Raw genomic sequence first — 226,354 nt, 5'->3', positions numbered from 1 at the left:
TAGATTTATTCCCCCCTACTTACACGGCAGCACTCTCCTTTCCAGCCCTATCACTACTCTACCAATCACATCCACTGACAGCATGCTGCTGTCTCTGGTGGGGAGGCTTCTTCTAAAATCGAAAGGGGTGTTTTCTGGGTTACCCTCGGTCTAAAAATAGCACCAGCTGTAGATTTATAATGCAGGATTTCGAAAAAGCAGGGAAAGCAAATGGAGGAAGAGACAGAGAGATCCCATTAAGAGGAGAGAGGAGAGGAGAGCCTGCTGAAGCCAGGTGGCAGGAGAGGAGGCACGCACTGGGAAGTGAAGGAAGAGGCGTTATGAAACTGAAGACTTTTGGCGTGATGCAGGGGAATGCGGATGGAGCGCACGGCTAAGCGAGTTGACATAATGCCAGGCTGTTGGCGATGTGGCGGGGTTAGGTAAAGAGAAGCACGTCTAGACATTTAACTGCCCCCATAGACTTCCTGTATGAGATCTCAGTGACGCTATGTCCTTCCTGTGTTTCCGCTCCAGTATCCCCCCTCCATCGCTCCCTCACACCTTCTTCTCTCCTCTGTGTGTGTGTGTGTGTGTGTGTGTGTGTGTCAGCTCTCTCGCCCTCCTCCAACGGTTCTGTTATCAAACCTCCATTTCAGGGCCTTGACACTTACCCAGTGCTGCCACGCTGTTTCTCACACTCGCCACACGCAGATGCACAAATGCACATGCAAAATAAAACAAGATGCACACATACAGACGTATACAAAAGCAGTACACACATGGACACACACACACACACAGGCACACACACACACACACACAGGCAGACAGACAGATACACACACACACACACAAAATGATGCTGAGAGGAATGCACACACATCCCTCTCAGAGACATGAAACTGCTCTGATCTAGTGGTAAAGATGGGGAAACACCCACCATTTGTGCAATGAGGGATGTTAGGTTTTATAAAATGAAATATTGGGCGCCATATCAGTGGGCAATTAAAACTGAATATCGCACAGTGTAGGAGTGCATTACTCTTACTATTATAGCCGCTAGAAATAATAATAATAACACACAGGAGAGCTTTGTGATTCCAATTTGGACAATTCTCACACAGTATCGGTATCCTGATTGCTCAAGATATTGATTAAAATACACAGGTCACAAGAGAATTTAGCACTTATTGTGGATAAAACGATACTTGTTGAATGTAGGCTAGACGCTGTATTTTTTTTCCTCTCTTTTTTTGCGCTGGCCCATAAATGCTTTGTTATTAGACGTATAAACGCAGAATAAAGCCACCAAAATACAGACATATACACAGACACGGTTAATACTCACTTGCTTTTGGTTCGGGTTCGTTTCGTGTGCGTGCGAAAACACGCACATTAACCCAAAAAAGATCAATCAAAATGTAGTTTTCTTTGTCAGATTGTTGTTTCTTATGATTTCAGAGAGAGTATCCAGTTTCTCGCAGGCATTCAGGAGATCTTTTTTTCCCCCCCGATTATAATAAATCAAAATAGGATTGCGCGCGTCTGTTGTTGAAAATCTCGTTTTGACACCGTTATTGCCGCTTATTACTTATAGCTTATGATCATGCTGATGATGGCAAGGTATGAGTCTCTCGTATGAAATGAAGCAGAAGTCCCAATGAAAACTGGCTTTTGCTATTTCCCTCGATTTCAGTGCCCCTCTCCCACCTCTTTGTTATTGCCAAAAATAATTGCCAGCCTTTGTTACAGTGTCTCTACGCTTCCAGGCGCAGGGTGTAGCTACCATTCAATTCTTCCTCTGTCTCCCCCTCCCAAATGTTTCAATGGAGATACAGCTTGTAGACACCTCTCTTTCCCTTTCCCTCTCTCTGCCTCTCTCTGTTCCTTTGGAGGAGCGTCACCTTCTGCACTATTTTTTTCCTCAGACGATACATGTGGGCGGATTAGAGAATAAGACAGAGGGTGGGAGGACCCCAGTGAATACAGAGGCTAATTTCTCATATTGGTGCTGAACTTGATGAATAAACAAGCAGTAAAAAAAAAAAAAAAAAAAAAAAAACACAACACACGCCGTGGCTGTGAGAGTAATCCTCGCGCTGATTTATTTTTATGTGTTTAATATCTTGTTGTATTTCCCCCCCCTTCTTATCCTACACATGCTCACTCGCTGAACGGACGCACAAACACCATTTTGTCTACAGGTTCCCATCCTTGACTCTGGCTTGGCTGACATCAGCAGTCATGTGGTAGGAGAGGAGCAGGTGGGTTACAGGGCAGAGAGCCTCAAGTAATCCTATGTTCAGTAAAAATAATAATAATTATTATTATTATAATAAACTCTATTTTGATGAAGTTACCCTTGCTCTTAAGGTCCACTCTTTATTTCAAACATTGCACTGGAGGCATTGTTGTATTATCAGATTGCTAGACCAGAGTCTTGTCAATCTTATACAGTAGATAGCTACATTGTATATAGGCCTAAGCCACAGTACTGGAGCTTCTAGTAGGCATACTCCAGTTTCTTGCTTCCCCTTAAGGTGTCCTGAAAGACTAATTCGCTGGTGGAGGCTTGCTATGCCTAGGCCTCACTTAAAATTAGCCCGTATTAGTCTCACCTCGTCCCTAAGGCTCTTGGTTTGGTATGGGCGGGAGTCCCTTCCCTTCAGGTCACTAACCCAACCTTAGCTCCTGTAGGTCTAGAAGCTGAAAAGGGATATTCCCTGAGTTCCCCCAAGAGAGAAGGTTAGTAGTTTCTTCTTTTAACGAGATTTATGACCCAACTCTGTATCTAGCCTTTGTTTTAGCCAACCAAGTTTAAACAGGTCACCCTGGCGAGAGCTAAACAGTGTCAGCAGGCTTACCTTTCTTGGTCCCGGCTCAGAGGAAAGAAAAAGTCCTGGCTTTGTCTTTCCGAGTTTGTATTAAAGCAAATACACTGCAAAATTATCTTGCACTCTCCTGTTATTGGAAAAACTACTCCTTCCACTTTTGGGATAAGTCAAAAGAAGAAGTATATCTTCAGCAAGTAAGCTGGACATATATAGCAAGCTTCTGCGGGATGTTTTTCTTACTTCTTGATAAAATATGATGAGAGGGGTGCTCTCACTTCTTAAATGTTAAAATTATAGCCTGTTGCTGACATGACAATTTCACATTCTTTCAGTGAGCCTGTTGCTGACATGTGACCCCCTGGTCTCGGTGAGCTGCTTCTTGCTTCCTCGGCTCGCTTCTCCTTTTCTTCCAAACAATCTTTCTCATCCTCTTTTTGTCAACCCCCTGTCCTGCTTTTGCCAAGGCTTGTTGTTTTCTGGTGGCAGGGTCAACAACCCCTCGTACGAAGTACGAACAGTACGAAGACCAGCAATATAGATGAGTGCAACACTGCATCACCAAAATTATATGCAGGCAATAATAAAAGTGCAAAGGGCTTTAGTGCCCATGCAATATTCCTGTGACCACAGAATGATCATGTAAGATCAAAGTGCTGACAGAAAAAGGATTAGAGTGAAGGACTTTTATATAGAGAAACATCAATCGACAGGAAACCTTCATTCATTCATTTTCTTTACCTGCTCATTCCCCATTTTCAGGTTCATGGGGGTTCAACCTCCACACAGAAAGGGCCGGGAATCAAACCCAGCTGTGAGGCAGGAGTGCTAACCACTGAGCCACCGTGCCTCGCTTCAAAATACCCTGAAGTGCCTGAAAGTCATTTGTAAATAGGTGTCAATCAAATCGATCAAAATCCTAGGAATCTAATATTGTTATATCTCCCATTGTTGAGCTGTCCAGGATCAAGACACTGAACCCCTACCTGCTCACTCATTGTGGAGCAGAGCATCAGCTAAAAATGCTTAAAATGTAAAAGTTACATAGTAGGTCTTGTTGTTGTCTCTTTTATTTCTGATGTCAACATATATAAAATCATTCACCACTGTTGCAGGCGAGAGGAGAAAAGCATTTGCCTTTCCTCTGTAGGCCTAATATATTAAAATCCTAGAACTACAGTACAGTAACTTCTTTAAACAACTGTCTGCAATTCCTACAAGAGCATCAAAGCCCACCAATTTGCAGCAACACCATACGATGTCCCAGATTTTAGATTGCACAGCTTAGACAGACACAGCTGCTTGTCTTTGTTAATTTCTTGACTTGTTGCTCTGTTTCTACATTTTGGAGAACGTCGATCCAAATGTCCTGCTGATATGACGGGAAGCCTAAGTTCATATTTTACATGACATTTTCCCCCAGATAATTTTGGTTACACAATACATAGAGATCATATGAGTCTATAAATTAGAGCTATAAATTGAGTTGATTTTCAGGGGTAACAGATGCACACAGTTCGCAGTCAATTAATCGTGACTCCCCTTGTAATCTCCCACTTCTTCCACACTCATTATTATGGCAAATACATCTCCCAGCTCTACCACTTCCACCATCATTCATCAAGGCAACCATCTCTGCATCAAACTAAAAGTGAATTCATCCTTCAGCTTCACCAGACCGAAACAGACGACAGGAGAGGCTTCATGCCAGCGCTCCGTCAGAGAAAAGCAGCCCACAGTGTTTTTTTCTCATCAGCCTGCATGGCATAAATACTTCACGTTCACCATCTTCTTGCTAAAGTGAACCACAGTCATCAAAGACACATCCAGCTTCAGTCTCTTGGTGGCAGCATTGCACAGCACATGCATATGGAAGTGTTGAGGAGACATTGTGTGGCCAAGAAGAGAGCTGCAGCCGTGGACAGAGAAACAGAAGCAGGTTTGTGATGAAATCCTCAATCTCATCAGTGTATTGATTATTGTAATTATTATTAGAATATGGATGAAGGTAATATTTAGCTAAACATTACATGCATTAGACAAAACAAAAATTGAAAGGAACTGTCTACATTATAAACAGTATATATATAGAGAGAGGGACCTGTGGGGAAATAGAAAGGATTGCTGGCCTTGAGGCTGCAAAGACTGATTGGAAAGGCAAAAAAAATGGTGGTTCAATACCTTGTATTGACAAAGTCCATCATTTACAGAACCTGAACTGCACACTGCACACTGACCTCGTTTTTCAGGCATCTGTCCTGAAAATATCCAGTACAAAGATTGAAGTATAGTGTGATCTTCAAGCATGTAAAACATTTCATACTTAGTAGAAGTACATGAAATCAGTTTTGGTATGAGAACGAAACCAGAAACATGAATCAAACTGGAGATGCTGTTTGTGTCCACAGACCACAGAAATGCATAAATGCCAAAACAAATTCCAATCACTTTCCTAGACAGAAACAATGCGCAGCAGCCTGGCAGGGCGTAAACTACATTTTATCAAATCATGAATCAGGCATCATATTAGCACCAGCAATAATGCCTCCAATCCCATCGTGAGCTTTGTTAAATTAGTGGAAAGCCTTGGGATGCAGCCGCAGTTTCAACATAACCGTGTTGTTTCCACAGAACTGCAGTCATTAAGAGGCAAATTCTGGGAAGCCAGTCTTTAAAGAGACGCTTCACTCCTCTAGAGCTGCGTGCCATCTGACTTCATCATGATACAGCACTTGAGAAACTGTTTTCTACTAATCATGTCTGTCTCTACTGAGCAGTATCTAATAATCTTAAAGGAGGTTAACATTGTATAATTTTGAAAATGTAATTAATACTATGGCCTTTTTAACAAAATAGTAGCCTACAGTAGCCTAGTTTACAATACATTCCAAAAAATAATAAACTTATAAAAAATGACAGGGTTGCAACAATACAATGCAGCAAAAGTCAGTATTTATAAAAATTAAGGATTGAGATTAAATAAATTACAGATGGAGCAGTATGGACAAGCTGTCAAGTTCTTACATCCATATAGTGTCGAAATAGTTTTACAGTTCTAGCTTGAAAACATTAAAGTTTGGTTTACATTCAGACTATTTCATATGATATCTAAGTATAATAGGCAAATTGATTAAATATGATTAGTTGGCCTCTGCCTTAACTCAGTTTAAGTACAAAAGCACATCATGTTGTTCCAGAGTCAGGCTGATATCACGTGCAATCATTACACAGTTCTGCAAATCATTCCAAAAGACACTAACATACGGGCATTGCTAAACGAGATGACATAATGTTTCTGGCTCATTTAGGCAAAAAATACATTTGTCATCAATTTTTAAGTTGAATCTATGTGTAAGAAGCACTTTGACAGGGTGAATCATTTGAATTAACTTAAGAAACCTCTTTTAATTTATTGGTGATAGAGTATTCACTGGAAAGGCAACCACTTAGTGGCTGCTGCAGGAATAGATGTTCTTGTTATTTCACTTTGGGTTCCTTATCCGAGAAAATGGAAGACGTGACGTCTGAGCTATCCACCGAGCCATCATGCCATCCAACCAGTGGAGCAATACTTTCATGAATGGCATCTTCAATAACGCTCAATTTATTGGGGTGATTGGGGCTCATTCTCCATGACAGGTCAGGAGGATGTCGGAGTCGAGCCTCTGCTCCTCCACTTTGAGAGGAGTTGAAATGATTTGGGCACCTGCTAAGGATGGATGGATGGATGATGGATGGATGGATGGATGGATGGATGGATAGATGGATGGATGGATGGATAGATGTGTTTGCAACATTGTGTAGTTTACTAAATTCTACACAATTAAATATTTCCCCTTCCTCTGAGATCAAATGTTTCACCAATAAAAAGATGTTCATGAACAAAGTTCTATAGAACAATGACTCATTTTTGTGTTTTATATCTTTGTTGTTCCAAATGATGTATCTACTGTATGTCATGACAAGTTATGCTTACAGACAAAAGCCCAGAAGGAAAGCACCTGTTAATGAAGGTTTGCAGGTTTGAGTGGGATTGTGGCTACATCATATTTGCACTTGAGTAAGAAACTAAAGACACCAACCTGAAAAATTATATTGGGGGAATATATTCCAAATACTATCTTCATTTGTATCAATTTTATCTTTAAAATAATGTTGGAGGTTTTGAAATCCAAAGTGTTTCACCCTCCCTTGCCCCGAGGACCACATATTATATCTTATCAGATAATGGGGTTTGTTTTTCAGTACATGAAGTTGAATAGTTTAGAATTTACAGATTTAATCATAGATGTGAGTACATCAAGAGCAGGGAAGTAAACTAGCTTGGACAAACCCTCAGACTTAGATAACAATGCACATGCATTTAAAGAACAATCTCTTAATAGCCAGGAATTACATATTTTTTTCTATCTTGGTGAGAATTTTAAATCCACCTCTTTATTTTCTTTTTTTTTACAAACTTTCACTCCTAGGTAAATTGCCCAAACTTTTACAGGAATATTACATATTTTCTAGAGGTCACAACTTTTAAGGGGTGAGAGTTCTAATATTCAGGGTTAATCTAAAAACAACTGGAAATGACAAAAGTTATTGTAATTTATAAGACATGAATGACTGCTGCGGGCCTCGTCCAAGTTGAAATCTTTGTGACGTCCCATGAGCTAGTTTAGCCAAGCTTTTGCTGCTGTGGTATAGTGCTCTGATGACCCTTTGAAAATAGCTACCAAAGCCAAAAAATCTACTTGTTTCAAAAAGTAAAGGAGTGCTAAATTTATTAAGATGATTTGTAGAAGTCTATAAACAGGACTGAACTATCTACAGCAAGAAAATCCATTATAATCTATGAAATATAAAGCTCCTCAAATGTCAACTAGTCAAGTATGCCTGCTTCTAAACCCAGAATGAGCTGTATTTTTAAGTGAGTCTGGCTTCTCTGCAAAGATGGCTGCAATTGGCTTTCATTATTTATCAAGGACAGAAGCCTTCAGTTCTCTAAGGATAGAGGGTCCTTGTTTGACTTCAGAATAATGTTTATTACTCCTTGCATTGCAGAGGCAGGTTAAGATCCTGATTCAACTGCCTCACTGTAAACATGCAGGAGAAAATATCATTGTGGATGGAGGTTTTGTAAAATTAAGCAGTCCACCATTTCCAGCGGATTTGTTGACTTTTACTTTACAGATCCTTTTTTTAATTTCCCTAGTACAGAAATGAGCATCACACCTTCAGCGAAACTCCCTACTAAACTCCATAACATATTTTGAAATATCAGGAACATAGCAGTTTTCTTCAATAGCAGTTTTTTAATCTACATCAGTGTTTCATTTAAATGCCATATAGAAATTGTGCCATTATGTCATTTGATTTCCATCTCCCTTCAGTAGTTAAGATATTATTTTTTTCCAGAGGTCCAGTGTTCGTAGTCTCTCACAAAAGAGAACAAACCTCCATGTTTTTGAGGCAGAAGAGCAAGTTGTCTTTAACCAATCTCATCCACCAGGGGGAGCCATTACATAGATTAATATTAGTTTTTCCACTCATGGGAAATTCATTCATGGGAATTATTTTTACTATTCTGTAGCACTGCACACTGTACTGATGCGTCATAAATTATCCAGAGAACATCTTACTACTCACTTGTGTCAGCAGATGAGTCAATAAACTGCTCACAATCGTATGTGTATTCTGATTTAGTCTGAACAAACTGTTTACCTTAGTCATTATGACATTCTTAGGTAGTCAGCATTAATAAGAATCACTATATATATTGTATGCAGAACCAGAGCCTCTCAAAGATCTTCATCATGTCAGAGGTCAGTGCCACCAGCCTGTCATTGTTGAGGATTCTGGGACGTCCCTCCTTGAGAACTGGGACAATGCAGAAAAGAACAAAAGAAGCAGGTTTTCCAAACTCAATAACCAAATTTTTTTGAATTTTTTTTTATAAATGCAGAAGAAACTACATACACAAACATTTTGGCTGGAGCCTGAACACTGAAGAAGGCACCAGCCAAACGTTTGTGTATGATGTTTCTTCTGCATTTATAAAAAAAAAAATAAAAAAATAAAAAAGATAAAAACATTTGCATAATGAGAAAAAAAAGGTTTGGAAATACTACTTCTTTCTGAGTGCGAACCATCTTTTTTTCTACTGAAGACACTGGTTTATACACACCAAACAAAACAACGGTGAGCGCAGTGATTCCTTCTACATGCTTGTTCATTCTATCCTAGTCTGGCCCAGCTGCCTATGGCCAGTGATAACCTTCTCATCTCACTCTAGACCTCCTGCATAGTATTGCAACAGATTGTTGTCAGTCCTCTCCCTGTAGGTGTTCTTCCCATCCTCCATGGACAGATTTATCTTCCTCCCTGTGCCCAGCCCTGAAAGCACTACTGTTCCTATTGAGGAGGAATTCAATGTCCTTTGTAATCCAGGGTTTACTGTTTGGAAACTGACATGTTTGCAGACTGTTTGCTGATTAGAAACGTAGTGTCCACATAGAATTTGACATAACCAGTTTTGCACTGGACGCCCCACAGAGCAGGTTTCAGTGTGTGAGATCTCATCAGCCCTGTAGAGCCTCTACAGACTCCTGAGGCCACACTCTCTGAGTCTTCGTGGAAAACGGCTGTTGCTGGAAAATGGCCATGTACCTGGACACCAGATGAATATTTGCATACACAAAGTCCAGTGTTTTGTTCTCCTTTGTCTTGCAGTTGATATAAGTGATGTTAATCAGGGTGGAGGACAGAGATATATGGTTCAAGTCTCCGGAGATTTCCATGAAGGTGCTGGGATGTTTTAGGATTTATCTATGTATCACTGTCATCCCAGCTCCTATTCTGAAGACTGGAGCATAAAAATCCAAGGAATGAATTTTGGATATTGCATGGATGAACTGTTGGCCATCGGTTTCTTTATGAGGGAGATAAACAGGCACAACAGGCCAAGGCTGGGTAATGGATATGTCCATTTTTTTCAATTCGGTCTTTGTCAAACACCATATACCATCACTATCAAGGAGATTTATAAACAAAGTAAGAATTTCGCTCACATTTTATTCATAACAGTTTCCAAAAGTCAACTTTTAAGGCAAATCTTCCCCAAACCAACCAGGGATTGAACTGTTACAATACCAAGGCATGAGAGACCAAAGCTCCAGACAATGTAGAAAACATTGGAAACATATTGCAAAAATAACACAACAGCCACACAATCTGTGGTACTGGACAAATGATTCTCAAGACACAGCAGGTCCATGTGTACTTCTAAGAACATATAATTGAAGCAGTGTTTGCAACATGGATTGCAAAGGATTTGAACAGCGGCCTCTTTTCTGCTCGGAGTAACATACTGGGCATTGATTTCTGGGAATATTTAAGGAGGAAACTGCTTAAAGGATCAGTCTAAATAATGGCTCCTTGCTCTCTCAGATGCTTTAATCCGTGTATGAGTCAGAGCACAGCCTGCCATCCTCAGGCGGGACGCTCCTGGCCATGCACAAGTCTTGGCTAAAGACCAAAAATGATCAAGTCTTTACCATCTTGGCCCCTGGGCTGTGAGTGTCCTGCCTGAGGAGCTTAGGCTGGGCTAAATCACTCATCTTTTAAACCACCTCCTAAAAATACATTATAAAAGACAACCTTTTGAATGGTTTGCCAGTTTTATTCTACTGTAACTCTGTTTTTAATTCATGTCTGGCATTTTCATTGGTTATCTTATTGGTTTATTTGTTTTTACTCACTGTAAAGGACTTTGTCACCCCGTTTTGAAAGGTGCTACACAAAGCTTATTATGAGTATTATAATTATTACTATTATAAATGTTCAACACCACTGTTACTTCTGAAAGTCTGCGTGTTGTTGCTTTGTCTTCTGAAAACAAACACAAACTTCTAATCGTTTCAGTCCGTCAAGCCTCCTGTGACCTCTTGTCCAGAGATGATCCGTCTTCCTGCAGACTGGTTTTGAATTCATAATCCTGTGAGACGGTTGCCCTTGTTCTTGGGGGACTTGGGCTTTCTCTCACTCTTCTCACGCAAGTCTTTGTTGTTCTGACTGGCTTTGATCTCTGCTTCCCAATGTTTCTTCACCAGAGTGTACAGCCTCATGGTGGCCTGCGCGTCTTGGACCTGGTGAACAATCGAAGAGAGAGGGGGAGATCAGGTAAAGACGCTACGTGTTGTGTATTTCCATTAATATTATAAGAAATTTGTTGCGCTGATGCATTCTAATGCCAGCAAAAATGCAACTGTGACTATTACAGGGCCTGAAATGTTAGCAAAGGGAGGAAAATGATTAAATATACTGATATAAGCAGCACATAGAGGCTACATAGCACTACTGACCATTATTATAACTGATTTGGGAAAAAAAAATCTTTCATGAGGTATAGCTGTGTCAAAGTTTGTTAATGACAAGTGTGTGTGAAGAGGACGGATGTTGACTTACGGATGAATGTTCACCCTGTTGGACTTTCACATGGAGTATTTCTCTACAGAGGAGTTTCAGCGAGGGTCTTCCACTCTAACAAAAAAAAGGAAAACATTTTATTATATATACAATATTGGTTCCCAGCTTGGAGCCGGGGATGCCTAATGTGCAGTGCATGTATTTAGGGATCCTAGACATGAAAAGTTGGAATGTTTCACGAGTACCTTTACAGTCTTCTTAAAGGGTTTATACTTCTGGGTGTCACGGATTTTCTTTTTTGGATGATCCAGGAGTAAAATCTGAAAGAGAGTTAGAGTTATGGTTGGTTTATAAGTGCTGCAATGTATTTTGAAAATGACGATGGTGCCATCTCAGACATTACATTACACTCAGGCTACCTTGAAGTCATTGTGTACAGCGTGTCCAACCACTATTCTCCCTCGCAGGATCTCAGCAACCTCCCTCTGCACAGTGCGAACATTCTCCCCTGCAGCACAGAGAGGCATGAGAGAGACATGTAACTGAGACTGTAACCCAAAGGATTAATGACAACTAGTCTCCGTTTCTAATGCAGAATATTACAGGTTATTTACGACCAATTTCTTGGCTCACCGTTTTTGATGTCCTCCGGTCGGATGCCGCTGACGGCTGTCCTGTAGTCGGTCACTTTCTCTGTGGGCTTGACGTATTTGTCGTAGATGCACTTTCCAAACTGGTTCACGAGGGACACGCGCGCCACGATGCTGTCCTCTCCGTCGGGACCCACTCCCACCATCTCACAGTCCATGGCCACGGCTCTGGTGAGGCTGACAGTCACCAAGGAAAACAGGCAGAATAGAGAGGAGCTGCGGTCACTACTTTGTCATCGCATCGCCCTGCCTGAGGAGTTTAGGCTGGGAAAATACACTGTTATCTTTTAAAGCACATGGTTTTACCCTCATTTATTTCCACTGCCTGTATCAAAAACAATGTACAAACACAAGGTAAGCTCAGCCATTAAAAGCACAAGACAAGACAGCATGCCACATTTTCACCTACAGCATCATTTTGATTAAACTAGAGCTAGACTGGTGCTAATGCTGCATTCATGTCATATCGGATTTACCGTAAATACGAGATGCCAACTGATAAAAAACTTTCACATCAGCTTCCTAGTGGTAATTACAAGCAGGACATACAGGAATTTATTTGTCGGCTCCAATATCTCCACCACAAATTGCAGAAGTGTGTCAACACTGGCAGCAAACATAGCAGCTAATCCACCAATGTCTGCAGTCCAGGTATGCAAAAACATCGAAGTAACAGTTATATTTACAACAGTGTGTGTATGTGGTGTAGCTCACCCCTCAAAAGCTTTCTCCTTGACCAGGGCGCTCTCAGTGTCCTGGGTGTGTTTCTGAATGCCCTGCTTCTTCCTCATAATATCAGCTGCCTCGGCTCCCACTGTCGCCTCGATGTCATCAGGGTCCACATCATCAAACCACAGGTCGTCTCTACAGGGGCGGAGAACAACATGAAGTTTGTGTGTCAACTGCAGCAGCAAAAAAAGCCTCTTTAAACTCGATAGCAACGTGACAAGTCATGGAAAAATACTCACTCTGTGGGCTTGGTCTCTTCCACCACAGATTTCTTTTTCTTGGCTGCCTGCTCACAGTTTGACATCTTTCCACTGTCCTTTTTCCTTTTTTGGGCTTTAGGCTGTTGTGCCTCTGAGACAGCTGGACCTTTTACATTAACCTGAGACCCACTTCGAACAACACTAGAAACAGGTTTGTCCTTCCCTGCTTTCCCAGCATCCATCTGTCTGGGAGAGGCATTGTTCTTAAAAATATTTTTGGAAGATTTTTTCCCGTCCACTTTTTGTGAAGTGCCATTCTTGAGGTTCTGCACCACAGGCTGCTTCTTCTCTGGTGGATTGGCCTTTAGTATCTGTAAAAAATTATGATCATGTTGAGAACCATCTCACTTCAGCACAGTAGTGATGAATGTGACATAATCTAACACTCAGATATGACTAGGAAACTTGGTAAGCTTAACAGTTAATAGGTACAGTCAAAACTCTTACCTCTTGTAACGTTTTCCAGTTGGCAGAGAACTGTTGGGCATCTTTTGGAGGTAATATTTGCTCAGCTTTAGCTTTCCCTTGGTCCTTCGGTGGGAGCTTTTTCTGTTTAAATTTATCTTTTATCCAGTGTTTCTTTTTCTTTTTAGCTTTGTTGTTCTTCTCTGTCGGTGTGGACTGTTGTGTTTTAGCTGTGGCACAGGGAGAGTCTGCTTTCTTTACCTTCACCTTGGACATTATGGACATTTACCTAGAGATATTTTGGTTTTGAAGTTTTCTTAAGTCTGCTAATCCTCCTCAGCCACGCTGGACCATCAGCTTCCTAACAGACTTGCTAACAGCTAGGCAGCTGTCCTGCTAAAGTAACGCAACGGTCACTACTGCCTCACCGAGAAATATTACTCCTAAACAAGTTTACAATCTGCTCATACCAACGGAGAATAATGGTTCAGATATTTCTCTGAAATGCTGTTAAAGTCGCTTAATAGTACACTTGTGTGGTGCTGCCAAAGCCATGCTGAACTTGTGTACTTCCGAGATGTGTAACACCTACATGTGTCCGGCAAAAAACACCAAACTGCAAAGTAAGACCGTCTATTTCCAAAGCTACACGAAAGTGACGACGAAGGTAACGTTATCATCATTTTTTCTCTCACATCCACTGTCATTCATATAGTATATTTACAAATGACAGTTAAATTGTATGTTTTTGCCTTTTATTGCCTAGTGTGGAACTCATTTTCTGATAAACGTTGCAATACGGGCAGAATATTGTATCGGACGACGGTCTGGGCAAGATGATTGCTGTTTATTAAAAGGCGCCTCAGTTTAGGTTGCTTTATCTGACTCATTTAGTTTTTGGACTGCTTTCTTTACATTTTGTATCTACGTAGCATATACTTTGGTCTTGGTAAATATTCAAAAGCTGAGCTTGAGGTTATTGTTGGTTTGATAGGAAAATACTTGCTGGTAGCTTATCTTACGATCAGTTTAGGCTTGTTTGTATTAGCTAGACATTGCTAATCCACAGTTAGAGTATGTGGCCTGGTTAAATATGATATACTTGCTATGTGAAGCTTTATTTGAGCCTTGACTAGCTGTCTTATGTCTGTTTTTATTGTGGTTTCAGGTCATGGTGGAAAACTCTCCCTCTCCTCTACCTGAGAGAGCTATCTATGGTTTTGTTCTTTTCCTTGGCTCCCAATTCGGCTTCTGTAAGTCAAACATACTTCACTTTTCCAATGGGCCTGACAAAACAAGTATAGGCCCCCTGTATTAGGGTATGTGTTGTCTCTGGTTATGTATGAAGGGATCAAGGAAATTCAGACTTTTGACAAATACTGGTACAGGCTTCTTTAGTGTTAAACATAACATGACAGAGTAAGATTTTTTCAGGTGTCAGACACATATATACAGTCATTCTTCTTTTATACAACACAAAAAGTTGGTTCACCAGTGATTGGCTGTGTTGATGAGGTCACTGTTAATTTTTCTGTTGTTGCCTCTATCTGAAATGTTTTCATCTTTGGCAAAAACTTCCAATGTATGATCTGATAATGATATTATTGTGACATGTTCTGGCAAGCAGTTTATCTCAAATTTCTTTCTCAAAGACGACATGTTTTCAGTAAATGTACTGAAGTGTATCTGAACAAAAATGTATTGTTTATATATCTACCTTCATAAAATACTCTACGCCTGTACTTTTAGCAAAATTACAAACAAATGAGACAGATAGTCTGGAGGTCTTCTACTACATTTTTTTCCCTACGGTTCATCCTTCAGTTCGTCCCTCTGTGTCTTCAGAGATAGTTGATGTTTTACTAACTAAAATGACTGAAATCAACTGAAAAACAAGTGAAAATTACTGAAATCAACTGGAAAAACAAGCAACGTTTTTTCAAAAAAATACTGTGAATTCCTCAGACACATCTCACTTTAACTTTATTCTTAAAAGTACACAACACCATTGGATAACAGTGGCTGTAAGTTGGTTCAGTAACTTTTTCCAATGTATGTGTGAGGAATATGAGTGTCAGGGTATTTGCAAAGAAAACCAAATTCCTAATTTCACAGTGTTTAATAAGGTGAATGGATATTCAAACAAAAAAGCCTGTCTAGTATCTACCCTATCTGTAATATCACATGTGTTCAATTATGGCCTATCAACCAAACGGACCTTCCCATTCTTTCTCCACAGTTCTGTTTTGCCTGTGGGCATACATACCAGAGGAGTGGCTTCATTCAATAGGCCTCACTTACTGGCCTCAAAAGTAGGTAAAACAAGAAAACTTGCTAATCAGTCAATAATCAGTTCATTTGATAGTTAAACGGAAGTGTATGCCTCAAGAAGTATCACATTAGAAGTTTTATGATCCATTAACTGAAATCACATGACTGCAGTGAATTAGTCTCTATTCTCCTAGATTGGGTCTTTTTTTTTAATGGTGATGTGTCTCCTGTATAGATATTGGGCCCTCGCTGTACCAATCTATCTGCTGGTTGCATTAACCATCTTTGTGCTGCTGTTGTTTGGAGTGAACATGAACAACACGGCGCCGCTCGACTCAGTCGACAACATCACAGGTTAGGATCCATCTGCAAACCTGTTACCCACTTTCTAGTAGATGATGCAGTAGTGTGGCAGTGTAGTTTAACATCTATAACACCACTACCACTACTGCTACTAGTACTACTATTACTACTACTGCTAAGTTACAACTATTACTGCTTCTACTACTATTACTGTTGCTAGTACTATTATATATTACTTATATACTACAGTATAGTCTACTATTAATGCTGCTACTATAGCTGCTACTACTACTATAGCTAATTCTACTGCTGCTACTGCTACTACTACTTCTACTACTACAGCTATTACTACTGTAGCTACTACTACTTGGGCTACTACTAATAATAATAATAATAACTACTAATAAAACTTTATTTATATAGTGCTTATCTAAAAGCCACAAATGGGCATGAAAATACTAAAAGATTGTATAAAAAATATCTAGATTTAAATTTAAAAATATATTAAAATATATTTTATAGGCTAGAATATTGAGAAATAGGATACTGTTGGCCTCAGAAATCATGCCTCCTGACAATAGAGAATGATCTCTATTGAAGATTTTGAACAGCTACAGATGAAGATTTTCTCATGCATTCCTTTCAGCTAACTGAGGGCCTTCTAATCGTTCTCACCTTTGCACTCTTGAATGTTTCCCGTCCGTCACAGATGTGTACGCCAGAGGCCAGAGGACGGACGACTGCCAGAAGGGGGGAATACCCAGACTGAAGGATGTCTCCATTAGCGAAGTCAACAAAATGTTCTATCTGTCACCAAAGCTATAACAAATAGGGAAAATGCAGTAGGAAGTGATTAAAGTGGGATGCAGGGTATATGTGAAGCTGCTGGGGATTTGTTCGGTGCGTGTGTCACCGATCATATTGAGACATTAACCTATTTATTTTAGAGAAGGATTATGCTTAATTTATTTATTCTGGGAAGAGTTATGCACCGTACAGCCATAGTCTTCTACTGAGGAGCTCCACTGGAACAATTTGGGGGGTTGAGTGCCTTGAGCACCCAGCAGGTGCAGGAAGTCAGAGAGTTGGCTGCTGATCAAACACACTGCACAGAGAAAAGACAGCTGTACCTAATGAAGTATTATAATTTAATTAAGCCATTTAATTATCATTGCTCAGACCCTATATTTATAAAGCGGAGGTGTGAGCCATCTAAGATCATTCTCAAATAATAATATAAACATTATGTTGCTCTTATCTTAAAAAAAAGAAAAGGCATATGTAAATATAAGGGACTAGTAAAATGTATTAAAAAAAAGGAGATGAAAACTGGGAAACTCATTCAAATGGAAAAGTGGTTTAAAAAAAAACAAAACTATAAGAAAGAACACTATTAAAAGTGTCCAAAATCAAAAACATTCCCTAAAAGCAAGTCTATAAATGTGTGTTTTAAGAAGTGATTTAAAAGATGACACTGAATTAGCTCAGTTGACTGTTCTTTGTGCAGTGAAAATGCGACACACATCTCTTATGCAGAGTGATGTGTCATGAGTATTTGGACAACACAGTTTTGATATTAGGTTGAATGTGAAGTAATATTATGACATTAAGGTACACACTTTAAGTTTCACATTGGGGATATTTTCAGCCATATCAAAACAACAAATTGTCAAAACAGCCCATTTTGTACTTTGGGTGGCAAAAGTATTGCACACATGAAGATTATATTCAATAAAGCATATATCGTATGTAGTCATGTTAATATGCAATGATTAGACTTTTGATATATATTTTTCAGGTTGTATTTCCAGCTGTTTGCACCTTGTTTTAGCCCCACAATTAAGAACCAATACATAGCTGTGAAGTTGTGAGTATTCTTTTCAATGTTTCATAAAATAACTCATGCATCATGATAAATACATTTACTAAAACACTATAGCCGTAATCAACTAAGACCAAAACAACTAAAAGGGAGAGTTAATTCATTAATCTATGAAAGCTGAATTTTTTTTGTCCCTTCCTGGTTTGTTAATGTTGTTTTTCAGTACAGAAATGCAATAATGTGTGCAATAATGTGTGAAACAAATTGGAAATTACATTCTGGTGTATTCCTGTAAAGTTCAATTTGTAAAATTGCCTGGTATTTACTGACTTTCCCAGAGAAATCAAATCTCTGACCTTAATGTTAAATGGTATTCCAGAAACTGCATGACCAATGGGAACCTTGACTTAAGAGGAGAAAACGCCCATCAGACTTGCAAATGACATTAGTCAAAAGTTGTTTGTATAAATGTGTGGCAACTAAAAGTTAAAAGAGTGAAAATAGAAATGTGCATTAGTATTTAAGAGAATCTCCAGGGTCTTAATAAACACATACGTCTTAAGAGGTTTTGCATGGTTGTATTCAGAGTGGTGTTTTTTCCACTTAACATATGTATAACATAATATAATTTCAGAATAACATAATATTATTTCAACACAAATGTGTAAATAACGAAGTGTATTAAAAGAAGGGCGAAAGAGGAAGTAATGTAGGCCTTTGAGCTTTACGGCTTGCTTTAGGCCTATTCTTCATCAATTAAGTCTTCCCTAAATAAAGATGTCTTACTTTTAAAACTTGTCAACAGGAGTCGAGTTGTAATACATTTGCATTTGTGAAAATCGTGTTTCCCAAGTATTTTCCTTTTTAAAAAAAAAAAAAAAAGGGTTTGTGCAAATTCACAGTGACAGAATAAATGATTTGTGGTCTCTATATCCTTGTTACATTTATTCATTTTTTAAAATGTGTTTATTTGTCGTTTTGGTTTGATAAAGTGCATGTATGTTATATATTCCTGATTCATAGCTACTTTTGTCCAGTTGGTGGCGGTAGTTCTTTGCCAACCGCCGTAAAAATTAAAAGAAGAAGCAGGTTTTGTTTTGTTTTTTTAGGAGAAGAACGTACTTCCTTACAGCGTTGCCATCACTTCCTTGCATCCAAGAAGGTTCGCGGGCTCTTCTGAGAGAGTTACCTATATGTAGCCTGTTTAAATATAATTCAGTAGCACGCGATGGCTTTTGCGCCCCCAGTTTGGTTTGCTGTCCTGGATGAGCTCGTGGGGAACGGCGGGGCGGACGGGTCATCTCCGAGGAGCTGTTTCGACGATTTCGACGACGAAGCTTTGTTCAAGACGTTCCATCTCACGAGACCTTGTATCAGCTTCATCGCAGACAACATCGAACTCCGCATGAGGAAACACGCGAAAAAAACGTGTCTGTCTGTGGATGCGATGGTCATGATCGCACTGAACTATTACGCACAGGGCGCCTCCTCGGTTGCGGTCCAGGAAAGACTCGGGGTCAACTACTCAGATTGTCCCGAGGTCATCTGCACGATCTCGAAAGTTGTCGCAAGCATGGCCGATCAGTTCATCTCATTCCCAGGGACTCGGTGCGCCAGAGCCAATGTTGCCTGCAAAACAGAGAAGCTGTGCGGGATCCAGAGGGTGCTGGGCGTCGTCGCTGCCGCCCACTTCAAGATCAGAGCGTCTCCTTACGAGAAGGACACTTTCCGGTCTTTTCTCAACACCCTGGGCTACACATCAGTCATGACCCAGATCATATGTGACTCTGACGGTAACATATTGAGTGCTGAAATGTGTTGCGTGGGCAGCACACCTGAACAGGAGATGTGGGAGTCGTCTTTCAAAGGAAGGGAGATGGAGGGAGAAGTGCATGGACGGTACTGGGTTGTTGGTGAGTTAAGAGTTTAAAGAATAATTTAAACTACCTAGGAAGCATACTATTCAAAGTGGGAGTTTCTTACTAATGCAATAGACCATCTGCATAAATACTGGTGTCCCACTGATGGGTTGTCATAACTTAGCCTAACTCATACCCTTCACACACTGTGGTGCAACGTGTCTCTGCACTTGCCAGTTTGGACAGATACACAGTGGGAGGTGGAGGAAAGCTCTAAGCACTAAGGCTGCAACTAACGATTATTTTCATTATCGATTTATCATTTAGTCTATAAAATGTCAAAAATAATGGCAAATGCCCATCACAGGTTACCAGAGCCCAAAGTCTTAAAATGGCTTACTTAGTTTGACCAGCAGCCCAATAAAACCCCAAAATATTAATTTTATAATGATGTGAAATGGAGAACAGCAAGCAAATTTTGCCATTTGTGAAGCTGTAATCTGAAAATATTTGGTATTTGTACTTGAGAAGTGACTAAAACGATAATTAATTTCTGTCAATCGACTAATCAATTAATCAATTAACTGTTTCAGCACTACTAAGCACATTGCACTGTGGGGAAGATTAGGAAGAAGAAAAAGATGTCCTCTTCATGCACCTAATCCATTATGTCTGTTACTTTGAATACAATCTGTCAGCCTGGAAAGCTATTTTACGTTGTTTTTTACGACTCTATGCCACAATACAGTATCTTTGTTTAATGCTCTTGTTTCTGTCTTTGGTTTTCCATGCTGTATTAATTTCAGTCTCCCCTTTACCTCATGTAGGTGGGAGAGGCTACCACTTGAGCGAACACGTCTTGACTGCTGTGTCCCAACCGGCCAACGAGAAGGAGGTCTCCTTCAACGAGGCCCACGCCAAGATCCACACCGTCATGCGGACGACACTCGGCTCCATCAAGAGGCGTTTCAAGTGCTTGATGCAACTGGGTTTTGCACAAGAAACCTCACTGGAAAAAAAGGCAGACATTATCAAGGCGTGTTGTGTCCTGCACAACATCGCGAAGAAGTTCTCGGTCCCCGCCCCGCCTGTGGCCGGTAAAATCGAGCCGTTGCATCCAAGCAAGCGGCATCAGATGCCGGTAGTAGAGATCAAGCCTGACGCACTGAGAGCCAGAGAGGAACTCATCAATAGGTTCTCTGCTGCTTCCAGTAGCCAAAACCCAGTCATTGCGAGTAATACTGTGGAGGATGTGTGAGGAGAGTGGGGGGGGCTGTTTGTCTCGCTTCCTTTTGGTCTCTTTAGACGGGGAACAAGCAGAGAGATCACAGACAATGCAACAGATGAAGGGCAAAAGTTGGAACTGACATGTAATGATAACAACACAGTGGGTTTTTCATCTTGTTTACAGGCTTTGTGAAAACAAACTCATTTATTTTGTTTATTATTATTTAAAAAAAACAAACATTTTTTTTGTTGTACAAATGGAATTACATTTCTATCTAAATTTTTTTTTATTTTAAATAAATGTAATTTGAGAAACATTCTTTGGTCATTTGGAGTGTCATCGTCATCATTCTAATGTTAAGCATATTATGACAGGAGAGGGGAAAAAAACAAAAACAGTCAAAATGAAATCTAAAGTGCAGTGAAAGTCCTGAGCATATATATTCAATATATCTTAATCTTTTCACACTTAACATAAAATGTACAACGAAATTTATCATACAGAATCTAGAATTAGTATTTTCTCAGCTGCGTACAAATCTGAATGCAGAGTCGACAATCCGTTGTTTACCTCTTCAGGTATTTGTATTGTTTGAATGAAACTCTCTCAGTGCAGTTGCATTGGCATAGATCATGTCTGAATTCTCATATATGTTCTCTTCAGGCTTCTGATTCGGCTGCAGAGAGTTCATGATGCATTGGTGCAAGAAGACGTACTGGGACTGAAAAGGAATAGACCAGAGTTACTGACGAGCATAACTTATGAGTTGAGTGCGTTTACATGCACACAGTATTCTGGTTGACACTTCATATCCTCACTGTTATTCAGGATGACATATTTCCTGCATCAATCCTGATCAAAATGTCACCATGGAAACGGAGCATACGCAGACAGCAAATAGTAAACAGGATAGGTGTTTACATGCCTCGGTACTCTGGTCAAAATTGGCATATATTTAAGACATTTTTTTCACTGTCAAAAAAACCAAGCTCTTGCTACAAGGACTTAACTTTCAAATGACCATCACAAATTTTAAATGTTTTTAGAAGTTGTGCTTTTTATTGTTTTTTGTAAATATTGAACCAAATTGTATTATGAGTTAAAATGGGATCAGAAAGTAGCAGAGATTTTCAATCCCATATTTTTTATAGAGGGCAGGTAGGAGCTATGTGGACGTGCACACATTTAAAACATTTTAAGGGCTAGGACTAGACGGAAATAACGTGAACATGAAACATGTCCACTTGGCTCAGTTGTTACCAATACCAATGCAAACAAACCATTTACAGCTTCACAATTTATTACATGGAAATCTTGTGTAGCTTTCGCATACGGTCATATATTTCTTTAGAGAAATAAATCAATGCATAAAGCGGCGGTGGCTCAGCCTGAAGCCACTTTATGGTAAAATGTTTACCTCTGTCTGCACCATGAGTGGTCGACTCTGTCTAATCTTCTGCACAAAGCCAGCGATGCCCACTGCCCTTTCTGCTTCAAGCTGCTGCAGCAGCACGTCCAGGGCGATGATGGTGCCTGTCCTCCCCACACCAGCGCTGACAGACAGAAAGGCAACAAAGCAAAGGTAAGCAGTTAGTGCCCAGGTAACATAATCAGCTTTAGGGAGTCTTCGAGTTTTAAGAGTACATTTTCTCATTCTCATTTTCATGTAGGGGTGAGATGAGGCTCTAGGTTCACCCACAGTTGCAAAAGAAGGGTCTTCTAATGACAGTGAGCAACCTTTTTTTCTGACGACCTTGTAATACACCACTTATATAAAAAAAAGGAAAGTTATTAAGATCAGTATTTAATGTATTTTAAAGTTAGATACGATGCAATGAGCTACTCTTTTTAACCCAAGTTCTTGGTCTCTGTCTAATATGATTCCTTTACTTAATGTAGAGCATGGCATGGCATGGCAAATGTATGCACTCATGGGACTGTATGGTGTTTTGCATAAAAGCAGCCAGCAAATTTAGCAGGTTTCTCCCCCAGGAGCCCAGAGTGGGAACCAGTCTTGTACTGTACCTGCAGTGGACCACAGTGGGTGCCCCATCCCCTTCGTTCTCTATGTGTTGTCTAACCAATCCTCTGAACCGGATCAGGGCCTCCGTGCCTTCTGGGACTCCATGGTCAGGCCAGGCGGTGAAGTGGAAGTGCTTCACTGTGCGCTCCTCGGAGGTTTGCCTCTGTGAAGAAGAGGAATTCAAATGAGTCCCTGTCCTAGGCTAATATAATGGCAGTACATGATGATAATAATAGTCATCATCATCATCATATACAACACCTATAAAGACTACAAACATTAGCTGCTTTTAAGGCAAAGGTATTAAAACTCACAAACAAATCTCCTTAATGACATGTAAAGCAAAAGTCATCCAGTATTTTTCTATAAACAGCGATTTGTAATGCAGTGTTTGACACAGACTCAATCACCACTTTCATTCACTTTGATTTGCTTGGGAGGTTACAGTAATACCAAACGAATTTGATGACGTCAGCGTCTAGATTTATATTTTACTGATGTTTCGTACATTTTTCACCCCAAATTCCCTCAACGTCCAGTCGGGCTCCCTCTGCTCAGATTGGATGGTGACCAACAGTTCTCCGTAAAGGCAAGGAGTGTAGTCTAGAGGCCAGTATTGTTCACACTTGGCCTACAGGAAAAGGAGACATTTAAAAGAGAAGGTCATTGTTTTCTCTGTTAGGGCTGTATAAAGGTTTCACAATTTGGAAAAACAATACATTGTAACTTGTGGACATTAAGTTTTGGCATAATTTTGCTTTTGGTTCTGTAAGTTGTGTCTGATGCTGTAAGGAATAGGACGTGAGAGACTGGAAGCAACACAGATGGGAAGCGTAGAATGTTGTTGATGAGCCAAAAGTAAAATTATTCCGGTATTGTCTTTTTTCTTCTTTTTAGGCTACCTTGCACCACATTATCTATTCTACACATCAAAATCAAAATCAAACTCTGAGAGTGTAAAAAGCAACTCTATGTAAATCCACACGCATCAGAGTTAATTTAAGACTTGTGATAGTTTTGAACAGCCGCCCCAGAGCCATATCAGCTCTATAAGTGGACAAACAAATCTTCAATCAACACCTGTCAACTAAAAATAACTGTCCCTGAAAAATCAATACTTAATAACACTGGAAAATATACTGCGTGCACAACAGGACATTTACATTGATTGCTCGTAATCCATTTTTATCCCATCGGCCATATAAGTGTAAATGATTTACAATGGATCACTAAGGTTTTATGGTTGTAGCTACTTCCTTAAAAATGTGACAATACAACTTAAACATTCCTGTAGACTCACCCGTCTACCCTCAGTGCAGTTGGTTACCATGACTACGCCCTTTACACTTTGCTCCCAGATCATCCTCCAGAAGTCGTTGACAGTAGAGGGCAGAGGACCCTGGGCAGCAATGTACTGTCTGTTGCTGTTGTAGCCCTGATAATGAGTGTCAAAGTTATCAGTGTGCACACTCTTACACTTTATGTGGCCTAGATAGTTCAATATGAAATACAACCGCATTTGTAGTCATAAAATCTCAGAAGGTCATTAAGCATTGTATTGCGTAACATTGTTGGACTGTTGGAACTGCGGGAATGTGTGTGTACAGAGCTATTTACAACAATTTACTGGCAAATGCACTTCAGTCCAGAGTACAAATGGTTCAAGCTTATCACACCTGTCCTCTTTTACTAAGCTAATATTGTGGTGAAGACAATGGGAGTCAATGTCTGCTCTAAGCTGCTTACTGTATAAAGGTGTAGTTACAGAAAGAGCTTTATGAAATGTTTGTGGCAAATATCAAGAAGTACCTACTGGCATGTAATTGGCATTAATGTAGTCAGAGTTCTCACTGTGGTTTGCTGAAGTTAGCTTCACCCGAGACCAGTCATCTGGAACAAGAAAACCAAGTTTGGTTTGATCCACGGCAACAAATCATTGCTATAAAAGTAGGCTGAGTTCAAATAGCTGTGACTCAAAACCACAACTAAAATGAGGCACTAGATCTGCTTGATAAAAAATACTAGTCACTTCAAATAAGGAAGACTTTACAACTCTCTATAGCTGCTGGTAGAATGAAGGGACAAGCAGTCGGAGGACAGACTTACATGGCAGGACATTGGTGAAACGATTCTTAGCTCTGTTGTCTGGGATTTCAGCTGTCTTGCGTGTCTGCTCCGTGCCAACAGGCATGAAGCTCTGCATAAAATATGTCAGATGACACGGCATGTGATGAAGAAATAGGTCAATAGAAAACAAATGCCACAACTATACCACATAGTCTAGCAATCATATACAAAAGTCTGAGAAATACACTTTTGGCTACCTCATATTCCTCGCTGAAACCTCTGTTCTCATCCGCACTCATTTGGTAGAAGTGGTCTGAAAACCTCTCTACAGAAATAGGTCTGAAACAACACAATAAAGAATTAAAATCTGTCACTTTGTATACCTGAGTTGTACCAGCCTTTTTTTTTTTTTACTTTTTATGTTTATGAACACATTGTGAGTGTTGGAGAGTGGCGTTAACAATGTGTAGAATAGATTAAATGCATACATACTTAGATTTGCTTCTAGATGGTTTGGTGCCATCGTGCAACTTTTTGTTTTGGCTGTGGGAGGGAAGCAGAGAGGAATCATTGATTAACTGATAGACTCGATACATTTCAGGGAGATGATCTACATTTAGTATTGTTACTGAGGCAGCACCAACCTGAGAAAATCTGGGTTCCGACGCCAAATGAAGACAGCCAGACAAACTAGGACGCAAAAAAGCAGCACACCGAGTACAGCCCCTGCGATGACCCCTATAGGAAATAAAACCAGGCTTAAGTGCTCTGTAGCATTGCTGATACTCAACACAGCGTGGCAGGCCCTATTCACATTCACATCACAGTCACATTATCTTCATTGTCCCACCGGGAGAAATTTTGGTTGCAGAGGACAGGGTTAAAAGCAACCCTGAAATAAACATGACATAGTACTCAGGACACTCAACAAAGTTCATCAGTGGCCATACAGCTAATGGCAAACTTCAAAACAATGAGGATAAAGTGGGAATCTCTTTTTCAAAATATACGACAGGGAAGAAACTATTGGAATTCTATTTCTTTAGAGCAATAAATCTACTGTCACTCACCCCTTGGATCAGTGCGACAGTCAAAAACGAGGGAGTTACTCCTCAAGGTCCCAGAGAGTGTGGCTAGAGACACTTTGTACACCTTTGCAGGTTGAAATCCAGATATTTGGGTTTCCAGTTTCCCATTTCTGTTCACGTTGTAAGTATTCCCTGTCACCTTCACCTCCACACCAGTCCACACACCCTCCGGCACATCCCAGCGGATTAAAATAGAGTAGCCAGCAGCCCAGTAGTCACAGTGAGCGTTTACATCTGGAGGAACTGATTAAAACAAGCAGGGAAACAGTTTTTACAATGCACTATTATCTGTAAATAACAGTATATTTGTGTGTTTATGTGTTTAGTTTAGGGCAACACAGATTTGTGTACTTTCAGTACAACATGTATTGACACACATACAACATACACAACATATGCTGTTATTAATATGTGGTGTGTTGGAAAGCAACACAAATGTGTGATGTTCCAAACTAAACACACAGATGTGTTGAAAATTACATATCTTTTTATGTGTAACCAGAGTGTGACCTCTGGTTTTCTGATGTCTAAGACAATATTTCTGTCTCTGTCTAAATTCCGGATGAAAGTACTTTGTAAATCTACTCATCATATAACGTCAGGCAGTGGTTTAGTGAAAATGCCATAAGAACATCTTTAAAACCTAACACAAACATTGCGAAACACTGTCCTAGTATTTGATTACTTTTGTGGGAAATATGGACAGATGATTAGTTAATGTGGTACGTCAGATTTGGACTCACTGATTGTCAGATTGTGATTACACTGTAGAAGGCGCTCTGAAGGGGTGTCGTAGAAAAGAGACACCTCATACGTAGAGCCGGGATACAGGTCAGTAAACGACACACCAGCACCTACAGGACTGAGATGAAGTCCAGATCCATTAGTGGCTGTTGCATTAGAGAACAAACCCTCGATCTTCCCTTGGATTGATGAGTTGGTAACATGCCAGGGTGAGGCGGCACAGTCTATGGCTGAAAGGAATGGAAAAATAATTGCATATATTAGTCTTCATTTGTCGATATTAGCAAATGATTCTATCAAAAACGACTGAAATGAACAACTGGAACAAAGCTTACTGAACACATGAGACTTTCATATCAGGAAAAGGAAAAAAGAAATCCTTTGACAACAGTTTTTGAGATTTGTCCAATACAGCAGACCAGTTTACCTGTTATTATGAAGCCTGTGTAGGCAGTGCTTTTGACATCAAAGAACACCGTGAACAGGTTGAACGAATGATTTTTTCCAGCACTGAGAGATGAGACTGGGACTACTGTCACAACATCCGAGGGTGAAGAACTTGGACCAATGAGTACATCATCCCCATTAATTTCAAGCAAGTAGCTGTAGACATGTGTCTTGTTCCACTCCAGTGTTGCACTGGTCACAGAGCGTTCAATCACACGGACAGAAGCCACTTTCAAGGGAACTGATGAAAAGATGAAAAGAAGAAAAGGCTTCACTCACTACCAAATTCAAGGAAGTTTTCACAGATTTTCACTGTAACACATATTAGTGTATCAATGTGAATGTGTGTCTCCTCAGGAATTTGGAGTCTCTTTGATTATGACAAATATTTATGTGTAACTAACAACACGCCATGACTGAATTTGGCAACCACCTTTGGCATATGACTATGAGATTTCCTTGCAAGAAAGGTAAAATTAGAGCAATTTTGAAAACATGCATTTAAAAAATTTAATTCTAATCTAAAGATGAAGTATGATTAATTTGTTATTAAATGTTTTTGCAATTTAACCAATCCTTTACACACTAGATTTTTGTGTAATTTGGAATTTTACTCTTTCAAATATTTTTTTTTAATTTCCACTCGACTTTGATAGAAAAGAGTACTTTGCATAGATTTTAGATCAAAAATCTCAAATAAATGTTTTGAAATTTTTAACTTATTTTGTAGCACAGGAAAATATTTTTAAAAAATCAAGGGAGGTAATACTTTTCTAGCCACTGCAGTTCCATAACTACATAAGATGAAATCAACCCAAATATCTTACCAGTGACTGTAGTAAGGCTTAATCCACTGCTACTGACACTTTCAAATTCGACGACGACGACGAAATTATATACAGTCCCAGCAGTGAGAGAAGAGACCACATGGTCAACTGATGCCGCTCCATCAGATGCATTGATGTTCATGATGATGTTGTCATTATACTGTAGCGTGTATGTTGAGATGTTCGCCACCTTATCCCATTGCAGATTTATACTAGTCTCAGTTTGTCCTAACGCCTTCAGATTCTTAACATTTTCAGGAGCTGAGAGAGAAAAAGAGCATCATTAGAGCACACAGTTGTTGTTGTTGTTGTTGTGGAGAACAAGTTGACAGAAGAAACAACAGGATTTTTGTGCTATTCTTTACAAATCAAGAGTTTAATTCTCTTCCAACACCTAATTTTAACAGTCAATAATATCAAGTCAACAACATCCATCTGCTTACTGAGAAACTATAAATTGTATATCGATACAGACTTCTGTCCATGCTTTTGTTGAGAATCAGCTGCCTTCTAGTTCACCACAACTACATGAGATGAAAAACACCCAAATATCTTACTAGTGACTGTAGTGATTCTTGCTCCGCTGCTTTTGACACTTTCAAACACGGTGTAGAGAGTGAAATCATATTTAGTCTGAGCAGTAAGAGATGACACCGTATGTTGAACTGATGCTTTAGATGCAGTGATGATAGTGTCATTGTCATTATACTGCAGCCTGTATGTTGAGATGTTTGCCACCGTATCCCATTGCAGAGTTATACTAGTCACAGTTTGTTGTAGCACTGCCACTTTCTGTACATTTTCAGGAGCTGAGAGAGAAAAAGAGTTGACAGTCTTCATTAGAGGACACACAGTTATACTGGGGTACAAAAAAAAAAAAAAAGACAGGTTTTCCCTACAGAATTTTTAGTCATTTTAGTGCTATTCTTTACAGTTTGATTCCCTTCCAGCATCTACTTACTGAGAAACAAGCATATCAATACAGACTTCTGTCCATGCTCTTGTTGTTGGGAATCAGTTGCTTTCTAGTTCACCATAACTACATGAGATGAAAACAACCCAAATTTCTTACCAGTGACTGTAGTGATTCTTGCTCCACTGCTTGTGACATTTCCAAACACGGTGAGGAGAGTGAAATCATATTCAGTCTGAGCAGTAAGAGAAGAGACCACATGTTCGTGCTCCACTGATGCCTCCCCAGCAGGTACAGTGATGTCAATGTCATTGCCATTATACTGTAGCGTGTATGTTGGGATGTTTGCCACTGTATCCCATCGGAGAGTTATATTGGTCTCACTTTGTCTTAACACCATGAGATTCTTAACATTTTCAGGGGCTGAGAGAGAAAAAGAGTTGACAGTCTTCATTAGAGGACACACAGTTATAGTGGAGAACAAGTTGTGGCAGAAATTGTTAAAATAAAAAACAACAACACAGGATTTCCCTAAAGAATCTTTAGCAATTTGTGTGCTATTCTTCACAAAGCAAGAGTTTCATTCCCTTCCAGCATCTGCTCACTGAGAAACTATAAATTATCAATACAGACTTCTGTCCATGCTCTTCTTGTTGGGAATCAGTTGCTTTCTAGTTCACCATAACTACATGAGATGAAAACAACCCAAATTTCTTACCAGTGACTGCAGTGATTCTTGCTCCACTGCTTGTGACATTTCCAAACACGGTGAGGAGAGTGAACTTATATTCAGTCTGAGCAGTAAGAGAAGAGACCACATGTTTGTGCTCCACTGATGCCTCCCCAGCAGGTACAGTGATGTCAATGTCATTGCCATTATACTGTAGCGTGTATGTTGCAATGTTCGCCACTGTATCCCATCGGAGAGTTATATTGGTCTCACTTTGTCCTAACACCGTGAGATTCTTAACATTTTCAGGAGCTGAGAGAGAAAAAGAGTTGACAGTCTTCATTAGAGCAGTCGTCATGGAGAACAAGTTGTGGCAGAATTTGTTCAAAAACACGGTGAAGGGAGTGAAATTATATTTAGGCCCAGCAGTGAGTTGTATGATTTTATGTGTCACAGGTGTTATTTTATTATTTTTTATTTTTATTATCCTTACTTCCCTATTTTTATCTTTTTTTTTTTTATTTACTAGGCAAATTATTTCTTTTTGTGTTTTACGTGAAGCACATTGAATTTGCCTTGTGTATGAACTGTGCCATTTAAATTAAGTTTGTTTTGCTTTGCCTTGCCTCATAAACCCATGATATCATCATGGCTCTATTGACTAATAAAAGTTGCATTTTACTTAGCTGAGGAATAGGGCCAATTGTAACAGCTGCGACAGGTGCAGATAAATACAGCAATTTGTCAGTCATTTGCATATCACATGAAAAATACTTGGTTCAGTGTGTCTATTTAATAGCCACCTACCAGTGAAAGCTGTAAATTGGTGTCCAGTGCTGTTGACTCCCTCAAACACAGTGAAGAGGGTGAAATTATATTCAGTCGCAGCAGTAAGAGATGAGACCACATATTCAACTGATGGTCCTTCATCAGCTGCAGGGACGTCCTTCATGATGATGTTGTCATTGTCATTATACTGCAGCCTGTATGTTACGATGTTCGCCACTTTATCCCATTGCAGACTTATACTAGTCTCAGTTTGTGTTGACACGTTCACTTTCTGTACATTTTCAGGAGCTGAGAGAGAAAAAGAGTTGACAGTCTTCATTAGAGGACACACAGTTATACTGGGGAACAAAAAAAAAAAAAAAAAAAGACAGGTGTTCCCTAAAGAATTTTTAGTCATTTTAGTGCTATTCTTTACAGTTTGATTCCCTTCCAGCATCTACTTACTGAGAAACAAGCATATCAATACAGACTTCTGTCCATGCTCTTGTTGTTGGGAATCAGTTGCTTTCTAGTTCACCATAACTACATGAGATGAAAACAACCCAAATTTCTTACCAGTGACTGCAGTGATTCTTGCTCCACTGCTTGTGACATTTCCAAACACGGTGAAGAGAGTGAACTTATATTCAGTCTGAGCAGTAAGAGAAGAGACCACATGTTCGTGCTCCACTGATGCCTCCCCAGCAGGTACAGTGATGTCAATGTCATTGTCATTATACTGTAGCGTGTATGTTGCAATGTTCGCCACTGTATCCCATCGGAGAGTTATATTGGTCTCACTTTGTCCTAACGCCCTCAAATTCTTAACATTTTCAGGAGCTGAGAGAGAAAAAGAGTTGACAGTCTTCATTAGAGCAGTCGTCATGGAGAACAAGTTGTGGCAGAATTTGTTCAAAAACACGGTGAAGAGAGTGAAATTATCTTTAGGCCCAGCAGTGAGTTGTATGATTTTATGTGTCACAGGTGTTATTTTATTATTTTTTATTTTTATTATCCTTACTTTCCCTATTTTTATCTTTTTTTTTTATTATTTACTAGGCAAATTATGTATTTTTGTGTTTTACGTGGAGAACAAGTTGTGGCATGATTTGTTAAAAAAAAAAAAAAAAAGACAAGATTTCCCTACTGGATTTTCAGTAAGTTTTGTGCTATTCTTTACAAATCAAGAGTTTCATTCCCATCCAGCATCTCATATCAAGTCAACAACATCCATCAGCTCACTGAGAAACTATAAACTGTACAGTATATCGATACAGACTTCTGTCAATGCTGTTGTTGTTGGGAATCAGCTGCCTTTTAGTTCGCCATAACTACATGAGATGAAAACAACCCAAGTGTCTTATCAGTGACTGCAGTGATTGTTACTCCACTGCTTGTGACACTTTCAAACACGGTGAAGAGAGTGAAATCATATTTAGTCCCAGCATTGAGTTGTGAGATTTCATGTGTCACTGGTTCATTTCCCCCTGATGCGGTGATGTTTCTCTCTGTTCCACTGAACCCAAGTGTGTAGTCGATGATGTTGTGCACTTTATTCCACTGCAGAGTTATACTGGTCTCCTTTTGCCCAACTGATTTTAAATCTTCTGCATTTTGAGGAGCTATAATATAAAGAGCCATTAGCCCTCATAAAACCCTGATATCATCATGGCTTTATTGACTAAAGGAAGTTTAGTTTTACTTAGATGAGGAATAGGGCCAATTGTAACAGCTACAATTACAGGTACAGATAAATACAGCAATTTGTCAGTCATTTGCATATCACACTAAAAAGACCTGGTTCTTTACGTCTATTCAATAGCCACCTACCAGTGAAAGCTGTAAATTTGTATCCAGTGCTGTTGACTTCCTCCCTCACACTGTAGAGGGTGAAATTATACCCAGTCCCAGCAGTAAGAGATGAGACCACATATTCAACGGATGGTTCTTCATCAGCTGCAGGGATGTCCCTTATGATGATGTTGTCATTGTCATTATACTGTAGCATGTATGTTACGATGTTCGCCACCTTATCCCATTGCAGAATTATACTAGTCTCATTTTGTGTTGACACGTTCACTTCCTGTACATTTTCAGGAGCTGAGAGAGAAAAAGAGTTGAGAGTCTTCATTACAGCACACACAGCTGTTAGTAGTGGAGAACAAGTTGAGGCAGAATTTGTTAAAAAAAAAAAATGATGGGACTTACAAATCAAGAGTTTCATTCCCTTCCAACATCTAATTTTTAACAGTCAATGATATCAAGTGAACAACAGCCATCTGCTTACTGAGAAACTATAAACTGCATATCGATACAGGCTTCTGTCAGTACTGTACTGTACAGTAGAGCTTAAAGTGAGGATGAGTATGAGGCTAAAATATCACACTAAATTGTCATTGATGATGTAATTTCCACAAAGACTGTCACATATCACACATCATCACCACCACTCAAAAGGTCAGCGACTCATACTTACGCGGTTTTGTTGTTGCTAGAGTTGTTGGTGTTGCTGTTGTCGCTGTGGTTGCTGGTGCTGATGTGCTGGTGGGTTCAATGGGACACTAAAAAACAGAATTATAGCTTTGTTAGGGTACAGAAAAGAATGATGTAATCTCAAAAAATAACAAAGCTTTCATTAATTTAAAATTTTCTTATTCATCTGTCTACGGAACCTACAGAATTGAAGGAAATCTAATGCAATCTCTAAGTATCCCACCGCAATGTCATTTCTGCTTTTTTTCTTCTCCAAGTCATGTGACTTACCCGAAATTATACCTCCCCATCTTTATTATTATTATCATTATTTTGATAATGTCAGAATAGTTTTATATCCCATAATGCAAACAGCAGAGAATGAGTTAAGCATAGAGGTCCAAAATTACCACACTTATGAAAAGCAAATTGTTCAAAATTAATTTTTCTGTGTTTTTAAATAAGGGGAGTGGTAGTCTACTTTTTAGTCAACAGTTTTCCTGAGGGCTTAAAATCTTTATCACAATCTAGCTCAGAAAAAGTTAATGAGACAAATGTAGCTATGATGGTAATATGCAGCTTACAGGAAACCTCAAGACTCCTCATTACAATATGTAAATTATGGACCACAACTTGGTGTAGCTCTGTCTTTTGTTAGATCCTTTTTCTATTATTATTATTATTATTGTGTCAGAGGGAGGAAATGGGGAGGAAATGTACTGAAAATGTCTTTTTTGGCTGATAGATGGGTTGACAAAAAGACTAAATGTGTTCTTACACCATGACAATACATGGAGTATTCAGATGTACTTGCCTTTTTGCCAAATTTATAGAAAAAATTGTACATTACATTCATAAAATGCACACATTAGTACACATTCCACACTTGTTGACCTGAAATAGCACTTAAAATAACTTAAAATATCTCTCATGGGCTACATTTATTCTGCCATTGTAATATTGAATTTAACATTCCATATCTTGTAATAAATATAATACAAAACAGTATATACGGCTACATCATTCAATATTATCTAGAATATATTGATACAAATATAGCACATGTTGGAGACACATTTTCCTTTATCTTTCTCAGTAAGTTGTTTCCTCAGTCATGCTTCTGTTTCTCTAAGGAAGTTAGCAAGAATAGATTACTGGAAACCACATGCACAAAAAGTGTGCATTCATATTTCAGAGTGTGAAAAAGTCCATCAGCCCTGTGTTGTGCACTGAATAGAATTTGTGTGAATTTTGTGTATACAGCTTATAGGTTTCAACAATTAAATTCTACCATGCATGTTATCTTCATTATGACTTTAATTGTATCGGTTTCTTTTGTCACGGACAATGTTCCACTGACAAACAAAAGCTGTGAATTCTGATCGCAATCAAAGTGAGAAGACAAAAACTTACCCAAAGTGAAGTCAGGAAAAGCCACAGCAGCAAGTGGACTGAGTCGATTTTGAAAGATAAAGACTTCATCATTGTTCAGATCTATTACGCTACAGACATATTATGATCTTGTTGACTTCCCTTCGTTTGCTGTGCAAAGACCAACTCTTAGGTTTTTACTGTCAGCGTGTTGACAAAAAAAACAGCACCAAAGGTTGACAAAGAATTTCTTCGTGGCTGGGGTGAAGAAATCCAATATTTACTTAATTCCACCTATGTTGACTTTTAATTCTCAACCATGTCCTCCTCCTGGTCACCTCTGATCCCCTCTCATAGTCCTCAGTGACTTGATATACTGCTACTTCTCTTTTTGGCCTGGTAAGACCACAGGGACCTTTGCCCCGCCTGTTACTTCCTTATTAACGGTCATAATGTTGTCACTTGTGAAAGGTACGTCAATCAAGCAAATTTGTTTGGTTTATATGTTTATTAGTTGTAATTGCTGTATGTCTGCTGTGTGTATGTCAGTATAAGTGCATGAACTTCTGAATGCCTGTGTGTCTTTGTGATGTATAAAAAAGTGAAGAATTTTCTATCTGCAATGGACCCTGACAAAGCTTTTAAATATTACACAGGAAAAATGTAAATTAACAAATTTAGCCTAATCATTTGTCAAAATCACTGTCTAGTCTGTTCAGTGTTTCTGGTTTCAGAGAACAGTACTTTAACACTACAGACTTGGTTTCGGTTTCTTTGCATTATCTCAAGAGAAGTGTTATTCATAGCACCGTTGTGGTTTACAGCTATAACACTATAAGGAACTGGGAACAGAGAACCTCACAGCTTCAACACAACTTCAACATGCCGAAAGTCATTCAATTATTTACATGCACTGCCTCATATTATGAAGTGGAGTGCAATGGAAATGCTGGTGTGTCAGATAACTTTGACCATTAGGGAAACAGGAGGAGGAAGTTAAGCTTCATAAATATGAGTTGCTATGCAATATAATTTTAACCAGTGGGCTCCCACTTTTTTAACAGAATAGATGCATTGAGGTACTATCTTAGACACTCATCAAATACATTATTTATTAAAATTTCACTTGACATACACTCACACCTACTGTCACCTAAACACTGTACCTGTATGGCAACGGCCTGAGACTAAAAACATGTTGTGTCCTGTTGTGATTAGTATGCCCAGTATTTTTTATTTTTTTTGCCATTTCTGCTTCATCACAGTCACAGTAGAGAGAGACAGGAAAGAGAGAGGAGATGACATGTGGCAAAGGGCACAGGCCGGATTCGAAACAATGCTGCTGCGATTAGGACTTATCCTTAATGGTATGCGTTCTATGGTTGAGCTACCAAGACGCTACATGCCCAGTATTTTAATATCTCCATTCAGTCCTGGACTTCCTAAACCTAACAATCTAACAACCTAGTAATTTTCTTTATATACAGTATTTAAATAAGCATGTGTCTTGGTACATGTGCAAATCCACATGGGATACATAATTCCTGGCCTCTTCATGGAAGCTATATTATCCACTACAGCAATTTTTTAGAAATCTTATTTTAACCAGGTACAGTAAGTTGACATAGAATTAATTCTTATTTACAACAATGGACTGAAGGAGTAGCCTAGCTGCAGGGGGAGGGAGGGTTGCACACATACACCTGGAAGTTGCCCAGTACAATAAAACTTAAACTGTATAAATAAAAGGTTGTTGAGGGAGGATATGATATGTCCCATTCACTTACCCCACCCAGACTTTGCTTACCCCACAGATGGTCCACAGATTTAAATAGATGATCAACCAGTCACAAGCTGGATTCTCTAACCTCTAGGCTACTGCTGCCCCACTATAGTTACAGAAGCAGGAGTAATACAAGGAAAACAGTACAGATTTTAAACAGTAGAAAGACAACAACAAATAGCATAATCAAGGGCAAAATACTGCATAAACAAAAAACTCTATAAGCAAAACATTGTAAATAAAATGAAGACATAGCCTAATGATTGTACAAAGACAGAAAAGGTAATAAATTAACTCTCACCATCCTAATTATGGCATAGCTGAACACACAGTTAGAGGAGAGAATACCACTCAATTTAAGAATTTATGTTATTCCTGTGGTCTGGGATGGTGTAACCAATATTTGTGAGCATTGATAACTTCCTCCTGAAGCCAAGACTAACCCAAGACTAGCGTATACGTTGTGGCATCATCAGGTATCGAAGTCTGAAGTGTGAGAGGGTTTTCTTGAAATAAGGATTTATTTGACATTATACCTGATATCACAAGTGTAAGTCCTACTTCTCTGGACTGGGGCTTTGGGAAGAGTTATCATGTTCACAAATTGGACTGATTGGACTGTCTTTGACCTTACAAATTTCATACATTAATTCTTAATTAATTAATTCAGAAAAACTCTGAAAAGTGGATCCAGCTGTTTGAGTCAGTATATCATCAGCAGCATCTATGCCCATTTTTTTCAAATGTCAAGGTGATTTATGGGTCTGGCCCTGCTTCCCTCCCTATTGCACTATAGCATGAAAACAATTAATTTGTTCCTGCAGAAACAAAGGCCTGGATACAACAGGAAATTGTATTGTTCAACGGTCATTTTATGTAGATTGTGTTCTCCTGTCTATTGTAAGTAGATTGTTCCACTATTTTGGTTTGTTTATATTACTTTACCCCCTTCACTACCAATAACCCTAACCAGGGTCCTTATCCCACACCCACCATTATGGCTATTTCTTATATTTTTGCCACTGTCCTTTTCTTGCTGTGTCTTTCATTTGTCTTGATTATGAAGCACTTTGTAAACTTTGTTTTAGAAAAGCGCTGTACAAATAAAGTTATCATCATGATTTAGTTATTATAGGACAGACATGAGTCATACTAAACATCACTTGCTGGGTCACAGGTTCTTGGTAGGAGGATTTCCCAACTGCTATAAATAACAGTGACATGTAATAATTTGGTACACTGTGCAAATACAAGCAAGATGTAAGCATGGGTGTATTTTCATAATACACGAGGATATTTTGTTCTTGTATAAGCAAGGGTTTAACTCTCAGTTTCCCATTCAGAAATACTGTAATGCACTAGGGAAACGACTATGGTGAAGTATGGTGCAGTAGTATATGGTCACTTTTATACAGCCTTATTAAAACTCTGAATCATCATTTATTTTCCTTTTTGATTTGGTTTAGGTTGAGATGGGAAATTGCCTGAGAGATGCTACGCGTCCCCAACACAAGAGGTGGCGGTAGATCTCTGTGTATCACCTCAGCTACATAATCACGACTAGATAAACTAGATCAACTGGCTAGCTGCAAGGACAGTTTGTTCATGGAGTAAACAAAGATCGTGGTACAAGCGAGAAGAGAGTGTAGCCAGATACAGTATTTTCAAGGTGGACTAGTTACTTTCCCAGAGCGGGTGAGTGACAAAGACAAGGCCTGATAAATAAAAAAATAAATAAACTGTAGCTAGACTCCGGTTCAGACGGTGTAACATTGTGTCTGGTGTTGTTTACGTAGATAACCTAGCTAACTAGCTAGCTAACTAGTTACAGTCCGAGTGCACTTTAAAACTTAGTTAAGCAACATTAGCTAACACGCTATGTTAGCTTGCTTGAAACGAAGATAGTAGTTCTTGTGTTCGGTTATTTCATCGAACAACGACGACAGATAATTCAGCTTTGTTTGGGTAACGTCGCTTTTATCCTACACGGACTAACGTTATGTTGCATAACCTAACCAAGCTAGCTAGTTACATATCAGGCTAACGTTAAGGTAACCACTAACGTTATCCTCAATTTGCTAACGTAAGAGAAACAGCTGCGATCTGACTGACACAACCCACCTGAACCCACTTCACATCACGACACATGACTTCAGTCTGGTTGATGTTTTATAGAAGCCTTTAACATCGGATACATAAAGCTGGCCAGCGAGAAAAGTGCACAGCTTCTGTCAACTTTCCCCAGAAGGCGTTTAAAACGTTATCGTTATCTAGCTTGCTGACAATAGAAAGACTGTCCGGGTTCAGGTGAGAAACGGGTTTTCTGTTTCTTCAGGATTGTTAACGTTACCTGTTATCGTAAGACTTAACAGCAACTTTAACGTTTGCTCTAGGATGGCTTCGTGTAACATACATTTAATGTGGGATACATGAAATTTACCTCTTTGGGATTATCGCTTGACTGGCAGTCGTCTAGCCTAATACTACCATGTTTTGCTAGTGGTCAGCCTAATAACTTTTTTTGTTTTAAATTTGTGTCACTTAGAAATGCAGTCCCTGGTGAAACACAACCTCCACGCGGAGAGCGAGGCAGACATCAACAGACTTACCAACATGAAGCTGACTGCATCCTACACCTACCTTGCTCTGGTATGATTTCTCTAACTATAATACACAGCAGTTGAGTACTTAATGATATACATAATGTTATGCAATGTATTTGATTCCTGTCATTGCACTGATACCAAAATGTTTACAGTAATTATTTCATTTCATTGTTGTTGGGGATCGCCTCTACCCTTCTTATCACTTGTGTCTGCACTACATTTTCTTGGTATTTTGTCTTCCAGGGGATGTATTTTGACAGGGATGACATCGCCTTGCCAAACTTCTCCACTTTTTTCCTGGAGCGTTCGGTGAAGGAGAGGGACCAGGCAGAGAAGCTGCTGGAATATCAGAACATGAGAGGGGGCCAGATTTTGCTTCAGACCATTGCGGTGAGTCCACAATTTTTGTTTTCAAAAAGTAAACAGTGCTCTGACTGTCAAGCAGCCTGATTTAATTTCCTCGTGTTTTCTTCCCAAGATTATTTCTTCCCAGCCAAGTACTGTTTGATTATTATTCATTTATCAGTACATTTCTTTATCTCGTTTTTAACTTTTTATTCTAGAAACCAAGTAGAGAGGATTGGAGAGGTGGCCTTGATGCAATGTCCTTTTCTCTGGACTATCAGAAGTCCCTCAACACGTGTATCATTGATGTGCACCGCAGAGCTGGTATTAACAGTGACCCTCACGTAAGTTTGACATAATATTAGATCTGGTTGTACGTAGTTTACAAGATCACAAGTGTTTTATGTTAATTCTGCCTACTTTAAAGGCTCATGGTTGTCCCTGAGGAAGCGATTGTTACACAGGTTACACATTAAACATAAATGATTTTTGTGAGTTCAAACTATATTGAGCAACAATACAACAGTCAGAAAGATATGAGGGATGTGCTTATCTTTGTGTTCAGCCACTATACATGCCTCCTGAGCTTCTGCTTTATCATGTCAACCGTGTGTCCTATTTTTAACACTTACGTATCCACGTTTCAGTACTGTTTTACACCGTCTGTCTTACTTCCTTTTTAGCTGTGCGACTTCCTTGAGCGGGACTTCCTCACTGACAGCCATGACACCATCAAGAAGCTGGGCGACTACAACGGCAGTCTGACCCGTCTCACCTCCACTGAGACACACGGTTCTATGGGAGAATACCTTTTTGATAAGCACACTCTTTAAGGTCCATAGTGACACAAGCTCCACATTTTAAAAGAGTGAAGGAGTCATACAGGGCATCACTCCCTCTCACACTGTGTGCCCTTTTCCGTTACAATGACTATATACATCATTTTTACACCCCAAAGCTCATTCTTGTACCTACAGCACATTCATACAGAAGTGCAAAGCAGAATGACAGAAAATACCTCAATTACTGACCTCAGTACTCCGGTGCTAAAAAGTACCACGTTTCTTTAGCTGTTTGAAAGAAATCACATGTTACAGTTACATATGCTCCACAAGTGTCATGCATTCCAACGTGAAATTTCTACCCTCATAACTATTTTGTAAAAGTGCATAGTATTTTGGTTTGAACAAAATGTTTTGAAAAATTTAAGGTTTTGAAATTAATGGAAAAATACACATTGGTTCAATTAAAATTATACAGACACCTTCTCTTTTGTATCAACTTATTTTTTACAGTGGCTCCCAGCTCTGCTACAGTTCATGTCTAATTGTTCAGACAGATAACAGTTGTCACAGCTGTCATGCAGTCTAAACACACACCCTGTGCTGTTTATAATGTCATGTCTGCACCTATAGAACATCACAGATAACAGTGGGACTTTGAGACTGAGATGCTTACTCACTGTTGGGTGGGAGCTTAATGTTTAACATTAGGCTACCAGACAGCCTGTGGTTACAAAAATTGTCAGTGCTGCTTTTCAGTAAATTACAGGTTATAACAAAGTTGAGATTCAGCTGAATACCCATGTCAACAGAGTGCATCACAACCAGGCAAATGTCCTGTTTTGCCCTGTGTGTGTTTCAGCTGCCCTCTACGAATCATACGAATACTACAGTTGTAAAATAGAAAGATTGGATCAATAGTTGGCAAATCTCTTAGGTCAAGAAATATTCTCCTGACATAATCAAGAACATGCTATGTGTTTATAAAACATCATTACCTGTGGCATGGGCTCTATTAACTGGCACATTACTAAAGCCATGGATGTGAGTTTAAAGTAGTGGAAAGTCTGGAAATTAACATATGCATATCAAGTTTAACACTCAATATCATATTTTTGAGCTTGTAAGTATTTCCACACGTATTCATTCAATGTTTATTTGAATAGGGACAGATACATAGACATACAACATTTAAAACAAAATAGTCTCTCACATATAACATTAATAGCAGTGATTCTCAACCTTTTTCATATTAAGGACCCCTGATTTAGTCCACATTAGGACCACAGACCCCCATTTGATAAGATTTCTTCTCTCGGACCCAAATCTGAAAATATTTTTATTGTTAGATATGATTTTGTCCAGAATTCTATGTGTTGTAGGTAGAGAGATAACAGAGAAACTATGATAAAAACAGTCATTCTTCTACATTCTCTAATTGTGTTAATTTTATTGTAAATGAAATAATGGTGAAGTTTAACATTTCATCAATTTGCTAGGGACCTCCTGGAACCCCCTCAAGGACCCCTGGTGGTCCCCGGACCCCACGTTGAGAACCATTGATTTATAGCATAAGCTCATTTCCAATGTTTGTCCCTAGATGGGCTTTTGTTAACAGATATAAAATATTAAATGTAAATGTTTTCATATCCTACAAATAATGTGTTTTGGAGCAAAAAAAGTTTTTCAAGGAAGTCCAGCAGAGGACTTCTGTTTTTTTCCAGCGCACCTTATAAAGTTAACTATTAGAGAAGGCTGTCGATTGTTGGACTGGAGCCACCAAGATGTCCAGATGAGGCAGAGCAAACACGGCAGCATGCCTGGGGATTACCACTCACTGCGTTCTAAATGTGGGTATGTGTTTTGTACAGTAAAATGGAAAGCTAAGGGACGGGGAGCATGGAATATCCACTCTCATGAAAGTAGTCCGTAGATTGATGATTGACCGCCAGGACAGCTATGCCAAGGGGATTAGTGAGAAAGGACTGGATGCACTACAATCTCCACTCTAATGGATAAACTCGACCACGACCGCAATGATGTCTCATCAATGTAATGAATAGGCAGTCACTCTTCATTCTCAACAAGGAACGCCTTAAACTGTTCAATACGTGTGAGATTGTTTCAGTGGAAAAGTAATGAAAGAAAAGGAGGCTGTTGCTCTTTATGCATCTTCAATCAGACATAAAGCAACAGATGTGTTGTCAGCATACTAATATAGGGAGGAGGGGTAGGGGGGGATTAAACACAGCACTGCTTTAGTGATTTGCCAGCGCTTTAGCTTAGATGGAATGGGTTGGAGGAAGCCTGGCAGTCAGAGCCATTGGCATACAGAGGAACGAGGGGGACAATGGGTGTGTGAGGGGAAACAGCATTAAATATATTTTGATATAAAAGTAAAGGAATATACTACCAGGTAAGCTGCATATTGCATTATATATTAAACATTTTTATTGTGATAAAGTTATGTCGTATTTTGTTTTGATCTTCTTAACTAGTTATACAGTAAGTTAACTTCTTAACTGGCACATTTGATATGAACAATGTTTTACCAGCACCAGCCCTAACAAAAAGCTGAGACTGATGGAAATGATTTACAGATCAGAACTGAGTGATTTATTTATTGTGAATGGACTCCAAGTGATCATTCGATAATGTCTGCATTTCATTCAACATCTCACTCAGTTTGTGTTCAAAACGGGTGCAGCTAGAAAAACGTCTTTTAACTCTCATCAAATTCTTTGGCAAATATTTCTTTGCGACACGAAATGTGCCAAGGGTTCATGTGCACTATATTCTAAAAATGTAGTGTTTCGTTTTGTTTTTTGACAGTTAAATTTGGTAGGAAGAGGCTCATGGAAGTTGTGAACACCAAGACTGGGATTTCCCCTCAGTGTGGGCTGTATTCCACTAGACTTCCTTCTTGGATATACGTAGCCATCATTCCTGAAACCTTTCAGAGACAGTTGGGTGGGAGAGACTGGAACAGAGGCCGTGGGTGGGGAAAAGAGAGGGAGCAGACCATCCCCTATTTATTTAAGCTTTGAGGATCTGGGATTTTGGATTAATATTGTATCGCCAGTGTTTAATCCAGTTACGTGTAGAGGGAGTGAGAAGGGAGAAATAGGCGGAGAGAGAGAAATGGAAAAGGGAGAAATGGGTAAGGGGGGGTGAGAGCGTGGGTTGTGGGACGGGCGAGATGACAGAGAGAATGAGAGTAACAGAGGGATTAGGGTCAGCCATGTTGAGCATCTGGCTTAGAGATGTCCTGTGCTGTGTGAAGCCCTGGAACTGTGTGATGCATGAACATATGGATTACACAGCAAAGTTGTGTTCTCTCGCCACAACAGGGAAGGGCAATATAATACACACACAACACAATATGAATAACTGCATTGATTCTGCCGTTTTACAGCTGACATGAGGTTGGCTAGAGCGGAGGTCCGGGCCCGACGGGCTGCGGAGCCTTCTGAACCGGAGCCGGAGGCCGCACCAGAGCCGGCTCACCATGAACACGAACACGAACACGAACACGAGCACGAGCACCCCCACACAGAGCACCACCCCAGCCACGACTACAACCACATGAAGGACAAGTTCATGAACGAGATTGGTAGACTGTCACGTGAGTCCCTCCTGGCATTTGCAAGAAACTGGTTATTTATTTTTCTAAATTTTATTGTGCATTTTTGTTTTTACCTGTAAGCAAAGGGAAAATCCACCACAGAACACACGTTACTGCTGTCATATTGGACAGTTCAGCCTAGATTTGTTGACATGTCTCTCCCAAAGCGATAAACAAGAGAGCCAAGATACTCTTGATGTCATGAATTCCTGAAGCTGCTCCACTGAGGGTATAGGAGACTATTTTCGACACAGTCGGCAGTATACAAGATGATTTTACAAGGATATGGGAACATTTTCTAGTTCATAGCTGTCAACCATTTTCCAGTTTCATGGCTGAGAAAATCCAGGTGGGGGAAGTGAACGAGTATCGCTCTTCCCTCCCCCAACAACTACTGTTGCGGCGCCTTAAGTAAGGCATTTAACTGTGAACTGCTCCAGTGGAGCTGCTCAGGACTGTAGTTAGGACTGGGCCGCTCCCACCTGTGAGCGTGTAATTATATGACTGTGGAGCAGGGTGTTGCTGAAAACACGCATGCATGCTCAGCAAACCTCTCCTGGATGAATAAAGGTTAAAAAGAGGGAAATAACACTCATCAATGAAAAACCCTAACCCTAACAATCCATTGTTTTAAGCAACGCCAAATTTTACCTCTTAATGATGTCATGGATTATGCCCTTAGTGTTTTACAGCTTTGTAAAAGCTGTTTACGTTCACAGATATTGATTGAACAGTTTCAGATTATAGGAATAACCCGAGTTATCTGAGTGGATTTTTGTGATGTAATGATGTTGATGTAATCTCAAGCTATTGTGGAAGATTTAAATCCTCTTGAAAATCCTGAGGTACTACATGTTGTACTGCAACATGCTTGCACAAAGTCTTTGATAGAGAAGGAAGAGTTTAAAAATGTAGAGGATTATGCCATTTTTGCCATTTTACTCATTGAAAAAATCAAAGAGGTATATGATTTTTGTTTGTTTGTTTTTATGGGGGGGGGGGGGGAAGTCAGGTAACGACTCTGCCATAATAAGCATACTCCCATCATACATATGGCGAATACTGATATGTGAATTCACCTTTTTTTCTTTTGCAGTCCCCATGTGGGCAGTGGGAGCCATTGTTGTAGTGGTCCTGGTCTTGGTGGGATGCTGCATCTTCTGTCTTTTCAAAAAATGCTTTGCAAAAAAGAAAAAGCCCAAGAAAGTGAGGGAGACGAAGGGCGGTCGCCGGAGAAAGGCAAAGGAAGGGGAAGGAGAGGCTGGAGAGAAGGTATGGGGGGAACAGGGAAAAGATAATCCCAGTTATCCCATATTCCCAGTATCCCAGGTGCTTTAAATATAATCACAGAATCTTACCTGTGTGAATTAATCCCGTAGGATAAATATCCAGTGTGCTGATGCTTTATCTTGCAGGAGGGGGAGGTGAAGAAGGAAGGGGAGGAAGAGGAGAAAGAACAGGAAAAGTTGGGTAAGCTGGAGTTCTCCTTGGACTACAACTTCACAGATTCCCAGGTAGGTCCTGTGTGTCACCGGCTATGTGCAACAAACAAAACATTAGTCCATTATCAGTCTCATGATTTTCTGTATACTATCAGAGCAATCACTGGATAGAGCAGGGAGACTAAACAAATAATCATCTTACAGTGTTTTCATGAGTATTTACCCCTCTGCCTTCTGGTCGTCCTGACGCTTCTTCTTCTCTTGTCTCTGAAGCTCATAGTCGGCATCCTTCAGGCTCAGGATCTTGCTGCCATGGATATGGGGGGAACCTCCGACCCCTACGTCAAAGTCTTTCTGTTACCAGACAAAAAGAAGAAGTATGAGACCAAGGTCCAGCGCAAGAATTTGTGCCCCGTTTTCAACGAGACTTTCATCTTCAAGGTACATCATGTCTTGGCTTTGTGCCTTTGTTGACTTTATGTTGTGTGTCTTTTGTTTGTTGTTGTTGCTCTTGTCTTTATGTCTCTGCCCCAGCTTGTGTTGGTGTTCCAGGTTGTTGATGAGGTTTCACTTTTTGCCCCTCTGAGTTCATGGGGCAGAAGTTTGGCGTATGTCTCTACTTCCCTTCGTCTTTAGTCTCTCATTCCTTGAATGGCGTCTGTCAAGGTATCCCTCCCAAAAAAAACAAACAGTGCAGTATGTTGATGCATTTTTATTTGTCTCCTGTCACTACATGTTCTTTGTTATTTGTCTGGATTTGTAAAAAATTGTTACATGTAAACAAAATGATTGAGTTTGACATATTGTATCACTGATTATACATCCCAATGTTGATTATTAATTACTGAAAACTGTATGTCTCCTTTGTGACTTTGTGATAATTGCTTCTTTTTCAAGATCCCATATGCAGAGTTGGGTGGAAAGACCTTGGTGCTGCAAGTCTTTGATTTTGACCGTTTCTCCAAGCATGATATGATTGGGGAGATTAAGATTCCCATGAACAGTGTGGATTTGGGCCAGCCAATGCAACAATGGAGAGACGTGGAGAGTGGTGAGAAAGAAGAGGTATGACATACCATGTTTTCATTCATTTAATATTATAATTTATAGAAATCTGGAAGGTGGATTTTCACATGTAAAAATATGTTATAATATAGAAATGATTTAAGTATTCATAAGCTCTCTTCTAAACAATATATGCCACACCGCTCCCAGGAAAATTAATAAATCATAATCAGCAGATTTATAGAAAAAGTCTTCAATTGCCTTTGTTTGAACATCTTTTTCTTTCATTTCTGCCTTGATGGCATGCCATAATATTGTTCCCCAAATGTTTTCCTTTCAGCAAGAAAAACTGGGTGATATTTGCATTTCTTTACGCTACGTACCCACTGCTGGGAAACTGACGGTGAACATCATGGAGGCAAAGAACCTGAAAAAGATGGATGTTGGTGGCTTATCAGGTAATCAACCTCTAGCCATTAATGTCTGTTATTCTTACTCTATCAAATGTTTGCTACATTCCTCATCAAAATGGGTTGCTTCAGCAAACTTCAGTCCTTCTGTCTCATGAAGCAGCGAAATAACCCCAGAAAAACAAAACCTCATCAGCTTCTTTTCCTCTTCTGTAAGATCCATATGTGAAGATTGTTCTGCAGCAAAATGGGAAACGGCTTAAGAAGAAGAAGACAACAGTCAAGAAGAACACGCTCAATCCTTACTTTAATGAGAGTTTCAGCTTTGACGTCCCCTTTGAGCAGATACAGGTAGGCTGTGTCTTCACGTCAATGATCAATTTGAGATGTAACAGTGTGGATGTGCGGGCTGATTTGATAACTCTTCTTGCTTCTTTTTTCAGAAAGTGCAGGTCGTCATCACAGTGTTTGACTATGACAAGCTTGGGAGCAACGATCCCATTGGAAAGACCTTCATGGGTTATGGAGCCACAGGAGTCGGCCTGCGCCACTGGTCGGACATGTTGGCCAATCCCAGACGCCCAGTGGCCCAGTGGCACACTCTGCTGCCGGAAGAGGAAGTCGATGCGGCTGTTAAGGCGAAACCTCGTTAGAGTGATTCCTTTCTCAGTTCAGAAAATACATTTGTTGATATGTTTTTCAATGTTGATCCTGATGTTTTGTCAATTTGCATGTTCTGTTGCCATACCTTTTGTTCTTTGGAGATATTTGATAAGGTGTGTGTGTGTGTGTGTGTGTGTGTGTGTGTGTGTGTGTGTGTGTGTGTGTGTGATATGCTGATATGTTTTAGACATTTGGTTGTTTTCAAAACATCTGCCACCTCTTTGTCTAAATATATATTTGGAAAACCATATCCGTAAATGTGCATCTTTTGTGTATGCTCATACATAGGCCTAGTTATGAGGCTAAATAAAGGAAGGAATTCACAGTTATTCTTTGTCTTATGCTGATAAGTTGGTTTTAACTCTGAAGACGGGATAGTTTTAGTCTATAGCTACACTCATGTTTAGTAAACTAGGCCTTTTTTTGCTTGTTTTGTAGTGTTGTAAAAACAATACGGTATGGTGTTATGACAATGTCCTGAAAACGCTTGGCTATGTTCTGGGGCAAATAAACCCATATTGACTTGCCTTTTTTTTCTTGTAAATATCTCTTCATTATTATGAATGCTGCATCTTATGCAGCATCATATTACCACAGAATTGAATGGATAGAAAGGCCCCTCCCTCTTTGGTACACCTAACATGGCTTCCATAGAGTTTTGATAATGCTGTCATGTATGAACTTAATGGATGTACAAGCTTAACTGTTTCATGTGTGGACACGAACACAAGACTCAGGAAGTTAGTATGTTCATCATAACTGCCACTGAAATGTTCATACAAATGAATCTGTTGCCATGGTAACACATCACCTTTCTGAGCCTCATGCACCAAACCAACATAGATTTCCATTAGCAATCATGGCAGCCATTGTAATAAGAAGTGTACCAGCCAAATGACGATTCAAGAGTTAAATTTGAATGGGAACGACTGTTATATCAATTCATATTCCAATACCTTCACTGTAGTTTAGAACCATGAACATGGTCAGAGGCACCGATAGAGGGCGCCTCTCCCCCTTTATTGAGAAACTGCTGCCTAGCAACACATCCCAAACTTTCTGCTCAGACTGCCTCTGGTTTGTCAACAACCAGTTAACCTTACTCTGTTGTTACAGTTTACAATACAGTTTGTGCTGGACAGCCAGGTGAGTTTATCCATTGTATATCCTCTGGACGTAGATTATATGACATGTTTTATAACCATGGATAGGAGTAAGTGCCCTGGGTTAGCCTTAGCTACATTGATTTAACACTAACTGTTGACTAACGTTCATGCTAAGCTAACGTTAGTTATCTCACATCAGCACTGAGCCAACCAACCATTGACTATAACTTAGGCTATGTGCTAACGCTTCTATGTGCAATGAACAAACCAGCAAAAACATGACCTTAGCTGAAGTCTTCATGCAAACCACTGTTTCCTTTGGTCAAGAGACTAGTTAATTCAGCTAGCTGCACGGTTTCGTTTGTCTTTGATCTTCTCAGGATGAGTGCTGGACGGACATTTGAGGGCGCGGGCTGCATCACCTGGTGGGGCTTCAGCCCAGCGCGCGACCTACTGAGTGCAGGTGAGGCTCAGGCGCACGAGGATGTAGCTGATAAATTTCCACACACGTGTATCAGAGTAGGAATGATGGTTTTTAGTTTTTGTTTTTTAATGCTGATGGATTATGTACTATAATAACAGGTGGATGGGGAAACATATGTTGACCAAGGGTTTGAATGAATTTAGCCATTTACTCTTAATTACCTTTGGAAATATATGTTGCAGTTACTCTCTCTCTCTCTCTCTCTCTCTCTCTCTCTCTCTCTCTCTCTCCCCCTCTCTCTGTGAGACAGGCCCTGTGAGACAGGAAGGGGGTGTCAATGTTTTGCTGGTGGGCAGTGGAGATCTACGACACATCCTGAAGACCATCGCCAGTTTGCGGGACACAGACAGCCTTCATGTGAGCCCCGGTCTGTTTATCATGTGACCAGTGAGAATAGATTGCTGTAATGTGTAGTGTAAACTTCCTCTCTGCTCCCCTGTAGATATGGGTAATAGAAAACAGTATGGAGGTGGTGGCGAGACAGTTGCTGCTCCTCTATCTGGCTCTAACACCTCAGGAAAGTGTGGGACTTCATGGTGGGTCCACGTTGTAATGTATCTTATTTAATTACCTTATAATATATATAAAACTAGTTGTGTCCTAACCTGTAGCTTATCTCACCATGGTTTTATTCTCAGAGAAGACAGAGGTTTTCCTGGAGGTGTTTGGGAACAGTGAGATCCGCAGCCAGACGGAGGAGACACTGAGGCGCGCGGCATCCCAGCTCTCTCTGTCTGTTACTGACACACTGGAGACAGCCACACACTCCTGCCTGGACACAACTCAGCTCAAGGTGGGAAGACACTGTTTAATAAGTCTGTCCTTCAGTGTTTCTGTAAGATTTCAAACTATTTCATCTGAAATCAGACACTGAGGTCCGCTCAGTCAGAGAATCCTGCTGCTGTATAATTTGCATATTTCTACAGTACAAGGAGCGAGATGAGCTGGCCAGGATATTCAAGCTGTGGATCCAGCCTCCGTCCTCCTCGTCTTCATCTGCTCCTGTCTCGATAAGCAAGATCTGGGACGGCCGGGTCAGGCAGCACCTGGGAACACGCTACGACTCCAGGAAGGGCTGCTTCGACTGGGACCTTTCCATGAAGCTGCACCAGAAAGGGGTATCTGACCATTGTTTGCACCTTTTTTCTCTGTTGGCAGATTGTAACTGCTGCCCAAATCAATTTGAATTTGCTCCCAGAATTTATTCTTAAAAAGCGGCCAAGCAAACAGGCAACTCACAATGACACAGACTCTTTACGAAGTGATTTGGAGGCTTAGACGTTGTAATGTGGACACTCATTCTGTACTTGTTGTGTATCTTCAGTGCGGCGTCATCAACAAACAACAGTATGTTCGATGGAGGGAGCGGGGCGTGGCGTTTGAAATGAGGGAAGGTTCCTACCAAATAACTAATTCAACTTTGCTCTCCGCAAGAGTATTCAGTCATGTAAGTATTCTTTTTTTTGTAGTTTGACACAGTACATGATGCAGTGATTCTGTGATATCATGAAGGAACTCGACTTTCATTCTGTGTGTGTGTGTGTGTGTGTGTGTGTAGAGGGGTGACAAAGTGGCAGCTAGGGGCTACTGGGGAGACATTGTTTCCAGTCCTTACCTCTCCTTTGGCATTGAGACTGATGACAAGAGCCTGCTGCAGACACAGAATGGGCAACATATCAAGGTAAAATGTAATAACTACGTGGTTTGCATGTTTTCCATTGTTGTTTATGTCTGTGCCAGTTCAAACCATCAGTGTTCACTTGCAGTAAATTTTGTACATGTTGAAGAACGGGGTAATTCCTTCTTTTGTCCTCACTGCCTCCTCCATATCCTCAGACAGCCCAGGATATCTCCTTTGCCAATGTGCAGGCCTTGTTCCAGTCGTTGTCCTGTAGAAGGAGCAGCTCCACTCCTCCTCAGTCAGACAGAGAGACAACAGACGCAGAGGAGCCGACCTCACAGCCAGAGGGTTACCGCGAATCTGTCAGCATTAATGGTAAACGGCCACATATTAACATAAGCAGGCCTGTGGTTGTAGATGAGCAGCAGTGCAGTGCTGGTTAGAGCAGCAGTATTAGTTCACACAGTGACAAAAATGCACTCTAGCTCATACTGAAAGGGTTTAGACTCTGATGGATGAGCGAACTTGACGAAGACTTGTGACAAAGCACGTTGTTTGTTCCAGTGTGTTTTGATATCGCTGTTTAAATGCATTAAAGATATGTAAATGTGCACTGGGTCTGGAGGCTTCCAGCGCATGGCAGAATACTGTCATCGTTGTGAAGCCTGTGCTGATGTTTAGCACATGAAAAAATGATATATACTAGTGTATGTGATAAATGGAGTGAAACACATAACTTAATTGATTTTGTACTGAATCTACCCCAATCCTTTTCAGACCTGATGCATCTGAATGGGATCTCAGTCACCTTCTTGCCTTTGGACTCTCTTTCCAAAGTGCCAGAAAAACAGAAATACTCTCAGTTCTTCAACACCATCTACTGTTCTGCCAGGTGTGAGCCGTTTTTGCAAATCATTCAAATATCACGTGACATAATGCATAATGCATATATTTTGACATGGAAATAGAGTAACTGAACCTAAATATCTCAGAGTAGCCATTCACAGCCCAGTCATCTCTACTGCAGACTCATTTTGACTGCCAAGCATGTCTCACTGCCTGTATTTCTCTCTCCCTCTCGGTCAATATTGTAAAGCTCGGTGCACCAGTTGGGCCCTGCGCTGAGACAGATTGCAGCACCGAAAGCTGTTCTCATCGTGGAGTTGGCCAAGTGAGGGTTTTTATAGTAACAGGGCCTGTTACCATGGCGACAATTCAGTCACCAGACTAGAGCACGCAGTCATTCTGCCATGCACTACACATGACAAACACAAATCAGATTTTAGAGTATTAGCTGTTGTTTGTTAACCCATTCTTGTGTGTTTCAGTCTGCTGTGTTTACCACATATTCCATATTTCAGTTCAGTGATAGACACGATCATTTTTTAGTGAGAATAGTTTATATTTAAGTCTTTACATTTATCTTAATGTGTCCTCGTATATCTCAGGTACCTATTGGACCTGACCAGAGAGCAGGAAGCAGGCTTTGCACAGAAAGTGGTGAACGTCGCTGGAGAGGCTGGATTTGAGCCGAGGCACGAGGCGAAGAGCGATGATGACGTCCACGCCACGTTCACACTGCAGGAGGAGTGAAGCTGGCTGAATCCAGCCGAGCTCAGAACACATTTCACTCTGCTCTCACATCACCAGCACCTCCACCTCCACCTTCATATGATGAAACTCACTGAAAGTCAAGACCTCAGAGATTTTATGAGATCTTATGCAGTTTGAATAAGGAAGACTACTAGCCTATTTGTAGTAATTTGTCAAATGCCTCACATATAGTTATTCATTATTATTGTGCTTTGATTATTTTTCTAACTGTTGAGGAATTTTTGTTTGTGTTAGCTGCTTGAATTAGCTGCAAGACTGTTGATGAATTTTTCAATGTCTACATTTTCAGGAATGATAATAAAATTCTCTATATTTTTCATACTTGGAATTTAATTTCCCCTTTGAATTACACTGATAGAAAATGCCCATTTTAGTTGTATGTGCATTTTAATAATTATTTTGTGATTTGGAACTATTTCAGTAAATGCCACACAGCAAACAATTATTTTCCAGTTAGCTCAAGGGATGAAAAACTGCATCATTGCTGTAACATTTTCCTGAAACCAGTGAACTGTCTTCTTGCTTCTCTGTGCCTCCTGTGTGTGTGTGTGTGTGTGTTCACTTCCAGCGTCCTCCAACCTTTCCTTTACCGTGGCCTTTTTTGCTGGATGGAGAGGAGAAGAAAGAGTCAGAGAAGGTTATGAATAGTCATATTACACACAAATCAGAATCAGTAAATGCACGTGTGTCTGTCATTAAATGGGGATATAATGGCTTTATAACAGTTATATGTCCATACTGTTAGTTATCTTAGATTGTGCAAACAAAACCAATGGGGCACCTATTTAAGAGTTATGAGGGAGTTTTACATTTACTGCATGTGTGACAACAACACATTCAAAGTTTGACATCTTTGCATGCTCTATGCAAAGTGTTACGTATGTGAGGTTAAGAGTGGCATCTTAAAAGTGGCACTCTTGAGTATGTTGGGGGGGATGGAGAGGAAGGGGGTCACGGTACACTGAGACAAGCAAATCGACTCACAATTTCTGAGCATGTTGAATTCTGTTCAGGAGGACATTGATCTGAAGAAATAAAAAAAGACATTCAAATATGTGCTGGGAATCTGAAGTCACAAATGACGTGGAAGCCGACCTTTTCAGCTCACCTCGTACTTCTGCCTCCTCATCTTCTCAGTCAGGTCAAACTTCTCTGACTCCAGCTGGTAGATCCATCCCCACATTTCCTTGGCTCGCTCTCTGAAACAGCCATGAGAACATCAGCAATGGGAAACCACTGAACTGTGTGCTTTCACTGTTTTCAGTCCCTAATTTCTTACTTTTGGAGGATAATGGTGATGAAAAATCAATAGGGAATTTTCCACATCTGTTCCAAGCTTTGGCAAGCTTACCCAACTCAAAATGTCTACAACATGGGATGGAAAGTAGTAAGTGTTTATTTGAAACTATAATCCAACTGACAAATCATCCCTGCTGGCAACAAGGTGTATAAAGCTGCAGAAGTTATGCTAGATTATTTACAAGTTCCCACTATTTCCTTAGTTCAAAAACAGCCTCAAGGCTCTGAGGGTCCCGGTCTTAACTGACCTCAGGCCGTCTTCTCTCAGGTTGTCAGTGGCCAGCGGCATGCGTCTCTCCGCCAGAGTCTTCTTCTTTATCTCCCTCCCTGTCTGTTTCTTCCCTCTCCTCTGCTCTGCCTGCAGGAAACAATCAAACACATCCAACTTTCTATGAAAGATCAGACAGACACGTCAAGGCTCAGACCAGCATGCAGAGGATACATACGCTCCACATACAAAAACCAGCCCACAAATTCAATATTCCACTGAACAACCAGATATGATATGAGCGTTATGCTGACCTTAGCCAGGAAGCCTCCAAAGTGAGCCCCCATGTTGGAGAGCACTTTCTTCTTCTTGGCCTCATCCTCTGCCCTCTTCTTCGCCTCCTCATCCTCCTTCCTCTGTCTTTCCTCCTGAAGAACAAGACGGTATTTTCTTCTTTCTTGGAAACTCAAAACTTATAAAGTACACATTAATAGTTCAATTCATTTTGATTTGACCATGGTAATTTAGCAGATTATCAACAGGCATGGCTACAACGACATATGTAATACAGTACTAATTCAAAAGCCCCTGCATTCGTTATTTACCGCAATCCTTGTCTGTCTGTCTCGCTCTTTTTCAGCTCTCACGCGCTGCTGCTCAGCTCTTTCTGCCCGCCGGCTCTCCTACAACAGAACGACTACATGTTGCATCATCTGGCACATTCACACACACAGCTCATTAAATCACCGACCATTCTCCACATTGGTCAGTGCATCCTCACATCTCTTTCTTCCAGACAAACAGATGGGGGGGGGGAAAGAGGTTGGACAAAAATAGAGTATGGGAATGGAAGGGAGAGAAAGGCATTACGATCCTGTCTTTGAGCCCAATCAGCTCCTCTTCCTCTTTCTTCCTCTGGTCAAAGTGGACGTCGATCAGAGTCTGCAGCTCCAGCAGATCCTTCTCCATCCTCTTCCTGTGGATGTCCTGAGAGGGACCAGTGGATGCATGGATCGCATTAATGCTGTTATTAGAATAATCATGTATGCATTTCATTCAGAAGGGTTTTAGGGGAAACGTACATCAAAGTCTACCCGCTCTCCCTCAGGGATTTTGGGGGCAGCAAGCTGTGAGACCGGCGGCCTGTAAAGGAACATGAAAGCACTTCTGACACATTTAAAATACATATCAATGTATTTATTTCATGACAGACTGTTACTTCTCTGTGCTATACTATCCTTGGAGGCAGATCAGATTATTTTCAATGCTATACAATGCAGATATCAGTGGTAAACATTGAAAATATTCTCAAATGTATTCTCATGTGAATGCTCATACATACTTGTATTTGGGTCGTTCTTCTTCAGTATGTCAGCCAGAATGGAAATGAAAAAGTGAATTAATAACCAGAGAGAGTGTGGCCAGTTTACTTTCAAAACCCACTGTGTTAGACTAGAAAACACAAGATCAATTCAAGGAAAACTCTTGAGAGGCAAAGAAGCAATGTAGCAATAAATGACACAGCACACTAGTCAAAAAGAAAATTGGATCAAACCTGAGGTTAAACACACTGAAAACCCACAGTGCTGTACAGCCATTCTGCTTATTAACTATGATTTGTGTACTGCAATACAACAGGAAGAACATTTTGTGTGTGTTCAAAAAAGGATTAAGGTTTAGATTTCATTTAGACAGAAATTATAGCCACACTTGCTATTAAATACTATACTATCCACTTTTGTACAAACAATCCCTTTGTCAGGTCAGGAATTAAACCTTGAAGTTATGTTTCTCAGTTTCACTGCTCTTACAGTTAGTGGTCTTTGGCTTTGAAGGCCAGTATACTGATTCAATGTTCCTTGACCGTTTATGGGCAGAAATTTACATTCAGGAAACAGGAACACATTTCTGGGAAATATATTTTGCATGCTGCCTACACAGGACTCAGCAGCCTTACACGAACACGACGGGCTCGGTGAGTGTTGAAGCTAAAAGCAAACATCATAAGGCAAAACATAATTTACATTTTATAATCCCTCCTGTGGGGACATGTGATGTTTTGACTCTGATACAGCCTCATGTGAAGCCGTGTTGCCGGTGAAAGTTATATCTGATGGGAGTTAAGTGGATGAAATCAACACAGTTTAGCGTCGAAATCTCACCTCCCTCTCCCTGCTCCTCCTCTTCCTCTGAAGAAAGAAAGAATGAGTAACAGAGTGGCCAGATGAGAGGAGAGAGGAGAGATGAAACAACTACAAATTCATAAAACCCCAATGTCCTTACCCTCCTGATGCCTGATGAGAAAGAAATAAAAGAATATATCAATCACACCATAAACAGAAGGTAATGTATCATGCATGTACAGAAGTTTGTCAACATGAAACAGGGATTTAACTGATAAGATTGGACGACTCACTCATGCTCTTCTTCTACATCAGACATGGTGACACTGGAGAGAGAGAACCATACAAGACAAACATTACTGATTCATATTCACATTAGAACATTATATTATTCAGTTTTCATGATTTTGTTTTCAAATATAATATGGCTCAGGATAGTTTAGTTAAATCTATTGCATGAATTTGTAGACCAAGTCCTCACAGGCAGAATAGTCACAATACTGGACCTGATTCAGATAAGGTGAACCTGCTGATTGGAGACTTTCCAGTTCAAATTCAGATACAGATTGGGAGGATTTTAGCAATGTTTTAGTGAGGAGAGACACTGGAGTTAGTCTGAAACTGCCTATAAAATTTTTGAAAATGCACTAAATTTAACCACTCAAACAAAATCAAATTTTAACAATGTAACAAATGTATAACATTTTAACAATTTAACAATCAACATATTTGATCATATATGTATATAGAGGAAAAATTGAATTCCTATATTCCTATATGATACATGTCAAAGTTGTTATTTTAATACTATAACAAACTCATTACTACACTAACATGACAGTCCAGGTGGCTCAGATGTAAAAGTTGTAAAAGAGTTATCCTTTTGTGTCATGGTGTCAGAGTATCAGAGGGCACAAAGTACACGACTTGTGTGCGGTGGCCGCTGGGGGTGAACCACACCTTCAACACGGGTCACTGTTTTTGCTGCGAGAACAAGATTAAGGGAAAGGCCATTTGTAGCTAATGAGCTAGGAATAGAAAGGGGCCGGGGGACTCGGCTGGAACAGTGTCCTGTTACCCAGATAAGAGCAAGGTATCAGCTGGCCAATCCTCCGTGTTTAATTTGATTTGCAAGAGAGAACGTGGGATGGAGAGATTAAGCCGGTCTGCAGGCCACTATTAACACCAGCCAAGTCCACTATTATCATTTGATCTACTCACAGCCCCACTGAACTGCAGGGATGTAGTCAATAAACCAAGTCTCATGTAGCCCCATAAATACATGAGCCCCATAAATACACTTATTTCATCATTCTTGACCATAACTTTACTAGTTTCTATATTTGAGTGTGATTTACAGTTGATATACAGGAGATAGTATAGTATGATGCTACAGAGAGCAAAGGGACCTAGTCAAAACAATCTGAAGAGCTGCTTATAGGCATTTAGACTGACTCAACATACAGAATGAGGACCCACGCCTGACCATGGGGGTTTCTGGCCAGACACCCCAACAATGGAGACAATTTTCCAAACACTATCTTCAATGCCAGCAACTGGAGGCCTTCCCAGACCAACTGTCTTTGAGTGCATTAACATGGCAGATCAAGGACTGAAGCCGCCTGAGTCGCTTCGATCCCTCCATAGTTAGCTTTTAGCCCAGACCTCAGAGCATGAGCATGTGGATCTGAGTAAACATGGGCACCAGGACAAAAGGCAGATGAGGGATTGGGAGAGGAATTCATCACGTTGCTTCATTGTGGAACGGTTCTGGCCAAACTGACAGACAGAGACAACCTCAACAGGAGAGACAGAGAGACAGGGAGACAGGGAGACAGAGAGACAGGGAGACAGAGAGACAGAGAGACAGGGAGACAGAGAGACAGAGAGACAGAGAGACAGGGAGACAGGGAGACAGAGAGACAGGGAGACAAAGAGACAGAGAGACAGAGAGACAGAGAGACAGGGAGACAGGGAGACAGGGAGACAGAGAGACAGAGAGACAGAGAGACAGAGAGACAGGGAGACAGAGAGACAGAGAGACAGGGAGACAGAGAGACAGAGAGACAGAGAGACAGGGAGACAGAGAGACAGGGAGACAGGGAGACAGGGAGACAGAGAGACAGGGAGACAAGGAGACAGAGAGACAGAGAGACAGAGAGACAGGGAGACAGGGAGACAGAGAGACAGGGAGACAGGGAGACAGAGAGACAGAGAGACAGGGAGACAGAGAGACAGGGAGACAGAGACAGAGAGACAGGGAGACAGGGAGACAGAGAGACAGGGAGACAGAGAGACAGAGAGACAGGGAGACAGAGAGACAGGGAGACAGGGAGACAGAGACAGGGAGACAGGGAGACAGAGAGACAGAGACAGGGAGACAGGGAGACAGAGACAGGGAGACAGGGAGACAGGGAGACAGAGAGACAGAGAGACAGGGAGACAGGGAGACAGAGAGACAGGGAGACAGGGAGACAGGGAGACAGAGACAGAGAGACAGGGAGACAGGGAGACAGGGAGACAGAGAGACAGAGAGACAGGGAGACAGGGAGACAGAGAGACAGGGAGACAGGGAGACAGGGAGACAGAGACAGGGAGACAGAGAGACAGAGAGACAGAGAGACAGGGAGACAGGGAGACAGAGAGACAGGGAGACAGAGACAGAGAGACAGGGAGACAGAGACAGGGAGACAGGGAGACAGAGAGACAGGGAGACAGGGAGACAGAGACAGAGAGACAGGGAGACAGAGACAGAGAGACAGGGAGACAGAGACAGAGAGACAGGGAGACAGAGACAGGGAGACAGGGAGACAGGGAGACAGAGACAGGGAGACAGGGAGACAGAGAGACAGAGAGACAGGGAGACAGAGAGACAGGGAGACAGAGACAGAGAGACAGGGAGACAGAGACAGAGAGACAGGGAGACAGAGACAGAGAGACAGGGAGACAGAGACAGGGAGACAGGGAGACAGAGAGACAGGGAGACAGAGACAGAGAGACAGGGAGACAGGGAGACAGAGACAGGGAGACAGAGAGACAGAGACAGGGAGACAGGGAGACAGAGACAGAGAGACAGGGAGACAGGGAGACAGAGACAGGGAGACAGGGAGACAGAGAGACAGAGAGACAGGGAGACAGAGAGACAGGGAGACAGAGAGACAGGGAGACAGAGAGACAGAGAGACAGAGAGACAGAGAGACAGAGAGACAGGGAGACAGGGAGACAGGGAGACAGGGAGACAGAGAGACAGGGAGACAGGGAGACAGGGAGACAGAGAGACAGGGAGACAGAGAGACAGAGAGACAGAGAGACAGGGAGACAGGGAGACAGGCCAAGGGCACCGAAAATAACTCCTGGGTTCCTGATTTTAGAAATAAATTATATAATATATGACGCCTTTATGTGACTGAAAGAATTCAAGATTGATTGGGTATATTCAGTCAGAACAACTTGTGTTGGTTAAAGATAGAATCTGGAATTTATTTCATCATTTATATTCATCTTTAATTCACCAACATTTACATGTTCTTGAGGAGTTTAACCTTTAAGCTTTTTCAAACTTTCATAAGCCATCATAGCTCATGTAACATACAGGCCAGTTTAATTCCCAAGATTACAAACAACAATGTAAACAAAATGTGTACAGCCTTAAAATACATGCAAGACTCGTCGTCAATCCAATAAAGCACTATGTAATCAAAGCCAGTAGTGGCACTTTCACAGTACACAAAAAGTGTATCAACAGGGGGCGCTATACTGTAATTAAGGATTGTGCCTAATAATAATGATGGGGAACTGTGTTTAAGACATGAAAAGCCCAAATATCAACAGTGCTTTGATGGTTGATGGGATTAAAATCCTACCTGCAATACTAACTTTATATTACTTCTACAGCAAGAGGTATTGACTGAAAATATTCCAGAAAGACAGTAAACTCCTGCTTCTAGATGGTTCAAATCAAGACTCTGTTCAAGACCATGAGGAACATGTTGGTTTAGCAAAACACTGCAGAAGAAGAAAAGGGAAACTACATACCTGCACAAAAACGATACAGGAAAAGAAGAACGACAGTCACTGCCGAGGAAAACCAGTGGAGTCACAACTAGAGGGGAGACAGAGGTTTATATAAGGGATCCTCCGGGGGGACAAGGAGGTGACGAGGACTGAAATGTGTGTGTGAGTGTGTGTGAGTGTGTGTGTGTGTGTGGCATGGGTTAGTAAAGATGGACAGGATGGGGACTATGTGGATTATTGGCGGCTTTTGGGAGAACAAGCTGAAGTCTGACAGGCAGCATAATGAGCGAAGGGATTGTTGCTGACCTCACAGCTGAAACAAGACACAAAAAGACAGGTGGCAGGAGCGCAGATGGACAGAGAGGAGAGACAGAACGACGCAAAACACACAGAGGTGAACTGAAGAGAAAGGTGGTAAATGAATCAATGTGGGTGAAGGCGGCAGTTTGCTCTTTCTCCACTTTCTTTTAAGGGTGAGTTGTGAATAAAAGCTGATGTGTCCTTTCACAGAGGAAAACTTTCTAAACTCTCACTCTAGCAGCAGCTCTCCACCTTTGAAAAGTGATTCCTACACAAGCATGCATTGGGATAAAATAAAGATATATGAAACAAAAATATATATAAAGATATAAGATAAATAAGATATCCAACATTTGAAAACCGTGATGTCCATTTTGACAAAATTGTTGGCATGAAAGTCATATTTTTTTATGAACAATTATTGATTTTGATAGTCATCCTGAAACCTTTAACCTTTCTGAGGATGCAGTCAACTGTAAATACTTAAGTCAACTCTAAAATGTTGAATGATGAATATCAGGGAACATTTTTATCAAATGGATTTTTGGCATTTTGGAATGAAATCTTTCAAATCTGTGCTGACACTGTTGATTACCTTGCAGTCTCTGAAAAGTAATTAGGCACTTGAATTGATTTGACTTTGCACAAAAGCAAACTGAATGAGGCAAAGCTTAGGTTAATAACATTTTCACCCACTTTCAAATTTGTTTTTGTCCCTAATACAAAGATTAAGTTTACATTGCTCCCTTATACAAATAGTCAACAAAATACAAGCGGATAAAAGTATATAGTAGAAAGGCTAACTGTCATGTCGGTTGTCCCACTCTTTCCCCTCGTGGATTTCTGAGTCAGTGTATCTCACGAAATTGGTTTTAAAGGTGATGTTTTTGCATGTTTTAGCCCATTGACAACAGGCTACGGTCAGAACAAGAAGATACATTTTTGGTATGAACAGTATTGCACAGCAACAAATTCATTTGTTGTTTGGTTAAAAAGTTATAGCATTTTATCAGGAGTTCCAATATGTTCCTGGATAAAGAAAACATATATACCCATTCTTCATTTGTAGTTAAATCTTATGTAATCAAGATATTCAGCTGAGGGTTGTGGTGTGTATATGCATGTTTTCATGTAGAAGGAATTGCATAGCTCTACTGTCAGTTATCTGCATGTTAAATATGTATTTAATATTGTGTGATACAATGTTGAGCAATAAAAATAAAACATGTTTAATACTAATATGTGCTCAACAGTGGTTTTATTTGCCGTGGTGTCAGCCACGATCTGTACCAACAGCCCAACTCGATCTGTATGACTCCTTACAGATACTGTTGTGAGATGCAAATATGTCATAACCTTTATAGTGCTGTGGCGTCTTTCAGGGAAAAATGCTTCTGCAACTGAACAAAGCATTTGCATAAAGGGAAATACACAGTAGGGAGGCTTAAGGGAATGATAAAAAGACAATATCAACAAAGAGTGAAGGAAAGAAAGACTAGTAACCTGCAGGAGTGCACCGCTCTATTAGGAACCATCTGGGTGTCAGGTAAGAAGACTCATTTCTGTAATTACAAAACAGTGCTGTTGCACTGCTTGCTGGGTAGCCACCGACTGGGTGACTCACTCATGGGAGACGGTGATCTAGGTCTAGATTTATCATTTCAACAGAAAATTAAAATACTTTTTGAGAGTACCGCCCTAAACATGAACTAGTTACGGGCACCTATATCGGGAAATGTAGCAATACAATAAAGAACAATGTGATTCTTTGAATACTATATGTATAAATACTAAATGTATATTTGTATTACAGATGTAGCTATATTACAGATGCAGTAATGTGGATATCAAGAGCCAGGAAATTGGAGCCATTTAATTCTCTAATCATGGATGCTTTTTTTTTTTAGTTGATCAATTGTACTGTGCAGACAATGTTCATAGAAAAGTAGGATGCAAATGGAGTTTTTTCTTCTTTTTTCTTTTGCTATTTTCTCATTCTAATGTAACTCAAGATATAAAGTAATTCCTTTTTGGCCAAAATATTATAATAAGCAATTAAAATGCAAACGAAGCTTCCAAATACAGATTCCAAAGACATGAAAAAATCATAGGTCATTCCAAGAGGAAAACTGACAATGAAAATAAAATTAAATTGAGTTCAGGGTTCAACCTTTAACATGATAAGCCAACCAGAACTTCTTATGAGATGTTCACTTTTTTTTATATCTGTATATGAGATTTTCAGTGAACTTATGTCACTAACATTTATCCCTTCATGTCATAGGAGAAAATATGCTGCGTCTGTTATTGTTGCCGCTCGTCTTAGGTCAGTGTCTTTCTACAAAATACTCATCATGACACATTAATCCTATGAAATGAGAATACACAATATTGTCAAAATGGGTGTAACATGAAAAGTCACTCTGCAGGACCTGTGACAGTTTGTTCACATCTTCACCGTGAGTATCACTTGGTGAACGTAGCGAAGAGCTGGGGCGAGGCCCAGCAGCACTGCAGACAGCAGTACACTGACCTGGCCACAGTTGGCAACTATGAAGACATGAAGAGGATGATGAGCAAGGCATCAGCCAGCGGCGTGTCACAAGAAATCTGGATTGGTCTGAGAAAGACTGGGCCGACGCCGTGGCAGTGGTCTGTGGGAGAAAGTCAGAGCAGTGAAGGAGTCGCTGAGTGGACGAACTGGGCCGGTCCGCCTGGCTCCTCCCACCTGTGTGGAGGCATGAACACTGAGGGAAGGTGGCTCGGTGTAGACTGCCAGAGAAGACAATTCTTTGCCTGTCATGACGGTGAGTTCGTTGGCTTTAACTTGACATGTAGTGCTTTTCAGAGTTGGATATTTTAAAGGGGCGTTAAACCTGCAATAAGCGATATCAGGCCTTATAACCAATCCTGAAACAAATGTGTGCCATGTGGAGATTTCATTGAGACATAATGATATGTTGCTTGTGAGCGAGGGCGGAGCTTGGCTTGGCTCCACCCTCGCTGTTTAAAAGCAACCCTCACCCCCTCCCGTTCCTGAAAATGTTCTCTTAATGGTGGAATTGATGAAGCGAGTGAGTAAACTTGTTAAAGCAGGTATGTTTAGCTTAGCTGTTAGCCTCCATGTATGGTGTTCTGCAATGTTTGTCCTTGGTAGGCCTCTGCAGTGCAGTGGCTTTGCTGCGCTTTATTTACAAATGTGTTGCGGTTTCTGTCACGCTCTAGTAGTTAAAAAATGTTGCTTATTGCAGCTTTAAGTAATCTATGACTTTTATCGACCAAGGAATTGCAACAATATTGACAACTCTCCAGCACTTACACTGGCCTGTAATAACATGCATAATAAAGTCACATTATTACAATAAAAGGTGCAGGGATGCAAACTCATGGATAGTGAAAAAGGTGACAGATGCCAGGGCAGACACAAAACCACTCAGAAATCCTTCACTTAAGTGTCCTATTTTGGGATGAAAAAGGTGACTAGTTTGCGTCCCTGAAGGTGAGTAAACTGGCTTATTAGAGCAGAGATTCAACAGAAACGTCTAGTTAAGAGGAAATATATTACAATCCTAAATACTGTAAAAGCAATGTCGTTTGAGAAGGGGGTTTTGCGATGCCGGTTTCTCCCTCATGTACCGTCCTTCAGCGTTTAGAGGTTGGAAATGCTGAGTAGGACGGGAGGAGACTGGGAGTGTCTTGAAATTCCAATGAGCTGGGAGTTTTTGTTCCAAAACTGAAACACAGTGAGTAATCACTGTGAGTCATTGATATTGATCAATAACTCTATCAAGGTATATTGTCAAAATGGGTGTAATAACAATGACTTATGGTCATTTTGTGTTACGTAACAGTACAATCTTTCTTAATGCACCTTTAAATACATGTCACAGCAAGAAAACTTTTCCTATTTTGTGCAAGCATCCAGTCAATGCATACGTGTGCTAATGTTTACAGATAAGAAGCCCAGTGGGAAGTATGTTATAATTCCTGAAGAAAAGACTTGGAGGGAAGCCCAAGTGTACTGCCGAGCGAATCACAGCGACTTGGCAAGTGTGAGGAACCAGCCTGAAAATCAGGCGTTGCAGCACGAGGTTAACGATGCCGTGCCACAGCCGTCCTGGGTGTGGATGGGTCTGTTCAGAGATGAGTGGAAATGGTCGGACCAGAGTAAGAGTCCCTTCAGATACTGGGCGGGCTCTCAGCCAAACAGGGATGGAAACTGTACGCTGTATAGCCCCTCTGCCAAGATGTGGTATGACAGGGGATGCAAAGGCACATACCTGTTCTACTGCTATAAGGGTAAGTAAATGGTAACAAGGGTTGGTGAGGTTATCTTCAGGATCAGTTATAGATTTACTTATAACCTGTTGATAAATGTAATCAATAATGTAAACCACTGAAGCCCTACTGTAACTTGATTACTTTCCAATTACTTGTAGATTTGCTTTTAAAATCCATACCATATGCATTTTAACAGATTTATTACAATTTATTTACAGTTTACATGTGATTTTAGCTGTTACCTTCATTATTAACAGTATCAATCATTTTTTCAAGGTGTAAAATTATGTTAATGTCTATAAACACATAATCTACAGTATATGCCTCATATATTTCAAACTAATGCAACCAGTGATCACATATTTTTTCATATCTATTGTGATACCTGTGTTTTACTGTAACTATAGTGGATAACACAAATGATGATCAGTACAATCCTGTTACATGGAGCCCAACACTTCCCAACCTTGATGATAAAACAGATGAGACATAAATGTACCTGAGATAAAAAAAAAAAATTTAAAATAAAAAAAAAGACAGAAATTTTCACATCTCCCTTTCAGTTACTGGCTGTTCACAACAATATTTCTTAAAAAAAAATCTTGCTTTTAATCACAGCTGAAAATTGATTTGCCATCATGATTAATGAAGTGCAATAAAATTAACATTTGATAGTATTCTTTCCTCTTGCTAAAGAAATGCCTCAAGTCACGAGGCAGATCGTGAGAGTGGAACTGAAGTCACATTCATCCTTGAACCTCAATGATCCTGCTGTGAGAGAAGCCATTTTGAACCAAGTGAGTCTTAGTCTATAGAGTACATTACTAGCTGAATAGAATAAAAAGGTGTGGTTTCTGGATGTTCAGTATATTTGCTTACTTCCGCAGATCCAAGAAAAGCACGAGGGAGTCAAGCTTCGATGGGTAGTAAAGCAGGATGGGAACGTTTTCCACAAAAAAGAGGAGAAAAGGAAAACGGAGGAAGACTGTGAGGACGATATTTGAAGTGAAGCTGCCACTATGCAATGCATGAGTTATGACTCAATATTTATTAGCAGCCCATTTCCTTTCGAAGCAAAAATCAGTTAGTGGTCTCTACTGTCTGCGTCTCTGCCATTTGCTGCACGGAGAAAATATCAAGAGAATTACTGGGGGGGGGGGATTAGCTTTTCCATGTTTACTCAACATGCTGAACCTGTCAGAAATTTAGAAACTTAGAAATCCATTTTGAATTCTAAGATTTGGATACACAAGACTCTGCTGTATGCATGATATAGACTATGGATCTCAGTTTCTGTCATGCAAAAAACAGAGAGTAAACAAACACAACTGAGTCCCTTTTTTTTTTTTTTTTAATAAAGAGTGATTTCATTGTTTCCTTGTACTTTTGCTTTAAAAAAGGCTGACAATAGGAATATAGTGATACAAGCTCAGCTGCTCAGTAGCTGACCTGGAGTGAAGAAACAAAAAAAGAAAAAATTGTCAGTAAGCAATGGAGAATTACACAAGAATCTGTGTCACTGGTAACATACAAGCCTTTTAAATCAGAGGGCTTGACTGTAAAAATTCACTTTAAGTCCAGACTGGACACACAGCACTGCTCGGGCTCGGCTACCTGCACATATAGTTCAAAAATATCAGCTTGCATTGTTACGGTGCCTGTTTCATAATACACTGAGAAACTAATAAAAACATACAAAAGAAATACATCTTATCCAACATAGGTTTACAGATAGTAGTGAAATAACTTGAATTACTCATCATAGTACAAAGCTAAATTTTTTAACTTAAAATGTCTACTGACCACTGAAATGATTATACTGTATGTACAATTTAAGTGTGTTTGGAAAATACACCTTCCAATTCAGTTACTTCTGCATAAATTAAAAAAAATACCAAAAGGGTCAGTGAGTTGGCACTGGATTATAATAACACAGTCAAATGATAATCTATGAATTTGAATAAGCCACGTCATTTCACTACTTCTATAACAGCCTGGCATTCTCAACAAAACAGTACAATCATGTGCTACTCTGGAAAGCAGAGTAAAATATCAACATTAAAGACTGAGAAGGCTTCCGAGATTCAGTCGCTGTTGTCACAGTTACAGCAATGTTGCATTCAAATGGTAGAAACCGAAATCAGCTCAGGAGTCCCGTACGCCTCCTCTTCCTGCTAACCTTCCATGAATCACACACTTCCTCTTTACGTTTTCCAAACAAATTCAACATCACAAGTTGAAAACCGCACATTGGTGGCACAACACAAACTGTGGCATACTTATGGGGTCAAAACATACTGCACTTGAAATGACAAATTACTCCCTGCAATAAGGTAAAGTGTAATAAATTTCTACCTTAATTTTGAGTGGCGCAATTCATACTGGACCTCTTGAAAATAAACAACCGTGTCACAGTAATAGCATTTTCAGTCGGGGTTTGTCATTATTTATGTTCCAATGCTTTGGATCAAATAAAATATTAAAACTTTAAAGATTATACCAATAAATAGTATTGTATATAAATCTTCATCCCTCATTAAACACTTACTGTCTAATTTGATATTCTGTGGACCCTTGCCCTCTTCACACCCATCGATTTCACACAAGTTATATACACACAAACAGAAATGCATATCAGCAAAACACCATTCTAGTTATAACACCGGTTCCCCCATGAAGCTGTCTCTTGAATATTGCCCTATCGGCTGTAAAAAAGCCTCTAGCTTTCCTCAACAGCTCACTCTATAATATCACAATTAGATTTGCACACCTTCCCTTTAACATCCTTTCCCCCCTCGTGGGAAACTCTCTACTGGTCTTTCTTGGCCTCGGGTCGGCTCTCTGCTGTTTTGGTGGGCTCTCTTTGGTCGGGGCACAGCAGCTGCAGCAGGTCCAGCAGGGCTTTTCTGATCTGAGCACCAAACTTGTGGGCCCCCTGGAAGACAGGCGTGAGATAAAGAATAAGTAAAAAGAATAACTGTGACTAGGAGAGAAATCTTTCAATTGCAGATTATAAAAGTCGATCCAAAAAGGTTGAAACTCGTCACATTTACTTTCTGAACAATCCAAAAAATTTGGATCCAAATAACTTTTGAAAATCAGAAAAAAATGTGCCCCAAACAGAAGTCTGATGATAGAAAATAATAAAATATGTGACAAACCAGATATACTGCATGGTAAGTTAATACATGAGACTGAAATGCTCAATGAATCACTTTCATTGGCTTCATTTTAAAGTTATGCTGTAGAGCTTTCCTAAGAAAGGAAGCAAAAACTAAAAGATGAATAAATGTCTCACCTCATTTGTTGCAAAAACGTTTTTGTGTGTTAAATGTTTTACAACTTTTTCTGTAAGTGTCACACGCAAACCACACACACCCTTTAAAATAAAAATTCACTGGTGGTAAAGCAGCTTCTTGCCAGCACTTAGAGAAAATAATCTGTCCATTTTACTATGAGTATGAAATTGATACTGTCATTAAATTGTTAATTTGCACGTAATCTCGCATTCGAGACGGAGGTGTGGCTATGTAAGATTAATTTGCACGCTACTGTATATTAGTTTGATGTAGAGCCTGCTTGGTTTGCCCACAGGCTGTGCTCACATGCCTCCCATCAACATTGGACAACAGACAGTGAGACAGGGGGAAATCAAGAAAATTTGTCCTAATGCTTTTAATAGACCTTTGTGAGAATGAAGTGGCCCAAGCAGTTACTGTCTGAGCTCTCAGTGAACTTCCCCTGTGCACTAACAGGTTGTACTCACAGTGTCCGGACACGAGTGCTTGCAGGAGATGTGGAAGTTAATCATGTTCTCTCCCACGATGCTGTAGGAAACCCCATAACCATCGTCTGCCACCTGGGAGAGACAGTTACACTTAACACTCATGACTCACTAATCCCAGACACAGAGCCATTTTCTACAGAGCAACACCTGCATATTAAAATAAGGTACAATGAAAAAATGTGTACAACATATTACAAATATACTGTACTTTTTCACACTTGCATAAGACTGCAAAAACATGCTTGGTTGACATATTGTGTCTTAAAAGTCATATTGCATACAGCTACAAAGATAGTTTGTTCTATTTGAAACAGAGACATTGATGTCTACATATCCAGAAAGAAAAAACCTCTGGTCTAAAATCAAAATCTCCCTGTTTGGACATTAAATCCCTGCATAAGTACATGCTGTAGTGGGAAAATGGAACTCAAATTCCTGGTATCCAGTTCAACCAGATCTAAAATGGTTGGGGGTCGATTCGGGGCGTAGCAGAGGGCAGCACTGACCGGGCCGAAGCCTCCGCCACAGGAGATGTACTCTGGGTGGTTGACCAGGTCAAACAGCTCCACCTGCTGGACAGGAGTCTGGCTGGTCGACAGCCGCCATGGCTCTGACAGCACCTGACACACACACACACACAGACAAACACACACAAACACAGAAACGTCACCGCATCAGTTTATTGCCGCTCCTTTTGTATTGGCTACGTTAAGAGGTAAATACTCATAATGAAAAACACAGTCTGACATGAATACAATGAGAGAGAAAAAAAACACAACCAAAAAAATAAAAAACACTGACCTCTTTTAAGAAGGGAGACTCCACTCCGAGGTATTTGGACACCACATAGAGGCAGAACAGGTGCCTGTCGATACCGGCTCCAGTCATAGCCATGCGGTAAAGGTTCTGGTGCTTCTCTGACGCTGCGCGGAACAAACGCCTGCACACATCTGCTGCCTGGTGGAGAAAAAGGCATGAGGAATGACTGCATGGCATATCACACTATTAGAGATGTGAAACTCTGTGTATGCCACCTTTCTTCGCCATGGCCCACTTGAAAAAGAGATGCAAATTTCAACATGACTACCCTGGTTAAATAAAGGATAAATAAAAGAAAACTAGACAGAAAATTGCCAATTACACTTGCAATGTAGGGCTTTTCTTTTCATCAAAGAACATGTAATCAATCTCTAAGTTTTGAGTTACTAATACATACTCAAAGGTTTCCACAATAATTCTCTGTTCACTGATTTCTTTATAAACAAATGCTGAACAAAAAATAAAAAACTATAAATTCATGAAGAGACAGTTTCCATGTTCCCGACCTCTCCTCCGTCCAGCGCTCGGACAAAGGCACAACTCTCGTTGGAACAGGAGCGAACCGTCTCGGTCCTGCCCTCCCTGAACAGGCGGGTCATGGAGGCTTCGTACGTCAGGCAGAACATCCCCCTATCCTGGAAGGCAAGAAGCACTTTTTTTTTTACACTCGCCACAGTTCATGTTGCCAGTTCAAAGCTGTCCAGAAATGGTCAAACCTCTTTTTTTGTCCCTTGTGAAACTGTGATATACCTGTGTGTATCTGTGAGTGTGTGTGTGTACGTCTCTACTACTTCAGCGTCAGCCTCACCCTGTAGTAGGCCAACTGAAGAGCCAGCTGAATGAAGGCATCTGGACTGATTCGACACTTCTTGATCTTTCCCTTGCCAAAGACTCGGAAGGAGAAAACATGGAAGTCCACATCGTCAGCCAGGGCCTGGGCCACTGCCAGAGCCTGTGAGACCTGCTCCTGACACTGGGGACACACAGATCCTCAATCTTAACATCAGCAGGACTGAGATACCCATAACTACTGCAATATTGTTTCAATAGAGTAAGCCATCCACCTGTGTAGTACAAAAGTCAGATTAAAATGTATGTTTGTGGTCATTTTATCACTGTGTTTTTCATTACATCACTTCTATATTTGGTTACCATGAAAATAAATGTAAGTATTCGTGGTTAGACAGATGAAAATCATGACGCATCATTAAAAATACAGGACTTTATTATTATTATTATTACAATACATTCAATCCCCTTTTTTGCGGTCTGTCCGCAAAAAATATGAAAAAAGGTGCAGTTGCCAGCAACGCCCTCCCTCTTTGACTGAAGCTACCTATAAAATGGGAAAGAAATGATAATCCCTACAGTGAAGTACAGTAAATACTGCTCACTGCCATTTTGTTTTGTTGACGTCAAAATGTACCTATGAAGCTGAGCGAGTTTGCACAGATGATGAAAACCAAAAGTGAAAAGAGTAAGATGTTTACATGGTACAGTAACCTGATTAAACTTGGAGTAACCTCGGCATCTTAATTGGGTTTCTCATAATTGGAGGATGAGGTAGTTATGACTTATGATGTTTACATGCACCCACCTCTCTAGTAAGAACATAATTCCCCATGCATGTAAAGTAGCCACTGTCTTGCTCAAGGATACTTGGGGATTTCAACCCATGTACTTTGGTTGAAGGAATGGAGGAATGAAGGAAGGTGTGTGAATGGAGAACTAACCTCTGGGGAAATGTCCCAGCTCAGTTTCTGTGGTCTGGGTAGAGATGAATCCACCTCTCCTTTGCAGTGACCCTCTTCATTGTAACCAAGCTGGAAACTGTCTGTGGCCAAGGCATACTGCAAACAGACAGCAAGGGTAAGTAAAGGCGTCTTCTCAGTCACAGATGGCAACAGTAAGTGACCTACTCCCTGTTCCCGTCCCTTACCTCCCACAAGTGTGCTACGACTGGTGCGTCTGCCCATGAGTGCTCTGCATTGAGACCGTTCTTCCCGTTCTTGTATATCACAACTGAGAAGGACTTGTCGAACCACCTGTGTGACAAACCAAGCCAATGATTGATTGGTGAAAACTGCACCAGTGTAGGAACATTTCCATTTCATAATAGGGCACCTAGTTACTTAATTACATTCTAACAGGGACAGGTATCAGTTCAGAGTGAAACTACCTGTCATAACATTTCCCATGCAGCAGGGACTTGGCGTAGCGATCCAGACTGGCTGCCGGGTCCTCTCCCATCATGCCCTGCTCGTCGTCATCCAAGGTCACAAAGAAGGCGGCTTTCTCAATGCAGTCCAGCGAGCGCTTGTTCACCCCGCTGCTGAAGTACTCCTTCCTGGCCTTGGCCCATGGAACTCTGGGAAATTTATCGGAGGAAAGTTATCACATTAGCTGAGAGATACAGGACGACTTGAAATCTCGATTTAACCAACGGTGGCCCCTCTGTCTGACCTGTCTCCAGCGGTCAAGGCCCCAAGTTTCTCCTCTCCTGCGGAAGGAGCCGAAGAGTCATCCAGGATCCTCTGGATTTGGAATTCAATCTCTCTGGGAGACAGGAGTCTGCCTGCCTGGTACACCCACAGCCGAAAGTAGCGGCCCCTGTGGTACACCACCACGTAGTCGCTGTCCTGCCAATGTTGCACAGTGTCTTCGCACAAAAGACAGAGGGGGAAAAAGGCAGACAGAATGAACAATCTTCAGACTGTGTAAAGTTAAAGTTAAATTCATTGTGCACACTCAGGATTTGAGGCGTGCCTTTGCTTGCACACAGGTTTATTCACAACCTTGGCATTTTTGTCCTTCCCATCGTTATGGTGAAAAAAAATCGAAAATTCTCTTTTTCATGTCTTTCACCTGAAGCAATGCCTTTAAATTCATTTTTGTTTAGGATGATAGCGCACAAAGATTGAATTTGCCTCATGCCCTTTAGGCAGTAATTAGATAAAGCTCTGAAAAATATGAAATGGTTTAGGCAATTCAGCCTGTGCTTTTGACTGCTTTAATTCCCCGGACTGGCTAGGAAAATGTATGTGGGAAAGTGAATGAGCAACACTCTCACCTCCCTCACAACTACTGTCGAGGTGCCCTTGAGCAAGGCATTTAACCCTAACCGCTCCAGTGGAGCTGCTCAGTGGCCAACACTAGAAGACTGCGGTTGTACTGGGCAGCTCCCAGCTAAAAATGTGTGGAACTGTATGAGTGTGAAACAGGACGTTGCTGGAAGAGAGGAATCCTAGTCTGCCAAGGTAAAAAAAAACAAGCGTACAGTCAGAGGCCTACAACATCCCACAACATCCCTGACACACCCTGTTCAGCTGACGCAGCACCTGTCACCAGGATGGAAAGGGTGCATGTTATCTAGAGTGACACAGGAGGGATGTCAGCTGTGTGACCTGGCTCTGCAAATCATCTTCAAAAGACAGTAAAGCTGAATGACTGAGGCCCACGTATAACTTATTCTGTGTCACCCTCCGTGTGCCCTTTAGTGTCATCTATATTGGTGATCCCTTAAAAAAAATCAACCCACTTGTGTGTGAGATGGAGCTGTGTGTGAGTGTGTTTGAGTGTTGGTGGGAGAAATAAGGCGAGAGAAGAGACAGTCGTGCATAAAAGTGCATTCCAAGCATTCAGTGAAGGATTTAGTGGAATGAGATTGTTAGGATTGTTTTTTTAACATTGACTGAATTTTTATCATATTGGTTATTGCTTCAAGTTTTTGTGACTCAACAGTTTATTAGTATGGGGATTTCTTGTTCTACAGCAGAAACCCAATGGGAGCACAAGCCATATTGCAGGGTGTTGTGTATGTAACAAACTAGTCGACATGCCTTGATTTACATATTCATCACCTCACCTACTGTACAGCGCGTAAGTCAAGGTCTAAATCGTGCCTTTAGGGAATATTATGTCAGTAATAAGTTAGTAAACATTAAACTGCATTTGCAGATGTATTTTTTTATCTTGTTCAGTGGTTCTTGACTCAGAGTCCGGCTGGTTTTCATTCTAGCAATCTAATCAGGGATTGATTTACACCTGGAACACCAGGTGAATAAAATTAACTGCCAACCATCTGCTAGGATAGAAAACCAGCAGTATTCTGGTTCCCAAGGGCCAGGATTAAGAACCACTGATCTTGTTCATCATCCACAATATGAATAATTTTTTTATGCATTTTGTATTTTTTTGTGACACAATACTGAGTAGAATAGTGAATACTACATGAAATAACGGGCTAGCAAACAAATGGAAGAATGGAGAAGCCCACCTGAGTAAAGATCAATGCAGCATTAATGACAGTATGATATTGCAATTTGTGTTTTTTGTATTTCTTGTAACATTGTAATAGTTTCGAATGGGAAATGACTGATAGGGTCACTATCAAGACTCATAAACATGATGGACGTGAAATTTAGGTCCAATCCTAATTCTAAATCCTTACATATAGATGGAGCAGAAACATGTTTCCACTGACATCTTTTTGATTTGACATGTACAGATCTGCAATTAGGATTGGGCCAGTCGTGGGGAAATATAAATACTACCTGTCAGCGTTCCAGGGATTCGACAAGAGTCAAACATCCGCTCAAACTGATAGGAACAGCAAGGAACCGAAGACCTCAACAACCACTGAGCGACGTAGAGAAAGAGGGACCAGTAAAATAAAGGAATAAAAAGACAGGGAAGGGAAGGAGAGGAAACAAAAAGGATGACAGGTAATAAACAATAAAGTGTTGGGATTAAATTAAGCGGAAAAGGAGCAAGGGAAGAGTGGAACAGGTGGAAGGGAGAGATGAGGACAGAAAAAAATAGAAGTTAGTTAGAGACAGACCCTTTACAGCAGCCCAGACAGACCTGAGATGACACCAAGAGGCAGGAGCAGACAGATGAGAGATGACAGGATGGGTTGTATGGCGGACATATTATGAATCACAGACGCATCTCTTCAGCAGACACACACGCATACACACACACACACACACACACCGTCTTTCACACAATTTCCTATCCTACACTTGTACTCCAGAGGGTTTAGACAGTTTCAGTATGCCTGTCTTGCACTTTCATCATCTCTCTGAAGCAATGGTGTGTTATTGTCACTAGATATGATGCTCTGTGGACTCAGAAACTGCTGCTGGTTTTCTTGACAGGTTTTATGGTTGCTTGTCGATGTTTTAATGCTGGTGCTCAGTGCAGAACGGCGTGAAGCTACTATTAGAAAAGACAGGACCGTGTATCGTACATCAGCATTGTACTAAACGTTACTTGACGTTGACACGGTGTGCGTCTCTGTGTGTGTGTGTGTGTGTGTGTGTGTGTGTGTGTGTGTGTGTCTGTCTGTCTCATTACCGGTCTCCTCTCCAGGAGTGCGTGTGGTGTTGAATATCCTCTCACACTGAGCTGCACACAGAGGAATGACAGTGCCTGGTATACGACTCTGGGAGACGGAGAGGAGAGGAGGAAGGGTGGAGAGGACGTAGGGAGAAGAAGAGAGCGGAGAGTAGCGGGGAAACGCAGAGAGCCAAGGGGAGAAAGAAAGGAGTGAATAAAGAAGAACAAGGAAAGAAGAGTGAGAGAGGAAGAGAGGAAGGGAAAGTAACGGAGACGGAGCAAGCGATAGAAAGTTCGAGGAGTGAAGAGGACAGAGGGTGGGGGTGAGAGATGAGAACATGAGGGGGAATGTCTTCACACAAATGACTGAAAAACTAATGGAGACACACACAAAGTCACACACTCGGAGTGTTCCCAAACACACACACATTCAGTAACGCCACCTAAACTAAACACTCAAGACACTCAAAAAACTCATGGATGGATTGATGCTGCTCACACAATCACATTCAGTACACACACCCCACATAACATCCACATTCAAAACACATGTAGTGTACAGATTATTTACCATGAACACAATATTCTTAGGGTCCATGGTGAGACAGGTCTATGTCTAAAAAAAATCCCTGATAAAAGATTATCAAGAGGAGCAAGCTAGTCTTCCAAGGCCACAGCAAAGAGGCGAACATGAATAATGAATTTCTCCATCTATGGTTTAAAGGTATTGAGGCCATTGTCATTGTACATTTATGTGTAACAGCTGAGGTTGAGTGGCGGCTGAACTCACAGGCTTAACCTCCTCTCTGTTGAGTTTGCGGCGGTACAGTAAGAATGCATGGATCGTGTTGCCCGCCCTGGCCGCCTGGATGGGTGTGGGCGTCACATACAAGAAGTCCTGGGGAGAGGGAACAGAGACAGAGAGTCCGTCTATGAGAATGCATTAGTGATTATTAGCTAAAAGCTAAAGCTGGTGTGTCAGGAGGCTAGAGGTTAGAGAGGCAGGCTCGGGGGGGGGGAAGTGCATGAGTTACACTCTCCCCTCCCTCAGCAACTACTGCTGTGGTGCTCTTGAACAAAGCACTGGGGATTATTCATAAAACTCATGAGCTGAGACCATCACATTGTTTTCTTATTCATGGGCGTGAATTACCGGGTCAGTTGTACAATATACGTTTTTGAGGCACCACCACTGCCTTTCGATCATTTGCTTTTTTAAGCTACGGACAAAAGCTATGGCTTAAGGACAAAATTGTTCATCAAGGCTATAGAATAGGAGCCCCAGTTCCTAGTGACCATATAGGCCTATGCAAGATGCCATATTTACAGGACCACTGAAATGATTGAACATAGACTTATTGATTTTGATTGGCTGTCACCTGAAATATTGCTGAGAATAAGACAGTGGAAATGTAGCTCTGTCAAGGTAATCACAGCCCCAGAAAATGTATGAAAAAATTCAAATTACTGAGGTTATCACAGATTTTACATACCACAAGGCTGCTACCGTTGAGTTTTATGAATATGGTATAACAGCTGAGCTACTGTTCAGTAGACAACAGTAGAAGACCGTGGTTGTTTTTATGTGTGTATCTTAGGGATGGGATGATATGCCTATCTCACGATATGATTCGATATGCCATATGGGGTTCACGATTCAATACATCCACAATACGATGTAATAAATAAAAGCTCAGTGACAACAAAGTCTGACTGTGCAGAATTATGTTTATTTCTGAGCTACAAATCTAGCTAGCAATGGCACTGGCTTGCTAGAATGTCATCACAAAATAATATAATTTCGATGGAGAGCTTGTGAAATTGTGATGTGAAAGCTATATATATATATATATATATATATATATATATATATATATATATATACACACACACACACATGTATATATATATATATATATATGAAATGTAGCTAACATTGCGATTCATTTTTCTGCCCCACGATACATATTGTGACATTTTTGTATTGCAATATATTGAATTTCGATATATCGTCCAATCCCTAGTGTAGCTGTATGAATATAAAGTAGGGTGTCGGTGAAAAACAGAATAAGTTCTCAGTAAACTTTCCCTGGATTAATAGATTCAAAAAAAAAAAAAAAAAAAAAAAAAAAAGGGTACTTGAGGCACAGAAAACACTCATCCTAGCCTAACACACAAAATTACATCCAAGTGAAGGTCAGAAGCACATTCCTTTGGATATTTTGTCTCCTCGTCTCTCCTCTTGCCAAACAGTTGCCCACAGGCAATTCACAGCATGATTCACCAAACATGGCAAAGGAAATATAACAGGGAATTCAAATGTAGGGCCTCTAAATGCTAGAGATCTATCACAGCTGGGCCTGGTACAGGAGAGTCCAATATAAAATGTCACATCTGGCGTTTCAGTCCAAAATGGGGCCTGTGCCATGTTGACAAGCAACACTATCAGAGTGAGAGGATATAGAGAGGGATTTTCATACCATGCCATAGTAGTTACTGTTGACCATTATGGGGCTCCGTCCCCGTAGGTAGATGTATTCCTCCCACCAGTCACTAACCTGGAGAGATAAAACACACACACACACACACACACACACACACACATTAAATGCTTAGTGAGAAAGCTAACCATGCAACACACCAGCAGTCACACCACCTACATATCCAGCCAGGATGAATAATTCAAACCACAGCACCTCACAATGACATACATTGTTAATGGGATTTTAAATGTGCTTTGGACAGCTCAGACATATTTGATGTGTGAACATTAAGGTTTCTTTATAAGTAGCTGCTCGTGAACAGGGCATTGTGGTTAGCCACTTACGTAGTTGGCGGCCCAGAGAGCTTTGAGCTTGAGGTACCACTGCAGCCGGTGACCGAGGCTGCTCTCGAACTCTGAGGCCAGCTTGGTCATGCGTTCGAACTCCGTGGAGTCCATCAGCGGACGCACCGACTCCATGTACTGAACATGGGAGAGATACAGACACAGAGATACATGGGAGAGGGAAAATACAGCACACAGCACCATTTAATAGAAAAGAATTGACTGGAAAAATGAGAGAGAGAAACATAGGATGAAGGGAAGTAAATCAAAGTCCTGACTTAAGCTAATGCCCAAAGCTGGTGATTTGGTTAAGGTCTACATCCCTACAACCACATATACTTCTGCTGATCTAGGACCAAATCTCACCAAGACCTTCTCTGGCATCTCTAATCTATTTTGTCTCCTCTCATCTGTCAAATATATCTCTATTTAAAGGAAAAAAAAAACGTTATGAGGGTGGATAGATACGCTCTGGAAACTAGTTTACAGCTGAGTGAAAACTGAGAAAGTAGCAAAGGGAATTCTGTGAAGCTACAGAGGCAGAAAGTGCTGGATGCGAAGAAGTCATCCATCTGCTTAATGGTCAGTTATCAGTGCGCTGTCATTCCCTCTGCCTCGTCATGATGTCTCACCCTCTTGACTGTGTCCTTGATGGCGGGCAAAGGCAGGTTTGGCAGCGAGCCCTGGTAGCTGTACAGCAGGGGCTGTCTGCCGGAGAAGATCCGCACCAGCGCCTGGCATAGACAAACAAGCACACACACACACACACAAAATATAAAAATGAGCACATGTCCTGAACCTCACTCAGAAGAAGGACTTGAAAATCTTATTTTCTTATCCACAACAGCATATAAAAGTGGCACTTTTAAGTGACACCTCAGGCTTTACACTAAAAACCAGGGAATTGGGAGAAGGGGAAATGGATGGAGAGATACAAGAGCTAGTGGAATAGATGAAAAAGAAAGGGGGGAAAAATGACGTGTAACAACACTGACCACCCAGACTTTGGTGGTGTTGGACATCTTGCCGTGCTGCTCGAACATCCAGCGGTGGTAGGAGAGCAGCTGCTTGAGGCAGAGGCGCATGGTGAAGATGAGCGAGAGCCACAGCATGGTGCTGAAGAGCACCGCCGACACCACCGTCTGGCACTGGGCACTCAGAGAATGGCTGGGGAGGGTGGGAGAAGACGGAGGAGGGAGAAAAAAAGAATGGTGAGTGGGAGAAATGGTGGAATAAAAAAAAGGAGAAGTAGAAGGAAGATGAAAGAGGCAGGGAGTGGAGGATGGGGCAGTAGATTGAGAATGAGCAAGAGAGGGGGAAGAGAGAATGACAAAGAAAAAGAAACCACAGATGAGGACAGATGGGGAGGAAAGAGGAAGGAAGAAATGAGAGAATTTTACATGAATTACGAGAGCTAGCCGTTTCACAGCAGTAATATCAATCTGGCAAGTCTTAAATGAATTTGTTCCCTTTCAAATCAATGCTTTGGGCATTATCCATTTACTTTAAAGTGAATGCAAAAGAGAAAGCGACAAGAGGGGGAGAACAGTGAATAGATGGGATGAAAAGGAAAAAGATCAAAAGAAGTGTAGCAATACAGAGAGACGGACTATGAGAAAGGAGTAGTGAGAACAAGAAAGGCCTATTTTAACCACACATGGTTACTTCCTCTATGCTAATCCCTCTGTGTACAAAACATGTGATTAGAGAAAGGCCACTGTCTGGCGGATCCAAAAATTAATCAGCAACGTTTATACTTTTAACAGGCAACATGGTTTATAAACATCTAGGCATTTGTCTGGTGACTGGGGGCAATATCCCATCCCTCATTAGACAGGCTTAGATTTCACAGTGAATAATGAGATGTGTTACCTGACTGGCAAGTGCTCCTGTATCTTGGCTATGAGGCCCATGGACGGGTCGGAGCGTGTGTACATAGTAGCCAGGATTGCTATGACCACAAAAAGCCAGGAGGAAGGGCTGGCAGGGTAAACCCCCGTTATCACGCTGTTCTGTTAATGGGAGAGAAGACAGACTGATTTGAAATCCCATTCGTCCTGTTAACATGACATTTGAAGCTGGTGCCTTTCCACCTTGGTAACAAAGGTTGGCCTTGTTTAAACATTAAATATTATGCTCAATCTTATCTGCATTGCTTTTGACAGAGAGCGAGGGATGGGGGTGGTGATCAAACAAAGGCAAATGTTCAAGTTCAAGTTTATTATACTCATACACTCACAAACACACGGAGTAAAGAGTGTGGGTCATAATGTGTGTAGTCAGTATCAGGTCTCAATCTGAGCTCCCTGACAGGTATCTATATCCCAAATAGCTACATAAATATGACTATAAAAGGGACTGATTATCAACTCGTACCCCGTGTTCACATTGCAAGCAACACAATCAACAAGTCACTGGAAGTCCATTCATCTCCTATAGAGCTGAGTGACCAGGGAAACTCGGTCGATGTGTGGCTAGTCAACAAGCTTGTCGGCTGAGAAAAGTTAACCACAGCTGACCTTTTTTGCGGTCACTGGCCAATCAGATTTCCCACTTCCTTGTTTCCCTATCAACGTGACTTTGTTTCATGAACAACAGTTCTGCCTGGCAAGTGCTAAATGGACGAGAAGTTGAAGCTTCCCAGTTCTCTACAAATTTAATTTGAAAGACTACGTCTCAAAACGATACGAGAACAGTCGCATCCATCATTGGGCACGATGGTACGTTTTTTTCAGTCTATTTTCAATTAATGCTACCGTATTAGTGCTTGCTATGTCAACTAACGATTTGACACTCCAAAACTTTGTAGCTGCATGAGACCGCTGCATAGATGCAATCGAAGCCTATTGCACCGCCCACAATCAGTCAGACTAGAGTGACCCATCAACCAAGTTGCTCGCAGTGTGAACACAGGGTAAAGACTGAGATGTTGCTGCAGTACTGACAATGTTACAGTGGAGGCGGTCAACTCAAAGTCTGTTAGCTCCCTGCATCTGTAGCTTAGTGCTGATGTGACTGAAGCAGCACAGCTGAGCCTTGTCACAGCAGAGAGGGAAAATGGAGGCTATAAACAGAAACACTATGGCTGGAGCATAGACAGGCAGACCAAATGGAAGGCAGGAGGGATTCTTCTACATTTGGCTCAAACACAAACAGACAAGTGCTGACATGCAGGGAAGGAGGAAAAGCAGCAACAACAAGGAGCAAGAGGTAGCGTGCGAGCGTGGCAGTGAGTGTAGTGATTATTACAGACGGTTTGGGGATACAGGGACACAGAGAAGCAGACATGGGCTAAACGTGAACAGACAAGACAGAAGACGTGTGACAGCCGGAGCGGTGGTACTTTGAGTCTGATGAGTCGCTTCTTCCAGGAGCGCAGGCCAGAGAGGTAGATCTCAGTGAGGGCCTGGTGGGACAGCTGCAGATCAATGCCCTCCGGGGTGACCGTGAACTGGAAGGCCACCGCCTGGTGGGCTTCTGCCATGACTGAGAGGAGGGAGAGAGATGGAGGAAGAGAGGTGGGGAGAGGGAGGGGGAGAGAGAGAGAGACAGAGAGAGAGAGAGATTTACATTTATTTACAATTTTAGGTCAATATTGACTTAGCTAACAGTCAAGACGAGGAAGGGAATGGAAGACCAGACAAGCGACGAACCTCAAACACAAGAATACCAGTGAACAGATATGGTCGCACTACTGGGCTCAGCTGAAAATGTACCTGTACCAGCAACAATTACTGACTGAGCAATGTTATCATTTGAAGAAAGCTGCAAACATTGTTTTTACCTGCATGGTTCATGCAGGTGTACAAACAACACCTGTTTAAATGTTAGAGGTGGATTAGTGGCAATGCAAACAGATAGGATAAGCATAAATGTCTCGCGCTAACGTGGGGAGCCAGGAAACCACTGGCTTCACTCTTTCAAAATAAACCTTCAATGTAATAAGGATTTTACCTAAAATGACAAACAATGACCAGCATCATGTTTTGTAGCTCTAACGTGAAATCAAGCTATATCAGACAATATAGGTAATCCTTCAGTAGGGGTATTATTTGATGTTAACAGCACTCCAGCACTGTTATGTCAAAAGCTGTGGGGAAAGCCCTGCTTGCTCTTGGAGCCTGAAGTCTTGAAACAATAAATAACACTTTTGACAGGGCTTCAACTTTGCCATCCAGGCAGCCAGAGGGCAGTTTACAAAAGACGGCACATGGGTAAGAAGATCTCAACAGCTGTTTTTTTTATACCAAGAATGACCCACTTAATAATGAGAACATAATGCAAGCCATCAACAGGAAAAGAAAACAAGAGACCAATTTGCAACAGCCTACAGCAATACCCTAATGCTTTATGAATCGTGATCACAAATTAAGCAGCCGCATCACAGCAACTGACGGGAGACTGAGCCTCGAAGGTTGCAGCAAGTGCTGTGAAGTGACTTGCGGATGATTCATCAAATTGACTGGCCAAGTTCGTGTGTCTGTGCCTGGTGAAACACAGCCATCTGATGCTTGCATACTATTAGAAGAAGCTCAAGAGACATATTTTACAGACTCGTTAGCCTTTTAGATGCAAAGTCAGCTTGAAATTGATCGAGGTTGATGGGAATGTGCTGACTGGCCGCCGCTGTGGATTGGGTGTTTTTTTGTTTGAGCCAATTACTGCTTCTCCTCACAAAGGGAATTGATTTTCCTCCACAAATAGGCTATGGATAATGCCCCGAGGTTTAGTCACTCTCGCTGGACAGAACACACCCGCGGAGGCTACGTCTGCTCTATTGTATGGGTCTAAAAATGGCAAAAGCACACACACACACACACAAAATTCCCTCATCCTTCCCGAGTCCCATTGGGGTTCTGCTCTTTAGGAGAGATCTGGCACTGGGAGATGCAGTCGTGCCTGCGCCAAGGACTAACAGCAGTAAATTTCAGCCATGGTCACTTGAACCCTTTTCTTTGAGTGCCAACACAGACAACACACACCTTCTGCTCAGTTCAGCACCGACTGCATGCACACCGAAGGAGCCGCTTCGCAAAATGTTGGCCTGGGTAGATTTGGTTACCGATATCCATTTGAGCTGACTCAAACGCACGCATAAAAAGAGCTTCGAGAGCTTTATCTGCATTGATAGTGTGTTAATCCTCTGCATCTCTGCAACTTAAATTTCCAATTCAATCTAGAGCTTATGCTTTCATGGCAGTGTCACTGCCAGACAATGATAAAGCTAAACCAAGGTATTTTTGTGATTAGGTTACAGATTTAGTCAAATTTAATAAAGCAAGGACTGAGCTCTGGGTAGTAAGGTCTGTCCAAAGATCTATGAATCCTTAAAGATAAATAGGCTAACTAAAGAACTGAGATAGCCCTGTATTTTTATTTCATAGCTTAATGTAAAAGCCTAAATGATGACTTAGCCTTTGTTCCTCACTTAAAAAAAAATGCGTGGACTATATTACAAATAGCAAAAGATCTATGCATTTTGATCCATCCTGCCATCCTCCAGCACAGATGGATGGAAAACCGCCAGACAGAGAGCAGAGTGGAGCAGCGGGGAGGAGGGAGAGTTGGGAGCAGGAAGCAACGAGAGAGGGAGGCAGAGCCGGGGTGTGTAAACTGGGTAAAAGGTAAGCACTTCAGAGGGGTTGGGATAGCTACAGGGTATAGGAAATATACAGAGAGGGAACGCAGCTGACTAACAGAATGAGCTATTAGGACCAGACCTGATGCACGCCTAACAGGTCAGACTCCTAACAGACTGGAGATGTTTTGCTATGTAAGAGAGTGCAATGGTATTTTAGTTTCAGGCATATTTTAGTTGCACACTAATAAAACACAGAAACAAACTGATTAAAAAAAACAGTGATAGAATACAATGCTGAAAAGAAAACAGAAAGAAAAGATGTAAAATACTAATTTGTGAAGGTGAGAAAAAAACAAAACAAAGAGGCTTAATATTCAAAGGTGTATTTCCAATCATCTATCTTACACCAATTTGTTTGGAACCATCCATTTTTGTTGAAAAGACAGGGCTATCTGAATTTCACATTTGAACCACTCATAAAAAAATGTTTAATGACTAAAAGTACTGGGAAAAGGCCTTGGGCATCAAACTTGCTTAACCCGATGATCAAGACATAACTCAGCTCATCAAATAGCCGAACTTAAATAGTCCCTTTCTAAAACTCGAACGTGGTTTCAGCTCCATATAAAAAGGTTCATAGAATAAAAACAGGCCAAAACATTATTATTATACAGCTCAGCAAGTTAGCAAGTAGCCTGGACTTCTCTAAAGTTTAAACTTTGAAAAGATTCACGTGATTGTTTTGTGGCCTTTTCCCTTCTGGTATGGCCCTCTCTACTAAAACACCTTGAATACACAATACACACACACACACACACACACACACACACACACACACACACACACACACACACACACACACACACACACACACACACACACACACACACACACACACACACGGTGACAGAGCTGTTCTCACTGTTTCAGTAGCCCAGACTTATCTTCACTTATCTTTACTGGCCATTTCCCTTACAACCTGCCAGATAAGGAATGAAGAAAAGGAGGAAAAAAACCCCCAGTACATTTCAGTACTTTGCGTCACTATGGCAACAAGCGAAAATGTAATTTCTTCAGGTTACTGCTATCACAGTCATAAATAACACAGTAAAAGCAATGGCACTGCATGACACTCACTTGTGGGATTGTTTTAAATGGGAGTATCCTCGAGTTTCAACTCTGAAATATGTTAATTTTCTATGCTCTAATTTCACTCACTAATGTCCTGCATAACCAGAACCAACAACAATGACAATACCCAGGATGCTTTAGGGGTATTAGGGGACATGTTTTCATTTGTATCACTACTATTAAATAAAGCTGACTTGGATGTAAACTTGGACATTAAGTAGACACAGTTATTCTCTCATTCACTGTCAATGAAGCAATTCAAGCCTGTACATTGGTGTGGCAGGAGAGTCTTAGATTACATTGGTCTATCCTACATAAGAATAATCTTTGCGGATTCTTGAGTTGAGCAGTATTTCCCTTTATGTCAAGGCATTTCAACTAGACAAAACTGAGACACAGTTCCTGCAAGCCACTCCTTTATTGTCAATATAAAACCACTTCCTTTGTTGTCAATGTTTTACTTGAATAGGTAAGTGATTTAAAGAGACCTGTTGTAACATTTAGTCTAGCTGGAATATTTTACACGTAGGCTACAAGCTATGCAGCACTCAGTCATAGTGCATTCCTCTAATGCCTTTACTTCTCTTCTAGTCTATCCTGCAAACATGATGGGCTTTGACCACTTGTTTAAATCCTTGTTACCCTCTAAGAGCCAAGGGTTAAGCATAGGGGTGCACGCTTCAGTGTTTCACAAGAAATCTTCTACTGATTGGAAGTAATATGTGAGCTCTGAGTGGAAATAAACTGTCATTCCTCAGGCTATATGGACCATGGACATGACCTATATAGGCGATACCATATGACCGTTCCCATAACATAACAGTGAGCAGTCTGCAGCTTTGTCAACAAACTGAGCAATTCAGCACATTAAAGTAAATATAGACACTGAGACAGATGACAACCTCAGTATCTGAGAAAAGCAAGTCGGTTTAACATGAAAAGCAGACTGATGAACTTAAAGAACTAAAAGATTTCAAAATAAACCCATAGTTATATAAGGCTTGTGTTATTCAAGTTGAAATAACTACTTTTATATATCGTTACACATAAAGTTAGCAGATCTAAATGGGGCTTCATCGACTATTATAATGACTGTGATTATCATTATCATTTTTATCATTATTATCATCATCATCATCATCATCATCACCACGTTTGTCCCTGCTGTAATTACAATGTGGAACCGCAATGGTGAACGAAGCCCTTCTTTGCATGCATATTTTGTGAATGGTTTTATTTGTATTTAACGCTATATCAAAAAGCTAACGTTAACGTTACATGTAAATTTAGAATTGCTATGTAGCAAGCTATTCCATTTGCCAACAAGCTAGTTCAATCATTTCATTAATTTCCGTCAAAGCCACAGTAGCCACCAAGTAATACATTTTATACAATATTAGCTAGATGGGTAAACACAACAGAAATCCGCTTGATCAACGCTAGCTAACGTTATGTTTCAAAATTAGCTCCCGCTAGCGCTGGCTAGCCGAGCGCCCTGCCCATAGCAACACACAAACGACAACTGATACGAACGAATTAGCCTTGACAAGCGAACAGGACTCAGGTGTGACCATTTCTATACACTCTGCAATGCACAATAACACAGTAGAAAGAAAAGCGCAGTCCTGATACCGTACCTGTTGTTTATGGGAACGGAAATTTCGAGAACTGGGAATCAGGCAACAACTGTAACTTTGACGTCGTCGAAGCCTCCTCTCTGGCTCGCTGTCGGCCCTCCTCTCTTCTGGCTGAAGCAAACTTACTGTAGAGATGAAGCCTGGATGAGGCTGGTGCTGCGTTCCAGTGCTGTCGGAAATATCGCCATTCAGATGTGAGTGTTCTCTGATACCCGGGGTGTGACGTTTAGGGGGCGGAGAGCGCTGGAATTGGTGACAACTGATGGTAAAACTGATGTATTTTGTTGTTATATGTTGTTGTTTGGGATTTTATGGAAATATCTTGTATTGTTATATGTGTTCTTGTTTAACTTTTAGTTTTCAAGCAATTTTTTTTAATAAATCACTTCATCAATTACATGCCTGATATACATTTTCTCCTCTTCATTCTGCTGCTGCAGCACAAAGTACCTCAGCCACTGAAAATCTACTTTTCCATTTTGTTATAATTGACTTTGTACACAATTATAGCTGTGTACTGCAGGTGGGTTGATGACCACAGTGGGTACAATGAAACTATTGTTCAGAACAGTAACCCTTATACATTTTCTCATGGTTGTAACCTCTGACAGGTGAAACCAACCTAAAATTAAACTAAGCACCCCTCTTTGGAAACCACTGTTCCTGTTCTATGCTATTTTTCCCACTTTTATCTACTTGGTTTGAGAATTAATTACGATGTCCGTGTTCATGTTATTCATTTTATACCACAGTTGGGAGTAAGCAGATGACGTTCACATTCTGTTCAAATTGCTAGTAAAATTATCTAAGGCTATAAGCTTTTTGGCATTAACTGCTGTATGTTAAAAGGAACACAGCCACATAAAATGGACAGAGACACCACTTTAACACAGAAACTAAATAGACAAGACACACGATTTTAGGGTTTATTATTATAACCATAACAATAAGGTGGATCTCTCTTTATTTTGACCATCAATTCAACCATAATTGTTCTTTTTATCACAGGCAATAGTTATAATAGTGCACTTTTTATATTTAAATTATGATACAGACATTTCTTTTTTTAACACCTTATTCTACTGACCCTTAGGAATGGAGAATAGTTTACAATCTTAGCTAGAGTTGGGTCAATGAAAGTGGAGGTGAAGGTGGTGATGATGACAAAGATGAAAATGATGGAGGTGAGCAATCATAAAGTGTGTACGGACAGTGAAGCTAACGACTTCGTACAGTTTCTCTTGTGCTGATGATGGCTACACAACAGGTGAAGGCAGACAGACAGGTCAAAGGGACAAGGCATAAAGCAAGAGATGAAGAGAATTAGCAAGCATTCAATGTGTGAGAGAAAAATTGTGTGCATGTTAGGGTTTGGTTGTGTTTATCCATCTAATGCTCCTGGGTCAGTCACATATCCCTACAGGATGTTTGAAGAGAGCTCCTTGTGTTATCATTTGTTTGTTCAAAAACAAGCCTTCCTCACTTTGTTTCTGTTACGCACAGTGACGGCTCACGGCGTCTCACGCAGCCATCATCCACTCGGCTCACACACATCCCTGTTATCAGAGCTAAGCGTGACGAAAGAGATGTGAAATAAAAACAAAGATCATCGGAGAAGTGAGGTGAGAGCAACCTGTCAGTAATGCAATCAAAATCATTAAGATACTGAAAGAAAGAAGGGTTGGAAAGGAGTGGTAATGAGGAAAGGAAATAAATTCTTGAATTAGCTCTTGATACATTTTGTTGGCATAAAATCAAATATGTAAACAAATCCATAACACAAACAAATGACCAAATAATAAATAAATAAATAAACAATAAATAAATAAATAAATAGGCGGATAAATATATAAACAAAAATAAATAAATACACAAATAAACAGCACTGTAGCACTGCGTATCCCTCTGAAAACATTCTGCAATTTTGTTGCATATTGTGCCGTATGGAAGACTGGTGATGAATGTCGGTTAGTCTGATAGAATACTAGAGTAATACGTGACCGTCGGAGGTGCTACGTCTGCTTGCAGAATGGTGCGACTCTCAGTGATGAGGGCGGGTGCAGTGGTGGACTACTTGGCTTGTTGGTGAACACTGGAGTGAGGGACTGGAGTGTGGTAGGAGACTCTCTCTGCTTGCTTCCCATTTTGAAGTCCTGCTCAACAAGGAATTGACATCGCAAGCTTTTTGAGTCCGGGCATCATGAGAATGTCCATTGATGAATGTTCGGAGATTTTGTTTTTTTTTTTGTTTTTTTTTGTTAGTTTGTGTTTTTTGTTTTGTTTTTGTTTTGAGTCAATATGTGATTACTATGGCAATATGAGACAAGCTCAACGAGAAAGGTCTGTCCGATCCACAGGCCTGGAATGCTCTATTCATTCAATCTGGGCACAAACAGCAGTGATGAGGTTCATGGAACTATTCACGCATAGTGTTTTTTTTTTTTTCCATATATGTTCATATTTCTTTTCAAATCAAAAATACTTTTCTTCAGAGCAAGGGGGTTCCAACGCAAAAAATCTTGGTTGCATTGTTTCATATTGTCTCTGAGTAAAAACAAAATACAAAAAAATTCCAAACACATAACTTTAAATGGATGCCTGCCAAAAACCGACTGGTTCGCTTCCCGTCTCCAACACTGAAGCATGTGTGCTCAGTTCCTACCTTTACTGCTCTCGCTGTGCTACTGACATCCTCAAAAGAAATGTATAATCCTAAATTAAACTAAATAAAAAAATATTTTTTTTCACATTCACTTAGCTTAACATGTTGGTTTTCTTTACCTCAGGAGAAGACATTGCTGGAATTCCCATTTCAGGGATGTAATTTCTCCCAAGCAAATCAGGACCTTTTGCTGTGTTTTGTTCAGCTCATTCATTGAAGTGGTAGCAGGTTGCTAACTGTCGGGGTGCGTCTGCTGAGATACTGAGGGCAAAACGTCTTCCAGTATGGATTGGTAATTGTATGCTCCTTGATAGTGGTATGAGTTGGATAATTTTGAGACTAATCTTGAGAACCATCACAAGACTTTGTGTTCTTTCAAGTTCTTCCTTTTTGGTGTCAGATACTGTATTGCAATGATATGGTAGACTAGCCTATCTGATCATGTTAGCATCCTTTAGCAGGCTGATTTGCTAACTGGCATGCACGTTAGCACTTCAAAATTCCTAGTTTGATCTGTGAAGCTGTATCTAAGATGGATACCAAACTGCTCATTCACGTATATTTATTTTTTCATTAAAGGGTGAGTCCTTATCACTTCTTTTTCATTCAAGGGCAGGAATCCTGGTGATCCAGAAGGTCGAGAGAATGTCAAGTTGAAAAAAAAAAAAAAAAGCATGAGAGGGGATAAAAGCTATTTCTCAATCCTTGCAATGGTCAAGCACCTTCAATTACTTAGTCAAGGAAGAATAGGAGATAGCTCATGGCTTGCAGGGATACTTGGAGATGAAGTTATACTGTCTTGTTTCCAGTGTTGTTTAGGCATCCTGCTGCACGGTCTCTCTTTCTGTCCTAGGGTTGGGATTGGGTTCCGTTGGAGGACAGCAGTCGGGTTCTCTCTTTTCCAGAGCCTCTGCGCTGCAGAACTCCCCCGCTGCCTCCTATGCCTCCGCCGTCGCCTCGTTCACCCCACTCGCACCTGTCGCCCCCACCCTCGGAACGCCGCGAGTTCTGGCGGGTGGGGGTCCCGTGGGGCCGGCCGTTCTTCTCATCTGGGAAGGGGTCAGGAGAGAAGGACAGGAAAGTCACTCTTTAGCCCATGTGTCAATGTAGCTATGAGCTGTAAGCGGTGTATTTGTGTGTCAGGGTCAGAAATTAACCAGGGCTTGGGCAAAAATGGCCTTGATAGTTAATAAAATGCCATTTTAAAAATGAGGGGTCAAAAAATGCCCCCAAATAAGTGAGTATAAATGAGTACCCTTTTTGACATTTTACCCTGTTCGCATTTTATTCATTGAGTTGCCAAATATTCACAGAAACAACCGAGTACGCAGCCTGAAGAAGTAGAAAACGTCGGCATTGCACAGCCACCAGTAGAAAAAAAATGCCGACCCCATACAAACAATTGTGTGAACAAAAAATAAAAGAACCAATACTGTAAAAAATTGAAGGGTGGAAGATGTACTGGTTGGGGACAGAGAGGAGAAAACTGCACCAATCCTCTTCTGTAAGGCCTGCCAGTTTCTAGCAGTGAGAAAGAAGTGTGGGACGTGTGGTATATTATGATCTAAAATTAAACAAATCTTAGTGGTTGCCCTAAATTGCCCCTGAAAAGGACCCAAATGCCCCTTTAACTCAGATCAAAAAAATGTAACTTCTTACCCTGTTGTGTGTGTCTGTGTGTGCACACATGTATGCATGTGTGTGCAAGCAGTCTCACCAGAGAGGGCCTGCACCATGGGCTGATCATGGGAGCTGAGAAGCTGGGCTTGAATCGTCTCCACCACTCGTTTGAACCTGCGACTCGGACCTGGGCATGCACACAAATGCACACAGAAACATACATACACACACACACACACATTTAAGTCGGTACACACCAAAAGTAACTCAAGTAACTCACCGCCACCAAAATATCCCACACAATTTTCAACCGCATACACAAAATTGTACTAAATCAATCATTCCTCCGCTTGCCTGATATGAGGGTGAACGTCACGCTGTAGATTCCTGTCTCCCTCCTGCCCTCGCGCTCGGTCCTCTCCCTCTCTCGCTCCCTCTCGCCCTCGGAGAAGGCAATGTCCACCTGGAACTTGACGGGCTTCTGGAAGACGGAGGGGCCGCCGGAGGACTTGTACTCGGCCCGGAAGCTGGTCTGGGAGAGGACGCTGTGGCTGAGCGATGGGATCTGCGTGGTGGGGAGACAGAGAAGAAGCAGAGAGACCGACAGACTTACGAGGCGGGAGAGGTATGGGGGGCCAACGTGAGTATAGAGAGACAAAGGGTGAGGGTGAGGAGAAGAGAGAAAGAGTGAGCCGTTGGTGAAAGAACAAGAAAGCAAAGTGATCCATCAACGTGCCACGAGAGAGTAACACTTGAAACAAAGAGAGAAATAAAGACAGAAATGAAGTGCGTATGAGAGTCCATGTGAGTTCCTTACGATTATGTTTTGCCGGTGAGAGTCATGCTTTCTACAAACAAGCTGGTGGTGAGCTGTGATACTGAGTGGTGTGAGAGACAGACCACATCAGATACTCACAGACAGGAAGGCGTGGACGATGTCAGCTTTGACCGAACTCAGGGGTTTGTCTCTGATCACCACAAAGATCTGGTCCTCTTTCTCCAAGCTGATGAAGTTCCCAAACCATGACTTCTTGGCCAGCCTGGGAGAATGGACACACATGTACAAAAACTGTATGAGCAAAAACACGAGAAAACAAGCGCACACACAGACAGGTTTATAGTGCGATAATGGGTCACACTTCAGCAGCGGTGTATCTCAAGGGTGTGTGTGTGTGTGTGTGTGCATGAATGGTGACTTACTCAGGGCTGGACTCTGGTGTTAGGCTGGACATGTCCTCCGATGTAGGTACTAGAAGAGGGGATGTAATGTCATTTAAGATCTGAGATATTCATTTTTAACAGTATTATCTTAGATCTTCAGTTTGGAGTCATTGGACAAAAATCATTTAGATATAATCAATTTTTCCTCATTAGAGGAGTTGGTGCATCCCTAAAAAAGACAATGCTACTCCCATATAAATATGAGACACTCACCTTGCAGTTTACGACGGTGGAAGCGGGGTGAGCCCAGCAGGTTGTTCTTGAAAGAATTGAGGCGGGTCCTCCAGTGGGCGGAGCTGCTTGCCGCCATGCCGCTTCCCCCTCCTGGGCTGGAGGGCGGGGTCAGCGACAAGGAGCCCACCCCTCCCCCGCCCTCCGCCCGCGAGGAGGATGAGGACGAGGAGGAGGAGGGCGGGGTGGAGGAGGGGTGGTGAGGGTGGTGGACGGGGGTGCCCAGGGGCGTGGGCAACGGAGAGCCCTGGGGAGTGACCTGCGGAACAGAGTGGGCAGAGTTTGGGTAGAAGCTCTTAGTCACTGACTTGAGGACAGAGGACGAGGGGAAGAAGAAGAAACGGGGGAAGGGCGAGAGGAGTGGAGAAGGGGAGGGTGAGCGGGAGGGAGGGTTGTGCAGGGGCAGGGACTTGATGGGCTGGAGGTGGGGTCGCTCGGCGGGTCCCTTGGTTGGCAGGGTCTGGGTCTTGGGATTGGGGGGAGCTTTGGGCTTGTCGTGAGCCCTCGTTGAGCGAGGAGTGGTGACGCTTCCCTGTTTGGGCTCCCTTGTGAGGGGGGTAGCGGTGGCGGAGGTGACGTCGGACTGGCTGAAAGTGAAGACTGGGCTCTGATAGGACTGGGGAGTGGGTTTGGAGGGGAGCGGGAGAGATGGATAACAAGAAAGAGAGGGGATGGAACATAGAGAAAGAAGGATGGAAATGAGTGTCATGGCTCGTGACAAAAGAGTGCATCTTGTGAATAATGAAAGTGTCAACTGCACTTCTACTACAACTAACTATAAAAACTTTCACCTACAGGCCCTACAGTCAATTTTCTGTTGGATGCCTTTCATATCTTTCATGAGTATGCAGTGACAGTAGACAGTGGTAGTGACAGAGGTACAATGACAGTAAATGCTTCTTTATTTTACTATTCATTGATAGTTTTCATACAGTTTTGATGTTCCACTGTGTTGAAATATGAACAACAGTGCAAATTATACATTTTGTTAGATGGAAAGCAAAGAATCCTGTAAACCAAAATTAATTTATCAAATTGAAAGGTTCTATGTTAATGTTGTCATGTGACACCAATATCAAGCTAATTGTGCTCACATCTAGTTAGTGCATGTTGTAGAAGTGAAAAGTGAAGTGGAGACAGAAGAAAAGCTATGAAAAAGCCAATGAAAACTTCCAGATGGGTGAGATTTGTTCTGAGGAATTGGTGTCGTGATGATGTGTAAAATGATTCAGGAGCTTGACAGATGGATATCTCAGGGGGGTATGTGAGGTGTGCTCAAAATTTATTGAAGCAGTTTAATGTCAGAAACATCTTAAATGTAGAGCAAGGTTACAAGATTGAAGTAAATCATTAACGTTTATGGTAAAGCTTTCAAATTCAGTGTTTAATACTGCATGTTTGTATCATGTTATTAGATTGTTAAGGCAGTCATAGAAGTAACAGTTGTTTACAGCATATTCTCAATTCAAAGCCAATGATAACAGCTGACCAACAGGCCCTTACCCTGGGACTGCTGAGCGGGCTGGAGGAGAGACCAGTGGACGCTCCACTGACTGAGCGAGACCTGAGAGGGTCACCAGACGTCAAAAGGTCATTAAAACAGACAGGGAAATAATTCAACTACAAACTATGTGAGAGAGAGAATATCTTTGAGAGTGTGTGTACTGTATGTGTGTAAGCATGTACCTTTGGCTGTGTGCAGCTGTGTCCAGGGCCCTGCGAGGCGGGGTGGGAGACCCCTGTTCAGTGACACTCAGCACCTCCAGGCTCTTCCTTTCTGGGCGGCAGCGGCCGTGACGCGTCAGCATAGGAGAGTCCACGCGCTTTCGAGGAGGGTCTGCTGTGGGACCCCACCAAAAAGATATTACAGGATCCGCCAACATCAATTTCAGAATCCTATGTTTTTCTCACACACAACTTACGGAGACAACTGGCATCAATACTTGAACCATGAGACCATGGTCAAGAAGACTGGTAGCCTCTATCCCATGCCAGTGGTATTATAAATGCTACTGTTTCTCAAAATGAAGACCACATTTCCCATAAACCCCATTGCGTCCTGTCATAAAGAGGATGTTTCTACTTCCCCTGCCTAGCGTCACTCTGCGTGCGTTTGTTTTCTCTTTTGCTCTACTGAAAAGGATAAACATGTTGGAAGTGATTTCTCCATCAGCCTTTCATTCATTTTACCATCTGCCATTGTGAGAAACTCTGAAAGCTTAAGCTCCATTTGCACTGGCAGAACAGCGCCCTCTTCCTGCTTTGTCCCATAAAGTAATCCAGCAGATTTCCTGTGTGGTACACAATGTAAAATGCAGTGTAGAGGCCGGTAGAGGCTGCCAGTCTTCTTGGCAATGGTCTCCTTTATTTACAGCAATTATACTAATGTCTCAAAATGTATGTGGTAATGATTTATTGATGCTAAAATATTACACATAGCAGCTCTAATTCTAAAAGTTTCCATAAAATTTAGATGTCATCACCTGACATTATTTTCAAATCAAATCCAGCTAGAAGGAACTCGGTAAAACTGTGAACAATTCTCCAACTTGCAAAGCTGCAGCCTCCGTAATGGTTTATGGTTTTATGGTTTGTTAAGTGTTTCTTCTAATGGCAAAATCACCAAAATCGAATCAACTGATCCTTAGGCCAAGGTCTATCTGTCTACCAAATTTTTGAGATATCTTGCAAACAGACAGGGGTGAAAACAACCTCCTTCCAAAATGTGTACCAGTGTATGTAAACATACTTGCATGCCGTGGTACAAATCCTTCACAGAAATTGGGGCAGAGAGAGGGGCTCCCTCGCTCCAGTGGCTCCATCCTGCCACCTAATGACTGACCTACGTCATTGCGTGGAGGCAAGTCCTCATCCTCGTAGCTGGGATAGCGCTCCTTCCTGTCCAGCAGTAGGTAATAGATCATCTTCTCTTGGTTGTCTCTGAGAGGAAGAGAAGGAGGGAGGGAGTGAAACGTATGAGAGGAGATGTTACAGTTTGGTGAGAGGGATGTATAAAGGAGTGATATGTGAATACAGCAGGTAATTCTTCTAAAAAGGGCGAGTAGAAGAAATAAGCTAGGGTCAAATAATTCAAGAGAAATTAGCTAAAGAAACACTGAAAGAGAGATAGAGAGCACTCAAACACACTGAGACACACTCATTCAGAAATATGTTTAGAGTTGGGAGAAAATGCTTACTCTTCACATTGCAAATCGCGGGTGAGTTTGACTCGGTCTCTGAAGCAGCCCAGGGAGTGCATGCTGTCCAACACATCTGGGTCCAGCTCAGTCAGGGACAAGATCCGCCCAACACATATCCGCCTGGGAGGAGGCTGCTCAGGACACGGCTCATTACGACCGCCCCTGGGAGCACACACACACACACACACACACACACACACACACACACACACAAATGACATGAATATGACATATATGACGCCACATCACTTAAAATGATTACTTCATTAAACATTAATTTCACTCCAAGGCAGTCAAGTGTACATATGAAGGTATACTCACTGATACCAGGCGTGTTTCTGGATGGCCTCTAGCTGTAAGGGGTGACAGGGCAGATGGGGCCATTAGTCGCTACAGTCTGTTAACAACCAGATGGCCACAGAGCTGTGCGGTATAAACAATTCACACCAGGTCCCCTTTTTACGTACACAAAAAGTCACCTACTCACGTCTGAGTATTTTGTATTAAAATCAATTTGCTACGTGCATTGGTCTGAGAGTTTAAAGAAAAATCACGCATCACTATTGTCCTGGAGAAACCTTATTCAACCTGAAGCTGTGTCCCAAATACATAGAATAACATCCATGATCCTAAACCCAATTAATATTAGATAGGACACGCCTTTCACAATGTACAAATATATGTAGGCATTCATAGTAAATAGAGACAGTTTTTTCAGTTCTTGAAAAGTGAACCTTTGTTGATATTCCTTCCATGACACAGACAAATGCTCTATAATATATTTGTATCTGTGATTATAGACTTTCAGAAAGAATACTTTGTAATGTTTGAGGATTTATGCTATCAACTCAGATATAGGTCAACTAGATCAGCTAGCAACAAAGCAACAAAATCCAAATACAGGTCTGGACCTGGCTGCTGGTAAAACCACATGACAATTCCTGATGAGTGCCAAGCTAGTCCTTTAAATTCATATTGAAAAATTCCTGGCACAAAGACCCCATTTCCACCTGGCATTAACATGTTTCCAGATTGTATTTGGACACAAGGTGTAAATGCACCCAAGATGCATTAAAGCAATGCAATTGCGTCTTCAATCCACATACAACGATGATAACAGAAATAAACGTCTGTGTGCAGATCCAGCTACAAAGTGCAAACAAGGCAAAGACAGGTAGGCAGATCTAATAGTAATTTAAAACTAACTAGAAGTATTGAAGAGTAACCTATCAAATTGTATAGTCTGTATAGTATAGTATTGTGTATTATGTCTGCTGTCAATTCGTTCTGATGAAACCATTAATAGCATTAACAACAGCTCCATAAAACTGGAAAAGGTTTTACAAGGGAAAAATCCAAATTCAATGTGGATGCAGGAGATGCATTTTAATACAGGTGTAAACGTAATCAGGCTAAATCATTTCTGGATACAATTTGGAAACGAGATGAATATTAATGGCAGGTGTTAAGGGGGCCATGCAGACCCACTGTGCCTGAGGCTGTGAGTGCGGTCCCGTACCGTGAGCCTCTTGTCGGGGTTGACCTCGATCATGCCCTTGAGCAAGGCCTGGCAGTCCGGGGGGATGAAGTGGGGCATGTGGAAAACCCCGCTCTTCACCTTCTCCAGGAGCTGGCGCAAGTTGTCATGGTCAAACGGCAGGGCACCCTGTGGGAGAGAGGGAGGAAAAGGAGGGGAGACGGAGAGAGAGAGAGAGAGTAAAGAAGACATTGTAAAGAGGACTCTGATCTGTTGTATAATTTATAATTTATACTATTTTTCTTATGTCATTTTGTCCTACATTTGTTGTATTTGTTGTTTTGTTGTTGTACACATTGGCAATATGTTCACATGTACTGTATGTCATGCCAATAAAAGCTCACTGAATTGAATTGCGAGAGAGAGAGAGAGAGAGAGAAAGAGAGAGCGAGAGAGAGAGAAAGATTAAGTGAAACAGATGGGGTAGAGGATGGATAAAGATTTCCATGGAAGGTTTACAAAAGGGACAAATTTATATGAACGGCAGATAGAGGAGGGGTGTATTCAAAAAGTGAGGGATAAAATATGTATCTGGAAAAAAAGGAGAAACAAACGTGTGTATGAAAGACGTACCACCAGTAGAGCAAAAAGGATGACCCCACAGCTCCACACATCTGCTCTCCGCCCGTCATACTTCTCCCCCTGCCGAAGAGAGAGAGAGAGAGAGAGCACCCATGAATCCAACAACTGATTGTCTGAACACTCAAATGAGCTACGGTACATGATTAAATCCACTGAAGGGCAATTTCACAGACGACTTAAGCCTTGTCCAAGACTAAGAAATTTCTTTCAATAGAAATCTCTGTCAAAAGGAACATTTTAATCCAGCACTTAGTCCATGAGAAAATACTGTGAAAACAGCTTCTCATTCACAGGATTGGATTATCGCCATTTTAGATTGTATTTAATAAGACATTCAGTGCCCTCCAGAATTACTCTTTTTAAAAATGAGCCTGCAAAGAAAATAAATCACCTAAAAAATTGGCTATATTCTCCATACAGAATGTATGGAGAGGCAATGTTAAGAGTGGACTCACCCGTATAACTTCTGGGCAAGCATAGTGTGGTGATCTGAAATGAAATATAAATATTTTAGAGCAGATACATATACTATAAGCAGCATTACAAGAATTGGTACAATACTAGAAGAACAGATTGTTTTAGGTATATAATGTATGTATGTGTGTAATATATAAAGTATTATATGTGTGTGTCCTGTATATACATGTTTTTGGCTACTCTGCCAGCCCTTTTTCTCTAATATTTCCTATGTGCATATTTATTACTGTATGCGTGATGTTCTTGGCTACTCTGCCAGCTACTCTTGTTCTAGTACAATATCGTACATATATGTGTATATTGCAAGTTCCCTACAGACAAACTATGAGTCATTTTAGAGTGCACACATTATTTATAAACACACACACACACACACACACACACACACACACATACAGCTGGTACTCACCCACAGCTGGTCTCTAACAGACTGTCCCCCACCTGTAGGGAAGCCATGCCAAAGTCAGCAATACGGATGTTGTTCTTCTCATCCAGGAGCAGGTTCTCAGGCTTCAGGTCTCTGTGACTGCACACATACAACACAAACTATTATTATCAGACAGCGTTAGACAAATGGGTTTAGGGGTGGAAAAATAATTTGTGTATACACAACATATATCATTTGACGTGTTGAAGAGAGAAGTGAAGTCCCTGCCAGTTCCCACTCCTAATCAGTTTAACCAGGAGTTTAGCTGTCTAGTACTGTTTGTGGTTTGAATACTGGCTACAGTATCACATGTTTCTCTACTCCTGTCTCGCTCCATACACTGTCACAAAACATCCACTTATAAGTGGCTGCAAACATCAGCTACTACTGATATGATTAAAGAGGCATGACCTAGAAACAATACATGTTTGTTGCTGTTGATTAAGGCAGTGGAAACCTGTTTTCTGTTGCCAAGGAACAGTAAGCTGGGGTTGATTCTGTGTTGTTTATATACAACACTAGTGAATAAACAACACCAGAGCAAGTTGAGAAAATATTTGTCTTAGGGTTTTGCAACTAGTGGCTGAAAAGGGGAATGACAAATGATCATGCCAAGGAATAGTACTAATGTGCTTGTGTGAATGTTTATGTGTTTGTCTCAATGTTTGTAGGCCTATGCCTTACACTGAGTAATCATATCTGGCATGTGTACTATAATAACATAACGTATAATCTTGTGTACTGTGTGCAGTCTGCTGCATATAAAGTACCTGATATGCTCTACATCAAAGGTTCTCAAATTGTTTTCAGACCAAAGACCTCCAAAAAGATATGCAATTAGTGGAGGAACCCCCACCATCACTACACACACACACACACACACACACACACACACACACACACAATCCACCCCATCTGGGAGCGTTTTGGCCAGGCGCTCCCATCAAAGATCATTTTCCTGTTTTTAGATTTGATTTAGGACAGAATAGTAGATGGAGAGTTTTTTTATGCGTGACCCCAGACCCCAGTTTGAGAAAAACTGCTCTATGCAAAAACCAACCAGATGGAGTGACTGTGGCAGAAATCCAAGGCAGAGATGATCTGCCTGAAGAACTTCCTGGCCTCTTTGGGGGTCAGCCGGCCCTTCTTCACTAAGTAGTCAAACAGCTCTCCTCCTGACACATGCTCCAACACCAGGTACCTGCCAACACACAGGGAGGAACGGTGTGATACTCATCCGGTGCAATCTTCATCACTAATAATGTCCTAATCCCTCAATCAGTGCTTTCCCAATCAACTTTCAAATGGGGGGCAAAAAAAAATTATATGAAGGAAGGAAGGAAGGAAGGAAGGAAGGAAACTATAGCCTAAAAGGAAAAATCCACCCTCAGATACTCTTACACTGTTAGATATCATCAATTTGTGATGTTCAGAGCGTTATTTTGCAAAGAAGTGTTTTTTATTTGTGTAATTTATTTGTTGTATACACTTTCCCTCAACCTGCCTTGTCTACTTCTACTTCAAATAGTGATTTCCTACATTTCTCAGAATGACTTTCATTCTTTACTCAAAGGCCAATGTGTTTTGTGGCTGCATTGCATTCTGGTCTATTGAGGCTACTGTCAGAAATTGGAGAAATGGGTATTTCTGCCTCTTCTATGATAGATTGGTGAGTCTAGAAAGAAGCCCTTGCTCTTTGATTCTGAGGGACTGACACCAAAACCTGACGTTTACTGTTAATGTTTTAGACATCTGAAAGATTTTCTGCTGTCAAACTCTATTGTACCAGCACTGTGATGTCGTCTACGTTTGGCCAGTTATCCACAGGAATAAGAAAAATACACCACTAAAGAACAAAATGGGCCCAGAAATGCAAAGTACATCACCAATAGCTGTTTTTTTTACCAGTGTTAAAGTGTTTTGGACAAATCAAAAACAGGATAAATGCAGGAGAGAGAGGAAAGAGTGAGAATGAGGGTGATGAAATAAGATTAATATAGAGTAACATTTATCCATCCCACTCAGGGTCTGATCTTCAGTATGAAAATAGGCAGTCAGACTGTGCTGGGCCCAGCTGTACGGAGCCTTTGAATGTACAATGAACTCACAGATATTTGTTATTCTCGTAAACATCATGCAGCTTCAACACATGCGGATGCTCAATCAGTTTCAGAATGGCAATCTCCCTCTCCACCTGGCCAGAGAGAGAGAGAGAGAAAGAGAGAGAGAGAGAGAGAGAGAGAGAGAGAGAGAGAGAGAGAGAGAGAGAAAGAGAGAGAGATGGTGAGGATACAAGCATTTCAATCACAGTTGAGAGGAATTCAAATGGCAGGACACAGTGCATATACAAACCAGTCAATGTCAGTTTGGATCTACTGAATCATACTGAATCAATTGACTACTTCAGAAGTCAAATGTAGAGATTATGAAGCAATGTTGTAGATAGTCCGAGTACAAAATGTAATGCATGAACTCATCAGCAACAACAACAACAACAACAGCATCATACCTTCATCAGAACTGACTCAGACAGCTTCTCTCTGTTGACTATTTTGATCGCTACCTTCTGACCCGTAATGCAATGGACCCCAAGCTTGACCAGTCCTGTAAGGCAGAGAGAGAGTGAAAGAGAGATAGAGAGAGAGAAAGACAGAGAGAGAGAGAGAGAGAGAGAGAGAGAGAGAGAGAAGCAAGAGGGGATGGGGAAAAGACAGAAAGAGAAAGGTAAAGAGAGGCCAATGCTTGCTACTTAGATCACATATTTGCAAACTTTACCAAAATAACTATGAAAACTAAACTAATTAATACAATAAAGCAGTTTTAAATCCTTTGTCACATTGCTATTAAGTTTTATATCATTTTTTAAAGCAAAAACTATTTGGTATACTCACCTGTCTGTCCCTTCCCCAGTGTTTTTTCCAGTCGGTAGGGCCCAACATATTGAGCTGACTGACTCAGAGACAGTTCCTTACTCATACTGCTCTTACTGCAAGCTAATACACTACTATTACTGCACTGTGGTTATTGCAATTACTGTGATATTATACAGCTAGGAAGTTAGTTATTGTGGAATACGGTGCCGGACTCAAAAGACGGATTACTTTTTGCTTCAGTGATACAAATAGGTTAGATGTAACACTGCTACTTACTGGGAGAGCGTGTAAAAAATGTACAAGCCAAACTGGTCCTGACCTATAACTTTTGGATGATAATTGAACATTTTTCATCTAAACCCGATGCACTGACACAACTACTTTCCCGTTTTGCAATAGTAGGGGGGTTTTCTGGTACATTTGCTTTGAAGTATAGCAAACATGTATACTAATTGAACTAAATAGCTTGCAGTTATAGAGGTAGGCAAAAGCTGAGAAACTGATATATATGACACAAATACAAGGCTGTTATGCGTTAAATACTGACCACTACTCTAAAGATAAACATGACAAGGTTGACGAGCTAATAACTTTTGCCTCTGTACAACATCAGCTTATTTTGTATTAGCCTAACGTTACATGTCGTACCTCATTAGGCGATATATTACAGGTAATATGAAAATGAACGAAGAGCACGGGTTTTCTCTGTGTATTTCACGTCTGCAGTAAAGATTTATACCTTTTGCTGGCCTCGTCTGTTCACGAAACGTTAAATATGTGAACTGGGCATTAGCATTGAAATTTTTATCAATTATATCCACTCTGTCAGGCCTATTTTACAGGTGGAACAGCATGCTATTTAGCCTCACTAACCGCTCCGGCACAGCAACACAGCTAGCTTAGCTTCAACGTCTATCCGCGTCTCGCCGTCTGTCAAAACCGACACCTCTTAAAGTTTCTCGGCATCACGAAATGGTATGTTTCGTCGGACGGCCACATTCTCGCAATTTTTCGAGAGGAAAGACGTATTCCTCGCAAAACAACCATCTTTTAGCGTAGCACCCTCCCCCTCCCTCTCTCTCTCTACATCCCTGCAAGTAGCGGATCACAGCATCTTCTCCCTCTCCTTTGGCGTGTCCTCCCTCACCGGCTGATACACAGGTGAAAAAAACAGAAAGATATCCGCAGATACACCCGCACTAATCTCGACTGCCTTATTCCCCCTCCTGAATATAGCTCCCGCTGGGTAACGGCCCCCGTATTATTAGTCCCTTTGCTTTTCTTGCCGTAAATCGATATTTTCTCTCTCCTCTTCCTTCCTTCGTCTCATTCGCATCAGCATCCGGGTCCCACTCCCTCTCCATCCTCTCGCGCTGCCCCCGCCCTCCTCATCTTCCCTGAAATACGCTTATCTCTGCATTCACCTCGGTCCCGGCCACACCGGGGCCTGTGCTGCTGCTGCGGACACCTCCCTCACTATTATGAAAGAGATTTGTAAACATCATCAGAGGCAGAGCAGAGGGGGGTTAGGGAGGCATCACGGGTCTGAGCCTTCATCAGCATGACTGGCATCCGAAAGAAGGCGTTTGATGATAACTTCTGTTAGGTGTCCTGCAGGGAACCTGCAGCTATATAGAAAATAGTCTATTAGGAAGATGAATGTGTAGCCTATAAATAGTGAAAAAATAAGCATTTCAAACCAGTGTTTCACCAATCATTTTATTCTTGTCAGGGTGAAAACATGCTATTTCAACATGCTATTTTGTGCCTTGTGCTTTGTTTTGTTTCCTTGTGTTTTATTTTCTTTGCATACCTGCATCATTTTGTTTTGTGATTGATTGGTGATTTGAGACATGTTTTGTGATGAAGGGCCATATAAATAAATTTGACATGACTGAAAAAAAAAGCCTCTGAAACAGCATTTAGACCATGGGAAACCCACAATAATTAAATTATTTTAGGGTGAGCACAGCTCCTTCAGGCATGGTGGCCCAGTATGGGGAAACTCTGTTTCAAACTAAAGTGACATCCACAAAAATGGATTTCCTTGTTGAAAAGACGTGTTTGGTACTGTTATTGTGATATTCTGATTCAAATAAATCACATAGGGGATGACACAGTTTTATAAAAAGGGTAAGTAGGCCATTTGAATTTATCATCTGCAAAGTGCCTTGAAAAATCTCTAAAATCTCAATTTGAAATGTTGTGTGTGGGTGGATAATTCCCCAAAGCCCAGTTTCAGTTGTGCTTAACTGCTTGATTTGCATGCAGCCACAAGGCAGCCATGGAGCAGAAATATGTCGAAAAGATACTCATCCTACTATTTTCCGGCTCGTTCACACGGGGCAGGCTCGGTCTCTTGAGGTCAAAATACTTGAGAAGCAATGAAAGCAACAAGTAGGCCCGGTCCAGGGCTACAGGGAAGAGCTGTTCTCCAGACTTGAGGGGACCTTCGCTGTCTTCCTGTCAAAGACACACTCACCCTGCAGAAGAAACCAGATAAAGTCCTAATGAAGCTGACTGGTAGCATGGAAGACAGCAGTCAGCGCTGCCTACCCCAGGAGAAAATACCAAATAAGTGTATCTGTCAGACAAATACATTTTAAATGAGGAACTTGGTAGAAGTTACAGTGTCTGGTTGCCCCACAAGCAGGATTTGAAAGAAAGAACTGAGGAGGCAGGGGAGTCCATGGAGCAAAGCTGAGGGAAGAAGAATGAGGACAAAACTTCCCAGTTATCAACTGTAAGGTTTTGAGGACAGAAGGAAATGTGATTTGCTGTAACTTTGCCTCATAAGCTTGCAGCCAAAAATATACCTTGTTTTTTTGACAGCTGACAGTCTGATAACAACCTTTCTCCATATGAACTTTGTCCATCTTACATTAAAGCAGAGATTTTGGATGCTTGTCTGTGATCCTTTGAGCCTTTCGTTAAGCTCTATTTCACAGCATCAGGGCCTTCTCTATCGTCCAGAAGTACAGAGGAGGTCACTCTGGAAAACCAGCTACAAAGCTAGCTTTTTTTTTTTTTTTTACAGTTTTATTGTGTCTATGTTTTATTATTTAATATTTCTGTAAAGCACTTTGTAAACAGCTTTGGTTCTTGCATTGCTTACCGTTTGTATTGTTTTTATTGTTTAATTTTTTATGTAAAGCACTTTGCAAACTCAGCTTTTTGAAAAGGGCAATACAAATTAAGTTCATTATTATTATTATATTATTACAAAGAAATCCCTTTGGCTCCTACCATCTCCAATCCCTGGTGAGAACAACATTTTTCCAGGCCCCTCCTCCTATCCTTCCCATAATCTCCAGCATAACAAAGGAGGAGACGCCCATTATCAGAGCTCTGGAAAAGTGACATTAGAGGCCTATGTGCAGGTACTAATGCGAGGGTTAAATAGAGATTAACAAGTTCTTTTTATTTCTTCTAGGAGTAAAAACTCTGTATTGGCACCTGGCCGATCAGCACCATGGAGAGTTCCAAATAACCATAGCATTTAAACATTATAAAAGACAGTAACCAACATTTCTGATCAGGGCTGGGGTCAATTCAAGAATAAACTCATCAATTCCATTTCAGCTGAGGAATTGGAATTGGAATTGGAAAAAAAAACCTTACAGGAAACAGAATTGGAATTGTATTGGAATTTCAGGAAGTTGGATTTAATTCCGTGAAATTCTATGAAATTCCATGTTTTTTTGTTTTCTCTTTCCACATATCTGATATTACATGTAGTGTTATATATTATCAATACAGAATATCATAAAATGTTAAAGGTACCTTTCAGGTGGTATTTGATGCATAACATGTAATCATAATCCATACATATTTGATTTGTTTAACTGTCTTTTATTTGATTCATAATGTTTGATTTAGAATGTTTAGCAAGTTGAGACAAACTCTCTTAGAAGTGGAATTTTATGGAATTTCATGGCATTCAATTCTGTTTCCTGTCATTCCAATTCTATTCCAATTCTGTTTCCTTAGAGCTGGGTGACATTCTAATTCAGATTCCAACTTCAGGAACTGAATTGAAATTTACCATGCATTCTCAATTCAATTTGTGGATGGTCCCAACCCTGTTTCTTATATAATTTTGTCTGTCAATAAACAATCATAATAATTACTTATCTTAACTGATTGTCAAACATATGTCATCAACACATACAAGGAAACAAATGCCCCTTGCACTGTAAATTGAATTACAGAGAGGCATATTTACGTTTGTACATGTAAGTCAGTTTGTCAGTTGCAGGGCAAGGGATGAAGGGAATACAGTAACTGTACAAACTTTGCCTTTATTGTAAAATATGTATATTTTTCTGTGCATAGATAATTTACAGTACATTCATAATCAGGTGTCTGTTACAGCACATTATGATCTAACATTGATGAAAAAAAACAACTAACATTTCAGGTTCAAAGAATGCATATCTATAGCTGTCATCACCCCTTCTCCAGTTTTTCAGATGGTTCAGTCCAGTGAAATGTGCAAGGAGGGGAATGCTGGGAAGGTGGAGGACCTTGAGGAAGTGAAGCTGTGATAGGAAAACCAAAGATGGGAAAAGTTATGCGATTGCAATAGTTTACGCATAATATGTGATTTAAAATCTTTAAAATGCATGCAAAATACAGTAAGAACATTTGGATTAAAGGGAAGGGAAATCCAGCCTAAAACAGAAATCTTATGGTTTTGGACAGTTTTTAGTGTCCAGTCAGTCTCTAATTTGTTCTAAATGGAGCGGCTTCAAGTTTGTCTCTTTATGACATCACCGATGAGAACCTTGGTTGTCTGTTTTCTAGCTTAGAAAGATTCAAACATTGATTGATCTGTGTGAGGTCACAGGAAATGCATGAATTCTATTTTAGGATGGATTTTCACGTGGTATTCTGAAAGAAATCAACAAATATGAATGATAATCAATAATGTGAACATACACTCTCTTAAGATCCATTTTCTCACAATTCAGGATCCCTCGGACAGGGTCTTTATACAGGCCTGGAAGGCGTCTATCAGATCCTTACAGTTCTCTTCTCCTTTCTCTCTGACACTGAAACACAAAACCAGATTTACAATCCACACACTAACCACATCTCTACACATGCAGTCAATCAGTTCTTTATTATCCTGTGAGGTCAGTTTGCAGACAGGGTTCACATAACATATAACACACAAAATACATAGCAAAGAACACAAAACAAATGACAAAAAATTACCACGTGCACATACAGCACCAAAAGCGATACTAAAAACTGTATAACATTGCTGATGAGACTGCTGGAGTGAGGTAGTTCACTAGACACACACAGCTACATACACACTGCAGCTAAATACAGTTGTCACTCTTCATTGAAGTGCTTAAGGGACATAAGAGGATTTCAGTGCAAGTTATGATATAACTGTAGAGACATAAACAGTAAATCACCAACATTCGAGAAGTTGTGGCACTTGAATTTGTGTGGGTGACACATGGAATGATGTCTCTAAACTTAATCTACACATGCATGAAAGGGATTACTGCAGTCCAGCATGAAAAGAGTTTATTTCAGTTTAAACCATCACAACGACTGCTTGTGTATTAAGCGATGTACGAGATGCAGCAGTGGGTAATCTGTGTAGCAACTGCACTCACAGTAATCACTGCTGCACGTGGACGTACACCAAATGTCCACTTCTGCAAAAGCGCACGTAACACGACCCAACTGCCTGGAATGTGCCAAGTCTCTGCCTATTTTAAACCTCAGGTCTATTTATGCCACACAGGACATATATGTTACTATAAGGGCCACCTGTAAATGCCATTCCACTTGGTCCCTGCGTTGTAAAGTGGATTTTCTGAAAGTCGTGAACATGTATTCTCCACTAACCCTCATTAGAGCTAATGATCTCCCCACAGACTCTCTTAACAAGTCGAGCCCAGATGACAAGTTAATGTGAATAAATTGGATGTCACGCATAGAAGTCGACGAGTTGTGACTGGGAATAGCAAAAGCATTTTCGGTCATGTGGAGTTGGATGGGAAGTGATCCGCTCTTTAGCTGCAGCCCAAACACACAGCGCATGAATCCTCTTCAAAGGAACTCAATTATACAAAGACATTCAGGGAAAGAGGCATGTGGCACCAACGCTCACCAGGGATTGTTACGCATAACTTGGCTGCAGCAAATTAAACGATTCCATTCAGGACTTTGAATACACACACACTAGGATAAATACCATTTTCAACATCTATAGTTTTACATTGTACCTGTCTGAACTCACCATTTGTCCACATCCTCTTTGATGACCTGGCAAGGTGCTGGCATAGCTGCATCAGAGTCTGGCATTTTGACAGAAAGAAAGCTGGAGTTTGTGGAAGTCTGCCGCTGCAAGAGCTACAGTCAAGTGGGAGAACGCTTGATTATGGAGATGGGAGGAAAGGGGAGGGAGGGAGAGGGGGAGGAAGGGAGAGAGGAAGAGAGAGAGGGGGGAGGTATGAGAGTGAGAGCATATAAGCTGGCAAGAGGGAGACATCAAGGAGAATATATGAAAGACTGAAACATATGCAACAGGATCGCTCGGGAAACTTAAGTTTGATCTCGTTTCCAGTCTGACTTTCCTACTTTCCTACTTTTTGCAGGATGTTTAAGTAATGACTGATGACACAACAGCCATGGCTGAAGTCCTGTTTCACCCTTTCACCCTCACTCCTTTCTCTGGACTTCCCTTTCCCTCTGATATTCTGTCCCATCCATGTACAGCATCCTACGTAATTAAAGGTATTCTTCAAATTCTTTAATTCCTGTCCTTTGTCTTACTGTCTCTCATGAATATGCAGATGACCTTTTGAGTCACCCGGTATGCATTACAAAGACGTGATAATGCATCTAAAATACTCACTACAGGGGAGCTGCCACAGTAGTTTTTCCTGAATAGAGATTGGGGAGCTTGTTTTTGTTTAACAGTGTTTTGTTGGCTTAAAAGGTTGAGTGCAGAGTTGTAGCTCTTGGTTAACTGATAAAACGTTGAATTAACACGTGATTTAACATGCCATTAGAATTGATGCAACTAATAACCTGAAACTAAACCTGAATTTTGTGGCTTTTTAAGATTTTTTTGAAAGCGAAGGAAGGTAGCAATTCTAAGGTTAATCTCATTTGGGACACATTGGTTTCTTATGTCTGACATCCAGCTCACACTGACCTGACAGCATAAATACAACACACATTTGAGAAATACATTTACAGCACCGGGTGACAAACCACCATTGTTTTTGTTAATGGACAAGGCTGACCAAACACTATTTTGCTGTTTTCCCTGCAGACACATAAAGTTAAAATAACTCTGTTATGACACGCTAGTTTTACAGGTACAGCTTGCTTCTCAAACTGAATACTGACCATGTTGATGAAGTAAAGTAATGGAAATACTATGGATATTTAAAAAGAGACAATATGAAAGACGCTCAAAAAGCAAAGAACACAAAATAAGGGAAAACATCATATGTAATCAATTAATCAACATCAACATTTATGACTAGATACCTACGGAGGTGAGAAGATGTCCTATAATTTGTCCTGGGCTACTCTTTTCTGGTTGACATGAATCCCATCCAACAGTGAGATATTCCCAAGAGACCATGTAAGACAAGACTAATTCTTAAAATTTAGGGAGATGTGTTGGGGCCTAAAAGTAGGAGGATAATTTCCCTATAACACACCTCTTTTTCATGTGGCAATCTGTGCCCCATTATTTTGCAGCAAAAAATAATTTTATTAACATCATCTAAGGTTGACCTGAGGTTTGTGGAATTTTTGAATGAAGATGTAGATTTTGGCCATAGCTCTAAATGTTACAATTAATACAACTTATTTGAATACATCAGCATAAATATGTTAAAATGGTAATTGAATATAATAATACTGTAGTCATTGGTAAATTAAGATTTTAGCCATTCCCTACTTTCACCACTAGAGGGCAACAACCGACCATATACCCAACACAATGCTGAAAGCCAATTTCTGTACAAATACCAGCCTACCTATGTGCATTAATACTTCGTATAATCAAAGAGTCATGTTTACATCCTGTAACTAGTCCAAATGCTTTCGCCTTTTTTTTTTTAACAAGACGACATTTCTAATGCAATAAATACCATATCTGTAAATGCTGCTGTGTGTAAATTGGAGATATATAGACATAACAGGTTGATGTGATCTTCAAGCCAAGAAGTTTCCCAAAAACCGTGGCCAGGCCCAACGCCAAAACACCATAAATAAATATAACAGCGAAATCTTTTCTTTCTTTTTTTTTTCCTCAGTGATCCCTCCTTTTATATGACCATGAAATTGAGTGTGCCATCTGCTGGCGTTGAATTCAAATGCATGTGGGGTCTGGCAGACAGGTTGTCCAAATAATAAAATTAGGCCTAGTAGTGTCCACATAATACAAATCTGGCCGTTTCAAGAATCTACTGTTTTGGACAATTGTAATTATAGTGAATAAAATACTGTAGCCCCAAACTTGCATTTCCCAATTGAATATAATTTTATTTAATGAAGAATCTGGTGAAAGTAGGAAAGGGCAGTTTCTCAAATAGGCTACAAAATTTGGATGTGATTTGAAAATGTACCCCCCGTTTGGTTCACCCACAATAGGCCTCCCAAGAGTGTATAAATCTGCCTGTTATTTCGAATAATAGATTTTGGCAGTTGGTAGAATGCGTCTCGACCAATCGCATTGGTCGGTTGGAACTGACAGTTGAATATTTTGTTCTTGTAAAATGTAGTCTAAATTAGTAATAGCATAATAATACGGTTATAACTTCCTAACCTACAGCCTACAGGACTGAGCGGCAGACTGAGGGCCGGTGAATGGAGGTCACCGCAGACAGTGAGTGAGTCTCAGCGGTGAGAGAGAGAGGGAGAGGGATGACGGAGAGCGACCAGCCGCCTTCAAAAATGGCGTCTTCAGAGGAAAATGACTAAAAATATAAAAACGCGGCCTGCTTTCTTTACGCTTCCTCGTTCGGTTTTTGCACCGTGACCGTATTTTCTCAGCTCTGGGCAAACTCGTCGTTGCTTTTACTGAATGGCTAAAAGGAGAAGAAATATGGGGAGCGAGCATTTAGGAAAATAATAGCAGCCCTGTTTTATTTTGATGCGTCGTTACGGACAGCTAGCATCTGCTAGCCAACAATTCTGGAGGGGGGTGGGAACGATTTGCATGTAAAAAAAAAATAATCATGATATTGGGGATTTCTTTGCTCATCTATGGGGAATGATTGCTACCAACGTGGCCTATCGATTGCAATCTTTCTAGTGCTAGCAGTGTAGCAAAACTAGCCTAAAGAAAGGGGAGGAGAGACGGTGAAAAGGACGCATTCAAATCAAATGTTTATCAGCAATTCACCCATCACCGGCCAAATCCGTGGCATCTTCATCATGACCGTGCATGATTTTGGAGTAAATCTGCATTCGTGGAAATGATAGATGGGGAAAGAGTAGGAAAAGGAGAAAGACTGATTTTTTTGGAGGTGGTTGGATTATAACCCCGTAGACCCCCCTCTTTTTTCATCCAGCTTTCTCCTCCTCCCCTCCATTTCTCTTTCAATATGCTGTTTTCCACTCCTGAGGACTTGCTTATGAAACCGGGGAAAATAGCCTAAAACCGAGAACGGGGAAGACGGGATTTTTTCCCTAATCTGTTGCGACTGCTCGTTGCTTTCGTCCTCGTTATACACACATCACATAAATGGATAGAAATTACCCGGGAACAGGATTTGGTGATTTGGGCGCAGGAGCAGGATGGAGTTACGAGAGATCGGCAAAAGCAAGGTATGCATTTGATTCAGACAATGTGCATGCATCACTCAGACTTAGCAGGGCACACTGTGACCCATGTAAACAAATTGTCACCATTGGCTTCATCTATCGTTTCATACCTTTCCATTATGTGTCGTGCATTGTCATCCAAACAGTTGCATAGTAATAATATTATAAACAGTGATCGAGCAGTGTGCGTGTCGTGGGGGTGGGCGGGGTGGAGAAAGGTAGGGGAAATGAATTGAATGTGATTGACAGACCTGGGTTTTAGGTAGACTTGGGTGGAGGGAGGAGGGGGGGCATATGTCTGGAGCATCTATAGGAATTATTGTTCGGTTTGCACGGGCCTCGCCACAGACCCTGATAAATTCATATGATTGATAGAAACTGCGAAGAGTGCAGACGCAGCAAACACCACACAGCAATCCCCTGTGACACATTAACAACAAGCACTGATACCAACCAGTAGGCTGAATTGTATCAAACATTTTACATTGCTACATTGTTAAAAAAAAAAAAAAAAAATCCTGTGGTGGAGGGGGTGATGCTGTGCTGTGCAAAATGAGATTTCTATTGCATTTTCCCCAAGCGTGTTCCAGATTATTGGTGGTGGTCCTTGGGCTCATGGTTTATAATTCATTTGCATAATTACATTTACGTATTCTCATTGCATTCTACTTGTAATTGCTGTTTGTCGAAAACAAAAATAATACTAGGATGAAATGATGAGTTCAAGTACGACCTGATGATGAAAATTGACTGGACTGTGCAAGGTAGCTCGGTCTTTTAGCTTAGCATGTAAGCTAGCGCTATGTTACATGGAAATCAGTTGAGGCCTTGGCTTGGCAGGCAAGCAACGTCGCCTCTTATTTAGCTGCACATACTGTAAATGTATCAGCTCAGAATTGGCTGCCTGGCCATGCTTGAAAGCCACGATGACCTTTGGCAACCGATATTTGGCTAAACTAATCTGGCTAGTTTCTGGTGTTTGCATGTAACTTAGTAGGCATTTGCGTCGACTTGCACCAGCCAGCTGTTAGCACATCAACATAATCAATGGCTTGCAGACACTTTGCCTCAGAGAAGTTAAGTGTCGTTGGTAATAAACGAGGAAATATATTTTTCTAGTTTGCTTGCAGCTGCACACCGGTCACACATGGTTTATTTACACATAAAAAACTGGCCTTGCAGCCTGGGCCTAGTCCCCACATTTCTAGCTGCTGTGCATTGCTGCTAGGCGGTGCTACTACTAGCCTGGTGCTAACTGTGTTATCTGGCTAACCAACACAACGCCTTTCATCTAGCTTTTGCAAAGCAAAGTTCTGCAGTTAGTTCATTTTCAACTTTGAATATGTCTAATTTCGGTTTGCAGTTTGTAAAATATTTAAACGTTGACTCTTGTACTTCATCATGATAATTAGAGATGCTCTAATAAACAATTCCATCATTTTTACATGACACTCAATGTTTCTGCATTCATAGACTTGTGTCTGTGTCTGAATAATAAACTTTGGTATGTAATCAAATGCATCCCACAGTTTACTATCTAATCTTATAATCCTGTCACTAACATTTTATTTGGACAGTGATACGATAATTATTTATTTCCCCCTAACCTTATATCAAAGATCTAAATTCTATTTTGTGTTTTACTCATTAGGGATTGGGATTGTCTCAGGTGGGTCACTGTTCAGTAGCCTAAAGTCCAAGATAGAAACCGGACTGATGGACAGCATTGAGTTAAGAGTTGCATATAACATCTGTGTGGATTTTTAATGGTGGTGCAATTAATTGTGGCACAATTTACTGTCAAATTAGTTTGTAAGTGCATTTTACAAATGAGGCCAGGCCCAGAATGTCTTTTCTCAGGGTCACATTTGGGGGCAAATTAGGTTTATGTAAATGAACTCTGAAATGAATTGATTAATGACCCCCCACCCCTTTACTCCTTAGTCTTGTGTATGGGAGTTCCAGATCATCCCACCCCGAGTCTGAGCTCCTTCACCGACAAGCCTACGCCACCCCACACCCTCTGCAGGGCTATGCCACCAATCACCACCCAGGGAGCTCTGGCCAAGGCGGGGCTTGGGGAGCAGCTGGACGGAGTTTGGGTGAGATAAATGTCATACCTTCCATGTCACCACAATAAGGGGCCCTGGCCATGAATTATTGTATCTGTCCGTGCTGGCCCTGGTAGATTGTAGTTGTTGAAAAATGTGCATGGCTGTATTGAGTTTAAGCCATAGTTTTCGAAACCTGATTTCAATGAAAAGCCTGTAGATGATGTTTTAAATCAGTGACCTAGTCAGTCTCTGACTGCAGTCATAAAATTCATTCTCATGCAGCTTTGCCAATTCCTTTAAGGTTGGTTTCAGCAACAGATTAAATCTAGACTAAAAAATCCTTTCTGTGGAGATGTCCTTTGATTTTTTTTTTTAATTGTTTGATCAGGCTTAATTAATATCTGTGAAACTGGCTGCTAGTATTTGCATTCTCAATCAAAGATTTTTCATGGTTCTGTCTCTTGTTCCCAAAGGTCTGTCGGGGCTCTTTGACACTGGCCTGCACCACGCCAGCCCCTCTGGCCCTGATGCATCTGTCATGAACCTGATCTCAGCCCTGGAGTCCCGGGGTCCCCAGCCCCCACCCTCTGCCTCCTCCCTTCTCTCCCAGTTCCGCACGCCGTCCTGGCAGACAGGTGGGGTTGTGTTGGATCTTCCCTCATGTGTTGACATTCAAACGGGCCCCACTGTCAATATGACATTTACAGAGCCTCCCATGTTTGGCTACATTGTCATTCTGCTGGTGTTGCTGTCACACGTTTTGACCAATTTGGAAATAAATGTATTTTCATATCAAATTTAAACATTTTGTCATACATGTTTATAGTTTGACTCATTAATATCACAAGGGAGGAGGGACTATTAACAAATGACAACATTCTGGTTCTTGATGGTTTTCAGTTTAATTGGATAAACTGATGGATGCTGAGTAATATTGCCATTTGTCTTCCTTTTCCTAACAGCGATGCACACTCCTGCTCCTGCTGAGCTCTTCATCTCCGGAGCCCTTCCCGGCTCTGGCTCCTTCCCCTCCTCCTCAGCCCTCTCAGCCTATCAGCACCCAGCATCCTTCTCCAGCCGCTCTTTCCCTGCTGCCTCCCTTTCCCTCCAGGACACGCCCACATTTAGCCCCACTTCCAATGGCCTGCTCTCCCCCCATGACCCCCTGCTACACATCAAGGCTCCCTCCCAGTCCAGCCTGGGCTTCGACAGACTCCTGTCATCGCAGGGCGCTGCTGCAGCCGCCTATAGGGGCAGCCAGGATCCCACGGGTGCCACCTCTGCCCAGGCATCCTCAGCCAGGCACCTGCAGTCACACCAGTTCAACCTGCTTTCGTCACAGCTCCAGGATCAGTCATCCCAGCTATACAATGCCTCAGTCTTCTCCTCAGCCCAGCCCCAGTCGCAATCCCAGTCCAACTCCGCTCAGGAGCGGGCCGTTCCCCGGCAGGACAGCGTCATCAAGCACTACCAGCGGCCCACGCCAGCCCAGTCACAGCTCTCATCCTCTGCTGCCCACTCCCTCCAACACTACCTCAGCTGTGGAGGGGCAGGGTACCAGCAGATAGCCACCCACCACAGGCACACTGGCCTTTCTTGCAGCCCGCTGGGTGACCAGAGCCCCTCCTCTGACCACAAGCCCACCTCTCGCACTGAGCAGTACCGGCCAATCATCCAGCCCCCCTATTCCTCCTCCTCCACCTCCTCCTCCTCTTCCTCAGCTGGGAAAGGTACCAAAAGCAGCTCCAGCAGTGGCTATTCCTCTGCCAGTTCAGCATCATCCTCCAGAACTCCTCACACACCCCCTTCTGCTTCCTCTACCTCCTCTTCCTCCTCTTCTTCTTCCGCCACCTCGGGGGCCCATCCTTCCAACTCCATCCCCACCTCTAGCTCCAGCGCAGCCCCTTCCAGGCAGCAGCCGCCCCCTCAGCCCGCTCCTCCTCCCCCAGCCCCTCAGCAGCAGCAGCCCCCACCTACCTCCACCTCTACCCCACAGTCTCTCCCCAAGTCCTGCCTCTCAGGCTACGGTTCTCCTGTGCCCCCAGTGAAGACCCCCACCACTGCGCTCACTGGTCAAACCCCACCTCAGCAGCAGCAGACCCAGTCATATTCCCCCAATCAGCCCCCGACTTCCCACCTGCCTCAGTCCTATGGAGGCTTCAGCTCCCCTCAAGCCCAAGACCTGAGCTCAGGTACTGGTGGGAAAGGTTACGGGAGTTTAGGAGGGCGAAGCCAGTCATACTCCACGGATGTCTATGGAGCTGACTCTGCCTATGGATCGCTTCCATCCTCACTGGGTGGAGCTGGAAGCCCTTCGCTAGGCTACGGAGCCCCAGGCCACTCCCCTGCCCTTTTAAGGTCAAGTGGCTCGTCAGGCAGTGGAGCATCTGGTGGAGGAAGCAGCAACAGCACAGGAGGCGGTAACTCTGGGTCAGGAGGAGGCGCAGGAAGTAGTATGGCCAATGAGAGAGGTGGTGGAGGCAGTGGAGGAGGGTCTTATCATATTCCAGACTCTAGCCCCTCCCCATCAGGCAACTCAGGCATCATCCGCCCAGGGTTGCATTCCCCAGTGCCTGCCTGCCCCACACAGTCTCCAGGAGGTGGTGGCTCTTCTAAGTACATTTCCTCGGTTCTGTCCCCCACCTTCCTGGCCTCGCCACAGGGCTATCCTGACACCAGAGGGCCCAGCTCGCAGCCTCAGTCCTATCATTCCACCTCCTCCAAATCCAAGGCTGACACTTCAATGCTAGGAGTGGGCTCTCAAAGGTCCCAAGAGGAAGTAGATGATGACGATGACTTCTTGATCCAGCACCTACTGCAAGCCCAGGCAAGTCCCGGCCCCCAGGCTGCCCATCACCACCCCCAACAACAACCCCAACAGACATCCCAACAGCCGCAGCCCCAGCCCCAGTCAGTGCCCTCAACCACTGATGGAGGCAAAGGGCTGACCTATGACATGGGCAAGACCTCTGAGGAGAGGTACCACCTGCAGAGTGTCATACGTACCCACAGTGCCACATCCAATGCTGGAGTAGCTAGTGCAGGGTCCGGGGGGACCATCTCAGGCTTGGACAGCCAGCTGGAGATGTCACTAAAGAAACAACAGCAACAACATCAACAACAACAACATCATCATCAACAGCAACAAAGAAATGACAGATCTGTCGGAAGCAGCAGGAGCAGTGGAGGGAGAGGCAGTGCCGAACAAGTGCACTCCCACCTGCATCACCATGACAACCTGGGCTCGGTAGTCCATTATGGGCGGGGTGACCCATACACCCAACACTCCCTTGCTCCGCAACACTCCTCACACAGCCAGCACGTGTCCTCACACTCTCAGATGCAATCCCACACCCAAATGGAGCTCCAAAAGAAACCTCAAGAACGTGCTGAGATCCCTTATCCTCGGAAAACTCCAGAAGTCCAGCAACAGCATTCCCAGTCTCAAGCTGCCGCTTCCCTTATGGACTCCCCCACTGATCAGTCCCGCCAGCCACCACACCTGCTCCAGTCAGTACTGTCCCACACCACCCGCAACAAGCTGGAACCTCATCAACAGCACCACAAGATGGACACTCACCAACATCAACAACAGCACCACAAGATGGACTCCCATCGGCAACATCAACAGCATCACAAAATGGACTCCCACCAACCACATCAGCAGCACCCCAAAATGGACTCCCACCAACAACATCAACAGCACCAGAAGATGGACTCCCACCAACATCAGCAACACCACAAAATGGATTCTCATTCGCAACATCAGCAGCACCACAAAATGGACTCTCATCCACAACCACAGCAGCACTCTATTAGCCAACAGCAAGCTGTAATGGAGAGTACTGGTGGGAGAATGGGCTCAAGCAAACATCAGGCTCAGCCTCAGTCCCAGACCACCCAGCTCCAGCTCCAACTCCAGTCCCAGGCTTTGGAGGTGGCAGCGGCCCACTACAGCCACGGGCCACCTCCACATCAGCATGACCAGAGCCAGGTTAAACAAAGTTCAGTGGTCTCCTCCCTGGACATGCTGGAGCGTTCACTCTCCCAGACCTCTAGCACGGATGTAGCGGTCGCAGAGGAGAGGCGAGGTGGAGGAAGCAGTGGGGGAAGAAGCGGAGGAAGTGCTGAGCGCCACAGACAGCAACAGCAGGAGCAGCAGCAGAGGCAGCACTCCTCCCACCATCAACCGCAGCAAACCCACCACTCCCAGCAACACTCTGCCTCTGAGCTCCACTCCTTCCTCTCTGAGCCCGACATGGGCTTGTCCACCCCCTCTCACATGCACCACCTCCCACAACACCACCCGCAGCAGCAACAACAGCAGCAGCACCCCAACTCTCAACACCAACAAACCCATTCTCACCACCCTCACACCCAGCCACACCCTCAGCAGCAGCAGCAGCCACCACACCCGCACCACATACCCCCACCTTCTGCCTCAGCCCACTCCCAGCCTCAGCCAGACCCTCAGCAGCCGCTCTCATCCCAGCTCACCCCTCAGCAAGGCCAAATGGACCCACAACGCTCGGAGCAGCACCAGTTTGACACAGTCAGCCCAGTGGAGAAAGCTGGCCAGAACCAACAAAGTAACCGCTTTGTGCCCCTAACGTCCATCTGCTTCCCTGACTCCCTCCTTCAGGATGAGGACCGCTCCTTCTTTCCAGGAATGGAGGACATGTTCTGTGCAGATGACTACAAGTCTAGTTGTGCCGGAGGTGCAGGGCCGGGGCAAGAGGAGATGAACGAAAGCCATGCTGGTCAGGAGGGAATGGATTCCATGAAGGCTGGGCAGAGTGGAGGTGGAGCAGGGGGAGGTACTGGAGGTAGCTATGACATAATGGGCCACCATGGTGGAGACCAGGGCTATGGGCAGTACTGTCACGGTTTGGAAGAACCCAGCAACAACACCATGACTCTGGATCTTGACTCCCTTAAAACCCATGAGCTCCCCTCCACTGTCAACACTGAACAGCTTGGCTTGATTCAGTCCCAGGCCCCAGGTATGGCTATGGGCTCCAACACTGCTGGCCCCAACAACTCTGGAGGAAAACTGTCCTCTGGGCCTGGAGGAGCTGGCACAGGAGCTGGCTCTGGAGGCCTCCAATCTCCCATTTTCTGCTCCTCACGTCCCAAGAAGCTCCTCAAGTCCAGCTCTTTCCACCTCTTAAAGGAGCGACGGGACCCTAACACCCTGCCCAAGAAAAGTTACGCCCAAGAATATGAGTTTGAAGATGATGAAGATAAAGCTGACCAGCCGGCTGACATCCGCTTGAACAGCCGGAGGCTCCCTGACCTACTGCCAGACCTGGTGTCCAGCTGCAGGAAAGGAGGAGGAGGAGGAAGTGGAAGTGGGTCTCTCAGCCCTCTAATGGGTGACCTTGACTTCTACCACTCCTCCGGCTACTCATCTATGGGCTCACACTCTCTACTGCCTCAGGACGGCCCCAAGAAGAGGGGCCGAAAGCCCACCAAGCCCAAGAGAGAGGGTCCCCCAAGGCCAAGAGGTAGGCCTCGCATCCGCCCTCTGCCGGAACCTTATACCCCCCGTGGGATGATGGGGGAGATGGGTGGAACAGCAGTAGGAGGTGGTGGAGGGTTCAGCGTGGAAGGGCGAGGGAGGGGCAGGGGCCGCGGAGGCCGAGGGAGAGGAGGAAGGAGGGAGGATATGTTTATGGAAATGAGTGGGAAGGAGCAGGAGCAGATGCATCACCATCACCTCCATCAACAGCAGCAGCAGCAGCAACCACAGCAGCTCCACCACCAGCCCCAACAGCAGCACCATGAGCCCATACCGCCACTGAAGGTGAGTGGCATTCTGTTTAGATTGACTTATATGTATCCATACATGCAGACAATGCCAATTTTCATTTTCTCACCTTTTCCGTTTTAGATAAAGTTACCGATTGGTACCATGTCCTCGTCGGATGCTTTGCTGAGGACAGACTCTTTGTCTGGCACGGACCCCGCTCTGTCAGACGGCTCCGTGGGCTCTGCCCCCTCACTTGGTTTGAGCCCTGGACCCCCATGCAGCACAGAGAGCACCAGAAGTCAGGACAAGAACAAGCAGAAAAGCCAGCTGATGAGTGATGACCTGGATGAAGAGGGGTTGGAAGGAAGGGTAAGGGCTATAGGACTATATTCCCTACTATGTAAAGCAGAGAGGCTATGTAAAACATTGACTTTAGTTTGATTTGGTTAAAGTTTATCCCTTGATAGTGCTAGAGTTCACTGCTTTGGTAGCATCTTCATGTGCGAACTGAGTGAAACAGTTGGTAAACAAAATAACTTCTATCTTCTCCATCTCTCTGTCTGTCTTTTTTCTCTCTCCTAGGGTGACGAGAAGGACTCTGAGTCCAAGGGCTTTGTAGCCTCATTCCTGGACTTCCTCAAAACAGGGAAGAGACCTCCAGGCTTAGAGATCCCACCAGGAATGGAACCTGGCAACGGTGAAACCTCCCCCTGTAAATCTGGGGGTCTTCGGCCATTGTCTCCAGCCCCTCCTCCCCCGCCACCTCCACCTCCGTTTGTGGAGGGTGAAGGGAACGGGGGCCTGGCCCTGGGCAACTGCCCCAGCCCCAAGCGCTTGGAAGACGAACTGAAGAGGAACCTGGAGACCTTGCCCTCATTCTCTTCTGATGAGGAGGACTCAGTCGGAAAGAACCAGGACCTTCAGAAGAGCATCTCCTCTGCCATTTCAGCTCTGTACGACACTCCTCAGCTGCCCGCCAACCTCCAGCCCCCTCCACCTCCTCCACCTCCCCAACCTCAGCCTCAGCCGACCCAGGCCCCTCTTACCCCCACCCTACAACCCCCCACGCTTAGCCCCCAGACCTCCATGCACACCCCCCAGCCGCAGTCCAACGAACCTGCCGTGCTTCAACGAGAAGATGGGGACATGGATGAGAACAAGGAAGAGGAGAATGAGGTGGAGAGTATGGGAGGAGGGGATGAAGGGAGTGATGAGATGGAGGGGAGAGAAGAACCACAGTTGGAAACTCTGGGTGCACCTAAGCTGGAAGGTAAGGCTGGGAGCCAGGCATTGGAGAACACCTTTCCAAGCTTTTTATTCATCTCATGCCCCATTTTTTTCTTTCCAAATAGATTGTTTCCGCAGCTCAGCTTATGAAAATTATGATTTTTTCCTCGAGCTGAGCTATTGCTGTATTTTTGATTCAATAAAATATTTCCCTTTATGTACTTGTTGAAAATTGATATTGAGAAAATTCTTGGTGGTTTTGACATGTTGGTAAATTGACTAACCTTAATCTTGCTCCTCTTTCATTCCAGCATCCCTACCCGAGATTCCTCCGGCACCAATGATTCCTGAACCTCCCTCTGCCCCTCCCTCCCCTCCCTCCCCCCCCTCCCCTCCCTCCCCTGCCCCATCCTCCTCTCCCTCCCACTCCCCCCTACCTCCCCTCTCGCTCCCCTCACCCCTACCTCTGCCAGTGGAACAACAGGAGATGTCCCAGCCTCCGAGCCCTCTCCCCCCCTCAACCCCCTCTCCACCACCTCCCGATGCACTCCCTCCATCCTCCACCCCTCCTCCGACCTCCCCTCCTCCCCCAGCCTCGATTCAGAACGACTCTCCCCAGCCGTCTCCGGAGCCCCCTGCCTCTCCGGAAGAACCCCCACCCCCTAAGATCACCTCCCTGCACCTAGCCCAGAAACAGGAGGACGCCGCCATTGTTGGAGAGAGCGAGGAGGATGAGAGCGAGAGTGGTGGGGAGGGTATCTTCCGAGAAAGGGACGAGTTTGTGGTGCGGGTGGAAGACATCCGAACTCTCAAGGTATTGTGTGTGTGAATGTGTGTCCATAGTGTTGTGTGTGTGTGTACTTGATCGTTAATGAGTAGGGTGTAGCTAGATTTGGACCTAAAAATTAAAATGTAAAAATTAGGAAAACATTTTTTGTTATGTATAGCCAACTGCCAACCCACAGATTTTTTTTTATTTACCTGTGTGTGTGTGTGTGTGTGTGTGTGTGCGTGTGCGCGCATGCATTTTTGTGATCACGTGCATGGGTACAGGTGGCCCTGCAGACGGGCCGTGAGCCTCCACCCATCTGGAGGGTGCAGAAAGCCCTCCTGCAGAAGTTCAGCCCCGAGATCAAAGATGGGCAGAGACAGTTCTGCGCCACGAGCAACGTGAGTTCACACTGAACCCTCAGCAATCTAACCACGCCTATGTTACAAAACAAACAGGTGGTGTTTTGTTATGTAGATCTGTAAGTGTTTCAGCCATAGCTACATACCAGTATATACTGTAGATACGTAGATAGACATAAATAGATTCTTACATACCACATTGTCACACTGTGAGCATTCAAAGTGAAGCACATAGAAACTTGAGATACTGTATGAGCAAAATTAAATCTCTGTAATCTCTTTCTGGCTCAGTATCTTGGCTATTTCGGAGATGCCAAGCGACGTTACCAGCGACTCTATGTCAAGTTTCTGGAGAATGTCAACAAGAAGGACTATGTCAGAGTCTGCTCTCGAAGACCCTGGCGCAGAGCAGCACCTGCTCTCAGGTACTACATCCTTAGACTCATACATATTATTTAATTAATGAAGCCTTACTAGATTCAGTCCTCATGTTTGTTTTAGCATGCATAATTCTCCTAAAGGGTATAGAGGATTTTGAGCACGTACCTTTTAAATATATCTTTATTACAGATTGTCTACAATATCTATGTTATTTAAATTTAAAGTGGTTTCCATCTCCAAATACAATACTCATTTCCTCCTCTGCAACAGACGCCAGACCCTCCCCAGAATGGCCTCTCCTCCTGCTACCCAGGCGCCACCGAGAGTAGTGGAGAAAGAGGAGAGAGTGGCTCCGCCCATCCATCGTGAACAGAGGGAGAAAACGAGGGCGAAAGAGCAACGGGAGAAGAAGGAGGTCGCAGCCACTGTGGCCAAAGCCAAGGAGAAAGATAAGGAGCGTGAGAAGGAGAAGAGAGTACAGCCGCAGCAGGAGAAAATGGAGAAACGTGCCGCTGCTGCAGAACGAGGGAAAGGGAAGGAGGAGAAGAAAGCAGTGGAGAAGAAGGAGAAGGAAAAGGCAGAGCGCCCACCCAAGAACAAGCTAGCCAAGGTGAAGGCGGAGCCACCGCCCAAGAAGAGGAAGAAGTGGCTGAAGGAAGTCCCTTCATCGTCCGACTCAGACTCGTCAGAAGAGGCAGCTAGTGAGGAAGAAAGTGAGACGCCATTTTCTTTCTTACTGTTTGCATTTCGCCATTAGAAGTCATTTTAATGGAGTTTTCTTTCTCAGTTGAATTTGGAAGCTTTTGTTTACATATTTCCATCAGTTTGGCTGCTCATTCTGCTGGGCCATAATCAGCAAGCTGTTACTTGTTGTCTAGCTGCCTCTCTGGGCCGCCACGTTGCATCAGTCAGCATATTTTGCCAGTCAGTCAACTATACTGCTTGAATGGGTATTTAAACTTTTTGGTGGTTTCAGCGCATAGATGAGATGATGAGAGGAGAGACAACTAATGTGGAAATAAAAACAAAGTGTGTGCGGGTCATGTAAGGTGTAGGGCTGGCCGATATGGTTGAAATCAATATCATGATAATCATATGGATTTATTTCGATATTGATATATATAATGAAATTCATCCTATTGAACCGAATGGTAATGTTAAATGTGATGCCAAATAAAACTGAAAATTTAAAATAATACTCCTTAAAATATTTCATACCTCCAGTTTTTGTTTTTTTTTAAATAAAATTTGCTTGTTATCAATTTAGACAGCAGAAGTCTGTGTCACAATATCCCCAAATCACCATATCATCACGATATGATTCCACTGAAAGGAGAAAAACGCTAATACCTAATTATCGCATGGCGGTAGGAGGCCGATTTTTGGATTTTGGATGGTTTTAAACTCTGGCTCTCACCTACCCAGTGCCAGTGAAAGGTGGAGTGAACAACCGTGCCATGAGGGAGATGTTCAGGAGCTACGTGGAGATGCTGGTCAGCACAGCGCTGGACCCCGACATGATCCAGGCCCTGGAGGACACAGACGGTGAGAGGAAACACACGCACACACACACACACACACACACACACACACGCACACACATTCCTGGTGGAATTTTGTCCACTGCCTCCTATGCCTCCTAGCATATGTCCTTGTCATATGTTGACAATTTAAGTCTTATGTAAGTGCTCTTGATGTGGGAGAACAAATGTCATGATGAAGACAGAGTGAGAAGAAGCAGCCAGCATTGTGTGAGCGTGTCTGACTGGAGTCTGGGTGAGCCAGCTGTCTGTGAGGCATGTATAATGGCATTTTCAAAAGTCTTCAAGTAACAGTTTGCAGTCGCGGCAGATTCAATAAACACCACCACCTCCGGTAACTCCCAACAAGTTTCAGATGAAGTCAACCAGCCGGGAAAAACAAATTTACTGTTGTCGTGATGCCAGGTGAATCACTGGAGTTTTCTGTACGGACCACATTTACATGAGTCTTAGTGTTTGTAGAAAACCAGATAAACAAGGTGCGACAGGTTGAAGGGAGGTCATGGCAGTGCTGTTACATCAGCGGCCAGAAAGAGCTGGTTTGAATCTGCCCTCGGGTTTTAAATGATTGACAGTTGTATGAACGATGACTAATGAAACTTCCTTTACCTTGATCGGCCATCAGATGAGCTGTACCTCCCCCCGATGAGGAAGATTGACAGCATCCTCAGCGAACAGAAAAGGAGGCTGATGAGGAGAGTCAGCATGAGCTCTCAGCACCAGGTAATCTGCTCTGGATATCTTGCTTCTGTTCCTCTGTCCCTGGGTATTGAAATAGCATTGTTTAATTTTCTTGTCCCTTTTTGCTTACACATTGCTTTAATTTGTTTCATTAAATTGGCACCGCAATTTCTTTAACACTGTAAAAGATGCCGATATTTGTATCCTAAGTTGTGGTGCGGGAAATACTGTATTAACACAGAACAATATTGCAATCATTCATAAGTTGTAACACAAATCAAAGATTCAAAGGCATATTTTGGGTGTGTGCAGCTCACTCAACAAAGATATGGCACACTTTGTTACAGTTGACATTTGATATTGTGTAGTCCTCCACCCTGTGTATATTTCTAACTTCCTCCTCCCCGGCAGGAGGCCCTGCATGCCTACCCCCAGATCATTGTAGACCCCCTGGACTCAGGAGTGGTGAGGGTGCGGCTCAGCGGGGATGCTTACAACCGTAAGACCCTCAACAGAGTCAAGAAGACCCTGCCCAAACCACAGGTAGATAGGTTGTGTGTGTGTGTGTGTGTGTGTGTGTGTGTGTGTGTGTGTGTGCGCACATCAGGGTCAGAAATTAATGGGGGCTTGGAGCAAAAATGGTCTTGCAAGTTAATAAAATGCACGTGAAATGAAAAATAAAGAGACAAAAATTGCCCCCAATAATTAGGAGTGCCCTGTTTTGCATTTCACCCTGTTCACACTTTATTTGTTGAACTGTCAAACATTAATGCGTGAATGCGACTACTGTCCCCTGTGGGCCACCGTAGGTGATTTGTGGGAGCCAGGTGATTCTTTCCAGCACATTCTGGGTTTTTGATCAGAAAACAACCGAGTACGCAGCCTGAAGCAGTAGAAAATGTTGGCACCGCGCGTCGAGCAGGAGAAAATGCCGACGCCACAAACAACTGCATCAACAAAAAATAAATCAACCAATATCGTAGAAAGCTCAACAGTTGAGGGGTGGAAGATGGACTGGTTGAGGACAGAGAAGGGAAAGAAGTGTGGGACCTTCAGTATGTTGTTTTAAAATAAACAAATTAGTGATTGTTGATTGTTCTTTTGCCATAATGTATAAATCCATAGTTCCATAAAATTGCCCTTGGAAGGAACTAAAATGCCCCTAAAATTCAGGCAAAAAAATCCCTTTGAAAAAAAAGTGTTTCTGGTGCATGTGTGTCAGATTTGCTTATCAATGGGCACGGATCTGTTGGATTAGTGTTGCTGGTGTTATAGGTTTGTTACTAAATGTACATAATCTTAATGTGATCGTCTCTTTTAGGACCTTAAACTGTCAGCCGAGACGTATCGGATCTACAGTCTCTACCACTCTCTGCATCACTATAAATACCACACCTTCTTACAGTGCAAGAAAGAGGTAAGCAGTATGAGTATGTGCTTTGGTGATGTTAAACAAATTATATTGACAAAGTAATATCTCATATGTGCGTTAAAATGACTAAAAAATATATTTTGGAGCTCATACATGAGTTGTCACTACAAACTAACTTGATAATTACGTTTTCAGAAATGTTTTTAGCACATAATTACTCCACTTTTTTCTTTAAATATATGATGATTCTTACTAGTTTATATGAATTCAGCATTGTTATGTTTGGTTTCCTACCCGAGACCCGGGTTTGAATCTCGGTGTTACCCAGCATCTGTTCTTCCGTCCTGTTTTCCAGACCAACACCATTGAGCAAGCGGCGGAGGACCCCGGCCAGGAGGAGGTGGTGCAGCAGTGCATGGCCAACCAGAGCTGGCTGGACACACTCTTCGGCTCCTTCATCGAGCTGCTCACACTCAGCACCAAGGCTTGAGTCGACCGCTGATAGAGAGAGAGAGAGAGGGAGTGAAACAAAGCAAGAGGACTCAAAAAAACCGAACACAGGAAGAGACGGACCCTGCTGTACAGCCCCCAACCCTCTTCAAGTCTTTTTATCTGAGGAAGAATTTGCAAGGCCCTCAAGGAACACAAGGAGTCTATTCATGTGACCTTAGACACTGACCTCTTTTTTTTTTTTTCCTGTTGTTGTTGCTCAATGACTATGATAAAGAAACGTCTTACTTTGTGAGAAGGGGGACCCCACTGGATCGAGGGGGTCACTCGCGGCCGGTCAAGAGGGAATTGACCATTTCTGAAAGGAAGAGACATGAGGGTGGAGGTCAGAAGAGGAGCCGAGCCGCGCCAAGTCACAGAGGAGCCACTGACATCATGTAACTGTGTGTCAAGAAGACAATAGTTCAAAGAGAAACTATTACTGCTTAGTTTTTACATAAATTATTTTTTTGAAAAGACTAACATCCGCTGTTGGCTTTTGAAAAGAGTGGAAGAGGGTGAGAATGCTTTTTAAAACTGCGTGTAGAGTGTGCCGTGAGCAGTGTGAACATGGACGCGTCCACGGAAAGAAACATGAAATGTGTTAATTAACGCTCTCCCTCATTCTGTGCTACGTGAGGGGCAGCACCAGTTAGCTATGTGATAATATATAAACACATTTTTATTATTTATATGAGGAGGTTTTTAACTTAAACTCTCACAAGCGCTGGGTTGCTGCCCTAACATTTTAAATACTTTTTATTTTCCACAGGTTAAATATACAATCGTAACCCACATATCCAACTTGTCTTCCCCTCTATACAAAAGAGCAAAAGTCAAGACAGAAATATAGTATCAAATACAGTATGGGTGTAAAAAGAAGAGAATGGGAAAGTATATTTGAAACTTAACATTGTTGTGCTTCAGTTCAATCATCAAAATCATGCAGGTGCAAAGAAAAAGAAGTAAATAAACTATCCATTTCCCATATGGGAAGAAGGAGTATAAATAAGTAATATTTAAAGAGGAAATAGTCATTTCATTTTTATCATTTTGATGTTTGTGCATACTATGACTTATTTTGGAAACGATCTAATTTTCCATAAAAAAAAGGAAAAAAAGAAAGTCTTTGTGTAAATATTGTACAGTTCTTGACGAAATTCTTTGTCCTTCTGTACATTAACTCCCCTGTATTTGAGAAACAAATAAAATCAGCAAAGAACAAATGCGTTTCGTTTCTCTAGATTTGTGTGCGTGTGTGTGTGTGTGTGTGTGTGTGTGTGTGTGTGTGTGTGTGTGTGTGTGTGTGTGTGTGTGTGTGTGTGTGTGTGTGTGTGTGTGTGAGAGAGAGAGAGCGAGAGCGTGTGTGAGAGAGCGCGTGTGTGCGCGCGCACCACCTAGTGGACTTGAAAGTTGCAGATGACGTCAGAACTGGAAAACGAAACTAGGGACTCGGAGTTTCCCAAGACAGCTGCTGCAGGAAGCAGTTTGGCTCTTTGTTATTTAAGGAGTTACCCAGCGATGACTCGATGACAGTTTGTCAAACAACTTCAGTTTGTACATTCAATTGGCATAATATTTCTGACTTTTAACACTGACAACGACCGCACTTCGACTCATACACGGACCTGCTGGGCGTAGCCTCGTCAACGTCAGGTAGCAAAAATATTGTTTTTATTATAGTTAGCTAACTAGAGTGTCTGAATCTTTTGAATGAATTAAAATATTGACACGATTTCATAGTTTCCTTGCTAGCAGACCTGCAGCATGCAACAATGTGTCGTTCTGAGCAGCCTTTGCAAAACATAAACATTCAGCCTACATACTATATCATGGTTGAACAATTTTACCTCCGTCTTCAGCACTTTCTGCTACTTTTACTGTTACGCTCATTGCAAGTCACTGGATCGGAGAGTCAGTAAAGGAGTAAAGTCTAAATTAATAAGACTATTTTTCTTAAAGAGTAGCTAAACTCCAAAAAAAGTTTCCAGCTGAAAACCTGTGTTCGGGTTGGTTTGGATGGTGTGTAGATGTTCAGTCCCCCGACATGTGTAGCATTTGAATCAAAAGGCACAACAGGACTTGATCACTGTAAACTGCGACTGGCTGAATATTTAGAGTGAACTGAATATTGTTTGTTCAGCTCTGCAGCTCTTTTAAAAGACGATCTGTGTGTGAGCTGAGCGTCACGTGACTATTCCTTGTTCTATTCAAAAGCCATAAATTATGACAGATGATCTATGGCTGATATTAAATGGAGGTGTGGTGAGGGTGATAAGAGCCTAAAAGGGAAAGAATGGGTGTTTTACTTTAAAGTCCATATTGCACCTGCAGCAGAATCTACTTGATATTGATCAGATGATGTTTCTTTCTGATCTTTTTGACCCTGTAGGAATGTCTCACTCAAAGCCCCTGCTCATCCCCTGGCTGCGGGCCCAGATCGACAGCAGGAGATACCCGGGGGTTTCCTGGATGAACCCGGAGCACACGGAGTTCTCCATCCCGTGGAAACACGCTCTGAGGCAGGACTCCTCCAGCGTCGACGTGCTCATCTTCAAGGTACATTTACTGTCATGCAGGGTCATCATTAAACACATGGTAGTTATTTTCTCTTACAGCATTATACTATGTAATGCTACTAATGGCAAAGCAATAAAGTGCTTAATCATTATACATGGATAGTTTGTGTTCATGGTGTTCTCACACAGTGAAAAAGGAAACTGAAAGTCCCGTCACTAGGCCCCTCATGCAGGTGCAAAGAAGGAAATAAACTCTCTCGATTTCCCACACAGGAAGGAGTATAAATAAGTAATATTTAAAGAGGAAATAGTAATTTCATTTTTATCATTTTGATGTTTGTTCATATTATGACTTATTTTGGAAACAATATCATTTTCCATAAAAAAAGGAAAAAAAGAAGTCTTTGTGTAAATATTGTACAGTTCTTGATTCTTCTTTGTCCTTCTGTACATTAACGCCCTTGTATTTGAGAAACAAATAAAATCAGCAAAGAACAAATCTGTTTCGTTTCTCTGGATGTGTGTGTGTGTGTGTGTGTGTGTAAATATTTTACAGTGTTTGATTCTTCTTTGTCCTTCTGTACATTACCTCCCCTGTATTTGAGAAACAAATATGCCATGTTTCCTTTAGTCGACCTGTCATGCATGTTCGTTCAGATACTTGCATACTGTATACTCCGATACAGTCTTGGTCCTGTCTTTCCCCCATAGGCCTGGGCAGAGGTGAGTGGAAGCGGCAGGGCTCACGGCGACCCGTCCGTCTGGAAGAGGAACTTCCGCAGCGCCCTCCGAGCCAAAGGCTTCAAAATGTTATCCGACAACAAGAACGACGCCGCGGACCCCCACAAAGTGTTCTGCTGGCCGGACAAGGCGCCCTCAGGAGGTGAGGATCCATCCGGACATCCATAGACAGACAGTCTCCTGTTGGGCTTTTAGGATAGTGGACAACAGGCAAGTTAAAGGGGAACCCCCCCACCCCCCCATCACCATCAACTTGTGACTATACACACCATAGACTGTAAAACAAGATGGACGTAGTGAGTGTGATGTCACTCATAGGTTTCTGAAGGGCCGTTTTGAAGCCTAAAAATTGGGTTTACAATCACCGCCATGTTGCATTTTTTGGAGCCAGAGCAGCCAAAGCGAGGCGGAGGGTTGTCCGCAGCTCCGCCTGCTATTGGCCCGTAATCAGCGACCTGTTGATCACTGGACAGGCGAGCTGTCAATCCCTAGGAAAACAACCCTGTTTTATATGCATTATATCCCATTAATGACACAATTATTTTGAAAATCACCATAAGGAGACACATTAGAAGAAGTGACATTAGCTACTGAGACCATAACCTCTTTATTATTTATTGACTTTATATTTTGAGTGGGAAGTTGTGTTGTGGTCCCATTGACTTGGAGTTGGTGTGGTTTACACTTTCCATTGAAAAGTGTAAATCAGTGGAATACCAGTCAGGAAGAGAAATGCAGTTTTATTTGATGGGAGGGGTGGAGGGGCGGGATTGTTCAAAAATCTGTGATCGTTTTATTGGTTGTAATTTTTATTTATGCCTTCTAATGTAGCATGAAGTCACCATTAAAGATACTCTGTTTTCCAGGAAGTAAAAGTAATGGAAGTTCATTTCATAGGGACTTTAAAAAATGACAAAAATGGAAAAGATGATTTTCTGGCAATAAGGACATATATTCTGTTTTGTATCTGTTAGCTCTGCTGTGATGTAATGCCCAGTTGGATATCAAAATTCAGACAAACACTGTATCGGTTCACAGACTCTCCCAGTAATTGTCTGTCTGCTTCCCATTAACTGTCAATGCAGCAGCTGCAGGCTTTATGTTGGCAGAACATATTAGAATCGAGTTTCTCTGGTTTTGGGAGAGAGTTGCTCACACCTGATGACCAACTGAGGTCGAAACGTTGTTTGTCTTGTCTAGTAAATAAACATTTTTGTGGAGCAGAAGGCTGTTGTACGGATTTATCTTGATTACTGTCCAGCACCAGAGAAAGACTTGGAAGTGCGTATCGCTCTTTTCCTACTGAGACAGTCTGCTCATGCTCACAAATACTGATTGGACTATTCTTGGACCCATGTATAATTAATGGTTAATTCTTCAGCTGAGTGCCGTTCTCCGTTATTACAGTCTCTTCACATCTTGAATTAAAATGTGCCTCGTATCCAGAGAGTATCCAGATGTGACCTACCTGTATTTTGCTGTAGCACCTGGCAGTAAAAATGCATCTACATAGAATCAGATTGCTCTTTCCCTTCCAAAATGCAAATACGCATTGCCAGCTGATCACTTTCTCTTGCAGTTAATGCAAAATTATTCATCTTGTGTGTTTTTAACCAGAATCTCACAGGATGGAGGCTGTAATACTGCATTCTGCATAATTCACTAGGCATCAGTTGGTCTTATGTATTTCAGTACTATTGGATAAGGAAGACAGAAACCGCATGTGTACATTATTGTTCTTCTTCCACAAGTCCAATATTTTTTATTGTAAAGGAGACAAATACAAGAATCAGGCCGTACAGCAAAGTGCACCGCAGATGCTACTTATTTCAGTGTTTGTTTCTGCTTGCATGTTGGTTGTGTTTGGATTTGAAATGATATTACATTTACACGTCGGTATCAATGTGGCTAAATTAATCTCTGACCCCCTCCTGACCTGATTTGGATGATCAGATTACTATCCATCTTCAGCACATGTTGGATACTTTTACTGTACATCTGGAGTTTTCTGTGGTTAACCTCTGTCTAGATAAAATCCAAACGCACAAGATGCAAGTCAATGCCAGTTACAAAGGGGTAATAGATTAACAGGATGTGTTTTTGAGGAGAATAAATTAACAATACATAGCTAATAGCAGATGCTAACTGAGCTCTTTGCTTTCCCTCTCAAAGCTTGCTCTTCTGCTGGATCCCAGGACCAAGAGGAGCCTGATTTGTTTGAAGAGCTTTCCTTTTCTAATCAAGAAGTAAGTGGAAGTGGAAATACAGGGTTTAATATATTGGGGGATGCCAAAAGATGAAGTGTAATTATGTACTCAAATTATGAACTCACTGAAATACCTCTCTCTGATGTCTTAGAGCCAGGTTGTCCCATGTTTTGGTGAAAATATCTTTCTGCCAGATGACACTTTTACAGGTAAGGCAGTCCCTCTCAAGATTATTGCTATTATTGCTCATTTATTTCTTCTTGTCATGAGTTTTTGTATCTTGGAAGGGTCTTTCTCAGAAAGTGTAATCAACTGGATAATTAGGAATGTGCAATCGCTGTCTTTTTCTTGATATTTCTAAACATCATATAAACCAATCAATATCTGTCAGCAGAATCCACCATTGACCATGATATTCTGCAGGAGTGTCTGCAGGGACTGAACATTAAGCCTGAAACAGGTAAATCTATCAGCAGAGCTTATCATTTCCTTCTCCTGTGAGACAGTAGCTGTATATCCAAGGTACTTTCCTAGAAATCGTTATTCAGTTATTCCAACTTTTCTATAGAGGGCATCGCTGGTTTCGAGCCTCCTCCTGAGCAACAACAACAACCCAGTCAGGGTGTGATTGGTGGACACGTGTTGCCTGAGCAACAGCAGTATCCAGTAGCATTCGAGGGTGCAGCCGGTGGAGTTGTGTTGCCTGAGCAACCAGCATATCCAATAGATGGAGCTGTAGGAGGAGCCTGCGATCCGCAGATGGTGGAGCAGTTCAGAGAAATCATGTCCAAGACCATGGTTGGAGATCATTTCAGTAAGTTTGTGGATGTTACTGCCATCATATTATTGGATGTTGTAAATCCAACGAGGCATTTACCCAAACTCAAAAATGACAGTCTGTATCCCTCCCAAAATATTAAAATTGACTCATACATGTTTCATAAGCCATTCAAAATAATCTGTGTGCCAATATGAATGATATCATCTCTGACTTACCACAATGGGACTGAAAATGCATTTAAAGAGGAACACAGTACAGAATGAGGCTTGTCACTTCCTCCAAAACATTTTGTTTTTCCTCTTTCTGATTTGTCAGAGACTCAGTTCAGGGTGTCGGTGTACTACAGAGGGGTGATGGTGTCTGAGCAGCTGATTGAGAATGAAGCTGGACTCCGCCTAGTCTACAGGTAACATTACAGTAAACCACAGACCAAAGAAAAAGTCCATTATCCCCCGTTAAGCTTCAGCATGCACGTTGCTCAGGACTCTGCCAGACATGTAACCAGCTATATAAATGTGAATCTATTCTAAATGCAGTCATATTGTCTCAACATTAGGCCTGAACTCACCCAGCCTGTCCTGGATCGTGACACGGGCCTGTCCGTGGTAACCCTGCCAAGACCCGGGGCCATGCTAGACAAGACTCAGGCCAATCTGACCCAGCGCATCCTGGACAAGCTGGGAGAGGGTCTGGAGGTGGGGGTGTCCGGCCCCGTGGTCTACGGCCAGCGCCTTGGTGAAATCAAGGCTTTCTGGAGCCTCTGCAAGTTTGACCGCAGCAGACAGCCGCGGGAAGTCTCCAAACTAGAGCCTCAGCCTCTTTATCTGTTCAAGGACTTTGTGCGAGGTGAGAGGAAGAGAATAATAATGGAACTGTGTGGTTTGTGCATTTGTTAATACATGAGCAGCATCTTGTATGTTGGATTGGCAGTGGTGGCAAGAGTACTAGAATGTCCTACTCAAGTAGAAGTACTGTTACTTTGCTGATATTTTACTTATATTTTAGAAGAGAACGTTGTTAGATGTGATTTTTTTCCATTCTAAAAGGACGAGAGGACAGAGTTCAAACTAGATTATTTTAACTGGAACATTTGGAAATTACACAATAAAGTGCACAAACAAAGTAAAGGCAGATTACTCTCCTCTTCTCAGCTGACTGACCGTTCACTGCGAATGGCTCCACAATTTGTTTATTTACGTTGGTCCAGTTTCTGTTTCTTATGCAGAGCCACAAAATGTGTACTTTGTAACGAATGTGATTTAAACTGTGGCGAAGTACAATACTTAGGTAAACCTGTAAAGTAAAATTACTGACTGAAATACTCAAAAAAGTACAAGTACACAAAAAAGGTATTGAATCACAGTAACGTGGGTAAGTGTAATGTGGATTGACATAGCTCTCCTGTCCCTGTAGGAATACTGGACTTCATTAGTGGAAAAGAGTGTCCCTCCTGTTCGCTGTTCTTCTGTCTGGGGGAGAAGTGGCCCGACCCACACAACAGGCCATGGGAGAAGAAACTCATCATGGTGGAGGTGAGGAAACCTTTGTATTAAAAATGCAGAGACAGGGTGTTGAGCTCAAAGCCATATTTCACTTTGTCAGAGAATTGTTTTTTCCCACTCACATACCTCTTCTATATACCTCAGATTTCATGAAAGATCAGCCTCCAAAATTGCCCAGTCGAGGGAGCTGTAGTCAGCAGCACTTTTCAAGAAGTAATTTTGTCTCCGTATTGATTTAAAGCGCTGCGGGGGAAAAAAGGCCTGAATGCCGGTGGTGACAGTTGATCCCTCAGGTGTTAGAAGTTTTTCTGCTCCTGAGTTTCTATAGAATTGCACGTGCTGAGAAGTGAAAAAGGTTATATAAAAAAAAAAGTTACTTTAAGAAACTAAGACTGCTCAGTTCCCCGGACGTTTACAGCTGCTTTCAAGCTCACATTCGTCCCCTTTGCTCTTGACACTGTGTCTTAACTTGTGTCCCCTCTTTGTTTTCTGTCTCAGGTGGTCCTAACATCACTGGAGATACTGAAGTGTCTGGCTGTGGGAGGTGGCGCCTCCTCCCTGCAGTCTGTGGAACTGCAGCTTTCCCTAGAGGAGATGATGGAGTTGTGTTGAAGCTCTTCGCTGCGCCTGAACAAACTTAATGCATCGGACAAGTGTACAATTAATGTCTATATTGTTTTTAGGAGCCCTTCCCCTTCCCTTGAACTCTTCATTAGTCATCATGTTTACATGCTTTATGAGTATTTTATCTCTTGTTCAGCACCTGAGAATAGATAAATTAATAATAATGTTAATAACTACATTGGTAAAGTGCTGTAAAATAAAAGGATCAAAACAAATATATTAAAGGTGCTATGTGCAGCACTTTCAACCATCAATATATAATTGGCAAATTATCTGTGATATTTGGTAAACATATGAGACCATGGTTGAGAAGATTGGTAGCCTCTATTTCATGCCAGCAGTATTATAAATGCTAGTGTTTCTGAAAAAGACCACATTTCCCATAAACCCTGTTGCTTTCTGTCGCAAAGAGGAAAGAGCTTCTTTGGTTGAAGGTTTTCTCTTTTGCCTTAAACATGTTGGAAGTGATTCTTCCATCTGCCTTTCACTCCTTCCACCCTCTGCCATTGAGAGAAACTCTGAAAGTTTCAGCTCTGTTTGCACTGGAAGAACAGCGACCTTCTTCCTATTTTGTGCCGTAAAGCAATCCAGCAGATTTCCCTCGCAATCCAGCAATGTGGTGCACAATGTAAAATGCAGTGCAGAGGCCAGTAGAGGCTGCCAGTCTTACTGCTGATGGTCTTTTGTTTTTGTTTGTTTACAGTGATTATATTAATGTCTCAAAACGTGGTAATGATTGATTGATATTAAAATTCTACATGTAGCACCTTTAACAATCAGATATAATGAAGGAATGCACTTCTTGCTCGATTAAGACCCACTCAGCAGAACAGAAATACCACAAACCTGTGTAACAGTAATATTAAATTATCATAACAATACCTGAAATACACAAAAAAAACAAAAAACTCTCCAGCTACCGCTAAGTATACAATCAAACTGAAGCATCAAATTGTAGTTGGATTAAGGGAGCAGATGGACTATGAGCATCAAAACCTTAACATTTTTGATGTGTCACATGAGACACAAATGTGAACACAAAAAGCCCAGTGTACACCTGAGCTCAGTCCAGACAGCCTCCACACATCAGAGACGAAGCTGTACAGATGTTTATTTCATCTGTTATATTTAAGGATCGGGTCTAACCTTTTATCAGTTTGATTATCAGCATGAATTTTAGCCTTTTTGGAATTTGCTGTAAGTTACAATGCAGAACTATAGAGAAGATTTAAAAAAAAAAAAAAAAAAAACACAGCGCTGCAAAGAATAGCATTTCATAACTTTATTTAAATATTTTCTGATCATTTGTTACCATGACATTCAATACCCTCTCAGGATCAACTACCACTTTATCATGTAATTATTCTGATCTTATTGCTGCTCTACATCATAATTCTGAATCCAAAGAAACAAAACAAACACAAAAAAAAAAACAGCATTTTATACTTTAACTTGTGTGTACTCAGGACTACATCACTTTCTTTTATTTCATCCATAGTTTTGCAGATATTAATGCAATATGGACCTTTACAAATGGAATATTTACAAATAAATAAATAGAGCGCATTAATTTCAAACACTTCAATCCAGCTCTCCTTCTTCTGCCGCTGCGTCACTCTCGGCTCCAGACTCCCCTTCCTCAGCGAGGGACGTGTCCCTCAGTCCGGTCATGGGAACCAGCTTCCCCTCTGCATCCACTGTCATGGGCTGGATGATGTCGTCTCTGGAAAGCAAACAGTCCACAAAATCAGGTGTAAAAGAAAAAAACAGCAAAAACCCCCCAAAAAAACAGCACAGTTCGATCTTTAGAGATAAGATGGAACTTCGACTTTTGTATTCTGTTTACTCTGTGTATTTTGTTTGTCTTCGTTTTGTTATCGGCATTTAATCTTTGTCCGCTCTCCTGACCGTCCTGGAAAGAGGATCCCTCTGTTTGTGTTGCTCTTCCCAAGGTTTCTTCTATGTTTTTCCTTGTTCTCACTGAGGGTCTAAGGTTGGGTGGGTGTCGTTTTCATTAATTATTTCAAAAAGTGTGCATTGTAAAGCCTTTTGTGACTGTAACTGTGATTAAGGGCGATGCAAATAAACCTGACTCCAATGATCCATGTGGGGAAATTTCATATTGTTTCGTATCGTATCACCCATATCATGATGCTTCCCCTCCGACATTGTTAAAAGGAAGTACTAACTTCCATTTTGTTACATAAGGACTCAATACATGATATGGATCTATATTAGGCCTACAGGTGTACATAAAACAGTAGTGAAAGTATGAATATTGGCAGCCCTCTTGTTTCATATACTGTATGTATAACCTGGAAAATAGAGCTATAGTACTTCTATTTTCAGTGGACAGTTGTGATATTTCTGTGCAGGAAACCAACCTGACAATCCTATATCTTTAACACCTTTAATCAAATCCCTTTAATCAAACCTATGACTGCACTTCTTCCTCATCATGCTGACCTGGAGAGCTTGTTGAAGAGCATGATCAGCCTCTGGGCCTCCTCTTCCTTCTCCTCCTCCGTCATGCCCTCCATGGGGTCGTGCTGCTCTGCCTCCACCCGCCCCGTCACCGGGTTGACGAGACCTTTGACCTGCCGGTACTCCTCGGTGTCGGAGTCCGAGTCGCTGGAGTACTGCGCCCCGGAGCTGGAGCCGCCCAGCAGGCCCCTGGTGGCCAGCAGGCCCGCCGCGTTACCGTAACCCGTGTACTTGACGAAACGGCTCACTGGAGGAAGGATGGAGATTAGAAGTATTATATACACAAAAATGATTTTTTTCCCCAATTTGGCATCCATAAGCTCATTTTACAGGCCTGTGTGTACACTACCAATCAATGTTTGGACATACCTGATTGAATGTTTTTCATTATCTTAAAAGCCATGATTGAAATTCGTTTCCTAGACAAATATAAATAGTGAAGTTGATCCTATGTATGAATTTCTTTGCAAAGCCTTTGCCTTTCCATCAAGGCAAAGGGCGGCTACTTTAAAGAATCTAAAATATAAGATAGTTTTGATTTGTTTAACATTTTTTTGGTCACTGCATAATTCCATTTGTGTTCTTTCATAGTTTTGATGTCTTTACTGTTATTCTAAAATGTAGAAAATAAACAAAAATGTGGTGTGTACAAACTTTTGACTGGTGGTGTACACTCATTTTATAATAACATCATGCCATAGATAGACATCGACTGTCCTATCTGATGTGTTCAAATTTAACATGGGAGACTGTGATTAATAATATTTGCACATTCCCCTTCAGTCACCCCGAGTATACCAAGATGATCATTTCAGTCATCCAGGTAGTAAGATGTCAAAAAAATAAAAACAAAATCCATTGGACTTAAAATGAAGAGTTGAATGAAGACTTCACCACTCTTCATCATCATCATCTTCAACATTTTAAGTCCAGTGGATTGTTTTTTTTTGGATACTGAGGTTTTGGGGGGGAACTTTAGATCATTCCCCACGAATCCAGAGAGAGCGATGGTGTCTGGTCTCACCGTTTTCCTTGCAGAGGACAAAGATGAGGTCGGCGGCGCAGTGTTTGAGGTCGGTGTCGAAGTGGGTCATGAGGCGGATCAGACGGCTCTTCACTGTGGAGCCTTCCTCTGGCCTCAGGGACACGTCTCTCAGCGGGGGCAGGATCTGATGAAGGGGAGACGGGTTAGGATAGCAGCAGAAATATTACCTGATCTGATTTCATTTCAGAGAGTCTCATGTATCTTCCCTCTGTGTTAAGATATCAGAATAAGCACCAAAATACAGTAATGACCAACAACGGGACAAGCAGTTGGTTTTGGCTCTATTACATGTTTCCTGATGAACTGGCGTGTTTCCCGATGCGCCCGGCAGCTCTCCGTCAGCAGATTGAGGACTGGGGTCAGCTTCTCTTTCATCTTATCACCCTGAGATGCAGACAAATAAGCAAATAACACTCCTTCAGATTATTTCAGCATGATCCCATGGTCTCTCAGATGTGGCAAAAGAGCAAGCACAGAAAAACTAATGCAAGGAATAACTCCTGTGATCTGCAAAACACTGGGATACACCGTAGTTGATGTTAATAAGCGATGATTAAGTAAAATATTTGATTCATATTCAATATTTTATTCATGCTCTTCGCTCATTTGCCTCTGTCTCCCTTCTCAATCCCTTCTGCTCTCTCTCCCTGCCCTCACCGAGTCCAGGCGTCTCTCCATGAACAGCAGCAGGGTGTTGACACAGTCCATGTTGACCCCCTGGGACTGCTGGGAGCCAGGCTCCACGGGGACGGACAGCAGCACGTCCAGACACTGGAGAGGCAGCGCCGACAGCAGGTTGACCGTGTGGCTGGGGGGGGGCGGGGGGGGGATCGGACAGGGGAACGCAGAGGAACAGAGACACGGAGGGGGCAAAAAGGATGAAAGGGGAGAAGAGGCGAGTAAGTAAGCATGCATGAGAGCAAATAGGAAGATAAGAGCGTGACTCCAGAGGGTTCGAATGCATATGTATCATTGTCAAAGTCATTCCTCTGTGTCTATCCCGCCTAAGTTGTGTTAATTCTCACCCCTGCAGTTCATCAGTGTCGTCCACCAACAGGCATTGCCTCATCAGGCAGGGACGCAGGATCGCCACTAGGTGCCGGTAGAGAGCTGCATCATCCTGAGGGGGAGAGCGCACATACAGTTCATTTCTCTATATACAGCCACTTAACAGTTTAACTTTGGGGTAGGGTTTGATTTAACCTATCCTTTAGTAGATCTTAATTTTCCTTCCTCAAAAAAGGAGCAGAGAAGATGGGGCTGAAAACAATCTTATATTTCCTAGCCATTTAATTTGTTGGCCACACAGTTAAGGTATACTAATAGACCAGCTGTAATGCAAACCCAGAGTTTCTAAACTGGAAGAAGTAAAGTTCCCATGTGGACAGTTTCCTCTGGTGTAAAGCTTCTGACATCAAACCTGAAGGCTGCCAGGTTTACGCTCCTAGAAATCCACTGACCTCATTTGGCTCCTGCCTGTGAGCGCTGTAGGTGATGTTGAAGAGGATTTTGAGGATCTCTATAGTGCGCTGAGAGGCTTCCAGGGAGATAGGGGGCGCTGCCGGGTCCAGCGCCACCTCATACTGGTCCTTCCACTGCACCTCCAGGCAAGACTCCAGAGCTGCTGTGAGGATGGACACTCCTCCCTCCTGCAAGAGGAGACACAGAGGAAATCAAGGGTGAAGCAGCAAGCCAAGCCAGTTCACTAACAAGTGCTTGGGGGACGAACGAGAAAACAGACCCAGAGGATGCATAGACCAAGAATACTGAGGTGGGCCGTGCAGTAATTGAGGCAATTCTGAAATAAAAACTGCACTTCTATCAAATCACAGAAAATTCCTTGCTGGTGTAGTGATGTAGAGAAATAAAATTCCTAATTGCACCCACTTGCTCAATATTAATATATTTATCTTCTATATAGTGCACTTTTGTGATCCTTAGATTTTCCAGTTGTTTCCCAGTTGACATAATAAAGAAAAAGAGATATAGCTCAGTGGAAAGTTACATCAGAACCTGTGTATTGGTAAATAATATATCATATATCATCATAAGTATAGCACTTTATATTTAATATGGTAAGTTAGTATAATAGAGTACGCAGGTGAAGCATCAACAGTCTCATCTATATCCCCCGTCACCTGCTGAAGCTGAACGCGCAGCTCTGGCCGTAGAGCGGTGATGAGGAACATGAGGCGAAGTTCATAAAACTGTCCGCTGGAGGGAGACAGGCAGCTGGCACTGCAGGACAGACGCTCTGTCAGACCGCACATGAGCCTGAGGACCAACAGGACAACAGGTTAGCTGAAAGTGTGAATGTGTGTGTGTGCAGGGGTGTGTGTGTGAGAGAGCAAGTATGTGTGAATGACTATGTATGTATGTATGTAAAAGAAAAATCCACACTCGGATACACTGTTAGACATCAGCTTGTGACATGTCTTCTGGCTGCATTGCATTCTGGTCTATTGAGGCTACTGTTGGTGGAGAAATTGGTTTCTCTGCCTCTTCTACGATGGATTTCTCCTTGTATGATTGTTGAACGTCGGTGCTGTTCTGTTCTATGTGTGTGTGTGTGTGTGTGTGTGTGTGTGTGTCCTCCCATAAGCCCACCTGAGAGCGCTGAACCTCTCCTGCGCCCAGGAGCTGTTGTACACCACGTTACACAGCACCTTCATGGCCTCCTTCCTCTGCGCCTCGTCTCCCAGCTCCCCCTCCTCCTCCTCCTCCTCCACGTCCATCCTGCTCTCCCTGCGGTCCCTCCTCCCTCGCTGCAGGACCTTGTGGTGGATCGCGCCCCTGTACATGTCGTTGATGCTGGCCCTGTGGCTCCCGTACCCGCCGCTGCCGTCCAGGTCCCCGCTGTTGGTATTGCTAATGTCACTCTTGGCGTCCTCGTCGACCGCAGAAGTCTCCTCGTCGTGGTCGTCGACGTCAACTTCGCCTTCGTCTTCCACAATGTTGTGCAACACTTTGGCCTCGGCCAGGGAGGCGATGATGTCATCGTAAAATTCAGAGTCGAGGTCAGCGGGCTCTTCGGCGGCGTCGCTGGTGGTCAGCCCCGCCAGCTTGGCCACAGTTAGGAGAGCGTTGTCGGTCACCAAGGGGTCCAGCACCTTTTTGTCCCTGGAGAGGATCCGAAGGGTGCGCAGACAAACTCTCAGCAGGCGGCATTTCGCTCCCGTACGGATGAACCTCACCAGGACAGCAGCTAAATTCTAAGGACAGGGACAGAGAAAAATGACACATACTGATATCATTGTAAAAAGGAACAACTAACAAAAACGTACAATAATCAGTGATCTTTGTAGTAAGGAAGTGACATCGTCAGGTACCTGTCTGAGGATGAGGCCACGATCCTGGCAGTACTCATCACAGTCGGAGTCTGAATCGGCGTACTCCCTCACTTTATTCTTCCTGAACTGGTACAGCAAGGCAAAGATTCAGATTAAATCTCTCATTAAAGCTTATTCATTACATTAAGGTGGAATACAATGTACTATATCTGCACTGTGAGACATTTGCAACTTGTTGCATACTGAGTGAGTTGTAGCTGTACTCAAACGAATGCTGTACTGTACCTCTTCTAGCTCTTTTTGCTATAGAAAGCGGACAGTCCATTTTCAGTGATTGATTAATTGGAAGAGAGAGACAAAACAACATCAGTACACGTTTACAAGGCAAAGATAAATGACAGCACCATAAATCAGATCTGCCGTTCAGCAAGCAGCTACCAGACAGACCGAGCCGACAGCGTTGAATAGATTAGCATGCAGTATGTTCATTATTCAATTACACCACCTGGGCTCAATCTGCCTGAGCAGCAAGGAGAGAGGATCAGGGACAACTGATACAGCAGAACTACTAATCACAGACAGTCTGTGGGAGGGGGAGGGGTGGAGAGAGGAGGGGTGGATGGGTGAGGATATTTATAGGTGCCAATGTCCAGGAATGATCAACCAGATGAGGGAATTAGGGTAATGGTCTAGTAGTAAACTCTCTTTTGGTTGAGGGGCGTAGCAAGTAAAACTACTTACTTTCCTTCGGTCCCTCTCCTCTGCATCAAAGAAGAAGCATTGGGCGTACTATGGGAAAGAGATATTACACGTTATTTGTAACACACCACATGATAAATGGTCGGCGACTGTAGTAACCAGCGCTGTATTGTCCAGACATGAGGACTTAAGACTGTACAGTGTGTGTGTGTGTGTGTGTGTGTGTGTGTTGTTACCTCTTTGTTGAACTCCTGTAGCTGTGCCTGAACACCTTTGTCATTCCCCTGCCTGATGCAGTGGATAATCCCCTCCACGTCCAAGTCCATGCTTCCTACACACATACACACACACACACACACACACACACACACAGAGGGATAGGAGGGGGCAGAGGAAGAGGCATTCAGGTCATAACAAAATTACGTTACACAACGGTGATGATAATGACAGAGGTTATGCATTATTAAGTGCAAAATGACAAAAAACGCGTCATTAATACACTTTACATCTTTGGTCCGTAATTGATTCTGTCTAAACCAATTAAACCAGTAAAAAAAAGAGCAGAAATGATAAACATTTAGAAAAAATTCCTATTACCCTGATAAATATTTCCTGTTTTATGAAAGCTGAATTTAAATCTAATCTAAATCAATGCACTTCGTCAGGATGCACACATAACCAAAGACAACAGACAGATTATCAGGATTATGCACACTTTCACTGTCAGCCCATGCGTTCGTTTCACCTTACCTTACCCAGGTGATATCGGTCTGGCGGCCACAAGGTGCTGTCACTGTCCCAGTTGTGCTTCAACTTGCTTCCCAGTGTCCCGTCCTCATATGCACACCGTGCTGCCGCTCTCCCTTCAAATTCACTCAATTCAACGATGTGCTTTCCACTCACTCTCCTGCACTCAAGCTGACACTCTCTCTCTCTCTCTCTCTCTCTCTCTCTCTCTAATCCTCGAGAGATGCAGGACCCATGGAGTGGTTATGGTTATAATCCACTAATGGACTTTAAGCCTATATCTCTCAGTGCTGACCCTCTGACCTTTTACAGGTTTTCCAGACCTGTGCTATGCAGCTCTGTCTTTCTCTCGCTCTCGCCAGCATTTCCACAACCTTTCACTCAAATCTCTTAATAGCTCGGCAATCACTAAAACAACCATCAAGATTTTGTTGATATTACCCGGTTTTAGCTTGCATAATCACACTGTGGCTATTCCAGCTACTGCAGAGTCACCTGAGATAACCTCAGTATTTTTCAGCTGTTACAGCATAAAATACCTGTGTGTCCAATTATTAAATTATTCCAATTCACAGAAATGAAAAGATAAATTACATGTTTGTGCACTTTATACTCTGTTGTTCATGCTCAGTCCCACAAGATGGAGCCAACTCACCCAGTGGATGTTTTTATTTCTTGTATGTTACTTAACAGGTGTGCATTGTAAAATCTTTCTCTCAAATGCAAACTTTTAAATTATACTCTGAAACATAAGCTACAGATGCAGCTAATCTAAACACGAACAGCTGCCACGGAAACCAATCTAAAGCAGGGGATGACAGCCAAACATACGTATTATATAGTGTTGACATTCACATTTTTTTTTACAGTAAACACATTTCCCCAATAAATCTCCTGTTTTCCTTTTAACCTACTTTCGGCCATCATGTTCACTTTGCTGCCCCACTGAAGTTTACACACTTGCAATGTGCCTTGAGTCCCCCGGGAGACACTCGAACTGCTCTGTGCCCCGGGGATGGAGATGAAGGAAGCATGTGAGAAGATGACATGGAAGTGAGTGACGGCCTTTCCTGGCAGGATGCTCACTCTTGTGCCCAGTGGGTAGAGGAAGCAAGGCCGGGAGGCTGGAGCGGCGGGCTGGTGAGTGCAGGCTTTGAACAACAGGATGCACACTGCGTCAGCGATAGGGGGAGAAAAGTCAGCGGAGGCCTGACAAAGTGCTCTCATGCAACTAAATGCATATTCCTTCAAGATGCATTAGATACTTGAGATGCGAGATATCAACAAGTCAGAGCAGAGAGAGAGAGAGAGTAATGACCGACAGTGACCTCAGAGGAAAAGAGCCGGAGAAAACAGTCATTGCCGTTGACGTATGCAGTCCAGCACTATCTGCTTCACCCAGACTCAGACTAACATCATTAGAAGCTGTCATAACACTTGTAACACAAGATGTAGCCTAAACCCAAATGACCTCTATAGGCTTTCAAAGATCAATTCAGCAATTTTAAATGAGAATCTGATTGCCTGGGACAGATGAGGGCATTACACTAATTGCGCTCCATATGGATTCCTAACTACTTCCAGATTGTATTGCGAGAGACAGAAACAGTTCCTGATATTCTCCAAGAGGGGTGAATAACACATTTTCTAAATGGTCTCGCTGACCTTAATCAAGTTTTCTGAATGAGGCCATGAGAAAAGACCTTACTGAATGAAGAGTAAAAAGGCTGCTGACTAGAGAATGCATGTCTGGTGAAAACCATGTAACTGCAATTTTGATGATTTTCATGTTTTAACTTCAGTTGAAGGATTACACGCTCCTCTATGGGTTGGGAAACCCTCCTACATGCTTGATTATATGATTACATGATGATTACATGCCTCCTACTACATGATTATATGCTCTTCTATGGTATAAAACTTTTTCAAAACCAGTTAGATCAAATCAAAAATGCATTGTGGTCAAGCTCAAAACAAGGCTGACTTTCTTAGCTCCCTTTAAAGTTTACATTTTGGGGGTAAAATGTTTTCACCCAACAACAGCGATATGACAGCAGCAGTGACAAACGTTAATTAATTACACAATGATGACTGGAAATAACCAAGTAATAGCCAAGTAAAATAGATGGAATAACTATTTATAGCATTACAATGACTGGTACTGAGTAATAAAAATAAAAAAGGTGCTTTTACCAGTAATTGTAGTAGATAAGTGGCACTAACTTCAATGTTTTTTCATTAGGTTTTCATTTGCTTATAATGTAGAATACATACAATAACACATTATATATTTTAGAAAAGATATACCAATACTGACTATGTACAATACGCACATAGGTATACAAACACACTCCATAGTAACTCTACACAAATAACAGAAAACAACAGAAACCCCAGAATGGGCCTAGCCCGGTGAAAAGCACCTTTTTACTTGTATATTACCCAATAGTTACCAGTCACTCTAATGCTATAAAGAGTGTACATGTATACATGTATTTACTTGAGTGTACATGTATTTGATCTGGAAATGACCTAGTTATTTCCAGTCATTATTACGGTATGTAATTAATGGCCTGTAATTTAAAAGGTCACCATGTTTTCTATGGCGGTATTTTCCCGCCTCTTATTGTCCAAATGATCGATTTGCTACAAGCAAGGCAGCAGGTGTACAGGAACTGGTCACTGGGAGTGCAGAGTCATTCAGAGCAGAGAGGCTGTTTTCATGGCGTGGTCTATTGGCACGTAACTCCTGCCTTCACGCTCTGAGCTGTAGCTTCAGTGTAAAACAACACATGGTGTCAAACTCAACCCCACGCCTTAATCATCAGGTAAATTCGTAAGGCGCTCTGTGATGTATCTGCTTGGCTGCCGTATCATTTGGCTGTTAATGTGCTTGTGTGCACGCGCGCCGATGATGATTCAACGCACTATTTTCACGGCAAAACATGCCCAGATGTTAGTCACAGGAAAAGTACACAATAGACTCTAGAGGGGAAGCTGCGAGTGAGCGAGAGGGAGAGGGAGAGGGAAAACATTAAAACGTGACATTGGACATGGCTATTGGCCATGGACCTGTTATTAAAAGATAAAGGATTATGGGATGATTTCCTGGAAAGATTTTACTATGTGGCTACGTGCCAATCCTGAAAATTATCATAATAATATCTCTAATATGTGATTTATTATTTTTGTCTGAAATTGTAAGGAGAGTAATCAGGGTGTTACTATGTGGCTACACGCAATCCTGAGAGTTGCACTTTTTTAAATTATTTTGTGGGAAATTGCAAGGGGGCCTGATGAAGGGGTTGTTTTTGATACACGTATGTGGGGGGGGGGGGTGGATGTGTGTGAAGGACGTTTCAGGAACAAACATGGTGACGGCAAAAGGGGCAGGAAAAATGGGACGATAAAGAAAAGCCTGGAGGAGAATTGGGGTTATTTTGGGCTCTGGGGGTTTCCTGCAGGTGATGGAAATGAAAGAATAATTTCTGGAACAATTGCTCAGCAGCAAGTGGAGTGAGGGAGGAGAAGGAGGGAGGAGGATGTGGATGAGAAGAAGGGGGATGTGTGTGTGTGTGTGTGTGTGTGTGTGTGTGTGTGTGTGTGTGTGTGTGTGTGCAAAGAGTGGGCTGAACGTAAGAATGAATCGATGTAAACATCACAGAAGGTACAAGGTCACTGTAAGTTTAAGTACAATGTTATGTTGGAGACTTGGCCTCTGTTGGTAAACGGTTGTTTTCGTTACAATCACAGCACCTGTAAATAGACAATAAAACTGCCACGACAAATGATTAATTGTAAGCGTGGGAGTTGGTCTAGTGACTAACTTCCAGACACGCCCCCTTCACCCCACCATGACTGTATAAAGGACCAGGGGAGGAGAGGGATGCTACACTTGGACACCTAGCAATCAGCAAGAGACTACAGCTGAACCTCAGGATTGATGGTTTACTCAAAAAGCCACAGTGGGATTTTGCATTTTCCTGGCGGTGAGTTTCATCCTGGATTCATGTTATTGTTTTTTTGATCAGAAAATGTCTTAATAGAAATGCATAATTGGTATTTTTATTGACTTCGCTTGTCAAAAATGCTGTTTTCCTATGTAATTAAGGCTAATACTGAGATTCAAAGAGCATTTATTATGGATAATCTCTGATGTGCTGTCAGAAAAGTATATTTTCCTCAACATTTAATCTTTTTTTCCCTCCGCCACAGGCCAATGCAGTATGGAGATAGCTGTACTGCTGCTACTGACTGTGCCTTTGACTGCTGCCTCTCCACTCAGACCAACACGCAGGTCAGTAAACAAACAACAACAACAACAACACAGCATACAAAAGACACACTGACCATAAACACACCATCAGTTCTTATCTGTGAAAGGAACATTGAAAAAATCTGCTTCAAAAGTGATAGGAAAATAAAAAATATTGGATCACACTATAATACATGTTAGAACATTGAAATTCAGATGTGTTCATACTTGTTTGGCTCATTAGTAATCAACGCCTCACTCTGTTTGGATCCACAGGACACAGACAGACTCTTTTCCCCCGGGGACCAATGTCCAGGCATCAGATGTCAACAGGTCAGAGGTCACACAGGAGGGTCACGCTCCAGAGCTGAGGATCATCCCATTTCATTCAGAAGACAAACACCAAGACATGGATGCCCTGAAAAACAGGTACAGACAGAAGAGTGGAACCAGTCACCACATACTGGGAGTGGCTGTAAATAGGAAGCTATAGTCCTGCTTTTTACTGCACGCTTGCTGAACTAGACAGCACAAAAACACTAGACTACAGTTTGGTGTTTTTATTTATTTTGATTCTACTGTATATTGAAGAAAATATCGGCAGTATTGATTCAGGATACATGCATGAAAGTCGACTTCTACTGTATAAAAAGGGCAAATAAAATGGACATAAAAAAAAGACTGACCCTAACTGTTTTGTCCCTTCTCCTCTTCATCACTGACAGCATCGCAGTGAAGTCCCGTCCCAGGCGCGCGCCTCACGGATGCCAGCTCGGCACGTGCCAGCTTCACAACCTGGCCAACACGTTGTATCAAATTGGCAAAACGAGCGGGAAGGACGAGTCGAAAAAGGCGCACGACCCGCAGGGATACGGCAGATAGTGACAGGAGGACGGACTACAGTGATGGACTGAGGAGGCGGAGAGAGTTTCTGAATATAGTCTTTATCTATTTAACACCAAATATGTCTACTTAACTGACTGACTGGTACTCATTATGGATGTTTGAATATCGAGTGAAATGCCTAATCATGAGACTTTTTTAAAGAAATATATAAATGCTTCAATATTTAAATGCATTGTAAAATAAATATTTAATATAAACTGAACGAGGGTGTGGAGTTCTGTCTCCTTTTTTAGGCGAACATGACTGAATTAAAAAATGTTGATTATTGCACAAGCCTGTTATGCCGTCAAGGGCCAAGAGAAGGCTATGCAGGTTTTCATGCAACCAAACATTACCTCATCTGATATCACTAAGTAGCACAAGTTGACTCAGAAACACCACTGTCTACAAGTCTAGACCTCTGTGGTTATCTTTTTACCGGCGGTTTACATCCTCGTTTGTTGTATTACCGCCATCTACTGGTTTCATAAATTACTAATCATGTTTTATAAGACTACTTGTAATTAAATCCGTTCTAATAAACCCCTGTCTTTCCGAAAATCTGGCAAAATCCTACATTTCCTTGCATCATTCTTTCCATTGTAAACCGCTATCCCCCAATTTCCACACCTCTCTCTCTCTCTAGTAAAACATGTTCAACTATTTCCTGCTCCTGCCAATATTCACACAACCCTGTTGGATGTTTCCCTGGAATAGCCTATGCAAAATTGTATTCAGCCCACTATGCCCCAGCTGGAGTCTGATCTTCCCATTCTGTTTCTACCTTTATGTCCTTTTTACACTAACCTTACATTGAAACTGATATAGATGTCTTTCCCCTTTATTTCTCTGTCCCACTTGTCCTGCCATTTATGCCCTGCTTTATCATTTTTAACTTCTGATCAGAAACTTGTATTTTCCTTGTCACCTACTGTAAATTTTATTTTCAAAATGGCCCCATTGTCTCCAACACCTAGTTTCACTCCAGAGAAGACTTATTAATCATAATAGAAAAGAGTAAAGGATTTATCACACATTCAGGAGTACATTCATTGAAGAGTACCATTTTCCACTATGTATTTACCAGATAAAGCTGAATCAATAACCTGAATAGATCTCCCAAACAAGAAATCTCTAATCCATTGAATGTTTAATCAGCAACTCCCCTCTCCACATCAAAGAAAATCACTGCTTCTCTCTTGACCTGAGCCTCCTTATCACACCTTTTCTTCCTAAATCCACTCTGGTATGATGATATTAATCCCTTGCTCTCTAGCCCTATCTGTTATCATGCCTTCCATGACTTTACACGTCTAGTCGTTATAGATGGCCCCTCCTATTTTCAAACTTTGAAAGGATTTTCTTTTAGGTCAGGTTTCTCTCCCTCTTCTGTCAGCCTGCTGAAACAAAACCACACCCTCACCTGTTCCTGCTCTGCACCTTGTTTCCGACTGGGACTGCGGAGCGAGGATTTAAAAAATGGCATTTTTGATAGTTTCCTGTACCTAACTGGAAAATGGTCAGAAAGAAAACTTGAATTCTTTTTACGATTTCTCTTTGAGTCACAACGGGAACAAAAACAAAACATGAGCGGCACGGACGAAGGAGGAGGCGGCGGCGGCGGCGGAGGGAAATTGTCTAAATCTGAGAAGGACCAGGTGGGTGTCATTCAAAGTTTTAGGCCCATACTGTAATGACACGTAAGACTGTGATTTTTTTTTTTTTGGTGAAGCCTGCAACAACACGAAAAAGAAAGGAATCCAGACGGTGGGAAGTATGTTGTGGCTGTCAGCGATGTGAGGTTCGGGCTTTTGTATGCTTGTGAAATGAAGAGACATGAGTCACGGTGGCTTACCGGGAGGCAGCCTACTTAGGAAAGACAGCACGTAGCCGATGGTCGCAGAAATACAATACGATAACCTCAGCCAGTATTCCTGGAAAAACAAAGGCGATGAAGCTTTAACCGCCGCCGGTGTCGTGTCTAAACGTGCCAACTTCCTGCTGGTTTGTTTACATTGCGATACAGTAGTGTGAACTCAGCGGAAGATAACTTTGGTGCGGGAACGGCACATTCGACAGTTTTTCAACTTAACTGTACTACGGCGAATTAGCTATCCAACATCACTTATTAGACTATCAAACAGACTCAGTGGGCCGTTTTCTAACGCATCCTGGTTGTAAAAGTGAATTTGAGAGCACTTTCACGTACTAATTTAGCATGAGCAACGTCGTACCAAGCGTTTAAGCTAACATCGAAGGAGAAATAACTGCAGCTGTCATTAATTAGCCTACTGACAGCAGTTCTTGTATCAACCTGTTCATTTGAGGTAGATAAAACTATCTAATTGGCGAAAAGCATGTGCTTGCAGCTATACAAAATTCAACCCCCTTACCCTCTGGAAAGGGAAAAAAAATTAAGCATATTTTGTAGTTTTAGTGATGTATGCATGCCGACGCATATTGAATTGGATAATGTAACTGTACATTTTCAGAAAGCACATACAGGCTATTTTTCCGTTATCTTGAAAAACAGCCTCGCTATGTGAAACAAATCGCAGTAAACATGCATGGCACATTTAATTTACTTCAACTGGAGTTTTGCTGACTTTCTTAACCACTGATTATCGCTGTGTCAGTATATTCAGTGGTAAACATTGATTTCTTGAGTCATCCATACAGTCGCTTAGTGCGCAGTCTATAACAGTAAAGACACCGAAAGAGAACTACATCTTTACAAATATTATAACGAATGTGCCGTACGTGCCACAAAGATAGCCTCTGTGTCCTCCTGACCATCTGTCCCACAACATCAACAGTAGAAAATGACAGCAGTTTGCCAGAAGTGGCAGCCACTCGTTTAGGCACAACTCTGCTCACAAAAACCCCACCCTGCTATTCCTCTGTGCCAAAGTCAACAGTTCGCACAAGTTCAAAAACCCTGCAGTCATATGAATTTCGGTCTTATCTTTCCATGTGGTATTCCAAGTCCCCAAAAAGTAACAGGCTGTGTTTGAATTATTACGCACATAAGACAGGGATATGTTGCAAATGACAAGGTAATAAACAATAACTTGTGTGTGTAAAATGTTTTCAGAGCTGGATTCCCAAAATCATCAAGAAAAGAGTGTGCACCACCTTTGTAGAAGATTCTTTCAGGTAACTATGCCAAGCCTAAACTGGAGGTGCCAAACATTGAAAATACTGAAAAAAATATGACAAAGTTGAGGCAGTAGTGCTGATAACATCTGTAATGTCATTTGGATAATTGTGGAGATGCGGAAGAAGATCGAGATGAGTTTATCAAGTTGATGTATTGTCCCACTGCCTCTCTCAGTAATGGCAGGCTGTGCCAGTGTGGCGGTGCGAGAGACGCCCACGCCTCGGTGGCCCTCGGCGACTACTTCAGCACGGCGATCGTCAACCACTGGGACAGCGCCCAGCACTCCTCTGAGTACCCGACCGACGCCTTCGGAGAGCTGCAGTTTGCAGGAGCCAGCAAGAGGCATAGCTATGTGGGTGCCTTTCTGTCAGTCTGATACAGTAAATGTTCTCTATCTGGCTCTTTACATGATTCATTCTTAACCGTAGAGTCTTGGTTCAAATCTAAGGCTTTTTTGGTAGCGTTTGAAGGACAGAGGCTTCTAAAGATGAGCCAAATAATGATCCAAATGAATCAAAAGCTGCAAACAAAAACAGTTTTCAACCCTAATTTGAGCGACTTCATTCTTATCTACAGTATTCATAGTATTCCCATGATGTCACACGCATTTCCTACCAACATGGTAACTCATTGGCTGTGGCTGTCATTTGATTATAATCACCTGTTCATTTATAACAATCACCCGTTATTTTCCTACTAAGATGGCCGTGTGGTGCTGTAACAGAGTACTATGAATAGGACTAGTCTGGAAGAGTTACTGGGTAGGAGTGGAAGATTACACATATACATACACTCACTCCTGGGTTTCCCTCATTGCAACCCCTCTCTTACATGTCCAGTAAGTGCCTTTGATGGTATTTGTTGAGGGAGGACAGAGCATTTCTTGTTCATTTGCCCAGATCTTTCCAGCTGGTTGAGGAATCTATTCTGGCGATCTTACAGTCAGTCCTTTGCTTCTCTAGCATGAATATATGACCAAACTACACATCTTTAATGAGCAGCTCCTCCTCTGCACTGTTATAAACAAAATTAGGTATGTATGGTATCAGCATGTGTTCTGTCTGTTTTCTATGGGTTTCTTGATACTAAAATGATCACAATCCTATACTCTTTGAAGTCCTTGGCCTTAGCTTGTCTATATATAGGCTCACAATGCCGCTTTTGAGATAAGCATGTGTTTATGTTTCTGTTAATAAATCAGCTGTCATGTTTCTGTCTCTCATTGGGTCCCCGTAGTACCTGCGTCTATCATGGGACACCCCCCCTTCCATGGCCTACACCCTGATGACAGCCCACTGGGGTCTGCCGTCGCCCAACCTGGTGGTTTCTGTGGTGGGCGGGGAAGGCAGGGCGAAGGTCAAGACCTGGGTACGGGAGGTCCTCAGGCAGGGGCTGGTCAAAGCCTCACAGAGTACAGGTGGGTGTGACGTCGATCAGTAATTTCCTACACTACACCCAGTCCTCTTGAAGCACTACTGACTTATCCCCCTTTCTTTCTGAACCGCCGTTTCCATTTTCCTGATTATTCTATTGAAAGTAGAGTGGGATTTAAAATATGCTTGGAGGTCAAAACAGAGGGAGTCATATTGTGACTGGCAAGAGCTGAATCTCTGTATTGCGGGAATGCTGATGATATCGTTAAAGTTTCAGTTATGGGGAAACAACCAGCTTCCCTTTTCTTAGAAGTGACTATATGTAGGTCAAAAGTGTATTGGCATGCATGCGATTGCCCAAGACATCAGCATGAGCAATATTTTTTCATCAGTACAGTAGCAATGTAACCTAATAAGTTGTGGTTTATAATCAATAGCCTACAGATTATGTCACTGCAGTTGTGTAACTTTAATGTTATGAACGAACCTGAGCTACCAACCCAACTAAACACAACATGGGGCACCCCATGTCACAACATGGGGTGCCCCGGTGGCTCACCCCATGTCACAACATGGGGCGCCCCGGTGGCTCACCGAGTAGAGCGCGTACCATAAGGCTCAGTCCTTCCCGCAGCGACCCGGGTTCGAATCCGGCCCGCGGTTATTTGCTGCATCTCTCACTAACTCTGTCGAATAAAGCATAAAAATGCCCAAAAAATAAATCTTTCAAATGTCACAACATTTCTAAGGAAATTGGTTGATGAAATAATGAATCAACAGTTTCTTGGAAGAAATGAAAACAAGCTGCTTCAGGTCGGTCATGGCGGGAAAAGCCACGCAGCTGCAAACTGTAGTAGTAGCTTTACACTCTCCTTGGGGTCTGATCCTAATTTGGTACTACAATGGCCTTTTCCTCCTGACTGCTGTGCCAAGGCCAGGTGGCACACGGTACTGATCTCTCTTCGTCTGAGCGCACGCCAACTAGCTGTCCTCTCGGAGGCCCCAGATCAAGAGCAGAGACAAATAGGCACATGCAAAAACATCCAGTCACACACACATAAACACACACACACACTGGCTGCTACTGCTTTGGCCATAGACTCATGGTTGTTGCGCAAGGCAGAGGATGCTGTACAGTAGTGTGAGAAAGCAGTGGTTGTCCCTTTCATTTCCCTTCCTGTCCCTTCCTTTCCTTTCTGTATTCACGGAAACTAGTAAATATAGACGCACCTTGTGTATCGAGAGACACGACATTAATGGACATTTGTGGTTTGAATCTAAACAGAATACAGAATCGGCCATAAATGCTAGGAGAGTCCAATCCAGTCCTAATTATGAAATGATACATATGAAACAAAATTACAAATGCTTGGAGAAATTCAAAGATAGATAGATAGATAGATAGATAGATAGATAGATAGATAGATAGATAGATAGATGGACAGATAGAGAGAGAGAGAGAGATAGATAGATAGATAGATAGATAGATAGATAGATAGATAGTATGGAATCATATTTACTCCAGCTATGATATTAAGTTTGCTCAAGTGGCCTAATTTCAAGAGTTTAATGCAGTATGATTTAGTGATTTAGTGATAATTTACTGATCAGTACAGAAGTCATTGTGACATTTGATGGTTGCCATTTTTCAAACATAATCAAATTCCAGCTTTGAACTAAGGAAAACACAGTTATGACATCTCTATTCATCTCTATTCATCTTCTCTCTTTCTTTCTAACACCTAAACACCTTATCTCACTTTCGCTCTCTTGCTCACACATTCACCGTTTCATAATCATACACACACACACACACATACACACACACCCAGGAGCGTGGATCCTGACGGCGGGCTTGCGTGAAGGCGTGGGGAGGTGTGTAGGAGAGGCGGTGAGGGATCACGCCACCGCAGCCTCGTCGGTCCCCCTCAACAAGGTGGTGGCGCTGGGCATCGCTCCCTGGGGCCTGGTGCACAACCGAGAGCAGCTGGTCAACGCTCAGGTCACACACCTGCACACAAACACTCACAGATTTTTTTTTTTCCCCCAGCCATAGTAGTGTCACTGTAATTATACTATTGTTTTTTTAAGATTATATCAGTTTTATCCACATATTAACCTCATGTCTCGTGTTAATTCTAGATTTAATTCTAGATTTATTTAGATCATTGTTGTACAGTAAGGTTGCTAGCTGTGCTATTAATGTCTCTTATACTGTAGATGAAGCAGTGTTGCTAATAAGAATTTTAATTAAAGCTGTTTGACAAAATTGAAGTTCAATACCCAGAAATCGTCATGATGTGATGTCAGTAAACTGCGCACAGCACGCTCAGTGATCAATTTATACCAAAGGGACCAGAGAGGCAAAATATTTTCTCAATTTTTTCTCAATGGAGCACTCACTCGCTTTTGTTAAGGCGTCAGTTTTGTATTTCGCTCTCCAGTTTCGATTCATAACTTCTTGTGGGTGGAGAAGTGTCCAAACCCGACACTAGAATTTCATTTAGGCAAATAGGCGAATAGACTGATAGGACAGGTGTATTTTTACATGAAAATCTTGCCTAGTGCAGCTTTAAGTACCCCAAATAAGTTAAAAGTATACATTCTTCAACCAGCTCTTTAAAACATGCTAGTACTATGTTGGGGAGTGGATCCACCCAGCAGCAGGCCCCTGACCCATTAAGGCCCCTGACCTTTAGTTTAAGAAACTCTGCCTTATCCTATTCTTGGATTCTTCCATCCCGCAGGGAAGCTTCCCCGCTAAGTACTACGTCCAGAACACGTCCCGGGACTCCTGTTGCCTGGACAACAACTACCAGGCCTTCCTGCTGGTGGATGATGGGAGTGTAGGCCGCAGAGGAGGAGAGACGGGCTTCAGGGCCAAGCTGGAGGACTACATCTCCCACCAGCGCACGGGCATCTGGGGTGAGAGAGGGTAGACCTGAGTGTAGTTTTTTTGTTGTTCATTTTTAGAATCACAATATTCACGGGTATTGATCATTTATCGAGGGAAGTAAGCAACAATAATTTATTTGATTATTACTATTTGAAAGAGAGAGGGAGTAAAAGCATGAGTTCCATTACCTGTTGTGCTTGAAAATAGGCTCTTATTTAGATATTAATAATAAGATATCAAGAAAAAATAAGTCTATTTAATGAATCTTTATGTCTTTCTTTGCAGTGGTTATGGTTTTCAAACTGTAATATTCCTACAACCACAAACACCATTCATTGGGCATACAGTCTATTTCTAATAATTTTAGCCATCTTGTGGTGATTCTTTATTACTGCATGTAGATCGGTGTGATGATAAGTTTATCCTTCGGCATCCGCTTGACGAAATCCATTACATGTCACTGCATGAATCCTAGACTGAGTTCTTCAACATGTAAAATCAAGCAGGGAGATGTCAAAAATTCAATAGGGTGCTTTTTCAGATGCTTTGTTTCAGCTGTTGGGTGAAAAGAAAAAAATGTGTAGTATGTTAGCTGAAGCTCTGCAAAGTCATAATGTGAAGTCAATATACTGAAGAACTATTTTCAAGAGAGGGTTATGATTTTATGAATTTGTTGTTTTTATTCTTGTAGGCAGCGGCAGCATTGACATCCCTGTCCTCTGTATGCTGATATCAGGAGAGGCAACTATGCTGGAGGTACAGTCACTCTGCTCTTTATCTCAATCGTCACTCACTCAGTGAGATTTACATTATATTTAGGTCAACCTTAACAAGGTAAGAGTCAGGCAGAAAGTTAGAAAGAGTGAGAGGCGTCAACAAACCTTCCTTATTATTTATTAGTTTTTCTTAAAAAGCCACAGTGCCCCATAGTCAGATGTAACATATTTATGTGTTCCTAGTATAGAAAGATATGAGTAAAGAAATCTCTCTCTCTCTCTCAATTAAATTGAATTAAATTAAATTAAATGAATTCAATTCAATTCAATGAGCTTTATTAGCATGACATACAGTATATGTCTTGCTAAAGCATTTAAATTACAGTACATCAAACAGGAACAATAATAATTGATAGCAGTAATAAAAGTAGTACTCTGTCTGTCTTTCTCTCTCTCTCTGTCTGTCTGTCTGTCTCTCTCTCTCTCTCTCTCTCTCTCTGTCTGTCTGTCTCTCTCTCTCTCTCTCTCCCTCTCCTCCCTCCCGTTTCCTCAGAGAGTGGATCTCTCTCTGAAGAGCTCCATTCCCTGGTTGGTGCTGGCTGGTTCAGGAGGCGTGGCCGACTTCTTGAGTGACATGCTGGAGAACCTGTCCTCTGCCCCCGTCGTCCCGTCCTCCGCTGAGGGAGACGGTGAGGCGGGTCCCAGCGTCGACCTGAAAGACAGAGTGGCAGAACGGGTTAGGAAGCACTTTCCTGCCGAAGCGGAGACAGACAAACTAGTTGAACGGGTAAGAGCCAGATGACAGAGAGATGCATCGTTAAGTCATCGTCAACTCAACATCAACAAAGCGCGGCCTTTCTAGAACCTGTGTGTCCTGTAGATTTAGCCAATTACACGGACAGGAATGTTTTTTGTTACATGCATTTGGTGCTCAACTTCAAAGACCCTGATGAGGTTTTTGTGCCTCAGGCATGGGGAGGCTGTTGAATTGCATTATGGGTTTGAGTCTGATCGGTTTCCCTTTGTCACGTCACACTCAAATTCAAATTCAAATCAGATTTATTGGCATGACAAGAAAGAGACCTATGTTGCTGAAGCAATACAGTGCTTCAATTGTAGTAACTTTTGAGGCATTAACAGTTTTCAGTACATAACCAATAATACATGAATATTAACAAATATAGCAACAACAATATAATCAAAAGCCATTTAACAACATTTCAATTCAGTACTTTAACAGTAATCCACACTCTCCATCTCTGTCTATCTCTGTATTCTATCTCTTTCTCTCCCCTCCCCCCCTCCGATCTTTTGTTCTCTACTGTGTACTGTTGAATAAAGAAGCTTAAATATGCATAAATACACTACACTCTCTCTCTCCCCAATCTTTCCTGTCTCTCTTCCCTTTAGACTATCAAATGAAGGCAAAAATGCCCCCCAAAAAAGTATTGTCGTCATATCAAGTTCCTGTATACAGTTGATGCATCCTGTGTCTCCTTCTCTCTGCTCTCCAGGCTCTGAGCATCTACCAGAACAAAGACCTGATCACAGTCTACTATGGAGAACAGGAGGGGCCAGATGACTTCGACACAGTCCTGCTCAAGGCCTTGGTGGGAGGTACATGCCGCTAATCTCTATCATAAATATTGCAAAGATTACAGGTTACATCACTTCCTTATTTTGGTGTGCGTGTGTGTGTGTTTCAGCCAGTAAGCAGCGCATGTCGGTCGACGCCAGCCCCTACACTGAGGAGCTGAAGCTCGCTGTCACCTGGAACAGAGTAGACATTGCCAAGAGTGAACTCTTCAATGGAGACATCCACTGGAGGGTGAGGGGGGGAATGATGTATTACCAGTACAGATGTGTTCTGAAAGTGTATTGTATCATATCTATCACACAAAATGCAGAAATTGGTGCACTTGCTTTACATGCATACTGTACATGATGTTTTTTTCAGCAGTTTTAACCCTGGAATCAGCCGTTTATCGACACAGATAACCTGTTGTTTTTACAGTAAAGATTTCCACAATTGCTACATGGTGCAATTGAATTGTTTATATGAAATAAATGTAAATATAGTACAATTCCATAGAAATATCATCCTGCTATTGAATTACATATTAAAAAACATCAGAATAACCCGTCACCTTCATCCACCCAACAGTATGAAGACCTGGAGGACTCCATGACGGACGCGCTGGTCAACAACAAGCCTCAGTTTGTGCGTCTTTTCACTGAGAACGGCCTCAACATCCTGGACTACCTGACCTACGGCCGGCTGGAAAGCCTCTACCGCTCGGTGGCCGACGGCACGCTGGCCTACCAGCTGCTGCAGCGCCGCCTGGCGGAGCGGCAGGGAACCTCGGGCTCGGTCCACTCGCTGGGCAACCTGCTGGACTCAACTGCCAAAGCGACAGCGGGGAACACACAGAGCGGGCCGGCCAAGGAGCTCAGCCTTTTTGAGGTGGGATTTAGGGAGAGATGTCCTCTGGGATATAAAGGATACTTATACTTATTTTATGAGCTGTATGTAACAGGGTTGGGATCAGTTCACTTGCAGGTCAAAATTAAAAGCCAATCTGTTATTCTTTGGTTTATAATAGAACATTTATTTGCAATAATTTTATTAGAAATAACAATCTTTTGGGGGATTTTGAAGACTTCATCCTGAATTGAATAAATTGACAGTAAATTGACTGCTAACCATGGCGCACAACACATGTATGTTAAGAAACTTGGTGTCCCTACTAGCTGGCAAAAGCCTTTGCAATAGGTTTACTCATGTAGAATCAGAAATAATATGTATATATGCATTTGCCCACTCTCTTGTCTTTGTTGCCTCTGTTCCCCGTCTCCCCAGGTGTCGCGGGTCCTGGAGATATTAATAGGTGACGTGTGCCATCCGTTCTACTTTTCTGCCCTGGGCCTGGAGCACATCTCCTCCAAGAGGAGGGCTCTCAGGGTATTCCTCAGCTCTCCACATATCTCCCATTGCAGTATTTCTTACCCACTATGTTGCTGTGCAGCCCAAACTTCACTAGACCAATTTCATATCCTGTATTTTATCCTGTCTGTTGCTTACTCTTCTGGCTCATTCCACCTTTTCTTCCCTCCCTCCCTTCCTCCCTCCCTCCCTTCCCCTGTCCTAGCGGGCCAGTAAGCTGCTGCGTGGAGACTGTTTGTACCGGGACCAGCGCTGCCTCTTCCCCTGGGCCTCGCTCTTCATCTGGGCTGTCCTGCAGAACCGCAGCGAGATGGCCGTCTTCTTCTGGGAGATGGTACAGCTGCTGACACTTATTCAATATTATCGTCAATCGTCTTTCAGTGGAATCATATTGTGATGATATGTTGATAAGGGATATCATGACACACAATTCTGTTGTCTAAATTGATGATAACAAGCACATTTTATTGAAATAGTCTGACAAAATGAGGTATGAAACATTTTAAGGAATATTATTTTAAATGTATTCATTTGAAAGTTTTGTTTGACATCACAACTAACATTGGCATTCAGTTCAATGCGATGAACATCAATTTGATTATTTAGGTGATTGGCCACTTCACACCGACCGTTATGATCTGATACAGTTCAATCCAATTGTGTTCATTTTTCCACTGACTGGATAAATGTGATTGCTCAACTTCCACATGGTGTGACTACCGACAATTTCAGCTATGAGTCTCTACAGAAAGCGTCTCTGATCATGAAGAAAAATCGTATGAAGAGAATGAACCATGTACTTTTTCAGCTGACTAACGACTTCATAGAGCAGAGTATAAACCTGGCCTAACAGTGTGGAAGGAGTTTGTACTCAGTCCTACTCCTGTCTTCCTCCCTGTCTCTCTCAGGCGGGGGAGTCGGTGCTGAGTGCTCTGAGCGGCTGTAAGATGCTGAGGGAGCTGTCCAAGCTGGAGAGCGAGACGGAGACCAAGCTGTCCATGAAAGAGCTGGCACAGCGGTTTGAGAACCTGGCACACGGTGAGACCTTGAATCCATCATCCACCAATTACAACAATAAATCATACAATGCATGCAGAAATAGATGAGCGGACGTTTTGTTTCTCCACAGACTTGCTCAGTGATATCTCCTTGTTTACGTCTAAACTACAGTACAGATATACAGATAATTACATGCTCCAAAAAGTACAAATTTGTACATAATGTTTTGGTTCCATTTTTCTTTCCCAAATGGTGAATATCTAAAGAAACTCCCAACTGACTGTGTACTTGCCTTGTATGCGCTCTCCCTCCCCTCAGATGTGTTCAGCTCTTGCTATCAGAGCAATGAGACTCGCTCCTTCACCCTGCTGATCAGGAAATCTCCAGTTTGGGGCGGCACCACCTGCCTCCAGATGGGCATGGCCGCCGACGCACGCCTTTTCTTCAGCCACGACGGAGTACAGGTGTGTCACTCTGTCTTGACTGTCTGAAGATGACAGCGGAATGAAATTTGTGGCATCTTCGTCGATTTTATTTATGCTTAATCTCCTTGAACAGTTATCAAATAAATCAAGTATAATACAAATTATCTTTCTGCCGTATCTCTAGTTTTCCCCCCTGGAGTTTCAGGCCACTGTTTGATTCCATTTGTATCTCTGAAATGCATTCAATAAATCAGACCTGAAATACATAGTCTGCTATTGGTTAAGCCTATCTGTAATTAGGATCTGAAATAATATTCTCTGAATATTATTCTCAGAAAGGGAAAAAAAAGAAAATAATAAGAAGTAAATAAATAACAGCAATAATAACAATGAATCAGAGGTAAATAGATGACAAATTACACAAAAAAAAGATGATGTATACAAAAAAAAATACATACACTTTTGTATAAAGCCAATGGATTGATTACACTGTAGGTGTTAAAAATGGTGTAATTCCCTTCTCCTCCAGTCCCTGCTGTCCCAGATCTGGTGGGGCGACATGAAGAGGAGCACGGAGGTGTGGAAGCACCTGCTCACCTTCTTCTGCCCCGTCCTCTGCTACACCAACCTCATCTCCTTCAGGTTTAGTCCACAGCCTCCACATGATCCTCACTCTGACTACCTGCCAACTCTGCTCTTTTCTCTTTCCCAGAAGCTCTTAGCACAGCGATTTTTTCTTTTTTTTTTCTTGTCATTAGCATCCAGAAGTTTCAGATTTCAGAACTGTCAATAATTCCCATTTCACCGTACTCACTCACACTCTACACAATGGCATCTGTCGTGTATATTGTATTTTAACATTTTACCCCACCTCACAGGAAACATGAGGACCAGCAGCAAGAGGATTCAGGGAAGCCAAGCGATGACGCACCGGGCCGGGACAGCGACAGCCTCTACGGGACCACCATCTTCTCTTTCTCTGACATCAAGCACATGTAATATTCCTACATACAGTAACACATGGTTCTTTCTACAGAGCGTCAGTTTGTCGCACACTAGGTTGTACTTTTTGTTTTATTATTCGTATTATTTGTTGTTCCAGTGAGGCTGATGCACAGGGAGTAAACAGTCCCAGATCAGCAACTATCAAAGGTGAGTCGTGTTTAACAGCCAGCAACTCTGAACTCCTCTTCTTCTACTCCCCACAGCAGACCTGCGATGTTTTTTTGAGGCTTAAGGGCTAATTGAGTAAATAATTAGCACAGTGTAGCGGCACTCCTTCAGTGTTTCAAAATGTGCAACGACTCAGTAGAAGTCCATGCAAAAAGCAAAGAGTCTGACGCGAATAAATCTCGAGACTAGTAACTCGATTTAAAACATTTAGTGAAGAACAAAAGGTTACAGACCAACAAGATTCATCAATTGGCAATCATTTTTCTCAGTCAAAAAACTGTGTTATACATAAGAAACTATAGGAAAATCTAATGTTCTGTAATAATCAACAAATATGACTATAGTACAAATTAACTACTCAATATCACTAGTACTTCAGTTGATACTATTTTCATTATTTCAAATTTACAAATCACAAATATATCTCAAAGCATCTTTTCTTTTAGAGTGGCTCCTACACACAGGTCCATAGTGAGCTATGGTGCAGCTGTTGATTTGTGATATTGAATTGAATGATTGTTTTGTGATATTGCAGTGATCACCTTCCAATCCGGTTCCATTCACTTTCCTCACAGGCATACCCCGCGCTCCCAGCCCGCCCAAGCGTCCGTTCATCGTGTCAAGATGGCGTCAGTTCTGGTTCGCGCCTGTCACCTCGTTCCTGGGCAACGTGCTCATGTACTTCCTCTTCCTCCTCCTTTTTGCCTACGTGCTATTGGTGGACTTCAAGCCCCCGCCCCCCTCGGGCCCGGCCATCGCCGAGTACGTGCTGTACTTCTGGGTGTTCACCATTGTGTGTGAGGAGATCCGGGAGGTGGGTGGAGAGAGAGAGATCTCTTGCTTACATTTTTACATTTCATCTGCCTAACATTCACCATCTCATCTAGAGAGACTCACAGCAGCAGTAGCATAAGTGTAAAATCATATATATTGCCAACACTGCAAGGAGACAAAAAAAAGGAGCGCAAGGAACAACAATACAACAATACCAAGACAGCAGAATAAGTAATTAAAAAAAATCCATCATATATGTGTACACACCAGATAAATATGACTAAGCACATAATGACTTTATAATGTGTTTCCTTGTCAATATTTAGGCTCATTCCTGAACTGATCTTTTTAGTCTTTGGCTAGATCTGACTCTGTGATCTGTTTATATCAACGCACTATTCATCTATTGACTTATATGTGCTTTGTGTAGGACATACAGCTGATTCAACAGCCCAGTACACTAACCAACATGGCTATAAACTGATCAGTTGATTGATGCTTTCTCCTCCAAGACATTCTTTGTGGGATCTATGACTTGGCGGCAGAGGTTAAGGCTGTACATGCAGGACGTGTGGAATAAGTGTGACCTCACCGCCATCATCCTGTTCATCATAGGGCTGATCTGCAGGTAGACAAACCCTTTACAACACCTTTGGAATGTGAAATCAGTGTGTAAATACCAATACTATAGTAGTGATCTTTAAATGTCTTTAAATTTGTATTTGTATTTCAAGGCACAGTAATTTTACAAGTTGACCACTGGGTGGTGCTATTGCCATAGTAAATGTGTTTTCCTCTGCTTGTGTGTCAGGATGTTTGAGTGGACATATGAGTTTGGCCGAGCTGCCATGTGTGTGGACTACATGGTCTTTACCCTCCGTCTTATCCACATCTTCGCCATCCACAAACAACTGGGGCCAAAAATCATCATTGTCGGCAAGATGGTGAGATATATCAAAAGATGGGCAGAAGTCGGCATAAGTAAAAAGTTATTAAGCAAGATATTGGCATTATAATAACTGCAAAACGCTAATTTCCCCCTGTCCAGATGAAGGATGTCTTCTTCTTCCTCTTCTTCCTGGGGGTGTGGCTAATGGCATATGGAGTAGCCAATCAGGCTCTCATTTACTCCTATGATCCCCGTCCAGATCGCATCTTCCGCAGAGTTTTCTACAGACCGTACTTGCACATCTTTGGACAGATCCCTGTGGAAGAGATCGATGGTATAAAGTGTGTGTGTGTGTGTGTGTGTGTGTGTGTGTGTGTGTGTGTGCGCGCGCGCGCGCGCGCGCTGTGGATGTGGGGAGAAATTGCAATTTTAGTTGTTTTAGTTTCAGGCCAATGTAAGTGTATTGTATTTTTCTGCAGCCTACACTGGCCTGCTTTCACATCCATCGCATCCCATTCTTAAACCATGCTTCAAAGTTCACTGCAGAAACTAGTATTCGTCCAGGTTGAAATGAATGGCCGTCTTTTCATCCTCTCTGTGTCGTTATGTCCGTCCCAGTGGGGAAACAGTGGGACATGCCCTGCACAGACAACGTGACCGATATACAGGGCGGTGCTGAGCCGTGCCGCAGCCAGTACGGTAACTGGCTGGTGGTAATTCTGCTGGTCGTTTACCTGCTGGTCACCAATATACTGCTCATCAATCTGCTCATCGCCATGTTCAGGTAGAGAACAAGGAGGGGGGTTTCTCCATCTTTCTGTCTCTGTAGTCTCCTCTCTTATCTATTCACTTTGTCCATCCATCCCTTTCTCTCTCCATTCTGTCACATTCTGTCCGTCACACCTTTCCTCAACCCCGTCTTCATCACGCTCATATTAAGCCTCATTGTTTTTCAGTTGTTTAGATGTAAATGAGACAAAACAACATAATTTTGTCTTTTGTCCTCTGTTGTTCTTCCCTCCGTCCAGCCACACCTTTTCCAAGGTGCAGGAGAACAGCGACGTATACTGGAAGTTCCAGCGCTACAACCTGATCGTTCAGTACCACTCCCGTCCCTCCCTGGCTCCGCCCTTCATCATCCTCTCCCACCTCCTCCTTTTCATCAAGAGGAAGATCCGCAAGGTGCCCTCTGTCAAGATCCACCACTTTGGTCAGTATTTGAACTGGAGTGTTTTAGTGAGTGCTGAAATGAGTAGTCGATTAATCAATTAGTTGATCGACAGAAATTTAACCGATTCATCGTTTTGGTCATAAGTAAAAACACCAAACATTTGCTGGTTACAGTTTCACAAATGCTAAGATTTGCTTGCTTTTCTCAATTTCATATAATTATAAAATTTATATTTTAGGGATTTTTTTGGCTGCTGGTCAGACTAGCAATTTTAAGACATGTAACTTGTCATGGGCATTTGTCATTATTTTTGACATTTTATAAACTAAATGATTAATCAAAAAAATAATTGATAGATTAATCTATAATGAAAGTAATCGTTAGTTGCAGCACTAATTTCAGATAAGTCAATGAGTCAAATAAAGGCAGTAAAATTAGTGTCAGGTGCAATTTGAATGATGAGCGTGGTCATGAACACCAGAATCGTTTACACACGTGTCATCTAGTCACTGCCAATGTGATATTTTAATTTGCAGGAATAGCTGAGGCCAAGCCTTTTGTCCCAACCCCAGTTTCTGCCAGCCAAGATGCCATGCTAATTACTAACTAGTTAATTACTAGCAGGTGTAGCAGGTTGGTGGAGGGATTACAGACTGTGCTTCAACCAGAAGGTTTGGGGTCAATGCCCTGTGACAGCAAGCACCCGCCCTGCTGAAGCGCCTTTGAGACAGACACAGTAATAATGCTTACATATTTCCTTGCGGTTAGTATTGGAGTTGAGAGGTAAAGCGGCAAACCGGCTCATGACATGGGAAACCATTCAGAAGGAGAACTTCCTGACCGCCCAGAGCAAGATCCAGAGAGGCAGCGACTCGGAGAGGCTCAAGCGGATGTCTGTCAAGTAAGCTGGCACGCCTTCCTACTGTACCAGTCTCTCTGTCTCAGTTAGTTATGTTTTTCTAACTTATGGCACAGTTGCTTTAGTTGCTACTTATTTCTTTATTTGGCTCCATTGTATTGAGGTGAATGTTTTCTTTGGCAGAGTGGACAGTGTGCTGAAACATCTGACTGAATCCAGAGACTTTGACCACAGGCTGAGGGCTTTGGAGACTGAGGTAAAACCAAAGCGTGTCTCTGGTCTACATAGGTCTTCTTCCTGCGGTGACTCCTAGTATACCCACAATAATATTCACTCTTCTCAGAGGTGGTTTAAATGAGAGTTTGGGCGTTACTGTATGCCATTGTACAGCTTTTTGCTCTTTTGATCCTCCTCCTCCTCAGATGGAGTATTGCTCCAACGCCCTCAGCTGGATCGTGGATACGTTGGCACAAGGCAGCACAGTCAAACCCTCTCGCTCTCCACCTACGTTCAGAGGTACTTCTAATGAGTTATGAAATGAGAAGATAACTTTTGAAACCATACAAAAGAGACTGCGTGTTAATATGTCACAGGTTTGTATTTACGATGCTTGTTTGACTGTCTTGCGTAATATCTAGCCTCAGTGTTTGCCTCCAGCCCTTCATACCTGTGATCAAGTAACAAATGCTCCCCTCCCTTACTCATACTCTGTTTCTCCCCAGACGGATTCCCCTCTTCCTCCACTTCTGCCTGATGCAACCTTGACGTTCGCCTTCAGTTACTCAGGCTCAGTAAAAGGCTAGAATGAAGCGCTCTCTTCGGCTGCTCCCATGACACCGCGCCCTAGCAGCTGTCTTACTGTTGGCCAACCGTAATGTTTATCATTTGTTGAAAGGGAACCGGCACTACTTTTTTTTTTTACAGTATTGCGTAAACACAAAGACTGATATTTCTTTACATGTGCAATGTACTCAAATACAAAGGGAAGTATCTGTATTTATAATGTGGCATGATGTTGTATGTATTTTACTAGCCAATTCTATAATATGTCTTGGAAAGCGTTTTTGCTGCACTTTTGAACGGGTAGCTGGAACTTGGTGGAACTTGGTTTTAGCTTTTTACTATTGATATGGATACTTAAACTCAATTATTACACTGTTTACATGGGGGTGACACTATATCCATATTTTAAATACTTTTTTTTGTTCAGTTTGAAAAGCTGTTGCCAAATGATTGATTTATCATAATGTTACAAAAAGCTAAACGTTAAACCATGTTAAGAATGAATGGTAATGTTACTGTATGTTACTGTATATTACTGTATTCTGGCTATTAAATGGTACATATAATGAATGAATTCTGACTGTTGAGCTAAATGGGGTCATGGGGGGCAGCATGCCCCAGCCAGACACATATGTAACATACAGCCACTGGCATCAAGTTACATCCATCCATATCTCTCTCTCTCTCTCTCTCTCTCTCACCGACTTAAATATACATGTGCAGCATATTGTGAAACTGCTAACGCTGCACATACAGTATATCAAAGACAAACCACTTAAGGGCATTAGTTCTAAATGGGGTTCGCTACAAAAGCTTAATCTATGGTTCACAGACAGTATTCTCTAAGTACCATCAGGTTTTGTCCTGGGCTTTGGGAATATTGACAACAGCTTTGTGTTGAGCAAACATTAGAGGTAAGAGTGAGATGACACTTCAAGTCATGATGTTCAGAGCGATACACTCCCTGAATGAAAAAAAAAAAAAAAATCCAATGACGCCAAAGGGTAAAGCTGCATGTGATGACTCTTAGTCATGACATTTTGGAAATGAGACCAACCAGAGGAGTGGAAAGGTGAGTGATAAAGAGAAAACAAGTATGGGCAAGATCAGGGCATTAGATTGTGTGAATTTGAGTGAGAGAATTTGAAGAAAATCAGTGAGGAAGAATGTGATTAAAACATGGAGAGAGAGAGGCAGAGGGGTATAGAGAGAACGGTTATGGATAGAGTGAAAGGTGTAGCATGGTGCCGAGTTTCAGTGTGTCAAAGCTCTATTGAAGGTCACATAGTGGAGCCGGGGCTATTGAGAGAGCCTTTTAATAGCTAGCCGGCCAGCCCACCTGTCAATCCTACCCAGTGACTTGTACTGGGAGGTGTCAACACCTTCTGCCTTCCTGCCCGCTCCCAGCACGCCTGCATGCGTGTCTCTCTCAGCATGGCAGGGACATAATCTCCCAGCTCCAACCCCCTTATCTCTCATTCACCCTCCTCCACTCAGTCCAGCTTGATTAAAATGCTCCTCAATTAACCACATGCTACTGGATCTGGATCTGCAGGAACCCCTCTTGCTCTCCCTTCTCTCCCCCCATCGGGCTACATAATCCCAAATCCTGGAGTAATAATACACCGCACCTCAACTGCAATCTGTGTTACTTTGGAATGTCAGCTGCCAACGCACACACCTAACACACGTTGCACATGTCCAGACCGCCATCATCTCCATTTCTTTCTATTTGCATCTTCCCCATACATCATTTTGACATGTTCCCCTCTGCTTTACAGTAGCCCCTTGACACGTTGGGAAAAATCAGCTGTCCTATCTATCACCTAATGTAAATTCATTCAAATATCTCATTCATGTCTTCTTTCCTGGTGAGTCCTATTCAGGTTGAATTATTTAATGTAATGAAACATACTTGCCCCTCTTCAGTTAAATCCATATGTTCTTGACCTCTCTTTTGCCCACCCTCCTGTAGTCTTAACGCCCCCCCTCCCCCCAACACACACACACACACACACACACACACACTCACCCCTCATATGCACACGCCCCCACTCTAATACACTGGGTTAAGGGCATCAGGAGCATTCTTCCCAGACATGTGCCTCTGTCAGTCATATACACACACACTCACACACTCACACACCCAATCCTGTTGCCACTGTGTCCTCTGTGTTCCCAGCACAAGGCTGGCTCTCTGCTCTGTCAGTCTTCTGTCCTCGGCCCTCCTCTCCCCCTCTCTCTGCGGCCTGGAGCCATAACCTGAACAATATCCCCGAATCGTCTTCAACCTCCTGTCAAAACAGAGGCCTTTTCCACGGATTAACTTTGTTTTTAAGTGTTGACAAAGATTGTCTTTGTTTCCGGGGGAACAAGCAGAGCAGGGCCGATCATCCCGCGTGGATTAGTACCTTAGAAGAAATCCTCAGCTGTCCGAAGTCTTCCAAGATGGCGGCTGTGAAAGGCTGGATGGTGGGGCTCCTGCTTGTGCTCCTGTGCCCATTCCAGGCCCCGCTGTCTGGTGTGGTGAGCGCCCAGGATGTGGCTGAGGCAGAGGGAGAAGTCCGCGGCGAAAACGCAGAAGAAGAGGGTCATCTAGAGGAGGTGGTGGCCGACGACGGCGGGGAAACTGCCGATGGTGATGGTGATGGTGATGATGAAGCTGGAGAGGAGGAAGAGGAAGAGGTAGCGACGGAGGAAGCTGAGGAAGAAGATGAGGAGGAGGAGGAGGAGGAGGAAGAGGCAGCTGAGGCCGAGGCTGACGAAGAGGAGGGTGAGGAGGCGGCTGCCGCTGAGGAGGAGAGTGATGAGGAGGAAGAGGAGGAGGAGGAGGAGGATGCTGATGAGGAAGAGGAGGGTGCTGATGAGGAAGAGGAGGCTGCTGATGTGGGAGAGGAGGCTGCTGATGAGGAAGAGGAGGATGCTGATGAGGAGGAGGAGGATGCTGATGAGGAAGAGGAGGCTGCTGATGAGGAAGATGAGGCTGCTGATGAGGAAGAGGAGGATGCTGATGAGGAAGATGAGGCTGCTGATGAGGAAGAGGAGGATGCTGATGAGGAAGAGGGGGATTCTGATGAGGAAGAGGAGTCGGAAGAGGAGGCCACAGCTGATGATGATGATGAGGAGGCAGCAGAGGAGGAGGAAGAGGAGGCATCTGAAGAGGAAGACGAGGCAGCTGAAGAGGAAGCGGAGGCAGCTGAAGAGGAAGAGGAGGCAGCTGAAGAGGATGATGAAGCAGCTGAAGAGGATGATGAAGCAGCTGAGGAAGAGGAGGAGGCTGACGCTGCTGAAGAAGAAGAGGAAGCAGAGGAAGAGGCCGACACTGCTGAGGAGGAGGACGACGATGAGGACGATGCTGAGGAAGAGGATGCGGCTGAAGCAGAGGAAGATGAGGAGGATGAAGGTAGTGAACCCACTTACATTACATCATGGTTGGCAGCAGGACGCTATGCAAAATTCAAAGAAATTGCTGTTTTGTTGGATATCTACAGGGTTTTGCTTCAAAATGCCAAAGTGTTACATTTAATGTAGTGATTCATTATGAAGTATAATAAGGTACTGATTCTTTTGCTTGAAGTGTATCCTCTCTCTGTCAATGTAATGGACTTTTCTGATATTGTGAGGCTAGCTGCAACTACCGCAGGAATGCTGTCACACTTGTAGAGCCTTAAAATAGATCGCCATATCTCTGCAGTAGCCGGCAGTATCTAAACTGTTCAAACCTTTTGTCGATCCAAAAACACAGGTACTGTTGAGCTGTGTACATTTGGTATAGAGTTGAAGCAGTATAACACACATAATCCACTCAGCACAGTAGAGCTGTAACCAAAGTTAAAATGCACCATTTCTTGGCAGCCGATTAAGTCATGCCTCTTGATTCCCAGGCATTAACAAAGATATTGTATACCTGATTATGACTTGCACACCAAGGTCAGGCTGACAGGTGCATGTTTGAGAAACAGTTAGTTGAGCACCAGCTTGTATTAGAAGTAATTTGTCTCAAGTGGCTTTGGGATTCACTTTACCCTATATGTTATACTACTTGGTACATCTGCAGCAAAATGGCGTTCCAGTGTTGCAGAGTTTTTCAACCATTCACTTTCAACTAATGATGCAGTCTAAATAGTTGCAATTCATTGGAAGAATAGTACTGCAAAGTTTGGTTATGGGATAGTTTGCTCACTGGACTTTACATCTGATTTTTGTTGTATATACTTATCTATGCAATTGGCCTTCTCAGTAAAGGCCATGTAGACTTAGTACTTGGTGTTCAGTGCTTAGCTTGCACAGCTACAGCACATGTGATATCATTGTGTAAGCATCTTCTCATTTACCATAACCGGACACCGGCTGTCCACGACCTGACACAGATAATATGATCTCATGTTGGTCTAAAGAATGTTTACATGAAGGGGAGACATAGTTTTATACACAGCGCAGTAATGTTGATAAGTCTGTTGACTTTTTATAGATGAGCCTGAAGGTGGCGACGAAGCAGAAAGCGAGGATGATATGAGTGAAGAGGAGGCCGCCACTGAAACTGCACACTTCCACTCAGGCTCTCTGTGTAGTGTTTGCTCCATCTGTGAGGTAAAATGATGTGATGAGAGGAATAGCCTCTTTAATGGTGTAACTATTACTAGTAATGAACACCTCAACGACGGTGGCATAGCCCATCATTAAAGTAAAAATTGTCAGATTCAAAGGAACATAATCACATTGATATTACTTTACATGATGATCAAGCCTAAGTGCACCATGTGTGTCCCTTCCCTCCTTCAGCACTGTACTAGTAACTGTGACAAATGCCCCTGTGAAGAGGGAGACGAGTCAGACCACTGTCAGCACTGCCAGGTAAGCATCTGCAGCACCCAGCTCCATGTTAATACATGATGAAGGCAACAACAGCCTCCTCACTTTGACCTGCTTCTGTCTTCCAGGAATGCTCACACTGCTACCTTTGTCCAGTGCTGTGTGACACAATTTGCACACCCGGTAAATACCATTATTTTTAGTTTTATTCCATGACACCGATGTTTAATTACATTTTTGTCAACTCTGACTTGTCTAAACTGTTGTTTTGATCGCTCCTTTCAGGTGGCCTTGTCGACGAACTAACTGGGTCCCTCTTTCAGTAAGACTCTTCACAATACATGAACATAATTCAATATTATTTATTGCCCCAAGGCAAGTACAGTTTGCAAGATCTGCCCAGAAAACAGGGTGCAACACTCTTAACTGTGGACAACATACAACACCTTCAGACTAGACAGAAACTCAGAAAATGAGGTCTGCAACTTATTTAGCATAAGGCCAGCATATAAAAATAAATAACACTGACAGTATTGTTAGAAGTTCAGTGATGATCATGGAGAGGCCAGTACAGAAAATATATACTTTATGTGAGCCTAGTATAGACAGATTTTTTGTCTTGTACAGCAACACAAAAAAGGCTTAATAGGCAAACCTCAGTATATTAATTGTTTGTGTGTAGTTCAGTGCTCTGACCTCTCTCTCCTTTGCAGGACCATTTCCTCCCTACTTTGAGCACCCTGGGAGCTGGGCCCTTGGGCGCCACCATGTGGTTGCATCAGGGCCTCAGGACTGGAGCTGTCCGGCTGCTCTGACGTCACCAACAAGTGGACTCAGCAACACACGAATGCTTGTCAATGAATATGACAGCTATTCAGAAAAAAAAGCATTTATTTATGGTTTAGGTTATGTTATAGTAGATTTTTCAACTAGCGCTGAGAGCTGAAATAAGTCGTAGAGTCCAATTTATTTTTGTTAAAATGAAACACATTGTAGCCATAATGAACTAAAGTACATTTCTTAACTGCAACGCTGGTTAATTTCGGAATGCTGAACAATTTGACTGAATAATACATTACTTATTTTCTAATTTGTTCAGATTTCTTCATTCAGGACCATTACTGTGAAACAACTGTTTGTTTTCAGCCGTTTCAGTCAGTGGAGCAAAAGTGTAATTAACACATCTGCTCAACATCAGAGTGGAGTGACAGAAGTCTATGTGGCATTAATGCACTATAAATTAACTTAAGTCTTTAATCACCTGAATCTATTGCCAGTCATGTAAACAACATGGAATTTACCAGTAAATGTAACTTCCTTTTAGGGGGTGCAGCCTTTACACCACAGTATTGCAACAAATAAAGATATGGTTATTGTACTGTATGTTACAATTCCACCCAATGTTAATACAGAAACAGCTTGTGTTATACAGTACTGATTTTCATCTGATAATAAATTTCTCCTTATGTTTAAAACGTTGATGTTTGTACACTGACACACTGCCAGTCCCCCAATTAAACATACATTTTTATTTTAGACAAGTCAACTTCTGGAATGGCAAACCACACGATAGCTGCATCCTTAAAAATTGGAGACCTACCATTTTTATTTAAATCATGTTGACTTTAGGCTAATTATGCTGGAGTTTCATAATTCCTTATTCCTTACTATATGTACATCATGTGTTTTTCATATACAGCTATTCTAATAATATTCTAATATGCACTTAAGTGTGTTTGTGATACATAGATAACTTACTTTTATTTTTTAATCTCCCGGTAGCCCTGTAATATGTGATATTTGTACAGTATCCTTCTTAAATTAATTATTGGTTTAATAGGGGATATTTGGTGATATCTTACTTTCTACAGACACTGAACAAACTGAATTTAGACCTTGCTGGCATTGCTGTAGCGCGTCGCTGAGGTTTGAGACAGTCAGTGATGAAAATGAAGTTAATTGCCCAGCCAATCAGGAACTAATGAACAATGAGGTTCAGCTGGACAGTCAGGTTGGAGGGACGCTGATAATTGTCAGTGTTTGAGCTCTCCAGACCGGTCCTGCTTGCTGAGTGAGGCAGCAAGACGTGTTTTCAGGTGAGCTCCCTTTTCTGTGTCGAAGAAAAACAGAAGTCCTGTTGCTGTCAGTGACTCTGCAAAAAACCTCCTGTACCGAGCTGTCTGTGTATGATCAACACAGACAGTCAGTCAGGGCATCGTGCTTGATATCGTGATTGTATTTAATATCATAATAACAATGGTAATGCAGCCTACTATTGGATTTCAATGCAACATGTCTAAGTTTACAGTTTTCTATTATTGGCTAAGTCAGCCACTTGCTGTCTTGTGATACCATTTGACTTTTTTTTTTTTTTTTAAATGCAGAAGCTAATTCATCAAGTCACACTTCACTTATTTCAAAAACCTAAGAGGAAAGGAAAAACATAATCCATCTAAATAGCCTAAATAATAAATACATATAATACATTTCATGCTAAGATTGTTATTAGTCTTAAATGGGGGGTGGGGGGGCTTAAATTCCCAACAGCTTTTTTTTTTTTTTTCAGTTATGAGCTCGCAAGATCAAAGAAAACCATCCACAGAAATGATCCACATTCAATCATGTGTGTATTATGATTAGGCCTACATGTTATCCAGGATCAATTCTCAACTCTTTCATTTGTTCATTCCGTAGGCTCAATTGATAACATATGTGGTAGGAAAAATGAATTAAATTCAACGTCCTGAAATTTCAATTCCAATTCTGTTTCCTGTAGGTTTTTTCCAGTTCCTCAGTTGAATTTAAATTCATTCATGACCCAAACCCTGGTAACCTATGAGAATAAAAGACCTCTGAACATTGACTCTGTCAGCAGTGTTTAGCCAACTGTCAAAACTCAACTGACAGTTGACGTTTTGGACTAGGTTAAAGTAACATACTTGTCTCGCTAGCTCTCCTAGTCAACATCTGCATATTAGCAAACCTAGCTGTTAAGCATCATCAAACGGGTAGGCTACCTTTTTAACTTAGTATAATCCCTTAAATGCTATAAACTAATGTAGTTTAGCCTAATTTTAGTGGAGTAGAAAAGTTGCCCATCGATAACTTTAACGGACATCGGCTGAAACTGAACCCAACTATAACCACTTAGCTATGCTCACTGTGTAGCCTACTGATTTCAAATCTTTTGACATATTAAGCAGCAAGTTGTAAAAGACTTAAGGCCTAATGTTACACCTAGTGGCGGCATGAGTGACAACTTCATTCAGCTGCAATGCTTGAAATGTTGCCAAAGCAGTTCTTCTCCACTAAAAAGTCATCCTGCCCAGGGGTTACAAAGTTGATCGACGTTGTCTTTGTGTTGATCACAACAGAAATGTTAACAATTCAAGGGAATGTTATTAGTAGGCTATTGAAAATACCGCGCCAGTCTCTCTCGCCTCAGCAATCTGTTTATACCTATGGTTTATACTGAAGCTAGGCCATGGTACACAGAAAAATGGCCGCCTCTCCGAATCCCACCATCCCGGTGTTACACCGAATTTGGTGAACAACTATCATGTAAGAGTATCTCTATCAGTTTTGAATGGGGATGACTCTCCTACAGTCCTATGGTTGCAAGAATAGACAATCATTCATCTATATTAAACCTATAGAATAATAAAATATATGTTTTGCAGTATCCTTTTATCTTGGCTCTAACAACTGGAAACATAAAATTGAGATCTTGCCTAAATTTTCCAGAGTAGCCTAATATTCCACGTAGTTTAAGTGGAAATCAGTTTCTTTCAAAATTCCAAGGAGACTAGTCTTTGTGTAATGAACTTAATGAATTATGTAATCATATGGTGTCATTATGCCAAGTCACGTGTGTGTCTTCCTGTTTGTTACTGGTGAGGGCTGTGTGGTTTCTGAGGATAAACACAGACAGAACTGGATTAGAGTAATGAGGTGTGGTGTTGTGGGTTTGGGGGGTAGACGCGGTGAAGGGCAGAGAACCTGTTGTGTAGGTGTTACGACTGATGTATGTGTAAACACGTCAACAATGACAATAAACAGAGGCAATAAGACATTTCCACCCCTCCCTCCTTTGCCAAAAACATGGAGCTCCAGTCTATAATCCCCGTCCTTCAGTCGCATGTCTAAACTATCTCTAATTTTAATGTATCATCGGAGAGCAGTGGAATAAGATGTGAGCTACCACAGGGATCAATCCTGGGGCCCCTCATCTTTCTCATATGTTAATGACAAGCCAGCTGCTCTAAATTGTAAACTGAACTGTTAATGCCAGTTTATTTACGTTTATTGAAGAAACTGAAAAATAGGATGTAAACCAAACAAAATAACTATCAGATACGCTGTGTATTAAATGTTCGTCTTTTGTGATTGACTGTTGATTAGTTAAATTTAGGTTGGCTCATTCGCTGTAAAGTCATATTGAGATATGCTTGTGATGAAGGGCTATATAAATATATTATAATGGCCCTAAACATGACACCCAGGATTCATCAACTTTGAGGATTTTTAATGATATTTCCTGAGTTGGCACTGTGCCTGGATATCTGCTATTACCACAGTTGATAGTCACATTCCTACAATTGCCATGTAAGCTTTAAGCCCTGCGTAATCCCCAATGTGAAAAAAATCTGCAGCTCGAAGCTCATTTTGCTTCAACAAATCATCCTAGATATATTGAGCCAGTGCTGTACATCTTGGACTTCATCAGATCATTGGAACCACCTGTATTTTGATTACAGGTACCAAAAGTGTGGCCTGTAGTCATGCTAGGTGTAGTGTAGCTGTCTACCCTATACTGGTTGAATGTTGTATACACAGTGGGCCCCCTCCCATTGCTTGTTCCTCCCTATATCCCTGACTTTAACCATATTGAGACACGTCTTTGCCACCTTAAGCTTCTCTTCACTGTGGGACTTTACTTAGAATTGGACACTAGCTTTAATGTGACACCTCCATACTAACGTACCAACCTTTCTTTTTAAGCCATAGGAAGGTGAAGCCTGGATAGTAAGGTAAGATGCCTTTTTTTTTTTTTTTATACATAAGCATTTCTGCTTGTGGACATTTTAACAGACTGTTGATGCATTCAGTCAGTGGCAAGTGTACTGTTTTTCCCTAATTTTTTGCATTTTTTTATCAAAAGATGAGGCAAAAGGACACCTTCCACTATGATTGACTTTTTTAATGACATGTTAAAATGTTCACTGTCCTTTAGCTCAGTATAATTTGACCAAATCAAGTAACCTGCGGTCAACGGCTTGCACATTACATGCAATAATTATGAAAGTTGCGACCTGTCAACATCTAGTCTCTTGATGGCTCCCTTTCTGATACTCTAGACCTGAATACGGCCTTTCGTGTCTCAGTGCAGTTAAATGGGGTCTCAGTTCTAGGATGGACTCTGTAACGCATTTTGCCATTTGTGAAATATGTGGATGACGTGATGTCCAAGTGCAAAAGCCAAAAATTATTGCCTTCCCACCACTATTCCTAAGGGTATACAGGGTCATATTAGCATTCTCCAAATGCTATTCCAACCAGACTCCATTGGGGCTGGTACACTAATAGAATCAACAATCTGTACTTTGCCTCATATTTATCTTGAGTGTACAGCCATTTCTTCTGTCCCAGTGCTTTATTACTTCAGTCAGATGTGAAACAGAAGCTGTGAAATTGGTTTTGCAAAATTTATTAATTGCGTTGAATAATTTCCAATTCAGGGACTCTTAATTGATAAGTGGTTTCCTTTTTTTTTTCTTCTGAAGATGCATCTCTCCACTCTTCTGCTGTGCCTGTGTTGGGGAGCTTTAGTTGGAGCATCTGGTGAGTACAGTACATCAGTTTCTACTAAAATTAAATTGGGGTGTTGGTCAGCTCCAGAAGTTTTTGCCTTGTTCTGTACTAATCACAAATGTAACTTCTCCAGTGTATGGATTACAGGATCCTGAGGGATGCTGTGTTTCCCACTGCATAATGTGGAATACTACATATATATATTTTTTTCAAGTGACAGTAATAGATGTCCGCGATGCTTTTTGTTCAACTCGGCTCCTGCAGTATTCACAGTATGTCGCTGTATTTCTTTCAGACGGCAGTGATTGGTGCTATACTGGCTGTGGTAAGTAAGGGCAGATTTCTTGACTTAATGCAGAGGTTCTCAATCCAAGTGCTCAGGACCCAGAGCCTTGTTGAGTTTTCACTCTAGATATCTAATCACAGACTGATTTACACCTCGGACGGCAGGTGAAAACGATTAAATCAGGAGAGAGTAGGTTTATGAATCAAAACATTGATCCATCTGAAGCTATTTCCCAATTATGGGGAGAAGATCATATTTAGCAAATGAAAGGGCAGAGTGATAATTTGTGGATGAAGTAGATCTAAAGAGACGCAGCCTTAACCTCTGAGGTGGGAAGAAGTAGTAGAAGGCTAGAGGGGACAGATTTGTGAACTAAGTGGTCTTCCTGACTGAACTTGCACTAGGCTTCGTTTAACCACTAAGTAGGATAGAAAAGCAGCTGTACTCTGTGTCCCGAGGACCAGGATTGAGAACCACTGACTTTTTGGACGATTTGGGCCAAAATTTCAACAGTTTGCATTGGCCTATGGTATTAAGAGCACCCCTAACTCTTGATAGAGCACACCCCGACCCACTGGAGCAGCATCTCCGGTGCTTTCTGCGGGGGGAAGAAGCAGTCTCCTATCAATATCATCACCAGCCACGCTGTGACTGACGACAAACTCCATAACTTTACCCTCGTCAACTTCTCCTCTCAGCATGCCCTCAAGTCTCTCACAAACAACGGACATACAGGTACGCCAGCTGAGACTCCAGTTGCCCTTATTGTTTTTTCTTAGCCTGAGGTGCCTGTGAAGTGACAGGCTGTATTTACATATGCTATACATACTGTCAGTGCGCCAAAGACAGGACGAACTGTAATGCTAATATGTACAGTAGCATGACTCAAGCAATCCCAAAGCAATTCACATGATAAAGACATGTTTAAGTAATCTTCAACTGTAACTAGGTAGTTATTAAACGCTCTTCTCTATTTTTCCCTCGGTGCCAGTGAAATGCATATTGGAGGAAAATGAGGTTGAAGTGAAAGGAGGCGGACTCAATGGAACGTATTCTTCACTTCAGTTTCACTTCCACTGGGGGGATACAGACCACCACCCGGGCTCGGAGCACATGATTGATGGACACAGATATCCCATGGAGGTAGTGTCAACATTATGCTAAACCTGTGTTTTTTGTTAAGTTTTGTGCCATGTTTTTCCATCTGTTTTTCCAAATTATTCCATTTCCTGTAGATGCACATAGTCAGTCTGAAGAAGGGTCTTACCGTGGAGCAGGCCAAGGCGGATCCAGAGGGAATTGCTGTTCTGGGGTTTTTCATAAATGTATGTCGCACACTTCTAAATCGTTTCCAAAGAAAGGTCTTATCAATGGTATAAGCTTTGAAAAGAAAATGATTTAGGGGAAAGGTCACTAAAAATATAAGAAGATACCAAAGCCAAATTTCATCTGTCTATCCAGTGATGGTAAAGCTGTAATTTTGCAGACATTTAATTGACTTGGACAGCCTAGTAATACGAGTCTAGATTTTACACCTTGACAACCCTCTCAAATATTGAACTGCCCCAGACATCAGGAATAACGTGAGTTCAGGAACATGTAGGACAGTATTTTGCCCATGATGAAACTTTTTACTAATAGTCATTGTCTCTTCCCTGAAGGCAACAGAAGACGGAGCTACATCAGAAACGTGGGATAACTTCACATCTTATCTGATGAACCTCTCAGCTAAAGGTTGGTCCTTTTTGTTTCACTTTCTCAGTAATGTCATTAAAGGGGGACATCGCTTAAGACTTCATGCATGTTGTTGCGTACATTACGATGAGCTGCTCCCAAGGTGTATACATTTATTGATTTTTCAAGCTTAGCACTCTTCATCAGATGAGAAAATAAAAAAACTGGTGTCACTAAATATCCACAGGTATCATGCTGGGTGCTAACACAAACTGTACAATAAATGAAATTGAAATAAAAGTAATTGACAGCCATTGACATTTAAGTCACTTTTCAATAGGAAGGATTATCTGATATTAATTGGTATCCTTGTTAAATCTGGATCATTTTAGGCCTTGATCTTCACTCTAATCGGATTCCTTATGTATTCCCTATTCATTTACTTCTCCACTTTCCTTTTTTTCTTGTGTTCCAGACCTCAATGTGTTTTTTGAGAACTAAATAAGGTTGAATGAAAACTAAAGCCTAAAAATATTATAACTAAAGTCAAATGTCAGTCCTCATTAAATCCCTTAAATGCCAATGTGTCCACTGCATAAATCCCAAAGTCTCAATAGTAGGATATTGATGTCACCCCCCACTTAAATTGTTCAATACCTAGATATTTGAGTGAGGACGCATTGTGTTGTGCCTGTATGAAGTTCACTGCCACAGGGACTTGTCGTGATTTCTAATGGCACTCCTGTGCTCAGGTTGTTTACAGTGAAACCTGCCAATCCACATGCGCACTTGTGTTACAGAAATCATTCCCTTGGATGTTGTAGGTCTTGCCAGTCTGTGGGTGGTTAAAGGCATTTGTTTTTGAACTTGCATTGTTGTCTGTTGGCACATCTATAGTTGCCCAGGGACACATTCATTGACTCACTGCAGAAATGGAGTTTCTGCCGACGGTTTGTGGTACAGGCTAGGGCTTAGCCCATGCTGCTCCTTTATGATAATGTTTCTGGGATCAAACCTGGGACCTTATGGTTATTTTAATGTATTTAAATCCATTTAACTTCACTGATAATTTAAATATTGTCTTATTTGTGTTTCCTCTATCTTTTCGTAGACTCTATGGTTAATATAAGCCACAGCATTTCTATTGACGACCTGATTGGAGATGTAGACCTCACAAAATTCTATCGGTACATGGGTTCCTTGACCACCCCCACCTGCAACGAAGCAGTGGTTTGGACAGTCTTTCAAGAGCCAATCAAAGTCAGCAAAGACCTGGTAAGATGTCACACTTTAAAAGGAACAGAGAAACCTTTCTTTTCCAGGAGAAGGGAAAGGCTGTGTTTAGTAAACACGCCCCTCTGCAGAGAGGAAAAGCTGTGAAACGGGTCACAGTTGAATGATCTTAACAATATGAACTTATCTGACTGTGTGAGACATTCAAACATTACTGTCCTTAAGGGAAATTTGGTTTACAGACAGGATTTACAATATAAATGTACAGTAAACACCACAACACACTCAGGTGATGAAACCTGACAGTCGATAGCTCAATTTAATGTGATTCATGCGCAATCTAATAAACATTATGCCATTGAGCCTTTGATTTGGCCACAGATGTTTTCGACCATGGTGAAAAACTAGAGAAATTGCTACAGAAATTACATTTCAATTGACTCTAACCTTGGCTGGAATCCCTCTTTCCCTTTTTAGGCATTGTCTTTTTTTTCCTGATCATAGTTGTATCAGTTGCAGTAGTGACAATAGCACAAGCCAGAATTTGAATGCTTGCCAACACAGCAGTGAAACCTGATCTGGAGACGCAGGAGGCAAACACAAAGGCTACTATCTTTATCTTTGACTGAACAGAGAACAGTATTTTATTTATATTGTTTTTTATTACTTAATTTTTTTTTTTTTTTTTGTAATACGGAAACATCCACAAAGGTAACACGAGAATACAGATGGAAAAAGGCCACGGCCTCCAACAGTATCGGTAGTTCCTGTCGCCTTACTGTCTGGTCATGACTTTATCTCTCCTGCCTTCCCTGTAAACCTTGACACACCCTTGATGCTGAGTTTGCCAACTCACTCTGGTTTACATACAGCATATACAGTATACCACAAACATGTGGTGGCTGCATGTACTGATTCAAATGATGCCGTCACAAATATGTGGTTTGCACACTAGTAGCTTGAAGGACCACACTATGAAGGATTCACATACAGACTGCGGACCTCCTTTTGTTTTGATCTTCAAGGCAATTAAACGGGCACAACTGGCTGAAAATCCTCCCTGGAATTAAAATTACATGAGAATTACATGGAGCCTAATAATAGTGGTAATGGAAATAAAAATAGAAATAAAAGAAATAATAATCCTTTTTTGTGGTTATTTAAATTTTTATATTGCAGTTTCAGTAGGTCCTTCTGTCTAGCTTGTTGTGAGTATAAGACTTTAGCAACAGTATCTGTTTTTCAATCTGTACGTCACTGAATGGCATGCGTATGTAATCTGCCTCTCCATCTTATCTAAGTGACTGACAGCCACCTGCATTTGACAGATCGGGAGGTGAAATACTGTAGACGCAGGTGTCAGGTGTGCATGTGGTCTGTTCCCTCCTGCCCCAGTCAGGTGGCTCAACGGTTGCACAACAGTTTGCCTCAAGCAAGCCAGTCTTCAGAACAATGAAAGATGGTCCTTTTGGCTTTCTCACTTTTTTTTTATGAATGTCTTTAGAGTACAATTTATTACACTTAAAAACCCGACTTGTCTACATTTTTGTGTGAGGTCTTATATTTCTGGCTGAGTGACAAATCATCTTAGCCATTAGACTTTCCAGCCTGACATCCTCTGGCACGGCCCTTCTGACTGTTTTGCTGTCTAGATCATTACTAAAGGTGATTGTTGGTTTGCCATCAGGACTTCTAGGTTTGGGAACACCCTGCCTGAGGCTAGTTAATTCAGTACTATTCAGTTCTTGAAATGTTCTGACTTTTATGCTGTTTGTTTTTGGCCCACTTTCAATCTTTTATTTTTAACCACTTTTAATTGTTTTCCAGTTTATGCGGTTTTTAAAGCACTTCCAATATACAGTAGAGTTTAAACAGGCAACTCATTAAATATTGGCCCAAATTGAATTTATATGCTGCTGGAAAATGCTGTCCAATACTTGCTGTCATTTACAACTTCAGAACTGACAATATAATGGTCCTGCTTATAACACAATTGTAGGCCAGTTGGGAGAATTCTTGTTTGTTTTCCTCAGACTAAACGGTTTCCAATGAAGACCATGCTCAGCAACGTCTATCGGCCTCCGCAAGCTCTGAATGGACGCCATGTATATGCTTCCCCTGCAATTCCACCATCTTCAAGTGGGTTCATGACACTAGTATCGGCAACAAAAATTATGACTGTGAACTGAAATGTTAAATACAACTGTTTTTCCATTCTTTAGGCCATGCATGGTGCTATGATGACCGCTGCGGTATGTAACTGCAAACTAATAATGCTGTTAGAGCAGGATTTGGATTTTATTTTTCAGTACGTCAGTGATATTCACGGTACGCTTGTCCTTCGGCCCTCAGCGTACAGTCCTGCTCATTGGCACCTTCTGCCTGAGTCCCATTGTGGTGGCGAGCGCCAGTCACCCATCAACATAGAGAAGAAGTACGTTGTGGAGGACCAACGACTCGATGACTTCACCTACACAAAGTTTGACGACAAGCATGCCATGAAGTACATCACCAACACAGGCCATTCAGGTTTGCAACTGTTATTACATACATTAAGGACTGCTTTCTGGACATGAATTAAGCAAGGACTTAGATGGACTAATATCTTTTGGCTCAATTGAATCATTGTTTGCATATACATCTTCAAACAGCCCTAGATTTAGCACTTTTTTTTTTTTTTAATTTTCTTAAAGGAAGATTGGCACTACCCAGGTCCTAAAAGAGGGCTTAAATTAAGCCTTTGATGGGGCAGGTTTCACTTTGGTTTAATGGTCTTGGCACTACAATGTAAACTCCAAAATGAGATTTTCCAAAAATGACACCTACTCTTAGAAAATGATTGCTGGCATGAATATGAAGCACATTAAGGGTTATTAATAAAATTTCACTATACAAAATGTGTTTTTATGAATGGAATCATCTGCATTTTTATGAAATGCTAACCAAATTTCATAACATTTTTATTAAAGCCATTTCCTAAAGCCATTTTAAGCCATGATTAACTGAACAAAGACTTTAATTTACGACTTAACTTATACTTTTACTTAACTTACACTTTTTACTTTTAACTTATAGTTTGAGAAAACCACCCCAACCATGGTACAAGGCAATACTTAAGTCAAAAGGTGGCATAGGGTCAATTTAAAAGATTTTGCTGTCCAGGCTATACATATTTTGACCAAATTACAGGCAAAGAACTAGAGGACGGAATCCACTTTGAAATTCCCATGTTTTGCCATTTACGCTCATGCCATTCATATCCCACTACTCACACTTCTCCCACTGCTCTCACTCCCTCCCAGTGAAGGCTGTGCTGAAGGACGGTATGGTGGAGGTCTCCGGCGGCGGTCTGGGTTACGTCTACTCCACCCTCCAGTTCCACTTCCACTGGGGCAGCACATCGGACGGCTCTGAGGGCTCGGAGCACGCTGTGGACTCAAAGAAGTACCCAATGGAGGTAAAACACTACATACCAAGTAGAGGATGGAGTTGTTGCATTGAAGGTGTTCTGTCATTTTCTAGTATATTTTGCGGATTGTGTTTTCAATGTCATTGGTTTGTGTTTTTATTCAGATGCACATTGTGAACATGAGGAAAGATTTAACGCTGGCGGAGGCAAAAGTGACTCCAACCGGACTGGCGGTGCTAGGATTCTTTATTGAGGTAAAGTTCAGTGCGTTAAGACTAATGTTATGTTATGAGTCAGTGTCTTATGGTTACAATGACGGGAACAGAGAGATTGGGTTCATCTGGAAATACAGTATTGTGTAGAAAAAAGCTCAGCTATGTTTACTAAATGAGAGAGAGGTTGTTTGACGTAAATGGTTTATTGTCAATGTCAACAGTTGTAAAGACGAATGCCCATCGTTCTCTTTAGCTTCAGTAGAAACCCTGCCCAAAGCATCAAGACTTTCTTACACTTCAGTTTTGTTTTGCGTTTTGCATCCATTGTATGCATCTTATAAATACTGTGCCTGGTAATGAGATGCCTAATGATAAATTGGCTAAAGAGTAAATCAGTGTTTCAGTTTGGGAGGCAAAGCTTTATTGTAAATTCTGAACTACAGTATTTTCAAACTTTGTCAAGTATGTGGGCATGATATGTAAACATGCCGCATTAACACAGTACGTCTATGAACATTTGACACTGGTCAAACATGAGCTGATGTAAAGCAAACTCCAGATGTTCAGGCATGAGACCCAATTTGCTTATTGAGGATATTTACAGTGCATATTACTGCTTGCTGGGGGAAAATGAGAACTTTTTTTTTTTTTTTTTTTTTCCTTTTCCCTTTACTGCAAATGCACCGATGTTGGACGCTCAGTGAAAACTTCTTGGTAGAACAAAGGTGAAGCTTCCAGAATATTCCAGATGGCATTCTTCTGACGATACATGGGGTCTATTTTCTCCATTTTCTAGGCTGCTGATGATCACAAGGGACATGGCGGAGGTTCAGAAAGTCAAGAGGTAAATGGTGAAGCTTCCCTAAACCGGGATCTATTTTATCATTTTAGTTTTTGACTAAGCGGCAGCACAATCCACTGGGCTATCAAACAGTTGGATAGTGATGGTAAGCCCTTGAGAACTTGGTGTTCCTTTTTTATCGCTCACCCTTTGTTTCTGCAGGGAGGTTCCACGTCAAACTCGGATCATTGGAAAAAGTTTACCTCCTACCTGTCGGCCATTCAAAACATCAGTGAGTGGACACTCTACTGTAGCATAGCCTTTAAAAACCTGAGTTTGGACACCAAAAAGATGCACCACTACATATTTTCCTCTTTTGTTTAATTTAGGCAGCAAAGTTGAGGTCACTGAAGAGATTTCCATTGATGACTTGCTTGGTGATGTGGACCGCACAGAATACTACCGCTACAATGGCTCCCTCACCACCCCTACATGTAATGAAGCAGTGGTTTGGACCGTCTTTAAAAATCCTATCAAGATGGACATGGACCTGGTACGTGTCATTGGCCATCTTGGTGCTGACTAGATGTGATCATAAGTTGTGGCAACTTTGAATGTTGACTCGGGTTACTTTCAGGTTCAGTGTGTCAAACTGGTGGTCCAGTTGCATTTTTTTTGGTATATTTTGATAATCTGCATTTAGAGTCAGGCAGGATAGAAGGGAAAGTAATGCTGTAAACTGGCATTATATTGCGTGCAGCAGGCCTATGCAGAGAGAAATCTTTATGTATTAACTCCTGTAGTTCAAATCTTGTTGTTCACTGGAGATTAGAAAGTGTCTGATCCAGTTACTTACACTCCATGTCCTGCATCTTTCAGCACACCTTTTTACACACCTGGTTCAATTAAGGTGACTGTGTTGAAATGTATTATGCCAAGCAATGAGTAGCATACGATTTGATCGCAAGTCATAGCAAAAACACTTTCATACGGTGATGTTGATGGGAAAACAGGTTATTACATTCAGTGACAGGCACTATAAGAGACGTGTGGTGATGATTTGTCATACTGTGCTATACTGGAATGAACTAAATCAAATGCCATGAGTATGATGATGCATAGCAGCATCTGGGTGTGACTGTGATGAATGTAGGGCTAGATGACAGAAATGAAAGACTGCCAGATTTTTCTGGCAACAGTCGATGATTAGCATCGCTTTATTACAGACATTGTTTACCAGGGACAGGCAACCACGTAACATGGAGGGCCGTGTCTGCAGGTTTTCATTCCAACCAATCACAGCACAAGCTGATTTCACTGATTAGCACAACTTCAATCAGACGGGTGGAACTGATCCGTTGGAATGAAAACCTGCATGCACTCAGCCCTCCATGGCACATGATGGCCTTTCCCTGCTGTACACAGATGGAAGGTTATGCTGAGTGCATCTGGTGAATCCCAGTCAACTTTACCGGCACCTGTGCGCATTTTCAAGCATCATTGAATGAATGCTGCTAATCCAGTGTTGCATGTGGGTTCAGTTTGTTCTTACATCAACATGGAATAGATTGCATATGTAGTACACTAAGAGCAGTCTAGCTGTAGAGGTGGTGTTGGTGTCTACTGAGACATTACTAGGGTGTTTTAAGTGAAAACACCCACAAGGTCTCATCTTTCAGCTGACAATGACTGCAAGTAAAAACCTTACGGAACCTGTATGTAATTAACTGCACCCTGGGAAAACCATTCAAATTAATTTCCTCATGCCCGAGCTCAGGGAAGGGCAGCCATGTGCCTCGGATGGCAGAGAGTCCGCAGGTTTCCATTCCAACCATATACACCACCCGCTGATTTGACTGGAACCAATCAGTGAAATTAGTGTTTGGAATGAGCACAAGCTTTCAGCACAAGCCACGGTATGGCAGTGTCAAAATCCTTAGCTACCCAGAGGGTATCTGAGAAACAAACTTTATTTTGAGCACACCATATGCTATTAGTACCACCTATCAGGCACATATGCCCTATTAGTGCGTAATTCAGAACCTTGGACAGCGAAGGACTAATTACCGAACTCTAGAAAACAAAACAAAAGGCTTATGTAGCATTTGAGCACATTTATTACATTTTAAAATCAAGTATACACTGAATACATTTTACAAAACTGCCTCTGTGCCTCCTTAATCTGTTTCAATACATAGGTGCAATTGCAAAACTGCCTTGTCAATCCATTGCAATTAATTTATAATTGACAGTTTCTGTTGAGACTGAGTGCAATAATCGTAAAGTCCATTGTGTGCCTTTTTTTGGCATTTTTTGCCTTTAGCAGCTGAGGCTCCACAGCCATTAGCATGAGCCAGTCTGTCTCATTGTTCTGAGATGGTTAGACATGTTTAATTTGTTGGATTTTAAAACATCTATTGATTGAGTGAAATTTACAAACTTGCGTCTATTGTTTCAATACCCTACAGTACACCCTAACTACATGATGGCCAAAACCTGAAAAATTGCACATTAATTGTGGTGAAGGGAGGGGAAGTAACTTATTTTGGGCTGATCTATTTTTTGATTAGAGGGACTATTTCAGTGAAAATATTAAGAGCCGTTTGCCTATTAAGAGCATTTGTTTAATTACTAGAGAATTTTTCTGAATTACTCGATGAAGCTAAGGTGTGGCCACTGCCATACCCACTCCATGCACATGCTCTCAGCGCCCCATGGCACGTGCTCGCCCATCCCTGCTCTAGCTTCTTGGCACGTAGATGAGACTCACTGAATCATATGACGTGTGTTATTTGATACTGAAATGAGGACCAGCTTAGAAGTTCATGTCCAACTAAAAGGGTGGTGACAAGTAACTGAAAGGATCAACGATTTCATCAGAGACAATGACCAAGATGGAGCATAGTGATGTTTCTGACAGTTCAGTTGAATGATAATGTGACTTATCTCACTGAATCACCCGTTCCAAACATGCTACCCGGTGCTTGGTTAAATTATCTGCAAAGTCTAAATCATTCATTGCAGTAGCACAGGTTTTACAATTTTTTTTTTTTTGTTGTTTTTTACTCAAGTCCCTATGTTAAAAGTCACTCACTTATTCAACCAGAGAGGTGATATTTAGATTGTGATTAACATCTCTGCTTTAGAGGGCTTTTGTCATTGTGTAATAGTACAAGTCTTTAATCTATAACAGTAGTAGTACAGTATGCTAGATTTTCAGCATAATGAAATGTTAGTCAGAGATGCATCAGAAGCTAAATTGGTGACAGTTTTGTAATTTTTGTTTAACTGTTTAGGACAGGCTGTTAAAAGCCAAGTGCATAAGGAAGAGTCTGCAGGTTTTATTTCCCCATCCCATTGTGTGGAGCACTTTGTCAACACTTGTCATTTTCAGTTGAAGTTCGGTGGGATGGGCAAGAAGGATCAAATAACAGGAACAGATCAGGAGTGGATTATGCCACCTTTATGCACATAATCCTCCTGCTCTGCCTGGTGCTTGCCATTTGTCTGTTGGACAGCACACTTTGAAAGGGTGTGTAAACTTGATAGCCACCATGAAGTGTGTATTGTGTAGTATTAACATGACAGGTCATGTCACTTGACCAGGTGAAACAGAGCTGGAAAATAACTTGCAAAAGTGGCATGAAAGCAGATGCACAGCAAGTCAAAAGAATGGAACTAGCACCTGTGTGTCTATCCAAAATGCCACTTAATGTTTCTTTTCCCCCACCAGATGAAGATGTTCCCGCGTCATGCAGGCTATCACGATGTGTATCGGCCCCAGCAGCCCCTTCACAGCAGGAAGGTCTACACCACAGCAGCCTCCAGCGCCCCAGGACCCATGATGATGTTTCTGCTGCTGGCCTGTTTCTGTGCTCTTTCAGTCTAGTGTGCTGTACCTGTGACAAGGTTGGCTCACAGAGGCAGAAAGAATATCTTGCACTAATTCTGTCACTGTCCACATTTTCAGCTTTTTAGCACTACAGCATTTCATTTGATAGCAAAAGAATTGGAAAGTGGTGTTTGGTTGATGGTTTCAAAACTTTGCATCGATTTGACTTTTTTGGAGTCATTAGATAATCAAGACATTGGTGACTACAGGCTGACGAGGGAAATTTTCCCTTTAATTTATTTGAACCTGGTCCATCAATCTGGTCTGTTTCGGCCCTCTTAGCCTATCCCACTGTGCAGTGTGCTTAGTAGCTTGGGCTGGTGAGTGTGCTTAGCACTGTTTTTATAACGGTGCTTTGACTACTCCTGCATTCTGGCTTCAACTATTGCTACTAGTCAAAAGATTTACATTTTAAAAATGGTTTGAACTGGAGAGGATATTTGTGTTCAGAAGCCTTGCACTGTGGGACAGGTACTGTGTATAATATCAACCCAATGATCTGCCACCTTTGTCCCATTGTTTTGCAATTTCGAACATACAGTATTGAACTGCACCTGAAGTAATTAAAGTCTGTAGCCTACTGTACATGACCAAGCTAATCTACTACTTCCAAACACCAAGATTTCCTCCTCTTGTTTAGTCTTGCTGATCATCCCTCATATTGGCGCCTGTATTGACCACATGGAAGAGGCAGCAAGGAATGTACATGGAAAGATTGTAAAAAGAAAAGGAGAGAATGTAATTTGTAAGTGTGTGGGGGGGGGTCAATGTTCTTTCGCTTTTCTTCAACAGTGGCGAATATATTGTTGCAACCACTAATTTAAAATAAATTATTGTATAGGTGCTGTTTTTGAATGTGAAATTCTTCCTGGTATTGTGTCACTTGATACTGATTGTCTCTGGATGCCAGTATATGGCTGAGCCTCGACAGAGATGGTGTTTCTCATCCCCACCTAGTTTATCAGGCTGGACTGGCAACCTTCTGGTCACAAACCCACTACTCTAACATTTAGTTTACTGTCAACTCCCTTGTTTAAGTGGATAGTTGACATTGCAGAGTGCCAAGAAAGATGTAAGCAAGAAAAGTGGTGATCTGTAACCCAGATTTGTGCGATTAATTAAACCCATGACCTTTCTATTTACTTTGCCCTCTGAGCCACCAGGACGCACTGGCTTAACTTTGTTTTTTTGTGCTTTTGTTACCTGGAAAAACTACGATTCTTTGAGTCTAATGATAACTCACCTGGCTGCCAATATACTTATATAGACAGGCAATATACTTGGCCTGAAGGTCTGTTAATGTTACTTTTTTGGGGGATTAGCGTCTATAGACGCACAGTAATCCTGCCAGCCTGTTGTATACACAAGATAAGCTGCTGAGTGATCTAGACTGGAGTCTCATCCCGTTCAAACAAGTTTGATTAAACTGGCTCTCTGCAGATAAAAGGATTAGTTTGTTACTAAATTGCTACTTAAATAGTATTGAGGCAGTGTAATATGTGGCCTTAATATGACATTTACTTGCCAGTGTCAGTGAATTTGACTTTGAACTAAAATAGATTTCACTGAGACTTTTAGGCATTTGTGAGAAAAATACACATTTGTCCTTTGGCTATTAACAGATAAACAATAGTTTCAATACACTTGTGGTCTGTCGAAGTGGACAAACCAGAAAATCACTCTGTTGGAATGTGAGAGTCTACAGTACAGTGTACTTGATAAGGGTGACACTGGCAGCAGTCCAGCTCCATCAGAATGGAAGGACTGCATGTAGGCAGTTCACAAGTCGAGCAGTCATGTTCATAAATTCATATCCGTTGAGACATTCCCAGTCTTCACTCTCTTCCCCCCTCTTGATCCCGCTCTCTCGTCTCGGTCTGGATTGTTTCTACAATGGATACATCAGAAAGAGTCGCTCACTGATGGGTTAGTGATATATGATAATAGAATATTTTCCAAAAGCACTTGGAATGTATTCAGAACAAATTCAAAGACACTTTAAGGCTATTATGGAGGTGTTTCCCCCCTCGATCTGGTCTCCTAAATCTGGCCTTAAGGACATCAACTACCTGATTCATTTGAGGTTGTTTTATTGTATGAAACGGGTAATACAGAAAAAAAAGGTCAGGAACAGGTCACACTCAGCTCTTTGGGTACTAGTGACTCATTCTGAGGTTTGATGGATATGATAATGATAACAATACAGCTAGCCTAGGCCACTACATGCTGGCCATTCATTCTGAGTGAATGAGACTGAAGGGCATGATGTTATATCAGTGTTATATAAATGAGATCCAGGCCTGCGCACTACAGGTTGGACCTGATCACAGTGCTGCCATATACAGTGAAGTGAAATTTACACTGCAAGTCATGCACAACTTTAGTGAGCAAGTGATGATTATCCCACATGGAAATAAACTATTTTTCAGAACAATTATATCTCAGAAATAATTTAACAAATTCTCAGAGCAGAGAATGCAGCTCAATACTATTTGTTTTAGCTTTTTTTAAGCTCATAATTATTTATCCGTGTTGCCAACAGCTGTGGAGGGCACAGTCACGACACAACTAAAGAGAAACTGCAAATGTTGCATTTTCCAGCCCTGATGCCACAGTATTACGTCATCTCTATTTTCAGTTAACAAACCACAGGCTTATTTGATATGTTTGGAAATACTGAAAGAAAACTACATTTGTAAATACTACTAATACCTTCTGGTAACAGAAATCCTAGATATTACACTGATATTGTCCAGTTATAACCAAACTTTGACATATTGTGATACTCCATTAATCCCCTGAAGGAGAAATTTGTCTTTTTTTTTTCTCCTGGAGCGACAGGGAATCCAGGGTCTTGCTCTGGGCCCTCCATCTGAAGACTGGTTTCCCCACTCACTACATCCCAGGAGCTGGATTCACATAAACTTTCTTAGGAAAAAAAAAATGTCTTAAGTGCTATTGTTTTTTGTTTTTTTAATATATATATATTTTTATTTCATTTTTTTGTAGGATAACTTTAGTCATAGGAAAAAAGTCAAGAAAAGCTGATATTCATCAAAATAGCTCTGATTTATTTCCTTAACTTTTTTCTTATTTTGTTTGCTAAGAAATAACGTACGAATAAATGGGATTCTTGAAAGCAAAGTTCTCAAATTTGATTCCTCTTGTGTTAAAATTGTTGCAGTGAAGAGGAAAGCTTCTAAATGAATTAATGTAAACACATTTTAGACATTTAAGTAGGTGCTAAGTAGGTCCTATGTTATTTCAAACTATCAATGGGTTTACTTACTGTATCCTACATTTTAAGCTTAACATTGTCTCCTTTAATACTAACACACCTAGTAACAGGCTTTAACATTTTATTTCCTGTTCACACAAAAAATAAAAAAATCCAGCAAGATCATGATGAGATGACGTATGAGAAAAGCAGCCATCATCAGTCATATTATCCGGGTGGAGCCAATTGACGTTTATTTTTGTATCGACTGTGTATGGAAAACAAGGGAAGAGCTGGGGGAATTAAATCACGCAGCAAGAGAAACTGGTTTTGAAGGTTTAATCTCATGTTATTGATATAAAAAAGGGTCTTGCTCTCAGCCACAATGAGTCTGTTTGTCTATCTATGCATTTCTATACATTAATTTGAAATAATAATAGGTGTCGAACAATAAGACTAATTTAAGTCCACTTCAGTATGCTGACACCTATAGAAATATTATACGAAACTTCCATGAAAATAAACACAAAAATGGGGGAACGCCCCCCCCCCCAAAAAAAAAAAAAAACAACAACAACCCCAAAACAAATTAAAAAAAGATTAATGATAAAAAAATTAAAAAAATCTTCTTGTCAGCTCCGGAAATCCCCGGGGAAGGTATGAGTGAAATGTAAAACAGAGGCGGTTTCAAATAGTTTGCTGGAGTGGCCGAGCAGATAAAAAGGGAGGATGAGGCTCAGCAGGTATTAGCAGAGAGACAAGGACAGGTGCGAAGGTAAGACACTCACCTGGTCAGGTGGCACGCGCTTCATCTGCAGCCGAGCTCCGCTTCTAATTGCCTGAAACTGGCTGTGTGTTTATATTAGCGCATTAGGTTTATTAGGTATTTAGACTAGTCACCTGTCGCAGTGCCTTCATCAATTTTTGAACTTTTTGAAACGGGGATCACACTCTGTTAAAGGGTATATAGACTATATGTAAGGTTTGTGGAATAGTAGCATTGCAATATAATTGGCTAATTGTTAGATGAATCATTTTACAGGCATCCAGTTTTGCAGGATGGCAAAGAATGCCTGCACCAAAATATTTTGATCCTAAACTAAAAACAATTGGAAGTTAATGCATTTGGGTTTTTTTGTGCGACAGGTGCATTTTCTGTCGATGATTTAATTTGTTTGATCATAATTTTTTTGTTAAATGTAAGTTGGATTTCACGACGTTTAAGTTGTTGTCTGTATCGTTTTAGATGAATTGGCTTCTTGCTGCGTTTGTTGCGTGCGCCCTCACAGCCAGCGTCCACTGTGCCACAGGCACAGTCGGTAGGTGATTTTCTTCATTTATTTGTTAATCTGTTCTCATTCATTCTTGTGGAATACAATGTACCTTAGGGCAGACTATTTGTCATTAAATCAGTAAGTTAGTAAATGAGTAAAACGCTGTTTTCCTCCTCCACAGAGTGGTGTTACCATCTTCCAAGTTGCAGTAAGTAGCTACTATACCTCCTTTCTTCTATACAGCATGATTCACAGTTTTCTAATTCTTTACTTACTTTACTGCTGTTTTACTGCTGTTCCCCTTAGTGCATTGAAAGTTTTACACCTGTTTCTATTTCTAGATGAAACTCAGTGGGCCACCATTGCTCCTAAATTTTGCAATGGCTCCAGGCAGTCTCCTATTAACATCGTCTCAGCATCTGCCACGGGCGACTCCAGCCTGACTGCCTTCAGCTTTACCAACTACAACAGCAACTCCACATTGAAAAAGATCTCCAACACCGGCGAGACAGGTGAGCAGCGGGGGAAGGAAAACCTGTCCTGTCACCCTAAATGCTTATGCAGGTATTTGGTTGCATAAAGGAGACCGGGTTCATAATGTTGGCTTTCAGGTTTGTCAGAATTTGGCTTGACTTATTTCAGTTACCTAGATGTTCAAGCCTTGGGGTAGATGGTAAAGATATGCCCCTTCCCATAATAACTATGAACTTTTTTTTTCTTCCTTTTTTGCATGTTGGGGTGTTTTCGGTAGCTCTTAATTTAGTCTGGAACAGCCCCATGATGTCTTCAGTCAATGGCCTTTCTCCTCTGGGCCAGTTTGATTTCTCTTATCTGGGACGTTTTCAATACCTCCTGTTTTTCTCCCCCCTTCCAGTCAAAGTGACCCTTGCGAGCGGCGTCCAGGTCTCAGGAGGCGGCCTGTCCGAGGCCTACGACAGCATCCAGTTCCACCTGCACTGGGGGAACGGCAGCTCTGTCCCCGGCTCCGAACACACTGTGGACGGCAAACAGTATCCCATGGAGGTGAGAGGCCAAGTCGAACCTTGCAGAATTTCAAATTAAGGCTTCATAATTAAATTAAAACTATATTAAAAAAAAATGTCTTTCTTGCTTTAATTCACTTCCTCAGCTCCACATAGTAAATTTCAAGTCATCCGTTAATGGGAACACGACTCTCGCCCTTGCGGACTCCACAGGACTTGCTGCTCTTGGTTTCCTCATAGAGGTGAGGAAGTGCTTTCATATCGCCCATTTTAAACTTTACCATGTACCACTTACTAACTGCAGTATGTTAAAACTGCAATTCCAGTCGCTTTATTGTTACTATTGTATTGCACTGTTAGGTTGTACTGTTTATTCTTGTATTGTCTTTGCTTTTGTTTCCTATTTTGTTTCACTCTTATTTGTGCCATAACCCCACAGAAGCTTTTTTTCTTTTCCCTCCACTGTGAACTGTGGAATGTGGAATGGCAGTAAAGCTGAACTGAATATTGTGTGCTTTTTTTTCAGGAGACGTCAAGCAATACAACCTCTTCATTTGCAGCCTGGCACAAATTGACCTCCTACCTGGCCAACATCACAGAAGAGGGTAAGCGGATGTTTTGGCCTTTTCCTTGTGGAAATTTTGATTTGATGTTTAGGAATCCAATAGCGCTTCAACTGCAGTTTCCTTCAGAGATCGTGTTTCTGTCTGCAGGTCAACAGTTAAATCTAGATCCTGGCATTTCATTGGATGATCTCCTGGTTGGAGTGGATCGTACCCAGTACTATCGCTACCTTGGCTCCTTGACCACACCCACTTGCAATGAAGTTGTTGTTTGGACTGTGTTCAAGCAATCAATCAAAGTCAACAGAGAACTGGTGAGTTTGGATTTCATTGTAAATTTAGATTACGGTCTTAAAGACCACATGAAATGGCATCTTTACTTCCTTGATTTGATGCATTTGTGGTTGGGGCGGGACATGACGCAGTGAGGGATCATTTAAAAGACTAAACCAATAGAATATGAGTCATGGAGAGAAAGGCAATTTTATTTGATGGGAGGGGTGCGGAGGGGCGGGATTGTTCAAAAATCTGATTTCTGCTTACTAATGCAGCATGAGGTCACCATGAATGATACTGTGTTTTCCAGGAAGTAAATGTAATGGGAGTTCATTTAATGGGGACTTTAAGTACATCAGTGTTCTAATGGAAAGCAGCAGTATGATGACAAATGCTCACACAGTACTTTATTGCATCTAATTGGTTGACTGTCTTGTCTCCAGATTGACCTCTTCAGCAAGACCGTTCGCGTCGGCAACAGCACGTCGCCTTTGATGGTCAACGTCTTCAGAAGCACTCAGCCAGCCCTGCCGGTCACAACGCAGACCAGCGGATCCTCCAAAGGCTGCTACTCCCTCGGCCTCATGGCCCTCAGCCTCATACTTGGGAAACATTAGAGCTAGCACTAGCTAAAAATACAATGCTTAAGTTCACTGCCAGTGTCTCATCTCTGTTTTACAAGTCGCTCAACTTGTGGCATTGCTGGTGAACTTCTATGGGAGCCGTGGGAGCATGCCAGCAGCAGAACCTATTGGTAGACCGCTTGTGTCCGTGCACCTAAATTATTTTTTCCTTTTCCACCATCATTCCTCCCTTCTTCCATATGAACCTGCCGACTTTATCTTCGCTTTGAGCCACCAAAGCTACTTTCCGAATCCAAAGGGGCCAACTCCCGCCTTAGCTGCCTGGCAAGAGAGGCACGTCGCAGGGCCGCTGCAGTTTACTGGGAGCACAAATTATTCCCATTTGACATTGGGTTGGAATCCAGCAACGTAATTAAACCTTTCACCTTTTTAAATTTTTCATTGATAATGGCCTTCTTATCCCATCACTGTGACAGTGTTTATTTGGTTATATTTTGCCTTTACATTCTCAGTTGCCACTTTAAAGCAAGAGCTTTAAGAAACTCTCCCTGTGAGATCGCCACAGGCTTCAGGAACTTAACAGTTATCGTGCTGGAACCTGAATATCACCCTTTTTTTGTCCCCGTGCACTAAATTTGGATCTGTGCAGATACGCAGTTCTCAAATGGAACGAAGCCAAATTGCAATGCTGAAGAATCCCATCGTAAATCTCTGTGCTGCTGGTTTCAGTTGGTGTAATGAAGGACTGATGTGTCAATCACTCAATCAAATGAGCACCATTATTTATCACAATATTCTATGATTTATACCTCCAACGCTGTCTTGCATTACTTGCACATGTAACAGAACTGTGACCATTTGATCTTATGAAACGTTTTGAAGTAAATAAATTACTTGGTGTCAATCATTTTTTTTCTACTACTCTCAGCACTGGTTTCTTCTTCTTCTTTACACAAACAGCAACTTGTTTAAAAATCTTTGTAAGGCAACAAGGGAAGTTCTGGACGTTTGAATACAGCGAGTTGAATAGACTCGTTTTTTGGATCCCACAGCACAGCAGCATCAAATTTAATCCCCATTGTTGCACTTTTTGTCTGGAGTTGAACCAGACACTTGAGACGACTGTTCTCAAAACTTCAGGCCGGGTAAAGACTGCAATTACAGCCTGTTATACTAATACAGGTGGATTCCATTTCAAAGACGCAAAACATAATCCCCACCCAATAGATCCACTGTGGTTTTACTTCCTCGTATGTGATTCATATCTGGATGCACTTTGTCCTCTCATTGTATTTTTTCCAAAGAAAAGCATTTGACCTTAACAAATGGCACGTGGGTGTCAGGTAAAGCTTGCCAAAATTACACACTTAAAACTGAATAAACATTCCTGTGCAAACTTCAAGTTCCTTGACTAACAAGGAACACTGATGTGCTTTGATAAGATTAAATGATTCATAGGGTAATATCCTTGTATGCTATGAGGTAACTTGGGAAATATAAATGTAATGTTCCCAAGTAAAAAAAAAAGTCACTTGAAAGGGCCTTTGAAGTCAGCTGTTAATCTCTTGCACCCTGAGTTTCCTCTTAACTTCCTCTTAAGTAGCTTCAAAGTTAGAAAAAAGATTTTTCCATACAATGTCACATTCTGTATCTGCTCGTTCCAACGCTTTTTGGCACTATAACACACGCTTATATTGAAATATTCAAACCCAAGGCGCCATTTTTTATGGCTGCACCATTATATCAAATGGAAAAAACATGCAGACTTTTGTTCATCATTTTCTACACATTTCCTTGTAACCCAGCATGACATATTTGGTATCTTTGGAAACCTTGGGATCTTGACTAGAATTTAAAATAAAGTTATGTGGGTTTGAACAAAGCTTGCCCGTGAAACATGAAACCTAAGATTTAAAAACAAAAAAAATAGAGGAATATTAGTTAACATTTTATTTGGATAGTCCAGTGTTGATCAGGAGTGTTATCAGGAGACAAAAAGTAGATGTTCAAAGTGTCATGTGCCTATTTGTTGCATCTCTACAGACTATGTAACCCTAAGCCTGAACTTTGTCTAACCCCAACCTAATATCTATAGACTAATTCACACAAGTATCACTTCAGTAGACTTAGTGACACATTATAGTCACTTGATAGGAAGTCGGGTATCAACACTGGACCATCCAAATGAATGAATCAATGTGACCTAATATCTGAGGTTTACAATAGGGCAACCGCCTGTGCCTCAGTCTATTTTGTAAGAGATATTCCTTCGAGGTTTGGCTAATTTCCTAGCATTGTTGCATCTCTCAGCTTAGGTGGCTGTTCATGCAGACTCCATAAATCATTTCAGCAAAATGGCTTCAAATTGAGCAAGCGTTCCTCCTCACCACCAGTTCATTGCTGTGCTGATAGACCGTAAATTTGATGTCGTCAGGCCAATTCCCTTATCTTAAATCGGCATGTTAGAGGATCCTGAGCAATAATGTGACACAAGCTAGTGAGCAGAGACATCGTCAAACAAGAGACGATGACAGCCAGGCTTCTTATCACTGTGTACTCTGCATCTACTGTATTTTTGACAGGTGCCAGAATGACGAGGCGAAACCCCAGAAGATCTGATGTCATGCTGAGATAAGCTAATGGCACGGCCCAGCTGGAGAGATGTTCCTAATGGAGGCCGATATTGATCAACAGGGCAGGTTGGGAGCATAAGGGACTGATATTGATCACTGGAGAATGAGCAATATGTGCTGTAAAGGGTTTGTCATGTGGGAGTCATGAGGAGGAACCAGAAGAGATTCGTCATGAGATAAGTGCATAGCATAAGTATGACACTTCAGAGGTTGAACAATCATTTTCTATATTTTTTTCTACAAATTAACTAAGTCAGGGAGAAAGATACAACACAAAATGTAAACAAATATTAAGGATCCTTCCATTTTAATGACATTTTCTAATAACATAGTGACTGCTACACAAACCTGACCCCATTACACCATTAATGCTGCATTGTGCAACAGTCATTCCAGACATTTTAGCATAGTTTTCAAAGTGACAGGATGTCATTTTAGTAGGCTAGGTGATTTGCGCTATTTAGAACTCATTGATTCATTATTATAACTAGTTGTAATACATTCATTTCCATAAAAAGAGCATTCATTCCTCATCACAGAAGTAGAAGCCAGTTTGTTAGCTGTTAAATGATTAAGTAGCATACTTGTAATTGGCCTAACTTCAGTAAACACTTTGTTGTGGTCAAAATCCCAATTTGGTTCTCTGAAGTCAACTAGCCTGATGAACGAATTGATTGGCTTAACAATGACATAAGGCAACAATGCTATCTTTAAAGTAACAGTGTTGAGTTGCGCGGAGGGAACGCCTGCTACACAAGGAATCCTTTGCCTGACAAAAACTAGGCTAGATTGCATAAGCATGACAATGGCATTTGTTAGCAATTTACTACTATACATTTTCTTCCCACGCAGGACGTGTCAGTGTGACGAGTTTGGCCCAGATTTTTTTTTATCAAGCAATTTGCATAAAATAGAGAAAAAAAAATGGCATTTCTAAAGTGCTAACTTTTCTTGAATTAGGCTTTAAAACAAAAGGTTAATTTTCTTCATTGATCAGTCACATGTCCATGTATTTGTGACATTTAGAACATGTTGAATGGGTCTTTGCTTTCAGTGTAAATTATTCACATGGAGGACAGTGTCCGCTGACACGTACAATCCAACATCAAAGTCAAAAATGGCAAAAACGGGGCAACAAAATATAAGACGTTCACAATCTTTCATAATACTGTGTCTGCTTACAGTTTTGATTCAGCAAAGCGAATACTGTACAAATACTATATGTGTGTGGGTGTGTGTGTGTGTGTGTGTCTGTATATGTGTGCAATAAATCTATGCGCACAAATAAATACTATCTATACTGAATTGAATTCTAAAAACTGATAAAAATGAGCTTTGATAAAACAATTGGCCTTTTTCTCTGAAATTTTCAATTAGAAAGATCCTTTGACGGGTATGTTTGTCTGGCCTGCGTCTCACATGGACATTTAGTGCCCAAACATGAGGCTGTTGTGTAGGACCTCATTATGAGGGAGTCGCCAGAGTGCCATGTTTCAGTGTTGAATTTCAATACATCATCCTATACACGCTCCATGTAATTAAATGCTTATTCTAGCAAAGGAGGAGTGAAATTCTATAGCAGAATGGAGGGAGGATGCGGTTTCCAATATTTCCATAGGTTGCTCATATGTTTTGATAAGACAATACAGTACTTAAGATGGGCTGTTAACTGGCATTTATAGGCAATTTGAAACCAGCTACCGGGTTGTATAATGTGTACATGATGTAAAGAACCTATACTACCCTCCAGTGGAGTAATGGCAGTTTTACAAAATGAGCCTGTATGCCTTCACAGTTCAACCCAAATCCCAAAATAGTACCTGCCCCAATGCAATGGTACAATGTTTCTATTTTCTGATGAGCTCATTAATTACCAATGTAACAGACAACAGGAGCAGCCAACTGCTTCGGGGCAATGCAGAGGATCCATTCAAGCCACAGCTGCAGTCTTTTGGTTGAGGATTGGCCGGAGCGCAGGTCGAAGCAGGAGCCGGACATTTGAGCCAATCCACAGCGATGGACTTAGGAGTGACGTCATCTTGGTCCATCCCGCCACTCTTCAGCACCCAATAGAAGTTGTCCTTGAAGAAGTACGCCTCTCCTAGAGAGCAACAGCAGTGTTATTTTCATCCTTTAGTTTGTCTCTTCAACAGATTAGCCCATTGTAAGCCAGGGATGAAGATAAAACACAGAAAGTAATCAAATGTTAAGAATCCTGTCATTACAATGTTGACATTTTCTAATAACATAGTCATGTAAAATTTACTTGATCATGTCATGTTCTGTGCACAAACCCTCTTTATGCCATTGGTGCTGTATTAGTAGTGTGCAGTGGTGGAAAAAGTACTCAAATCCTTTACTCAAGTAAAAGTATCAAAACCATAATGGAAAAATACTCCAGTAAAAGTAAAAGTTCTGCATTCAAAAGTTGACTTCAGTAAAAGTATAGAAGTATTAGCAGTAAAATATACTGAAGTATGAAAAGTAAAAGTACTCATTCTTTCAGAGTGTTAAATTGATGCGTTAACCTGTAAGAAGTATTTTAATGTTCTAGGTTTAAACTCTAACAATGCAACATATTTTATGAGCTTATTATATGTTTTGCATGTAAAACCGTATTCTGCAGAGTAAGTAGTAACTACAGCTGTCAGATAAATGTAGTGGAAAAAGTACAATATTTCCCTCTGAAATGTCTCATAAAATGGAAAAACTACTGAAGTACAGTACTTAATTTATGACAGGCTATTCAATCTTCGCCTGCAGTGAATTTTCAATTTCATTTTTTGGTAATGAAATCAGACGGCTGATAGTTGATGAAAGTGTATTTCAAGTTCAGCCTTTGTAGTCTATTTTTCTGTTGGATTTGAATAATGATAAATGGACTGAACTGATAGAAAAAGGCTTTGTATGACAATGAACTTCCTGAATACAGTAGCAGGAGAACAGCCAATCACAGAAGAGACAGTGGCTCTGTCACGGAACTGGTGGAACGAGAAGTTGGTGAATTGCGGAAGTGAAAAGTTGCATTGCTTTAGCTACTGTCAGAGAGGAAGAAAAAACTTGGAATGAAGGCTAATGCAAATTAAGCTGACATTTCTATAAAGCAAGAGTATTCATCATCATCACCACCATCTTTCTTCTTCTTTTTCTTCTTCTTCTTCTTCTTCTTCTTCTTCTTCTTCTTCTTCTTCTTCATGATTACAACGGGCCATTTAATAATACATGATCATTCTGGGATCGCAGGGATATTTTGTAATATTTATTGTGGTTCTGACCCTTAACCTCAATATTTAGTTGCTTATAATGTTGGGAATTTAAGAATTTAAGTTTCCTCCCTGTTTTCTTATTATTTTCTACTGGTTGTGATTAAAGGCTGTGTCAGAGTCACATTTTCAAACTTCAACCCCCCTACTGCAAAGTTAATATACCCATCTATATCAAACTTCAGCAATATATTAAGACTTCTTTTAGAGCTGCATTATACGAGTAAATTATTTTGGACTAAAATGTCAACTGGAACGTTACAATTCCAAGGTCACAATGTGACTCCAGGTTGAGATAAATGTAGAGTAACATGGAGGCTCCACTTCCATTTCTGAGTTTGATCATTTAGGAGAGAGAGAAGAGATGGCTCTGTTTTTAACAGCATTTAAATAGCAAAACCACACAAACAAACAACAATAGTCTAGTTACACGTACACTATTGACTGTAGTGGAACTTACAAATCTCTACAGAAATAAAACTATACAGGCAGCACATTATTTTAGATATCGTTGTTGATATCGTTTACTGGAAGGAATGCAAGACAAAGGGTTTGTGGGAATTTGGGGGATGTAAGGGGGGGGGGGTTGGAAATGGATGGAGGGGGGTTGGGTGTGTGAGCACAGGTGTTAATGTGCTCACATTGAAGAATTGGAGGATTTGTTAGAGTCTGAGTTGGAAGTTGACTCCATCTTGTCCTCCTTGTTCTTCTTGTTTTTCTCCTTACGCTTTGGAGTAAGGGCATCAGCGATTCTACGCAGCAAGCTACGCTTCTTTTTCTTCTTCTTCTCCAAAAGTTCATTGAGGTCCATCTCCAGAACAGCAAGCTTATCCGCCATGAAGGCTTTTCTCTTTGCCCACTCTCGCTCTTTCTCCTCCAGGGCCTGCTCGTTGTCAGTTTTGGCCCTGAGGAGACCGGCCCTCTCCTCCTGCTGCTGGAGGAGGCAGCTCTCTAGCTTCTGCTCAGTGTGCTTCAGAGCAGCCGTGATTCTGGTTTCAGCCTGGGCCTGTGCCTGAGCCAGTTCCTGGGCCTGGACCTGGACCTGGGCCTTTTCCTGGACCTGTTCTTGGGCCTTTTCCTGGGCCTTTTCCCGGACCTGTTCCTGGGCCTGGATTTGGGCCTGTTCCTGGGAATGGACCTGGACCTGGGCGTTTTCCTGGGCCTGTTCCTGGGCCTGTTCCTGGGCCTTTTCCTGGGCATGGACCTGGGCCTGTGCCTGAGCCAGTTCCTGGGCCTGGACCTGTTCCTTGGCCTGTTCCTGGGCCTGTTCCTGGGCCTTTTCCTGGGCATGGACCTGGGCCTTTTCCTGGGCCTGAGCCTGTACTTGGGCCTGTTCGGCCAAGCCCAGGAACATGAACTGGAGCTGGGTCTGGGCAGACGAGTCCAGGTCCAGAATCCCCTTAAGATGTTCATCTGCCTCCCTCATAGACTGGTATTCCTGGCTGGTCCATTTCCTCTGGGTCTGTTGCTGCTTCTCGGCAGAAGAGTCCAGGCCCAGAGCCAGCTTAAAATATGCTTCTGCCTCTATCATCATCAGATGCTCCTGGCTGCTCCATTTCCTATGGACCTGTTCCTGGACCTGGACCTGTTCGGCCAGGCCCAGGAACATGAACTGGACCTGGGTGTGGTCAGAAGAGTCAAGGTCCAGAATCTTCCTGACATATTCATCTGCGTCCCTCATCGTCTTATAGTCCTGCCTGCTCAATTTCGTCTGGGTCTGGGTCTGTTCCTTGTTCTGGACAGAAGAGTCCAGGCCCAGAACCAGCTTCAACTGTTTTTCTGCCTCTATCAGCAGCAGATGTTCCTCGCTGCTGGAGACTGGGTCCAGGAGCCCAGTCTTCCTCTCCACAGGGAATTCCAGGTAGGTCTGCCGCGCAGTGCTGTGGGCGGGGCTTACCTGGGCATCCTCCGGCTCCGTGTTGTGCTGGATCTCCATGTATTTATTTCTCTTGTCTCTCTTTCTCTCTCTTTTTGTCTTGTGTGTCACCTCCATCGCGCCAAAAAGTGAAATGCCTCTGTGCTGTGTGCACTTGGAATTATAACCTCACACTGCATTCACTGCCCTCGTTGTGACACCACAATGTATGAAGTTAGTAAGATTCCAAGTTCCCCTTGATTGACAGGACTGTCAAAGATTCTGTTTGTTTTTATTTGATTTGTTTTGTGTCTAGCTTCAGTTAAGTGAATAAAAGTGTATTTTCTGGGTTTAATTACAAGAAGTGATTGTGTAATGTGATTTAAGATCATTCCAGTTAGTGAGTGTTTGGAAAGAGTATTTTGGTTCTTGTTGAGAACCACTGCACTGTGTCATCTAACTAATGTCATCTACACTGTGTGTAGTCACCCGAGACATTTGGCAGGATGACAAGGTGTCATGTTACTAGGCTGGGAGGTTTGTGCCATGTAGAACTTGTAGCCAGTTGTATATATCATTAAAAAAAAATCCATAAAGGAGGAGCCATTCCTCATCACAACAATAAATCACATTAATTTTAGATAGATAGAATTTTAGTCATATCTGAGTAGAAGGCCATTTGTCAGCTGTCACTAATTAGCATATGTGTGGCTTGTGATCTAACTAGAGCAAACAAATCAGGTTGCAACTGTTTGTTTTCTGATTTTCTTACTGTGTATATTAGTATGATGCCCAAGAAGACCTTTTGATCTTGACTGTCACCAGTGGTTTTCTATTTCTTTGATAACGCATCAAAGTCAACCGGTGACTGTGAAGTGTGTAACCTGAGGGGAGGAGTGTGTCGTCACAAGCCACATTAGGCTGCCATGACAACACTGTCCCATCCTCTATGCCTCTAGTGTGGGTGTCAAAAAGCTCCCAGTTGTTTTGACTTTTGAGCACAACATTACCTTCCCCCCAGGTGATGATGTCATCCAGGTGGGTGGGAAGTCCTTTCCAGCGGCTGGTTTCTCGCGGGTATCCCGGCTCCTGCTGCCTGCTCACCTGTTCGCCCTTGCGGCTCTCGTCAAACCTCCAGTACTCCTCTCCGCTGAACAGGTAGGTCTTGCCGTTGTGGGCCCAGACGAAGGCCGCGTCCAGCCGCTCCACCGGCCTGCCGCTCTTCGTCCTCATGCCCCAGTCGACCAGCGGCCGCGGGTAGCCCTGCATGGCCACCGTGTCCCTGAACACCCAGTACTGAGATCCTGAAGACACAAAACCCAATGCTAAGACTTGGTGCAGGTTTATAGCGTTTACAAATTCTGGAAAGTAACTGATTCAACACTGTTGGTATGAATGGTTAATTGGTTAATAGTTTAAGGTGATTAAATGCTGGTTTATTGTTGACTTTTTTTTTAATGTGTTTTTTAATCTTTATTTTATTTATTTAAACTTTATTTAACCAGGAGAGCCAATTAAGAACAGATTCTTTACAATGCTGGCAAGATGTTGAACTGGGGGAAAGGAGACGAAAAATAAATCTAACAAAACAAAACAGGGAGGCAAGACAAGAAGGCAAGCAGTTCACAGAAGGCAAAACAAAACATCATAAAAGCAGTGATGTTGAAACAGACAGGCAGAAGCTGGATGGGCCCACATTATATGAGTCCGTTCAGCTTCACCATCAACAACAATGACACCAATATAAGCAATTAAAACATGCGCAAAAACATACAGCAGCATACAGAGTTAGTCTAGTCATTTTGCTGAGAAACCGTTGCATGTGTGCCTGTAAATGTCTGTGAGTCTGAGAGTCCTTGAAGGCAGAGAGAGATTAAATTTCAGTTTCAATTTCTGAAAGAGGCAGAAAAGAGGAAGTTTGTATTTTTGATTTATTGGGCTGAAATCCATAAGAATAAAGTTACTCAACTGCTGTGATGATGTAAAATTGAGGAAATTCACACAATATGTCTTCCTTATAGGCCTTTTAAATGCCACTCGTATCCCTCTTTACTTTCTCTAATTTGTCTCTCGCACTTATCTCCCTCTGTCTAAAAGAATTAAATGCTAAAACCATGCATCTAAATGTATAAGAAATCCTTCTGGGTGTAAGATCCCTGATATTGTAATCATTAGTATAATAATAAGCTTACATTTACACCAAAGTACTGCCTTCAACACAAAGGGCCTATATACTAAGATGTGTGAACAATCTCTACTTCATCATCACCAAACTGAAACTCACGACATGGCCGTGCATCAGTGCAGCAGTCTCTCTCACCAATAAAGAAGATGATGGAGCTGTCGCTCTTCCTCTCATACACGGCATCGACCTTATCAGTTCCTGGAGGAAGACCCATCCAGAAGTTTTTAATCAGAGCCGGACTGAGTGAGATCAAAGACCCGTCTCGCTTGGTCCTCCAAAAGTGCACACCTTTAAAAGGAAAAGGTAAGTGAGCATTCAACTGACACCAATATGATCACAATGTGTCACTCTATAGCTTTAATTGTATATTCAGAAACAGTATCAATAATACTCAAATACCACTTTTTCACTGCCAAAACCAATTCCAAGTATTACAGTTTTGAGTACCAATTTGGGCCATTACTTTGAGATCACTGGACAAGGATTTATGTGTGGACATTTTTAGTTTTGTGGGAATACTGTTACCTTATTTTAGCCAGGTATCGGTGCATCCCTAGTGGAATTAACATATACACCCACTTATTTTCCTTACCTTTAAAAAAGAAGACCTCTCCTCTGATATTGGCCACTGCGTCAAAGCCTCCCTGACAGCGATCGTGGAATGAGGGGTCAGAACTGAGACAGCAGAAGTTTAGTTAGTAAAGCTTTGGTGGAATAAGATTTTCATGTGATGTAGTTCTGTAGAAATTCACCAGAGGGTGCAACAAGAACAAACCCTGTCAGAGAGAAGGTTTTATATCTGTAGCTGCCCACTGGCTTTACGTATCACCATTCATTTGCCAGTGAGTGTGATTGAGTGCTGCTGAATAAAAGGGATCATCGATTTGAATCGTTTGTGGAACACTATCTGGATCTTTCCCAATGCAAATGATAAATGCTGATCTTTTGAATGTAACGTTAACCACTGTGTGTCCTCCAGCTCAACTCACTGTTGTGTTGGTCTCGGCGGTGGTGGACTGGGCAGGCGTGGGAGGTCAGGATCGCCACCCGGTGGCACTGGCCCGCCACCCTTCACACCTACGAGAAGGGAAGGGTGAGAGAGGACAGCGCTGATGAGGCGATGAGAGGTGGTGGTGGCAATACATGAGAAATTTGTGCAACTTGTCCAGCTTCTTGGCAGCCAAGAGGATATGAGAGACAGGATACAAACCACTGTCTTTTTTTAAGAAACGGAAGGAAGCAGTATGATGAAAACCCTCCCGAAACAAAGTGTTCACAGAGTGTACACAGAGTCTGTGATAGCATGTGCGCATTTATGTGTGTACGTGCACATTCACATGCATGTGTATTAGGGTAAGAAATTATTTTTTTGGGGGGCATTTTGGTCCTTGTCGGGGGCCAATTTTATTGAACAATGAAATAATACATTTGCATTGTATACTGGGAAATAAACACTCAATTTGTACTACTAAGATTTGTTTTATTTTAAATGATATTATAGGCTACCATCACATAAACAGGCTGTTCACTTGGTTGTTTTCTGATCAAATTCAGCTACATTTTTCTTGCTCAGAACACACTAGAAAAAATTGTCTGGCCACAAATCATAGGGGACGGTAGTCGCATTCACATGTGAATATTGTACAACTCGGCGAAAAAATGTGAAAAATGTGACAGGGTGAACTGCAAAAAGTGTACTCCTAATTACTGGGGGCATTTCTTTTCTCTCATGGGCATTATATGAACTTGCAAGGGTATTTTTGCTCAGATGAATTTCTGACGTGATGTCCTGATGTGCCCTGCATGTCTTTGTATCAATGTTTGTGTCTCTTGTGGGTGGTTCTATTTTTGTAGTGTGATTTAGCAGTATACAACAAGAAGAAAAGGCAGTGTAGAAGGAGTGCAACATCCTGTATAGCAACCAAAACGCAAGCATCTATACGTCCCACTAATGAATTCACTTTTATTCCACTGCCTCACTGTTTTGTTTCGGGTTCTAGCTTAAACTGATGTCGAGATATTTTGGTGGACAAACAGCGGGGGGAACATACACACACAGAAACAGACATGACAAACACAATATATCAGTATATCCGACCATGACTCTGATTTGAACATCAGTTTGGGTTGGAGCCTTGCCCCCTGAGCCAGAGCGCAGTGGGTCCAGCGGGTCACTAACCGTAGAGCTCCTGAATGGCCTGCCTGTCGTCCAGAGGCAGACGGTAGTTGGGAATGTCTCCTACGGGCCCCTGGTAGTACGGCCTCATGATGGACGGGTCAGAGGAGGAGTGGGACAGGCCCAGAGCGTGGCCAAACTCGTGCACTGCAACTGTGAACAAGTCTGTGCTGCTGCCCTCACCTGGGAAAGTGTGGCGCAAGACTGTCACTGGATTGGCTGCCATTGATGTTATTGAATATACACTTCCAGTCAAAAATTTGGTCACACCTGATTGAATGCACTATGTTTTTCATTATCTTAAAGCCATTTTTATCTAAAGGCTTATGCTTAAATGCTTGAAATGTGTTTCTTAGACAAATATAAATAGTGAAGTTGATGCCTTTGTGTGAATTTCTTTCCAAAGCCTTTGCCTTTCCATCAAGGCAAAGGGCGGCTACTTTAAAGAATCTAAAATATAAGATAGTTTTGATTTGTTTAACACTTTTTTGGTCACTGCATAATTCCATTTGTGTTATTTCATAGTTTTGATGTCTTTACTATTATTCTAAAATGTGAAAAATAGTAAAAATAAAGAAAAATGTGGTGTGTCCAAACTTTTATCCAAACCAATCAATGGGAAGACATTAGTTCAATTCAATTTGCCAAGTGCTCTCTATGCATCTGTTTGAATACTGTAGCTAGTTATCTGATTATATATAAGCCAGGCAGATTGTCAGATACACCTCGAAAACAGTTTCTCCAGCCATCACCCACACATCCATCCAATCATCCACCCATCCATCCATCATGATTTCAATCAGCGAATACCTCCGTAGCTCCAGATCTCATCATCATCAAAGTGCGTGTCACCCGCCACTTCATCCCTGCCGGGAAAGAAGGCGTGGGCCAGGGTGCCACCCCGCCCGTCAAAAGGGTACCCGTCGTCGTGCAGCGAGCGGGTAAAAGACACTCTGATGTCCCCTCCGGCCACCGCCTCCCCCCTGTCACTCTGAAGCCGACGGAAACGCAGGGGGGCCGCGTCACTCCAGGCTCTGAAGGCGTGAGTCAGGACGCCGTCCACCACGTTGGAAGGAAGCGCGGATGAGAGGGAGGGCGACGGGTAGCTGTGGAGACTGCACACAGGAGTCTGTTAATGATCAGCCTCGCTAGGCCTACATTATATGAGTGCCAGAGCATATATTTGTTTTATGAATGAATGAATAATCTGAAGTTCATCCAATATTTCTAAAAGATTGGGGATCCAGTCTGTAAAAGTGTTATTATTTCTGCAACTTAAGTGACTTCTTATCCTATATATGGTTTGTTTTAAATGTAAATGTAAGTATCACTTTCTAATCTAAATGTTACAGGTTGAGTGTGTGAGTGTGTGTGTGTCACTGGTGTTATCATGTGGGCACTTCCCATCACAGATGTTTGGTTGAATTGGGCCCATGACACCTCCAGAAGGCTCAACAGTGATTTCTGTCGTCCCAGAACCAACACCTCAACACCAAATACAGCTAACCTACACCCATGGACCTACACTTATCTCTAGTTCCCAACATTACTCAATCATTTCTAAACTCACGTGTGATTTTGACAACAACAACAGGCAACCCACTCAGCAGTTCAGAAACCAAACTATATCAGCAAGCCAATATATGAACACTATAAAGAATAAATATACCAGCAACCATGCTACTAACAAACAGCCAGAGGAACCACACTACCTGCAAACCAAATGTCAGCTAGCATACTACAGACAACCAACAGCTATCATGTCATCATTCTAAAGAATCAATAAGATAAATTCAATAAATGTCATGACTCATAGAGGAAAGGGGTAATGAGACAGGAAACACACCTCCATGTGAGGTCTGTCTTCTGCCACTTAAGGCCTGACAGGGCGTATCTTTTCCTCCTCCTCCTCCTCTTCAGCATGTCCTCACTCCCAACAATGTCAGGGAGAGAGCATCGGGGTGTAGACATGAGTTTCAAAGTTTCACTGTCTGGAAGAGGTAAAAAAAAAAAAATACAGTATGAAGAAATGAAAGAGCAAAAAAAGAGAGAGTAGAGAGAGAAAGAGTGTCTCGTCATTCAGGTGTATTTCTGTCCTCGTTTTACAAAGGGAAAGCTTTTGCAGCTGATTAACCCTGTTCACTTAATATATAATGGAGTCACAGAGTCAAGTTTAGAGGTCGTTACCAAGCGTCCCGGTTTCCTGGATCCCGCCGAATCTCTGCATGACGCGGATGGCCCTCTCAATTCCCGCCTTGGTCTGCAGTTTGCTTACGCGCGGGTCAGGAGGAGGGAGGTAACCGTATCTGCTCAACCAATCCTGAATGGAAAAGAAGGAGATGAGAGGAAATTCTGTCATCTGTGATTTCCCGAATTGATACATAAGCAGTTTTTGTTTTTGTCAGATTCGATTTTCTGATGTTTGCTCTCCTGATGAAGTCTGGACACTGACAATACTGCTGTAATTCATCTGTTACATGCATTCACGCCTGCTTAAGGATTAGGGACAAACGACAGCAACCCTGCTCACTTTCACAGATCATCTTCTATTCTTTCTCCAGTCAGACCCAGCACTTTACGCACTATGCATTGTGTCAGCGTTTTTTTCTAATCAATATTTTATGATCTGTCCTAGTTGAGTGAGATGCTTAGTGGGGGAAAGGCTGTATGACAATTTGCATATTGCAAGTAACCTGCTCTGGGAAAATTGCAAGAGCACTGAACAGAGTTTGGATGGTGTCAAATGCATCTGTTTCTTCAGACTAATTTTGAAAGACTTCCTCCACCACCTCCACCCTTCTGGTTGCAGTGGAAAGGAAGGTGTGTACCAACCGTTTTTTTGTGGCTTTTACATTGCAAAAGATGTTCACCATAACAGGTCATTTAAGATGCTATGCAGTCTTTACAGCAAGTCTTACTTTTCCAAAAACAACCGAGAGAGAGAGAGTGGAGGAAATCTCTCAATGGCTGCGAACATGTCACTTTTTTATATATCATATATTATTATATTTTTGTAACAAATGACAATATATTGAAATCAGGCATGTCACTCCACGTGATTCAGTAAAACTCTCGGAGACAAGTTGCATCAGGAACAAGTGAAGTTATTTCACTCAGGTGGCAGATTTTTTCACTTGTTTTAGTAAAATAATCAATAATAATAAATAATCAATTAAAAAAATATATATATATATCAATAATCAGAATGCACTCAGAAGATGCCTCGACCAACTGCTTACAGGTTTGAAAAGTGATTTTCAAAACCCACTTATGGAGGTGCTTCAGATGCACACTTCTTTTTACATCTGTGATTAAATACGGCTTGGTGCCCTATTGTGAAAGAAAGGTGATAAATCTGTCTGCGTTGGGATTTAATCTGAGATTTAATAAAGGGTAAACCGCACATTTTTTGCACCTTTGCGCATTTGGGTAATGAAACTTACCCAATTGTTTAGGCTGGCACAGATCTTTATGGCATAAATTTCTAGGAGCCTTCATGCCATACTATAGGCTAATAATAATATGAATATTAAAAATAATAATAATAATAATTTAGGACAGGTTCGCAAGTTACACAAGATAATCAACAATAAGAACAATAACATCATATATTAAAGAAAAAAGGAGGAAAAATCTGATTCCTAAACTCCACTATAAAAAAATGACAAAAACTCCTCATTTATCAGGCTTCAACCATAAAACCAGAGAGGTTTAATGGCGGTTATTTGAATTGTGATGACCAACGACTGGATAATCCTCGACTATCCTCACAATTTAGGGAGCCAAACCAAGCTAGAATCAGGTTTTATGGAAGCTAAGCACCCTTATAAAACATACACTGTGATTCTCGTAGAAAAAAAAAAACTAGCCTATAGTAATCCTATAATAACTTGTAGAGGGATAACATACAAATATCAAAGTGAAACTCCACAGTAAAAATATCACACAAACGGTCACTATAAATTCACTATTGAGCAGGCCAACCACACACATTTTAAGTCCCTGTGGCAATATTACAGTGGTTTTCCGTTAATGGACAAATAGACCTACAGAAGTGGGGAAAGCGTGAATTTGCCACTTTACTTACCACCCCTCTAGTGTATTGGTCAGGCATCGGTGATGGACTTCCCGGTAAGGTAACTGCGGTCAAAACCATCCATGACAGAAGCTCCAACTCCATTCCAATCACTGCCAAACAAAGCGCACCATTTTCAACGTTATTGTTATTTTGCAAAACATCATCACATGTCTCGCTTTCTCTCTCGACCCTCCCAAAGTCAAGATAATTCAAACTCTCCCAAAGCCAAGATGCCAAGATAGTTGAAACACAGCTTACCTTTGTCTTCTTCTTCTTCTTCTCATGTGAAGCTTCCTCCTGCCCTCTTGGGACTAGGCTGGGCAGATCGATCAGAGCGCTCTCTCTCTCTCTCTCTCTATCTCTCTCTCTCTCTGTGTGTGTGTGTGTGTGTGTGTGTGTGTGTGAGTCAATTCAATGGGTGATTTATTGGCATGATATAGAGATTCTATATATTGCAAATCAGATGTTACACAAGATAATCAACCTTCACCATAGAAAAGTTATAGCAATCGACAGAAGGAATCGCTATGGTCTTCATTCAGTGATGATGTTTATTTTCCCATGGGCTATGCGTGACAGCGGTTAACAAAGTTGCTGAATCTCGCCACATCTCTCACCACATAGGGAAGTTTTTGTGAGTTGACGAAATGGCGAATTTCCTAATAATTTGATCGAAAAGGAACTGTTTATTTCATAGGTAGCCCCCCCCCCACCCACCCACCCACCCACACACACACACACACACACACACACACGCTCTCTCTCTCTCTCACATACACACACACACACACACACATGCTCACACACACATGCTCACACACACACACACGCACACACACACACACACACACACACACACACACACCCATTATTGCCATTGTATATTACAGCAAAAAACAACAACCAAACAAACACTTTAGTATTCATATAGTATACCTATATGGACTTATAGTGTGTCTGAGGAACTCTATAGTTTCTCTATAGTTTATCATACTGATTTCCCCTATGGCATCACTGCAATATTCTTATAATATTCATAGCTTAAAGCTAAATTTACTATAGGATTACTTCAGTGGCTCTCTAATTAGCTTTTATGTCTTGGGGGTCAATAAAAAAAATAAAATAAAATTCACACCATCTTTCCTTGGTAGCGCCCTAGACTTTCTAGACACAAGGTTTTGATATGAAGAAAATCAATTTTTCCTCATTAATATGCAAATGTATGCAGCAAGGTGCTCCAAAACCCCTTCAGATCATCCACTCTATAGGGGCAACCTGTGGTGTAAGTATGAAGTTTCTGTCATGTATTGTTCTGGAGCTGTTGACTTGTCTACACACACAGACACACACACAGACACCACTGTGGCAACTTATGTCCCACATATGTGCCATGGCGGAGTGACGTGAAAAAAAAGTCATTAGTACATATGATCTTCCCAATTCACCTGACTCACATGTTTTTTGACTGTGGGAGGAAACCCATGGGTCGCACGGGATCCGCTGTGTCACTGCCTCCTACTTCCTCTCCACCCTCATCCCCTACTCCTCTCTCCTAAAGCCTCTCTGTTCTCTTTGTTGTCTGTGTGTCTTGTCTATGTGTTGTGTTTCTAGGTCCTGCTGTTACCTGTATCAGATCTTCAATCAACCCAGCCCAGCTCCTCCCTGCACCAGCTGTCCTTCATTCACTAATTAGTCAGAGAAGTACATTTACCAGATTGTCCAGTGTGTTTGTGCCTAGCTTTCTCACGTTATTCCATGTTCCTGTCTGTATCTGCCAGTTAACTCTGCCTTGCCTGATCCCTGCCTGGTTTGTTTGCTTGTATTGATTTCTTTACACACAGTTTACCTGCCTCAGTGTGTCTGCATCTGGGTTTGCCTACTTGTCACATGCAACATGCAAACTCAGGACCTCCTTGCTGTGAGGCGTCAGCGCTAGCCACGGTGCCGCTCAACCAAGCAAATGGAGGCAGTGGTGGCCTAAAGGTTAGAGAAGCGAGCTTGTGACCGGAAGGTCGTCGGTTCAATCCCCTGGACCGGCAGGATAAATCTGGGTGGGGAAAGTGAAAAGCAGCGCTTGCCCCTCCCTCATTACCACCACTGAGGTGCCCTTGAGCAAGGCCCTTAACCCCAACCGCTCCAGTGGAGCTGCTCAGTGGCCAGCAGATCAGACTGTGGTTGTACTGGTCAGCTTCCAGGTGTGAATGTGTGTGTGAATGTGATCAGGGCGTTCCTGAAAAAGAGAGCATTGCTCTCAGTGAAACTCCCCTGAATAAATAAAGGTGAAAAAAAAAAAAAAAAAAATGTGAACCAATAATACCGTAGCTGGATGGATGGCTTTTTGACTAATGTTAACTAAGCTATTCCCATGGATAAATTTGACTCTTTGATATTAGTTAACATTACTGTAGCTCCACGTACAGGTTTTATGCAATTCACAATTGGCCTTTTTCTGATGCAATTCTTCAGCTTCTGAATGGAACAGGCTACCTTTGTCTGGGAGAGAGCTATAGTTTCAGTCAGCTGCACATCAGAGATCACAGTCCATTGAGGCCAAGAGGATAACATCATCTGCAAACAGCAGAGATGTCACCAAACTGGGCACTCTCAAGACTTCAGCTGTGCCTTGATATCCTTTCAGTGAGTATCACAAACAGGAGAAGGGACATGGTGTATCCCTGTCAGAGTCCAACACCCACCTTAACATGCTTGACTTAACGCCAAGAATGTGCACACAGCTCTCACTCTGAGTGTATAGGGACTGGATGGATCGCAGCAACGGCCCCAGCACCTCCCACAGGTTACCTCAGTGAACATAGTTGTACACCTTTTCCAATCCACAAAACACATGTAGACAGGATTATCAAACTCTGATGACCCCTAAATTATCAGTGAGAGGACAAACAACTGGTGCATTATCCCTCCTTAATGTGAGAGAGGCGTCAGGCTGCAGACCTCTACTGTCAGTATAACCTTTGCTGTCAGTACAGCTCTTCTGTCAATATAGGAAATGAAGGAATATTGCTGAAAGTTTCCCATCTCAGATGTTTGTCCCAAAGCAACAACCTTACAAAGGACGTTTAAAAATGTGCAGCATTTAAAAATAAAAGCTTTTCAAGTTTTGAAATTGGTTTGGTGGGAAACCTTGCTCTGTCAAAACTGAAAGTGTGATTTGGTATTATTATGGGTTGCTCTGGTTGTTTGGCAATGTAAGTTCTATATGCTTTTCTATATAGTCAAAGCAAAATTGTATTTAATGAAATATCCTTTCAAAGGGGGTTGTGCACACCCTCCAGTCTCCTTTTTTAAAGATGGTGACCACCACCCCTGTCTGCCAATCCAAAGCCAGTGTTCTACATGTTATTGAAGAGAAGTGTCGATCACGACACCCCTACAATATCCAGAGCCTTCAGCGTTTCAGGACAAATCTTGTCCACCTCTGGCGCCTTGCCACTGGGGAGCTTTTTTGCCACTGGGGAGCTTTTTTGCCACCTCTGTGACTTCTGCCAAAGAAACGGACTCAAACCCTCCAGAATCATCCAGGCCGCTTCAGCTTGACAGCTCCACCAGTGGTTTCTTCGGTTGCCACCATTACAGGCACCAACCACCTTTTGGCCACAGCCCCAAGCAGCTACTTCCACGACAGTGAACAGTGTCCGTTCTGACTCTGCATCCTCAAACTCCTCCGGGAGCTTGTTTTCCTTTCCCTTCACCCTACATACATAACAAGTGGCTTCAGGCCTGATGAATCAACTGCAAAGTCAATCATCAACCTTTGGCCCAAGGGCAGGCAGAGTTCAGCTCTTGGTTCATTAAGCCTCTATCTAAGATGTTATTGTTCATCTTAGTGACTTTATTTTATTGTTTCACTTAGCACTTCTAACACTGTTGTAGATTAATAATTAAATAACGCTTCTATAGTATCAACTTACTGTTTTGAGTGACATTGTCACAGGAAATGTTTGATGAACTGTGTTTAATTGTTGATCTGCATTTTATTTTGTGTTCCCATGTTAGAATGAATTCCAGATGACACAGTAAATAATATTCCCTTTGGTCTTCATAGTCATCTGTGTTGTTTTTTTATGTAGTTGGATTTTGTGTGTAGGGATGTCACTAACTGCTCTTGAATATAATGTACATTTCTGTCATGTTTTTGTAGTGTTAAACCTCTTGAACTGCACCAAGGGAACCAACTGAAGTTTAAAAAAAGTCTACTATTGCTGCATGCTCAATGAGTGAAATCTGCTGTGGCGAAAGTGGAAATTGATTTAAAATGAAACTTGAAAGGTAGCTCTCATTTTTAACAAGCTACCGGTGTGATTTTGTCATTACATGAAGCCAACAGAGAACATTTATGATACATTTGAGGTCTGAAACTGAAACTGATGACGTTTCATTAAGATGGAGTGCACAGGCATTTCACATGGCAACTTACAGTCCCATTATGGCCTTGCTTCTGCTTGTTTACTTGCACTGTAAAGCATCACTGGTATTATCTTTCCCTTTCCGTCCCTCCTCCTCTTCCTCCTCTCCCATCTTTAATTTCTCTCCATCCTCCAGGGCCCAAGTGAGTAATGCCATTAGCACAAAATGCCGCACTGCTAATGGTTGGCAAAGGGGAAGACAGGACTCCAGTTTCCACCCGTGTCCACTCCACTCCTGACAAATATATTGTCTTTTAGCTGCTAAATACTCAAGAGTGACGATTATGACTGAAGTCCCTTTCACGCTGTTGTCCATTTGTAGCCGTATGGATGTTTGTTTGGGAGTTGCAGCTTGTGTTCAATACTGTGACACACACAGAGTGAGGCCTTCATAAAGAGTGCCAGAAAGTGCCAGACATATGTTGTTTTTTGTAATCTTTACTCTTCATTTTTATCTTCAATCTAATAAATCTTAAGTTATTAGTGCTGCTTGTTATTAAGTATTTGCTTGGTTTGCTTCACTTTTTAAATTGTATATGCATTTTGTATATGCATTATCTTTTTAATTGCTCATGGATAGTGGTCTTAAATGGCAATATATTCATCACATCCTGTGTATTGCTAAATGCAATTACTACTATTACAATGACTATGATGCAATGATGATGATGATGATGATGAGCTTTTAAAGGAAATTCAATTCTGTCCAGCCAGGACACATAATGAAACATAATATTTCACATATCATATTTGACTTACTTAAAAATCCAATGCTAAATGTTGTGTAATGGTTAAGTAAAGGTTATGATTTTTCCAAGCATCACTTATGTGTGGGCTACTCATACTTCCACATGGAATTATCAGCCTACTTTTTATCTTGAGAAATACGATAAGGATAGTGATTGCGATGTAATAAAACATTATAAATGAAGACTTCAATTTGGATTTCATTACACACAGTTTTACTTTCATTAAAGGGATCCAAGGCCTTCACAAAAGGGTTGACTCTTGGTAGCTATACAGTACTAACACAACAAAGTCACACAACAACAGAAACCACACAGAGGACTTACGTGAACAAGTGAAAAGACAAATAAATAAGAGTTGAAAGACATTTCATATGAGATTAAACTGAGATGCATCAACAAAAACAATAGTCAGAGGAAAGTGAGCATGGGTTAAGACCCTGCAAAGTACGGTAATAGTATTGTACAATACTTGATTCATTTCTGTAAATAACTGATTGTCTAGCGGTGTATATTTTTGGTCATGCAGAGTTGATATACCATTGCTATTGTATGGACAGTGTTGCAATAGTTTCACAGTTTATCCAGGTTGATCATTGGCTCCTCCACCTCCTGCTTTGATTGTCAGTCTCTTAAGTGTTTGCATTTGATTATTTGAACACAACCACTTTTCTTTTGGTTACTAATGATGCTTGATTGTCATTGGCTGATGAATTCATAGTGATGCACATATAACGCTTAGCACTGCCAATCCCGATGCACCTGCTAATTCTGATTCTAGATTACAGTCTTTAACTTGGACAGAGTGATAAGTACAGTCCTGAACTTTATGGATTGTTTGATAATGAGTATGGATCTCATCCATTCCAAGTGAATACAGACTTAGATTGTTAGTTTGGGCTTAATGGACAAAAATGATTGAGATATGATTCAGAGATATAATTTTTATCCAATAGAAAGCGCTAACATCCTTCTCAGAAAAAGCAGAAAATCAAGTCGCATTACTTTGATTTCTGGCATGTTGCTTTTGGAAATATTCTGTAATACCAACACCCTGTTTTAGCCTAGTATCAGATAATGTCTGATATCAATATTGGTATGGTGCATCCCTACTAATTTCATTATTTTAACAAATGAAATTTGGGTTCTGAGGGTGATTTTAGTCCTTGCTACATTCTTCCCTCTCATAACATTTGACATTATTCTACAATTATCTTCATCATACACAGATTTCTGTACAAAAATATGCAATCAGTCTGAGTGTAATGTTGCTGGCAGGATAGGCAGGATTTAAACTTTTTTAGTCATTTTTTAGTTTTAGTAAAAGTGATTGCCATAAGCAAGTCTAAAATCTTCACAGTAGTATACAGCCTTACACAGCTTATGCCTAGGGAACACAAGCTAGCTACCACAATATCATTGAGCTGCTCAAGTAACAAGAAACTGTGGTTACACTTTACAATACAGACATCTGCTGGTATTTACTTAGTACCACTTAATCACAATGAGGCATTTCCTTACATGGTGGAATGATAAATAATGGTATGAGCAGCAAGTCTTCATTATTACCACTTTTGACTGAATTTTAAGGCCACAATTCATAATCCATAAATCTGTTTTTTTGATTAACTTCAACAGTTGGACGTGTAGAGAGCTCATGATCAGCTCAGGGCAACTTTGTAATCCAAAACTCAAAGCAGTTTTCTGCCACTGCTATGGCCGAGAAATGAGAGTATATAGCAACCTTCTATAGTGAAAAAATTTATGTTTAAAAGAGCTTTAGACCATAGAGGCATCTGGTCTGCCAGTCCTTGCATCCAAAGCTCTGTATAGTAAGCTGACAGAAGTAAAATTTTTTCCATGCTTTCTGTGGCTTTTTATTTTTGGATCATAGACTGTTGGCTTTAGGCCCAAACACATTTGACACAATAAAATACTAAGTAAATACCAGTGTGAACAGAGTACTGTTAAGTGCAACCAAAGCTGCTCTTGGCTGAATTTGTAAACATTTAATGCATATCGGGGTCTGCAACTCATGGAGGCCCCTCTATAGCTCAGTCCTGTGCTTCCTCGAACCCGTGTGTCCCCATATCGTTTCCTTGCCACTTTTTCTTTCTTTTTTTTTTTTTTTTTTTACATGCCCTTTTTTGTCTTCCTTTCTTTTATGCTGGTTGGCGGTGATTGTCTGTTTTTCACTGTAATCTGGCCCAGTACTGACCCAGGTTCTGACTCATGCTCTGCTGCTCGGTTCCTGGAACCTGTACCGGCACCGAGACGCCGGGGGATATGAGCCCTGGGTGGGAGGGAGGGAGGGAGGGACAGAAAACAGAGACAGAGCCGGTGCGTTAGTCAGTCTGTGGCTGAAACTGAAGCGTCTCACACTCTGTGCATTTCAGCATACAGTCAAAAGACCTCTTGACTCCCTACTGAAGTGAGCCTGTATCTACTGCGGGCGTTGCAGACAGACAGGAAGACTCACCGGTGTTGGAGTTGGCCGAGGGCGGAGTCTGCAGATGAGGGGAGGGGTACGCGGATGAGTCAAAGCTGCGTGGGGCGGAGGGGGACGGAGGCAGCATACAGGAGTAGGAGGAGGCCGACTGGGGAGGGATAGACTGAACGTGGACAGACAGACAGAGAGACGGATGACAGGCACAGGGGAAGAAGTGCGAGGGAGAGAGGAAGAGAGATTTAGGTTAGATGTTATTCTGAAAACAACAAATTGACTACATAACATTATCTTAGAATAACACGTTTAATGTTTTCAAATTGCTATGAGCTATAATTACACCACATGCTGTATAAGCAGTGTGAGGTAGACCAGAAGTGTGTGACTCTGCTAGTGACAGCATGGTTTCAATCCAACCACATGGAGGTGCTAGAGTAGTGCGGTACAGTCATAGTATATTATGCAGCAGCAGCAGCCCACATTCTTTCTACTGCTAATACAAGAAACAGCAATAAAAACGCATGAATTTATATCAGTCTGTTGAGGCTGGGATGCTGTTTTGGTAGAGTTACAGCAATGTGGATGAGTGCCGCGCCTTTGCCGCTATCCAGGAAAAATATCTGGTTTCTGTCAGTCTGTCATCCATGCTTTTTATCTTTTCTCTCAACTCCTACCTCAGTCCAAAGTGTCTCCAGCTTGTGCAGAATGCAGCTGCTAGGATTTTAACTGGTACGAAGCACACGTATAACTCCATGTGGCATTCCTATACAGGCTACCAATTCGTTTTAAAATTGATTTAAGGGTTTTAATGATCACTCTTAAAGCATGGCTAGGTCTGGCAGGACCTTTTAACCCCAAATGAGCCACAGCAAAGCCTAAAATCTGTTGTGGCCGTTGCACAGTATAAGCTCAAGACTGAAAGTGATCATTGCTTTGCCATCAAGTCAATATCATCTTTTAAATTACTTCTGAATACACACTTTGACAGATTTACTTTTAGGTCTTTTTTTTTTTTGCCTGCCTCTTTAAAGTTTTGTATGTTGTTTTTTATGTTTTTTTAGTTCTTCTGTGAAACACTGAAGCACTGTATGAATGTTATTGTCATCATAATTATTGATAGTATTATAACCCTAACAACACCACAAACAAGAATAATAATAATAATAACAATAACAAATGGTGTTTGTTGTTATATAATAAAAAAAAGCATTATTATTATTGTTGTTGTTATTGTTATTAGTATAATAGTAGTATTAGTTGTAGTGGAAGTAGTAGTATTTATTTATTTATTTATTTTTTTTGAATATATATACATTTCTTTATGTGTTTTAGGCCCATGAGGTGAAGTAAAGGAGCCAGTGAACTAGTTCTGCACTGCGACGACGAGCTGCTTTGATAAAGTTTGGAAGGTGGTGATGAATGATGAATGTCCAACCTGGACTCCAGAGGAGAAAACTGACAAGGAGCTGTAGCTGGGCAGAGACGACTCAGCCTGACTCAACATGGACCCTGGAGAGACACACAGAGACAGTGAGTACACACACACACACACACACACACACACACACACACACACGTAACCCAATGCATTAGCTTCCTGGTATAGAAGAAATGTTGTAATATAGATGCGCTCTGATGGAGAAAGTCTGCCACCAAATGTCAAGCAGTAGCGCTATAAGGCTTGTAATTGTGATTTAAACAAGTAAAATACTTGTACCACCAAATACTAATCAGAGACCAAATATCCGACTCAGCTGACATATTGATAACCCACTCTCTCATTCATCTGTGTGCACGTAAAGAGGAATTATGACTAACTGTAATGTATAACTCTAATGTATAAAGTTAAACTGTCATCTTTCAATGTAAAGGGTACGGACTGACCCACTGCACCCACCTGAACTGCTGCCATGCTGATGGTGATAAACAGATGTGTTGAAGGAAGTGGTCAGCGGGGCTTGGGTCTGCGAACAGGAAGTCCCGCCCCCTGACCTCCTTTGATTGCGCAGCTTCTCCTCCCTCCTCCACTTGGCTCTTCGGTTTGAGAACCATACCTGTCAATCAAAGAGAGGCGTGTCAGGCCTGTTTTTCATGCTGGGGGGGGGGGGTCATTAAATATATGGTACATTAAATATATCGGTCATGTGGCGGTATATGCCTTGTGTCTGTCAGTATTTCAGAAAATGTTGGAAAGAGATTGTACTTTTAGACTATTCTATGTTTAGATCAATGCAGATTTTATTTATTGCTAGAATTCAGGCTTATCCACCTTCATCAGAACATCAGAGTTAGAAAACTGAAGGGGATCCAGGATCAAATGGCACTGAAATAAGACTGGAGGGTACAGACTGAGCATCCCCTTACCTGTATCCTGGCCTCTGGTAAATCAATCTTATTTGCCAATCTCTCCCTTGCAAAGACATCTGGGTAATGTGTCCGTTCAAACTCTGTGGAAGAAATTAACTCATGTCAAACACACAGTATACAGTAAGTCTTGATTGTGGATAACAGTACCGCCAGATTACTGGAAAACAGCTTGCTTGATATACTTTGGATTAGTCCGTTTTTGTGTTCTGTCTTTTTTATGGAACAATAACTCAAACTTAGGTTAGAATCAGAGAGAAATTAAGTTAGTGATCGATCAATTATTTGTGTTGAGTTTTTTTGGCTGATATTTCCTGTATTTCCTTTTCCTGCTTATCAGTTACTGGCTCCTTAATATCAGCATCACTAATTATCTCTCCATGGAAAATGAATCCAGATTGCTGAGATGTATCCCTACAACCATCTTTTAAATATTTATCTTTTGCACTTGGTGTAAATTATTTATCTTTATGGGACATGCAGAAAGTTAAAATGAAAGGATTCAAGTTGCAAAGCTGCCTATGCCCTTTATTTCAAACTAGTTTGACTAAAAAGACGTTGAAGAAAATTCATTATGCGTTGCCATTTTGTCATCAATTTCTTTCTAAATTCATAATTCAAAGTTGGCATCACATATCGCTCAACAGTATTAAGCATTACGTATTAATCAGATCATCATCGGTGTCACTTTCTGATGTACTATCATACAATTAATAGAGTTGACGTACAACACACACGGAAGCTTAAGATGAGTTAATTTGTGGCACAACAACAGCGACACAGAGGTCACATTGATAAGCTTTACTGTATCAGAGTATCATTCCTCATTGTGGCAGTTAATTTATCGTTGACAAACTGCTGACATTTTTGTTGCTGACAAGTTGAAGGCAGATTATGTCTCAGCCTATAACTGACAGTCTGACTCATCCTGATGAACTCCATGAAGTTTCAGGTTTACTCTAGACAGATATAACTGTCTGCACTTATGATACATAACATTAGTTTAGTGTGCTGATAATGTGTCAACACGGCAGCCACAACAGATAAATCAGTTAATGCTTTGTTTAAACCAAAAAGTTACATAAAATGGCAGGAGAATGGCTAATTATGTTACCAATGTTGTTGTTTTTTTAATTTGATTTATACAAAATTATTGTATTTTGTCAAGGACACATTTTAAGAGATTACCAAGATAGCGAATAATTAGCTGCAACCTAAATCGTTAAGCACGCTACCTCACCACATGCACATTGCACACAGAGCAATAACGATGGGCGTAAAGAAAATGAATTCTTACCCGAAAATTGTTATAATTGGCATCCTTATAATTGGCATTTGTGTCAACACATGATTGTTATTGTGCCTTGGCTGTGCATCGGGGTCAGTGTACCTCATTAATGTCATTTGCGCAGAGTGACCACAGTGATACATTTCCACTCGGCTGCACAGTGGACATTGCGTCCTTATTTAGCTCAAGGGCCTGCTGCAGCCATATCCAGTCAAGGGTGGCTTTCTGATCCCTCTCAGTGGCCTGATATCAGGCTCACTGGATAATAGAGCCACAATAATGATGCATTATCAAGATTTGTTTCCATACTAGCAGCTGCCAGCATTTTGGAGCAGATCAGGAATATTTTTGGAGGTAAGATTCTAGATATTTTGCAAAAATGCAACTGGCAGCAATCATAGATTAATAAAATGCTTGCCCTGCCTTGCCATGGGCAAATCATCATATTTCCAATTTTCTCAGTGTTTTATTAACTCTAAATCAGTCAGGCACAATGCCTCATAAATACCCTGACTTTTGTTTGGATCCTGTGATGTAATGTTTTCTAATTTCACATTATCGTACATTTACGTCCCCTGTCATTTACCAAGAAGTGGTAAACAAGGTTTAAACATTATGATCCATTAACAAAAGTGTTGGCAGGGGGGGAAAAAAGCAGGACAAGCTGCGACTAGACATACTCTGGTCTGGCTAGCGCCCATGGAGGGCCGTGATTGGCTGGAGCAGGAGAGCGCTTTGCGTGTTTGCATGGTCTGACCTTTCTCCAGAGCCTCGATCTGCTCCTGGGTGAAGCTGGTCCTGTTCCTCTGCAGCTTCCTCTTGAGCTGCAGTCTCAGCTGAGACTCCTCGCCCTCGTCCCTCTCCACGGGGACGCCTCCCCCTCCTCTGCCCCCTCCTCCTCCCCCAGCCTCGCCCCCCATACTGCCTTCCGTGTCCAGCAGACAGCCCTCCGACACTGGCGGAGAGGGAGGTGACAAAAGAGATGGGTGAATGTCAAGAAAATTGGCTTGGTACAACGGAGCAACACATTTCAGGATCGCAGAATGTAACAGTCACGCGTTGAACTAACAGGCAGTGAGTTCAGAAGACAGGCTACTTCTGAATAAGGGGAATAAGGGATGAATATGGTGACACATTTGCAGTTAACTGATCATCATCTGTGTTGAAATCTCCTCTCACCTGTGCTGTGCTGTGTCTGAACGGCGGTGGGGTCATGGTACCAGTTGTTAGGCCCGCTCCAGTTCGAGCCGCTTTGCAGGTTCAGCATGGTTAACTTCTCATACATAATACGAGTGTCCAAACCACCATGAAGAGAAATACAAGAGACCCGTGCGTGTCCACCCTTCTTCTTCTTTTTTTTGTCACCTTCGGCTCCTCTCTCTCCCCCCCCCTGTTCTATCCTTCTATCCTTCCTCCTGGGAGAGCTGGGGAAGGAGCGGAGAGAAGAAGGAGGGGTTGAGATCGCATGAGTTCACACATGGTCGGCATTGTGGTGAATTAGCCTCATGATGACAGACAGAAATGGAGTTAGTTACATGCCTGCTGTCGTAACGCGTGTGTGTTATACATTGGTATGCTAGTATACCACAGGGAGCCAAGGTACATTAGAACCCACTCTGAAAGCCATGACATTTATTATGCTACTTGCTTTTAGCTCTATCTTTGCTGGTAACCCCAAGCATGCATGCAAGCACACATATGCACAAAAAGACACACAAGCACGCTTACATGTACCCACAAACAGGCCTAAACACACACACACACACACACACACACACACACACACACAACGATTTCATGAACCAGGATTTTCATCAAACACCATGACGAAGCCCACCTCTAACAGTATATTAGGGGTTGAAAGTATTTCCATAAACACCATTATTTGCCTGAATAAACATGTGAAGCTTAAGTTCATATGCAAGATGAATGAGAGCTATTCTCCTCTTATCTTATCCTACAATGTCCTAAAAATTAACTTTGGGGAATCAGGAAGGCATGCAAAGGTATGGGTCAATATTGAGACAATTTTACTGCAGCAGCACAATGTCAAAGGTCAGACTTGCTTTTCATTTGGATGAAGTCGCCCAATCTCAAGCATATCTAATTCTCAATTACACTGCAGAAATTATTTTGTGAGTGTTATGTGTCTAACTGTTAGCACAGGAACTTATCGTCGATCCCAAAGCCTCTCATGAAGTCCACGTTAAAAAAAGTGATCTAAGCATAGAAAGATGTACATAAATGCACTGAAGATGTTACAAAGGCTGAAATTTGCAAACTTACCAAGTGTCAAAGTAAAAAGGAGCGTAGTCCGACGTATCACTCTTCTTTGTACACCTTTATTCCCCTGTTCCCCCGCGTCCCTTGTTCTCCGGCTTTGTTGACAATACTGTGTGTGTAAAGGAGAGAGTAGGAGAGAGATGGAGAGAGTTAGACAGGGTGAGAGAGAGTGAAAGAGGGAGGAGGGGGGGGTGCTCTGGAGAGAAATGCGTCTGCGGGCACTCTTGTCCTCCAAGCGATGGATAGAGAGAGAGAGGGAGAGAGAGAGAGAGAGAGAGAGAGAGAGAGAGAGAGAGAGAGAGAGAGTGAGGGGCGATGAGAGAGAGGGAGCCAGCGAGGGGTGACAAAGTGAGTCAACATCAGTGTCAAGTTTGAACTTAATGCCAGCGAGAGGAGGAGGGGAGGCCGAGAGAGTAGGGCATAAAGCACAGATAATGGAGAGATAGTGGATGATAAATAGATGATGGAATTCAATTTTAGCCATAAATTGCACATCAATATTGAGCGCAATAGGCAGTGGAGTGTATTCCTTTTTGGCACGTGCAAGCAGGCGACTGACACTCCACGCCGTATTTAATTGAACGTTCACACTTGCACAGGCTAATTTTCGTTGATCCTCATTCCGATACCTAAAGTGTCACTGCATAAAGTTGTTCTTTACAACTTTGATAAAGCTTAGAAATTTCATTGTGGATAAGCAAATTTGGGGAAGAAATAAATGTGCTGTTTTAAAATGTTGCATGTCAGTAAATGAACACATAAACAGGCATTTATTAGGTAAGATGAGTAATAATATTGGGGTTAATAACACATTATTCTATTGATTTGTCTCTAAATGGGAGAAAAAATCATACTATTTTGTATATCTAACTGACGCACTGATATAATAGGGATATTAAATGGGTGGAAAAAAACATACTAATAGCAAAATAAATAATGCTTTGCACTGTATCGGTTTCAGACACTATTTTACAGCAGCCTCTCCAACTGATTGGCTTTAACCTCTGCTACTTGTTTTATTCTCGATCAGGTAATTGATATCATGGCCACATGGGCTTATTTAACTGCTGGGGGGTTATATTACTTAATCTCCCTTAAATTAAATCGCAACAATGGGTGAAATAAGTCTACAAAGCTGTAATGATGCTGTGGGTGAGGAGGTAAAGTTCATTCAAACCCACTGCCAATCGAAGGAATTCAATGCAAACCACAATTTGATTTGGGCTTTTAACACAAGGGGTAAAAACAAAATGCAGAGAGGTTGAGGAGCTTTTTCCACCGAGCACAAAGGTATTGTTCTCCGACTGCAAAGGTATTGTTCTCTACTATAACACACTGCGCTTAAAGCTGTGGGACAACAACCGAGGCATTGTCTGGCCCTAAAGCGCCTTAAAGCAGCATCATACAGAAACCCTTGGCAATGGATACAGGGTCTGATGTGAGGCGTAAGTAATGACGCAGGTATGACGGTATGTATGGTGGAGTCAAAGAGCGAGAGCAGAGTGGAACCGGGGGTATAAATATATCTCTTTGCAGCGGAAGGGAGAGAGAGAGCAAGACAGAAAGAGAGAGAGAGAGAGAAAGATGGAGGAAGGGAGGGAGAAGAGAGAGAGAGAGAGGGAGAGACAGAGAGAGGGAATGAAGAGGAAGTATGTGACTTTGGGGTGGGTGTAGGGGCTTGGGGATGGGGAGGGTGCCAGCTTGTTTTATTTCCGGTTGACAAGACTTTGCGCTCCCTTTCTCTCTGTCGCTCCCTCTCTCTTTCATACTCTCCTATTCTTTCCCCGCTGCCCCCATTGCTCGCTCTCTCTCTCTCTCTCGCTCTCTCTCTCTTACTTTCCTCCAAGACGTGCCTAGGAGAAAGGAAAGGACTTGACAAGTTCAAAGGTAAAAGGAGTAAGAGCAGGAAAAGAACGGGAAAGAAAAGTGAAGGAAAGTTGAGAAACAGAACAGATTGTTTGGTTTATTTCAAATTCAATCCAGAAAGATGGTATTAGTCCCCCCCACCCCCTCCATTTTCTAGTTGGTTACCCTTTGTCTTTTCCTTTTTTTAGAAGTCATAGTTGCATCTTGTTGTGTTCCAGTTGTTGGAATGTGGCTTAACCTATGTGATCCCTATGTGCTGAGTGCAATAATGTGCGTGTGTGTGTGTGTGTGTGTGTGTGAGCATGTGTGTGTATGTGTGTGAAAGAGCGTGTGTGTGTGTGTGTGTGTGTGTGACGGCGCGTGCTTCACTGCAAAGATTCATGTAGCTCCAGGACATGCTTTTTTTTTGGATCTTGTTAGTTCATTCCTGTCACCTCTCTCTCTCTCTCTCCCTCCCTCTCTCTCTCTCTCTCTCTCTCTCTCTCTCTATCTCTCTGTCTCTCTCTCTCTCTCGCCATCCCTTGCTTTTTTAGTGCTGAAGGGGGGAAGGGAAAAGGGAAAGGGGGGGGGGGGCAGTCGCCATGGTAACAATGCCACGACAAATATTCATCAAGTCCTTAAAATAAAAACAAACGGGAGTGCATTATAATTGCTCTTACTTGCTCTTACGGACTAGATCCCTATAATGCATTCATATATTATGACTGAGAGGGCCAAAGTGGAGGGGAACCGCACACAAAAAGACAATGTTAGTGTTAAAGTGAATATCAGTTGACCTATAGGCGAGAGCATGTGCCACAATCACACATACACCGATTTCAGCTCTTTCTGTGTAACTTTATTATTTTTTTTTACCTGTTCGTGGAATTCCCTATTAGTCCTTTCCTGAGTCTCTCTCCCCTCTCTCTCTCTCTCTCTCCTTTTTCTTTTTGTCCCTCCATCTCTCGCTCTTCCTCTGCTGTTGTGTAGCCCCGGGCGATACTGTGATGTGTCCTCCCTCTGTCCCTCCCTCCCTCTCCCTCTCTCTCTGTCCCTGTCACCTTCAATTGCTCTGTGAAACTAGACACACCGCCTGGGGCATGGAGGGAGGAGGGAGGGAGGGAGGGAGGGAGGAGAGAGAGAGAGAGAGAGAGAGAGAGAGAGAGAGACAGACAGTTTTATAGACAGACAGAAGGAAATAAACATTTGTTGTCATAAGAACAAAAAATGGCAAGATATCCACGGTCTAGATGTGGGACACACAGGGAGTCTTTGCACAATTTGTGAAAGGGAATTTGGACCAATTCACTGAGACAGGTGCGTGTTCCACAATCGAGCCAAAAACATGTGAACGTTCAAAATATTTGCCACTGGAAACAGCAGGCTTACATAATCCGGTGAAATGATTTGTCACACACACATACAGTACAGGAACACACACACGCACAGACATAAACACACATACACGGTTTAGGTCAGTGTTTGATCTTTGACTTGGGCTGAGTCAACATCGTTATAAGACTGATAATAAGTCATATATTTGGCAAAGCATCTCATATGGGCTA

At 41.9% G+C, this 226,354-nt stretch overlaps 20 protein-coding genes and 1 long non-coding RNA gene across 28 annotated transcripts; 13 read left to right on the top strand and 8 right to left on the bottom strand.

The window, feature by feature from the left end:
- Positions 1-9,855: 9,855 nt before the first annotated feature.
- Positions 9,856-13,844, bottom strand: rexo4 (REX4 homolog, 3'-5' exonuclease). The gene is made up of 8 exons (XM_071907298.2): positions 13,315-13,844; positions 12,847-13,178; positions 12,593-12,742; positions 11,862-12,055; positions 11,648-11,736; positions 11,474-11,548; positions 11,268-11,342; positions 9,856-10,948 (listed from the first exon to the last, which is right to left on the bottom strand). Exons 1-8 carry the CDS (start codon positions 13,555-13,557, stop codon positions 10,790-10,792), a joined length of 1,317 nt encoding a protein of 438 aa, XP_071763399.2. The 5' UTR covers positions 13,558-13,844; the 3' UTR covers positions 9,856-10,789.
- A 269-nt stretch (positions 13,845-14,113) lies between these two features.
- pigp (phosphatidylinositol glycan anchor biosynthesis, class P) lies at positions 14,114-18,516 on the top strand. Of its 2 annotated transcripts, none has more exons than XM_078290865.1 (5): positions 14,114-14,143; positions 14,441-14,525; positions 15,512-15,584; positions 15,779-15,897; positions 16,556-18,516. In XM_078290865.1, the coding sequence occupies exons 2-5, from the start codon at positions 14,444-14,446 to the stop codon at positions 16,669-16,671; spliced, it is 390 nt and encodes a 129-aa protein (XP_078146991.1). In that variant the 5' UTR covers positions 14,114-14,143; positions 14,441-14,443; the 3' UTR covers positions 16,672-18,516. The 2 variants fall into 2 exon arrangements, with proteins under 2 accessions (XP_078146991.1, XP_071763400.1); XM_071907299.2 differs by lacking the exon at positions 14,114-14,143 and adding an exon at positions 14,207-14,221.
- Positions 18,517-18,782: 266 nt separating this feature from the next.
- Positions 18,783-20,968, top strand: LOC139918052 (putative nuclease HARBI1). The gene is made up of 2 exons (XM_071907314.2): positions 18,783-19,581; positions 20,355-20,968. Exons 1-2 carry the CDS (start codon positions 18,897-18,899, stop codon positions 20,783-20,785), a joined length of 1,116 nt encoding a protein of 371 aa, XP_071763415.1. The 5' UTR covers positions 18,783-18,896; the 3' UTR covers positions 20,786-20,968.
- On the bottom strand, positions 20,961-32,310 carry LOC139918044 (receptor-type tyrosine-protein phosphatase H-like). Its single transcript, XM_078290935.1, has 20 exons — positions 32,133-32,310; positions 30,879-31,142; positions 30,342-30,611; positions 29,583-29,846; positions 29,024-29,287; positions 28,509-28,760; positions 27,952-28,212; positions 27,105-27,365; positions 26,677-26,907; positions 25,916-26,176; positions 25,490-25,583; positions 25,338-25,388; positions 25,103-25,184; positions 24,885-24,975; positions 24,592-24,668; positions 24,079-24,213; positions 23,287-23,409; positions 22,781-22,941; positions 22,173-22,308; positions 20,961-21,476 (listed from the first exon to the last, which is right to left on the bottom strand). Exons 1-20 carry the CDS (start codon positions 32,308-32,310, stop codon positions 21,330-21,332), a joined length of 3,603 nt encoding a protein of 1,200 aa, XP_078147061.1. The 3' UTR covers positions 20,961-21,329.
- A 5,186-nt stretch (positions 32,311-37,496) lies between these two features.
- LOC139918066 (ferritin, lower subunit) lies at positions 37,497-40,140 on the top strand. Its single transcript, XM_071907330.2, has 5 exons — positions 37,497-37,623; positions 38,474-38,577; positions 38,778-38,924; positions 39,098-39,223; positions 39,563-40,140. Exons 2-5 carry the CDS (start codon positions 38,476-38,478, stop codon positions 39,710-39,712), a joined length of 525 nt encoding a protein of 174 aa, XP_071763431.1. The 5' UTR covers positions 37,497-37,623; positions 38,474-38,475; the 3' UTR covers positions 39,713-40,140.
- Positions 40,141-42,001: 1,861 nt separating this feature from the next.
- LOC139918087 (synaptotagmin-A-like) lies at positions 42,002-47,305 on the top strand. 2 transcript variants are annotated; one of them, XM_071907359.2, is made up of 9 exons: positions 42,002-42,077; positions 43,077-43,286; positions 44,383-44,558; positions 44,702-44,800; positions 45,002-45,169; positions 45,626-45,793; positions 46,074-46,191; positions 46,361-46,494; positions 46,587-47,305. In XM_071907359.2, the coding sequence occupies exons 2-9, from the start codon at positions 43,082-43,084 to the stop codon at positions 46,794-46,796; spliced, it is 1,278 nt and encodes a 425-aa protein (XP_071763460.1). In that variant the 5' UTR covers positions 42,002-42,077; positions 43,077-43,081; the 3' UTR covers positions 46,797-47,305. The 2 variants fall into 2 exon arrangements, with proteins under 2 accessions (XP_071763460.1, XP_071763461.1); XM_071907360.2 differs by lacking the exon at positions 42,002-42,077 and having other exon boundaries at positions 43,082-43,162; positions 43,205-43,286; positions 44,711-44,800.
- Positions 47,306-48,293: 988 nt separating this feature from the next.
- Positions 48,294-51,610, top strand: dnaaf3l (dynein axonemal assembly factor 3 like). The gene is made up of 11 exons (XM_071907351.2): positions 48,294-48,371; positions 48,643-48,753; positions 48,839-48,932; positions 49,035-49,189; positions 49,323-49,514; positions 49,721-49,843; positions 49,955-50,077; positions 50,233-50,392; positions 50,795-50,909; positions 51,114-51,188; positions 51,466-51,610. Exons 1-11 carry the CDS (start codon positions 48,294-48,296, stop codon positions 51,608-51,610), a joined length of 1,371 nt encoding a protein of 456 aa, XP_071763452.2.
- A 579-nt stretch (positions 51,611-52,189) lies between these two features.
- LOC139918090 (troponin T, slow skeletal muscle-like) lies at positions 52,190-54,275 on the bottom strand. The gene is made up of 8 exons (XM_071907363.1): positions 54,221-54,275; positions 54,009-54,125; positions 53,744-53,821; positions 53,453-53,566; positions 53,179-53,288; positions 52,740-52,830; positions 52,616-52,656; positions 52,190-52,235 (listed from the first exon to the last, which is right to left on the bottom strand). The coding sequence occupies exons 2-8, from the start codon at positions 54,105-54,107 to the stop codon at positions 52,190-52,192; spliced, it is 579 nt and encodes a 192-aa protein (XP_071763464.1). The 5' UTR covers positions 54,108-54,125; positions 54,221-54,275.
- Positions 54,276-61,053: 6,778 nt separating this feature from the next.
- LOC139918079 (putative C-type lectin domain family 20 member A) lies at positions 61,054-64,873 on the top strand. Its single transcript, XM_071907350.2, has 6 exons — positions 61,054-61,121; positions 61,860-61,901; positions 62,005-62,382; positions 63,530-63,874; positions 64,553-64,653; positions 64,744-64,873. Exons 2-6 carry the CDS (start codon positions 61,868-61,870, stop codon positions 64,858-64,860), a joined length of 975 nt encoding a protein of 324 aa, XP_071763451.1. The 5' UTR covers positions 61,054-61,121; positions 61,860-61,867; the 3' UTR covers positions 64,861-64,873.
- Positions 64,108-85,082, bottom strand: LOC139918078 (carnitine O-palmitoyltransferase 1, liver isoform). Of its 2 annotated transcripts, XM_071907347.2 has the most exons (20): positions 84,979-85,082; positions 79,973-80,115; positions 78,502-78,641; positions 77,625-77,796; positions 77,262-77,363; positions 76,630-76,767; positions 76,283-76,360; positions 74,593-74,700; positions 73,821-73,908; positions 70,926-71,121; positions 70,642-70,830; positions 70,402-70,507; positions 70,196-70,312; positions 69,271-69,435; positions 68,969-69,097; positions 68,445-68,600; positions 68,150-68,263; positions 67,623-67,715; positions 65,105-66,791; positions 64,108-64,867 (listed from the first exon to the last, which is right to left on the bottom strand). In XM_071907347.2, exons 2-19 carry the CDS (start codon positions 80,111-80,113, stop codon positions 66,666-66,668), a joined length of 2,358 nt encoding a protein of 785 aa, XP_071763448.2. In that variant the 5' UTR covers positions 80,114-80,115; positions 84,979-85,082; the 3' UTR covers positions 64,108-64,867; positions 65,105-66,665. The 2 variants fall into 2 exon arrangements, with proteins under 2 accessions (XP_071763448.2, XP_071763449.2); XM_071907348.2 differs by lacking the exon at positions 69,271-69,435.
- A 3,407-nt stretch (positions 85,083-88,489) lies between these two features.
- LOC139918056 (serine/threonine-protein kinase BRSK2-like) lies at positions 88,490-99,911 on the bottom strand. The gene is made up of 19 exons (XM_071907317.2): positions 99,827-99,911; positions 99,445-99,539; positions 99,044-99,129; positions 97,996-98,136; positions 96,918-97,034; positions 96,487-96,520; positions 96,023-96,091; positions 95,432-95,578; positions 94,234-94,265; positions 93,910-94,074; positions 93,555-93,652; positions 92,399-92,549; positions 92,216-92,276; positions 90,695-91,319; positions 90,461-90,509; positions 90,177-90,300; positions 89,615-89,825; positions 89,358-89,447; positions 88,490-88,689 (listed from the first exon to the last, which is right to left on the bottom strand). The coding sequence occupies exons 1-19, from the start codon at positions 99,909-99,911 to the stop codon at positions 88,490-88,492; spliced, it is 2,580 nt and encodes an 859-aa protein (XP_071763418.1).
- Positions 99,912-104,253: 4,342 nt separating this feature from the next.
- On the bottom strand, positions 104,254-106,130 carry LOC144542966 (uncharacterized). The gene is made up of 3 exons (XR_013507536.1): positions 106,074-106,130; positions 104,750-104,862; positions 104,254-104,349 (listed from the first exon to the last, which is right to left on the bottom strand). It is a non-coding gene; the product is annotated as an uncharacterized LOC144542966 (long non-coding RNA).
- A 2,522-nt stretch (positions 106,131-108,652) lies between these two features.
- prr12a (proline rich 12a) lies at positions 108,653-125,466 on the top strand. The gene is made up of 15 exons (XM_071907316.2): positions 108,653-109,627; positions 111,569-111,726; positions 112,152-112,313; positions 112,641-117,484; positions 117,572-117,799; positions 118,013-118,700; positions 118,969-119,471; positions 119,711-119,827; positions 120,080-120,213; positions 120,440-120,882; positions 121,595-121,714; positions 122,336-122,433; positions 122,803-122,934; positions 123,713-123,808; positions 124,119-125,466. Exons 1-15 carry the CDS (start codon positions 109,545-109,547, stop codon positions 124,251-124,253), a joined length of 7,941 nt encoding a protein of 2,646 aa, XP_071763417.2. The 5' UTR covers positions 108,653-109,544; the 3' UTR covers positions 124,254-125,466.
- Positions 125,467-125,733: 267 nt separating this feature from the next.
- On the top strand, positions 125,734-134,051 carry irf3 (interferon regulatory factor 3). Its single transcript, XM_071907357.2, has 12 exons — positions 125,734-125,908; positions 126,645-126,811; positions 127,483-127,654; positions 129,685-129,758; positions 129,871-129,928; positions 130,114-130,179; positions 130,288-130,533; positions 130,816-130,906; positions 131,057-131,346; positions 131,914-132,032; positions 132,501-133,386; positions 133,418-134,051. Exons 2-11 carry the CDS (start codon positions 126,647-126,649, stop codon positions 132,612-132,614), a joined length of 1,395 nt encoding a protein of 464 aa, XP_071763458.2. The 5' UTR covers positions 125,734-125,908; positions 126,645-126,646; the 3' UTR covers positions 132,615-133,386; positions 133,418-134,051.
- Positions 133,933-141,321, bottom strand: LOC139918084 (chaperone Ric-8A). Of its 3 annotated transcripts, none has more exons than XM_078290707.1 (14): positions 140,895-141,321; positions 140,381-140,475; positions 140,187-140,234; positions 139,731-139,748; positions 139,485-139,571; positions 138,763-139,367; positions 138,294-138,429; positions 137,616-137,804; positions 137,181-137,275; positions 136,813-136,963; positions 136,444-136,539; positions 136,135-136,279; positions 135,093-135,357; positions 133,933-134,349 (listed from the first exon to the last, which is right to left on the bottom strand). In XM_078290707.1, the coding sequence occupies exons 2-14, from the start codon at positions 140,468-140,470 to the stop codon at positions 134,208-134,210; spliced, it is 2,067 nt and encodes a 688-aa protein (XP_078146833.1). In that variant the 5' UTR covers positions 140,471-140,475; positions 140,895-141,321; the 3' UTR covers positions 133,933-134,207. The 3 variants fall into 3 exon arrangements, with proteins under 3 accessions (XP_078146833.1, XP_078146832.1, XP_071763456.1); XM_078290706.1 differs by having other exon boundaries at positions 140,900-141,321; XM_071907355.2 differs by lacking the exon at positions 140,895-141,321 and having other exon boundaries at positions 140,381-140,486.
- Positions 141,322-144,790: 3,469 nt separating this feature from the next.
- LOC144542981 (uncharacterized) lies at positions 144,791-146,503 on the top strand. The gene is made up of 4 exons (XM_078290878.1): positions 144,791-144,880; positions 145,107-145,188; positions 145,423-145,575; positions 145,872-146,503. Exons 1-4 carry the CDS (start codon positions 144,835-144,837, stop codon positions 146,026-146,028), a joined length of 438 nt encoding a protein of 145 aa, XP_078147004.1. The 5' UTR covers positions 144,791-144,834; the 3' UTR covers positions 146,029-146,503.
- A 965-nt stretch (positions 146,504-147,468) lies between these two features.
- LOC139918082 (transient receptor potential cation channel subfamily M member 4-like) lies at positions 147,469-164,717 on the top strand. Of its 2 annotated transcripts, none has more exons than XM_078290649.1 (28): positions 147,469-147,689; positions 149,126-149,187; positions 149,366-149,543; positions 150,428-150,608; positions 152,430-152,566; positions 153,312-153,489; positions 154,152-154,216; positions 154,730-154,963; positions 155,691-155,793; positions 155,883-156,004; positions 156,341-156,640; positions 157,037-157,138; positions 157,326-157,454; positions 158,029-158,158; positions 158,438-158,583; positions 159,074-159,186; positions 159,423-159,539; positions 159,647-159,696; positions 160,293-160,531; positions 161,004-161,119; positions 161,303-161,435; positions 161,540-161,714; positions 161,999-162,164; positions 162,409-162,590; positions 163,320-163,452; positions 163,594-163,666; positions 163,833-163,926; positions 164,133-164,717. In XM_078290649.1, exons 1-28 carry the CDS (start codon positions 147,618-147,620, stop codon positions 164,162-164,164), a joined length of 3,762 nt encoding a protein of 1,253 aa, XP_078146775.1. In that variant the 5' UTR covers positions 147,469-147,617; the 3' UTR covers positions 164,165-164,717. The 2 variants fall into 2 exon arrangements, with proteins under 2 accessions (XP_078146775.1, XP_071763453.1); XM_071907352.2 differs by having other exon boundaries at positions 152,397-152,566.
- A 1,709-nt stretch (positions 164,718-166,426) lies between these two features.
- LOC139918029 (uncharacterized) lies at positions 166,427-170,423 on the top strand. Its single transcript, XM_078290891.1, has 6 exons — positions 166,427-167,596; positions 168,665-168,783; positions 168,976-169,047; positions 169,134-169,188; positions 169,291-169,327; positions 169,719-170,423. The coding sequence occupies exons 1-6, from the start codon at positions 166,642-166,644 to the stop codon at positions 169,738-169,740; spliced, it is 1,260 nt and encodes a 419-aa protein (XP_078147017.1). The 5' UTR covers positions 166,427-166,641; the 3' UTR covers positions 169,741-170,423.
- A 3,471-nt stretch (positions 170,424-173,894) lies between these two features.
- LOC139918085 (uncharacterized) lies at positions 173,895-187,149 on the top strand. The gene is made up of 17 exons (XM_071907356.2): positions 173,895-174,035; positions 174,789-174,846; positions 175,112-175,141; positions 175,661-175,837; positions 176,094-176,245; positions 176,338-176,427; positions 176,764-176,836; positions 177,888-178,051; positions 180,043-180,148; positions 180,232-180,261; positions 180,362-180,538; positions 181,312-181,466; positions 181,583-181,672; positions 182,430-182,477; positions 182,637-182,706; positions 182,804-182,967; positions 186,148-187,149. Exons 2-17 carry the CDS (start codon positions 174,789-174,791, stop codon positions 186,301-186,303), a joined length of 1,740 nt encoding a protein of 579 aa, XP_071763457.2. The 5' UTR covers positions 173,895-174,035; the 3' UTR covers positions 186,304-187,149.
- A 3,083-nt stretch (positions 187,150-190,232) lies between these two features.
- Positions 190,233-194,121, top strand: LOC139918088 (carbonic anhydrase 4). 2 transcript variants are annotated; one of them, XM_071907361.2, is made up of 9 exons: positions 190,233-190,298; positions 190,770-190,842; positions 190,979-191,005; positions 191,139-191,309; positions 191,672-191,820; positions 191,927-192,022; positions 192,307-192,385; positions 192,494-192,657; positions 193,063-194,121. In XM_071907361.2, exons 2-9 carry the CDS (start codon positions 190,770-190,772, stop codon positions 193,234-193,236), a joined length of 933 nt encoding a protein of 310 aa, XP_071763462.2. In that variant the 5' UTR covers positions 190,233-190,298; the 3' UTR covers positions 193,237-194,121. The 2 variants fall into 2 exon arrangements, with proteins under 2 accessions (XP_071763462.2, XP_071763463.2); XM_071907362.2 differs by having other exon boundaries at positions 190,265-190,485.
- A 3,562-nt stretch (positions 194,122-197,683) lies between these two features.
- mmp25b (matrix metallopeptidase 25b) lies at positions 197,684-221,946 on the bottom strand. Its single transcript, XM_071907353.2, has 16 exons — positions 221,841-221,946; positions 221,419-221,616; positions 219,374-219,456; positions 218,907-219,063; positions 218,445-218,518; positions 217,043-217,175; positions 209,403-209,503; positions 207,503-207,635; positions 207,162-207,306; positions 206,126-206,430; positions 205,319-205,498; positions 204,129-204,216; positions 203,732-203,814; positions 203,275-203,427; positions 201,965-202,258; positions 197,684-197,937 (listed from the first exon to the last, which is right to left on the bottom strand). The coding sequence occupies exons 1-16, from the start codon at positions 221,944-221,946 to the stop codon at positions 197,684-197,686; spliced, it is 2,487 nt and encodes an 828-aa protein (XP_071763454.1).
- Between the last annotated feature and the right edge of the window lie 4,408 nt (positions 221,947-226,354).

This window comes from Centroberyx gerrardi, chromosome 20 (genome assembly GCF_048128805.1).
Source record: "Centroberyx gerrardi isolate f3 chromosome 20, fCenGer3.hap1.cur.20231027, whole genome shotgun sequence".
Taxonomy (NCBI): domain Eukaryota; kingdom Metazoa; phylum Chordata; class Actinopteri; order Beryciformes; family Berycidae; genus Centroberyx; species Centroberyx gerrardi.
This window is presented reverse-complemented; position numbering and strand designations above follow the sequence as displayed.

What these genes read in the sequence shown, in the direction of transcription:
- LOC139918078 (XM_071907347.2), bottom strand. Translation starts at nt 80,113, where the DNA reads ATGGCAGAAGCCCACCAGGCGGTGGCCTTCCAGTTCACGGTCACCCCG. An exon ending in CAGGAGCACTTGCCAGTCAG is followed by an intron (nt 77,797 to 78,501) that starts GTAACACATCTC and finishes CACCCTCCCCAG; the next exon opens with CCATTCTCTGAGTGCCCAGT. An exon ending in CTCTCTGGGCCGCCAACTAC is followed by an intron (nt 76,361 to 76,629) that starts GTAAGTGGCTAA and finishes TTATCTCTCCAG; the next exon opens with GTTAGTGACTGGTGGGAGGA.
- dnaaf3l (XM_071907351.2), top strand. Translation starts at nt 48,294, where the DNA reads ATGAGTGCTGGACGGACATTTGAGGGCGCGGGCTGCATCACCTGGTGG. An exon ending in TGGACACAACTCAGCTCAAG is followed by an intron (nt 49,190 to 49,322) that starts GTGGGAAGACAC and finishes ATATTTCTACAG; the next exon opens with TACAAGGAGCGAGATGAGCT. An exon ending in CGAATCTGTCAGCATTAATG is followed by an intron (nt 50,393 to 50,794) that starts GTAAACGGCCAC and finishes AATCCTTTTCAG; the next exon opens with ACCTGATGCATCTGAATGGG.
- LOC139918090 (XM_071907363.1), bottom strand. Translation starts at nt 54,107, where the DNA reads ATGGAGAAGGATCTGCTGGAGCTGCAGACTCTGATCGACGTCCACTTT. An exon ending in TTGGAGGCTTCCTGGCTAAG is followed by an intron (nt 53,289 to 53,452) that starts GTCAGCATAACG and finishes TGTTTCCTGCAG; the next exon opens with GCAGAGCAGAGGAGAGGGAA. An exon ending in CTGAGAGAAGACGGCCTGAG is followed by an intron (nt 52,831 to 53,178) that starts GTCAGTTAAGAC and finishes TGGCTGTTTCAG; the next exon opens with AGAGCGAGCCAAGGAAATGT.
- LOC139918087 (XM_071907359.2), top strand. Translation starts at nt 43,082, where the DNA reads ATGAGGTTGGCTAGAGCGGAGGTCCGGGCCCGACGGGCTGCGGAGCCT. An exon ending in ACGAGACTTTCATCTTCAAG is followed by an intron (nt 45,170 to 45,625) that starts GTACATCATGTC and finishes TTCTTTTTCAAG; the next exon opens with ATCCCATATGCAGAGTTGGG. An exon ending in AGAGTGGTGAGAAAGAAGAG is followed by an intron (nt 45,794 to 46,073) that starts GTATGACATACC and finishes TTTTCCTTTCAG; the next exon opens with CAAGAAAAACTGGGTGATAT.
- mmp25b (XM_071907353.2), bottom strand. Translation starts at nt 221,946, where the DNA reads ATGTATGAGAAGTTAACCATGCTGAACCTGCAAAGCGGCTCGAACTGG. An exon ending in TTTTCTCCTCTGGAGTCCAG is followed by an intron (nt 217,176 to 218,444) that starts GTTGGACATTCA and finishes GTCCACGTTCAG; the next exon opens with TCTATCCCTCCCCAGTCGGC. An exon ending in ACCAATACACTAGAGGGGTG is followed by an intron (nt 207,636 to 209,402) that starts GTAAGTAAAGTG and finishes TTTTCCATTCAG; the next exon opens with GATTGGTTGAGCAGATACGG.
- LOC144542981 (XM_078290878.1), top strand. Translation starts at nt 144,835, where the DNA reads ATGGTTTACTCAAAAAGCCACAGTGGGATTTTGCATTTTCCTGGCG. An exon ending in CCACTCAGACCAACACGCAG is followed by an intron (nt 145,189 to 145,422) that starts GTCAGTAAACAA and finishes TTGGATCCACAG; the next exon opens with GACACAGACAGACTCTTTTC. An exon ending in ATGGATGCCCTGAAAAACAG is followed by an intron (nt 145,576 to 145,871) that starts GTACAGACAGAA and finishes CATCACTGACAG; the next exon opens with CATCGCAGTGAAGTCCCGTC.
- prr12a (XM_071907316.2), top strand. Translation starts at nt 109,545, where the DNA reads ATGGATAGAAATTACCCGGGAACAGGATTTGGTGATTTGGGCGCAGGA. An exon ending in AGTTCTGCGCCACGAGCAAC is followed by an intron (nt 119,828 to 120,079) that starts GTGAGTTCACAC and finishes TTTCTGGCTCAG; the next exon opens with TATCTTGGCTATTTCGGAGA. An exon ending in AGACCCTGCCCAAACCACAG is followed by an intron (nt 122,935 to 123,712) that starts GTAGATAGGTTG and finishes CGTCTCTTTTAG; the next exon opens with GACCTTAAACTGTCAGCCGA.
- LOC139918082 (XM_071907352.2), top strand. Translation starts at nt 147,618, where the DNA reads ATGAGCGGCACGGACGAAGGAGGAGGCGGCGGCGGCGGCGGAGGGAAA. An exon ending in TCATCATTGTCGGCAAGATG is followed by an intron (nt 161,436 to 161,539) that starts GTGAGATATATC and finishes CCCCCTGTCCAG; the next exon opens with ATGAAGGATGTCTTCTTCTT. An exon ending in CTGCTCATCGCCATGTTCAG is followed by an intron (nt 162,165 to 162,408) that starts GTAGAGAACAAG and finishes CCCTCCGTCCAG; the next exon opens with CCACACCTTTTCCAAGGTGC.
- irf3 (XM_071907357.2), top strand. Translation starts at nt 126,647, where the DNA reads ATGTCTCACTCAAAGCCCCTGCTCATCCCCTGGCTGCGGGCCCAGATC. An exon ending in GGACAAGGCGCCCTCAGGAG is followed by an intron (nt 127,655 to 129,684) that starts GTGAGGATCCAT and finishes TCCCTCTCAAAG; the next exon opens with CTTGCTCTTCTGCTGGATCC. An exon ending in GTTCAAGGACTTTGTGCGAG is followed by an intron (nt 131,347 to 131,913) that starts GTGAGAGGAAGA and finishes CTGTCCCTGTAG; the next exon opens with GAATACTGGACTTCATTAGT.
- LOC139918044 (XM_078290935.1), bottom strand. Translation starts at nt 32,310, where the DNA reads ATGCTACAGTATAATGACAATGACAACATCATCATAAGGGACATCCCT. An exon ending in TAATCACAATCTGACAATCA is followed by an intron (nt 26,177 to 26,676) that starts GTGAGTCCAAAT and finishes TGTTTTAATCAG; the next exon opens with TTCCTCCAGATGTAAACGCT. An exon ending in TTTCACCAATGTCCTGCCAT is followed by an intron (nt 24,669 to 24,884) that starts GTAAGTCTGTCC and finishes TTCTTGTTCCAG; the next exon opens with ATGACTGGTCTCGGGTGAAG.
- LOC139918056 (XM_071907317.2), bottom strand. Translation starts at nt 99,911, where the DNA reads ATGAGTAAGGAACTGTCTCTGAGTCAGTCAGCTCAATATGTTGGGCCC. An exon ending in ACAGCTGCACACAGCCAAAG is followed by an intron (nt 92,277 to 92,398) that starts GTACATGCTTAC and finishes TGACCCTCTCAG; the next exon opens with GTCTCGCTCAGTCAGTGGAG. An exon ending in CCACCGTCGTAAACTGCAAG is followed by an intron (nt 90,510 to 90,694) that starts GTGAGTGTCTCA and finishes CCCCTCTTCTAG; the next exon opens with TACCTACATCGGAGGACATG.
- LOC139918088 (XM_071907361.2), top strand. Translation starts at nt 190,770, where the DNA reads ATGAATTGGCTTCTTGCTGCGTTTGTTGCGTGCGCCCTCACAGCCAGC. An exon ending in CTGTGCCACAGGCACAGTCG is followed by an intron (nt 190,843 to 190,978) that starts GTAGGTGATTTT and finishes CCTCCTCCACAG; the next exon opens with AGTGGTGTTACCATCTTCCA. An exon ending in GCAAACAGTATCCCATGGAG is followed by an intron (nt 191,821 to 191,926) that starts GTGAGAGGCCAA and finishes TCACTTCCTCAG; the next exon opens with CTCCACATAGTAAATTTCAA.
- LOC139918066 (XM_071907330.2), top strand. Translation starts at nt 38,476, where the DNA reads ATGCAGTCCCTGGTGAAACACAACCTCCACGCGGAGAGCGAGGCAGAC. An exon ending in TTTTGCTTCAGACCATTGCG is followed by an intron (nt 38,925 to 39,097) that starts GTGAGTCCACAA and finishes TTTTTATTCTAG; the next exon opens with AAACCAAGTAGAGAGGATTG. An exon ending in GTATTAACAGTGACCCTCAC is followed by an intron (nt 39,224 to 39,562) that starts GTAAGTTTGACA and finishes CTTCCTTTTTAG; the next exon opens with CTGTGCGACTTCCTTGAGCG.
- LOC139918052 (XM_071907314.2), top strand. Translation starts at nt 18,897, where the DNA reads ATGGCTTTTGCGCCCCCAGTTTGGTTTGCTGTCCTGGATGAGCTCGTG. An exon ending in TGGACGGTACTGGGTTGTTG is followed by an intron (nt 19,582 to 20,354) that starts GTGAGTTAAGAG and finishes TACCTCATGTAG; the next exon opens with GTGGGAGAGGCTACCACTTG.
- pigp (XM_078290865.1), top strand. Translation starts at nt 14,444, where the DNA reads ATGGTGGAAAACTCTCCCTCTCCTCTACCTGAGAGAGCTATCTATGGT. An exon ending in CTCACTTACTGGCCTCAAAA is followed by an intron (nt 15,585 to 15,778) that starts GTAGGTAAAACA and finishes TCTCCTGTATAG; the next exon opens with ATATTGGGCCCTCGCTGTAC. An exon ending in CTCAGTCGACAACATCACAG is followed by an intron (nt 15,898 to 16,555) that starts GTTAGGATCCAT and finishes CGTCCGTCACAG; the next exon opens with ATGTGTACGCCAGAGGCCAG.
- LOC139918084 (XM_071907355.2), bottom strand. Translation starts at nt 140,485, where the DNA reads ATGTGTGTAGGAAGCATGGACTTGGACGTGGAGGGGATTATCCACTGC. An exon ending in ACAGGCAGGAGCCAAATGAG is followed by an intron (nt 137,276 to 137,615) that starts GTCAGTGGATTT and finishes TCTCCCCCTCAG; the next exon opens with GATGATGCAGCTCTCTACCG. An exon ending in TGTCCTCTGCAAGGAAAACG is followed by an intron (nt 135,358 to 136,134) that starts GTGAGACCAGAC and finishes TCCTTCCTCCAG; the next exon opens with TGAGCCGTTTCGTCAAGTAC.
- rexo4 (XM_071907298.2), bottom strand. Translation starts at nt 13,557, where the DNA reads ATGTCCATAATGTCCAAGGTGAAGGTAAAGAAAGCAGACTCTCCCTGT. An exon ending in CCTTTAAGAAGACTGTAAAG is followed by an intron (nt 11,343 to 11,473) that starts GTACTCGTGAAA and finishes TTTTTTTGTTAG; the next exon opens with AGTGGAAGACCCTCGCTGAA. An exon ending in AACAGGGTGAACATTCATCC is followed by an intron (nt 10,949 to 11,267) that starts GTAAGTCAACAT and finishes ATTGTTCACCAG; the next exon opens with GTCCAAGACGCGCAGGCCAC.
- LOC139918085 (XM_071907356.2), top strand. Translation starts at nt 174,789, where the DNA reads ATGCATCTCTCCACTCTTCTGCTGTGCCTGTGTTGGGGAGCTTTAGTT. An exon ending in TTCTGGGGTTTTTCATAAAT is followed by an intron (nt 176,428 to 176,763) that starts GTATGTCGCACA and finishes TCTTCCCTGAAG; the next exon opens with GCAACAGAAGACGGAGCTAC. An exon ending in TCAAAGTCAGCAAAGACCTG is followed by an intron (nt 178,052 to 180,042) that starts GTAAGATGTCAC and finishes TGTTTTCCTCAG; the next exon opens with ACTAAACGGTTTCCAATGAA.
- LOC139918079 (XM_071907350.2), top strand. Translation starts at nt 61,868, where the DNA reads ATGCTGCGTCTGTTATTGTTGCCGCTCGTCTTAG. An exon ending in ATTGTTGCCGCTCGTCTTAG is followed by an intron (nt 61,902 to 62,004) that starts GTCAGTGTCTTT and finishes GTCACTCTGCAG; the next exon opens with GACCTGTGACAGTTTGTTCA. An exon ending in GAGAAGCCATTTTGAACCAA is followed by an intron (nt 64,654 to 64,743) that starts GTGAGTCTTAGT and finishes TTACTTCCGCAG; the next exon opens with ATCCAAGAAAAGCACGAGGG.
- LOC139918029 (XM_078290891.1), top strand. Translation starts at nt 166,642, where the DNA reads ATGGCGGCTGTGAAAGGCTGGATGGTGGGGCTCCTGCTTGTGCTCCTG. An exon ending in TGACACAATTTGCACACCCG is followed by an intron (nt 169,189 to 169,290) that starts GTAAATACCATT and finishes CGCTCCTTTCAG; the next exon opens with GTGGCCTTGTCGACGAACTA. An exon ending in CTAACTGGGTCCCTCTTTCA is followed by an intron (nt 169,328 to 169,718) that starts GTAAGACTCTTC and finishes TCTCCTTTGCAG; the next exon opens with GACCATTTCCTCCCTACTTT.